Source organism: Coturnix japonica, chromosome 23 (genome assembly GCF_054131305.1).
Source record: "Coturnix japonica strain WE chromosome 23, WE-NBRP24, whole genome shotgun sequence".
NCBI classification, from domain to species: domain Eukaryota; kingdom Metazoa; phylum Chordata; class Aves; order Galliformes; family Phasianidae; genus Coturnix; species Coturnix japonica.
In genome coordinates, this window is record NC_140685.1 from 8,393,953 (window position 1) to 8,666,554 (window position 272,602).

Below are 272,602 nucleotides of genomic sequence, written 5' to 3' on the forward strand. Positions count from 1 at the left end.
TATTATTCTGATCCTTTGATCTTGCTCCACAAACCTCCAAGTCTCAACAGGCCCATCTGAAGCAGGGGAAATGTTTGTAATCTCACCTTGACAGATTTGGAAACAGAGGCATGAAGGTTTGCCTGCCCTGGTCAGTGGAAAGCTGAGGCTGTGTTCCAGTCCTGCACAAGACCAGGGTTTCAGCATGAATCAGTGGCCAATGCTTTTCATTCTGACCCGTCTCTTCCCTATGCTCACTGTGTCTGTGCTCAGCTCAGCAGGTTGTACAGATTCTGGGATGGCAGTGTTAGTGCTGCAGTGGAAGCCTGCTGTGTGCTTGCATGCATCTCCTGCTGCATCCAAGTCCCAGTGAAAAGCCATCATCTTCCATTGCTTTTGAATCAAGTCCTCATTAGGCAGTAGGCTGATTGGTTTCTTTGTGTTCAGAATATAAAATACCTGAAGAAGCAGAGGCAAGATACTGAAGAATTTTTGCAGTGGTGCAACTTGGGGGGAGGCTTAGCCAAAATGAGTAGCACTTTCCACCACTGAGATCTAAAAACAGTTGTTGCAGATGGAGTACCTCGTGTTTGGCTAAAAGGCGGGCGAGCAGTATTTAGGATTTACTAACGTCCTCCTTAGCACTCTTGCCCTTTCCCACTCTTCCATTTTAGAGAAGGTCATAGTGAAGCAGGTGTGTTCAATCTTAGACTTGGCCAGCAGCTGTGCTCACAGCAGCAGGTGTGTGGGGTCGGCTGCTTATGATGTGCCCCTCATCTTCTTCCATGATTGGTCAATGGAGAGAGCCACAGCTTGTCTCCCAGTCCTCATCACAAGGCAGCAGTGCTGATAGGTAGGTTGGCAGGAGTCACTGGGGCTTCTCAGAGCCTTCTCTGTTAAATGACGATGTTCACCAGGTGATCTTAATAGAGCCGGCTCCAACGGTTCTGCTGAATCTGTGCTGCATAACATTGACCAGGTCAGTTTTAATGTAGCAAAAATATAAGCTTTGATCTGCAAATTAATGTGAATTTGCTTTGCGGTTTGGAAATATCAGTTCAGAAGATGCTACAGAATAACTTCAGCATTATCAGGTATGAATCTGTAGATTGCAATGATGTAGCTGTGGGATCTGTAAGTGGTGAAGGTACTTAAAGGACAACGCAAAAGGCTCAGACTGTGATTCTGTGATACAGCTTATCACAGGACAGGAGGGAAAAGTGTGCAATGGAAGAGTCCAGATTCATGTGAAACCTGCACTGTGTAGTACAGGGAAGAGTTAATTGAAAAGATTTTGTAAGATATTCCCTCTTTTCCTCACATGTGCTCTCAAATCAGCCGTCTGCACTCTCTGTAGCAGAAACATGATTTTAGATTGAGAAATAGCTTGAATTTTTAGAGAGGGCCTCATGGTTTGATTCTGTGCTTTTATTACGGGAAGTTTAAGAAACCACTCGGAGTTCTGTGTATGATAGGGGAAAATGTCCTGTCTCGTTGCATGATGCTCGCTGGTACTCAGACTGCAGCTCTAGGAGCTGATTGTGCAGTTAATAGTGAATACAGCAGTGTATCAGGTGGGTTTCTGTGCTACTGAAGCTCAGAGGTAGGAGAAGAGGGTTGCAGGAAACTTGAGGGGATCAGAAGCACATAACAGGAGTTAAGAGCAAACCTTGTCAACCCTGGCTCTTTGAAACAATTTTGTGATCCTTCTTTGCTTAAGATTTGCTGACTTTGGGAGAGAAAGTTATCTCCAAGCTGAAGGAGATGGTTTTGTTCCCATTGCCTGAGATGTGGAGTGTCTTTGGTAAGCTGACATGTATCTATTTTGCACCATATGAGGACAGCTGAGAATTAAGCACTGTTGTTCCCAGCTGCACCACTGATGAGCTTGTGTAAGAGCTGCTGTACCTCCTTCTGCCTCTGTGCTTCCTGCCCTGCTCTGCATGGTGGTTTTGGTTGTAGATTCTTCAGGACAAGGATTATCTCTTGTTGGGGTGATGTAAGACATTTCACTTTTTCTCTGAATTGAGCAGAAACAGTATTTTTATGTTGTAATGTGGGTTTTGGGGTAGAAGCAGGGTAAGTCCCACTAATTGTGCCATTCAGTAGATACAGCTTTGTTTATTTTTTAAGCTGGCACAGAAATGCAGGATAAGCTGAGCTGACCGCAAGCCATTAAGTATTATGACTTGAATTGAATACTGAACACTATTGTTAAAGCATAAAGGGAAACTCTGGAATAAATTAACAGGTCATATAATATCTCACATTTCCCAGAAATGTAACAGCAGCTACTCATCTCTTTTCAACTACTTTCCCAACTAAGGATGAGATATTTTTACACAAATTCAGGGCATGCAGAAATCAGATATTTACATTTGAAGTGGTCAGAGCTGGAGCCATGCTCCTCTTGCATTTGACAAGGGGAAATGAAAACCTTCAGAGGGTGATTCAGCTTATCCTAAAACAGCTGTCTGAGATGAATTGCTCTCTGAAGGTGCCTGTTTCTCTCCACTGAAGCAGTCTGTGTCACCACTCTCTCCTCCCAGGTATGGACCTTTCTCATTTCACTGCCTTGGGTGCTGGTATTTGCACAGCTCCATACAGAGTGTGAAGCAGCATGGTGCTAATCACCATCCCCTTGCACTATGGGGTGGGACAGCATATTTGGCGCTTGCAGACTTCAGTTTGCCATTGGAAGATGACTGGGCTTGTGCTGCACTCAGCTGATGTGATTTGTCCCTTAGCCATTTCGTGCAATGAAAGGAGAGGACACGGGTATGTTCTCTGTGAGAGAGCACACTTGTGCATCTTTTCTCTCTTCTACAGATGTGAGAGCAAAGTATCCCTGTCCGTAAGGTGTGACTGTGAGACCTGGTTCCATGTTGAATAATGATGGGCAAAAGCTGGGGGGCTGTAATATACATTGTTCAAAACTTGCTATGTCACAGTGCTGTGTGTGTTATGAAAGCCTGCTTTTGTAGCTAGGCTCTATGCAATAGCCATGCCTTCTTGATTCTGTGTTTCTTTGAGCTGGGTTAGGGAAGATTTACATTTGCATTCTGGAGCGCTTGCCTCTCATTCATATTTTGACTAATATTTCTGGGAGGCGTGGAGTGAAGTGTCACTGAGACTGGAAGCTCTCCTTGTCAGGACACTGTCTGCTACAAATTCACATTCATATGTGTAACCTCAGAAACTTGGATTGGATTCTGGAGCTCTTCAGAGTAGAAACTTCCAGGATTAGACCTTAAAAATATAAGTTATTATACCCAATAATGCATATTACTGCTTAAAATAGCGCAGTTATAGAACAGTGGCTGGCATCCAAAGTTTGACATCCATACTTCTGTTGCCAGGATATTTTTCCCACTAAAAATGAATTAAAAACATAGAAATCAATGTCTATTTAGACTATTCATTATTATTGCTTCATTAAGTATAAACAATTTGTCAACGCGTAACAGACACTTGGAGAGGATATTTCCTTGCAATAACACAGATCTGAAATTCTCCTGGCTGATTCCTAACCTGGCACTCTCCACCTTGGATCCAACCGCATAACTCAGAGGTTTTGAAACTAGCCTTCTGAGCTGGGCTTTGAGTAAAGTTTCTCAACAGCATATAATTATTCCCATTATACCTGTCGTCAATGATTCATTGGCCGCTGAGGCATACATGTGAGCTATTTTTCTCTTTATGACTTTTTGGGGGGATGATTCACTGGTTATAAGTGTACATTATCATATGACTAAAGAAGAAAAAAAGACAAATGGAGTGAAGTGCCACTGAGATTTTCCATATTAAAACAACAACAAAAAAGAGTTTGGTCAATAAAATAACAATACTCCTCCCATGTTAGGCCAGCAAGCATCTGTAAAGCTTCAAAATAGTTAGAATCCATACAGCTTTGCCTTGGTTTTACACTTCTGAGATGCCATTGATTTTTGATATGATGGAATCATTGGAGTCAAATAAAAGGTAGGACCACATTAGCTTTTCTTCTGCATAGCTTTGCCTCTGCTTATTGAGATGTTGGTCCATCCTTGTGGCTCAGGACCACACATGCTAGAAGAGAGCTCTTTCCTCATCACGCACAGGACAAGCAGGCTGGCCATGCTGGCAGGGATGCTCCTGGCACATCTCTGCTGCTGGGACTGGCTCCAGGAGAGCGGACAGATCCAGGTTGTTGGCTCCAGTCAAGTAACGTCACTTCTGGGAAACAGTGGGCAGCTTCTGGAAGTAAAGTCACCCAGGTCAGTGGCTGCTGAACAACCAAGCAGTCCCAAGACAACCTTGACTTCAGTTGCTTTGAATGAATGATGTAACCCATAGGTTGACAGGAAGGGGGATGGCGAGGAGCAAAGTGGAAAACAGAAACAAAAGAAGCCTTTTCTAGTGCAAAATCTGGTCTGCTGAGTGAGATAGTCTGTTGAGCAACAGGGAAAATGGATTTATGTGTCACTGTCAGCTTCTGTGAACAAGCCAAATTGCTCTGGCATAAAACACATGATATTTATTCACAAAAACGTGGAATTAATTGCTATCATCCTCATTTTTTGATGGGAACGTATTTTATTTTCTGGTTACAATAGCCCCAGCCTCAGTCAGTGTCAGGGAGGGGCCTGGCAGGAAATGATGGTGGGGCAGGGCGTGCGGTGAGAGCCTGCGTCCTGCGGCAGCCTCTGGATGGAGGGAGCTCAATTATGTCCTTATGGAAGTTGCATTTAGACCCTAAAACACAGATCTAAAGTTAGCTTGCTTCTAGGAAAATTGCCTCCTGGACAATTGCTTGTGTCACCATCTGATTCATTTCGTTCATTTTTAACTGGCTTTTCTTTTAAAAGCAAAGGAGGCAAATTCTTACCTCTCTATTCTCTATCTGCAACTGTCTTCATGGCTGACCTGAAAATGAACTGTGGGTTTCATTTGCCTTAGATCCACATTGTGTTTACCTGGGATCTTGCCAATGCCTTCTGAGACTTCACAGTCTTCTTCATGCCCTCCCCATAACAGTAGTGCTAGCTGGGCTCAGCGTGCTGTGTCTATCTGTGCTTGCTGCTCGTGTGTGGTGTGTACAACCAGCAGCACACAGATCTTCTTTACTTCCATGCTCTTAATGTGCATTTCAGGATGTCACTTACCTGTGCTTTCAGCTCTGCATGTCTTTCTGGGTTATTGGCTCCTTCCATCTCACTGATTAATGGTGGATAGACTGTGTCCTCACAGTTCTTTCATACATGTGCAGAAGAAAGAGATTTTTATCTACAGAGAGGGAGAAGTTGCAGATATATGAATTATGTGAGGGGTGAGCAGGTCATTCTGATGCAATTCCATGGAAACAAGCAATTACATTTATAGGCACAGCTGAGTAAGGTAATTTGGAGCACAGCTGGCCAGTAGCAGGGATTTTCTACTCTCTAATCATTGCCATGGACCCACGGGCTGGAAGCAAGCCCAAGTTTAAAGGGTCACTTGCAGGCCAATAAAAGAATATATGTTGGCTGGGAACACCAGACTCAACAATTTCAAAAACATGTTTTTCTTCATCTTCTTGAAACACAAGATTACACTAAGTCATCACTTACATGGCCGGACTGTTACGATCTCACAACTACAAACCTTTTCCTTTCTTTTCCCTCTCCCATCTCTTTTCTTCTGAAGAACAATCAGTACATTTATGTAGTTGTTGTTGTTTTTTTCCTGGATGGGGGTTTCCACTCAGCTTTTTTGTGGTATGTAACCCAGTGCCTAAAGAGTTCTGTACAGGGTTGGGGATATCTGAGTCAACAGAACAGGAAAGAAATCATGACTCTTCTCTTGCATTAAGTAGGTGGCTCAAATTTCCATCTGTTGTAAATCATCCTGGCCCATGGCTCCATATGTATTTGTATCTGCTGATATTTGCATCTTCTTTTGGAGATGTGGAAGAGTAAAGAGATGCTGAGGGAACGGCTTGGTATTTGTCAGGGTGTTCTGATGGCCACTGCAGCCTCTTGATCTTGTTTCTTGGAAGGAAGGGTGCTACAATGCCTTGTCTGATTGAACGAGTGCTGCATTAAAGGCTGTGAAAAAATTTGTCGTTGTCATTTGATAGCACTGTAAGAATACTTGCCTGAAATAAGCTTTGCTGTTTGTTGTCGTGCTGTGTTGTGCTACTTTAACTGATACAGTTAAAATTCAGTTGAGATTGGAATGATTTTTGTGTGTGATACATTCTTTGCTAGGATTTTCCAACTGCTATTAAGTAATGATGACTAATTCCTTAAGTCCAGCCGTGAAATGTCAGCTTTGAATCCCATTCTTTTGAAGTATCATCATTTCATTTCCACGTCATCATTTTTTGTCTCTGCTCGATCCTGCTGCACTGTTATTAAGCAGCATCTGCAGTCTTTATCTTTGTACTCTCATCAAGAACTGAAGATGAAGTATAAGAATTGGGTTGGAGCTGTCAACTTCTGGCTTACCTGTCAGATGGCTCCTCAGCACAGGGCTCGTATTGCCTTGAAGAAGACTTGGCTGAGATCTGGAGTCCTGTCTTTAGGGATTTCTGTGCTCTCAAGCTCCACAAAGTTATAATTTCTCGTTGGTACTGATGCCTCTTGAAGGAATTATAATCTGGAGGATGCTTTTTGGGTGGGAGCAGGGAGACCAGCAGGTCATTCATGTGGAAGGTAAAGCTCCTTGGAGCAGCTCACAGGAGGTACCTGAAGATGTGCATTCCTGCTGTGTTTTCTGGGCTTAGTCTCTTTTTCATTGTTCTTCCTTAGCTGTGAGTTCAGCCCTTTGTTTCAGTCCAGCTCAGAAGCAAAGCAGATTCTCTGTTCTCAGCTTGTACCTTGGCTGGAGCGTGCCTTTTATTTGGTTCTGGCTTTTTGTGAGACAGGCTGGCTATATATTCTGCCTTTCTCATCTATAATTCAGCATGCTGCAACTCTGCTTCACTTCTGTCTAGTGTTGTAGAATCCTTTTGTTGTCTTTGTCTCTCTGGCCTGTCCTGTGCTGTGTTCTACCAGTGTACATGGTGCTCATTAAAGAGGTACTTTAGAAAATCTGAACTGCATCTCTGAAGCTGTGTACTCAATGAACCTTCCTGTGCTTTGCACCACAACAGGTCAGTCTGTTAGGCTGGTGTGTTTCATTTCACTGGGATTAATTATAGAGTGAGAAGACGTTCTGTGGCAGCGAAGTAGAAGAGCAAAATCTTTGCTATTAATTTACCTAATCTTGTGGTTTGTGGGGAGGGGTTCATCAGGAGACGTCTTATCAAACTTTGTGTGTGTTTCAATTAGAAGTTTTCAGCTTGGCTCTGGGACTTTGACAGGTATTCACTAAGCAGAATCTATGCTGAATAAAAACCACGCTCTAAAAGGAAGGCTGCCTAACACAACTGGTACCCAAATTCCTCCTGAAAATGATAGCTCATCCCATAAAACCCATAGCTTGTATGGTGTCAGAAAGTATACAGTGTGGGCAGAGAAATCAGTAAAAGTAGGGTATGTCTAACGAGTTATTAGTAAAATTCTAGTCTAATACATGGAGAAGAGCTAAACCATTGCAGTTGCTTCACCAATGCGGACCATATCTGAGCGCTGTGAATTGACAGATGCCCTTGGGTTCCACTGTCATCACTGACAGTGATCTCGAGTATGGATAACTCTTGTTTCAGAGATGCTGCCTTTAAATATGAGAGCTGCAGAAGTAATGAGGCAGAAGGCTGCAGGATAGAGACAGATGTGTACTAGACACTGCTTTTGCTTAATTCTTTTTTATTTTTTTTTCCATTGTGGATCTGGCCAACAAGAAATAAGAAGTTATGCTTGCATCTATTAGGAAAGCATGGCTGGAATGTTAGATTTATTGGCACCAAGACGAAGAAGCAATTTTAGAAAGAGCTCTGGAAATAAATTCATATGTTGGGGTTTAACTTATTCTGAACTCTTCTACAACAAGATCTAATGAGCAGAATTGTGCCAATTATTCATTAATCTTTCCCCTTCTGTGCCTCCTTTAAGACTCTTTGCTGAACACTCCCTTAGGTTGGCACATGGTGCCAGTACAACTGTAGGGTGGGGGTTTTAATATTCCATTTACTGCTGGGCTGGAGTGATTTAATTCCAAGCCTCTTAAATGAGAGCTCTGGTAAGACCCAGATATCGGTGACTCCTGTGCTTTCCTTCATGGTTGGGACTGAGTACCTACGTGATGTGATGTGGTGGAAAGCTGGAATTGAGGGATTCCAGGAGAATCCAGGCTGATGTTCAGGAGTAAAAGCAGGAAATATCAATGTGTTTGTATCAGCATGTTTCACTGCCAGTGCTAGGTGCAATTCCTCATTCAGTGAGAGCACACTGTGTTGGGCCTGCAGGAATTTCTGTGTTTGCAGGGTAGAGGTATACTGGCCTTCATGGCAGCTCTCTGTACTGATGAAGAGAGCTCAGGTCTTCAGGATGGAGGTGGTCCAGGATGCAGACAGTGCCTTTACAGTAGCATCTGCATTATGGAATGCATCTACAGGGCCAGATGCAAACATGCAGTGTTTAGGAAGATGCTGAGCGGTCCCTCATGCACCAGAATGTCTGTTTTTACCCTCCCTGTGACCGTCCTGAGGCTTGGAGAGTGAGGGTAGGATCTGCAAGTGTGCTGCTCCTTCCTGTTTTCTGCTCATAAGAATTCTATGGATACCCTCATCCTTGGCAAGGCAGGATGGTGGAGATGAGATGATCCAAAAGGAAGGGGGAGCAGCAGAGGTTAGCATGGCTTTCACAGGCAACTGCATGTATGCAGTGCTGTAAGTTCACATTCTGACACGTGGATTGAGCTTTCTCATCACGTTATCAAAATATGATCTGTGGTGATGAGCAGTGATTTAACAGGGTTATGAATGAAGGTGATTTTCACCTCCTTTGCTTTTCTTAATCCTCTAGATTTAGAGAAAAGCCTGACAGATGATGGCTAAGGTTTCTTGCTCCCCACAGAGATCCATTGCAGCAAGCAGGGCTCAGCTGTATGTGTATGAGGACTTGGAGGCTGGATATCTTCTTTCTTGAAACCTTTGAGATGCCCAGGAAGTCATAACTTGGAAATAATTAAGAATGGATCATTAGATAAACCACGTTTATGTGCGAGATAGTCAGCTTGGCACTAGCTTCTAATTCATGCACAGCTGAGGCTTAACACTGCTCAATGAGATCAGTGTGTAATGATGCTTTTCCACTTCGTTCCAAGGAATGTTTCTTCTGCCCCTCCTTTTCCCTTGCCTCTTTTAGCTCTGGTTAACTGCAGTGGAGGAGTTTTACTCACAGAGCTTATTCTGCTTTCTTGCAGTTTTCTTATTAGTGTAGACTCACCCAAGGAATGGCAACTGGGTCTGGTTCTCAAAGCATTTTTGTAGCATAAAGCTTAATGGGATACGTACAGTGTTACATAGAATGAAGCTCTCGTGCTGTGCACCAAAGATTTACAATTACTTTAATTTAATCCAAATGAAAATGTTACGAGCCAAGTTGTTTTGCAGACATCTTGTTTGGATGGTTATTTGATTCCTTGCACTTCATATGGAAGATTTAAGTTGAGGTTTGGCCACTATATTCATGTGTCCAAATGTATTTTGTGGATTGGTTTTTCAAAGCAGGTCTTCTCAGTTTTTGCAGGTGCCGTTTTTTGTCAGTGCAATTTACATCGCCTTCAAATTGACATTTGGAGAGGGGAAAGTGGGAACTAACCATGGGCACCCCCAAATGTGAACCGCTCCCACGAGTCTCTTAACAACGATGGGAAGAATCAGTCTGGCTGTGTCCTCTGGCTGAAGGCTTTGGTATCAGACTTTGTGGTTTGCTTCTCTGCAGCACAGCAGAGCGTGCTGACATGGGCCTGGCCAGCGAGGTGGAAACCTGAGCACTGCCTCAGCCCTGCACCCCAGGGCCCCCGAGGCGGCAGTGTGAAGGTTGCTCACTGTCACAAGGTGCTCTGGGCAGGAATATCCATTTGCATTTATTAATGCATATCTGCCTTTTGCCATTCATAGGGGAGAGATATTTGCTGCTCGGGCCCCTGAGAGTGCCTTTGAGAGAGCTTGCTGCAATGACTTCTAGGAAACAAATCCTGAGGTTTCTGGGTGTGGGTGGTATGAGGGAAGGACTGTCATGTCCCTGCCAGCTCTGTGTGGGTGTGCAGCTCCTCCACAGGTGGCTATAATGTTGTGAGCTCATGCTGTGAAGGTGTTTTCTAAGACATCGGAAAGGGAGAAACCCCTGGTAGAGATTTTCTGTGTCTGTGACCGTGGCAGCTGAGCTGGCAGCATGGTCTGGGAGGTGTGATGGGACCTGGAGCAACCCCCAACCTGCTGTAGGTAGTTCACCTTAGGGGGGAAGGCTCTTATGAACTGCAGAAGCGTTAAGGTTTGTTTAACAAGCTCAGCTGCTAAAGCCCTTCGTTGAAATGTTCTTTCTCTTCATTTTTTGAATTCCTGCATTCTCTTGTGGAAATTAGCAATGCAACATAGGGATGGTCTAATTGCATAGTGCTTTGGTTAAGCTAGAATCAACATTTACTTAATGGGTATTATGAAGCCCATCATACAGGTATATATATTTTAATTGAGGTCATTGTTAGCATGATTTGTGCTTGGCTTCACTTCCTATGGAGGTACTCAAAAGATACTAACACTCTGAATTGAAGGAAAGAATGAAGATGCTGATATGAAGCCCAAGAATTTTAAGTCTGTTAAAAGTCTAACTATAAAACCTTGGTTGCTGAGCCATCTGCTTTTAATCTTCCCATTGCTATGCAGTCTTCTGGGGACTTGGACTTGGCAAGAGATTTCCAAATTGCTAAATTAATCTTGTCAGCTTCAGGAAGCACCAGCAAACCCTTGGGAAACCGATGCTGTGCTCAATTCCACCTGTGTGAACTCACCGCCCTCAGCTCACGCGGTGACTCTACGTTTTCTCTGGTAGAGCTGTGTAATCAAATATCTGCACACCCTGATGTGCAAACTGAAATGTAACCGGATGACTTGTCCCGAGCATCTTATGTAGAAGTGGCCCTAGAATATTTGAAACACTTCCTGCCTTATCACCAGGCAGTCTCAGACATCCATGTGGATATCAAATAAAAATGCCCTGTGATGCTGCAGCAGCGTGGCTTTTACAGCAGTGCTATTTTTGGTCGAGCCATTGCCTTGAGTGCAGATGATACCCTGTTCTGTCAGCAAGGGTTGCCAGTGTGCATGAGGGCTGGCCAAAACAGCCCCAGTAAGGATTGTAAGCACAGGGTCTGCCCTTAAAATGACAACAAACAAAGAAAATCCTGCAGTGTTTCAGTTTCTGTCTGTGGGATGACAAGGCAGAGTTGGAAGCTGGTTTCAAACACCTGTTAGCTTCAGGAAATAACTGAGTAGAAACAATGATTTCTTAATGTGCATGTCCAACAGCGTGACAAGCACTCGACAAGAAATATGACGGAGGCTGCTGTCTCTGCTGGAGGCCTTGCTAACTCTACCAGAAGGTGCCACTCTCTGTTTCTGGCCTTCCCCTACCAAGGAACAACAGTGCAGCTCAGCGGGTCCACTGAGCACTGTGCCAATGCAATGGTGAAGCCAAAGAGCCCTGGTGCCTAGGGAGCAGCCTGGCACTGTCTGCAGCAGTGGATGGCTTTATTTAGGAGCTGTGCTTTCTACAGACCTGCTCCACAACTGCACCTTGCTTTCCTGTAGAGCATTTCTGGCATGTTTTCAGGCTCTGTGTGGCTTCATTAGATGTAAGAGGGCTGCACATCTCCCTCGTGCTGGTGATCTCCTGGTACATGCTGAGCAAGCTGTTTCTACCAGGCTGGGGTCTTTTGCATCTTTGCCTTGGAGGGAGCTGTGCTGCAGCAGAGTGAAACAGAATTTCCACATTGTTTTCCCTTTTTAATTCTCAGGGAAAAGCCTTCAGAAAAATCCTGTCAGTCTCAGTTGTGAAGTCTGACATGCAGCCTAAAAATAGCAGTTTGGTGAGAGCTACGAGTGTCTGAAATGAATTGACTGGAGGAGCAGAAGTTGGCAAATCCACAGCACTCAGCATTTCCAAAACTAATTTTCCACATCGAGTCTCCTCTTCCTTTTCCCCATGCTGTTTAAACAGGAATGTAAAAAGAAACTGTTAAGGAAACCCACATATGTAATTGTTAGGGGAGGAAGAAAGTTTGTGGCTGCGAAACAGGAGAAGAGCCAGATTGTTGTTACTGTTCCTTCTCCTGCCACAGACTTACATGACCTTGGCAAGCCGACGTTTCCCAGATCGTTGACTAATGTTGGCTGCTCACTCCCTGGACACGCAGTGTGGGACAGGTTGGATGGATGCTTTCAGGAGCGGTGAGCAGCCAGACTTCAATTAGATGGCTCAAAATAAGGAGGTGTGTTTTAAAGCTCTGCTCCTGTGCTTTGTGCTCCTCCGTGGTGGTGAGGGCAGAACAGCTGGCAGGGCTGGGGTCTCGGGTACCAGCTGAGCATCTGCCCTTCGTGCCCCATGTTTCCTCCTCAGCAGGATATTCAATCCTGAAGAGTCAACAGTGAGTTCCTGTACTGAAAGAAAGAAAAAGCCTTTGCCCAGACAAGTGGGGAAATATGAAGGCTCCCAGACTGTACAGTCCTCCCATTATATCCTATGTCTCAGGAGAGTTATTTTTCTCAAGTGCAATTTGCTGTCTGATGATTGTGTCTAATTTTTCTGTGTGAGTGTGCGGAGTCTGGAGCCATACAATGAGGGACTTCTGGTAGGTGAAGGAAGCAAGGAAGGGGAGAAAAAGGTTGTTTGTATCCTTCACTTTCCCAAATTAAGAGGGAAGGCTTTGAAGTAGGAGAATAGTTGCTGTATTACATATGTACTGTAGGTTGTTTACCACTGGAGATTAATGCTTCAGAAATGAATTTCCAAACGCCATCCAACTTTATTCTAAACAGTCATGAAAAAAAATAATCCTGATTGCAACAAATGAAGCTCAGCTATTTGTTTTGTTTTCACAGTTGGAGATTCTGTAGACGCAGAGAAGTTTCTTAGGGTCTGAAAGTGTTTACCCTGCCAAAAATAAACGTCCTAAAAATGATCACTTAGCATTCCCCAAATCTCTGCATATTTATTTACCATGAAGAATCTGCTTACAGAGCTCACATTGTTTTCCCTTTTACATTTCAACTGCAGATTAAAAAAATGAAAATAATAATAATAGAAAAAACTAACAAAAAAAAAAAAAAAAGAAAAAAAAGCCAGGCTTCTTTACCAATGCTCATTTCTACTCATGGAACCGTTTCTGGTCATAAAACTGTTTTGTAACTATTTTTTGTGTGGGCTGTGGTTGATCTCCAGACAAGTTTATTTAGTAACCAGAGGTGATACAAAACCAGATTTTTCAAAGCAGTTTTCTAATACTGCACAGTGTTTGGAATTTCTTGTTTGTGTGAGAGCTTGTGAACCTGCAGCTGCCTTTCTATCCAGTGTTAGTAAGTTTAGAAAGAATACCACTGAGCTGCAGGACAAAACTCACGTTACAGAAGCTGTGTGTGTTTCAGAACAGTCCTTTTCCAGGGAGATGCATAGAGACCTCAAAACCTGGATGTTTGCAGCCGCACCTGTGGTTTTTCCTCCCCTGCAAAATGCTGTTTTATTTGCAGATTTGCATACTTAGGGAATTTTTTGCTGTTGTATTTTAATGTTTTTGGCATTTGTGAACTCCTGTGAAGTTTTATCACTGCTTTACAGAGAGGGAAAGCGGGGAAGAGAAATGGCTTGACCAAGGACACAAGGTGGCTGGAGATGTGCAGCTCTCCTGTTGCCAGCTTGTTGCTTGCTGACCACCCCACTGCCCATGGCTGTGCCTTCCCTGGGGCACTGCTGCAGGCTGGTGGCCCTACTGCTGGGGGAACAGCAGCCCTCTACTGCTGGGGAATAGTGGTCCTATGATGGGGTTTTGCTGCTGGTCTCACGGGGAAGTTTTTTGCAGTTCTTCCACCCCAGCTCTCCATATGTTAGAAATTTGTCCGTCTGTTCCCTTTCAGACTTGTAGAAACCACCCAATGAATTGCTAATGTGCGGTGGGAAGAAAAAGTTTTAAGAAGCCTTGCAAGTCTGAGATCACAGAGCCCTTAGGAAAGCAGCAGTGTGGTCTTCCCAGCTGCCTGCCACCTGCCTAGGGCTCTTCCAGCACTGGGAATCCTTTCCCACCTGCCTTGGCTGAGCAGGAGGGGAGCAGTGTGGGGTGGTGGGAACTCTGTCCTGCAGGCACCAGGTATCTGTGACGTTGTTGTCTCTGCTGCTCCTGCTGGTGCATGGGATGCTGCTGGTCTGTGTATGTGAGCCAGCCTCTTGTTGAGCCTGTGTCTGCTCAGGTGATGGCTTTGCACACTGGAGTGCCTCCATGAGATGGGTTTGGCATGAAGCACAGGTCTCTTGCTTAATCTTGGGAAAGAACCATGGTGAGTCCTGTGCATAAGCCAGTTACAGCTGCGTGAATCAGCTCTTTATGGTGTTACACATGTTTCATCTCCTTTCTGATCATAGAATATAGGTCGGATCACTCAGCAAGGGAAAGTGGCGGGGATATTTCTTTTCTTGCCTTCTTGCTGTTAGGGCCGTGAGATTTCAGTAATCATCCAAAGTGCTGCAGACAGGGCCAGGATGTGGAGAGAAGAGCCCGAGTCCTCTCTGTCCAAATCAGAGGGGTCCAGATTAGCGTGCTTTGTGCTGCTGGCTATGTCTTGTTGGTACTTATTTAATTGAGATGCCTTAGGCTGTTCCTGTGTTTTATCATGTTGTGTTACAGTGGAAGACACAAGGACAGCAGCAGGTAAATGAGGAACCTGACAGGAGCAGTCACATGGCTTTTGCATGCATGCCCCTGTGAGCTTTAAGGATGCTTTGACTTTCCTGAGTGACTTATGAAGGGCTTGGCACCTTGTCTGCTGGGCAGGTTCAGTGTACAGCTTTTGACCCTTCAGCATGAAAACAAGGATCTGCCATACAGACCAAACATGTGCAGGTCATGTTGTTTAGTGGCTGACAGCATCTAATTACACCTTTTTAGTGTGTCCATCTCCATAGAAGTATATTATTAAGCCAGCGTGATTCTACTCAGTGTTTGTTATGGAGGACATGATGATCAGCCAAGTGGAGGAAGAACTGTCTGTGCCTGCATTGCAACCTAGCAGCTAAGCTCTTTGCTGTGCCGTTGTCAGGTGTCCCCATCCCTATGGAAGGATGCAGTGCAGTAAAGTGCTTTTGTTATCTCTGTACTGACTGAGTAGAGCATGTCTAAATAGAAGCCACTTGTCACCTAACGTGACTGGCAGTTGCTGTGTCGTAGCTTGTACAGATACCTGATACTGGGGTGGTTAGCAGCAATCCTGACCCAGTTGTTTTCCAGGCTCCCTGGAGGCCACTGCTCCATGAGCTGCTGGCTGCTTGGCATGTGCTGTGGCTTCATTAAGGGTGCCATGATTTGGTGTCACTGTAATGCACCTTCTGGCAGCTTGGCTAAGTGGAAGTGGTCTCATGCAACAACTACTTCACCTCCTAAAGCAGCGATGCTCGCTGCAGTTTGGATGCCATTACAGTTCCATGACCTCAGGAGGCGGCTGTGCATTCACACTGCCAGGCTGAGAATACTTGGCATTGAGCAAAAATTGCTATTGTGTCAAGGATTTGGCGTGGCTCCCTACATGATGGGAAATAGGCGCGGAGCCCAGTCAGCCCAGTCAGCATAATGCAGTTGGTTTCTTGCTGATTTTTTACCTGCCAAATCTGGAGCAGAATAAGTAGTTATGGCTGATGTCATTCTTTTTTAGGGTCTTAGTTATTTTTACAGGCATTTGACTACCAAAATTAGTGAGACCTGAACTCATCCAGCATAATTCTATGCAAATACTTAACGATTATTTTAACACTTCAGATTTGAGGATTAAAGTATATCTTGACCTGCTTGCTTTGTACAGTGCCTGTGGTCTAACTGAAGAGCTCATAACTTTTTCTATAACTATTTGAAGTTTTTCTATTTCCACTGGTAAACAGTATTTTCCATCTTTTTTTTTTTTTTTTTTTTTTTTTTTTACCATTCAGCTTAATTGAACAACACAAGTGTATCCTAAACCTGCTTTTACTGCAATCCTGGCACTAGCAAGTACAAAGTTTATTAATAAAGGTAGGGCAGACTAATCCAGAGTCCTGTTTTAATCAAAGAAGGATTTCCTAGTACTGGAGATACGATTAAAAGCCCACATATCAACACTTAAAGCTCCTATGCATCCTATGCAACATCTTGCTGTTAGTTAGGATAAGAAGCATCTTGTGCTGCAGCCCCAAAAGTAATATCAAACTGTTCCCCTTCAGCCCTGCTGCTTGGCCTTCTTCCCTTTGTTCCGGAGCTGCACCTGAGTCATGCCCTCCTCCAGCATAGCTGAATTCTACTTAAATGAACTCTGACAAGCAAAAGGCTGGTTGGAAAGGTTGGAGGCAAGGCTGCCTCCATGTCCCTGCTGTCCTCCTGCCCTTCCTTTAATACCCAGCAGTGCTGGGTTTATGTGCTCAAGGTTGCAGTGACACTGGTAGGGCAGGCAGACCTCAGAGCGTGCGCTGCCAATCACATTTTCCCCCTGGGCCTTGCTTTGCAAACCTAGAGCCCAAATCCTGAAAGGAGATCCTTTAAGAGAGACCTGTGAGCTCATGCAGATCAGTTTGCAGGATTGAGCCTTGAGAACCACGGTAATTAATAACAACTTGGCAAGACCGTCCTGGATTTCAACAGGAGTTTTGCACTAGAACAGGATAAGAATACAGCATTAAACTAAGGCAGACAGTTCACAGCAGGCTGAAGAGAGAGGCCAAGATCAACAGGATAAAACTCTCCTTTTACAAAAACTGCCCTAAGCCTTTTTGTCCACACACAGGGCCTTAATTCAAGGCTCACTGAAGTCAATGAGAAAAAAAAAAAAACCTCATTAATTTTAGTGGGTTTGAATCAGTTTGAACCCTGATTCTGGCCAGAGAACAAGTGTTTATGAGCTGTCCATGGGTAAATTTAAGCTGGAAGCTGAGGGCAATCTGTCTGTCCAGAGCAGGAAGGTTGTGAAGCCACTCTCAGTAGAAAAGGAGGTGGCCAAAGTGCCTAAAGAATTAAGATAAAGCCTCACTGAGCTAAAATAGAGACTACAGGATGTGGTGGGAGCAGGAGGAAGGTCTCTGATCCTTTCCCACCCAGGGTCCCATGCAAACCCTGGACAGAGTAAGAGTGTGCCCCATTCCTTCTCTTTCCTGTAATTGCTGTGCAAAATATCCCTATTTCTGGCAGTTGCTATTTTATGCTTCTGGCATAGCTTCATTGCAAGGGTATGATGTGTATCCAAATTATTGAGTATTTAGGGATACTTTGTGACAAATACTGCTGTTACTCTGTGCAAACACATGTTTTATTGTCATACTGAAGGGGTAGGAGTTCCAGTTGTGTTACTCTCTTTGTTACAGAGCATGTACCTCACTCTTAAGACTCTTGCATTAACAGGGTAGTTAATGAACTTTAAAATCAAGATGGTTAGAGTTCTGACATAGACTTTCAGCAATATCAGTGACGCAGCTACACCAGCATCAATTCCGGTGTCCCTACCAGCTTTGATATTGCTTCCTGTATTAGTTCTGATGTGAGTTGCTTTGTGTGAATGAGTTTGTGATGCTAATGACATAGTAAAGGACTGATGAATCATCCCTTATGACAGATCTAGAGCTGCATTGTGGTCACATACAGACCAGCAAGAGCCTGGAAGTATCAAAGTCAGTGGGCTTGCACCAAAGTGAAACAGAACAGAAACTCACCCATATTTTGTGCAAAAACAAAACAGAAATGTGAGGGTTGTGAAGCACGTTCATGATACAGATTTGTTTTTCTTAACAACTGTGAAACGAACAAGCTTGGAGCCGGTGCCAGATTTGGCTGAACTGCTGCCAAGTCTGGTGTGCTGATTTGTATGGCAACATTGGCAAGCAAAGCGAGCGTTTACATTGACTGCTATATTACACGTTGATGTAGGAGGGGGGAAACGGTTCCAATTACCTCGTGTTCTGCTGTGTGACCACAGCAGTCTGAGGGAGCGGTCATCTTTTAATGAGCTCATAATGAAATGCTTGGGCTGAGATTTAAAAGCCGTTTAAGGGGCATACAGTGTGTTACGGCCTTTTATCAAAGCTACTGTGAGCATGACATGTTAGAAACCATTTTGGTGATGGGAATGAAGCTATTTCTTTTGTGGGTAAGTATAGTTGTAGCTATTTCCTGCACATTCCAGGGATGGAGAAGTCAGCTTGCCAATTTGCTCTTGACATATTTACAGATGGAGAAGCCACCTCTGGACTAGTTTCTGCAAACATCATGTTCCATTATGAAAATGTTCCCAAGACTGAGGGTGAAGAGTCTGGCTCAGAATATCTCCATCTCCAGACAGTGTGGGCCCGTGTCTGTGCTCAGCTCTGCTGGGGAAAGTCTGAAGTCATTCCATTAAGTTTTCAGCATGTGTTCTGGACTGGCAGCGCAGTGGCTGAGGTTAGAGCCTGACCTTCAGTCTTCAGTATGTCCACAGTGGACTGAATTCCTGGTTTTTTATGTTCTTTATTTTCTAAGCGGGAAATAGTCCCGCAGAGTCCTTTTACAGGATCTACTTTCTCAACAGAGTCTGAAAACTGTAAGGACATCCACTAGTATCCAAATTCCACAATTAACGATGCATTCCCAGAGTGGAGAGGGGTTGCTTTTGTTGCCAGTGGAGCTGGAGATTCAGCACTTCATAAACAGTAAAGAGGAGCAAGCAGTCCCTGAAAGCAGCTCTACCAGTGTTGTGGGAATGAACACTGAACCTAAAGGCCCCTCAATTCTGATATCAGCAAAGCTTTTAACAGCGTTCTTGAATCCTGGTGCCAAAGCTTGTGCTCAGATGTTGTACTGAGCAGAGCTGGCCTGCTGAGCTTTGGCTAGGTTTAGGTAAAATCATGATTAGCAAAGAGGCAAAGGAATGAAAATTGGGCAGTGAGTTAAGTTTTGGTAGAGCCCTGCAATGTGATGGGAAAGTTCCCACTGCCCTCTGTGAGTCTTAAATGGGACCATGGTTACTGTATGAGCCAGGGTGTGGTGGAACAGATTGGAACTTGAAAAACCTCTGTGAAAATGCTTACATTGGTGTCACGGTCCTGCCACTTCACAGCCTGAATGGAGGATTTATTTTAAGTTCACTATCAAAAGGTGTTTGCAGTTGAGCCAAGGCAATGCCTCTGCTAAATGTCTTTCCAGAACAAGGTTTTTATGACCAAATTCTAATCTCTTGGGGAAAAAAAAAGTTAAAAGTGCTAAATCCTAAATACAAACCGTGTTGCTTTACTAAAAAAGGAGATGGCTACCTTTTATTAACCATTAGTCATGAGCAGGCAGTGCAGATATTATAATGCTGTGGTGTTTATATTGCATTTTGCAACAGGTAGATTTCCTGGCACTGAAGTTTGACAGCCCCGGTTGCAAAATTACTGAGCTGTGCTCTGCTTGCTCTTACATGCACACTGCTAGAGCTAAAAAATGGTAGGTGTCAACAGGACAAGAGTTGGCCCATTGCCTTTGTTTGCTGTGTGGGTCATTGGGTATAAATGCCTGTTCACATCAGGTGTAAATGCCTGTTATTAGCAGCAAACAAGATACAGTAACGTGGTGGAACTCTGATTGTAGAAAAGAGCCGAAAAGCAGGTCAGCTGCTCTGTGTGTCTGCTTGATCAACTGAATGAAGGGAAGCCAAGAGGCTGGCTGTGCTCAGGCCAGGAAAAAGCCACCTCCCCAGTGCTCCAGGGGTTTGCTGATGGCTGCCCAGCAGGACATGCCAGCCAGGGGCCCCTGCGTGTTCCAAGGGAAAGCAATGCTTGCTATCTCCTTTAGTAGCGAGTTAACCCCATTTGTAATGAGTTTTGCTAAATTGTACCTACTGCTGAAGTCATTGGATTTGTGCCACTGGCTTTGTGACAAGCCAAAATAGATCCAGAATGAGGTTGTTCTGGAAAAGGGAGGACTTTGAAGCAGTTCTCATCCAAAGCCCGTGAAAGCCTTTGTTGTGGTTTGGATGAAGCCTTCTCATGAGATAACATGGGTAGGGATATCCTGTGTGCATGAGGTGAGCTGCCTTCTGCTGGTTTCATGTCGGTTGTGGTGTTGTGGTCAGCTTTGTGATCTTAGCTCCTCTTTTATCCCACCGAAAGCACATGAGCAGTGAGGGCGATGCTTGGGGCAAGATGAGCTGGGGACAGCAATGGCCGTGATTACACACAGCCCACGGGGAGCAGTGCCCTTCCCTCAGCCCCTTGGGCCAGAAAGAAATGTGAATTTTTCCAGCCCCAAGGTGTCCTGCAGTGTTAGTGCTCAGAGCTGACATTCCCTCCACTGAGCACCAGGCGGGAGTGCTGCATTTCGGGGGTCAGAAATACGGGAGCTGCAGTGCACAGAAACCAAATAGGTATCAGGAATGTCAGCTTGGACAAATGGAATTTGGTTGTAGGGGTTATATGTGCCAGCCTACTGAGACATATAACATGTGTCAGTCTGTGCTGTCACCTGGTGAAGCAAAATATTTGAAATACAGTAAAATAGATTGGATGAGAAACGTGGGGAAAGATTTCATGGCATCTTGTAAGAAACTGCAATCTATGTATCCCTTACAAGTATATTGCACAGGGAATCCTCAGGGTTGTTGAACCTTTTGCTGCAGCTTCTGGATGATTTTCAATCATTTCAATCAAATACTGGCATAGTCATTTTTCTGGCTTCTCAGAGTCGATAAGCACTGGTTGCATTTCTCTGCATGTCTTACACATTTAAGTAGCAGCAAGGCTGTAGATGTGACTCAGGTCATGAGTAAAAGAAACAGTGATTTTTAATTAACACTGCTCATTTTCTTTAAGGCTGACAATACATCTGAGAATTTGACGTTTATTTATGAATGCATTCCAGATTTGCACACTGCATATCAAAACCTGAGACAAGCCTAGTGAGGGATGGGGTGGGGTGCTGAGATAGCATATCTGCCTTGCTCTGCTGCCCGCAAGTGAAATTCTTTCCACCTGAGTCCTAGCAAGGTGGTGCTGGGTGAAGCAGAGCCCTTGACAGAATGCTGTCTCTTGCCTTGAGTCAGCCACAAAGTTCACTTTGTTTTCATCCACCTCTGCCTCCCCTCTGGCATCCCAGCTGGTAACTCCCAGCTTCTGTTCTCAGGGTGGGGAACTTCTCATCTCACCTGCTTGCTGTGCTCTCTTGCACTTACTCTGTAGGAACAGGCCCGTGGAATTAAACAGGACTCCCCTCTTTCCAGTTCAGACCCACACCATGACCTAACACAACACATTTACTTCCCAAACGCAGGGGTGCGATGCAGGGCACAGAAGGGGAGCCAGTCCCTGCTCCCAGTATGGGCTGCCTGATGCTCACAGCCCCATGGGGGGCTCACGGTCCCCAGGCAGCGAGCATTAAATCATGTTACATCCCAGGCAAAGCTGCTAACCAGGGATCTGCTGATCCTTAAGCATAAAGTCATTCTCTTGATTCTCTTCTCCCCAGGGCGGCGCTGACTCTGCAAGCTAAAACAGGAGCAGCAAGCATTAAGTGCATCCACTTGGTTACTGGAGTGAGAGACTAGGAATCTGAATTCAGCAGTGATCTGGTGAGTAAGTAGACAGTATTTAAAGATGGCAATTACTTTGATGGCCTTATCTGTTCTTTGAAGTCAAAGAGCCACTCCCTGCCCTGTACATACGTGATAAGCCCAATCAGATTCCACATATCTTCTCTGCAAAAACATGGGGCTGAGTTGACTCAGCTGGGACTGGAGCCTGTGACTCTGAGTGTGGGTGTGCTGTGCTTTTTCCCACATGCATGCTGAGGGGATAGCCTTGGCATGGGGCAGCCAGGCTGCCATCAGTGTGAGGGGCTGCCCAGTGTGCATAGCTTGGGCCTTGCTGAATTAAATGCCAGAATAGGCAACATCCCCACTGCCCAGATGCTGCTAACCCACATCTGGGTCAGGGTAATGCAGTTTTGGGTCATTCCTTGTGTTCCTGCAGTCTGTACATGCGACACAGAGCTGGGCTGTAGTCAGGCAGCCAGAAATATGAGGGGCAACAAAACAGAGCAAAATTAGTTACAAAGCAACTGAAATTTTTTCATCCTTCCCCCTCATATTTTTTAACAAGATTCTTTTACCACAAGGAATTTCATCCTTGAGAAAGCTGGCAAAGGTCTGAGAGGCAGAGTGCACCTCTGCTGCCCTGGGGAAGGAGCAAAGAGAGATGTTACTGTGAGAGGAAGGCCAGCAAGAAATTGCCTTGACATCTGAACTGATTATGTCTTCTAATGCATTAGTTAATGTAGCAACAGTGCTTTTCGGTAGCCGCAGCTTGTTAAGAGGAGCAGCACTTGGAGTGATCCATCAGTTTATGCAGAGGTAGCTTCAAATCAGTAAACAAGTCATGCTAAGCTTGCTGTGGCAGTGCTTGATCCTACATTAAATGATTTAATAGCAGTGCACTAGAACTCCTCAGAGTAGTAGATAGTGGTGGGTTTTTTTGTTTGTTTTTTTCTTTTTACCCAAAGAACGTACATTCCACCTTCAGGCCAAAGAAGGGGGGGGGGGGAGTATTGTATTTGTAAAACACTGATTTGGAGCCAAAGGATTTCATGTCCAGAGTCTCTCAGATCACTACAGTGATTGCAAGCAACACTCGCAGGATCTGAGTTCAGAGAGCTTCAGCGTTGAAATTCAATCCATTTCAGGTCAAGAAGCCAGTGGGGAGATGTTGTCTTTGACAGAAAGGCAGGTGAAGCTGGTTCAGAGCAGATACAAAAAATAACGCGAAGCTACAAAGTGCAGTTGTCAGAATTGTGTTTCACCAGGCTAAAATGCAATTAGGCCTGATTCAGCTCTGGTGAGATCTGCTGGAGGCACTTACAGTGATGGTCAGTGCTGACTCACCAGTGCCCAGCCCCAGGCGGGGCTTGCAGCTCTGATTCTGCTGGGAATATAAGCTTCATTTTCCATGCAGTGTAAGACTATTTTTCTTGTTACCTGGCTTGCAGTAGTGCTGTGTATAATAGCGTCACCTGAGAAATGAAGTGTAAAATTACCCTCTGAAGTGACAACTGTTTTATCCCTAAAACATGTAGAAGTTTTACAGTGCTTCCTTTTTGGCTTCCTTTCCCAATGTCTGTAGCAAAAATGGGAAAAGAAAGTAGAGAGAGGAAAAAAAGCAGCTTCTTCAGTACTAGAAGTGAGCTTATTGCCAGCTGCTTTTTAACAGTGAATTAGAAGGAAATTTCAGGGACCTGAAAATAGTTATCTTCTAAAGAAAATAGAAAAGATTTGTGAATAGGAAAGAAATCCCTACCAGTCGCAGAGGGCATGAGAAAATTGTCAGGGCCATCCAGAGAGAATAGGAAAAGATAATTTCAGCTGAGCTGTTCACTAAACAGACAGTTGTGTGATGCAACACCTCGAGGGGGGAGGAGCTGCTCGGAGGAGACTGTGGTTCCAGCAGTGCAGGAATATAAGCTGGGGTATGAGCCAGCTGTGCTGGTGGATTGAAGTGCAGGAGGGGTGTGCTGGGTGCTTGTTTTGGAGAAGCTGGGTGCTTCCCTTTAGCTGTGCGGCTTCTCCAGACAGGACTGTCAGAGGTCTGTGGGGTGGGTTACAGGCAGGGTCACTGTCACTTCCAGGCTCTGGTTGGAAGCACCTAACCACGAGGCTGATCTGGAGAGCCAGTCCCATTCTTGTTCCGTCATAAAGAACGTGCCAAGCAAAACAAATAGTGCTTGGGGTTAAAAGGCTCAAAGTCTGTTAGGATCACAAAATTCAATCTCTGCAACTGCTGTTCCAAAACCATGACAGAGAGTGGCAAGTAGCGGGAGGTCATAGAGATAAGTAGGAGCCAGCTGATGCAACACTGAGGCTGCTGGAGGAGCTGTTACCCCAGAGCCAGCACAAAGTAGATGTGTTTTCCTTCCCTTGTGCTTATGCTGCTCTGGACTGCAGCTTACTGACAACTGAAGAGGTGTAATCATAAAACCAATGGACCAGAACCCAGAGTAACAGAGTATTGGTAGTAGGTGTGTGGTAGCACGCTGACTCACAGCCTTGGGGCCATTGCCAGAGCTGTGTGAAGCCTCTGCTCAGACCTCACTGCCTACATTAGGATAGTATGACATACATGGACAGGAGGAAGCGGAAGGTAATGCTGATATTCATAAGATCAAGCAGTTACTTGGGCTGACAATAAGCTCAGTTTGAATTGCAGAAATGTCACATCTTCACCTACAAGGGCATGAACTGCTCATGGCAGGGCTGGATGGTGAGGGAGCGGCTCCAGCTGTTGGGCTGGGGCCATGCTGCAAATTCTGTCTGATTTGAAGAGATAAAAGAGGGCAAAAAACATGTTTACAGTCTGTGTTATGGTATTTCTGGGTACTTGACAGTATTTGTAGGTGTCGTGGTACTTTAGGAGTAAATGACAGGTTTTACATCAAATGCATGAAACTTGAGGCCGTTCCCAGATGATGACATCAGTCCAGGTGCAAAGTGTCAGTGCCCCACACAGCTGGGAATGTGGAGCAGTTGGTAACCATTGATTCTGATCTTCAGCTCCTCAGTTTGTCCCTTTCCACCTGTAGGATTTCTGCAGCTCCTCCTGGCATTCCTTCCGTGCCGGTATTCACAAGTGTGCAGGCTGATCTCACCTGGAATCTCACCTTAGCATCTGAAGTGTTTTATCTCCATTCAGCTGATGCTTATCTTGTCATAAAATTTCCCATGGCTTATCAGCACTTGACAATTAGATGCTTAACATCCCACTTAATGCAAAACAGATTATATCCTGGGAATTAACAAAACAATAAAATGCCTTACAGGAAAAGGGAAAATTGTATGTAGATGCATGTGTGAGTGTGTGTACACACATACATGGTTGTGCAATCTGGTGATGCTGCTCTGCTCTCACTGCTTTATTGGTTTCGTGTGTTCCTACGCCTGATGTATATTTTTGTGCCACCTTCTTTGGGTAGAAATTGTGTTGGCTGCTTTATGGAGGAGTGATGAGGGGCCAGGGTTCAGGGCTGGAGTTGAATGGGGGCTGCAGGGTTCCAGCTGGGGTTCCGAGCTTCCAGGCCACATTCTGGGATGGTTCCTGAGGTCTTGGATTTCCCAGATTAAAAGTAAAAATAATAGCAGTCAGAAATGCATTTTAATAAATATCTAGAGAGAAGAAGCCTTTGGTATGTTGGTACAGAACTTCTGCAAGCCAAAGGCAGAGCCCAGGCTGTGCTCAGAGCTTTCCTGTGTGCCCTGCACACTCCTGTGGGGAACAAGGCCCAGTTTGGGGCTCAGGGGTTCAAGTGTGATCCTCGTGGCTCTGCATGGTCCTGGCCTGCCCACAGCGCTCCCCATCACACACAGACTGGAGCAGAGGCTTACGTTTCCCATGGGGAATGCTTGCGATGCTCTGTCTGCACATTGTTTGGTAATTGCTTTGGTCTTTTGGCTCCCTGCCTTTGGAGAAGAATAAATTTCTCTTGCAGTCTGGTCACCCTTCCAATAACTGACCAACTGCAATAGTTCAGATCCTTGCACTCAGTGTTTATTCATATGTAACTGTGGTTCATACTGCAGCAGTGTTCTGCAGAGCCCAGTGGAGGCAGTGAATCTGTGATACCACCATTCATGGCCAGGCCTGGCTGCACCTTGTGAGCTGGAGACCTCCACGTGCTCAGTGCTGCAGGATGCACAGTCCTGGTGTGCTCCCACTTCATGTTGCTTTTTGTTGGTCTTTAAAGCAGTAAATTACTCATAAAGCTAAACAAATGCCTGGCATTTGGCTGTGCCGGTACTGACCTTTGTGAGAACTAGAAGCACAGCTATGGCAGGCAGCTCACTTGAGTTCTCCCTTCTGGGAGCTGGGCAGGTTTTGTAATTGCTGGAAGAGCCAAGCACTCTTTCTTCAGCCCCCGATTTTCCTTCAGCAACCAACTTTCCGTCCTGATTTCTCATGTCTTCACCTTTCCCTTCCATGTAACGCCCAGCTGATACTTGTTAGCAAAACAATCCTTTTATTGATGCAGATGCAATCAGCAGAATTGCCGAGCAGTTGCAGAGTTCAGCTTAACTCTATGCAGTCGCTCATAAATGTGCTTCACTTCACTGGAGCTATTCTTGTGCTCAGTCTTAAGCATGTGCGTACATCTTTTGCAAGTCCTTGGCCCTCTCAGTCCCAACTGGGTCACACTGATTACCAAATAATGGCAGGATGAGGCTCTCATTGGGATCTCCATGAAAGCATTTTTCTGAGCCTACGGTCAATGTCTGCTCTGATGGCAGATGAGTGCAATTTTGCTTGTCCTTTGATGGAGCAGAGCATGAAATCCTTTATTAAGGTTCTCTTAGATATGTCTGCAAAATCCTGAGCAGTGATTGAAGTGCCCATGGCGTGGCTGCTGCATGATGTGCTGTTCTCATCGCTCACAGTTCCTGCTCTCTCTGTCTGTCTTCTCCAACCTGTTCTGCGCTTCACCAAGTTGCTGTCATGCTTGAAAGTTCTTAAAGAATTGTGTCAGAAAGACGTGAAGTTTTTTAATTGAATAGTGTTTAATTGGAATTTGCCTTCTCTGCTTCGGGGTGTGCTTGAGATTCTTGCTTACACTTTGCCTTGTGACTGTGAGCACGAGACGTTGTGTTCTCCTGCAGTGGAGACAGGATGCTCACCTCATGGTTTGACGCAAGGAATTAAAATAGGTTTTTGTAGCCTGTCATTGCTATTTGGTTGAGAAGCACTGTAAGGCATGTTTTAAACCTGTGAATTGACACGTACTGCTTGCTCACTTTAGCTGCATATCCTCTGGGGCATGGCTGTTCCTTGCTTTGACCTGCACGGCACCTAGCACAGTGCAGTTGGTTCACAGCACCTGCTGAAGGCCAGTAATGTTAATTAGTGCTAATAGCTGCCCTATGGCATACCTCTTCTGGCTAGCTGAGATGGATTGCAAAGGGATGTCACCTAAAGAAATAATTGAAGATCCAAGATAAAAATGGTTGGGTTGGAGGGAAATCTTGTTGGGATTCTCATGGTCTGCCACAGAGATATCTGTTTATCTGGTCCTGAGCTGAAGCGCCATTTCCACTCCTAAATCTGTGCTGTGGTACTCATCTCTTCCTCCTCTTAGCACAGGAGAGTTTCCAAGCTGCTAATGAACCTGTGTGTATGTTCTGTCAGTTACTGTGATGCCAAACGGCATAGCATGAATTCAAGATGTAGCACAAAGGTTTCTAGGTAACCCATGACGGCAGCACTGAGGTTCTGTAGCTGTGCCTGTCCAGGCTGTGTATTTCTGACCCCAGTTTACAATCTGCGCTGGTTCTGAGCCCTGCTTGTGCTGAGGGCTCTGATGTGCAGGCAAATTACCTGAGCATAGCAAGCTCCTGCATGCCAGCTTCTTCACCGTAACTGCCTTGTTCGTGCTTATACCCCCAGTGAAAGCAATGTGGGTATCACCTTTTTTGTGGAAAGGAAAAGCTACTTTGACTTACTTTGCATTTGCCAAGAGGTCAGAACAAGAACTAAGGCATTTATTATGGAGTGGCTGATACCTGTTAGCTTGAGTTATTCTACTGGCTCCTAAATCTACTTTGTATGTTGGGGTCATGCTCATCCTTTAAGATATGAACTTGGTACCAAGCAGGCAAATGCTTTAATGGGTCTCTTCATTACCTTCAAACCTGAAGGAGTCATATCCATTGGATGAGCATAATAGACGTGCCTGGGGCAGTTCAAGCTAGGGCAAGATATCACAGGCAGAAAAGAATCAACATAGGAATATTAACAATATGTTATTTTGCTGGTGCAGTTTTCCCATATGATTACAAGTGATGAGTGCTCTGTGGGAGTGAGGGAAAAAAAGACTGGGCCCATACTGATACTGTGCTCGGTTGTTCGGTTGTACTCCGTCCTTTACTGTTAGTTCATTTGTTTGTTCTTATGCTTCTGTATTCTGTCCTGAAGGCTAACCACATATCATATATATTTAAAAGAACAGCAGTGTGTAACTGGTATAGATCTTAAGGTTTCTTTCCCAAAACATTATGATATTCCTGCTGAGAATGTGAAGATAAAGGCTTTAATCCCTGGGAACAAAAGGGTGTGAGTAATCCCATTTCATTGCATGACCTGGAATCTCCACCCATATAAATACATCAAAGAGTAGCTATGATTTCACTCTTTGACACCCATGGGTTGAGGTTCTCAGCCTGGGAAGCAAACAGCTCCTGTGGTTGGGCTGGACAGTGCCCACAAGGCTGGGTAGCATGGATGTGTTCACCATTCTTTGATCTTCATGCTGGACCAAAATTATTCACATCTCCCCACTGTTGTTGAAAACTTATCCAAGCACTCAAGGCAATTATTGTTAAATGTATGTATGCTTTGGGCCAAGTCCACGAGTCCTGACTCATGACTGACTCAGCCCTTACTTAAGCAAAATTCCACTTGATTTTATTGCCAGTGGAGGCAGGACTTTGCGACAGCCCCCTGCCAATGGGAGCCGGCAGCAGGAGCTCCTGGAGCTGGTGTTGGCCCTCTACAGCTCCCACTCAATCCCAGCACACTGAGACCCACTGCACCTCTCTGAATCTTGTGATGCTGGAAAAAGAGCCACCCTGCTCAGCTGCACTTCTCAAGTCACCACATAGGTGATGGGGAACAATGCTGGTCCAGTGCTGTGCTGGCCAGTAGCTCTTGGAAGTAATCCTACCAACTGGAAGGAACTTGTGTGAGCCATGTTAATCAGCAGATCAGACTAAATGGTCATGATGGTCTGACCATCTGGTTGCAAACTATTGCACTACAGATTGACTGCAACTTATCAGAATATTTGAATTTTGTTATAAATTAATTTCACGCAGCCAGCTCACCACTGTGTGTTAGATGCCAGGATGGTTCAGGTGGGGAAGGAAACTGGCTGATGTGAGTTCTGGGAAAAGCAGCTTAAAATATGCAGACAGCTCTGTGTGATATAAGGCTAACTGGTGCTAAGTGAGCTTTGTGGGAGCTGAGCTGCTCTCTGTGCTGTGTTTCCCAGCGCTTCTCATTCTGGGAAGGGTAATGCCTTGGTACAGTGCTGGACCTGACCTGGCTCCCTGCACTCATGACTGCAGGAGTCAGCTCAGGTCTCACCAGCCTTATTAGCTCTGGCTCAGCGCCACCGATTCCTATTCAGGCTGGCTCCATGCAACATGCTTGGATGTCTGCACGATGCTCGTCCCAGCATGGGAGTGGTGTCCTGGTGTCAGGAATGCAGGACGGAGACGCTCCGGCTGCCTGCTGGGAGCAGCACGGTCACACAGTGCTGTTCTGCCTGGAGGCAGCCCAAGCATCTGTCCTGGCATGGCTGGTCCAGAAACCACCCAAAGGAGGCTGAGATTGATAAAATACTAAGATACGGTTGGGAAGTGTCCCTGCTGCCTGCCACTCTCCACAGAGCCTATTAAAAACCAACCATTTTCTGCCTAGTGAGCATGACTGCCAGTATGTGGCTGAAGCAGCTGAAAAACTTAATGGAAATGTTATTTATTTACGTGTTATTTAGGCTTATGCCGTTGTGTTCTGCAAGGCTGCACCTTGACAAACAGCCTGATCAATTTTATTTCTAGCTACTGCTGGAAAGAACAGAGCTGCTATGTGTATTACTGTCATTTAAGTTTGATTTAAGTTTGATTAGTATCATTTAAGTTTGATTTTTGGCCTCCTCATAAGAGGAAGCATTTGTAGGTTTGGGCTTGGTGTGTTGGTCTGTCCAATGCTGCTGCACCTCGCGTTGCCCTTAACCATTTATTTCATCAAAGTAAACAGGTTTGAGCTCCAGTTTGAGGAACTGACTGTTCTGCCTTTTGTAATGCTGTGTTAATAGGCTTTGAAGAGATACATTTTCTGCCAACGTAAACATTTTCTTGAACGTAACAGAAATGAGTCCTTGCTTGCATTACGTTTGCTGTGCACATTTTGAAGGCTATAAAATAATCATAAGTAAATGGCCTCATCAGAATCTCCCTTAAACTACTCCACACAGTTCCGACTGTGACTGCCACAATACCTGCCTTATCATACAGACCAGCCATGGTGTTAAGTCAGCTCTTAGGTCTTTTTGGGCCACCTAAGGTAGCAAATGCATTCAAATCTAGATGAGTCCATGAAAAAATGTAAATATCTTGTCTGTAGTATGTTAACATCAAATACAATTTTGGCACCGTAGCTGTGAAAAGATACAGAAATCAGTAAGACCCCAAGATCTAAGTCAAGTCTGGGGAAAGATGGAGAGTAAGGAAATCCTCCAGTGTTACCTTTTTTGTTTTCACATTCCCGTGACTTGAATTCAAATCTGCCCCACTCTGAAGAGCCTGGAAACAAGATCTTCAGGTCTTTCCTAGCTGTAATGAGAACACACCCATACAGAGTACATGAGGAGAATTAAAGGAAGGAGATTTGCAAAACCTCTTAAAACAGCAAGCTTCTTAATTTTCCTTTAGAATTCAAAGGAGCCGTCAGCCAAAAATATGTAAGGACTGGAGCAGCTAAGCCCCAGCAGAGTGCATGGTTTGCTCAGGCTTATCTGAATCTTGTCCTGTAAAAGCGTGAATTATTGACTCTCCCCTCTTCTCTGCTTTACAGTCCTCAGGTACCTGGAGGGCATCCCAGAAAAACAGGAGGTTGCGCCAGCCCTGTCGGATGCTGGTGTTTTCTGAGTGCTCTCTGGATCTGACTGGCTGAGCCCAAGTTTGAATATTTAAAGATTTCCAAAACTGCTGTTTAGCACCCCAAAAAGAAAAACAGCTCAGCAGCAGAGTTCCCCCAAACCAAGACGTTGGCAGGGGAGTGGCAGCCATCACCTCTGCTGTGCCAGGAGCAAAGACACACTGTTATCCCAGCCTGGGAGTTTCCAGAAGCTGGTTTTGCTGTGGGGGAAATTTGTTCTGTGTGCAGAGTGAAGGAGCGAGGCTGATGGGATAGTGGAGCTGAATAATGCAGAGCCCTTTACCACTCCAGTTGCATAGGAATGATTCCCACATCCTGAAGGCAAAGCAGAGAGAATCAGCTTTGAAGAGCCACTGCAGCAGTATTGCAGCAAATTAGAAATAATATTGCTACTTATAGAAGAGTTTTGGTGAGATGCTTTTCTTTTCAAGCTGATCATCTGGCTATTGGTTGTCTTATATCTGTCTGGCAGAATATCCTGAGCTTTCCCCCACTTGGAGTTGCTGCCATGGCTGCAGCATCTCTGCTCAACCCCAGCAGGGTCTGACCAGGCTGTGCTGTACCCTTCACTCCTTCCCACTGCCCACACAGGACATGGGAATGCCACAAAACTGGTCCCAAAGGATTTGCTACATCTTTGACTTGCCGTGCTTCTCACAGGGTCCTTTGCTCTCCAGCCTGCACCATTTTCTTCTTTGTGTAGGACAGAGTTTAACACCCTCTCCTTGTAAAACCTTGAATTAAAAAACAGAGTGTCTTAAAAGGCTTAGGTGGGATTAAGAAGCACAAACCTCTTATGCATAGAGCTAATACTAAGTAAGCTTTTCTAAATGATCAGTTAAGTGATGTATTAACATGAGAGCTCTCCTATCACTCTCATCTGTGCTGGCTTCTTTGAAGAGATATTATAGAATTTGGTTGTATTGACTTCCACTAGGACCTGAGACTTTAATGCCTTTTTGGTCTGATGTTCCAGACATGATTTCTAAAAACATTTACCTCCCTTTCAAGCCAAAACCAGTGCTGGGGTAGGCAGGTGTAGTTTCAGTTGCTTCAGCAGATCTGTGCCAAACTACAGCGACTGCAAATCTGGAGGTGGCATTTGTCAGCAGGGCAGGGAGGAGACCTTGACTCGTTCCAGCATTGACACTGACCTTCTGTGGGGCTTTACCAGCAGCTGTGCTCTCCCACCAAGCACAACTCGTGGCACTTAGAAAATAAAACCTCTGGATAAAGTCTTTATTATTTTATGCAGATATTAGACTAAGAGGTTACAGTTGTGCTACTTATGTCAAGCAGTGGTGGCCTGTAATGTCTCTTGCATTGCATAATTCAATATGAACAAAGCTTTTCTGTCCCATGCAGAGGAGACCCAGAGAGGAGGGGAAGCCACTTCTACCTTTGTGCTGCTTTGCCATGCATTGATGTGCTTCCACTTAGGAGATGTTAGCAGAAGTGCATTGCAATGTGGACCATGGGTATCTGGAGCTGCATGGAGCAGCTTCTTTTCCTGCACATGCAGGTTCTCGTTACACCTTTTGAGATTCACAAGAAAGGAGAAGCTGATAGAATATTTTTTGATCTGGAAAATGAAATCTGACATAACCAGTAGTTACGTTTTTCTTATTCCCTGGTAGTTTGCCTAAAGGCTGCTTTTAAATAATTCTTGCTTTTCACCTCCTGAGAAATAATCTGTTTGCCTGTGAATTAATTAGGCAGCGTTATGAAAACCCTCCAGAGCCTTTGAAAGCTGCTGATCTAACTCTTTAAAGTACATAGTGGACCTGATTCTTAGGCCAGCTAGTGGGAATTCTGCTTTTAACTTTGGCAGGAACAGGAACAAGCATTTTATGTGCGATGGTACTAAAACAACAGTGTACCTGGTAAGTGGTAATAGATGCTGCCCTTTCTATCTGCTTTTCTGGCATCTGTTGCTCTTGCTTCTTCAGTCTCGTGGTATTAGGAGAGTGTGTCCTTTCCTATTTCATCTTCCTTTGTACAGCTCAGTGTGCATCTCTGCTGTTTGTTGAGCAGGTGTGTGCAGGGATTTGGGTGCTCTCTGCATTGGGTGGTTGATGGGCAGGAGCAGGGCTGCTGTGCAAGGCCAGGGAAATCAAAGGAGCTCTGCTGGGGGCAGCAGTTGTTCCTGGCTTGGCAGTGAGGTGTCAGCTACTCTGGCACTTGCTAACTTAAGTCAGCATCTACCTTTAAAATACTTTTTAACGACATCTTAGTTTTTGTTAATCTAGAAGATGAAAATTAATTCTAGGCTCATTTATGCGAAAATGATTTTTTGGAATAACAGCTGTTCATTCATTGGATGGGAAATGTCAGTACATGTCTGTTTATAGGGTGATTTAAATTCCTTTATTTGATGAAATAGAAGTGGGTAGAAGAACTAGAAGAGTTTCCAGGCTTGTAAGTTTTTCAGGAAGCTGGGCTTTATGGCCTGGATGTTCTCTATCTGTTCTACGTCTCTTTGTTCTCACATTCCTGACTTCACCTGTTGCCGGTGGCATTATCACCAATACAAGTCAGGACAAGGATTAGATCAAAAGATGCGTGAAGAACCAAAAGATGGCTCTGAGTGAGATTTGGAGCTCAGATTAGGAGATCTAAACACCTGCGTGTCTTCCAGGTTTGTGTACAGCTAGCATTATACTGAAGGGTTCTCCCAGAGAGCTCTGGGGGTGTTTGTGGTCAGTGCTTTTCTGAGTGACACAGCCTAGAAATGGATGAATTTTGCCATGTGGACCAGAGAAGAAAGACTCATTTTAGGAGTTCTGTCAAACCTCATCACTCTGCTTTTTTTTTTCTGCTAGCTCTTGGAAAATCAAAACCCTGTGATTGACACCTTTGTTGTTTAAAACTTGAACTTCTTACACAGGTGTGTCGTACCCTCTCCCTCTGTGCTCCGTGACTTTGGGGTGTAGCTGTGCCTTTCACCAGCTCTCCCAGCTCAGCACACCGGCCTGTGTTTGCTCAGCTGCTGCACTGCTCTGCCACTGCTGCCTGGGGAAGGGAAGGCAGAGTCAGTCACGAGAAAGCCCAGATTGTGAGGAATGTTTTATAGTTCTCAGCCTGATGAGCTCCAGCTCTCACTTGAAAATTAAGAGATGTGACGCCTTCTCTGTAAAGCTGATGGGAATCTGGAAGGTTCCTGGAGGGTTCGGTGATGTGGGAGGTGTGGGCTCAGGAGATAACTCCAAAACCAAGTCAGCTCATCTCCAGCAGAAATCTGTATAGAAAGGAATGAAAAGCTGAAGGCCCACAGAGCTGTTCTCTGGCATGTCCTTCTGTCAGCTGCTGTCAGAAATGTTTGTCGTTTGCTAATACATGTTTTATACTCTGTATTTTTGCTAGCATGAATAACTTTCTAAGACAGAGAGGTCAGTTACTTCTGTTCCTGGCATCAGCTTGGTCTTCCATGTCAGTCCGCCCTGGGAGGTTTAGAAGTCAGTGTGCTCTCCCTGCTCTCTATCAAGCCTGAATTTTCAGTTGGGGAAAAAAACCCCACTACATTTCTGTGGGCAAAGTCCAAAGACTTACAGCTTTATTTACAGTTTAGTGACCATCTACAGACATGCAGCTCATCACTAGCAGTGCCTTGGGCACGTTTCCACTTCCTAACTTAGTGAGGCTCTTTACAGTGTTATCAGCAGAAGAAATAAGAGTGGGGTGGAGCTACCATTCAGGTCAATGGCAAAACTCTCATGGACATCAGTGGACCAGCATTTTACTCAGTAATTCATGCAAGCAGCTCAAAGCACATTAGTGCATGGGCAGCTTTGTGGGCTCTGGCAATACCTGAGGTAGCTTCCCTGTGCTGATAAAATGCAGTTCAGTCTTTGCCACTTCTATTGCTATTTTCTGTCTTTAGACCTCTGCTTTCTCCATGGCTCTTGGACATTATTTTGCTTCCTTCTTGCTCTGGGTCTGAAGGATGTCTGTGGACTTTCCCATGGCTACAAAAGAGGGCTGGAATTTGAATTCACAGATTGGGTCAGAGTTGAAAGCTATAAGCCAGCACTTGTTCTGAGCCAAGCAGGTCACTGAGAATTAACAAATTATACAGTTAGCACAAGAAATAGAAGGATCCTTCTGTTCCCTCCACACAACAGCTTTCTTTGCCCTCCACCCAGTTAAGTTGTGAAATTCTGGGCAGATTGTATGTACATACGCCCACCGTGCCTGCTATATAAAGATATACACATGCACATACGTAACACCCTGCATGAGCATGTACCTCACATGGTACACAGGTTTGGTAATATTTCCAGCAATTAATCTCCCTGTTTCTGAGTTTGTACAGATTTCTGTCTAATCTCCAGGAAGATTATTTCTTTCTCTATCTTGAGTGCCAGTGATATGCAAAGGCCAAATTGCATTGCGCACTGCCCTTTGGGAACAGACTCCTGCTTAAAAGCCTTCCAGATCTTGGCTATCACAGGAGACTATATTTGGAAGGATGGGAAAGCAACATGAGAGGCACATGGAGCAAAAGCTATGAGCATCAGCAGTTTACTACAAGTAAACAGTTTCACTTCTCTGGCTGTTGTATTCACTGGTCTTGTAAACAGGATCTGACTACAGTAAGATAACAAAGCAGGAGGCCTTAACCTGTCTTCTTCTGTCACAGTTTTGTTACAAACTGCCAATAGGCTCGTGTCAGCCATTCTGTTTCATCCCACTGTGATCAGGAGGAGGAGAAAAGTCATCAGTCTCACTTTTTGAGCTTGCAGGGATGTACAAAAGGAGGACTTAGCTATCTGGGATCAGGAGTGTAACAAATCACTCCGCTCCTGTCCTCTGTATTTTGGAGAACAGGACCTTTCTGTCTGTGTTTGGTTATTCTGGTCATTGAGAGGCAGACAGCTCTGGCTGTGGTTTCTCTAGTCCTGCTCAGAAGAGAGCTGTGTGATCTGGAAATTGATGGTGCAGTCTTGTCCGATAGCTTCTTCTTTCCCTGAATAATCGTGGACGTTTCCACTTCTCCACTCATCCCTCCAAACACCTTGCAGTCATAAATCGCAATGCTAGAGCGAATGGAGTCATGCTTAGGGAATGATCTCCCCCCTAAAGGTGAATCCTGATACCTGACGTGTGAGAAGACCAGGCACATGTTAAAAATTCCTTGCTAATTTAGGTTGCTAGTTCATCAAAAACATCCTCCCAAACATGCACAGGATGTATTAAGTTATGGTGTAGTAAGCGATCAGCTTGTCATACTGACATTTCTGCTCCTTGCCTGGACTTCATTATCTTTCTCAAGAAATCAGATCTGCTAATATCACCCAGCCATAAATTTGTGTAACTGGAAACCTCTCCCCAGGCAGACAAACATATGAGGACAACTGAGCATTGCTGTTCTCTGAAGGCTGATATATAAATACATACTGGACAGACTGACACCATCTCTTCCCTGTCTCAGGTCCAATGAAGTCTTAACTTCCAAATCTCTCTCTCTTTTTTTTTCCCCTTCTGTTTGAGAGCACGGGCACATTGTGAGTTATGAATTGGATTATCTTTTGGGCTATGAGATGAGGAGATTTAATTATGTTACCTTGCCACTTATAGTTCTACTTGGATGAACTCGGAGATGTTCATCCAGCAGCAGGGGAGGTTCCAGCTGTTGCTTTGGTGACTTACAGACCAGAAATGAGAAGTACTTAGAAGTGAAATTTCCCATGTGTTGAATCACCCAAGCAGGTAGATGCCACTGATGGTAAAGCCTTTCCTGTTCCTTAAGTTGTCTGCTCGAGTTCCCGAGGGCTCTGAGCAGCACAATAGCTCTGAATCTATGTGTGGTGTCAGTAGGGATGTAAAGCAGAGTTATTCCTTGCAGTGTGTGGCTGGAAGCTGCTGAGGATGAGGAGGGAGCATCCAGGCTGACGTCCTGCTGATGTCTTGCAGTTGATGAAATGCATAGCAGAGATTCTCATTGTGCAAGGATTTGCCATAGTCCCTATTGTTATCTTTAAAATGCAGTGCTGTGGGGAATCATTTACCAGATACCAGATGCTCTTGGACTTTCTTAGAAGGCAAATTTTGGGGCCTGGTTTCAAAATGCTGAGGTGAATTTTGATGTTTGCTATAACTGTTATGAAGGAAAATCTGTATAAATCACCTCCTGTGTTTTGCAGTGATCATGGCAGTCCGTATTCTGTTGTATCTGGTTTCATACTGAAGCATTATCTCACACGATCATCTTTTATTTGCAATCATGGCTCATTAAGGTGGTGATTTGATAAGGAAGGTTATTGTCTTTACCTTGAGGGATCTCTCCTGGGCTGATATATTGGCACTGCAGACAGAGTAGTGGATACTCTCCTGTTCTCAGTGAGTGCTGCAGCACGTCCCATGCTGTGATGGATGGGTGCCCACCTCGTGCACAGCCTAACAGCCTCAGCACCATGTGTGTGCTTGGCAGGGACTTCGAGGGAATATCCTGGGAAAAGGCTTGGACAAGAAGAAAGGTTGGAAGGGCTTCTGAAAAGCCTTGTTGTGACAGTGTCCCCTGCCTCCTTGCAGGCACTGGTGGGAGCTCCTAAGAGGGAGAGCAACTGGGTGAGGCTGCAGAGGTCTGTGTGGTCATCCTGGATAAGTTTTCCTTTGGGAGAAGTCAGGACTATACATGCAGAGCTGAGAGGGGTTATTTCAGCCTAGCAGCAAGGCAGGGGTTTGGCTGAAGGGACCCAGGAGATGGAAGTGTCCCTTCCCATCAGCACAGGTTTGGTGCATCCCCAGAGAAACAAGGCAAGTGTTGGGGATATCTCAGAGCAATGGCAGTGCTGCTCAGCAGGGCTGTCCTGGGAGCACTGCAGGGCAAGTACCTGCATGGGAGCTCCTGTCCCATCATGTTCTCTGCCTGCTTGAGTAACCTGCCTATAATCCTGCCCAGCACTCTGAACAGTGTTTTCCACGCAAGTCTGGCTTGGAGATTAATTAGTAGCATACAGCGTGTGTTATACATTGCCGGTAAAAGTATTTTTGGAGTCTGATAAAGAGCTATTTGTGTGTGGAGGCAGCAGAAGCCGTCCCCATGAGCTCAGGGCCATTACAGGGTGTGCAGCATGACTGCTGCAGGAGGGCAGGAATGCAGCAGTGCAGCCCCTTCCTGAGATCCCCCGTGAAGCAAAGTGATGGCAATGCACCGCCTGCTCCTCCCTGGTGATAGAAAGACAGGATAAATAATTACCAATTATCTAAGTCTCAATGTGACTGCTAAATAATTTTCAGTTCAACATTATGTAAATTTAAAGTGATTTTTTTATTTTAATTTTTCTTTTTACTGGTCACGCATAATAGAATACCTATGGTGGTTAATTTTTCACCCTTAGAGTTTAATTAAGAGCATTCAGGATGTTTGGGCTGATACATCCTATAATCACAGCCCAAGATGCTGGGAAAATCACTGCCTGCCTTTTAGATCCAATGGTGATGCTTTGGGGGAGGGAGCCTTACTCACAGGTACTCACCCAAGCTGTCCTCATCAGGAAGGCTCTTTGGTCCTGGGAACATCGAAGTGATATATACTGGTTATTAACATATGCAATTAAATGTGAGCTTTTCTGTGTTTAAAACTAAGGAATAATGTCACTCATTCTCAGTATTCCTGTATAAGTTGTCAGTGTAACAGTACGGTTCTTGGAATAAATGGCCTTGGTTTGTGTTAGCCTATTCCACCTTAAGAGAAAGTGAGTAAACTGCCCAAAGGTATAAAGTAAATAGTATCAAGTCACATTTTATTCCAGAATAAATATGTCCAGGTGTGGCATTTTACAGGAGTAGCTGTTGTGCGTGAGTGCACAACCTGTCTGTTGGAATCACCCCTCAGGCTTGGACACGCCTGTACTTCCCAGCATCAGCAGGAGCGCAATGAGGGCACCACAGGGCACTGGTGACTATGATTATTAGAGTTGCAGCTTCTACAGAGGCATCAGAACTCCTCCAGAGCCCCTTGAGTCCAGCAGCAGGGATTTGCTTTCCAGCTGGTGCGCAGTTTTCATAGTGTGGAGCAGAATTAGCAGCGTGCTGATATCCTGGGAATAAAAATGTTGGCAAAGTGTGTCCTGTAGGGCTGTTCCTGGGATGCAAAGTTTTCCCTTTGGTTTCTCTTAGTGTCTTCCATGTGTCTGGGCTGTGCGCAGCTCCAGCTTTGCCCACAGGTTAGCGCAGGATGTGTCAGTGCATGGGAATGGACCCTGACTCACGGGGAAAGCACATTTGGAAAACGCTGCTGTATTCCTACAAATCCTTATTTTGCTTTTCTCTGAGATTTTTTTTTTTTCCATTTTAGATAAATTAAGAGTTTAGCGATAAAAGCTCGTGCTGAAAGGAAATGGTGCAGGTGGGCCCGATAGAATTTTGCTCTGTATTTGTGGGCAGAAACCCTTTTAGGAGAGTCAGCTGGGTTTGGAGCAGAAAGGAGGTGGGAAGCAGTTTCCCTGATGCCCAGAAGGTCAGAGCAGAAGGGCCATCTTGCTGCTCCTCCACAGCTACTCTTACTGTTCCAGAGTGACAGAAACAGAAGAGGATGCTGCTCTGGAGTGCACATTCCCAAATCCTGCTATTTTAATCCAGAACAAATTGTGGTTTTGTTCCAATTCTGCTGTAATCTGGGGAGGAATTCAGTGACAGTTCTTCTGCTTTAAATTCACACCCTGTGCTAACCCCAGTTAACTGACAATGACAGGCAATTTCAGTTTTTTTCTTTCATTTTCATTGCTGTAAATCCAGAATAACACTGACAAAAATAAGTCAGTAGTTTTCAGTAATAGCTAAAACCAGCGTCATTTCAAAGGAATGACTCTGGATTTTATCGTGTGAACCTGGCCCACAGTGTGTGAGAAGGTCTGAGTTAAGCAGTCTGAATCACCCCTCGACTGCAGCATCTTTGGCAGCACTGCAGCAATGTAATGGGCTGCAGCTCTCACTGTGGTGTCAGGAAGAACTGAGCATCACGGGAATGATTAGCATCTAATGTAGCAGCTGGAGCAGGATCTTGGTGGGTTCTTGCACTAAGGAATTGCTTCTGGAGGCTGGGAAGGTTGGTGCTGCTCAGTGTGCTGTGTGAAATGCAGGGATATAAGCATACGCTCAGGCATCTTGCTTAAACGTGGGTACTGCAAATGACTTTAGGCATACCCTGATTTTTTCTCAAAACTGAGAAACAGTTTAATCCTCCTTGGAAATCCATCAGAAGTTTGTGGTTTGTGCTGGAGAAAATGGCCAGCTGCCAGGTGGATCTCTTCTGCAAGAATGTGACTTTCTCGGCTCTGTTCTTGGTGTCTGATTCCTGTGTTGTGTGTGTTTGGATGTCAGTGCGTAATGGAGCGTGGGGTCCTTCGAGCCAGAGCAGCTGTGAGCAGTGCTCCCATCCCCAGCCATCACCCCGGCAGCACAACAAAACCTGGCAGACTGGGCTTTAACATCCCAGCCCTGTAGCTCGGTAGAATAGCGGCTGATAGAGATGGTTGAGCTACAGGAAGAAGGAATTTGGTGTTCTCCTGTTAGGATGAGGTCTCTGCTGTAGCTCCATAACCTATAGTGTTCCCAGGGTTAGAGTGGCTTGAGCTGCATTCCATGCTGCACAGCCGCCTCCCGTTCAGGCCCTATGCTTCCCCACAGCTCAGACCCCACCAGCTCTGCCTTTCCCTGGCGTTTGGCTCTTCCCCAAGGAAAGTTCTTGGTTTCAACACTTCTGATTTTGAAATCCTCGATACAGATTGTGGCTTTGATGCTTGCTGATTTATTGCTCTCTGAAGCACCACGTTGATTCCTGCATCCTTCTCGCAGGGCCACCTCCTCTCCCATGCAGGTAATGCACAGCAGGACAGAGGAGGGACAGAGCTGTGAGTTCTCTCTGGTAGCACACCCTCCACAGCCTGTTTGCAGGCAACAGCTTCGGAGATTTTAATTCCTATTGTTGACTTTCCGGTCCCTTTCTTCAGCTTTTAAAATTTTCCCTTTATTGTTTTAGCCTGTCTGCAAATATATTTGTTTTTCTTCCAAAAAGCCTTCACTTGCTCAATTAGCAAGAGAGCTCTTTGTAGAGCGCTGTAGCTCTGTCTTGGCATCACTAAGTGCTCCTGGAGCGCTGACTCCTCCCCAGAGAGGATTTACCCCTGCAATCCTTGAGCTGGGTATTGCTGTGCGCCTGCTGCAATATTGCTCTGCAGTGTCTTGCAGAAAAGGAGCTTTTGTGGCAGAGAGGTTTAAGTGTGTTGCCACAGATCAGGGCAATCCATACAGTTTCAGGATAAGATCTTAACTGCAATTTTGCTCCCTGCCCTATTGGGTCAATAGAGCGTTTTCCCCACACATGGGCTCTTTCACCATCCAGATTTTTTATTGGCTTTTGTCTTGCTTAATGGCGTTGCCGCTTTGTTTAGAGCAGAGGTTATGAGGATACAAGTCGGACCTCTCGCACGCTGGGAATCGGGGGTGGCTGCCGCCTGTTGTAACCCCGGCAAACCCTGGGTGCTTTGTGTGCCAACAGCAGCGCTGAGCCCGGTCCGGGCAGGCAGCAGCCAGCGGAACCCGGGCACAGCCCGCAGAGCTGCGCTGCGAGACATCCCTGCCTGCCCTGTGCCGGCACCGGGCGCCCGAGGCTGCGCTCCCTGCAGGCGGCTTCCACCCATTGCCTCCTTCCCCCGAGGAACCGGGCAGCGAACGTTGCTCGAGAGGCTGCAGAGATCTCTGCCATTAAATCTGCGTTCAGTCTTTGCGTGGACACAGGATAAAGGTTTTTTCCTCTCGGGGATTGTGGCATTTTGTGATGCTATTTTCCCTGTTTTCACAGTCTGTTTCAGCTGTACGTTTTCCTTTACCAGATGAGGGCTAAAGCCTTGAGGAGAACTTTGCAGTGCTGTTTACAGAGTCTATTCATAGAGTTCAGGGGCTGGTTTCAGCAAGTCATTCCCAAACAGTTCTCCACTGTATATTGGCTCTTAGTGGTTCCTCACCCACTCTTTGTGCTACAGAGTGAGCCTGGGCTGGGATGGCAAACTCAGAGCATCCCAAGCTCATTAGCCACTATGTGTGACTGAACAGTGCGACTCTGTGAGTGCCCTGAGAACAGGTAAATATTAGGACAGCTTCCGGAGCCCTGCAGCCTGGCTGACCTGCCTTGGCATGAAGGTTGGGCAGGATTCACTTTGCTTTTTCAAGGCAGAAATGGCATTGGAAGCTGCTGCGCGCATCTCTTTCCTAGGGCCCATCTCCCGCAAGATCCCATGGGCTCCTTTGGAGCCTCTGCCCCATGTGGGTGGGAAAGCTCATGGGCTTGTTCCTGGCACAGGGCTGACATTTGCCCTTGCTGGAGCTGGGAGCTGTAGGAGCTGGTTATTTGCTTTGTGTGATTGATCACATCTCTATGGCACATAGCACTGTGCTGCAAAATGGCCCTTTCATGTGTCACACTGACTCACAGGGTGACCTGATGTAAATGTAAGGGTGTATTTAACAACTGAAATTTACAGAGAGCTGTGTCACTTTTCTCTTCTTGGAGCAAAGGGCCCTTGGCAGCTGATGGGATGGGGCACAGTGCCCTGCAAGGCTCATGGGGACCCTCCTGGTGGCTGTGGGAGCTGTGCCATTAGCTGCTGGAGCAATCCTCGCTTGTCCCATTCCTCACCCTTCAAAATCTGGGTGACTTAGTGCTAGGAGCTGGGCATCTAAAATGGATCCAACCCTGCAGCTCCCTTTCCCCACCTGCCTTTTTCTATTTTGTTTTTATACGAGGTTTGCCTTTTATTTCCTACAGCATCCAGCACGAAGTGAGGTCTTTGCAATCCCACTAAAGTCATTAGGCACTTGCTAAGCATTAACACTGGGACTGTGGAATGGAGAAACCCAAGTGGCTGGCATGGCTGCAGCTGCAGAAATGGAGGTACTGGAGGGTGGGCTTTATCCCATCAACACCTCCCTATCACTGCTGAAGCGATGCTACCCTTACACGTCAACACTGAAACATATCACTGCTACACATAACCCATTTACTGGCAACAAACGCCACAGTGAAAGATGCCCTTTAATTAATGCACTTCATAACAAATCATCTGAAAATGGATCTGTGCTTGGGGCCAGGCACTCCTAGATGTGCTGCGGGGCTGCCTGTGTGAGTGGGGCTCCTTTTGTGCATCATTTACAGGGTTGGATCCTGAGCCTTTGTCTCAGGCTGACAGAAGTTGGTTTCTGGATGTGCAGTCTCAGACTGTATATCAGATGCGAAGAAACCGGTGCCTCACACACCAAAGCTGTTTCTGAGAAGATCTGAGCTGCAGAATTATGCTGGCTGGGCTTGAATGTGAGCTGACACACTATTGCATGATTCCCATGATCCCAGCATGGGAATGTCCGAGAACTGCAGGCTGACAGTGATGAGCGGGTGAGGTGCACCTGAGCTCCTTTACCATCATGAAAGGGAGAAGGGGAAAATGATCTTGTGCTCAAATCGTGGTGTTAAAATGAATTCACGACTGTCTCAGGAAACAGCCTTGCCTGGAGTGGTGAGTGATGTGCTTTGCTCTGCACAGGATTTAGTGCTTCTCTTTGCACCAGTGAAATCTGGCTGCACGCACCTCGGGCAGAGCCAAGGCACAGTACTTGGCACCCACATTTGTCAGTGCTGCTACCCTGAGTCCTGCCTGGGGCTGGGCTGAAGAAAACAGATGATCCATCATCTCCTGCTTGTTTGTCCAGCTCTGCTGACTGCAGTGAAATGCTTTTGTTTTGCCAGAGAAGCCCGAGTGTTTCATGCACAGGCCAATCCCACGACCCCTGAGGATGTCGGCACCGATGGGAACTCATCGCAGCCCTCCCCAGCTGCCGTCCCTGCAGGAGTGCTCCCTGTGCACCTCGGAGGGTACGTTGCCCCTTTCTGTTCTTTAACAAACTGAGAACTCTGCTGTACATACATGGTAACTCCATGTGACTCTTGTATATAAAACAACACAAAATCTTCTTGTGCAGCTCCTATCCCATGGTGAGTCCCAGCCATGCAGAATGCCTCACTGAGCACTCCCTGCTATTAGGGCAGTGCCGTTCCTTTAAGCAAGTGCAGGTGTGACATTGCCTATGAGAAATGGACCAGCTCATGGATCCACAGGCTGTGAGTTGCCATTGAGGACTGGGAGTACCACAAGAGCAGGGCGAGCAGCTAATTTCAGTGTAAGAGTTATGCAGAAAAACTGGGGAAAAGCAGTGTTAGTTTGAGATTGATCAGAACCACCCTTAAATCAGTGTTTTCTGGCAGAAAAAAAGGTCCCAAACCCTCAAACCGTGCTATAGTAAATCATATTTCAGTTTGAAGCATGATTTCATGTTGTTTTGAAATGCTCTTTTAGTTTTCAGCCTTTTTTATTCGAAAAGTCATAATAAAGTTTCATTCTGACACAGAAAATCGAAATGTTTTGTTTTGCAAATGTCAGAGCAAAATAGCTCAACCTCTTGGTAATTTCCCCTTTTTTTTCTAAACCAGAGCCAATGCTGTAAATCCCATCCTGGTGGTCTGTTGTCACACCTTGCCCTTGGGATGAGGGTCTGTGAGAGGATGCTGGAGCCCTGATCCTGACCCAGTGGAAACTGCATTGCAGGGCATGCTGAACCACGACAACTTGGGCTAGAAGGGCTCTTCAGGACTCTGTTTGGAGACACTTGCAAGGTAAGGGCAGGATGCAGAGGGCTCTGAAAGCAGTGGGTGGGTGTGCACTGCCCTCAGCCTGGTCAGGGTGAACATGTGTGTGAGCAAGTGAGGCACTGACCGTCTGCTTGTGTATTTTGCCAGTAATAAGTTATGACCATATTTCAAAATGCCTTTCAGAAGAGCTGGGAGGAACTTGTTTCTCAGCTCGAGGGAGCAGTTTGGTTTGGTAGCAGAAAGCCTGTCATGCAGTCAGCCAGAAAGTTGGAATTTCCAAAGGGAAGTATAGAGAAGGAGCTGTACACATTGGAGTCTGTCACAGCACTGCTTATTTGTCTGCATCTCAGTGGTGAGGGTTAACGGGGATGAGGATGTGTCAGCCCTATGCCAGGTACCAGATTTCAGCCTACAGCAGCACCAGCTTTGGCAGCTTTACCACAAATTTTGTTACAGTTGTTCTTGAAAGCTCTGGTTCCTCAAAGCCTGTAATTATGTGCAAGTTTCAGCGTTCTTTAAAACTGAAGGTAAATTGTCAACTGTTTGATTGTATAGAATAGCCTGAAAACAACCAAGAAGTTCTGAAAGGAAAAGAGGCAAGTTGAGGAAACCTGAAATTACTTCCCTTTGAATTCTCAAGACTTGTAAGGCAAACTCGTGATTTTGTGGCCCAGAACAGGCCTGTTAAATGTTTGGTATTGGCAATGCTGTGTTTATTTTCCATGCTTGGATTTCTGCACGGCTTTATACACTTCATGAAAAATACAGTATTTTGTTTTATTTTTAAAAGGAAGCAGATAGCTTTGCTGGATGATCTCCAAACCAGACTGTAACATACAATAACGATTCTATAGTGCACTGTAGCAGACTACAAAAGGATAAGATGTTACTTTACCAGCACAAAAATCAGGCACGTTACAGGGGAAGAAAATTATGTGATGTATTGCTTGTATTTATGACCAAAAGAAAAGGAAAAAAAATACATACTGTGTGTATATACTGCGTAGAGAAATTACAGAACAAAATTTAATTAGATCTTTATAAATGAAAGCCACATATGCGGATTTATGATATATTCATTTCTCAGCCTTCAGAAGGATGGCTGCCTTTGCTTTGAAAACCAATCATTTGCAGACATCAGGTCTGTAATTCAGGAACTGACACAACCAGAGGTTTGTGGACTTGAGTGTGGCAAATGCCAGTCCCAACATTTCTCTGTTGCAGAGGCAAATGTTGGAATTCCCAGTGGAGGAGGTGAGGAAGCTCACTGCAAAATGTGTCTATAGCAACCTTTTTTCCCAAGGTGTGTAATTATTAAGTTGCTTGTTGTGTTAATTAAGAAGCAACAGTAGTACAACGTGTAGTTACATTTGATTTGTACAGGGTATGTCTGAACGTTCCCCTCCCTAAAGGGAATGTTTCGTGTTCTATTTGCAAAATGTACCATGAGTTGGGACTAAGAGCAACTGGAACACAGGCCTTTCTCATGTGCAGCGGGGATCTCATGACTACATCAGGACTGAGGCAAATATGTATGTTAAAGACTAGGGTGGTGATGCCTTTACTCACACTAATGAAGTGTCAGTCTTCCTGAATCACACTGGTACACCACAGACTTCCACTTCTTTGCGCCACTACTTAGAGGAAGCTACAGACCTGGTTTTCTCTGCTTCCCTAAGCAGCTTTGGATGCTGGTGACTGAATGACTCCTGAGAATAGCAATTCAAGCATGGTTTCTTGATGTGGTTTGAGCTGTGTTATAGTTTTCTGCTGCTGGAAGAGGGAGATTGTGTTCTTCTATCTGCCCCAGCTTCTAACTGTGTGGGTTCTGATGCAAAGCCTTCAGCTTCTGCAAGGACACTGAGCACAGCACAGCACGTGCTTTCCCAATACCACTTCTTCCTTTGTGCACGGTCTCAGATTTGCTTCCAGGTGCCGCAGAGTTCTGTGGGAAATAATGATAGAGGTACCAGCCATCAGCCAACCAGGAATGTTACCTGGAAAGCCTTGTGCAAAGCCCTGGAGGAAGGTGGTGGGAAAGGGTGAGGCTGGGCACCAGACTTTCCTTTTAACATCTCTAAACTGAAACAAGTTCAAAAGAACGTCTGTTCCATTTATAGAAGTAGGGGCTCATCTAGAGAGAAAACAAGAGCTGCTAGAGTTTTTAGCCACATCTAAATGAAGATAAAATTAGATTTCAGACATTAAAGTAGGACCCATAAAGAACTAAGTGCAGCAGGAGTCTGGCTGCAGGGTGCAGTCTGCTGCTGACCAGAGAAGACAGCAACAGCTGATTCTGACTTCAGAGGAAGAAATTCATGGTTGTAACTGGTTTAGCATCTGCCATAGGGAATTATAAAGGACCCCAATGGATCAGTAGTTTAGTTCTGCATCTTGTCCTGAAGACAGGTCTATTTCACCTCTTGCGAGGAGTGATTTGTGTTTCTTACTATGGAGCTTTTGTGTCATGTGGCCTAGAACTCCTAAGCAGAGAAAGGTTGGATGAGGCAGCTCTCCTGGAGCAGGGCTGGCACTACATGATGGCTCCGTCTCTGTGATATTACAAACAGACATCAAGGTGCTTTTCACTAACACATTCTGTCAATGCTGGAGAGCTGTCGTGTGGGGAGCAAACACTGAGTGAAGCAAAGGAAGTATTTACAATTTGCTGCCATGAAAGGAGACAAGATAAATCAATTGGGACTAAATTAGCACAGCCAGAGCGGTCCTCACACCTACTTTGGAAACTCTGTTGAAATCCATGGCCTAGAATTTGCAGGAGGGATTATATGCATTTTAGAGTGAGCTAATGTAAGTGACACCCACTTCTCAAACTGCCTGAAAACGCTGCCAGAATGAGCTGCCAAAGAGCAGGGTTGTAGTCAGTATTTGCTGGCTGTTGTTGGCCTTAGATAAATGCATTGGGAGGGGAATAGTGGAGGAGTCAATCAAAAGATAACACTGAGTAGAGCTCAGTTGCATAACATGACAAGGAGTCAGTTCTAACTAAAGCAGAGCATATGTCTGTGTACGTGGGCATCGTTAGAGGCATGATGGCCCAATGGGAGTCCAGAAAGAGATATCTGAGAGCAGCAGACAGGAACAAGATCTGACGAATGCCTCATGTGATCGGGTTGGTTGTGTTATTGTGCTGCTCTCGGCTGACCTTTTTCATTCAACTGAAATGATATTCCTGGGCTTTTGCTGAACTCTGCAGATTGATGACAGCATCCCACAGATACACCGTGGCCCAAAACAACTTGCTGAAAGTCAGGTTGAGGTGGTGAGACTCGCAGAAATCTGCTTATTGGTGAGGTGAGTGTGGTGTTTTCAGGAAGCTCCCAACGTGTGTGTGCAGTCAATTGGGTTTATTGTAGCACAGAGCAGGCTCAGGTCTCCCCAGGACAAGCACGTACTGTAGGATTGATCCCAGTGTATGTAAATCAAGTATTTCCAAAGTCCAACAGTTGCTATTTACAGGCTGGCTGCTGGGCATCCAAGAATCCTGGGTGGCTGTTCAGAGCTCTCTACTTCTGCCAGGCAGAACTGGTAGGAGAAAAAAAAGTATCCAGGAAAGCCTGCACACATGGCAGCTCTATGCAAAAGAAATACCACTGTTAGCACATTCGTTCCTGGTTCCCTGACACTTTCAGAGCAATTTCAGCAGAATGTCCTGCTTTTCTGGTAGTGACAGCAGCAAAGTGCTGGTAGAACACCCTGGGAGGGGGAAGGAAAGTGTCTGTCTGTCACTGAAGTGCTGTGGGCTTTAGGGAAGCAAGGACTGGATCAGGGCTGGCTGCACAGCAGTGGAGTTTTCAGCTCTGCCCTTTTCCAGAGCTCCCCCAGAACTAGTCTGGTCCTGCACCCATTTGGCAGCTTTCCGTGGAAGAACATGGGCTTCACATGAGAGCAGAAAGGCACCACTTGGTAGCTGAAGAGCAGGGGGTTCTGCCAGTCCTGCTGGGACACTTCAGTTCCCTTCACATTTCTGAAGTGGGAGATGCTATAGAAACACCAGGCATGAATAGCATGGAATATACCATAAAAACCGAGCAATGTAAAACATGTGTAGTCTAAGCAGGAAGAGGATTCTGTGCATGTTCTTTGCAATTGCTTGGGTCTTAAGTATGCATTAAATTGCAGCAACTAAAGGCTATAGAGTACAGACCATAAACTTGAATTCCGTTGCAAAGCCATCAGGGCCGAGATGTGACCGACATTAATAAATACAAGAAGTGATTTTAGGAGGTTCTGTTTTGAGGAGAAGAATTTCAGAATTGCTTTTCAAAGGTCGGCTGCACAGCACTTTCAGAATATGAGGCGCCAGGATTGCTCTTCTCTTTTGAAAACCCCCTGATGTTTCTTGTGCGTGGAGGGAGGGGGGGGGACTTTGTTCCACAATGGGATATTTGGGCACTGTGGTAATGGGAACTAGGCAAAACTCAGAAGGACTTCCATGCTGAATCACAGATTATCTTCTGCAGAGTAGAAAGGCAGATACCAGGTCTTCTTTTTACTTTTGAGAGATTCACAGTAAAAAACTTCTAAAATGATCACAGGGAAAGAAAGGTCCATCCGTCCTTATCTTTTCTGACTTTCCTGCAATAACTGAGAATGGTTTGTGGTCAGGTTGGCTGTGCTGCCTTCGGAGATGTGTGCATGCTGGAAATGGCATTGCCAAGTAGATGCTTGGACACCACCGCAGTGTACCATGTGCCACCCAGGCAGACCTTGTTTGTGCAGAGCAAGGACTAGAAAGCGAAAGATAGGCTTGGAAGGTTACTCCAGAGAAATGCTGGTGGGAAAACTTGCCATGGTCCAGTGCTTATCCTTGGGATGTTCGTTATAATTGGAGTGTTCTGATATGCGAAGTCCCTCTTAACTGTTTTGGGGAACCTTGGGCTTGAATGGGAAGCAAGGATGAGTGCTGCTCAGGTGAAGTCTTTGGGGTTATGCATCAAAATGACTGCTACATTTAACATGGAGCAGATTTTCTCTTTTGCCCTGTGCAGCGTGTTGGCCTTGAGAGAGCAGAAAGGACTATGCAGTGCTTAAATCAGTAGCACCAGGTCATGCAGACCTGGAGTGATGTCAGACCTTCATCAAGGTCAGAAACCTTCAGAAAGGGAGTGGACTTCATTAGGACTAGAAAACGTTTAGTTAGGCAGTTCTGGATACCCAGGGATATTTGCTGGCTTTTCAAACAGATCCAGACCAGTCTGAGGAGCATCAAAACACAAAGATGTGAAGGGCTCGAAGCAGAGCTCACTGTGCCTGGCTGCTGCTGGGTGCACTCAGACGTGGTGCAGCTCCAGCACCCCAAGCCCTCTCCTTGGCACTAAGCGAGGTCACTTCTGCTGCTCACCCGCCTGCATCCCCACATGTTCTTAATGACATGCCTGGTGCCAAATAGGATCTTTTTTCTTAATCTGTGATTAACAAGGTTGTTAAAGTCGTTCTCAGCTCTGCCGAAACCAAACAGAATTTTATATTACATATTGGGCAAAGGCTGTGTTTGAAGTAGTCTTTAATCTTAGCTCCAGTATTAACTCATATGTAAACAGTCACATTTTATCAGCTCAGCTACAGAGTAATTTATTTGTTAGTCTAACTTTAGTATCTTGTAGGTAATTCAGTATGATTTGAAATAGGTTATATAGGAATGAGCAGATCTAATTTTCTACTGGCAGGGCAGGTAGAGGAGTAGAGGCCAAGGCCTGCCGCTGTGTTTTCTGGTAGTGGTGTTTGACATTGCAGTACATTTTTTATTAAGGGTAGCATCCATTTTTACCCTGCTGTGCAATCGGAGTTTTAGGACAGAGCTGCAACTAGTGAGCATTGTGCTGAAAGTTACCATGTCACGGTGGAAGAGATAAGCAATATTTTCCTTTCAACTGCAGGGTGATGTAATCGTGCTGTCCCCATCTCTGTGGCAGATGTTGGAGTTTCAGTGCCCATTTGCTGTCTGTTGGCTCTTTCATGCAGTTGAACCACAGTCTTTTACTGGCCTTGTTTATTTCATGTATGTGAATACAGGTAGGGGCAGCCTACTTTGCTGTAGGACTTGATTTTTCCTATTGGAAAAATTGTTCTATGCTGGAAATTGAAAGAAGTTGCCATGTGAAATGTGAAGAAGTGCAGAATGTGAAACTGTTTCCCTTTGCACAAAGGCATTTCAAGATGATTTCTGAATGGACGTGAATGTAGTTTTATTGCTGCTTGGCACTCACAGCTAAAGTAGGTTACAAGAGAAAAGGGGCTGAAAGATCTTTTGTAAAGTTGAACTCCATCCAGGAGGAATATTTTACAAATCAGGTCTTCCCTCTCCTTACACACCTGGGACTCCCAGGTGATTTTGGTGGGAGCAGCGGATTCTTGACAGCCTCCTGTGAAGGAGTGCAGCTCTGGTTCCCATTCCTGCTCTTGGTGTGACTTTGTAGAGTTTATTTCCAGGCAGTGCGTCCCTTAACTCCCATTTAATAGGCAAGCCTTATTGTGCTGTGGGGGAACTGCACCCATAAGTGCCGATCTTTTGTTTTTCTATTGGGAAATTCAGCCTGAATTAATGACAAAGCAAGCTTAAATTTTCCCCTGTTTTTTTGCCCAGCATCTTGCATGCTTGAGTACTGGTCATACCCAGATCAGTATTAACTCATGCTGGTAACTGAAGTTTCCCCTCAAGGGATCAGAGTTGTGTGATCTAAAGCAGGAATGCCTTAATTTGTGAATAACTGATCTAGTCTGGGACTCTGCACCATTTATAGCAGCTGGCCTGGCCACTTGGTCATGCACATCCAAGTCCTTTACAGGAGCAGCCTTTATAGAAAACATTCCCCTCTGTCCTTTTTTTTCCCCCCTTTTTACCCCAGCTAAAAGTATTTCATTTCTTTCCAGACTTGCATGTCTGTATTTGGGCAAGATCTGTGTTAAAAATGCTCTGAAATCATAACCTATACAGCTCTCAACTTCGTTTGTGTGTTTGGGAAATCTGGACACCAGGACAGGAAAGACCAATATGAAAAGAATAATGAGACTCAATTGACTGTGAAATCCTTCTAGGAACAGGTGTAATTGTGATCGGAAACATTCGCAGGGTATTTTACCAGCAGTTTTAATCCCTGCAGAGGGGAATATTGAGGGGTAGGAGAACAAATGTGAAAGTAACTTCAAAGACTGAGTTAAAAGATGAGGAACACGAACCATTGTGGTACTCCAGGTCAGTGTGTCTGTGGTCCCATGCGACCACATCAGGGTGCTGATGACCCCACTGAGATCGTAAACTGAAGGACAGGAGAAAAATGAAGACCAGGACGCTCAGCTGTGGCAATGGCTGCTGGAGGAGTTGAGGCACTAAGAGAATAGGTGAACAAGGTTGTGTTTCCTCGTGCCTTGTGGAGGGCACAGAGCTTTCCTTTAATGAATGCACAGGAAATGTAAAGCAGGGAAGGGTCTGAGAACTGCGCGAGGAAGTTTGATATGGGTTGAAAGTCCTTCCTGTGCTGAGGGACCGCCTCAGAAGCAAAATGCCATTTACATTCCATTGGAGCCCGGGCTTACACAGTTCCTTGTAAAGACTTCTTTGCTGGGTGAATTTTTCTCACTGCAATTAAGGAAACAAAACTCATTGGTGACTCCAAAGAGGGAAAACGAGAAGCGATAAAGACAAACATGTAGGAAGTGCTACGGAGCGATAAGGAATCTGGAATGGTAAATCAAAGCCTGGAGAGGAAGGATACGAAGGGGGCACAGAAGTATAAATCTTTCTGAGCTGAGCAAGGAGCTGCTGGAGCCCTCAGAGGGATGCGAGTGGAAAGTGGTGAGTGAGTGGGGCTGCTGAGAAGCTGAACGAATTCCTTGAGTTGGGAAGCAGGGGAGAGCAGCTAAAGGTCACATCCTGCAAGGAGGACAGGGAAACTGTTTTTCTGTGTATTTTCTTAGTATGTGGAAGTTTTATGTGTGTAACCCAAGTGGACAGCTGGGAAATTAAAACTATTAAAATTGACAAGTCACCAATTTTAGATTAATTGCAACCTCCAGTTCCTGGAGTTGGTTTCTGGCCTCAGTGTTTGAGAGGTCCCTGGGAGAGTGCTGGTATCTGAGGAGGGAGACACAGAAAGCATTGTCTCCTTATTTAAAAGACGGAGTAAAGCAACAAGAGACACACACACACAAAGATATTTGGCAAGTTGTGGAGCAGATAGAGTAAATATTCCTGAAGGCAAGCACTGGGCAATGTTTCAGAGCCATCTGATTGATGGGGAAGTGGCCCTTGATACCCTGTGGTCTTATTTCTGACGTGTGCATTGAACAGGCTGAAGGAGCACTGGTGGAGCTCAGTGCTCATGCAGCTCCAACCACAGAGCCGTAGCTCTGGAGGGAGTTGTGCAGACTTCCTGCAGATCAGAGCTGGCTGCAGCAGCACCTGAGGCTGCGCAGCTCCCTTGGAGCAACTTGCACACTGGCTTCCAATGAATACAGCAATGCCATTGTGGTTTTTTAAATGCCCTGTGAGCTCAAATGGCAGCAACCTGTAGTGTTTTACATCCACTCCATGCTACTTGTCACCAGCAGTAGCTGAGGCAGATGTTGCCAGCTTTGCCATGCTGTTGCTTCCAGCTGCCCTGACCTGCCATGCTGACACGTAGTCAGGAGCCAGTTCTGTGCTTGAGAGCCTTTGGTAAGGTCAAAACTCTTGTATCATGAGCCCTCAGACACACTTTCTCCAATACACAGCATATGTGGTGAGAGGCTGTGCTCATGGCAGAGGTGAAGGCAGGCCTTTTTCAGGTTATTTTAGTTCAACCAGTGACTTCCAGACTCTCTTTTCTAGTTATGGAGATCCGAATGTTTCACACTGGGGTTCTGAACTCTTTTTCCAAGAAACCATGCTTATTTATTGTCTACTTGCTCATGTAAATTCTTCGGTGCATTTTGCAGACCTTTAGAAAGAGGCTGTGTGCCCAAAGGGACCCCATAGAACCCCCCTTGTTTTAATGAAGCTGTTGGTGCTCATGGCCTTTTCTTGAGCTATGTGACAATGAAGACAAGCAAAGACAGAAGGATGCTGAGCTGCAAGCTCTTCTCACCTTCAAAAAATCAGGAATACTTCTTATTTGGCTGAGAATTTCAATAGAGTTCCCAGGACTGATGTCCCACAAGGCTCCTCCTGTGAGGTGTCACGTTGCCCAGGAGACAGACTGAGCAACTGAGACATTCTGCAAGTTTTTGAAACAGAGATTTATATATAAATGTGTTACGGGAACAAAATACCTCTGCTCATACACATGGTAATTCTTCTGTCTTACTTTGTTTACTATCTTTCTTTCTTTCTTGTTTTCAGAGATTTAAAGGAATTTAATTAAAAAGGCAGTTTAACTACCCTCTTTTTTTTCCAGATAACAAACACTAAAATAAAATGAAGTGAAATACTGGAGAGCCTGCTTTATACCCCTTTTAAAACTCAACACAAAAGCCAAGTGAGATCATCGGGTTTATTAGGCAAGATATTTCCAGTAAAGATGGGGAAGCACTACTGCCACCATACAAGGAACTGCTCAACTCCGTCTGGAAAGTCGCAGCCAGTTCCCATCATCTGTCTTTGGGAAGGAGAAATCCGAAGCAGAACTCAGAAGATGACAGGAACAGTGAGTAGCACAGAAGTGACCATGTGGGATGTTCAATGTGGTGGAGCTGAAGAGAGTGCACTGGTTTCTGTAGATATAGCAGAAGGAAGAACGTAACGTAAGTGACAATAAATCTTTGGATGATAGTGACTATAAACTGGCAGAGAATGCACTTACAGTGGAAATGAGGGTTCTGGGCCTTGGAGCAACCAGGTTCTGCAAGACCTTGCATCAGGAGAGCAGGGCCGGGTCCTGTTGCATAACCCACACACAAAAGGGTTGGCATGTGATGCTGTGAAAACAGTCTGGCTGCAGTGATCATCTCCAGTCCTGTGTGCTCCTAGAATACCAATAATTTCTTCCACTAGCCCTGGTATTCCACAGGCAGCTGTCTGGCTGTGATCTTCCAGAGAGCCAAAGTAAGAATTATTATTTAGATTTTAGCTTAACTACAATATATCATTTAGAAAAAGTCCTGCTGTGCTAAGCTGCATTCAGTAGCATGGCAACATCCAGTGTATATATTTGACTGCACTCTGCTTTGTCTTTTGTTAGCTCCGATGTCAGCAGGTAGTGAGCAGAGTGACCCTGGGACCTGCCAGCGTGGGGCACAGTGTTGGAAGCTGTCTCAGTTTCACATCTTCAGCAAACCTGGTGCTGCTGCGTTCCTCACCAGTGCCCAGCACGCTGCTGTCAATGCATCACACTCAGAATGCACAGATGCTGCTTTGCTCCTGACTTTCTACAGTTTCCCTGTAGCAAACTTCATCTGCTTGAGCTCCTGTGCTCTGTGCTGTGGCTCCCTGCAGCCCCACACCTCCTTCCTTTTCCAAAATGCATTCTGAAGCTTCAGCTGTAGTGATCTGGGTGTACATAACTGGGAGTGCTCACATCACAGGCACTACAGGGGGAAACTGTGGCCCTATGCCCTCCAGTGGAGTTCTCCAGGACACTGTGCCAGAGACTATGGTTTACTCAGTGTGCTATGGAACGGGATCTAGGAGCTGCAATAGCGTTTGCTTAATGGCCAGCAGTGACAGGGTTATAAATCAACAAGGCACCTATTACCTCCAATGGAAATGGTAATCTGGTTTTTCTCCTAGCGGCTTCTGTTGCAATAATCATGTGCTTGCAGCCTCCTCCAGGGTATACAGTGCAATGCACCTCCCTTGCAGCAGTCACATCCCTTTCTTTGGGAGCCTTCCCAGCTCAGTGGAGCACTGAGCACCCCCTCGACTGCTGGGAACTGCAGGTGCTCAGCGCCTGAGCTCAGCCCTTTGGCAGGTTATGTGCAAGTTTGTTCTGCTTATCACCATCAGCTTCAGGGCAGCCTGGAAATGGAGTTGCAGGGAGGGAAGGGATCCATAGGGCTGCTTTCTTCCTGCCTTTTTCTCCACTCAGAGGTATGGAGGGCTGTTGAGCACAGTGGAGCCCCACATTCAGAGCACCCTGTGCAGGAGGCAGCAAGTGGCTGGACAGCAGCGCCCTGGTGTCAGGTGTCTGTTTTAGCCTCTTCCCAGCAAGGTCTCCATCTAAATCAACAGGAGCTCTCTGGACTCCGAACCATGGCAGATGTGTATTTTTAGAAGCCAATCAATCAGTGCTGACTGTTCAAGTTCAGACAAGTCAAACACAGCCCGTAAAGTTACACAGAAGCACAGTGTGTTGTAGAAGGGTTGGTGAGCCTGCTTATTATTTGGCACGCTGCGCCAAATCCGAGAGCTACCAAGGCTGGGTTCTTTTCAGAGAGATATCCATAAGGAGCGCAAGTATAAACAGACAGTGGATTGTAAGACACACTCTTTTTAATTGAAGCAATAAATGACTGTTCGTGCTTCCATAGACGCCCTCTTTCAAGGTGCTGTGTGTTTCCCAAGCTTCAACGCAGTCCCAGGTTCAGGGTTTGTCATCTGGGCCGTCCTGTAGGTGAGGAAACTGAGGCACAGAAGGATGTGGATGCTGCCAAGGAGCTACAGAGACTGAAGTCCCACTGGTCTCCAGGGAAGTGCTGTGCTGGGCAAAGAAAGCAAACACCATGCAGGTATGCTGATTTCCAGAGCCTTAGTTTATCCAACTTGAAAATGGAACTGATGCTTTCCCATGTCACTGACCACTCAGTCAAGAAACGTGGCTTTGGCCTCTTCTGCTTCTTCGTGCCCTTCTCTCCATTGCTACAGGACATCTGCTCCAGAGCTTCTTGTTGGAGTCTTTGCACAGCTGTACAAAATGTAGTGCATGATCTGATTCTCAAACTGGGCTTAACTCATACGTACAGTGCCAGCTGGAGGGGCCTGCTGAGTTTTTGCTGATGCATCAGAAATGTATTTTTAGGAAGGTTTCTCTATAATTATCACATTATAGCTGCTTCTGGATCACTCAGAGTATAGTAAACAATTGCTATACTTGTTAGAGGTCATGAATACAGAAAAACATTCCTCTGTGTGAGGTCTGCTGTTAAATAATAACTTGTCATTTCATGGCATGGGGGGAGTGAATGCCCTTGAAGGGACGTGCTGACATTGTTCAAGCCAGTGATCCAGTTCCTGTAATTTACACCGCTTTCTTAAAGCTGCTTCTCTGCACAAGAACAATGGATGCGCTGAGGGACAGCTGTTGCCCCGCTGCAGCTCCCGTTGCCTTGTGTGTTGATCCTCTCTCCGGTTTCCTTGCTATGCTGCTTCAGCAACACGTGGATGAGTCACTGCTAAAGGCCTTGGAGGTGATGGGTGAGGAAGGTGGTTTCTGGACAGCTGTGCAGAGTGCAGCCCTAGGCAGAGATGGGGCAGGTGAGTGGCATTAGAATGTGATCACACAAGGAGATGATTAATGAGTAATTTCATGATCACTGAGTTGAATGAACAGCACTCACCTTTGTGGCATCTCTGCTGTCTGGTGTAGAGGGAGCATCCACTGCTGTCTTTTCCTTGGGGGATGCTGATGGTGTCCCTGTCCTCCATCTGTCATCTGTAGCTCCTGTCTGGGACCTTTAGGGTGCTGAGAAATCCCTGTCTCTGTCTCCTTGAAATAGTCTGGCACAATCAAAATCTACTCACACACATTGGGCTCGCACAGTGCTCCATTTAAAGCTTTATTCCCTTGGGAAATCCAGGCTTTACGCTAGTTACCTTGCTTTTCAACTGGGCATAACATGCAGTTGTGATTTTCGTAGTACAGTAGAAAAGTGAGGATCTGGCTATGGCTGAAATCAGTTAACAAAACAGATAAGTTAGGGATCCCAGAGCCCCTGGTGTCCTATCTCAAGGCCAAAGAAGTAACTGAGAGGTCTGATGGAGCTGAAGAATTGGGGTAGAACAGTGAGCTCTGGCCAGACAGGTGACGGATGTGTCCGTTATGACATCTCACAGTCCCTCCCTGTGGCATGGGAATCTGCCCTTTAATATGTTGTCAAAAGAAAATTAGATCTTGGCAAAAACATAGCAAGTTTAAGAGCTCAGTCTGGAAGGAGCTCAGCAGGGAGGCGTAGGAGCTGACTGCAGCATTTCAAAGTCTTTCTAGAAGCTGTGGTTTGGAGAGGAAAAGGGGATGAAATCTTCCGTGTTGCAGCATGCGAGAGCTTTCCAGCTATACCTTTCCAAACGCCATTGTGACATGGCTCCACCATATTCATACTCATGACTGAGGGAATGGCGGACTCCATACTCAGCCCCTTGCTTTTCTTGGTTTGTGTTGCATGTTCCATGTTGTTTTAATGTAGTTCTTAGTATTTAATGCATTTTTATTGCTTTCTCTAATAACATCGACTGAGTGCTGGGAGCCAATCTAAACAAGCTGTGCCAATAAGCCAAACATTTCACTTCAACCAGCAAAGCGGATGCCTCTTACCCCTTCTCATGCCTGGCTGTGCAAACCAAGGACCTCACTGCTTATCAGGGAGAGCAAAGCAAAAGCCTGGTGTGGTGTGGGCAAGGCAGAGCTGTCCTGTGTCCTTGTGTCCCTGCCACATGTGTCCCATCGAGGTGAGCTGGCATTGGGCTGCAGGTCAAGCAACATGCAAAGCTGGCTCCTGTCGAGGGGTTAATGCGACATCTTGTCTCACACGCTTTGACAAGTTGGGTCTTGGTTTGTGGGACTGTACACACCTCTAAATCCCTTTGACATCAGTGGAAGCTGGAGTTCACATTCTGCATCGCTGAAAGCCTTTCCAAGCAATTAAAAAACAACCCCGGTCCTCCTCCCCTGGTGCTGATCTGTGGTGTGGTGTTGACGTAAGTGTACTGGAGTTTTACTTACAGCAGCTGGGTGGTTGGCACTTTTATGGGACTTTTTAAAGAAATTTTCTGTCTTTTGCACAATATTCCTGATTTTTTTTTAATTTTTTTTTTTTTTTTACTCTCTTTTTGCTTTTCTCCTACAAGCCCAGCCTTCATGTCTGTCATCTCAGCGCTGCTTCCTGTTGTTCTCTGTGATCTCCCCCGTTCCATGTTCTCTTCTCTGGTTTCCTCCCTTTCATTTTAGCCTCATTTTCCTCAGGCTGCCTGAGCCCATCCTCCCAGAGGGGAAGTGTATCTGTCTCATTCCTGTCTCTGTTTCCCTCCCAGCCCCACAGCTGTTCCCACTCCGGCAGACCCCACTTCTGCTCAAAGCACCATCTATGTCCAAGCCCTTCCCTCCATCACTGCAGATTGTTCCTGCAAGGTGCCAAGTGTTGTCTCACCAGCGTTTGCCTGGACTGCTCTCATCTGGCTGGATGGTGGAACCCCCATCCCCAGCACTGACACCTTTTGTGGTGTTTCATGCCATGCAATCCATCACCGCTCCTGAGAAATTTTTGCCTTTCGTGCTGCCCAGGCCTGAAAGCCATAAACTCAGCAGAGAGGATGTGGTGAGGTGTGAACATCTACTTCATTTCCAAGTGGTTCTTTTCCCCTCATGTGCTGCACTTTACTAGTGAAGCAGTGGGCACCATTCTCTGTGCTTTGGCCCATGTAATTATGTGTTTTCTAGCTATGCTCGGTCAAGAGTAATCATGGAGTTTCAACCTCAGCTGGGACAGAAACCATCAGCTTAACAAGTTGACTCGTGTGCAGTTACAGAAGATGCATTCTGCCACTGATTTGTTCTGCCACCCTTTTGCTCTCCTAAGGGGAATGCACCATGGGGACGGATGGAGCTGGTGAGCGGTTGGTGGAGGCACAGTCTGCCTGTCCTGCTGGGGTGAGATACAGGTACAGCTTGCAGGTGTGAAGGGACCTTTCCCTCCAGGGAACTGGGATGCACTTGGGCTGCAGTCTGCATATCTGCCCCAGGCACCCTGTGACCTCTGCTTTGGGTGTGTTTTTATAGAAGTAGGGAATTATCAGATCTGGAAGGAGAATGTGCACGGGCTGATCTGCCAGCACTGCTGTCCACTTGTACCCAGCTGCACTCACATCCCTCACTCTGTCCCTTTGCCTCTCCTGTATTCCCAGGCTCAGACTTCGCCTTGTTCAGCAACAAAGAAAATGCCTTCAGAAACATCATTGCCCTGATACAGCAGGAGGCTGTGACAGATACAGTCACTGCTGGGGAATGAGCACACAGCAATGCTGCGCTCTCTGTGCCATTATTGTTCTCTGCTGCAAACTGGAAGCAACTGAGAGCAGGGCAAAGCAGCAGCTCTTCTGTAACAGCCCCCCTGGGATGTGTGCACATCTCCAGTGGTGCAGGATGTGCACAATGGGCATGGCTGGCAGCTTCTGCCACCAGGATGATGACAATCCCTCCTCTGGATTTCACCTCCGTATCTCATACCCTCTCAGTGATTGCTCAGCAGTGATTGACATTCAAACTGTTGGCTTTTAAAAGATGAAGTAAGGAAACAAGAAGGGAATATGTAAACTTCCAGGGCAAACTGTGTTAAAAAATTGAAGGGTGATATGGTGGTTGGCTTCAGGCTGGTCCTGCAAGGGTTGACTCTCATGGATTTGAATAGTTGTGACCTCTCTGAGGGTTCTTCTCATGAGGGTTGGTTATGGAGGAGTCAATGTGCAATCCCTGTGTGAGCAGTGGGAACTGTGGTACTGCTCACTCAGTGCTGCATCAGACAGCTCTGGAACTGCTGGCAGCATTTCTAGGCACAGGTATGGATGGGAGTGAGGGGAAAAGATCCAAAGCACGGTATGAGTTTGCATTACCTCTTGGCTGTGTGGATTACTGAATTCAAGAGAAAGTTTTAGTTACACTGCACAAACATCCCACTTGTGAATATATCACAATGATACTCTGGCACGGTTGGCAGCCCATAAAAATGCCCACTCTGCTTACACTGTGGAATTGTTTCAGCCTTTGATAAACCATCTGTTGCAGCCTGTTGTACATTTTAAAGCATTTCTTGCTAATGGATTTTTACAATGTGGTTTAAGGGATGTTGTTATTAATAAATGTAACTGCGCCGAATAGTAATTTGATAAAGATGAAGGAGGCATTTATGAATTCCACTTCCCTTTCAGCAGCTGCTAGGAATGTTGCCCTCCTTCAGAACATGTTGCATTCAATCTTGATTTCCTATTCGTTAAAACTGTTATATTCTCACTTTATAAAGAGAGTATCAGTGGAGTTGGACCACTTGTGCAATCTTCTCTGTGCTAAAAGTCCAGTTCTGCTCAGTGCATGGCAGAGATTTCCTTGCTGAACAGCAGGGCTGGCTGGGTATCCCATTAGAAATGCCTACAAATAATGTGTAAGTTTAAGGTTGTTTTCTTAAAATATGATTAATGGGTCTTAACATTGATGGAAGCATTAGAAGAAAATAATCTATCCACACTTTTTGCTAATGGACTGATCTCCATTACGTTATCGTTACAATGGCCTCATTGTGTGTAAATTAATTAGGAACTCAGTTTTGGTACCAAATAGTGTGTGATTGGCTCCAGTTGAACAGGAAACATGGGGTGTCTGAGGGCTGCTATCTACCACAAAAAGGGCTCTGCTAACACTTGTGGTGCACAATAATGGGAAGTACTGTGAGTTATGTTGGGCCTGCATCATAAAATGGTTGCAGGGCCATGCAGGGACAATGGCGAGGAGGAATGTTAGCAGGAACAAAATGGAAAGCCTTCTTTCCTAAGAGGTGAGCTTTGCTTTACTAGTATCTGATCCAAGCAGAGATGGATGCCTTCAGCAGAGGAGGCAGGTATTAATCACAGGAAATCATTTGTTTTCACAACTCGCAGAGCACGAGTTCTTTTGACAAAGAAAGATTTTCTATCTTTGCTACCTCCCACTTTCTGTGCATCGTCTTTGTTAGCTCTTTTCAAGGGCTGAAGCTTTCTTGTACCTTGAGTTAGCGCTGCATTCAGCTTCTCCAGATGCTAGTCATGGTAATTCCATCAGAACTAACAGTCTGCCACCCAGATCATTCTCTCAACTCATTCTTTTGTGAAGCTGTACATCCTTGTGAGTAAGCAGCTCAGGGATTTGTATAGGAAGCAGCAATGTGGATCTGCTTCTGATCTTAAGTATAAATCAGGAGTAAATTCAGTGAAATTCAGCAGGAATATAATAGGTGTTTGTTACAGGGGAACTGAGGTGCTCTGTACAAAATACAAAATACAAGGATGCTACTTGCAGTAAAGTTTATAATACAGGACAAGAAAATGGTATGATGTCTTGCACCTTTCATATTGCACTGAACTTCTCCCTTGGGGTGACTGTTCTACCTTATAATCAGTCAGTTCTCCTGGACTAATTTCCTTGCATAGTAGGCTATAAATAATTATTATTGGTATTGCACGGAGGCTGCGAGTTCCTGAACAACCGTGACCGAATTCTTAATTTGCCAGTTACTGATATAATGCATCTGGTTTTGTGATTACTTTAATTATGTATGAAATGGAGGTAATTGGAAGAGTACAAAGTCATCTTTTTTTTTCTTTTCTATCTAGAGTCACAGACTGATTGGAGGACAGCCTACCTCTGGCCATCTATGCATTTGTAAATCCCTTCTGGACTAACCTGATATTCAGGGGTAAGCACTTGTTTATACAGTGTAGCAGTGTTAGCCCCTATGTAGTCCCTAAAAACGATACCAGTAGGTTGCCAGCATCCCATGGGCCACATTGTATGCTGTAGGAAGGTTCTCAGCAATGAAAATGCAGTTTTATCCCTTTCAAAGTGCCCCTTGCCAAAGTCAGCCAAGCATCCAGAAGCACTTACTCTGAGTGATGGATGCAGTATTCATGTTCTACTGACTTGCTAAGCATACAAGATAGGCCAAATCTTTCCAGAGGTTTCAATTTCCATCATGTCCCCCATTTCTTTTGGCTGAACCATGCCATAGTGTTCATCCAGGGCTTGACAGCTCATAGGAGCCAATAGACTTGAAAGATAATCTATTGATTTAGGAGAGAGATGAATCAGGCCTGTGGCCAGAGTCCCATTGACCTCAGTGAAAGCAGACAGCGATACAGTTGCTGTCACAGAGGTCTTGAGAGCAGACTGCTTTAATAACTTTGTCCTCAGGTGCCCAACTCAGTCATGGTGCTAAAGGAATGGAGCACAGCTACCTGACCCGGGGTGCTGGATGCTGCTGGGTGGTCCAAGATGTAGATATTGCCAGCAAGCACAACTGCTCTTTCAGAACCAGTACAAAGAGCTCATGATGCAATCCTGCTTTCCTTCTCTCCTTCTTCCAATAGGAACCCAGGTCTTGACCACACACACTGTCAATACAGGACCTTGGACTTGAACTCTGTGCCTCAGACTTCAGCTTTGTGAGCCTTTAGACAGCCCTTCTGCAGCTGCATCAGGCCACACACAGTCACAGCTCTCAGCGTTGTGACAGGCACAAAGCTGGCACTGGCTGTGATTACTTCTCTGCAAAGTCAAACAGGTGAGCATATTCTGCTGGTGACCCCAGTGCTTTTGTTTGCCTTAACACTGGCCTTGAGCAGCGGTTAAGTGCAGCTGGCACTGGCCTCAGGAGGCAACAATCACCTGCTGCTCCTCTTAACCTTTTCTATGCTGCATAAGAAGCCATGTTCTTGCTCTAGTAGCCTGAACAGCTGTGGAGTCAGCACAGAAGCAGCATGAAGCTGTATTTCTGATTTTATATCATTGATAAGCCGTGTTGCAAGGGCTGGGATTGCCCAAGAGTTACACACATCACAAACTCGGTGTGACATTGTGGAACATTGGTGTCTTGCTCTCCTGGGCTCCTTTTATAATATCAACTAGAAAGATTTTCCTGGATCAATGGAAATTTGGTCCTTGAATTTGTGATTCTGTATACAAACAAGCCTCAGGCATGCAGGATTGTGCCTGTTTGACCAACATGCTCCATGATTCTGAGGATGCTCTGCTGCCTTTTCACTAGAAAGCAAAGGCAGTTTTGTGCCCAACAGGAGACAGTTTTTTTGTTGGTCTCCTCTGCTGCCTTCCCCTGCAGAGGGGTGCAAAGGGGTGGTGCAGTATGCGGGTTTTAACTGGACACCATCCCTTTAATGTGGAGTTGTGTGGTGGTGGTTGTTTTTTTTTCAGGGCCAAAAATAAATGCTAGTGAAGGAATAAACAGACGTGAAAAGAAGGCTTGGACACTTGGAGGACAAGACTGCTTTGTGTTTCCCAAAGCAATGAGCCTCTTCACAAGGAGGTTACTCTTTCAGAACAACACGAGTCCTGTGACACTGCCAAGGTCAGTAGGTGCCCAGCAGAGCAGGGAGCATTCAGGGCAGACATGTTTTGGGAAAGGGGCTTATTTGCTCCCCTTGAAATAGAGGAGAGTAATTTACTTTGCTCTGCCATTTCAGCTCTTCCTACAGGGTTTGAACACACACCAGTTTGGCAGCGGAAGACATCTTCCATGTGTCTTAGATGGCAACATGGCCCCAGCATTGTGGCTGCATCACTTGCATGCTGGCTTGGGAAGAGGGCAGTGCTGCTGTATTGTGCAGCTGAGGAAGCAGGTAAAGAGAGGACGTGTCACATGCAGAGTCCTGGCAGTAAGGCTTGGATTTTTAAAGGTGTTTTGCATTTTTCAGAAGTCCCTTGTGGACATGGCTCTCTTGTGCTGGTGCTTTATAAGCAGTCTAAGCTAAGCTTCTGCTCCTTGCCTGCATGTCTCAGAATGGTCAGCTGCAGTCTGGATGGGCTTTACTTTCTGCAGGAAATAGGCAGAATTCAATGCAAATAGCTTGATAGAGACATCTTGTTTTCTAGTAAGCAAAACTGGTTTAGCAAAGTGCTGCAGTGATCTCAGTGAGGGTAGGAAGCTTTGGACTACACTTTAGGGACTTAACTGATTCTCCATCCAGTGCAGTACCTTCTGAAATGTGACCTTTTAGGCTCTGTATTGTCTCAGCTGGATACAGAATGACAGTGCTGGGTAATATTGAGCAATGATAAGATGATACAGAGTCTGTCTCATGCACAAAGGGAAGTTCTTTCACTGTCTCTAAAGCACCAAGTTGTGAGTCAGCCAAAGCCTCTGAGGACTCTGGGTAAGAAACATGAGCTTTTAAAGGCACCTCATTAGGACTGAATCTTCAACAGCTTCTGTAGTGACACACCAAAACACACTCATCTCAGAGAGGGCAAATGTTGGGAAATTAAGGGAGCTAATTAGTGGAATCAGCTGCACTGCAGAACTGAGTGCATCACTGAATGTGATGGAACTTGGATTCTAAAACTAGCCGAAACATGCAGGAAGATTAACCCTGATAGGAAATATTCCAACCCCAGTAGGATAAATAACCAGTCCCAAACACATGGAGAGCATTAACTGATATGCAGAAGTTCTGATTGGCATGAGGGTATTCTGCTGGCATGCAGCTAGGTATTGAAATCAGATGTCTGGAGAGAAACTGCTACAGAATACGATGCTCTGCTCTGCTCTTTGATGGAGGCCATCGCTCTTATCACAGGGCTGACAAAGCACCTTACCCTGCAGGTCCTGAACAGCCACTGCAGTGATGTGTTCAGTGCAGCAGTTCTGGACCTGCCTGATGAGTTACTGCCACAAGGGTGGCACTGGAGAAGAGTGGTGGAGCAGAAGGTTGGAGGCAGCATTTGCTTTAGTCATCCAATTCGAAGTTGCTGAGATGGGAAAGGTAGAGTCAGAATAAAACATGTCGAAAGTGAACTTGTGAATTGGACTTGAAAAGGAAATTAGAACAGATGGCTGAGGGTTTCAACTAGAGAAATCAAAAGAGGAGAAATGTGGTCATTATAGAGTGAGAAGGGGCTGAGATGAGACCCATCTACATGTGGTCTAAAAATGAATTAAGAACACTTCGTCCACATTTTCAGTAGAGATGATCGCGCTGAGCAGTGGGACAGAGGCGGGATTTCTAGTGGGAATATACATAAGGGAATGAAAATGATCGCCTGTAAGGTGGAAGGAAAAGCATGAAGAATTCAGTGTGCTCAGGTGAAGTTGCACTGGCAGATTTCCATCCCAGGATTTGGCACATTAAATGAGTTCAGCTTAACCTGATATTTCTCTTTGATGACTGATTTTTTTTTAGGCAAATGAAATACAGGTGATTTACTCTATCCAGACTTGAGTGAAGAATCTGATATTATACCGCAGGGGAAATTACTGGTAGAAGTTGAGACGATGGGGATTAGTGTGGATGGTAAATGCAAAACTGTTGGAGTGTAGAGGAAAGGGGAGCTCTGAGGAGAGAAGAAATGCCAGACAGAGGCAGTCAGTAAGTGGAACTCCTCAGGAGTCAGTGTTGAGCTCACTCTTGCTTGTTTCATTAACGAGTCTGGCACAGCAGTAGGAATGTAGTAAAGAAATCTGCTGAGAACACGGGCTTTCTTAATAGAGAGGATGATCAGAACATCAGTCAGCAAAGAGTGAATGACAGAATTAATCTGAAATAGAACAGACAAAGTATTAAGACATGCATTTAGAAATTAATAACCAGAATATCATATTACTCACTTGAAGATGACAAAGGCAGGGGGTGGGAAAAAAAAACAAAGAGAATTACTTGCTCCCAGGGATAACTGTGAGCCACCAATCTGATATGGAGAGGCAAACACAATCCTAGAAGGTACAGGTCCACTCATGTTCGAGGAAGATTAGCAGGTACAGAGAAGGGCATTGAGGATGATCAGAGGGTTTAGAACAAGAGGAGACTAGAAAAGTTTCATTTGTTTAGTTTTTCAAAACAAAGGCTAGAGGAGATAGGATTGTTTTCAGTAAATATATCTGATAGGTAAAGATCAGAGAAAAAAGAGAATTGTTTAAACTAAATTATGATGCTGGCACAAGAACAAATGATATTAAGGCTGAAAATTTTAAATGAAGTGCTGGGACAGCCTGCCAAAAAGCATGATATGATGTAATTGAATGTAACACTAGGAGGCTGGATCAGTAACCAGAGCTCTGCCTTCCTAGATAACTTCTTTTTTTGGGAAGGGAGTTAGACACAGCAGCTAAATGCAGGGAATGGAAAGAACAGCCCAGACCAACAGCACAAAGGTGTTCCTAGTGATGGAGCACTTCCACTGTGAAGTGGTTTGTTTCTTAGTAAGAAAATTAAGCTGCAGGGTGTGCTGCTAAGTGCTGGCTGTATCAGAAAAGCGGTGTCACTAAATCATTTTGCTGTGGGTTTGAGCTCTTGCTTTTAACTCAAAATGTGACTGTCTTTCACCTCCCAAATCTGAACAGACATGGCTGAAAGCACACCTTCAGGAACTGCTGTCCAGACACTGTCAGTGCCTTGCAGGCTGTGCAGAGGCTGGAAGCAGGCAGTGTGCTCAGCTCCCCACTTTGTCCCCTGGAGCTTTCCTTTTCTGATTGCCCTGTTAGGCAAAATGCCCACATGGAGAATAATGTTGTACCTCTTTGAAGAGAAGCACTAAACAGGCTTTTGGCAAATCAGGTGCTGGCCTCTAATCTGCATCTCTTAAATGAAGCTGGCTGACATACACACATGCTGCAGGGATGCTCCTGCAGTGGGAAGAGCCCACTGACTTCAGGGCATGGGACCTCCCGGTCCTGCAGCCCCACTGGAGCAGGGGCTGAGCAGCAGGTCTGCACCAGGTGCCCCATGCTGCTCATTCGAGGACAAGAAAATGCAGCTGGCCAGAGTCCTTGGGTTTGGAAGCAGCCCCACTGGCTATAGGGAGGGCCTTCCCCTTTCCTACCCCCCCAAGAGAACTGGCAAATTCAGCTCTTCAATGGCACGAGCTCATCTCAGCCTTGCCTATAAATAGATAAATGAGATTCCTCCTGTCCCAGTGAGTAATTCTGACATCCTCCCTTTGCCTCGCAGAGAGCTGAGTCACAGGCACTCTGCACTCCAGTCCCTGCATTACTTACATGGTCTCAAAGGAAATTTTAACACATCCAATGAATCATCAGGGATTGGATCATGTTTAAAGTTATTCCAGTGGCATTTCCCTTCTATTGTAGCAAGTCTGCCAACACCTAAAACTTTAGCTAATCTGGACTCAAAATGCATTGAGGAAATAGCATGTTGACATATACAGCCACTAATACAAATAACTTTAGAAGTTCTCTTAAATCTGCATCAGTAAATAAATGACCCTTAGTGGATTCCTTTAGCACTTTGGTCCTGCTAATTTTGTCAGACTGATTTGTTTTGCAGCTGCTTATTTCAAAGAACTCCAAAGTTTGAAATGCTTTAATATTCAGTCTTTAGGTCCCTAATTTAATCTCCTGCAGGTTTATTTGCACCAAGATGGAGTTTGCAGCCCTGTGCTCATTCCTCTTCTTACCCATGATAAAAATAAAATGCCTGCAAAGCAAGGACAAAACCAGAGTGGTGTTAAGTACAAAACACAGAGCATTACATGCTGGCTGCATGAGGCTCTGAGCTCAAAGGTGAAGCTGTATCTCCTGATGGGGCATTTTCACTTGTTATCCTTCCCTCTCCCACCTGGAACAGTGTAGTCTGATTGGCTTAGAGGGAACACAGCATCTGCAATCAGAGGTTTCCTCCTGCCTCAGAAACAACTGAAGAGTGGAAAACTCTCCAACAGAATTTGGGAGCTGTGAAACAAATAATAGAAATAGATTTCACTCTGTTTGCTTTCTAGGTTGCCTGGCTGTATCTTAGAACTTGTTGGGACTTTCCACTCATCCAGAATCCAGTGACCAGACTCTCCATTGGAATGAACAAGAAATGCTAACATTGTTAGCAGGTTTGCTGGTGTGCTTTAGTACTCTGAGACCTAAAACCTGGCTGGTTGATAACATTAGGAATGCTGTGTCTTATTCAGGTAACATTTTTCTAGCACCTTTTCATAAAGCAACTTTCTGCCTGTGTGTAGATTGTTAACAAGCATTTGTTCAACACATTCCAGCATGAGCTGCAGTCTCTCCATGAGATGGTGTGTCTCCTACACTGAGGCTCGTTGGTTTATTTATCAGCCCAGCCCAGCTTTGTTTGACAGTGTTCTGCCAGCTGTTACTGTACAAGAGCATTGGGAAAAACGATCAGTTTTGGCTCTCAGTGGAACTGGACGTAATTCAGCTACCTGTTGACAAATATGATTTGTTTAACAGCACAAACTGTAATATTTTTATAGCTGATAGTTTTCACCCTTCCCTGCAGCTGGGAAAAAAGAAAAGAAAGAGGAACTCCCAGAAGTTCCTCACTTGAAACTGAAGTTTCATTGTAGTAATGCCTTGTAATGTTGTTTCTGTGCAGGAAAAATGACATCTCTGAGGGACAAATCAGGGGTGTCTGCGTGATGCTGGAAGAGGGCAGGTACATCAATAGGGATCACACAGCTTCTTGCTTGACCTCCTACTGCAGCAGTGCTCTCTGCTACACAGTGAAGGGATGGAGGATGGCTGGTGGGGTCTCACAAGTGGGGCTGGGCCCTGAGCTGCCCTGCTCTATGCTGCCATTGGGACATGGTGAAGTCCAAGCCTCCAAGTTCCCCATAAAGCAGCATGCAGGATGTGTCCTCAGGAGAGTGCTGTGCTCCTGTTAAGGAGAGCTGCCTTCACAGGAGGTGAACAAGGTAAGGAAAAAAAAAATATGGCTTTAGAGTGTGTGTAGATGACCTTGTTCCACCTGCAGCACTGAGCTTAGTGTAACTTCTCAGCCTGCACTACTGCCTGTGCTGGGAGTGGGACAGTGGTGTGGCTGCACCAGGTTGGGTAAGAGCTACTTCTACGTGCCACATGCTTCCAAAGTAGCGGCCAATAATTCAAGCCAAATAACATAGCAGATCCACAACATTAAAAAATGCTCACCTACCAATTTTTGCTCATGCCTTTAAAATACGGCCAAACTGTACTTCATGACTGTCTCTCAGGAGGGCCGGATTCTGTAGGACATGTCCTCAGATTGCAGAAAGAGATCATTAATCATTAGTGTGCCCTGGTCCCTGGCTATTTTAATCACTGGTGAAATACTCATGCAGTTCCCACTCCTAAAAATGGTATTTGACTCCAATGCACATGATTTCCTTTGGCTTCCTTTCCCCATTTAATAGCGAGCCATAACAACTTGGAAGTACAAGGACTGGAATCCATGGATTTGCTTCTCATCAGTCATGGGGCCAAAGCTTGGTACTGCAGGTAGCATCTGTGCTGACCAAAAGATCAGAATATATTGTGACTGACTGTCTGTGACAGCCCTTCTGCCTACAGACTGATGGTCAAACCCTGTCCTGTGTACTGGAGCACTGAAAATGCCTTTGGTCCCTGCTGTATCGTTAGCCCAGTTCTGTTCCAATTTATGATGTAATGATTAAACATGCTTCTTGTATATATGCTGGCAATGATTAGGGCATGTCGGTCCACTGTGGAAGAAGTGGATGATGGATGAACTAGCAGTGTGTTTGAAAACTGCAGGAGTCTGAGTTGTTCAGAGAAAACTTCACTGCTTTCCCTTAATTGCAGACTAATAAATACATTGTTCCCCTCTCCCCGGGCTTACCTAGTTTATAAACTGGATTCCTACCACTCTGAATTCTCTGCTTTTACTCTTCGTATGTGAATGAGGTCCCTTTTGAGCTTAGAGAAAGCAAGAGATCAAGAACTTGATCAGCACTGGCCTAATTAAAAAGACAAAGCCCAGCAGTAATCTACTAAAACTAAAGCTTGCTTGGCAGCTTAGATTTCTTCAGTTTTGCTCAAAGTAGTTTAAATAATGAAGAAAGTTTGCCTTAATAACCATATTTCCTCCATAAAACAGCTATCCATCAAAAACTACAGCAAAGTACCAAAGGGCCCCATTGAAAGAAGGCACCAAATTTGCCAGCAGAATGTTATTTCCTGCACTGGTCTAATTCAGATCATGTGGCTGACATACAATTTCTATTTGACTGAAAGTACCACATTAGATTATTCCAGGCAGATGTTGTGCACTGAAAGCAGTTGATAACATCACAGGGCGATACAGAAAGGTGCTCTGCAGCCAGAGACTCCTTGCAGCCTGGAGCGCTGGTGCTTGAAAGATGCTGGTGCAATTGCTTAGATGAGCAAAGAAATATGAATGGTGGCTCAGACTTAGTACATCTTCTGCTATCCATGCAGAATTATCTGCATGGGAGTAGGGGATGCTTTATTTTGGCAGGGTCTATTTTAATGTTCATACTACTTAGCATATGCTAGGGATGGCAACTTCAACAAGTCTAGAGCAGCACTTAAGCAGAGTGGAAGTGGATGGCATCACTTGAGACTGACTGAAAAAATCATGATTGCCTGTGTGTACTTTTCAAAACATTTATTTTAGGTATTTCTGCGTTTTCCAAGCCAGACTGGAGGTGCTAAATGACAGTGATGTTTCAAAAGGAACAGCCAGATTGGTCCATGAAATCTTAGTGCTTTGGCCTAGGCATAGACAATGGGACTCACAGGTCTGCTTAGAATGTCCTGCAGTGAAATGGAGCAGGATCCCACCTGCAGGGCACACAGGAGCCCTCCTGCCTGCCAGCCCCTGGCCAAGGACCAAGTGTCCCCACAGGGCTCTCTCTGCACCTGCCCTCCTCTCTGAGAGGCTTTTGGAGGGGTGTATGACTGGGAAAGCTGTTTTGAGAACAGATAGGATAAAAATAACACCAACTCTTCTTGCTCTCCTATTCAGCACATGCAGTCACATATATGAAAGGATTCTTCCACAGAGATGCATAAGCAGGAAATTGTGGCTTACCAGAAGGTAGAAGACACAAAGTTATAAAGCACTGGAAGAGTTTGTCAGACATTTATATAGGCAGAGTTCCTATAGCACATGAGAAGAAGATCCATTCATCCATGCACTGGCTTCAGGACGAGCTGCAGGACTGCTATGTGTGCATTCCCTGCATTCATAGGGGCCCTTCTGACCATCATCCACCACTGGGTTCTCTCCATGGGGCACAACTGTGATAGGAAGAAGCTGGGCAGGCTCAATCCAGTATTACAAAGCAAAAAGAGGTTTATTTTAACATATAAATATTCTTACTTTGAGTAAGATGTGAATAGTAAAGATAAAAATTGTAACATAGGAATGAAAACCCCTTCTGGATCTTCCTGTTTCCAGTACTAAGAGTCGGTTGTTGTTCTCCATCTTGTAAGTAGTGGAGGCACTTCTGTTCATTGGGTAGGTAGACACTGGATTAAAAGCAGATCCATTCCATCCACGTGTCTCAGCGGGGGAAGCATTCAATCCCTTCCATCTTGTTCCAGTATCAGGTAAAGACACTGCATTGTTTAAATGAGGAAACAGTCTACGGCTTCGTATGCTGGGCCAGTCTCAGAAATCAAAGGCGTCAAAGCAGAAAGTCCTGAATCAAGGCACTCCCAAAGCAGTGGTCTGCAAGGCAGCCCTGAGCAGCACAGGTTTCTTTGCTCCCAGCCCATCCTTAGCAGACAGGAGGTGCCTTTCTTGTGCCCAGTACCTCCCTTACCTAGTCACACAACCGCTGGGACCAGGCTTGTCTTTTAGGGCTTGCTTACACAGAGCAGTTGACTGTTCTGCAATAGCTGCTGCAGGATGACTTCATGTGAACGCACTCATTCCACAGCGGCTGTTGGAGTTCCCGATTCATACCATACCTTAACTGGAGTCGTGTCAGCAAGTCAGTGTGCATTACAGAGTTAAGCAAGACCTGGGACCCAGTTTGAGGTTTCTATTCACTTCTCCTTTACATAGAATTCAGCTTTAAGAAAAGCAGTTGAAATGTTCCTGAGAATGACAAATAACAAATGAGTAATACTTGCTCTAGAGCCACATAGCCCAATTAAAAATAGGTAAGTGATGTGTAAAGGCAAGTCTGTGCAGTCCGTGTAGAGAGGAGGGAAAAAAGTAAAAGTAAGCATGCATTTCTGATCTGTTGGCACAGTCATACGAAGCAGAATTCATCAATAAACATACCAATTAATTGATAAATAAAGCCTTCTCAAAAACCAACCAGACACTGGGAAAAGGACAGTTTCTGTTGTGGAGCCAGATTAATTTGATTATCCATCTCCCTAGGTAGAGTTGTTAAAGGAGAAAAGCTTTGAACACTGTTGTAGAGTTCAATGAAAATAACATACAAGCTCTCAGAAATGCAAACAAGGTGTTAGAATGCGTGATGGAGAATAACTGAATGTTACAGTTCTGTTTAACAAATTGCTTCTCTTTGTACAATTACCGCATCTCTGCCCTAAGCAGGAAAAGGAAGCTCAGAATAAAGCGATGAGAATGAGCAGAGATCTGTGATGACTGAGAGCAATTCAGCAGAAAGAGGAGTAAAGCAGGGAGTCAGCAAGGAGAGGGCAGTTCCCAATGTAATGAAAGGCACTGAGTCTGAAACCACCAACGCTTTCCCAAACATGAAAAGAATAAATTTAATACAGTGCTGTGATGGTACAGGAAGGGACATGAGCAGGAACACTGCAGGATGGAGCCCTTCCATCAGCAAGCAAACAGCTGTGCAGAATAGGGGCACAGTGACACAGGCAGGCACCGCCCAGCCCTGCAGCTGGTGGTGGAGCAGTCGGTGCTCCCTGCTGCCCAGGCACACTGGTGATGTTGCATGGTCACCTTCCCATGTCCCATCACTGCCCTGCAACCAGTGGAGTAGTTTATAATGCTAAGTAAAGGACCAGTAAATCTCTGTGGCTTGGGGTGCACCCCCCTGCTCCCCAGTGCTTTGCTGTTAACCAGCCATGCTCCTGCTGGAGTGCCATGGTCAGAGGTTGGTGTCTCTGGGGTTGCTTTAAGAACATCCCTGGCTGCATTTTGATCTGATAGCCAGAAATGAGAGACAGATACAACAGGGAGGGAAAGTGCTTGGTTTCTTTCATTTCTCCCACTTTGTGTTCCAGTTCTCGTGCCCCAAGATTCATGCAACAATGAAACACTCTCCACACCACAGTTAACAGTGAAGCTTTTCCAATCCACTCCGACAAAAACTCTTTCCCCAGCCTGTAACACCACTCCAGCCTGCAAACAAGCCTTCCCAAAGGCAGACCTGCCCTACCGTGCTCGCTCTGTGCCCAGCACTCGTGCTTACCTTCCAGGCCTCCCCGTGCCGGAGGTCACAGTTGACCATTGCAAGAACAATAAGGATTTTTAGGGGCATTATGACTGGGTTAGTAAAACACAGCTGCCCCTGAAAGTCCCTCATTTTTCTTGCTGCCGCTCAGTCCCCTCCATGTCCCTAGGAGGGCAGAGGTCTGATGGGCTCCTTTTGCTCCAGCACGGCTCTGCCATCTCATGCTGGCTTTGCTGATCCACCAGCAGCAGCCCAGCCATGCTGACCAGCCGTGACACAGGCAGCGGAGGTGTGGAACTGCTTTGTCATTGCTGCAGGCTCCCTCCTAAGCAAACGCTGCGCTGCACTTCAGCGTAATGCCAGATGGCTCGTCTGTCACTCGGCAGAAATGCCATCACACAAAGCACACCTCATTGTAAGCAACCCTCGAATGCCCCCCACATCACTGGGGCAAAATGAAGCAATGGCTGGTCCTGCAAACACTCAGAGCACCGCATTTTGTCCACTGGACACAGATACCCAGCGCTGGTGAGCACCCGCTGTGCACGCTGTGACTGCAGCCCCGTGGCCATGGGTCACAGCGCCCACACAGCTGCACGAGCAGTTGTTCTTGATTTAGTAATAAAGCTGGGAGTTCAATTAAGTAATTGCCACTGATTTCTCAACCGCTTTCAGTTTATGTGATTTTTAAGAGCTATACTTTTCCTACTAAAAAGGTGCCAAGTGGTTGGCTGGGAATTCTCAACCCTCATTTACAAATCCTCTTGGAATTCCCAGCCCAACCCAGCATGTTCGTAGTGCAAGGAGTAGCACTCTTCTTTTAACTCACTGGTAATTTGAATGTTGATGGCAGCGGACTCAACAAAATCCATAGGCAGATTCCCATGCGTGCTCCCACCCTGCTGTTTCCCTGAGCTCGCTGTGGGGTGCTGGATGGGCACCATCATCCCTATACATGCTGTGGGCTGGGCAAGCACTGCTGCCCATGAGGACAGGGCTTTGGGAGCTGCTCCGGGGCTCCCAGGGCCTTTGGAGCAGAGCAGGGAAGCACTGAGGACTCAAAGCACTATTTTTTTCTCCCCCTCTTGCATTCAGAATGCCCTGCCCCTCAACAAAGGACACTCTTCCCTATTCCCAGCAATTACAGGTTAGGACAAACACAACATTGTCTCCATAACCCACAAGGTGCTCTGTGATCAGTGAGCTCACACAGCTTGGGTGCCACCCCGTGCAGCCCAGGCTCTGCAGGGCTCACTTACACACCGCTGTGTTACATCCAGCCTCAGAACAATGGGGCTGAGCTGCAGAGCTGCAGAACTGCGCCGTGTTTGGAGTCGCTGCCGTTCAAACATACCATCTCCAGGGACACAGCCGGGGCCGGCGCAGCTGTTCTACATGCAATGGGAATGCTGAGGTCCGGGCAGCCCAAGGTCCCAGCCACGTGCAGCACAAGATGAACGTCCTCACCTCTTTCACCAGCGAATGATGCTCCTTGGCAGCAGCCAGCCTGGCACCCAGCAGATCCCTCAGCCCTTCTCACTGCTGCATATGAAGCCGCACCTTATTTTCATTTAGAATTTCTTCTAAAGCTTGAAAGTTAAATGAAAGCAACCATTATGCCCTGATTTGGTAATAAAACATGAGCTGTGATTCTGATCCAAATATTATTTGCATCTTTAAAAAAAAAATAAAAATGTAACAGTGGTGAAAAAAAAAAAAAAAAGAGGAAAGCGGGAGCCCTGTGAATGCTAATGACGTCGGTGTCCTAAATGAAGCATAAAAGCCAGATCCTGGGAGATGCAAAGCATGAGTCAGAGCGTCAGCAGTCCCACACTGCAGGCAGGGAATGAAGCGCTGCTGCTTCATTCGTTTAAGGAATCAATTCCTTTGTAATGAGCACCAAGTAGTTCCTAAGACTAAAATTAAAATGAGATGCACGCTGTTATTATTTTCAGAAAGTTCTTTCTTTTCTTTTTCCTCCTGGAATGGCAATAAACAGCTCTTTGTAGTTGGAAAGAGCCCCAGGTAAGGACCAGGTCCCTGCAGCACCGCTGTTGTGCTGACTCAGAAGACAACCTGGTGAGACCCTGCAGGGAGCCTGCCCAGCAGCCAGGCCCAGCACAAGCAGACAGAGCTCAGCATGGCAGAGCACAGCAGGCAGCTGGATGCACTGCAGATTGCAGCCTGGTTAGGCTCTCTCATCCTGTTTTACTTACACCAGGTAGCTGGCAGGCTCCTGGGGGATGGATGCACCCCCCCCATCATGGAGGGTTTACGTGTTCCTTCTTGAGCTGGAAAGGCAGCACGTGGCTGCATGTGCCACAGGAGGGACAGCCAGACTTGAGTATCAGAGCACAGGTCCCTCGGTTACACTGAGATCACGAGGAGGGTTTGGAACTGACGGCTTTTTGGCCTGTTAAGGTTTGAAATTCATAAAGCACGAGAGCAGCACCAAAAGAAACCAAAGGTAGGAAGTGAATGCTGTTCCTAAAATCCTTCCAGCTTTAGTCATTGAAGAGGATTGTTAGTAACGCACAAAGGGCCGTTTCCCTCAATTTTTTAAGTGTGAATTTCATCTTGACAGTTTCATTTCAGAAACAAAAATTGAAAACAAATTGTCCTATACACAAAACAAAGGGGCAGATCCTCAGCTGGAATAGACTGGTATTACCAAATGAGTAACACTCGCTCACAGCGGAGGCTCTGGCCCTTGTGACAGCGGCTGCCTGCTGCCATCCTGCTCTGCCCAGCCAACAGCCTCTGGTTTCAGCTGGCCGCAGAGCTGACTCCAGGTAGCCTGATGGAGACAAAGAGCTGCCTTCAGAGCTGCTGAGTGTGCACAGTGCTTCAGGGACCCCGTGTGCACTCTGCTTTCCAAAAGCAGGGCTGGCTCCAGGTGAGCGAGCCAGGGGAAGCAGCACCGAGAAGCCAGCCGATGCCAACAGGGCCCTGAAAGTAATGAGCTGCTGTGGGGAAATACTGGCAAAGCAGCCTTCCAAAATCCAGTTATTTATGGGATTTACTCTCTGAAAAGAAGCGTTTCTCAGATTTTTCTCTCAAAACCAACACTGGGCTGATCATCATCTTGAAAATTAAAAGAGGTCCCCAAGAAAATATTAACTGCAGTGCGAGAGGGTGAATGCATGCCTGAATGCAGTCCAATCTATGCTAAACGAGTCCCGCCCCAAGAGAGACTGGCACAGCACAACTGTGCCTGGCATTTGGGAAATCCCTTCAGCCACAAATGAGTTACTAATAGGGCATTAATTAGCTTTGGAACCTGCCACCACAGTCTGACTCTGATCCGGCTGTCCTTCACACAAGCCCAAGTGTGCTCTAGAAGTCACCATCCTAGCTGGGCTCATTGGTTCTTGCACCCAAAAGAAAACAAAAAATACACACATTAGTTAAAGTCAGGAACTTTCTCACTTTGCCAGACATCAGAAGACATACTGACTGCCCAGCTTCCATGCAGGACATCAAGCTCACCGTCCTCTCTGTGCTGAGACACATGAACACACACCTTTGCACTGTTGGAGGGGCACCCATTCCCCAGGGCTGACAAGGGGTGGTTTTGCCCATAGGCATTTTACATTTCATTTCTTTTGAATTCTTTTGTTTGGAGCATCATTTCTCTGCTCTCACACCTCTGCCACCATCAACAGGAGCTGGAAAGCCAGAGTTATATTTAGGGGATGGTACATTTAGGCCCTGTTAATCTTGACTGGTCCCTTTGAAAATGACAACGTTGGATAATCAAACACATTACACAGAGTTTCCATGGAGCCTACTTGGAAAACTACTCTCCCACCTTTCAGCAACAGAGGAGGCCAATAGTTCAGATAGCAGCATTTAATACTGCGCTGACTTGCCTCATTACTGTGACCTCACTAGCATTTATATGCAGAGACCTCCCAGAACAAGGAAATTATGGCACCTAACTGACTTTAAATACATAAAATAGAACAATTAGTCATCAAAACGTCTTCTAGAAGCTCCACATTATACCCACCTCAAGCAGCAAGAGACCATTATCCAGCTCAGCCTGGCACAGAAGAGGCTGACAGCGATGCCCAGTCAAATTGCATGGTCAAACGTTGGCAAAACAATCCCAGAGCAACGGGGAAGGAGCTGCTGGTCTGAAGGCGAATGCATTAAAGTAGCTGGCACAAGGAATGGGACAGGAAGGGAGAAAGCTAGGAAAAAACTCCAAGGGAGGAGCTCTGGCTAAAAGAGGCTTCATGACTGCTAGTAAATTAAACAGCACAGGGCCAGCCAGTCCAGTCTGAAATCACCTTGCCACCAACACAGGGCAGCCACATCCAAACAGCCTGTTAATAATGGTCCCCGGCCCACACAGACTTTCACATCATATCCAGGGCTGGCTGGAAAAGTCCCAGGCCAAAGTTCTGCCCAGGACCATGCCAAGCACATGGCCATGAGCTCTGCAGTGGCCCACAGGCACAGCCATGCAGCACAGCACTGCAGGCATCCCACTGCAGCACTGCACACATACCTGCTGGGTCCCAGCTGAGGGCACTACTGCAGATCTGTGCCTGGACTGATCACCTGTAGGAGAGGCGGGTGTGCTGTTGTCATCGACACACCAGCACTGCCTCCAATTCGGAATCTACCTGCACTTTGACCAGTAAGTTAGGAGAGAAGCAGCCAGGAAAACTTGGTTTTGCTGGAGCAGAATCAAGTCTGGCTGGCATTAAGGAAAGCAAAGCATTGCAGGAGAACAGCAGGAAATTGCTAAGCAAAAGGGATTTTTAAATAACTTCATTTTAAACAAAACTAGGGAATTACCATAAAATAAATGGCCACACCTTGCTACTAACACTGTTCTGCCAACAAGACTAGCTTTTCCATAGCTATTCAAATATGAGACCTGGGTGCCTAACCAGCTCTTTCAAGCTGGTTTCCAAACTCCAGCCAAAAATCACTTTCTGATTCACCACTTTCTCAGGCACACCAGTATGCAGAGTACGCCTGCAGGCTGGTACTGTGCTGTACAAAGCACTTAAGCACACATTTAATTATACTGTGGACCAGGGATGTGATTAATCATATGCTTGAAGTTAAGCATGTGCTTAAGCATGCTACTGACCTGGAGCTCGAAGTGGATGCAACTGGTGTTGTACTGCTCCCCATTTTCCAGTTCTTTGAGGCTTGATAAGTGGAAAGGTTGTAAGAATATTCCCATGGTTGTGCCCTCCTAAGAATTCATCCAAACTCTGCTTTCAAACTTTTTTTTTTTTTCTTTTTAATTGCAATTTTTGTTGCCATTCTCCCCATGGCTCCCCAGATTACGGGTATTATGGCATATGGATATTATTTATCAGCATTAAAACATGAAGCAATTATTATCATTCACAAACATTTTCATCTAGTTCGACTAGATGATCTTGGTGATCTTTCCCAACCATAATTTATAATATTTTATATCTGAGAAGTGTCCTCAAAAGAAATACGAAGCACATTATCAGAACTGCTGCACCGCTAGCAGCACTCATCTCATGGAAGAACTCAGCCATAAAACACACATCCGCTATGGGTGGCCACATAAACTCATGTTTCATTGCTGCAGTGTACACAGTACTGGCCATGTTCCTCACTGTGCTTAGCCTTTCCTAGGAAGGTGGACTATTCCTAGTTCATCACAACTCCTGGGAGATCAGACTGTCTCCAGCCCCCAGGAAGGAGCAAGCAGAGGAGCAGGGGAGCAGACAGCTCCTTTTCCTAAGGGACAGCTGAGAGCCTCCTCAGTGGCCAAGGAAACCACTGCAAAGAGATATGGAGGGGTGGACAAGAGCTGTATCTCAAGGCAGGTGTGTGAGTGCCAGCTGGAGCAGCCCTGCAGCAGGGAACACCATGCCCATGTTCTACCCCATAAAACCATTTAACACTGACCAGACAGGAGATTCCAATTAAAGCACAGCAGGTGCAAATCGACTTCCAATCAGCAATGGAGAGCGCAGGAGGTTTGATTACAGAAGAGGCACTTGTCTCTAAGGGAGGTCTCCTTTGAGAAAGAGAACAGATACAAGTATTGATATACAGTCTTCCACAGGGAGGAAAAAGTGCATCATTAGGGAACCCCCTGCTAAGCTGTAATGCTGCTCTGGGAGAATTTACATGACCTGCTCTCTCATTTCAGCTTTACTTCACAATGTTAAACTTCAAAATGCTTCCTACAGATAGCTGGATACACCGGGAATACTCTGGTTTTGAGTCCAACCCTGTGTTTGCAGAAGCCTCCTTAGAGCAGTAACAGGACCTTCCTCCTCATTTGCTACATTCCTTTAATTCAGCTGGACAGGACTTGGCAACACAAAGCTGAGCTCGTGTTCTTAACATCACTGATGTTAAGAGCAGGTTAAAGAAACTCAAATTCACTTGCCACAGACTAGAAAGCCACAGCACCATCCAGAAAAGCAGGACTGCACCATTTGGTGCCTGCTGAGTGCTACAAGCACACCTTGCTGGCGGAGCAGCTTCAGAAACACAAGTTTTAGGGTCTTTTCCATGGACAGCCTGAGGCTGGTATTTTCCCTTAGGTCCCCCCGATTTCTGGAAGCTGGATTGGGATATATCCCATTTCTTAACTAAGAATGGAGGACCAACTAAGGTCCTCCATTCCACATGTATTTACTCAAGAAGATGATGGAGGAGAGGAAGAGCGTATCACTGCCCCGCAGCAGACTGTGCAACACCAGCTCTGGTGCCTAACAAAGGTGGGCAGCGAGTTACAACGTATTTCTATTTGTAAAATGCACTTTGAAGTTCAAAAAGGGCTAAAGTTCAAAAAGTTGCAGACTTTGCAAAGGTTCATTTCTGCGCACACTGCTGTGAGATGATGAAAGCACTCATGGCTGCCCATCCACAATCACTGCCAGCACCAAACTGACGCAGCACGGGGCAAACCCTGCTGGGGCACACACAGCTCCCAGGAGATGTTTCAGGGCGAACCTGCTGTGTCTTTGGAGATCTGCACACTCACTCAAACAGCCACCAATCCCAATTTACGTTATAAGTTTAAATTCCTATCAGATGTTTTGAAACAAAACTGCAGTTTGTGGAGGTTTTTTTTTGGTCTTTTTTTAAGGCAGTAATGCCTTGAACTATAAAGACATCCAAAACTTTATGTAACGACCATTACATAACACCTCAAACTGGCTCTTAAGCGTTTTCCTTACTCTTTGGAGTTCATACACTTTTATTTGGGGCATGTGAGACAACGAGTTATACAAGTGCAGTTACTCACATGGGCCGCGTTTGGAGGGAGAAGAGCTCACTCCGGTGGAAATCTTAAAGGGAAAGGTAAAGAAGTTTGCAAGACACGGGAAAAGCATTCTCTCATTGAGTCTCACTGCTCTGAACGGTTGGTTAGAGTCTGAGAACCCAGGAAGGGCAGAGATAGTGCTAGCTTTACAGCCTGAACGCATGCAGAGCCTCCAATGGCACACAGCACTAATGTCATAAATGTGTGTGAATGTTCTCATTCAGGCTGTGATTTACTCCCCAAGGAGATGCACAGCTAGCTGAAATATGCTACATGCAAACCAAACCCTTCCAATGAAGTGAGTGCAGTATGTGAATCCTGGAGCTAAATTTAACACAGCTCTCATCTAAGAAAAGAGCTCTCAGCATTGCAGCTAATGCTGCAGCTCACACGGGCAGAGCTGTGCTGGAGTTCTCTCCTTTGATACACTGTTCTGGATGACGCTCCTGAAGCTCCTCACTAACTCAGATTTAACAATTTCAGGTTGATTTATTCAGCTGAATTTTGTTCTCGGTGCCACTGTTTCAAAGCCAAGTCAATCTAAGTTGCTTTTAAAATGCAGACTCAAACTGGTTTGGGGCACATGTAACTCCTGTGAAACAGACACTCCCAATATATTAAAATGCCTTCGACTGTATTGCTGAATAATCCACAACACCCAAAAAAACCCTGCTGTATACCATAAATATCTGATTACATTTTTCCAGTCACTGCATTATTTGCTTGGTTTTATGGTCAAAGGCAAATTAAACCGGACTGGGCAAGCTCAGTCGTGATTAAGCTCCTTCCTCGCTGCTTCTTGCTCTGCAGAACGGCTGTGTTTGCATAGGAATATTCTCCTCCTCCAGAAACATTTCTTTCAAAATTAACAAATGAAGTCCCAATTATACAAAATATCCTTGTAGTCAAAGCAGATTTTGCAATTTAAAACATTTTAAATGCAACCGAGACTTTGGATCTACTTTTATAAGTACCCTTCAGGTGTAAAATACACCCACAACAGTGCGACTGAGGAACTTCTATCTTCCATAAAGTAACAAAACAGCACAAATAGTTTAAAACCTAGCACGTTTTAACTGCATTCAAATCCTTCCTTATGAAACCATCTTTCTTTTCATGCAATACTTTTCATGCAGATTCTGGCTCCAAACTCACAGATCAGTTTGCTACAACCCGTTCTGCAGTGCTGACTGCCCGCCGGGTCCCACTGCCCCCAGTTTGTTCATCTTTTGATCAGTATGAATTCCTGCCCAACTCTCAGAGTTTCACTCTATAAGCTCTTAATTCATTTTCCAGCGTTGGTAGGTTGTCGCTCGCTCCACCCTCTCAAATATCAGCAATCTGCTGCTCTTAAAGAGAGCTCCGTTTTGGGGAAATGTGATATTATTCCAGATGTTTCAGCTACAGCTGCTCTGCCCAACTCGGCCTGGTCAGCACTCTGTCACAAAGCTCAGCATCAAACAGCTTCTGGGTTTTATTTCTTAAACTCTGCACTGCTGTATGGGAATGTAACCCTCCCAGCAGCAGGGCACGCTGAGCCCCGCGCGGCACAGAGCAACAGAGGTGCTCCTAAAGAGCTCTACATTTCTTCCCACAAGCACAAAAGCACAACTAACTTCAGCACATCATCAGGCCGGTGTCCATCAGCTTCTGCAAGCTGCTGCTTGAATTCAATGTTGGCGCTTCCAACCACATTTCTCACAGTATTTTATGAGTTACCAGACAAGGAGAGATTGCTGAATGAAAGCTGCCTGAGCAAGACTGCAGAAGCTTGGTGGGATGGGATGGCATACAGTTAAGGCAATGTTAATGAGTGGCAGAACTAGCAGGCACGGTCAAGACTCCAATCCCAGACCTGTAAGTGGTGTCACTAATGTGCACAATGCCACACAATGTGAGCACACCACACACTCGTGGACTTGCAGGATGCTGGAGAAAACTTTCTGTCTGCAGAGGGGAAGAACAAAGGTTCACTGCTGCCACAGATGGGAAAACACCAACAACATAAAGCTCCTGAGCTGACAGGGCACCAGGATCCATGTGAACACCAGGAAATCAATACAAACCACAGCTACTGAGCAGTGCCCCAGAAATACTTGGATTATTTACTGCTAAAGCAATATGCCATTAACCTGCAGCCCATCAGGTAGGCAGGGAAGCAGAAGCTGTTGCTGGACCAGCATCACCCCTGGATCATTTCCTACAGCCTCAGCATTCCTTCTCCACACTGTTGCTGGCTCACAGAAGGCTTCATGCAAACAAACACACTGGTGATGGGATTTCAGAGTGCTGCTCTGCCCCCAGCAAAGATGGGGCACACAGTGTCCCACACTGACACTCCCCTCTCTGAGATCCAAGCAGCTGTAATCCCCCTATCAGTACCACCATGTGCACACACACTCTTTTCACTCCCTCTCCTAAAGCAACTGAAGCCAGGCAGAAAGGTGAAACCTCTCTACCAAGCAAAAATAAGACCTGGCAAAGGGAGACAACACTGTGCTGAAGTCACACAGATGCCACTCATCCTTACAGGGATGGCACATGGACTGCAGGAAGCAGCTGAAGCCCCAAAGGCTGTGCCCTGGAGGCACTCCTGATTCTCCTCTCCCTTTTGGGACATCACTTTTGGGTCCCCAGGAAGGGAAGTGATGAAGCCAGCAGAGCTGGAAGGCTTTTCTCAAGCAGGCCAGCAGTAGGAAGGGAAAAGTGCACTCCCTCCAGCTGGCTTGCCCCTGCATGAGAAGGGATTGGCCTGCAGCAGGGCTGGCACAGAGCACGTGGCTTTGCCAACTGAAGGCAGTGCCAATAACCAGGGGAAAGGAGAGGTCTGCGAGGTGGTGCTTCAGGCCTACAGAAGTCTGTGCACTCAGTGTGCAGGGCTGTAACACTCAGCCAGGCTTCTGCGAAAGCTCAGACCAAACAACAGGGCTGATAGCAGGCACAGCCTCCATCTAACCTTCCCTCCTTGATCACATAAACCTGTAATGTAGATACTGCACTTGCCACGCTCAGTGCCCTTCTGGAACTCTAAATACAACCCTGGCTTGAAGGTCTCTATCTGCAAACATAGAGGACCAGCGGTTCCTAAATCACAGACAAACATTTAATTTCTTTTGGTCCGATTCAATGAATATCCTGCACGAACCCCACCCCTCTGCCCAACAACTCAGGCCCTTAAAGCCCAGACAGTTTTCTTTCAGGCCTTATCGCAGATAAAATATGGCCCCTTTTTTGTTGAAGGAGTAGGACTTGCCAAATATTTACCAACTCTTTCAGCAGGCTGAAAATGTCACTCTTGCAGTGTAATAAACTTCCCCAGAAAGGCCCTGATAAATAGAGAGCCTTGCTGTACTGCCCAGAACTAGTTTATTGTGGCTTAAGAATTGCCAAGTCTGACGGATGAAGAAAGCGCATTTGTACACACAGAAACATTAGCAAGAGAGGCATAAAGTTTAGAAGTGAAAATAAAACAAAGCCCCATTATTATTAACTGGGGTGTGGGGGGGAAATAATAGAGCCTGCATCCCAGAGAGCAAAGCACGTTACTGAAAGCTCCGGAGCTAAAAGCAGTAATTTAAGAGCTTGTCCACAACTTGCAGCAGAAGCTCAAATCATCTTATTTAGCATTTGGAAAGTGCTAAAGCGTGGCCTACCCCCAGTCCAGCCTTCGGAGCAATACTATGCAAAAATAAAATAGGATAGTTTTGCTTTGTAATCTGACCCACAAAAAGTCATTTGGGGCATGAGGGAATGCTCTCTTCTCCTCCAGCCTGAGCTTTAATTCAGAGGGAATGTTTAAACTGAACAGTGTAAAACAGATGCTGAGAAATACATCCGCGTGGCACTGCGTGTTCTTTGGGGCACAAACAGAAGTTGGGGAGCGCTTATCGATGTGGCACGTATGGCTACAATAGCTGCAAACAGCGCAAATGAGGGGAGACAAAATACATTCTAAGTATCAGAAAGTCCATCAGCAGAGTTCCAGCAGCCACGAACAACTGCATCCATGTTAGCTCAAATGGATGAACATTGCTGGGACAAAAATGTGTCCTTTCACCTTGGCAAATACCATTACAAGAATCTGCAGATTTCCAGAGGCAACTAAGGAGGCAGAAGCTCAAACAAACAGATTTAACACATCTCAGTGTTGGCACTGAGCTCTATGAGCACCACGCTCTGACTGGACATTGAATGAAGGACCCAAACCAAAAGACAGCACCTCAGTAACTCTGCACAGCGCTCCAGCACAGGGCTCTGGGGGCCGAACTTGCCTGCTTGAATGCAGGAAGAAAACAATTACTGCTGGAAAAAAATATCCAGATTATGCTAAGTCTGGCAAAAGCCAAACCCAGCCGCTTACCCGGCTTTCCAGAGCAAACCACAATTAAGAAAGATTCCTATGAAAGAGAAAACTCCGGTTCAGCCCACCAGTACACAGCCCGGGCAGCAACACCAACAGCCACAGCAGCAATCACTGCTGGGCAGCGATACCTGAGAAGCTGCACAAGAAGTTGCAAGGAGAGTGCTAAGGAGGCACAGAAACCTTCCCCCTGCTCCCCCCTTTCACACCATCAGCTTTTAATGTTAACGATAGGGCTCCGCGTGCTCTAAGTATTTTTACACCATGCTTGCCGTCCCGTAGCTCCCTCGTTCCAGGGCGGATGATTAGAATCAGATTTCTGTGATTTCACTGCAGATTAATTTCGTTAAGAGCTGAAGATCCGCGGGGAGGAAGGGCTGCGAGCAGGGCACCCCTGGCAGCGTCCTCTCCAAAGAGGGTAGCAGTATTTCTGCCTTTCCTCTGGACTTTCACATACTTTTCCTTTTTGTGGCTGCTAGGCTGAGATCTCTGGATAAATGGGTGTATGGGGATAAGAAACGTGCAAAAATAAATCCCTTCAAGTTCTGCTTTCAAAGAAAACTCCCAGTCAGCACCAAGAGGAGAATGGGCCCAAGGCAGCCCCGTGCCCACAGCCGAGGGCAGCTGTGACACTGTGCACAGATCAGTGCTTTACACCCATCCGTGTGCACAGACACACGTCAGAGGGACGGCTATTAATACACCTTGGATGTGCTGTGCTGGATACAGAGGGCTGAGCGAAAATGGAAAAAAAGCCAAGCGGTGCTCTCTGATTCCATTTACAAACTGCTACTAACTGCAAAACACAAAGTGAGTGCTTTGATGGCTAAAGCCTGCAGAACCCAGCACCGAAACTGGGGTTTGTTTGCAAAACTCACAGAGGATCTGAGCGACAAAGTTGTGTCGGTGTCTGTGCACACTGAGGGCAGCAATACACCAAAGAAATTACGTTCAAAACCTTCCTGCGTGTTTTCTGAGCCACCCCATCGTCCATTTGCTTTTATAGAACACGGCCATGAGAACCCTGCTGCCAGCTGGCCTGCCTCCTAATTCTAGAGCACTGTTCTCGACTTGACAAGAGAGAAGGGAAGACATCTATGACAAACAAGCAACCATGGGGAGTCACGAAATAATTCTAATCTAAGAACCTAAAATGTAGCACAACATAATGCAGAATGACACGGGAGCGATAAATACGTGCTAGAGGAGCAAACAGCCATCCCCACACATATCCCCACACATGGCATTATGTGAGCATGGCGCCTGAAAAGGAGCATAAACCAACATCCACAGAGCGTGCAGAATCAAAACCAAAGGCAAATGATAAGGAGCACCCGATGGGCAGGGGGGAAAAAGCAGTGACATAAACGCGAGGAGCAGCGGAGCCAGGCCGCTCCGTGCGTGTGACTACATCTGATAAAAGGGGAAAAAAAGGGGGAAAAAGGGGAAAACAAAAAAGAGACGAAATGAAGAAAACAGACGCGTTGTCTGAAAGTGAAAGCGGTGAGGAAGGCCGCCCTCACTGCACGGCGTCCCGCACGACCACCAACGGCACCGACCCGACGCGAAGGGCTCGACCCTCCCGGCGCTGGAAGGAACGCGACGCACTTACACTCCGCAGAGAACGAACTCGGTCCCATCGCTCCGGCCCGCGGGGAGCCGGGAACGGGAAGGCAGCGGCTGAGGCCGGGTCCCGGGGGCGGCGGCCCCAACCGCTCCGTCTTCGCCCGCTGCGAGCCCGGCAGGTCCTGGGAGCCGAGAACTGGGACTTTGTAGGCCAGTTGAAGACACGAACCTCTCATCTCGCCCGCAAAGACCCAGCCCTCAGCTCGCCTGATCGGGCACGGATCGCGATTTTTTTTTTATTGAACTAGCTTTTAATTCCCTTCTCCGGCCGGTGTCTATCGCGAGCGCCGAGCCCCGGCCCCCGCCCCGCGGCCACGGGGGACCCCCCGGCAGCAGCAGCCACCGCCCCGGTCCGAGGCAGAGCCCCGCGCCGCCCCCCTCCCCCATTGCCGGCTCCCCGCAGCCCGGGCCGGGCCCGCAACGCGCCGTGACTCGGCACCGCACAGACCGGGGAACTTCGTGCGCGGAGAGCAAAAAACGCCGCGAGCTTCCAACAGAGCAAAGAGCCCGAGCCCGACAACAGCCGGGGGAGACGGAGCGGGGGAACGCGCCGAGGGGACCCCCGGCCTCCTCCCCTTCCCCGGGGCCGCCGGTCCGCGGGGTTACGGCCGGGAAGGGCTCGGGATCGGCTCAAGTCCGTGCGGAGAAGCTGCGGGCGACCGCGGGCCCCGACCGCTCGCGGGCGGATAGTGAAGCTGGTATCGATCGCATCGAGATTTGTTTTCCATCCTTCCTCTTTGCCCTCGCAAAAGGCAAAAGAAACAAATAATCACATCGTTGCCACCAGGGACGTTGCAACATTTCTGTCGGCTTCCCAGGCGCTGCGCTCGCCCCAGCGTGATTTCAAAGTCCCGACCCAACACGCAGCAGCAGCAGGGCAAGGGGGAGGAAAAAAGAAGAAAAAAAAAAAAAGGAAAATACCAAAGAGCCCAAAGCAGCCATGTAAAAAGAGAAGGGAAAATAACGGCGACGAAACACCCAAAAACATCAAACCAGAAAGAGACGAGCTGCTCCGTGCAACGTGACGGCGCGGTCCCGACGCGGCGCAGTTTCCGTCCGGCTGCAGTCACATCCCTCGAAAGTTTGTTTGTTCCACGTGTTGCGGCCGCGGCCCGGTTGTGTCGGCCCGGCCCCGCACACCGGGGCGGCACAGGGGGCAGCTCCGCCGCTCCCCGCTCCGTTTAAGGAAGCGGGCGGTCCCCACCCCTGAGCCGGGCAGCTCCCGCTGCAAACCCGGCTCGGTGAATTTGGAGGCTCTTCCCATGCTGCCCCCTCTCCACCCCCCGCCCTCCCCGCGGCTCCGCCGGCCCATCCGGCCCCGCACGCGGCAGGAAGGGACCGTCTCTATTCCCGGCCGCCCCGCAGCCGCCCCGCGCTGCTCCCGGTGTTGTTGCTCCGGGGCAGCCGAGCCAGAGTCCAGCCGAGCCGCGCCGCTCCGACCTGCGCGCCCCGCGGCCCACGGAGGGCGGACGGTGCCCCCTGGCGGCCGCTCGATGCCCGGAGCGACGCCGCTCCAGCCCCGCACCCGGCAGCCCCTAAACCCTGCGGAGGGAGGAACCACACGGAGGGTCGCGATGGGCAGCTCCTCATTACACGCAGTGCCCGCACGCAGCTGCTCGCTCTGCCTGCCCCGTACGCGTCCCTACGTGCTCAGCCTTCCCTTCTCCCCATGTAAACGTGCTGTCTGCTGCTGCGATGTCAGAGGACACGCAGGACACGCTCTGCCCTCCTGTACCGGCACCTTTCCACTTCCACTCGGTACAGCTGGGTGCTGCACTGCTGGGAAAACCTGAGCACGGCTGCACCACGTGTACAACATATCGCTGAGAGGCCTCTGGAAAGCCACAGCCACATACACACACATCTTATAAAGTACTGTAAGAAAGTAGTGCAAGGCCTGCAGTAATGTAAGGCCCAGTCAGAGGGGTCACTTGAAACACCACAAAAAAAGACAACAACCTTCCTTCCTGCACATGAATCTTAAAGTTATTCCTCTGCACAACCTCACCTGCCTTGTGTGGTTGAGCTTAGAGTCACTTTGGAATGATGCCTTTACACACTCTGCATGTTAAGCCACACATGAGCCCTGCCTGCAGCTCCCAGGGGCTGCCAGTTTCTGCACCCCCCGTTAATCCAATGCTGCTGATCCTCCCAGTGACACAGTGAGGAAAAGGGGACAAAGCTCACACACACTGCAGAACACTCTGGCTCCTACACATGACTGTGCCCACAGACACTTTATGACAGCAAAGCAGTGAGATACAAAGATAGAGGACGTCACTTACTATTTCTGCGAGCTGTCAGCAATCACGGTGATGTGCACGGAAGATCACAGCAGGAACAGCTCCATCGAGTTGAGCAGCACAGCTCCAGGGATGATGAGCTCACAGAACAGAATGGAAATCCCAGAACACGAGAACGCTTTCATCACCTCTTCTGTACCTGGTAGGAAAACATCAGCTGAGTGAGAAGCTCCAAACTCCAAACAAATCACAGCCTGCACCCACAGCTCTCATCTCTCAAACGTTTGGGTTCAGCAGAACAGAGATGTGCATCCCTGGTGTCCGTGCAGAACTTCTTCCTGCATCCACACACACACACACACACACCACAGCCACGTGTCTGCAGGCTGCACCAGGAGCCTCTGCGTGCTCAGAGCTTTGGCAGCAGCACTATTATGGCTGTGGCAAGTGACCGCCTGCCTTGTGTGGGCAGAATGGGATGAAGAGAACTTGAACTGGTCTGTACTGTAACTGCTACGCTCGACCAACGCTGCAAAGTCATCCTTTGCACAGAAGGAAGTGTTCCTTGGCCGGAAGCCTGATGAACATTTAGAGCCAAGGAACACGTTGCTTAAAAGCAATAGGAGAATGCAAAGTGAATCACGGGAAAAAAAAAAAGGTTTGAAAGAGAGGAGCTGTATGAGGACTTTGTGAATGAGATTTACTAAAGGAAGGTACGGAAATGATACGCTGTTATCATCTGGAATAATGATGCTCAGGAATTAGTTCTGAGTGGTGCTCAGTGAACACTGGTAGAAATAAAGGCTTGCAAAAGCTGTGTGCAGGACATTCATGTTCACAGCCCTGTGAAGGGCTCAGGATGCTGCAGAAATCACTGTGGTTTAGAGAGAAAAGTCCTCAGCAGCCTTTAGGAATAAAGAGATTCATACTGCTGCGGAGGCTGCAGCTCACACACACCAACTACTGATTCTCACTTGGTGTTTTCACTACTCTTGCTCTTCAGCTGAACCAAAGAACCACTCATGACAACACAGACCAACACCCAGCGCGAAAATCATAGCAAGAGTCTCACCTCCATGTATGGAAGGACGAGTGTGAGCCAGGGAATGGAGGCTCTTCCCAGCGCAGTGGATGGCACAGCTCCTCAGCTGGCTTCCAGACCAACTGTTTGATTTGCTATTTTCAGTAACCTCGTACAATGTTGCCTCTTGTCTTCCTCTTGTCACCACCAGTACTGGATGTCAAGCACGTCCTGTGAGATCAGGGTAAGACTTTCACACAACGCTTTGGCCCAGCAGGAAGCCTCGTCCTGCGAGACGCTGCTCAGCTGCTGACAGCCTGCTCCACTTCCACTGAGGATCCCGTGGTGCTGTGATGGTAACGGGATCAGGCAGGTGGCAGACAGGGCCCCCCTCAGCAGGGGATACATCCTTACCTGGGGTCAGGTCTCTGCACTGCAGCTCCTCCCACAAACACCTGCTGTATGTTCTCCATAGTGAGCAGAACCCACGTGCTGGGAATGTGACTGCAGCCCGTCTGGATGAGAGGTGGGAGCAGGATGAGCCCCATGTTCACTTCAGATGTTGTCACAGAAATATCACATTGTAAAACACAACTTTCACAATTCTGAGAATAAACATCGGCACTTTGGTTGAAGCTGTTTGGCAGCCAAAGGGCCAACATATTAATAACATCAGACCAACAGCAGCCCAGAACAATAACCACGGAACAGCAGACCCTATTGCTTCTGAAAATAGCCCTGTTTGGGAAAAAAAAAAAGCATTTCTACAAGACCCATAACCCAGCAGTAGCTTCTTTATGGGCCTTCACAAAGGCTTCACCACATGGAAGGCTGATGTGCCACCTCTGAAGCCTGGAGAGAGCTGCTGCAACATGCAGTGGGTGGGAGGTTGGGCTGCACATCATTGCCTGGGACACAGACCCTGGGGATGCAGTTTGGTCCAGCTGAATACATGCATTAACCCAAGTCCTCCTTTCACAATCCTGCCTACGCCCGTGCAATGCCTTTCTCTGCAAGCAGAGCCATTGATTTGTTAACTCTTCAGCATGTGGCACTAAGCAGCATGTGAGCAAGCACGGCTCACAGCCAACAGTATTTCAGCATCACCCCTTGCTGAAGAAACTGGACCATCAAAGTAGTTGGATACTATGATTAGCACGAGAAATAACTGAAAGTCCACTGCAGGCACAGGATGAAACTTGCAGGCCATCACCTGAAAACATCAATCCTTGCTAGAGACCCAGAATCAGCCAGTTTTGTGTTTGTAATTAAACCAATAGCAAACTCATGATTGAAAACTCCTGAACCATTCGCACACAGCGCACTGCAAGGACCTGACCCACACAGCTCTGCACAGCACCAGCAGCACATCGGGGCACATGGGAAGCCCAGCCAACCCAAGTGGCATCTTGTGGGCTCTGCCCAGCTCTGAGCAGCCCCGTGTCACTGTAGAGCTGCAGCTCAGCTCACAGACCAGCACAGCTCACACTCCATTTGCTGGCCAAGGCCCAGCCAGAGAACCCCAGGCCAGCTGTCAATACATGATGAATGTCCCACCAGAAAACGGGGCCTTCGTATTTAAAGCACGTGTGTCTGTGTGTCTGCAGGAGAGAGGAGAAAATCAAAGCACTAACGAGCTATGATTAAGCTCAGAAATAATGGTTTCCTGTTCAAACACAGAACTGTGTCTCTTCTTGGTACAACTACCTCATCCCCAATTGTGTCTATTAAAGACAATTACCACGGGAGACAGATATGTGCAGCCAGATGTGGTTATGTTACGCACAGCGCCATGTGCAGCTTGAATTCCTTGTGGCTGAACACGTTACATATATTAAAAAAAATGGTGTGTTTGTGCACAGAGGAGCAGCTGTCAATTGGGAAATCCCCTTAGCCTGCTTTAATCCTTCATTCCACAATCCCCAGGGATTAAACAAATGCACTAACATTATTTACTGTAACGCTCCCTCCATGGGGGGCTTCAGTCCATGAAATCCACTCCAGCATTTGCAACTTTCAGTTGTGAAATATGCTGCCAGCGTTCTATATTTGGTAGCTTTGCAAGTACTCTTTAAGTTGGGCCCAGAGTGATGAAAGGACAGGAGTCAGGAATTCAGCTGCAGCAGAGGCTCGGCGTGGGAGCTCACTGCTCTCTGCAGGGCTCTCCAGGGGCACCCAGCATTGCAGCGACTGCTGAGAGGGGACAGTGCTTGTGGGACTATACCAGACACTTCCAAATGGAAGATGTTGCCATGGTACTAATCCTCCCACCATCTATACACAGAGGGTACAAAACGAGGTTTTTGAACCCAGTTCTGTCAGTAAAGCCTCACTTGCCTTCTGCTTTCCTTCTCCTGTGACGCGATACATGTTTGAACCTGGGTATAATCCCCATCAAATGAGTGACAAGGATTCCACCACTTCACAGCCCTCACACCCCCAGTAACGCTCTGCACAGTGCCACCATCCTGCTCTTGGGACCATTTGTGGCACCCAGCAGTGACGTACAGCAGCAGCAGGCTGGGACTGCAGGAACCCTCTGACAGATCTGCAGCAGTAGCTGACTGTTCAGTCTCATTCTTGAGCTTCCCATGTAAGTTTTTACAGCCACTGGAAAGACAGCAAACATTAAACCCTTTCCTTGGCCATCCTTGCCTTGAATTCATATACAGTTTGAATTCTTTAGTTTAGCTGCTTGTTTGAAACCAACACTCCTGTTCCAGTTATCACTGATACAACCAACCCAGCAGGCCACAGCCACACTGAGCATCACCCCCAAGAAGGCACAGCAGGGCAGGCTATGCCCCACCATCATCTCCAGGCCCACGGAACCATATTGTGCTGAATGCAAAGGAAATAAATCGCCATTCAAATATGAGGTCTAATAGTTTGGAAGCCGCATTAATCCGAGGTCTGACTGCTCCCATGGCACTGCATTTGCAAACAGACAATTTCATCAGCTCCAGTATAATTTTTTCCAGCCTACACCCAGCCACAGCAAAAACTGCACTCATGTCACTGCCCTTCGTCCTGCAGTCATCTCTCAGTGGTACATCAGCGGGTGCTCACAGAGACAGAACTCCAGTGCACAAACCTCACAGGGCTGGGCTCTGGGCCTGTGTTTCTTTCACACACTTTACAGCCAGGAGAGAATAAGGGAGAGGCACAGGGCTCCTGTGACCAGCAGATCTCCTGCTGCTGAGATGGGAGGAGAAATGAGACTGTAAATCTCCCATCCACGCCCCTTCCCTGCTCTTCTTTCCCCTGCATGACTGAAGCCTGGCTGAGACACACTGCCTGGAACATCAGCTGGTACCTGCTGACAGTCACTGCCAGCCAGCACCACTTCTTCCACTTGAATTCTGCTTTCACACATTCCCTGGTGGAACCGCAGCACCAAGCGCTGCAATGGCAGCCACTGCACTCCCCACCATGGGAGAAAGGACGCTGGGTGCCATAAAGCTCATTCACAAACCTGAGCTGCCACCACCACCATCACACTGTGCCTCACCCAGGGGCTGCACTCTGGTCTGGGTACACCCACACCTCACCATCAGCAACTAACTGCAGGCAGCAGCATCCTCAGCACCAAACTGCCACTGCAGAGATGCAATTCCCCAAACGGTTCCCAATGAAGGAACATCACAAGTTCTTCCCTCCCCACATCTCCATGGAAGGGGACACTGTAACCCAGAACCTCCAACACAGAGCGAGGACACTCAGTTTGCCTTTCCCACAGCTGCCATAAAACAGAGTTTTCAAAGGAAATAACAACATCAAAAAAGCTGAACAATTCCTTATTTCCTACACACTGTCATTACTTCTTTATATTACTGAAAGCTGCAGCACTCAATGGATTTCTATTCGCAAACACCTACCTGCTCCTCCCGCAAAACAAATCGAGCCATTTCTGCTTCAGCCTTCGGCATGCAGACAAAAACATTTTTTATTCATCAGTGGTAAAAGGCTGCAGCCATTTGACTTTAAACACAGACATGCTTCTGGGCTCTCCTCCAGGAAGGCTGTGTCACCCAGGCTTCAGATCGATATGTTTGTCTGCAGAGTCACCCTCCTGATCTGTCATTTTTCATTCTGACACAAGAAATGCCTTTTGGTCAAACTTCAGCAGTCCATTAAATTCCAGGCAGGATGGAAACGGGACTCGCATTGCTGTGGCCGTGTGAAGATTTCCACAGTTTGGGCTTTATTTACTCAGAAGTTAACGTACCCATCCACACATTTGCCACTCAGATAACGGCGCTGTGCTGGTTCTGCCTCACCCAAACCCACTGCAGACCACAGAGCTGCCAGCTGCCCCATGGAGGGACACCCAAAAAGCACAAGCACCAAGAAGGCGGCTCCATGTTTCCCAACTGCAGCCCCTGGGACAGCCCTGGCCGTGCACCACAAGGTGCTCACACAGCTCAGGAATGATCTCACCATATTCCTGAACCCAACACACAGCTCCCCCTGTGCTGCTAATGCTGGGGAGGACACGACAGACACTCATGAGGGTCTCAAAGTGCTGTACATGTCATTATACTCCGAACAAAGAACACGGTGCTTTTAGTTCCCATTCACTTTTTGCTTCCCTAAAGCCAGCATTTCTGTCAGCCTCCCAAAAGCATAATAGAGTCAGAAAAGACCACTGCTAGGAGTGATTCATTTAACGCTTATTTTTAAGAGGAATTGCAAAGGGGTCGTGATGATGTCCGGGTTCTGAAGAAGCCCATTAGCCCATCAGCTCAGCAGGTTCCGTACCCGAACACAGCTCAAGATTTTCTAGCAGTGACACACACTTCAAGTACTTAATAAGAACACATTATGATTAACCATTAAAAGGAGCCTCATTTTAACCCCCATTTAATAGTGTCACATTCAGAGGGAGACTCCTCAGTGTTTTTTTTTTTTGAGCAAAATCAAAGATCCGAGAGGAACCCAAATGAGAGACCTGAACGTTTTGGTTTGTATTTGGTCAGGTTTTGTGTCCAAAACAAACAAGGCTCTCCTGCCCACACCGCCCCTCGGCGCAGCTACCATCAGTGCGTCATCATCTTGATTAAAGTTCACCGACCTTCAGGACATTAATTATTAAGTCAAAGCCCAGCTCAGATTTCCTTCCCACGTAAGAAGGAGGGGACGGGGATTTGGGCAGTGGGAGGGCAGAGATCTGCCTCAACACAGCCCTGCAGTGCCAGGAGCTCCCATAGAACACAACAGTGCAGAGGTAGCACTGAGCAGAGCCCCAGCAGTGCCAGTGAGCACGGCAGGACCAGCTGAGAAGTGATGAGCAGGTGATATTATTTATCATTTAGGCTGGACTTTGCTCCCATGCAAGCTGATGCAAACTTGTTGGCTGAAATGGATCCCTGCTCCTTTTCATCCACTGGGGCCTGCTGACACACTGGATGCTGCTCCTGTCCAAGGTAACACAGGCCAAACACAACATGAATGAGAGGTAACAGGGACACATCAGGATCCAGCTGCTCACAGCCTGAACTGCTGCAAGAAGTCACTGGGAACCTGCAGCCTTTACTGCTGAGCCAGGGCTGCGGGCAGCCCCCTCCAGGAGGCTCAGCTCAGCATCTGCCCTGATGTAACACAGCAGCCCATCCCTGCAATAAGCCCAGCACAACTTCCCAGGGGCGACACGCTGCCCTGAAAGCTTTATCTACTGGGAATTGTGCTTATAACGAAGCCTCCACCTGTTCCTTTCTGCACAGGTTATGATGCTCGTGCCCTACAACTGCTGCCCGTGAGGGACTGGGGAGCCTTGAAGGCGACAAAGTGGGACGCGCAGAGAACCCGGCATCGCTGCGCGGGTGGGATCCAGGCGGGTGATTTGCTGCGCTCACACCGCCGCCCTCCGGCAAAACCTGGAGCTCTGCTCCCTCCTCCCTCCCCACGGACCGGGGCCGCTCCTCACACTTTCCCCGTTCCCCCCTCGCTGCTCCGCCGTCTCTGCGCTCACCCCGCCCCGGGGACACGCGGCGGAACAAAAAGCGGCCGCAAACCCGGCCCGAAGCGGCCCCGCACGGCGGGGATGAACCGCGTTGCACTCGGCAGGCACGGACGGGGTTCGAACCCGCGATCTTCGGTTTACGAGACCGACGCCTTACCACTTGGCCACCGCGCCTGACGGGCTAGCAGCAGCCGCGAGCAGCCAGTGGAAGGCGGCGGCGTCCGGAACCGCGGGGAGCGGAACGGACAGAAACGGATCGGAACGGAATGGATCGGAACGGGGGGAGCAGGGGGGGTTTCCTCCGCTCCGAAAGCGCCTCCCGCGACTCCTCCTGCATTATCACACCCTACATCCACCCACCATCCTCTGTCAGAGCGCAGCGCGGTTTATCATTTCCGCAGTTATTCGTGTTCCCCCCCCCCGCCCCGGGGCTCCCAGCTGCCGACCCTCAGGACGCCCGGCTGAACCTCGGCTGCGGTGTCACATCATCAGCCCCGCAGCGCAACGCGACCCCCCCGGCACCCCCCGGCACAGCGCCCCCTGCCGGCACAGCCGAGCCTGGATGGAGCCGAGTGCGGTGCCGGCTTCGTGTCGGCAGGACGCGACCTGGGACAACGTTCGATGCACTGTGTGTGTGCTCCTGCCCCTTCCCTGCCTCCACAAAGCAGATCTGATGCTGAGCCATTAAAGCAGGGAGAGTCAGTGCCACAGTGTGTGGGTCAAGGGAGATTTAGAAGGGAGCAACACATCCCAGGAACCATCAGAGCCGCGAGCTTTGAGACTCACATGTTGAACGCTCACCTGCAGGGGTGAGATCAGTGTCTGATGCCACAAATGGTGGGTGTGCTCCCTTGGTGTGCACACAAGGTGCATTTTCTGTCTGCAGAGATTCTCCTTGGCACCACCCGAGGTTCCAGGGGTCAGAGCTCCTGCAATCTAACTCCTGCTCTGCCTGAACTGCCCCCTGCTCTCAGGACCCCTTTCCTTTCTCCCCGTCCCCCAGAAGATAAGAGCTGGGTAAAAATCACCACGAGGAGCTTGGAGATCTCAGTCCCATTTGCACAACCGGGGCTGTGAGCTCTCAGCACAGAAGGGCAGCACTCAGAACAACTGATCCAGGCTGAGCCCCCAGCAGCGGGGTGTGATTTCTCATGATGAGAACCGTAACCCCTTGTTAGTGCAGCGCACACAAAGCCGGGCACACAGCACGGCCGCTCCGCACAGAACCTTCCAGAACTTCACCTGGCACCTCCACAGCCAGAGCCGCGCTGCGACCCCTTCCTTTACTCCAACAGTAAAAGTAAAACCTGGAGATGGGGACGGCAGCTCAAAAAGGAGAAAGTTACAAAATAAAGCGTTACCTCAGTGTTCTGGTCCGGAAGGCAGCGGGGTCCTGATCCGTGGGGGGAGAACGTGCGGGGTCCTACAGGGGGTCGGGGTCCCGGCCGATGTCCCCCCTCCCTCCCGTAGCAGCGCAGCCCCCCACAGCTCCTACGGCCGAGGAGCAGCACGCGGAGCTCGCCCGTATCGCCACAGGTGCCGCTGTGATCCGCAATCAGCCCGTGGCAGCTGGACACAGCCCCGTTAACTGCTCGCAGCTGCAACAGACCCGCTAAGAGCTCGAGCGCGACTCCTTCAAACGTACCGTGCAGAAATAGAGGGACTCGAATCGCCCCCCGTCCCCGCGGACAGCTCTGCAGCCGTGCAGGGAAAGCAAACCGTCCCCGTGTGTTGTACGTTACAGCGAGGTGAAAGGATTCATGGAGCAGAGATGGCTTTATTGGCCCCATAAAGTACTTCAAGAAAATACAGGGAAAATAACACAGTGCAACAGGACCGACAGCGCTTCACGGGTGGCGTAAATTACAGAATGAAGTTACAAAGAAGCGTGTGCTGTTATTTTTCTGGCTGCTTCCTTCTGTAGCGATGGAGCGAATGGATTTTGCTCAGCTTCAAACCCGGCCGCCCTTCAAGTCAAAAATAAAACCCCTCTGAGGCGGCTCCACGGGCTGAGGATGCAGCGGATTCGGGTTAAAGATCTCGGCTGTCCGAGGAGGGAACATTGCATTCGATACATCACAATTCGGGATGGGGCCACCAGCAGACGCTGCTTTTTGTACCATTCCCTATCGGTGCTCATCACCGGCTGCTCCGTAAGACACAAGAGGGAACAATTCAATCATCTGACCATGCGGGGGGGCAGCGCTCCGATGTTTTGCAGCAGAGCAGAGTTTACTCTGCAGCTGCTACACGGGAAAAGCTCCATTGCTCACGTCTAACACAGGTGGGTAAGGGACGCTTTGCCATCAGGGTAAGAAACTCTGCCCCGTTACCTTCGTGCTCTTCACATTCATTTTCAGCTGTGCAGACCCAGAGTCCTTCCTTAGGAAAAGCAGCCACAGGAGGCAGGAAGGGAAGCAGAAATCCAAAGTGTTTTACCCTAAGGAGGAGGATCTGTACGTTGGCACTGCTGTTTGCTTTTTAATTGCAATAGTCAAAGTAAATCAATCACCCACTTCCACTAAAATAACCCCAGAACTGAAATTAACCTAAAATGGGCAACGCGTTCACAGGTTTTTGTCTGATGTCCATTTCAAATAATGTCTGATGTGAATAAAAATTACAAGCATGGAGGCAGGACCTTAACGCACAGCTGGGTGCTTTATTTCCAATTAACCAGAACTAACAAGCAGACAGAACTGGGCTCATGGTGACACCAGAACAACCCAGGGAGTGTGTGAGATGCTGCCGTGAAGATACAGCGCCCTGACAGCACGTGGCTGAGACAAGATAAGGAGCTGCTGGTTGTGTTCCATCCCGTTTGCTAAGGAATTTCAAACATGACCTCGTGCTTCTAAAAAAACCTGTAGAAAATGAGTATATTTTTACACCTCAGGCACATGAATACAAATCTGAGCTATTCTGTATATACAGACATTTACATGACGTGAAAATCTCAGATGAAGATCAAATGGAAAAAAAGAAAAAGCTTTTATAAAAAGTACCCAAAGCAGCAGATGAGATGTGTAGATACAGTGCATTGTAAATACAGTGCATTCTCACAACAGAGAAGTCAAAGGCACAAATACTACAATGTCTAACCATGCAGAAAATGGAAGTACGACCTGTGCAACAAAGCAAAACCAACAGCTCCCACAGGTGGGTTTACAGTCATTCTCAGAACATCACAGAACTGAAACAAACCATAAGTGCAACATTGGCTGTCCCGTAGCACGGTGAAGTGTTCACACCAAACCAAATCCTCCCTTCCAACTTCCTTTCTCCAAAGGCAGAATAATTCAACTAAGGATAAAGGATTAAATCAAACGGAGCTGACGTTGGGTGGTGTAACAGTCACTGCTCCAACTGCCTGGGTGGAAGAGTAACTGCAGCCCTCCTGCATCCATTTCTTACTGTGTATTGAATGTGTGTCTACCAGCGCAGTCCCTCCCCTGCCCTTGGCTGGGGCACAGTGGGCTTTGCAGAGGTTTGCCAGGGTGAATTTCACTTTGCTGAGAGCAGTGATGTGAAATCTGACAGCTCCAATGTCACAGTTGTACCACTAACAACACCTACCTAAGAAACAAACACAGATCCTAGGGGTAGGTAACCAAAATATACCAAGGAAGTCCATGTTTATTAACGCTTTCTTCACTAGGCTAAAGTTGAAGTTAAAAACATTCTCTCCCTAATGATACGTTTCAACGTGTACTGCTCTCACAGCTGGAAAAAAAGTGTCAATACCAAAACAATAAACCAAGGGAAAAAAAGAAAGATGTGTAAGGAAGGCAATGAATGTAACACTGCCCCATCACCAATGGCTGCAGTCATCCAACCTGCTGATGTTTCAGTCTGAATGGGCAGCTGCATTATCTGTGAGTTACGCTTGCTAGGCCAAGCCAGTAGGTTTGTGCCTTGCAAACAAGGTACAATCACAGCCTGCCATTGCTGTAAGCTAAGGGCAGCCACAAGAGCTCCTCTGTGGGAGCCACCAGTTCTTCCTTTTCCATTTCTTTTTATTTTTGTCCCCCAGCATAACAGAACTCTTCTCTCTCCTTCCTCCTTCTTCAGTGGTTATAGAAAACAAAGGGTGAGAGGCAGTAGGTGAGAATTTTCTCTACATCTTTTTAAAAGGACAACAAGCTACTCACAATGGGGGTTTCAAACCTCTTCTAGTCACTATATAATAAAAATCCCTAATAAATATAATCCACAGCTCAAGTTCCGCATTATTGTGTGCTAAACACACAAGCCTTTGGTTAAATTACTGAAAGATTTTGTTTGTAGTGCTCAGCTGAACCAACACTGTCTCCTAAAACAGAGAATAACCACAGAAGTCCCAGCGAAGCCTCCCTCTGTGCAGAACAGAACCCTCATAAGGATTATAGGATTCCAACCAACACATGTACAAAGTTTCAATAAATGAGAAGAAACTCACACATGCTACACACTTCAACAGCAAACTGCCCTGGGATCAATGTCTTGGATTGAGAAATACTGAAAAAACGATCCCAAGGTGCTGCCAAGGAACAAGGTGCCAGCAGCTGCTGAGCAGTTCCTTGCCTTTGAAACCAGCTGCTGGCTACATAAGCAGTCATGCTTTCTTGGATATGTTCCTTAAGTACCAAACGACCTAACAAGAGTATGAATATTACTGCTTATGCCAGAACCAACACAGCTACGGCTTAGTTAAAGTTTGAGTCGGTTTTCACTGAAATCAATGTAAGTGAATGTAATCTGGTAAGTGTCAGATCTGCTGCTGCTTCCTTCCTTCCTTCCTTGGAAAACATCCCTCAGACCACACCATGCAGCTTAAGAAAACAACACTGTAGATTCACTGCCACTAAAGAAGAAAAGAAGTATTTACTTGTGAATTCTAGTTCTTGGACTCATTGCATGCCATTAGCACTATGACCTAGAGACTGCTGAACAGCGACTGATGCAAGCCACAATCAAGGTTTACTTACACCTTCCAAACACTCAATTACTAAACAGATTAGGCAGTCTAAATACAGTAGGCCAAGACCCCTCCTGGAGAGTAGAACAGAGCCTTGCCTCAGTAAGACAGCAAGGTGTTTGCTGATACACCCATTAATTAATGACACTGCACTCAAGTGCCTACAGAGCTGGATGAGAAACATCTGAATTTCTCCCAAGACCACAAAAGGAAAGTTTTGGCAGCAAAAGTGTATGGATTGTTTTTGAGACATGCTACAAATCTCTGTATTGAAGGCTCCTTTAGAAACAGACTGGACGGTGACAGTTTGTCGCTGTCACACTTCAAAACACAGCAAACAACTTGAGTCTTTATTACGAGTTACTAAAAAAGCTGAAAAATGCTCTGCTGTCAAGATAGTTTTGAATCAGCACCATGCTCAGAAACCAGGAGCTGAAGGCTGGTATTTGGAGTGGAGCAGCCAATATCAGCACATCCCAAAAGACCAAAAGTTTCAGGAACTTTTTAAGTGCAATTTTTGGAGGAGGTATTTTTCCACAGCAGCCTGTGTGTGTGATCAGCCTGGTGAAGCACTGCTCCTATCCAGGAGCAACTCGTTTCCTTTTTACCACCATACAAAAATACCTGCAGTGGTTTGCAATTAGTTTGATCAGAATATCGCTCGGCTTTTCAGAACCTACAGTACAAAGAGCTAAAGAGCAGACCAAGAGACAGTACCTCGGATTGTGTTTGCATCCCTGAGGGTTAAATGAGAAGCATGACTTTAACACAAGAACGTTTACTGCATTTGAGTATTGCTAGAATAAGATTATACCATATTTCTGTTTGAGATACTGACTGAAATATGCATTCTCTGGAAAACTGGTACCCAACCACTCTTCCCACTGCTCCAGTGACCCACCAAAGATGATCTCCCTTTCTGCCAAGTTACCTTTATGTCATAGAATGTGATGACTGATTTTATAGCATGGAAAGGTTCTCCCAGGTTTGGCCTAGTGCCTGTAGTTACTGGTGAGCTATTATCAGACAGCTAAAAAATGCCATTGCCAACTAGTTATTTTTAGAGGTGGATACCGTAGAGGAAAACGTATCTGCCAAAGAAATGGATCTCCCACCTCCAACTCACGTTACTTGTGAAACACAGAAAGTGTCTGGATATGTATTTGAGAGCTAATTGAAAACAGCACCATGCCAACAGCCCCACAGGTATGGAATCGAAACTTCCTAATGCAGTAGAACGAAGCTACAGACACCACCAACGTGGTGGTAAGAAACCTCTTCAAATGCCGACACTGCAGAGCAAGGAATGAACACCCTTAAATTCTGAATCAGCTGTGTGCAGAGCTGAGCAAAAGTCCTGCACATCTGTGGGAAATTCACTGCTGTGCACTCTCAGCTAACATGGCGTTCCCAGGATTGCAGCCATGCAGTGCTCAGTCACTATCAGTAGCCATTAACCTTTTACATATTTACCTGCCCAGAATCTTGGATATTACCACATTCATTTCTTCCACTCGAGTCCTTAAGCTCTGCAGGTTCAATGAAGCCAGCTGTGTGTGCTGCTTCCCAAGTGCTCAGCACAGCGTTCTGCAGACTAGTCCTAGTCCTCAACATTTGCTGACCCAACAAGAACGGGTTTTAGATGATTAAAATTTTAAAGTTGAGTCCAGTTTACATCAAAATATTCAGGGGAAAAACATTCAGTCACCAGTCTGACCTGCAACAGCTTCACATATGTGTAAATCCAGAGCAGGAGAGTGGGACAGACGTGTAACTTACCAAGCAGTAAGTCCCATTAGCAGGGCTGCTGGCTCACCCAGCCCTGCACAACACAGGACATGAGCAACAGCCACCCAACAACTGAAACAGTTCTCAGTGGCCTACAAGAAGAGCAAAGTCCTTGGCACAATTCACTAACAGCACCATGCAGATGGAGGCATCATCACTGAATATCAGGTGAAGAGTCCTCCTGGCAGGTATCTGTAGGCAGCACCAACCTGGTTTAACTCTGTCCTACCTGCTGGGTGGCACATCCAGAAGCAGCAGTGGTGGGAACAGGGCGTACTGTGGGGTGATCCACCTGTTTCTCCACACACAGAAGCTGCTGCAATTTAGCAGAGAACATTTTACACCGTTCCCAGCTGGTAAAGGGATAGTCTTTAAATCCCTTCCTTCAGATTACCCTGTAGCCTCAGGAATCCAGCCTTGAGACTTCTCTGTTTGATCAAGACTGTATCATTTCTCCCAGTGCACTGAAGTCCTACTGACTTCTTTGCTTCTGGGATGTTGCATCCCATGATTATTCCTCTGCTCCCTCTGGCTTTCCAGTTACTTTACACCTGCCTACTGCAGATACATAGAAACAAATTGCTTTTATTTTCTTGCCTTCAACAAAGCCTAATTTCAGTATCGCTCCCCCTCCCCTTCCCAACACTCCAGCAACGTCACTGAAGGCAAGAACACAAAAACCGCAGAAAAAAATATATATATTTACACCCATAACTGAATACATAGATGTATTCAAATTCAGCAAAAATGTATCACATATACACACCAAGATACATCAAGAGAATACTAGGGGCAAGGCTGCCCAGGGCAAGATATACACGGAAAAGCACAGCCACTGCTACTGTAACATTCTCCTAGGGAGTGTATTCAATAGAGGAAACATCTCCAGGCATTGGGCAGAGCCAGATCACTATTAGGAAGGGCCTATTTTTGTGTGCCAGCCGGCATCAATCGCAAAGAATTCTGAAGTGGGAAATTTTTACCTTAAAAAAAAAGCGCACGGAATAAAAATTGCTTAAGTATCCAATTATCAGACAATTCCATAAGCTTCTTTTATATAAGCCATGTTATTAATTACAAGGGTCCTAGCCCTACAGTACAGAGATTCAGCACAGGAAAACACAGGCACATGCTGAAGCCCATCCCTACTTAAGGCAGCAATTAAGCAGACACTCAATTTTAAAGCTTTATGTCCTGTCCCACTGACTTCTATGAGCAGTCACAGTACATGTTTAAAGTTAAGCACTCACACAACTGCTCGTGTAAATCAGATCACATTCCCTGCTCAAAGCTCCAGACAAGCACGTGTGTCCTCAGTCTGGACTGACAGCTTTTGCAAGACCAAGCTCTTCTATCTTTTACTGCCCTAGAAGTAAAAGCCACTTCACATGAGACTTCCCCTATCACTGCATTAGGACCCAGGTTGCCTTTCCCACAGCTTGTCCACAAAATGTCAGTCTCCGAGGAATGAAGTGTCTGATGGTAGGAAAGCAACTTAACACATATTGTATTATTTTCTTAGAACTGAAATACGCTCCTTCTGTGAAATATCTAAAATTACAAAGATACAGGATTGCAGAATTCATCTGAACAGCCCATGTGCTACCCACACTGCAGAAAGAAAGGACTGGAGAAGGACAGGCTCAAGCAGTGAGCAATGGACAAAAAGCTGGACATGGGTCAGTAGCAGAAGGTCGACTGTACAACAGTGGGTTGGGCCACATCCAAAGAGGGATGGCCAGGAAGGTGAGGGAGGTGACTGTCCCCCTCTGCTCTGCCCCTGAAGCCCCATCTGGCATATGGTGACCAGCACAAGATGTGGTGCTGTTATGAGTGTGTCCAGAGAAGGCCAGGAAGATGAGAGGGCTGAATCACCTCTCCTGTAAAGGATCAATAAAGGAGCTGAGCTTGTGCAGCGTGGAGAAGAAAAGGTTCCAGGGAAACCTCACTTCATCATTCCAGTATATAAAAGGAGCTTATAAATAAGAGGGAGATCCATTTTTTACAGTCTGATAAAAACGACAAAGGGGAATGATTTTGAAAAGCAGGGGAGGAAGATTCAAGTTTGCTGTTCAGAGGAAATCCTTTACTTAGAGGGTGGAGAAGCAGGAGAACAAGCCTGCCTTGAGAAGCAGTGGATGCCCCATCCCTGGAGGCATTCAAGGCCAGGCTGGCCTGATCTAGTAGGTGGGTGGTACGATCTGTACAAGCTTTAAAGTCCCTTCCAACTCCTGCCATTCTACAACGAACCCCTGAAAATAGGGGAATAGAGTTGAAAAGATTCCTAGACTCAGTGCTACAGGAACCCTGGCATAAAATATACACATGTGCACACACACACTAAAGAGTGGGTTGGCTCAAAGCATCCCAAAGCAGAGTGATCATCTATAGAAAGCACTTGGTGCTGACGGTGGCAAACAGATGGATGGTGATTTTACAGATAGCAATAATTCAACAATGTCTTCCACTTCTTTCTGTTTACTTTATGTCTTTCCTTTTCCACTGATGTTCTTTTACTGGATGTTGTTTAAGCAATAAAGCTCAATTGAACAGGAAATTACACAGTCAGCACCGGTTAGGAACTGAACCTGGGTATAATGTTTGCTTTGTGGTACCCAAATTCCTGGAAGAACAAAAGAACAAATCTTGCTCCTAAAGTCAGGCTCACATCCATATGTGTCCACTGTCTTTCTTCCACCTTTACAACTAGAGGTAGAGTCATTTTATCCAGTATCTAAAACAGCATAATCCAGTTATATTGTTATTACATTAATATACAGTATCTATCTTGACACAGGTATTGAAAGTGCAAGGAAGTCTAACCAAGCCAATTCGATGACAAATAACAGTGTACCAAATGTCATATAAACACACCCGCGCACCCACACTCACATGTAGTGTATATATATATATATATATTTATAGATTAATTTACAGTATCAGAGTGTTGTTTAGATCCAGTGGCATGTGTAGAAATATAGGGCAGTTGCTGCTTTTCCTTTTTGTATTCTCTTCAATTCTTTATTTCCAAGATAGAGGGGTTGTGATCTAGGATTGCCAGAATGATCTTGTCCATATACTGTCGTAATCTGTAATTGATCTCTTCCTGTTCTTTAAGGGCTTCCATGAGCTGAAACACAACATTTCAGTTACTCTTGCAGAACAGTTTACAAAACAAAATGAATTCAGACAGGTAAGAGACAATCACTTGCCAAGATCATCAATTACCTCATGCAGTATGAGCCCCCAGCCTCCTGCCTTTATCTCTGTTAGGAAGGATCTGCACATTAAAGACCTTTATTATTTAGGAAGGAGGTGAATGGTCACCACCAAGAATCTTTTGCAGCTCATCTGAAATAGAAATTCCACACCTAACACAGCAATCCTTCCCGCACCCACACCTTGGACAAACTTCCTCATCTCAGTGCAAGAACTTCATGGTGCTCAATTTTTACAAAACTTTTTAGATTTCAGTAGATTTGCACACAAACCTGCTGAACAGAACACGTGTTACATAATAGGAACAACACAGATATTCCCTCTGTATCATATGCATATTCTCTTAAGAAAAAAAAACCATAAAAACAAACAACAAACCAAGAAGCCCCCTAGCTGTGTATACTCAAGAAAAATCTATATTCTATAGTTCTATAATCATAGTTCTACATATTCTGTAGTTCTATATTCTGTATTCAAAACATACTGTCTTCCACTAGACCTCCGAGCCGTGAAAAACCCTTCAATCCCTCCAAAGATGAAGACAGGTTGCTTTGTTGGCCAGAAGTGTCAAAGCTCCAGATCCTCCTAAAGCTCATGTGATCTGTGTGTCTATTTCCATAAGCCTTCAGAGAAGTCTCACTCTTAACCTGCAGCCTCTTACCTTCATTTCAATTATATAGGAAAAAGAAAACAATGAGAAAGATATACACTGTTCTGTGAGGTTTACTAAGGCTGGGTCACAGCTGCAAGGCACGCTGCTCCTTTAGAGGGTGGTGCTCTCAGGTATTCTCTGCATGAGCCAAAGACAGGAAATTCCAAAAGAAAAATGAAGATCCATTTCAATGACAGCAAAAACCCAACTTGCATTCATTCAAGTAGAGTTCTATGTTTAAACAGCCTTTCTTCACGCTGCCCTGGTTCAGCAAGAAATTCGAGTACATAATTCACTTTAAGAGACTGTACAGGGACTAACGGGGCCATTCAGGTAACACACTGAATAAAAAGGTTTGTCTCAAAACTCCTCTTAAAGAAGATGAGGGAAAGTTCTGCCCAGAAGAAGCAAATCATAGAATTAAGCAATTCCTCTTAAACTCTTTTATTCCTAACCTGTCTTTAGGAACTTGCACATATCTGTTGGCCTGATCTCATGACCTATCCTGCAGCCTAAAGATGTTGTACCAGTTTGATTCATCCCACATGCAAATGGTCCCCTACAACACTCTTCAGAGCATTACCAGATTATCACTTGCACACTGCCTACCTTCTGCAAGAATCCAGCTCTGCTACAGAGCAAATTTAGATGTGAAAGGTCGTTACTGAAGTAACTTAGAACTAAATCCAGAACAGAAAATAAAAATTCAATTAAATAGCTGTAGCAATTTCTGTAAGAAATTAATGCTGTAATAGCACAATATCCTGCAAGATAGAAGATGTTAAAATAAATCCACTGTAAAATAGTTCACTGAGATTCTATTTCCAGTTTTAAGACAAAAGTGGGAAAGTTATGTTAAAAGCAATGCCCAGAACCACTGTTTAATTGAAATTGATTTTCTAACTTTCTTGAACTCCTAACAAAGCAGATTTTCATTTGTCAGCTTCAGTTAAATCAACCTTGACAGTTAATTACATTGAAAAATCCAGATTTTTGGATGCAGAACTTGATGAAGAAAGTGTATTACCTCATCTCTTGATGCGGAGTCAATCTCAGCAGCCAGTGACTGAGCTTTTGTTTGTGTTGCAAAGAGATTTTTAGCTTCATAAATACTCAGACTAAGAATCTGTCCATTAAGATCATCATTTTGGTCACGAAGTTTCTGATTCTCCTGTTTAAGGATGAAAAAACTGCTTTTAAGTTTTTTCTACATGGATTCATTGAAAAAAAAAAAGTCAGCTGGTGTGGATGAAGTACAGTAAGGCTGCAAATTAGCAAACAGCTCTTAACAGTGAGAGTCATCCCCTCCTGAACTGCAGGTGTTTCCTAGGTACGCAACAAGTTAAAACTTAATTATAAGTTCTAGACAAATGTAAGGCACATCTTAAGCTAAAGTGGAAGTGAGTGGGGATACAGACACCTTAAGCAGCATACTGGCACATGCAGCTATAGGAATTTCTCTGAGCAGTCCTGCACAGTTCATTTGGACTCACCCACAGACTGTGAGGCCCTTCCCTGCTCACCTGCTTCAGCCGTTTTATTTCATGCTCCATTTCCACCTCTCTGGTTTTAGCATTGAATTCACTCACGCTGGATGAGGAACTTCTCCCGCGCCCAGGACGCTCACATTCCAGCTTGTAGAGCTGCAAGTGCTCCAGTTCTTTTCGCAAGTCTTCAATAAGCTGCAGACAGGCAAGGAAACATGTCTCTCCAGCCTCTGCATAACCAAACCTCCCTGGCAGCTCTGTGCTGCACCTTTGCACTGTGACAAAGGACAGACACTCATACAACAGAGCCTCCTGCCTTCTGTGGAAGGGCAAGACACCTGAACTGCTTCAGAGGTGGAAAAACTTTGATGTCTATGAGGCATAATTCTTCTTTCAGTCTTAGCATAGCAAATCTTACAGCATGAATTCAAGGCTTCCAGTTCTCAAAGAGTTGTAAACCCTTTGAGATCATCATTTATTAGGTACCCTTGCAACACTCATTACCCTGTGGGTATCCCTGTCAGAGATGCTCAATCCTACAACACCTTCACCAGATGTTGTATTTTCAGTGTTCATCTTGCATGCCTATACTTTTTCAGAGGAGCTTTCATGCAGATAAGGTGCAATTGCCTGGTCTTACAACCTTCCTCATACCTACCTCCTGTGTGGCTTCCCTCTCTTTGTTGAATTCCAGTCTGTTCTGTCGCAGTTTGTCCATCATTCTCTTGTACAAATCCATCTCATCCTTCAGTCGCAGACTGGTGTCCTCCAACCTATCTGACATGCGTTGCCTTTCCTGGAATAAATGGAGTACTTTTACAGCTAGTTTGCATGTGCACAAGCCAGCCTCAGCTTTTCAACGCAAGTCTATAGACACATCTATCTCTGCTACACCTACATGACCTGTCATGCATCTCAGAGCACCCCTAATACTAAAGGTGACCAGTGCTCCAACTCTAATAACATTCTTGTTCAGGGAAGGCCAGTAATAAAACCTGAGCCAACCACTGTACAAGTCTGCCTTTACACAAATCAAGCTACTGTCAAATTGCACTTAACATCAAAGACAGGATCCACACTCAGGACTTTTGTTACCTCATCTAATCTCTCCGTTTGTGATTTCAGCCGCATGACGGTGCTTTTCAGCTCACCATTTTCTTCTTCCAGTTGCTGAACCCTGTGTCAATAACAGAAGTTTCAGAGAAAAACGTCTCTTCAAGAATGCAGACATGCAAAGCAGTGTGATCTAAAAGAACCATTTCACTTGTACTTGATAGAAAGACTATACAGAGAAACTCTGCCTAAACTTAGCATTCTTATCACTGTTGTGTGCTTTTCCTGTTTATTTTTAAGGCCAAGAACACTACACTGACCCTTAGATTCTTAAATTCAATTACAACATGTCAAAAAAAAAAAAAAAAAAGAAAAGAAAAAAAAATCAATTGTGAATAAATGAATACAGAGATAAGTGCCTGGTACAGCTGGCCACAATTCTCCTTGAATCCACGCCAAATAACCAGCTAAGCTGTCTACATGGGCCACGTGGATTAAAGCATTAATGTAAAACATCCTCTATGCTTTTGGACATTAGACATGCAACTGCACAGCCACTCTGTGGAACTTCAAACCTGTAACCATCTGTGCACTGTCTGGGTGTGAACAGCCTACATTTATATGCAGTGGAAGAGAACAAATTTGTACACTGTTCTGGGTGGCATCAAGTTGTTTGTTACCTTGTATTCAGCAGTTCAATTTCAGTGCCTTTCTCTTTTTCATACTTGCAGTAAGCTTCTCGATGTCTCTTTATCTCTTCTTCCAGGTTTTGTTCTGCTGACGTCTCTTGGTCTTTCAATAGCTCTTCCAGCTCATGAACTCTAAGGAAGCCAGGTCTCATTTCAGTAACAGTTTCACACATTTTTAAAATGAAATAACGTGTGCAACTTCACTGCCTGCTTTCCTTCTCGCTCTTCTATTCCATTCTACTCTACATTCTCTCTCAACACTTGACCTCTCCTGAAAGTTCTCTTGGTGTTCAATTTTCCCAACACATGCAGAGTGTAGCAGTACCCACCCACCCCCTCAGCAATAACTAGACTTCCATTCTACGTGGATTAAAACAACAACAACAAAACAGCCACAACAGAAAACAACCATGGTAACCCCTTTTATTACAAACATTCTAAGTTCTCAGTATAGTAACGGTACTAAGAAAATTGTTTAGAAGGTATCTGCTTGCTGAAAATTTAGTAAGGCAGTCCAGTTCCACACTTGGACTTCTCACATGAAGCCTTATCTTGTTTTGTTCAGTCAGTCCTAAGGCAGAAAACTTGGTTGTATTTCACTGAGATGTTCTTTGCCCTCAACTTTGTTCTGGTTCTGCTGTGACACAAAAAGGACTGGTTCCATGATTAATTACCTGTGAACTAACTGCGTATTCTCTTGTTTCAGTTTGCTCTTCAGATCCCCGTTAGTCAGGTTATCATTTTCCAATTCTGTAACCTTTTTTTCTAGGTATGTTACCTGGAAGAGAAGGAAGTAGAAAAGAAGAACTGAGAGTCTGAATCTCTTTTCACACCTCTTCACTGTTTCTAATAAACATTTTGCTAACAAAGCCCCTTTGAAGAGACTATTTTCCTGCAAAGATGGTGGCAAAATTAAGCTTGAAGGTAATCAGTGCAACGACACAGTAAAGAAGTACAAATACAATGGCTCCAGATCTGTACTTTCACAGTTCTTCATTTTTCTGAAGCAGAGTTTTACTATTAATGGAATATCTTAAGACATTTTGAATGAACTACTTCAGAGCACTCACTGCGAGCAACAGAGCTTCATCAGTTGACTTGTGTCTCGAGCAGGATTTGCTTTAGGTACATTTAATTGCAATGCACACAGCTTCTCACCTTTTCAGTTATATCATTGTCACAGGAGTCTATACTGTCTCTGAACAGGTCTTCTGTGCTGCCATTACTGCTGCTGAAGTTGCTATTGTGGAAGAGCTGCCTGAAAGATCACAAGGATAATTCTTTTACTTGACAAGGAGAGAGGAAAGAGTCTATGTGCTGCCTTACAGCCCTGTTTTGCACTTTGCACAGATTTCAGCACCAGATGTTCAGTCATCTCAGTGACAATTACCTCTGCTTAATCACAAGCCTTACAAAGGACTGGTAACTAAACAAAATCATACTGAGAACGGCTAACGACGTTAGTTGCAGGGTGTGAGATGTCCATTGGTTTCAATAGGATCCATCAACAGCATTAGCAGTTTTTAAATTTCCTAGGTTCACTCACACTACATACCAAGGTGTATTTGCTTTGTATAGCTGGGCCTACAGAACCGCAGTCTAAAGGAAAAAAACATTAGTGTTCTTATTAGAGCTCTTCTCACTTCGGGGGCCTGCTCCAGAACTAACAGTGACTTCTGTGTTCTATAATATCACTACAAGCCTCTTCTCTCGAAAATGCATCTTGGCACATTTTCGTTTTCCTAAATTTATTCCTCCTCTCCCACCGCTGCTTGCTATTGAATTGTTAAAGTAGATTCCACAAGTACTCAGAAAACAGTTGAAGACGCTTACCTTCCAAAAGCTGTGCTTGATATTTTCCTGTTAGGGCTACAAGGATACAGAAGCAATGATACAGGAATTAAACACTGAATTCAATAGCCATCAAATAAATCTCAGTTTAAGCTCAGACCAAATAATGAAACATAACATTGGCATTTTTCAAGAAGTCAAAAAAAAAGAAGATTTTGTGAACAATATCCTCAAACAACTTGATCATGGACTGCAGTTACTGACAGCGTGAAGATGAGCAGAGCCACAAGTTACTGCAATCGTTAATAAGTCAATTGGTGAGGACTGTTACATTTAGCAGAGATTTGTGAATGAAAACCAGAATGAAGTTAAGATTAGAAATATCACAAAGGGACACTGAGTTAGTGGTGGACATTTATGTGGGATTCCCAAATTTCGGATGATTTTACGAACAGATAGCTTGTCCTTTACCATTATACGTCCCAGTTCAGCACAAGGACTGAGATGCTTCCAATTTTTGCAGTTTCCTTTTAGAGCCAAAGACCACTTATTATCCAAAGGATGGACTGCATTCCAGACCAGAAGATTAGAACCACATAAACCCATCTGGAGAGGCAAATATCTAGCTGCCTCTTGACAAGATGCCATGTCCCTGGGCACACTCAGCTGTACCAAAGCACCACTCTCCTCCTGCCATGTATATACTACTCTGCTCATAAAACTACCAAAGATCTAGTCAGGCACAGTCTGAGCTTGAGCAGACTACTTGCTAGGGCAGGAATACTGTTCAGATCAAGTACTATGCTACTGTGTCAAGAGAAGAAGCAGTGCACTGTGCCATGGACTACAAAGACAGGCAGGGTTTACATTTAGTTTCTAGGGGGAGCTAGAAGCCCATCAAATGATTTCCTTTGAAAACCTTAACTAATGGTAGTTCTGTGGGCCCAGCACAGCTCAGAATTGGTTGGAGTGACAGGGATAGAAATGTAAGGACAGCTTATAAGAACAAGAAAATGTGTAAGATGGAATGGAACACAAGGAAAGAACGGGCTCTTTCTTCCTCTCTACCCGGCATTAACTAGTTCTTATTCAAGGGAACACTGCTAGAAGCACTGCAGTAGGCTGCTTACCTGTTTGCTTTCAAGTTTTTCAGCCTGGCTTCCAAATCGTTGAGTAGATTAATCTTTTTGCAGCACTGTGAGCAGTAAACATCCAGTAACTCGCTGTTATAAACATGCCTCATTTTTCGGGGAGTTTGGCCAGCACTGTTTGCAGGAAAGGAGAGATATTACTGGCTATAGTAACCAACTCACAACAGGTTTTCCTCCTGACTGTGTGTCAGAACCACAGACAAGGGACTTGGGAAGCCACCTCTCACCACAGCTCATTTACCTTAGAGGTAACAATGAGGAATGCTAGTTTAAGGCTAAGCCTACCTGCCTGAGCTGAGTCTCTACAGAGTACATATTCTGGGCATCAGTGGAGAATCAGTTTGGGCAATAGGAAGAATAGCACAAGACGCACAGAGTCCATGTGATGCACATAGCAAAAGCTGCTACATTTATGTTTCACCTCAGCAATATCCCCTCTCACATCCTGCCCATCTTCCCCCTGTCTGGCATGCAACCTGAAGAGTCCTTTCCCTAAGAGAAAGGCAGGAAGATGAAAAACAGCAGTTGGTCAGGAAGAAGTGACACAAAAGGAGAAGTGTGAAGCAGACATAGGTAAAAAGAAGAAAATAAACTCAAATTAAAAGAAAGCAATCATGACACGAAATGCACAGAGCCTCAGGAATGAGAATGGAAAGGACTGCATAAACCTGAGAGATGAAGGAAGTAAGTCATCACCATGAAAGTGCAGCAGAGAGGGGTGCTGGCTCTGCATGCATGACCAAGGTGGTAAGGTTGGATTGCAGAAGTCCTTGAAACAGAGGGTAGCATGCAGGGGTTGCATGTGGAACAGTGGGATGGAGTGAGCTTGTTCTGTGTCAGCAATGAAGCACGAGATCTTCACATGCTTTTGATTCAAGCAGACAAATCCTGGAAAGTCTCCGTGCTTGTTTCTTCACCAACTCTGTTCACCCATTTCCTTGCATGGGGAAGGATTTTTAAGCCTTTTAAAGTCTTGTTTCAAATCAACCTGTCTGTATGTGGAACTTCATCTTACAGGATAACATGAAAGATTTGTGGTATTAGAACTCTAGCAAGAAACAACTCTCACAGATTTCTCCACTGCACCAGGGTTAATTTAAAGCATTAAGCTGGTTTCTGACTTGCAGCAAGTAACTTCCAGTATTAACCCTTAACTGTGACACCTCCTGCCTGCAATAGAAAGAAAACTATGCAAGCAGGAAAGCATATTATTTATTATATATAAAGCAGTTATTTGCCACAGCTCTGATTAACATGTGTAGTCTGCTCACTGGAAGGCAGAAAATGAACTGATAATATTTTCCTTTTGAGGCAAGTTTACATAACCACTGGAAATTGCAGTACGGTCACTCAATCTCAAAAGGAGAATAAAAATGTTTTTACAATGTTTGTTAATGAATAAGGAGCAACCTGGAAGATACAGATGAGCCAAGGTCAGAGTAGGCGTTGGTTCTGGTCTCATCATCAGGACAGGGGCTACTGGGAGTAAAATCCACATCATCTCCTTCCCCATAGTCTTCAAACTGCTCTTCATTACTGATGGAATAAGTGGAGAGGTCAGATGCTGCAGAAGGGTTGTGAGGACTTGCCCTGAAACAAGAGGTCGAAACATCTGGAAGGCCATCTTTGACAGCATCTCACCTCATATGGAATGTTGCACCTTTTCAGTTTGTCCCCTCACTCCACCTTTTAAATGGGTTACAAATTCAAATGACAAACACATCTGATATGCATTGAGAAGCTACAAACAAGATACCTGTGAGATGGGTTTGGATCAGCACCAATCACCGCACTGAACAGTGCAGCTCAGCAACTCTCAGCCATTGCTTCCATGTGGCAGTGAAGACTTTGCTTATAGGACTCTGTCTGAAGGCAAGAACTATGCAAACATCTCTAAAATGCACAAGCTAGTGACAGGGATGTGTACAAGACTGAGGCAGTGACTGCATTCCTTAACCAGTTTCCCAGTAACCCTCATAAGCCTTTTCCCCACCACCCATGAGCTCCAGCCACTCTCTTTTGTGTGGCCAGAACCAAACTTCAGCTCACCATGTGCCAGATGATCTGGGATATGATAGTCACTAAGACCACAGATGTAATCTGAGGATATGTGTCTTTCAAAGGAGATATGGACCACAAGAGAAGGCTGCTTTATGACCACTAGTACCTAATGTTGTGCCAAACAGGCAGGGAACAGCCCTACAACCAACAGAGCAAGAGCAGACGAAGGTACACAGCTCAGCAGAGCCAGGCACAGTGGCAGCCCTGATGGATGCAACTGGCTGTGGTAGCTGAGCCAGGCTCCAGATGGACTTGGGGGAGATAGCATGCACCAAAGATGGCTGATACACAAACATGACCAGTGGTCAGTCATCTTGCTCTGGAAACAAAAAGCCTGGAGCCTCCTTGCACAGCAGCAGGCTGCACTACAGGATCTGCCCCAGGGCTGCCTGTCAGGCTTACACCTCAAGGGTGAGAGATTCCCTACCCACAACAGATACTCAGTGACTTCTAGCCAGCCTCCTGAAACTTGACTTTCTGCAAGACTGACATTTTATTGCTTATGGCTTGCTAACTTGCCATATGATTTGAGTGATATAAAGGACTAATTGTACACATAATCTTTCAGACAAACTGTTAGCCAGCATATTCCTTCTAAATCTCATGACTCAATGGGAAACTCTCCTTAACAGCTTTGTCTGACTCTGTTCTCTATTTATCTGTGACTTTGTTGTCACAAATCCTAAGTCATGTAAGTTTTGCTTCTTCTTTCCTATGAGTGACATATAACCTTATCTGTACCAACCCCCGAGGACAAAACAAGATTTTAGTAGCCACATAAAAACTTTTAGGAGTTCCCAAACCCCCTAGTTGGAGGGGGCAGGATGCACAACATTGCATCCCCATACATAAGAGCCTGAATTATACAGTTTGAAGGCAAGATACTTATTCCATAAGTAATATAGCTAATGGCTATCACTATGATGACAGGTGCTTAGAAGAACCAGGAGTCACAAGGCAAGGAGAAAAGTTCGATGAAGAACTGACAAAAAACCTGAATTAGCCTGATGAAGTATCTGAGACTGCTAAGGCAAGCGAGAGAAGGCCAGATCCCAGCTAGCTGAGAAACACTGGAGAGCAGGAATGAGGCTGCACAGAGACCATCTGAAGTGACCAGAAAAGAAGACAAGTGAGGAAAACTCAAGAGGAACAAACCAAGATGACAAGTCAAAAGCAAGGAAGAAATTGCAGAGGCTTACAGAGCAGACCCAGCTGAGCTCTGTCCTGCTCTACTGCATTAACACAGCAAAGTGTTTGGGTCCCTTCCCCTTCAACCCAGGTTTTACCAGCATTCTCCAGGTACGCACCTGTAAAGAGTCAAGTTAGAATTACTGAGACACTCCTGTGTTAACAGCAAACTATGGTTATGGACGCACATGCCAGGACACCCTGTGTTAAACACAAATTACTGCCACACACTAATGGCCACATAAAATTAGAAACATGCAGAATTAACTTGGTACATGGAGCTGCAAAGCAAATCAGCAGTGCCCATATCTTCAGATAATTACACATACAAAAAGCTAAAGCAATATTCCTCAAGTCGTGCTGCTCTGTGAAAAGTCTTTTAACTCCTGCACACAAAGGGCACAGGAACACAGAAGGTTCTAAGTTTTGGGTGAAGCCAATAAGGTGATTCTTTCTGAAAAGGGACAACCCAAAATTTTCACTTCTGCACACAAAACTTAAGTCCTACAGGTGTCCACAGAACATGTCAGAAGCCAGGGATGAGGCTGTCCAGGAATGGATCAGACATCTACCTCCCTTATATTTTAAATTGATATCCAATTTCTAAATGCTTCAGGCATCCTCAGCCTCCCCAAGCAGGAAACAGCCAAATAAGAGCTTCTTCCTCCTGGGTCCTTTCACATACACCTCAGAAAAGAGGGCTGCCATGGGGCAAAGCCACCACTCACTTGTCATCATGCAGAAACAGGACACCAAGCATGCCATCCTTCTCCTCGCTCCGACACACATCAGAGGCCTCTGAGCTCTGGGCACTCTCAATAGCACTGTCCATGTCAGATTCATGGTGAACCTCCTGCTGTGCTAGAGTCATTGTGTCCTCATCGGGAAAGAGCTCCGACTCGCTGTAGATGCCTTCGCTGTCCAAGTAGGCGCAGTCCTGGATTTCACCACCCTAGCAAAAGAAGAATAAGAAGTCATTTAGTATCATTTTGCTGTTTTTTTAATCTAGAAAGAGGTATCCTTTGTAAGAAGATTATCGCAGGACCAGCTCTCAGCCACTTCATGTGTTAATATGATCAATTGAACAGAAGCAAACCAGGTAAGTACAACAGCTTACTCTGTCTTTGATGCTGGGCAAAAATCTATATGACAGCAGTTAAAAACAATTATGGTAAGCCCTGGTGGCAATCAGAGATTTCAGAGAGCTGGGGAGAAAACAAAAAGCTTCAAAGCCATCTGTTCTTGCTTCCTGGAACCACATCCTCATTGAGTATCAACTAAACTAAGGCGTCGCTCTTCTCACTGTATCACTTCCCTGTCGTTGCTCATCCCCTCCCTCCCATTCACAATAATAAAGGCAAGCTGCTTTCTGCACCTTGAGAGACAAACAAAAAAATTATTTGATGACAAAGTAAAGCCAAGATTTCACTGTCCTTTTTTTTGCCACTTGGGAACACAATACTGCCTTGGCAGTTCCCATCCAGTGACACAAAAGCTACCTGAGGTCCCACAGCACTGCCCTGATCCAGAGCTCTGCTTTCACGCTCACCTGCAAGACACACAGGCAGCTTTGCCTCTGAACTGCTGCCAGCAAGCAAAGACAACCACCTACTTAAAGCAGAGTTTACTGGCACATGTAACAAAGCATTTCATTCTGGAACACTCCACCCTTTGGTCCCTCAGCCCTGCACTGCTGTGTGCCACAGCTGCTCCTTCTGCACTCACCTGCCTTCCAGGCATCTACTGCTGCCCAGGACACTCCTCTGCTTTTGCAGAACTGGAGATATTCGATGCCAATGAGAGCAATTTCTCCTTAGTGGCTTTTCCATCTCAACATAAGAGCCAACCAGAAGCTGCAGCTCTCAGATATGGACAAACTGCTATCAGAAATGCAGGCCTCGCTTTCCATTTTCTCCTAAAATATTTATATGCTCCCTATATAAATCCTAGCACACTGACCTTTGTGATATTCCAGCAGTGTCCAGGAGTGTTTGTGTACTCTAACATTTCTTCTTTGTGCCTCACAGCCGCAGAGCTCCCACTTCTCTTAAAACATTTAATGCAATTAGGCTCTGTCTGCCATTACAGAATTGCACCAGCTGGCAAAAGCCGGATCCAAGCTGGGAAAAGAGGCACCCAGCACACAGTGGTTCTGTGAAGCATGAGCTTGCAAATCAGGGCAGGAAAGAAGAAAAGAACTCAGCACAGCCCTACCCCCCAATTAGCATCTCTTTTGAGAGGTCCTGGAGAAGTCTCTGCTTAAGCAGCACAGCACACAGATCTCACCGGTACTGAAGAAGCTCACACAAGGAAGTAAAGGCCGAGTTCTGTGTGGATAACACCATGCTTTTTTCTAATAATGGCATCCTAGGTGTTCTCGACCCACGTGTTACTGACTAATGCTGGGAGATATTTACATGTGTGTAATTGTTCAGTGACTGCAGTTTCTCACAGCAGCCCAGTTTCAGTTCTGCTTTACAGACCACACCTAAAGGAACTGAACTCAAGACAAAGACTGAGTGCACTGCTCTCCATTTGCTCCTCCACAATTAGGCACCTACAGTACTTCACGTAGCAATTTAGAGCTTGGCAAGAACAAGCAGTATTCAGGCAGTCCTGAAAGAGCTAGCTGAGCCCCAAGCATTGTGTTAGAGATTAGGAGACACTTCTGTCCTGAGTCACTTGTTTTCAGTGCACATGCGTGACCCAAAACCAGAGCGAGAAAGAAAGGGGTTCTGATGCCCTGCCTGTGAATCACTGCTGCTCTGTGCAGCACCCTCCTGTGTGGGCTGAGTTAAGAGAGATGAAGTTGCTGCTTATGGTCTTGGAATATTCACATTAAAAATATGCTGAGTCCAAACGGTAGCAACACAACGTAGCTGAGAGTAGCAATAAGCACGGAGTACTTAGCACTTTATCCAGCCGGCTGCTTAAGATATCTTCAAGTGCTTCGCAGGCAGCGGGCCAGGCTTGTGTAGCAACTGTTGAATATTCAGCAACAGTTTGCTCTATAGGAGCACCTGCTGCCCGGAGATCCGAGGCCACTTCACAGGAACTAATGAATTCCCTTCCTTGAGAGAGGCAATTGTGTGGCTGCATTGCAGACAGATGAGCAGGCACAGTCTGCCTTCACACAGCCACCCCAAACAGAAGCAGGAGCCAGAGATTCCCATGCACTGCTTCTCATCTGTGGGGCAGGAGGGGGCACCGATGCCCAGTGGGCACGGCACAGCTCAGCCTTACCTGCAGCAACCCGGCAAGGCTTTCCCAGGTTGGAAGCAATCCATCCAGCAGGCACACAGTGCAGCTGGGAGCTGTAACTCAGCTGACAGGCTGTGTGACACACTCACATCAATACCTTCACGTTGAAGAGCAGTCCCACTTAAAATTCACTCCCACCACAGCCCAATCACCAGCATTGCTGACACTTCCACAGCTTCAAAGTATTCCAGAGGGAGCAAGGAAGGCAAGATGAGCCGAGTGTCTCACCACCAGGCAATGCAATCAGCAGGAGCCAGCACCACCGCATACAGCATCTGAACAAGGTCCCTCAGAAGGATCCTGCCCCTGACCTGTGCCCATCAGAAAGCTGAACCCATCAGCAGCAGGAGAGATGGAAGCCTGGGCTCCTGGGATCCCTGCACTCCCATTCCTCCTCAATCATGCCAGGCTTGGGGGGTCTCAGATCAAACAGTACTTACTGTTGTACAGCCAGCACAGAGGAAATGCAGGCACTCACCTTTCTTCAAGCAGCCACTGCACTGAGGTTGGCTCCTAATTACTGGGTGATGAAGAAGGGCGTGAAGCATTTCTAACCCATGCGTTCTAGAAACACACCACTCCCATATAAACGTTGGTACGTTTACACCACGTGAGATATAAACTTTTAAGGCACACATTCTTCCCTTGACGTATCTCTTTTTCAGTTGTCAGGTGTGGAGATGCCCACCCATCCTTTGATCTAACTGAATAGGAGGAAACTCTGTCAGAGGAAGACACAGAAGCGCTGCCTCTGTGCCCAGGAGAAGGAGCATGTGGCTGCAGCCCTGCCATGCTTTGCAGCCTTCACACAACTTCCCGGGGCAGCATGGTGGGGAGCAGCAGTGCAAACTGCTTCCATCTCCTGCTGCAGCATGGGAAGGGCACCATGTGTCTCCAAATAGCTGAGTTTAAAATCTCCAAGGGCTCACAATGACTGAGCAGAGTGTTTTTTACTAAGCTACTCGAATAAGAAGCTATTTGAGGGCCACAAATTAGGTTGCTGATCGTGTTGCTACTCTAGTCTGATGTTTGAAGCTCCATTTAAGGCAAAGCTTTGCACACTCCCGCTGCAGCTGCTTTGTGGGCAAGTTTATCCCTGAGATCCAAACTCCCACCAGGGCAACGTGCTGGAGAGCCCCCAAGGAGGGACACACTCTGGACATGCTGCACTCCACGTTTGCATCTCACACAAACATGCGATGCAATTCAAGGACAGCAGGTTTGGATGAAGGGCCCAAGTCTCAGCCTCTGGGCTGCTGATGCTGAACCGCTTGAGCAGAGGTTCTGAAAGGCTGCTCTGTACCGGCTGGGAGCTGATGGGCCTTTTCCAAGGAGGAATTGCAGGCTGGAGCCAGCCCAGGAGCAGCAGGAGCAGGAATGTTTACACTCCGCTACCTGTCACTGTAATTGGCAGTAATGGACATGCCAGACCTCATCACACACAGGGGCTACATTCAAACACTCCTTTTTCACAGGTCATCGCTTATGCTCTGGAAGCTTTAACATTAAAAGACTTTAGCAGACAGCTAATTTGATCCTCTAAGGAAACCAATAAAAAGAAAGGCTCTTTCCCAGCACTTTGAAGCTGCATCTCATCACTCCCCCGGCTGCTTCTGGCTGCTGGGCTATTGTATGCTCACCAGTTGTCACTGCAGGCTCAAAGCAGGGAACAACTGTTTGCAGAAGGAGAAAACATCCCAGCCTGCAGCGTTAAGGATGGGGTCAGCACAGCAGCCAGTTCAGGACAAAACCCACCGGGCCATTTGGCACCTTGCTCCAATACCCATCAGGGCCACTCCTAGTCTGGACTGCGGGACAGCTTCCCTTTCATGTACCCATCAAAAGAAATGCCAAGTGGCCTCATGCTGACTTGCTGTTAAGGATGCCACAAGTATCAATTAGAAGCTCCTTAGGAAATCCTTTCTCCAAGCACAGGAACTAAACCTAATCACCTGAAGAAGCGTCTGTAACATCTGGGGCACAAAATGTTGGCTGTGCAAAGCTGTCAGCCCCATGGAGCCACAGCCACCCAGCACAGCCCACACCTGTACCCACTGACCTGGGGCAGGGGACCAAAGAGAGGCAGCAGGAGCTGAAACACGCTCAGCTCAGTATCATCTCTGTGCAAAGCAGCGCCAGCCTTTGGATTGAAGGGCACGGATATACAGCTAAAATGGCTGTTTCGTGGTATTTGCCCCAAAAGCTGCATAGCAGGTTAGGTGTGACAGCCTCCTGAGAAGCTGTGGCCCTGAGATGATCTCATCATAAAGCAATGATGAGAGAGGACAGAGAATGTCCCACTGTGATTTGGGACCGTGTCCTTGGACTGACATTTGGGTCTGCCCCATTCATGTGCTGTTTTAGTGCCAGTGCTGCTACCAGCAGGACACAGCCGACAGCATTTACCAGCATGTTGGCCAGTGATGAAATTAGAGGCTGCTGTGCCCAGTGCACCCCACAGCCAACCACAGGCCCAGTGTCACAACCTCACTCACATGCAGGAAGCACAGAGCTGAAGCTCCCAGCCCAGATGCGCTGTATGGACCAGCCTGCAGAACGGGGCTGAGCAGAGTTCCACTCGTGTTATTTCAAAACAGTCCCGCAAGTGGACACTTGTGCTGTGTCAAAGAGAGCAGGAGGCTGCTCACAAAGAAGTGTCTTTATTTTAAGCCTCTTAGTACAAGCACAGCCCAGGCACTCACTGTTACTTCAGTTTAATTACCCATGGCCGTGAGTTACAGGATACCCTTCCCAGTCACTGTTTGCAGTCAGGAGGCAGCTGAGCCCACGCCATAGCTTGTTGTCCTTGACAAGCCTCAAGGTCACCTCGTTGGGTGCTGGATAAACAGCAAAACCTTGCATCATTGCTGCCTGCAGGTGCTGCGGGCAGAGCTCCATGCACAGCACTGGGCTGTGGGCAGGGGAAAGCCCTCCAGGAGCAGCACGAAGCATGCTGTGACATAGTGATAACTCTGCCCATGTCTGAGCTCTTAACAGCAGCCCTGGTCAAACCCCAGAGAGCTGGCGAACTTCAGCATGTACTCCTATATTACTGTAAGCGTGACCTGCAGGAAATAAAGACATTTTAATATAAATAAAGGAAACAAGATTTTTGCCTCATACCATGTATTTCTATCTTCCTACCCAAGAGGGACAGATTACACTACGGTCTATAAAGATGAGGAACATAATGATTCCAGATCCCAAAGGGTGGAGAAACATCCCAAGCTTCCATAGCACAGAAAGAAATCCAGCCACGCTTGATAATAAGTAGTTTATTCTGGCAAACAGAGGGAAAGCAATAAGGATGTGGCTTTGCTCTGGTTTATACGGAAGCACTTCCCAGAGCTCATTGGTCAGTCTGAAAACACACAAGCCTACAAAACTAGTTCCCTTTCTGCTTAGGAAACACCGCAGTAGTGCTGAAATGCAGATCTTTGTGAGCAGGAAGAGCTCCAGGACCTGAGCAGCCCTTCAGCAGCTGAGCAAAGCAAAGGCTGAGGAGGCTCTGCTGCAGGAAGAACTGGAATTGCAGCCTTCACACAGCAAAGCTTGTAAGTACTGCACTTTGAAAGTGTGCAGCCTCCCCATCTGTGTCCAAAAGGGTTTGTTTTATTGTTACTAAAAGACTTCCTTTCTTACAGCAAAGTGAATAAACTGTATCTGTAGACGGGCTTCCCTTTATAAGCTCTCTAAGTCTGCCAACCACAACACAGAGCTCAAAACATGACAAAGACAAGTTAAGATCCCAGTGAAGTCCAGCCCTTTCAGCAGGCTGCTTTTTCATTTCTATGATAAAATAAAAAACAAAAAACCCCACCATGGTTAATCGTGAAGTTTGCAGCCAGGCACAAGCAGGAGTTATTTCTACTGTTGAATCTGCATAGACAAAACAAACAGGGATCGAGCAGAAACTGTAACAACATTCATCTGCACATTGCAAATGGGATTCCAAGCAGAGTCACATCCAGAGATGCCCTGCTATACACAGCCCTCCAGCTGCAGCACTGCGCCCCAGGCTCGGCTCTGCTGTCAGAAGTGCCCACAGAATTCACCTTATATTCAGTGTAGAATTCAACCTAAATGGTGGCCAGGAGACCAACAAGAACTCAATTACTGTGCTACACTTCAGTCTAAGGGATCAGGTCCCCAAACACAGTGAGGGAGCACTTGGACACTGAAGCCCAGCTCACAGCACAGCAGCCCCCCATGAGTTTTACAGCCACTTAGAACATTTCACCAGAACACTGAAAGAACGGATAAAGGTGTGTTCCCACAGGGAACCATGCTGGTTAATCAATAACTAAGGCAAAGCTATTCCATTCCTCTCCTGTGCTGGAAGGGAAGTGTTCTGCTTTACACTTCTGTATATGGCTGAGATCCCCACAAGGCAGGACCATCCCACAGCTTCACAGGGGCAGCTGCCACCCACGGCAACTCTTCCAGTGGCAAAGATACAGAAAACCCACTGAAAGGGGCTATAAAGCTGCTTAAACCTCCCACATCCAGCAGCAGGAACAGCTCAGGCTCCTCTCTGTTCAAGCCGGTGCTACCAAACAGCCATGAGAAATCCCACCATCTCCTCCCATTGTACGAAAAACATCTCATAGTACCAAATGTCCGGCGACAACACCACACTGCTCCCCCAGCACAGGAAGGGCCATTGGCAGAAAGTCCTTGATATTGCCGATGAGACCACGCTTCATTTCTTCTTGTTGGCAGCCAAGAAACCATTAGGGAAAGGCAGCCCGGCCCCATTGGCACAGCAACCCCACACCGGGCAGGAGAAGGACTATATATAGTATACTAAACAGGAGCAGCAACAGTAATACATCGAACGGGACTGCAAGATCCACATTATGCCGGCACAGGGGCTGGAATCCAGGTAGCACAGCCCACACCCAGCAGCGTTCTCCCACTCATCTCCCTTAACGTCAGCCGGGTAACACGAGGCATCTCCCAGCCAATGCTGCCGGTGCCCACAGACCCGGCCGCCCACCTACCGCACTCGGCTGTTTTTCCGGCCGTACCAGCAGCCGCAGCTCGGCAACGCAACCGCTCCGCCCGCCCTCAGCACCGGCACAGCGCGGCCGCTCCCCTCCCGCAGCGCCGGGAGCCAGGACGGCCGCTCCCCCCGCCCACCCGCAGCCCCCGCGGCACCGCCGTCTTCTCACCCGCCCGAGGATCCGCCGCCCGCATCTGCCCGCACCGAGACACCGAGGTGAAGCGCCGTGGCGCCACCCACCCCGAGTAGGGAGGACCCGCAACAGTTGGCAGCTCCGCCCCGCGTTGCTGAGCGACGTGGGGGGATCAATGCAGTGCACGGAGCATGAGATCAATGCAGTGCACGGAGCATGGGATCAATGCAGTGCACGGAGCATGGGATCAATGCAGTGCACGGAGCATGGGATCAATGCAGTGCACGGAGCATGGGATCAATGCAGTGCACGGAGCATCGGATCAATGCAGTGCACGGAGCATGGGATCAATGCAGTGCATGGAGCATGGGATCAATGCAGTGCACGGAGCATCGGATCAATGCAGTGCACGGAGCATGGGATCAATGCAGTGCACGGAGCATGGGATCAATGCAGTGCACGGAGCATGGGATCAATGCAGTGCACGGAGCATCGGATCAGTGCAGTGCACGGAGCATCGGATCAGTGCAGTGCACGGAGCATGGGATCAGTGCAGTGCACGGAGCAGCCTCAGCTCCAGCCCCACGAACAAAGCCCCATGTGCCCGCAGAGCCTTGCTTTGCTCACATCAGGAAGCAGCTCTCCAGGCCGCACACTGCGGGTCAGAGCACGGGGCTGCTCTCCCTGTGATCCCCATTAACGTTAATAAGAGCAGAGTTCTTGCTGGTGCGCTGCCGTCCCGGCTGTGGCTGCAGGCTGCAGATCAAACAGCAGGGTCGTGCTGAGGGCTCGCAGCAGCAGGGAGAGCACTGCAGGCAGGGCAGGATGGCTGAGGGCCCAGCAGTGTCAATTCCTTGGGCCTGTAACAAAGCTGGACATAACTACAGCATGCAATTATAGTCTAAGGACATTTTAGGGGGTGTTCCATTGGTCTCTCTAGAGATGAGGCTGCACTGTGGCTGCCTAATGAGGTAATTGGAAAAGCTCTGGTTCTCTGCAAAAACCATGGATGAGAAATGAAGAGGAGGACAGACAGTAGAGATAACACCCCAAAATGGGGATCGCTGCTGTCTGCATCATTAGGCTGCTCAGATCGAGCTCTGACGGTGCCTCATAACAGCAGCTGTTAATCCATGTTAAAGCACCTTTGTCAAAATCATCACAAAATATGCCAGACACACAATACGTTCTATTCAGCTTTTGTTAAGAGGCCCAGTAATAAAAAATGAAATAAAGCAACGAGCTACAAGATTGAAGTTAAGGGCAAAAATATGTACTCTGTACTTTAGAATTGTAGCTCCTACTCTGCATATTATGACCAATAAGAGAAAAGAATCAGCTGGCCAGGACAAGAATAATTCCTGCTTGCCAGTGGTACCATGCCTCAAGGCACACGGCTAACAGCAAGGCTGCACAACAGCAACCTAAAGCCATGCAACACCTGTACTGAGCTCATGGGTGCAACTGCCCTTCAGTACTATTGCTTGTTTGCATTAATGCATCTCTTTAATCACACAACCACGTGTCATTTCCTGATGGTCTGGATTCATTCAGGACACAGGCTGGATGGTGCTCAACTTATCTTCAAATATTCAATATCTGCTTTAGTCTCCTTGATCAAAGTGTAGCTTCATGTCTTATTTACGGCCACTACTAACAGCCTGCTCTGCAGACACAACTATTTATTTCCCCCCAAGCTCTTTCTGTGGTGTTCATCACTCTGACATCTGAGTGCTTTGCAAAGATTAATTCATCTTCATAAAGCCTCTTCAAAACGAGAGAAGATGGTATTCCCATTTTGCAGATCAGGAGCTGCTGCATAGACAGATTGAGGTCAAACACATCCACTCACGATCGGTCCTAATATGAAATGTCTCAGATCTAATCTTTTTAAGATATCTTCAGATATAACACCAAAACAGAAATCTGTTTGGATGTTAAGCCGGAGCTGTGGCTGACTTCTTGTGAAGCCTGGCAGTACGAGGATGATTAATAACCTTGTGGTTCTATGATTCCATGGGACAGGTGTGGGAGCTCTACATGCTGTCCATCAGAAAAAGAAGGACAAAAGCTTTCTGAACATCACTCCCAGATACACTGGAAGCCAATTCAAACAACCCATGTGAATACAGAAGACTTTATGAGCCTTCAGGGAAGCAGCAAAATGTTCCATGTTAAATTATACACACAGGGATCTCTCTCTGCAGAGAACACGGGACCGATTCCCAGGAGCAGGATTCCCACAGCTTAAGGTAAGAGAGTTGCAGGTTCTCTGCATTTCTTGGGGTCTGGCCAAACATGGACAAATACAGAAAGCTTTGTAGTGCAGGAGACCACCCTGGGAAGTGAGGCTTTTGTTTTATTAGTGCCTTAAAAGCATCTGTGGATCAAATGTGCCACTATCTCTTTACACCATGAAAATGCTGCCCAGGGGACACTCAAGACTCATCTTTTCAATTGCTGATACCTCTTTGTCAGTTTTAATAAAAGGCAGCTACAAAAACAAAGTGGGCCATGTGGTCTCAATGAAGCGGAGACCCCAGCAATCAATAACAGAAACAATCTGCACTTCCTTGCTGGGAGAATTTGCTTTTAGCAGCAACATCTATAAAACAAGACATCATTCAAGACCTCCCTTGATTTTCCTTGGGACAATGAGCCCACTGTGCCCAGAGCACATCTGTGCCTATGGACATTTTCAAATCCAGGACAGCGTTTACACTGATAACATGACTATGCAATGTATGAGATGTGAATTGCTCCATTTCCTATTACTTTGCCCTTCCGTGAGCTGTGGCACTCACTGCAGCCCTCGTCTTTCCGTTCTTGGTACGTTCCCAGCTCTTTGCTTCACCAAATGAGGAACCAGATGTTTTTAGTTCCTTCTGTGCGAGAAGTACAGCAACATTTGGAAGCAGAGGAGCTGGCTTGTCAGGTTAAGTGTGCTTCAGTAATTAATGTTAATAAAACCTCAAAGTTATGGCTGCTGCAAACCTGTATATGCCTGCTTCATAGAATCATAGAATTGCTCAGGTTAAAAAAGACCTTAGAGATCATCAAGTCCAACTGCAACCTAACCACACTGCCCTAACAAACAACCCTCCCCTAAATCATGTCCTTGGTTTTAGTATCTTGGTTCATAGGGTAAGTCAGGAATGGGCTCAGCCACACTATCCAAAAACAGAACTGTCATCCTCAGATAAGGCTAAAAAATAGCAACCACCAGCATATTAACAAATGGATGGAAAAAAGGGCTGCTTTCTCTATGTAATGCCTACGAAGCATTTCAGAGGCTCGGCTGGATATTACATACACAAGTCCAATCTCAGTAAGAACATACAGATGTTAATTTGAAAGTCACACATGGACAGTCTTATCAGCTGAAACATGAACTGTATTCCAACACGAACAACTGAATACATACATCAAAACAATCCAATTTCCAGCCTAGGCCACCCCCAGCACATCACTCTATCTCTGCACTTTGTGTTCCCATTCACCCGTTGGCATTCATATCGGTATCCAGCAAGGCACCGACTCTCCTCAGCTCTGCTCCGTTGCAGGAACAGACAGGAAGCCAATTTTGTGCAGCACCACAGGGTGACAACTCAATACTTCCCATGGCAGTTCATCTCGGTGCATTTTCATCTCGTGGTAAGATGAGATGGAGTAAGATGATGATCTCATGGTTTCCCTAAGATACGGAGCTTGGAGCCACTGCTGTGCTGGGGTTTGTTTGTTTTCTCCTCTCCTCACAGAGGCACAGTAAAGAGAGGAACAGTAACAAGAAGAAAACAAGATTTTTGCCATGGTGAAAGCAGTGCTTTCAAACACAAAAAAGCACAGACAAACCTGTGCCAAACCCTGCAACTACAGCCACGTCCTCTTCCTCTACGCCATGCCTGCCCAGCCACCACACCTCAGAGCCCATTCTCACTGCTTTATTCCAAAACAAACCAAGGCTTGGCCCAGAGCCTCTCTCAGGACACAAAGATCCCAGACCACAAGACATAAAAACATTTCTGTGCACTGATTGCCTCCTCACAATAACCTCATTATCACAGCTGTCAGTCACCGGGACAAGCCAGCCACTAGCATGGGAACTACTGATAAGAGATGCTCGCCCTCGAATGCTTCTGCTCCCTGCAACAGCGCCAGCCCTGGCAGTGCTGTGTCCTGCTCTGCCTCCTCCAGCACACAGATGGGGCGCAGAGAGCTTCCCTTGGCATGGTGTCGAAGTGCCACTTGCACAGAGGGAGGTGCTGAGCAGCTGGATGTTCACACCACCATTTAGATCTGTGTCCTACGACTGTTACATCTCACGATCAGACTGAAAAAACTAATGCATAACTCTTATATCTGCTCGCTAGGCCCCTGAAAAAGCAGCAACCCAGGAGCTGTGTGTTACCAATCTCATTGTGTGTGCAACCTCTGCTTCCTGCCCCCATTGCTGATAACAGGGGGCTGTACTCCTCATATGGTGATGTACAGCCCAATTCATCACTCATATTCATTGCTCAGATAGGGGTGTAGCAAAGTGAATTTGGTCCCAAGTTACTGACCTGGACTGTGAAGTGATTCTAAGAAAGTCCAGAGAAACTGTCACCATTTTAAACCAGCTGAAACACCTTTTCCAAGGCAGAGGTGTTTAAACCCTACAGAGTACGCTGAACATCCAGTGCCTGAATCAGAAACTGTAACAGATGGACTCAGAGGGCTTTTTCAATTATGGCTATTAATAAGTGCAAATGCTCACAATGACAAATGCAATTTATTTTTAGCCTCTGCTGGGATATCAGCCTGGGCTTCTCCAGCCCTCTTGGTCAGCCTCTCTGCTTTGGCACAGAAGCACCATGCCCTGCACGGTGTCTGTCCTACCGCCTTGCTTCACTCCTCTCCCAGCACACACAATTCTAACTGGAACAGTTCAAAGACTGCAGTTTAGTTACTCTGGAATTACTCAGAGTGTAAATCAATTCTGAATTGGGCCTTAGTACTGAAATGGATGGATTAACTCAAGATTTGGTGAGATATGGAAGTCTGGCTCCACAGCCACAAACACATCACAAATGCTGATGTCTTCAGTAAAGTCATTTCTTCTGCAGTTATTTTTCAAAGTAAAAGTGGGCGGCAGCAAGGAGGGAAGATGTGGCTACATTAGTCCATCTACACCCCAAAGAGACCTCACTGTGAATCACAGCAGCAAGACACACGAGGATTCTGAATCTGATTCTTGTGGCCATTTCACTAGGTTACAAATGCAGTCTTAACCAAAAGAACACTGTGGTAAATATAAAACCATGATAACAACTGATGTAAAATGGGGCTATTGTTTGTATTTAACTGGAAGCAGTCAGGATTTCATGCCTGCAGTTTGTGGTTTCTTCTGGGATCTTTGCAGCAGTTTTTTGCATATATTACAAGTTTATTCCAATAAAGGCTCTTTTTTTAGACTGAGAACACCAGAAGGAACGTGGGGAGACCTGGGTTATTGCACTTGTATGTCACAAGGACCAGCCTTCATTACTATTCATAGGACAATTTGCTTTGCTAATACATTGACACGGGATTCTCTCCAAGACGCGGGTCTCAGCCAGAGAAACAACTAATTCTGGTACAGACTGGATGGTGCATTTTGCTTGTGAAGGCTTTTTGGAGAGGCTTCATTGGGTTTTCTTTGTTTTTAGATAGGGCACTATGATTTACCAAGTTAGCCACCCCTGGGGCTGTGCTGAAGCACCTTGTTAGGATGGATGCTGCACAGCACTAGAACTGTTTGCAACCAGGAAAAATTGTCGTTGTGTGTTTGTTTTGCTCCTTCCTCTTCCCCGGCTACTGGGCGCTATGGAGAGATCATTTCACATGATTAATTTCCTGCTGCAGCAGAGAGGATGTGCTCCGTTCTTCAGCTGTGTTTCTGCTCACTGGTGCTCAGACAAATGACTGAGCCGTGGGCAGCGATCTGCAGCAGCGCAGCACTGCTCTGAGCACAGCACAGCAGCTCTGCCAGGACCGGCTGTCTTTCCTTCCTGAGCGATAGCAGCAATTTAGCATTAAATCACAACTAACATCATAATAAGGTACCTCACAGAGCTCCTCAGTTGAAACTTATTTTTTATCTGCTGCTTCTAGGAAAAGCAACGATCCTTTGATATCCAAATATGCTGCAGCAGATACAGGCAGCACCCTGCAATAGATCAGTGAGCGCTTCTGCCAAAACCCAGGCTCAGACCTACTGACACCAATAACATCCTTTGACTTAGGACACGGCTACAGCAAAATCTGGGACAACCAGGCCTCAGGTTGGGCTTGTTTCATGCAACCTGCAGTACTCCGAGGTGTCAGCACACTGCAGCCTCACTTGGCTGGGCTCACGGAAGGTGGGCACTGTGCCCCAGTCATGGCTCCCATTGCCTGCTGCCAGCAGGACACTAAGCTCAGAACCACTGCACTGCTGGGGGAGCAGCCCAACTGCTGAAGGCTGCACGTGAGAGATGTCTTTTCTTGAAAATATCTCTATTAATAAAACAGTAGAGAATGTAGAAATGCAGAGTTATCTCGGAGTAAAAGGTTTCTTTTGGAGCTCCCTGAGGAGGCAGAAGCAGCTTGTTATGGAGCTAACACGTCTTTTACGGCCACAGCCACATGAATAAGAAATATTTCAGCGTGAGGAGCTGTTAGGAGAGGCACAAAGCAGGAAAGCCAGGCAAGCAGAACAAGTGGCTTTGAGTAACAAAACCCACAGCTACTGGAAAACCTCCTGAAAGGTTTTGAGTCTGAAACAACCCATGACCTAATTAGGTGGCACTGTTACTGGAGAATACAGGAAGGAACAGAAAGAAAGGACGAGGAGATAAAGGGGAGGAGACACAGAGAGGCCCAAACACAGGCTGGCAGCCCACACGAGAGCTGAACATGGTGATGTTCAGTGGACGAATACAAGTGCATTCAGCAGAGCACAGAGAAGGGGAGCCTTGCTCCATTGCCCTGTGCTTGTGCACAGCCTTCTCCATTACTAAAATACAACATTTTTCTCTAAGGAGGAAAAGTGGGTTAGGAAGCCCTAACTAGCCTTAGGGGAACAAGTACTGCAGCAAACTGGGGCAAAATAGTGTAAGGATGTGATCTGCATCTTAAAGCTGGGAGCATGGCCAGCCCAGCCCCCTGCTGTGGTTGCAAACCCTGCAGTGAGCACCAACTCCTATAAGCCATGCTTCTTCCAAAGATGTGCTGCAGTCTGTGCACGTCTCCGCCAAGAAATGTTTCAGCCAGGAGTGTGTGCGTACCTGCAGTGAGAGCCGGCTGGGCCAATGGCACATGGAGAGGCCAAACTCCAACCACAGGCACTGCATGGCAATACTTGGGGCTGGGCACTCTTTGAAGGTGGCAGCTATGGTGCACTGAAAAACCAGCTTGTCCCTGATGTCATACAAATGCAGGCGACTCGATCAACAGTACAGCCACTAAAGTCATCTTTGTTCTGGGCTGAGGTAACCTCAGCAGGGCTGGCGTTTCTGCAATTACTTCACCCCCATTAAAAGTAAGCACGAACGCTTCAGAAAGCAGAAAAGTTCAGTGGGAACAGAGTGCACAGCCCGTTTGGGTTCTGCATAAGAAATTAGGAAGTACAGCCTACCCCAGCTGGGATCTCATGGTTGAAACAACTGTACTGCAATTTCTGTCCTGGATGCAAAAGGGGCAGGAACAGCTCAGTGCCCACCGCAGTGCCGGACTGCCCTGTTGCATCAGCAGTGCAAGGAGGGATGTGTAGAGCCCAGCAAAGGCAGGGATGGCTCTGGGAGGCTGCCCCAGCCCTCTCCTGCAGGCAGCTCTGCTGTAGGCAGCACACACACACAATGAAAAGAAAAAGCTGACAAAGAGAGAAGGGGTGGGCTCAGCTTTCCCACCCTGCAAGATTTCCTAAGATTCATCTCCTTCCCCCATTCCATTAATGGCTGCTTAGAGCAGTTTCATGCTGACTGAAAGCAGAATTCTGTGTATTTTAACTTTGGCTTTTAACATGATTTACTGCCCTGATTTACAACTCCCTTAACAAAAAAACCAACCTCTGGGGAAGACAATTCACATTTCTTAAAGTTATACTTACTGAGAAGGGCTGTGGAAATCTCTGTAGGATACTGTAGGATCTGCAGTCCGTGAGCAGCAGCCACGTTTCTCCCTTGCCTTTGCTCAGAGGGATGTGAAGCCGGAGCTGGGACTGCGCTGTGCGGTGCTGATGAGGCTCTCACAGCGCATCGTTGCCAAGAAACCCGGGGCAGACTGCAAAGCCTCCGGGCTCAGGCATTCCTCCCAGAGCTTCCAGCGTGAGCAGCCAGCACGGCGGGCATGGCAGGGACTTCCACGCAGTGCCTCCACCAGCTTGAAATACTGCTCATGTAGCAAAGCATTTTCTATCTGGAACTGGAACTAGGTACTTCAGTCTTACTTTTGTAACCCAACAAATGCGGTTCCTCCTATGCTACTCTTAGCCAGACTGGGCAGATAGAGAAGTGATGGCAGGACTGAAGCGTGCCCTCAGCTTTGCTGCCCAAGTCTGCAGTGGTCTCTACAGGTAAAGTGATAAGAATAAAAAAGCTTACATCCTGGATGATTTAACAAATCATCTATATGTATCTATCTAAATACATATATATATATATTTCTGTGAATCACAAACACTTTTGCTAATGACTTCTCGTCTCAAGGTAGGGTCGGTGGTGTTTTTCAATATCTTTGGTTTTAAAACATTTCCTGCCCTTTTCTCTTAGTTAATCACAAACTCACTGAAGTTTATCTTCAGACTGAAACGACGTGAGTTCCCATCACAGTGCGTATCCCTTAAGATGCCTATGTTTAGGCCTCATTCATGACAGAGGTGGTACTATCAGACTGCCGCAGCACGGTCATCCAGATCATCTTTACTTAGAGCTGCTGTAAATGATGTGACATTAAGAATAATTGAACCCTGTTTAACTCTGGAACTTCTGACATCCAGATCTGTGCACCAGGGGAAACGCACAGACCCTTAATTTTGTTGACGAGTGCGTCTCAAAGTGGGAGAGGTTGAACGGTTCAAAGATTTGTGTTTTCAGCAGGGATATACTTTAATCTTCTTTCCTCCCAGTTACCACTCTGTGCCTGTAAGTAATTTAAAATGAACTACCCATACAAATCCATGTGTGCATCATGTGTAATGTGGCTAGTTAGCTGCATTTTCCCAGCAGGGCTTCTATTCCTGATTTCAAACAGCAGTCTTGGAAGGTGGCGAGCACAAGGAGGCAATCCTGGCTTCCCTCTTGCAGGGTTTTCTTGCAGAAACTTCTTGCAAGTTATTCTCCAGATGATTTGCATTTACCCTTACAGACTATTTTTAGCTGCTTTTCTTTCAGCACATATTCTTGGAGAGCCTCTGCTATTTATGTGGTCTCTGCTTCCCTCCTCATGGTTCCTCTGCAGAGCAGTTCCACACAGCTGGATGTTGCATGCCTTTCCTGCTGCACACAGTGCACTACGAAGCCCATCCAAGCCCACTGAGGTCAGCGGCAGCAGCAGCCTTTGTCACCATGAAGATAGGCAGTGGAAAGAAAACAAGCCAAGGGAAAGCAAACATACTCCAGGTCCTCAGAGTGTTTGTGGGGCCATTTGGGATGAGCGAAGGTCTGACTGTCTGGACACATCTCAATAGATAACGTGAAGCTGATGGTGCAAACAGGCTGTAAATACATACAAGGCAGCTGGGTGCAGCTGAGCGCTAAAAAGCATGAGAAAATTGCTGCAATTCTGGGGTAAATCTGGCCCCAAGATGAGAAGTTAGGGACACACAGCTTTCCCAGCTTGAAAAAAATGGCAGGAATTAATTTATCATTGCGTCCATGGACAGCATGAAGGTAGGTGTACGTACCTCAGTACTGAGGATTAGTTGTACAGCTGTGACACAGATCCTGTGTTAGTTAACAACAGCCCTGAACACCTACATCCCGTTACCAGCCCCACGAGCAGCAAAGCACTTTGCGTCAGGCTACATTGCTTTCTTTCACACATGGGAATGGTGTCACTATAAATACAAATAATAAAGCCACATAAATTAGGGCCTGTCTTACTTTAACTATCCCCACACAAAAGCCTATTGTTATGAACCATAAGGGTTTAGTACTGCTGAGGTTCCTGCCTCTCTTCCAAATGTGGTAAACTTTTTCTAACAAGCCTAAATTCATAGACTGGGACTCATACACACATGCAGTGCATGCACGCAGCACAGACATTGGGAAACCTAACTAAAACAGAAGTAAATTAGCTGGCAAAAGAGGTGAAAGTACATCACTTAAGGTACAAATAATAAGTAAGCCTTGAATAAAAATTGCAGTTTTTATCTATGCAGTCTTCCCTGGCTTAAACGTAAATCTCTCCCTCACCAAGGAGAGATTCAGCATGTTCCAGTATGTAACATTGCCTTTTAAGATTCCACAAGTATGGCCCAAGCTTGTTGGCTCATAATATGCTGGGTTAGTAAGAGCTCCTAGGGAGCCAACATATGGGTGTACTTAGGAGCACATTAACAGCTGTAGTAGAGCAACTGAGTCCATTACACCAAGCAGTGGAGCTGTACTCTTTTCCTGTTGCCAATCCTGCAATAATTAGGGCTGTCGTGTGGCTCAGCAGCCTAAAAGAACTGGCAGACCAAATTAATCCCAGGAGTAATTCAAGGAAGACAGAGGAGTTACACCAAGAGTCACGGCCCACCGTGTTCCTTTCCTTGAAGCTCTCCTTTGGAAATATTAGCTACTGGCAGGCTGAATTCTGGGCTACTGAATGGTAATTAGACAGCTACATGGGAAATAATTACCTGATTACGAGATGATTCATTAGTATTCTGTCAAGATACGATTATCCTGGCATCTAGGGAATACACTGCATTTCTTCTTTGCTCCTTACAAGATGATGACAGCAGCATAAAGCACTTCTGCCTCAAATCCCTATAGAAAGGAAGAGCAAAAGAGCACAGACAGCAGTGCTCAGTACCCAGGGATCTAATGAAAGGAGAAAAATGCAGGGCAGACTGACACAGCCCAGTCCTGTGGTGACAGGTCAAAACCAGACAAGGAAACAGCTTCATAAACGGCAAGAACCAACTGAGAATCCTAACCACACTATCCCTCAAATACACCAAATGAACCACTCAACCTCAAACACAACCTTACAGAGGGAGAAAAACAGTTTATGACAGCCCATGCATTGCAGCGTAAGAATGCACTTTGTGACCATCAGCTCCACATCAAGCACTGCAATATGGCATAGAAGCCTGACTGGAAGATAACAGCACATGTACCTCTGAAAGGAATATGCCATCAGCAGCATCAGCACTTGGCTCTTCTCCTTGGTCGAGGCACAGCGCCCTGCTTTGCACTCTGCCTTTAATTCAGGCAGGCTCTGCAGAGGTGGGGAATGAGAACAAGCATTCTAGAAAGTTATCAGCCCATGAAATTTGGTATTCAGCTCCACCTACGTGTGTAAGTGTACTGCTGAATTTTACATGTGCTCAGATAGAAAAGCTGGGCCAGCAGACAAGGCACCAGCTGAGATAAAGGTACAGGTTGGTGACCAGCGCCTCCCATGACCTCAGAGGCTCCTCTGCAAAGCAGCCTGACTCTCCCATCTCTGACCTGGGCCTTAGCACTGCGTAGTTGATGTTACGTTCTGCAAACTTGGGATGAATAACAATTTTCTAGCTCCCAGAGAAGCCATGAGTTGAATTCATTAGAGCCCATGAAGTGCTTTGATAGTATAATAATAGAATAGGTACTGCAGATAGTTTCTATGCTAATTCTTTCATCTACATATCTGCGGCTGCCTCCTCCAGGAATTTAACAGATATATGGTATGCAGAATAAATACCTCAGAAGTAACAAGGCTCTGTACAAAGTCTGCAGATCATCTGCACAGCTTGCTACTGGTGTATGGTAACCATACAGCTGTCCCTCCTGGATTACTGAGAGCAGCCTCCCATGGGATGATGGAAAATTAGTGCACAGAGCCCACAAGTTCTGCTGCTTTGAACACATTTTGCACGTTCTAATACGGCCCAGTGACAAAGACCATGCCGACCACATCTCTGGGATGGAGATGTGTGGGCCTGTTGACTGTTTCCGTCCTCCTGCATGGAGAAGTCATTAGGGTTCTTCACACCCATTCTCTTCTGCTGGGCCAGTTCCTGTCAAATCCTTAATTCCAGATGAAGCAAAGTGCTCAGCTGCCCAACACCTTTGGAAGCAGCAGGAACTGACCCCTGTGCATGTTGGTACACATGCACATGGAGCACAGCCTTGCAGCTCTGGTGCTGAGCACCCTGCAATGAACTTTGCCCTGTGCTACCCCTTCGCCAGACAGCTCCCGGTTAATGAGTCTGTGTGAGCCCAACTGGCTCTAGACAGTACTTTCAAATGTGACCACTATGAAAGGAAAAAAAGAAATAGGTCGAGACGATTATGCAGAGCAGGCTGATATGTGATGTCTGCCTATGTTTTCAAAGGTGCATAATAATATGTCCATGTCTGACCTGTGGTGCTGCTGACACTTTTCCTCTGTTGATGCCATCTCACAAATGCCCATTAGGCTGGAAGCTTGAACACCCACAGTGAATGGTGCCAGCAGAGTGGCAGGGCTAGCAAACTGCAGAACTCCCTTTAAAGTTATACTTCACCCTTTCAAAGCCAGGCAGCAGGTCAAGCCTTTCTGGAGCTGTTTGCTAAGGGAGATTGTTCCACACGTGCATTTCTCTCCCAAGTGAAAAAAATCTCATCTGCTCATCCTGTATCTTTCATCCTAATTAAATAGTGATGTGAAGTAATCAGCAGCATTGTCAGTGGCTCTGGTGTCACACAGACACTTTTGAATATACAACATTAAAAGGAAACAAAGCCAGATTTCCACCAGCAGCTGCAGCAGAACCAGCTGTGTAGGCAGAAACACCCCTGCAATACAGGTGGAGCTGCACTGACCCAGGGAGGACGTCTTGGGTTGCAGGACAGTCATGATTCAGGTCCCAGCAGCTTGTGAAGAGAGGTGGGAGATTTAAAATGGCTGAAGGAATAATGCTGCTCTGCTCAAGGGGGATGCTGTCCTGGTGCTCTTCTGTGGAAGGACTGACACCATGCTGCCATTAAAGCTTCCCAAGCCAACTGTAGGGGCTTGTAAGCATCACACATGAAAAGACAGGAATGAACCCAGACCTTGTCAGTAGGACTGGAGGAAATGGCCTCAAGCTGTGCCAGGGGAGGCTCAGGTTGGAAATTAGGAAATCGTTCTTCTTCAAAAGAATGGCCAGGTGCTAGAATGGGCTGCCCAGGGAGGCGGCTGAGTCACTGCACCTGGAGGCATTCAAGAATCTTCAGACGTGGTCCTGAGGGACGTGGCTCAGTGGGCAATACTGGTGGCAGGCAGAAAGTTGGACTGGATGGCCTTCGAGGTCATTTCCAACCTTGGTGATTCTATGATTCTATGACTGTAGTGCTGACAGAAAGCCTGTTCCTGGCTCTACAGTGATGCTAGTGAGATAAGTCAGGCACGGACACCTAGCTTCCAACCCCACCATTTCACATTTCTGCACAGATCTGTGACAGATTTCACCCCCACTGGGAGGCCCCTTCCTAAGCCATATGCAGCACGGCTTCCTTACCACTTCAGAACACAGTAAACTACATTTAGTTACTTTTCAAGTTCTATTGCTGTAATCCAGTCAAATTAACAAACTGAAGAGCTCTTAAACACCGATCCCTGCCCTCAGCACTCAGCTCTCCCTTCTTATTAATAACATTTAATATGGAAGCATTCAGATGCCAAAAGAAAAGAGCTCCTGTGAGGTAGAGTTGTCAGCAGGGGGGAAGCTCTGGGACCCCACGTCATCTGTGAAGCAGCTACAGATGGCAAATTACCATAGGAAACAGAAATGCCTGTGGGTCCATGTGGTTCTTGTTACCACCGGCTCTTGGGGAAGCAGTGTGAGTGTGAAGGCAGCCCCAGCCAGCGGGAGCTGGAGTCAAACCAAACATGAACGTTTCGGTCTTGTAAGTACTGATAAGAAGAGTTCTGGTTCCTTCCCTTTCTCATCTCTTCATTCTAAGATGAAGTGGCTCTTGTACAGCATCTCATATGAATGGCACTGTATAAATGCAATTCAGGAAAATCATTTCTTCCTGGAAAGGTTTTGAAGATCTTCAGTGATCTGAAGAGATTATATGAGCTTGAGGAAACACATGCCACCCAGCAGCACAGCAAGGAATGCCCTGGCTCTAAGTCAGGAAACATCTGAGAACTTTGTTCTTGGGGAAAAACAGTCATTTCTACTAATTGTAAAGAAAGTGACACAGGACTTTCCCCAGCCCAAGGATTTGCTTCACAAAGCCCAGATCAGTGCTGCAAACACACACCTCCCTGCTAAAGCCCTTCTCTGTGGGCTGGCAGGGTATCAGCCCCACTCAGCAGGGCACATCCTGTAGTACCCAAGTCCAAAGACTTTCCCCTTTGAGTACTGCAACATGACATGGGATGTCATGTAGCAACATTCCGTGTTCGTGCAGTAATCTGAGAAATGTTACTCAGAATTTCTTCACAGGTGAGGAGATTCAGCAGACAACAGGTGAGAGCTCTGAATTCACTGCACTCCCTTCAATGATGCCTTGGCTCACTGTTGGCTTTGTGATAAGACAGCCAGAAAGGTTTCACGTGAAGTTTCCAAACACTGCAGAAATACAACACAGCAATTTACTCTTTCACTTACTGACAGCTTCATAGATGAGAAAACCATGGCAGCTCCCAGAGCCAGATTAACCCCATCAGGTGACTCATAAAGGAACGGCTGCTTTCTTCACACTGGAGAGTTCAGAGGTAAACAAATGTTTATGAAAGCCAACTTTATCTATCAGCCTCACACAGTGCTGTGCATTACTCAGATCAGATCTCACAGATGCAGTGAAATCCTGACTTCATCCATTATTTAGGTGCCCCTCCTCCCTCTTCCACAGGATTAAAAGCAACTTACAAACCTTTGCAAACATCTCTGCAAGTTCATTTTAAAAATACAGGAGCATGGAAGTATCTGACCAACAGTTCTTAATGGTTCCTAATCATGCCCTGGTTCCGGGTGGGCTCCCCCCCTCCCCTGCTTCCCGTGAGCACTCCTTGGGGCACTGCAGCCATATGGTCCAACAAATCTTCCTCAATGAGGTTAACCTTCAAGGACACGGTAATGAAAAACTGATGGGAGCAACAAGCTGCAATAAGCCTTTGAATGTGCATGTGCCAGCAAGAAATACGGAACAGTTACTGATAAAGGAAGCTTCTTGTGGGGGCCAGGCAAAAACACTTGTGGTTCTGCCTCTTGCCCTGCGGCCGGGAGATGATGGCAGCACATTCAGTCTGTATCAATTTAAAAGTTCTTCCGGTTTTAAATAAGGTTAGGATTTGTATACAGTGTCACGGATATAATTCTACCACAGGCAAGAATTTTTACCTAAATATAGCACTATCTCACCAAAACGGCTGGATAAAGCTGTACAAATACGGGTAAGCTGTCCTCTGACAACCAGGAACAAAGCAAACTCCTTTGCAAAGCTGAACTTGTTATCACAGTCAAAGGCTGGGAAAAGCTCCAAGGAATCAGCCTTTCCAATATCCCTTTTATAACCTTACTGTATCTATCGATGTGTTTCCTTTCCAAACACTTCCCTGCGCTGCTGGTTGGGGAGCAGGCTGCCAGGTTCGTGCTGTCAGCCCCTAACGCTCATTATTTGCATCAACCCTGTATCAACATTGCCGTGGCTACATTATTACTCCACTGTAACCTTGGTAGCAGTTTATCATAACGCCATGTACCTAAACAAGCCTGAGTTCCAGGGCACACATTCACCCAAAGAGCTGCTGTATCTCACAGCCTGTTCCACAGCTGATACCACAGTCAGTTGGGTAATTACAACATCAGCCCATACAAAACAGTGAGCCAAACAGCAAACCTCCCAATTAATGGAGGCTCTCAAGGGCCTGATTAGCCTTGCTTGGCTTTCTGTAAACTTAGGAAATACAACAGTTGACCATTTTGTCCCCATTTTTCATCTGCTTGGCCAATCTCTTGAAGCACACGTAGCTCTGCTCTGCAGCGCATGGAGCAGGCAGTGCCCACAGCTGCTGCCCTGTGCTCTGAACCACAGCAGCCTCTTCTTGGCACAGCACACCCTGACAGAAGCTGCATTTCTCTGCTCCAGACGTGGCCTCTGTGTCCCTGATTAGAAGAAGGTCAAGTAGCCTGTATCTCTTTTTAATTTTTAATTGCAGTTTCATGCTGTTATTTCAGCGGCTGGAGGCAGCACAGATCCCTCAGGAGCACTTTGTGGATACTCTCTTGTAGTCTGGCCTACTTTACTTCCTTGTTCAGTTACAAATTGCTTATCACAGCCCAGGTGTGTGGCAGTATGGAAACACACACCTCCACCCCATCTCATAAATTCCCCACTGTACCGTGGAAAAAAATACATTTTGATCCTCCTCCAGCTTCTAAATATAGAATATAATCAAGATCCAATTTTTAGCTCTGTGAGCCCAGCTGAGCACTGCAGTGCAGTTCCAGTCAGTTCCATTTACACCTGAAGCAGACGCTGCCATTTTGGCCCTGCAACGCACACAGAGATGGGGAAGCCAAAACCCACAGCTCTGAGGGGGTCTCTGTTTGCTCATACAAGGAGGGATTCCACTGGCTTTGTTTAGCTAGAACAATTCTTTGTGGTTGACTTTGTGCTCTTTCATAACCAGCTGGAACCTTGGCTTTATCACCCAGCTATCACACATTTGCTCGCTTTTCTCCTAACTGCAGACAAAACATAAAACAAATCCAAACCTACTTTAGGATTGTGCTGCTTACTCCACAGCAGACCTTACATTTCCATTGCACAGCCTTCCCACTCAATATGCAAAGAACACTGTGTGTATCTAACATAAACACAGCACAAACCTCCCAACAGCAAGAAGGAAGGTATGAGGTGGAACAGGATGTAAATAAAGAGCGAGCACACTTCAAGTTCATGAACTGGAGGGCAAAGATACCCTCATCCTGTCACATGCATGCCCCAAATCCCCCAAATACTACGTATATCACCTCTCATTTGGCTACTTTTATTACAGACACATTGGCACTCCCCAGAAGGCCGTATTTCAGAATCAGGGCTGCTTTGCCACTCTCAGCATGCAGCATGTGCTGTCATAATATTTCTCTTGCTTATATTATTAATAATGGTGTATTTAATATAGGTAGTTAATATGGATGGTTTTTCAGCACAGCAAACAAAAGGAAAAAAGGACCAAACCAAATCCGTGCTTACCTGAAGGATTAAATCAATAGGATGTGACTTTCCTGATAGAAAGAGTCCAGCTCTCAGCTCTGAGCAGTTTCCCAGCCTCTACCCAAAGAACCCAGCTTGGTTTATCCATGGAGAATAGTGGCTGGGAGGAACACTTTGCCATGGCAACTGGCAACTCCAGAAAAACACACCCCCAAAACTGAGCTCAGCCAGAAAACGGGCAGAGGAAAATGTTGAAGATAATACCTTGGAAAGGAAGAACAGATGAGATGGAAAATGTCACTTAAACATTGGTTCTGTCAGAGAGAAATGTGACAGGCTTTCAAATGGTAAAGCTTTTGAATACGAAACCCTACCTGGGCTAAGAACAGAATTACTCAAAAGATAGTGATGGATAAAGGGAGGTGCAGATGTGTAAGGTAACAACCCTGTTGGGGCCAGAGACAACACTGTGGCTGTCACTGCACCTGTTGGTGCATTCCTCCCAGCCTGGGAGCACCCGGATTGCAAAATATTTTCTTGTCCCAGCTCAGGATGAGAAGGTCAAACCTTAGGGTTGTTTTTTAATACAACAACCAAGCAGAAACAAGTCCAGGGAAAAGCAATTTCCCCTCTAAAAATATCAGTGTGTGATGTTCCACCAAATCACAGAATTCAAACAACTGCTTTTGAAACAGAAAACATCTCTCAAGCAATCTCCTTTAAGGCTGCTTTCAGAGGAGTCAGCATTTATTTAGTTGGAGGACACTTCCCTTACCCTGAGTGCAAAACTGCTCTTCCCTCTGAACATCAGCTCACCAGGACAGACTTTGTAGTCAATCTGAGCAGCCAGAGAGACACATTTCTATGCAGGTGTTTTGTACCAAGGACACTCTGTATGTATGCACAAGCACATAAAATATAATTCAGAACATTGCCAGGTGAAAGCAGGCAATTTCCATGTAAATTAGTCCCAAATAGAGGCACGCTGTGCTTTTCATTGCTCTTGGTAATTGTTCACTGGGGGTTTCTTGGCAGTTGTAGTTAATATTGCTTTCTGATGCTCTGCAGAATATAGAGAAAGAAGAACTGCTGAGTGTTGCCCTTAGAGGTTATAATAAAACTCTAATCTGTGAAGACACATCATTGCCTGTGTACAATCCTACCTAGAAACATGGAGTTTTTTTCTTGTAACTGCATGGCTGTGCTTTATGAAGATTTCAAACAGAGCTGAGCTTAGAAACCTCTTCCAGTAGGAGATTCAGGCAACAAACACCTCAGAGAGAATGTCACAGTGTGGGCCCAGATTCACCAGGGTCTGAGAAGCAGAGGCTGGGATCAGTCCCTGGGCTGGGCCCCTCAAAAGGTCATTTCTGAAGATGCTGATTGCACTCACGTCCCATGGGATGCAATAAAACCAGAGGAGAAGGAGAATCTGGCAGAGACAGAGCAGTACTTCCCTCCAGGTAAGTATTAGAATATACTGATATCGTACGTTTTGATTACTGCAGGAATGAAGATCCAGCCTCCAGCTTCTGGAAGATATTCAATGAATAAGTTGTCCATGATCACAGCATGGGTCCCACAGTGACAGCAGGTCAGGAGAGCCCACCAGCAGCTTGGTAAGGGGAGCAAATTACACACATATTCTGTGCTGATGGCTGCACAGCATGAACAGCCCAAGAACCCCCAGGACAGGGAGGCAGACACTGAGCATCTGCAATGCCAAAAGCACAAAGGGAGCCAAGAATGACTGAGAGCGTGTGGGTGGTGGAGAGGAGTGGAGGCTGACAAGAAACAGAAAAAAATAAAGCTTCTATTTGCTGTATTTAACACCAGTTCTCCTTACCATGTAGGTTGTGGTGTTCAATTTGCTATCAGTTGGAAGACATTTCCAACTGAACATCTTAGCTCCTGTGCTTCTGCTAAGATGGGAGATCTGATGTCCTTCACTCAAAGTCTGCTCCAGCTTCCAGAAGGAAACACGGTGAGGTCAGTACACCCAGCACACACGGACCATTGTGATCCATGTGGGAAGACATTTTCTTGGGGGCTCAGCCCTGCCAAGTCTGCACCAAAGGCAAAACAAACCTTATCAACAGTTAAGCTGTGGAGGATGTGTGGTGCTTTCTTTGGGAAAGATCTGGTTTAACTTGAGGTGTCAAGCTAGTACAATTCCTTGACTGTTATTGTCATGGTAGATACCACCCAAACCGGGCAGAACGGGCTTCTGGCTTTGCTGAAGCCAGTGGGGGACTCCTAATTGCTACTGAAAATATTTCCAAAGAAGTGGATCAGTCAATAGTCCCAAATCCATCCCAGAGGCAAACCATTTATTTGTCATGTTTCAACAATTTTTCTGCTGTTCTTACAGAGTAATTAATCACTTGGCAGGCAGTGAACACACACAGGACAGAGAAGGCAGCTCATTCTTTGACATGCAGCAATCATTCTGCACCTTGTTAAGAGGCAGAGTCACCCTTATTGACAGATGAGAGCAGCAAAAAAGGAAAAGAAAAACTGGAAAACAGGAACTCAGTACAGGACCAATGGCTAGGATACAAATGGCCTTGTTTAAAACGGGGACATTGGTATCACTGCATCTTACAAAGGCTCTTCCACTGCTTTGCATGTGCAGCATTTGGGCATAGAATTCAGATGAAGGAATTTCTCTCCTACAAGAACACCTCCTAGCCTGCTCTTCACAAGCAGCTGGTGAGGTACATACGCCGCTACCTGCACTCAAATCTTTCATCCAACCTCCCCTTGTTACCAAATCAGGGGATGTCCACTCAAATCTGAACAGCCAAAACTTGCCATGTGAAGCGCTGAAAAATCCAACTCCTTTTGCTGATTCCCTCTGACACAGGAGCTGAGACAGAAGAGCACTTGAACCCAGGCAGCTCGTTCCCTGAGCCTGCAACACAAGCCTTGGCCAGGGTGATGCGGATGCAGCCAGCCCAGTTCCCTTTCAGCCTGCAGGCAGTGCTCCCAGCTGGCCAGGTGCCCGGCAGGCCCTCAGCCAGCTGTTCAGAAATGCGAGACACAGGCACTTTGCTTTGTTTGAGCTGCCTGAATCTGGGTCTGGGTTTTCATACAGATACTTTGGCGGTGGACTCTCTGTTGGTTCTCACCTCCAAAAGCTGCCCGGGGCTCTGAGGTACTTACAGAAACTTGCCCCAGAGCAAATCCTGCACAGACTTTTGGCTTTGGCCACAACATCGAACAGCAGGAGGAATTCAGTGTGGATAGCCTGGATTCTGCCATATTCTGGGCATCTCTGTTTTCCCTCTAAGGGCTGTAAGAGGCAGAAGTTATACTGACAGCACTTTGCTGATGCAGTACCTCAAACAGACCACAGTACAGACCCAAACTACCAAATGAACAGACTCAATTCATACACAGAAACGCGGGTGTATTCACAGGTCCTGGAGCTGAGAGGCTCCACAGCTGCTAACTGGCGTAGCTTGTTTCAGAAGAGACCTGCTTCCCTAGTGCTTATAACCACTTCCTTAACACCCTAGAGGACTTTCAGCAGCAGTGGTAACACAAGCATCTCCTGCATAGTGCCAGAACCCCATAGTGTAAGCACAAGGCAGGGACACAAACAACTGCTAGCTCAGAAAATACCCCATCTCCTGACACAACAGCCCAAGGAGAAGCTCAGCAGAAGCTCCCAGTCCCTCTAACCCACCCCCTCCCAGCACAGCAGCATCACACAAACTCTTTCTACCTCTGTGAAAGAGCAGGATGTATGGCAGAGCAGGGACTCAAACAGTCTGTTTTAAATCAGACAGGAGTTCCCTATTCTCTGCATGCGCTCACAGACTGTTTGCAGTCTGATTCAGGGCCGAGTCAGAGAGACACTTCCCTTTGATATGAGAGTCCTGTAACACCCAGGTGCTGCTCTTTGCTATTTATGCATCACACCCCAACAGACCGGAGCTCAATGGACGAGTTCTATGTTGGCCTGAAATACCATCCTGACACAGCCTCTCATTATAGGCCATTAAAAACCTTCCACGGAATGGCCTTTAAAGTTCAAATTGCACATACAGGCATACTGCTTTGTTGCTGTTTGTGCCGCTGGGAGCTGCCCATAAGCACAACACCACCACCAGGAATTCACACTCAGTAAGGCCTGGGAAACGCAGAGTGAGCTCACGTTCTCAGCATGTGCTTCCCCTGGGAGCTGAGCACAGAACTCAGAGATAACCTCAGATCCACCCAGGCCTCAGAAGTCTTTCTATTTCATCTGATGATTCTCCAGCCCTTAACTGACATCTAGTGAACAGTTTCTGAACTGCACCTGAAAGACCTGGAAACTGCAGGTAGCCGAAACGCTCTTCCTGGAAGGCAGAGCTGTGCAGAGGAGCTGTGAGATAAGTGTGGAGTGTACGCTGTACATCATTTCCTGTCCTCTTACCAACACTTCTCACAGGCCACACAAATACTGCATCGACCCAAAGTGGGCAGACAGCTCCCAGAGGAATACAGACCCAACAGCCATGCCACCTGCCCTCTAATGAGCCAGCAACATCTGCACAGCAATAGGAAAACATCCAGTGTTTGCAGACAGACTGTTTTGCATTTTATAGTCTCTATCATCTCTTGCAAAACAGGGAGTTTGGTTTATGGTATCTATTAAGGTTACCAAGCAACAGCATTGTGGTTATCTATGTCACCAGTCACAAAACAATACGGCTTCAGAAACAAGCAATGATAGCATTGTCAGCCTTCTACCACCCAGGTTCTAAAACCAGCCTCTCATGTTCATCAAGTGAAAAGAGACAGCAAGCTCTAACAGCTCTTCTCCATGATAAAAGTTTATGGCCAAATTCTGCCTTTCTGTTTGCAGTCACAGAGGGGTCCCTCTGTCCTGTGACAGACATTCTCTGTGCTGAGGTGAGGCAATCTCTACCTTCTGCCCAAAGAATGGAAACCATTTTGTGTATTGCCAAGAAGCAGCGCAGATGAGATGGACCAAGGACAAGGTCCATGGCATTTACACCTCTCACCACATGCTGTAACATTGCTGTTACAGGCCTCAGTATTTCCTTGGCTGTGAATGGAGTCATCATATACAAGCTTGCTGGCACCACACAAGTGGAAAACGCTGATTGTATCTAATTAAATCAGTCAAACTTCACAGGTGAACAAGTCCTCAGAGACCTTCTGCAGATCATAAAGAACAACAGCATTCGTAACGACCCAGCTACATAGTACTCCTGAGACTTCCTCAGTGCAATAAGATGAGACAAAGTTAATGCTTCTCTTACCTGGTAATAGTAATCATCGTACTGCAGCTCATAGTGCTGAGGCCCAGAGTTTTCAGGAGACAGGACATCACTCAGTAACTCTTCACAGCCTGGAAAATAGGAACAAAAGCAAATGATCAGGCTGAGAGTTTGTCTTCCTAGAGATTACATGCATGATAAAGGAAGAAACAGAGTCACAGCTAATCTTTATGCATGAAATTTGAAAGTTAACTCTGAAATATATATAAATAGCTGAAAGACAGCTCTGCCTCCAGCATGAGGCACTAAATTGGTGCCATCACACTAATGCTGACTCACCATGGATACTCTGAGCTACAAGGAAACTGAAAGCTGGACATTATTCAGCTCAGTGACCTGTTCTGCAGCATCAAGTCCACCCCTGACCAACGCCAAGCTCAGGACTCACAGGCCTGGTGCTAGCTGGGTGCCCACCTGATGTTAGTGTCAGCAGAGCTGCTTCTGATTCTCTCATGTCTAAGGGATGGACTGGGCAATACAATACCTCTGTGTCACAATTCCCCCTTCAAAAAGAGCCCTGTCACAGAGCACACTGTTTGGCAAGCAAACAATTATGCACTTCCATCAGAGACTTTCAACTTCTGTGTTTGCTTTTGGTAACCACATGAACAGCTGGAAAAATCAATGCCTGTATTTCCCTCAGTCCTTCTCTCATCTGAAAACCGGAGACAAATATAGAAACACTGAAATCACCAGATGTCTCATTCCACATTAATTACCAGTGACTGCACTTGGCATGCTGAGCTGAAAAAGGCAATAGTGTCAGACCAGGTTATTTTACAATAACCAGTTTACAGCCTTGGGCCTAAACTGTATGAAAATTCAGCATGCACACACATTTGGTAGCTGCAGTTATCCAGTGCAATACCTTTGGCTGTGACCTTCTGAAAAGAGACAAGATACGAAGCATTTTGCCTTGAGAAGACGTCTTTCTACCTGACTCGCCTTGTCTGTCTCTAAACATTCCCAACTGATATATGAGCTATTTGTTTCCCCTGGTTCCAGTATTTTGTACGTCAGCACGTGCTTGACTGAGGTTACTTTCTGGTCCTCTTCCAGAAGGGGATTTCCTTCAGTGCATTTTGACATTACTATCAAAGGCTTATTAATATCAAAGGCTTATTTCTCATTAAATTGCTTTGTGCCAGCACTCACTGTGACAATCTTTACACATATCAACAGCTTACTCTGCTAAACAGCCTCTGCGTGATATGGGGCATGTACTCATTAAGTTATCTCCACAAAAGAAAAGAAGGAAAGAAATAAAACAAATGCCAAGACCTACATAGCAGTGGATGTACACTGCTGCAATGAAGATGCATTCACACAATTCTAAACATTCCCAATTACACCTTTGGCCATAACCTTAAGCTTATTTTCCTAATGAAACTGTACTCTGTGAAGTTACTCTGTAACTGTGAAGACCTCTAATCAGTCAGTCTCTATTTCAGCCTGCTAGATAAGAAATGCACCACCCCAGCCTTCTCCTCTGGTGGGGAAATCACAAAGGCTGTGCATTTTTGAAGGTGCAAAAGGGATTTAACTACCAAAACCAGAAAGACAGAATTTCTATTGACACTGACAGGCTCATCTGAGGTTCATTCATGCAGGTTCATCTGAGACAATCCCTGTAAAGGTGAATTTTTGATAGGAAGATGTTTGAGGGTGCAGCAGCTGATGTTCCCCTATGGGAGAGGTTTGCTTAGCATGGTTAGTGTGCTGCCATCGCAGCCTGGGCCTCCTTATCCTGCTGGGAAGATCTGATTGTTGTCACATGTATCACATTACATTTATCTATAAAGAAAATGCTGAGAGGCCATTTTCCCTTAGGATTACTGAAACACATCACTGTGCTCTTGCAGTCATCTGGACTTGATCCAGCCACCATCAGATCAATGGAAAGATGCCCATTGGCATCAAGAAGCTCAGGATTGTGCCACTGTTTTTACTCCTGTTTAGAACTGTACTTAAAGAATTAATTCTCTGTTAATCTTTTCCCCTGTCAAGACACAAACTTTACACAAGGGGCATAATATAAAGAGGGGACTGTATTAACCTGCAGCGTCTCAAATACAGTGCGCGTGTCTTCTTATTACCTGAACATGTTTTGTCCTGCAGCCTGTGACACAGCAGTGAGCTAAATTCAAGTCTCATAGACCAGAAAGGAAATTTAAAAAATAATAATTAAAAAAATCCAGGTTTACTCTGGCAAATCTCAGTGTGGAAATGCAAAGGCATTGGACAGCTGTTTGCTCAGGGAGAGCTCTGGCCTGGCACACAAGGTGCTTCCTGCTACTACACTCTCTCTTGAGGAGGAACATTTTGGCTCAGCTTGCAGAACTGCCACGATGGATATTTCAAGCCATGCAGCACAATGCACTTAAGGCTACAATCCGTCCATAAATAACCCATTGCAAATAAGTAAAGGAATGCTTTCTGGCTACTTTAAGGATCTCCTGCACCGAAATGTCCTATTATTGCTATAATTTCATTTTCCAGGAAACAATAAAACTGAAAGCCACTTATATGGCTGTTTGGAGCTATTTTATTTGAATGCCTACTTACATCATAATATTTTAATATGCTTAATATTTCATCTGCCTTGCTGTGGTTGGGAAAATTTCCTCATGTACTTTTCTGGGCAGTGCTTGGCAAGGAGTCCAAGGAGATCCACTGCAGACAGCGAGGAGTGAAAGAGACACAGAGCAAACCCAAGAACAACTTCAAGTCCTTCCTTATTTACCAGCACAGCTCCGCAAAGGGCTGCTCTCAGTGGAGAACACCCTGCAGAAGGGCTGCACATCACATAAATCACTGTGCAGGGCAACACAGATCCAAAGCAGCCTCACATTCGGAGGCAGAACTCAAATACCAGGTGACAAAAGGACAGAGGTGGGGCGGCTGAATTCCCTCCTCTGGCCAGAGGTGTGAGGTGAGCCAACCATACCACTGTGTGTCAGCCCCCACACAGCAGAACAGAGTTTCTCTAATCTAGTTCTGTCTGAATTACCTGAGTTTAAGACAAACGAACAAAAAGCCCCAACCATTTAACATAGTGTTAGAAATGCAGAAGTGAGCACAGCTCCTTTGGCCATCGATGCATTAGGGAGAAACACGTGGCGGGGGAATTATTAGCACTTTGCAGAGGCAAAGTGAAATAAAACAACACGTGACTTGTCCCTAGTGAGGGGAATTCTGCTGCAGAACAAGAATTCAGTGTCATACCACAACCATTACATCATCTGTGCTTTCTGCTTGTGAAAACACTAATATTCCTTGCAAACACTCAGCTAAGAGAAGCAAACTCTCAGGCACGGTGCTGCCTGTCCCACAGAAAGGACAAGATCATCTTTTGCACAATCCTTGCTTAGGGCTCATGTTTTCCAAGTCACTGAAGGGGAAGAACCTTTAACATTTTCACTTTGCTCAGGATGCCAGACGTGATTTCCCTTCCCACATAATTTGACTCATTTGCCATCAGTTTCATTTGAAAAGAAAAAAGTTTGTTAAACAGTCCATTTGCAAACAGACATTCTGGCCACTAATAAATGCAATTGTAGCAAAGAATTAACCCATCCCGTGTCAGGCAATTTTCACAGGCAATTAAACAATTGAATGCTATAGGAAATCAAACCTGATTAACTAACTGAATGCAGTTGGTTCCAGGCATTTTTCCCAGCTTTTCACTCCACCTACCCCTTAACAGAGTATGAAACTCATTTATGGTTTCAGATTGAGCCTTAGGAAACTGCTCTACTTTTAAGAACAAACAGCATCAATCCATTAAAGGGTTGTGTTGTTACTCACAATAGCAAAGCTCAGCTCTTCACTCATACCCACAACAGCTCTCCCCAAAGCCAGCCCATGTACCATTGCAGGTGGCTCAGCCCCTCCCCTTATTAAAGTCATTGTCCTACACAGCGGTCACTGTTGTTTTATGGTTAAAATAAGCTATGAAGTCAGCATATATTTGCCTTTTTTCCTTCTGATTCTGCATTAATTTGTATTCACGTTGTACCCTCTCATTAATGAGCTGCAACACCAGGGTCAGCAGGGGGAGCTCGCCCTTCGTTTGTCACAGCGCTGGGTTTTGTAAGTCAAGTATCAAAGTGGAAGGACTATTGAAAAGACAACAGAAATCTCAAAATAGAAAGCACAGATCAAACCAAATTAGATCCTGCTAAACAGACCAAGAGCCTGGTCCCGCAAACACGTCTGGCTGCAGAACCTAGCAGCCTTTCAAGCACATTAGAGATAATAGTTCCACTCAAACCTTCAAGTATTACGAGCGCTGAAAATATTTACTGGAATGGCACAATAAATTCAGCACAGCGAAAACAGTCATTGCTGAGCAAACTGTAATGGATCCCATGCTGACCCTGCTGAAATCAATGCGAACTCAGGCTGAGGGTGATGTTCTGGCTGCTCTCAGCATCCCTGCACAGCGCCACTTCAGACAACTGTTCTGGCTTTGGCAGCTGCTAGGTAAGAGGGTATGGCTGTTATTTGATGGCAATTGCTCTCCAGACTAATGCAGTTATTAGAAATAAAGGCATGCAGTGAGCAGAGAGCAAAGGCAGCTTCAGCGGTAGTAAAACCGTCATATTCTGATACTCCAGTGAAACTGCTGCAAAGCTTTAAATTTGATGGCAAGCCTGTCCTGGGCTCTGGCAGAACCTAATTGCATGGGGTTCCACTGAAACGCTCAGGCAACGTGTTTTAATCCACAAAGGACAAGCAAAAAGAAGCAAAGCTTTCCATAAAAGATTTCTGGGAAAGGACAGGCTGAATTATTTTGCTATGGGAAGCTAGAAGACTTAAAACAACTGAAGTCTCTCTGCTGTTTGCTTTGGCAATGCTAGAGATGCACAGTAGTGTCTGTGCCTTCCGTGCAAAGGAGATGCTTTGATCTAACTGGTCTCTGCCTTCCAGGCTCCTTAATATGTCCAGCCTGTAATTAACTCTCTTATTCCAATGCAAGGACCTAGGTAGTCTGAAAACACAAAGCAACTATACCTTGCGGATAAGAAAAGCACATTAGTCTTAAATTTTCTAGTAGAGAAATGAATGCCAAAGGGATCCCTAACTACCTTAGGTAAATCAACAGCAGAACCAGAAACCTGGGAGCATCAGACCTGGATGCTGCCTGCCATCCACAATGCTACTCCTTCTGCTGCTTTTTCCTGCTATGTTTTGCTTTAAACCACACCACATTTGCTTTGAAAAATTAACAGCAAACCAACACACAAGCATCTGTGTATGTAGGAACTCTAACATTGCTCACCAGTGATGCATGAATTGCTCAAGAAGCAAAAATATAGTGGCTCTGTTCCCAGAGTTGCCCTACTGTCACTACAAATAATCACGGCCAAGAGAGAAGCAGCAGCCAGTCCAGCCGTGCTGCTTTCTGCCGCATAAACATCAGCCAGTCTCAGATAAGGCATAATTGCACTGCTACACCAGGCAGCAAACCAGCTACACCACGAGTGACGTGGCCAGGAACGCTCAGCTCTCACTGAAGGGGTCACCCAACAATCCTCACAAACACGGAGCCCGGAAACACACACTCAGCTCTGGGTTTTTATTTTTTAATTCCTAAAAGACAGAAAAAAGAAAGCCAAGAAGCACCGCTGGGGATTATAACTGTTTATGCCTGTATTAAGCAGGAAAGCATACTGCTGCTCCCTAGCAGATGCACTGGCTTTGATCATTACATTTCCTGCAACCAGAAAAACATTGGTAGCACTGAAATGGGCTATTTTTAAGAAACATGCACATACCTTTGATAGCAAAAACTCCATGGCAGAAGTCCTTGAAATTGATTCTTCCCAAATCATTTGGGTCCAAGTACTTTGCCAGTTTTTCCACCTAAAAGAAAAGATTATAAAAATGCACATTAATATTGGTGAACCACCTCCTGTGCAACTGGTCTACAGCTTCCACAGCACAGAAGAGAACACAAGTTTGAATAAGAAAACACACAACTATTTTTTAACAAAGTTTGTGACATGTTCAGTACACACACAGTACTGGGGCTCTTTACCCACCCCAAACCTCTGCTGGCTGCTGTGCATGGGACAGAGCAGTGATACTGTCAAACAGGCATTGAAAAACAGTCACTATCAGAAACCAACATTACAAAAGAATCAGCAATTGGACAACTGGTTTATATACCCCATAGTAGACTTGCAGAATCCAAATACAGCAATATGAGACAATCCTGGTGGCTTTGCTTGCTCAGGATGAAGGCTGGGTACCACCACTGACACAGCAGTAAATTAACCGTACAGAGGATGGCAGGTGTGGAAGATAAAAGAGTACATTGCCTCCAAGTCTTTGTTTGAGACATTTTATTCTAGCCAGGAGGGCTGAACCACAGGATATCCCAGATGAACAACTTTGATCTCTATTCAGACACAGATTTCAGACATCAGCCTCTCTACCCATAAATTCTGTCATGATGTTTTATTCTGGATTGTCAAAAAGATTCACATTTTACATTCAAAGAGCCATGGGACCTTCCTTCCCACTGATCTCCTGGCTAATTCAGACTGTCTGCTGTCAATTTGGAGGCTTCCAGTGGAAAGCCCAGATTCGTGCTCTGTGAGGCCTGGCTCCTCTCTGGATGGGGTAAGAGAGATTTTCCCACTGATATCTCATTTTGTATACACACGAAATACAGCTCAATATACAATACAGGCAGACAAAACATCAAGCAGAATCCACGTATAGCAAAGACCTGGCACAGTTCCCTGCAGATACAGACATTCGGGCTGCAGGTCCTGTCCTGTAACCACAAGCCCTAATGAACACCCTGCTCATCCCCTGAGAGACAACACACACGTGGGGCTCCTGTGGTTCCCATCAGGCAGCAAAAGCTTCCAGAACTCAGGCACTTCATCGAAACCGCAGTGTGGGTTTAATGCATACAAGACTGGCTGGAAATCCCTCCTGAATCCAATTAAACAGATTCCAGCTCACTACTGGAAAGCAGGGTCACCGTTATCTTGCTCGCCTTCACAAACAGCATGTTACAGAAAGATGAAGCAGCAGCAGAAGTTCCTTACTTCAGCCTATTTTTGGATGCATTGAAAGCAGCATAATCACACCAGCCATTGAGGCTGGCAGCAGCACCATTTTAGAGCTGAAAATCTTCCTGAGCACCACACGTGGCAGATGTGTCAACTGGCACAACAGCCCCATCCCAGGGACATTGATGGGGACCTCGGAGCAGCCACCAGCCGAGCATTCATCCCCTCACAGACACAGCAGCAGAATCTGATCAGACATCCGTCCTCTGGGCTACACACCAGCCCATAACTCTGACAAATGGCAAGCTCCCATTGTTGTTACATAAATAAATAGCATCTCAGATGCTTGCAGCATTGCTCTGGAGAATCCTGTTTCCTGTAGGTCTCTTGCTAAGAGGCAAGAAATTGAGTTTTAGGTTTTAATACAAATTCCTGCAGGCAGCTGGGAAGCCTCTGCACATTTTAATACTGTGCCATAGCACAGCAGTGTCACTGGGTGTTCCCAGCAAGCCTGGCATGCCAAATGCATTTCTGAAAGTTGATCCAGTGACTTTAGTCCACCAGTTTCTCAGTCACATACAATTACATTCTCTAATCAAATGAAAAGAAGTACTACATGCCCGGATGTGTTTGTTATGGAGGAGCTGAGAACACATTCATTTTTAGGTCTGAGCACCGTCTTAGAAGCAAATGAAATTATCACCTGAGCAAAGTGCTTCCGTCTCCAGTTTCCCCCAAATCCAATTTGGCAGGTTTTCAATTAGATTTTGTAATGCAAATAACTGACATCAGTTCAGGAGAGATGAAGAACTTACAAAACAGCCTATGGAATCAATGCCAGTTCTGCTCACATCTTCAGCCAGTGCCGAGGGACACGAGGATTTTCATCAGCTAAGGTTATATTTAGGTAGATAGTTGCATACAGTTAGAGCACTAATGCACACATGCACAGCATGCTAACCCCTGTGTACCTATGCAGCTTTGAGACCCTAGTGCACTTGATCATGCACATTTAACAGCTGTTTTCTGAGATTCTTTGCTGCAGGGACCATCTGATCTGCAACACCTAAAAGGGACCATCAGACAAGGCCCCTTGGTAGGGCTGGAACAAAAGCAAAAGCCACTACTTGGTTTAAGCAGCACTTTCTAGATCATTCCAGACTGAAGGCATTAAAATTAAGCAGTTTCAAACTGTGACCAAATACGCAACACCATCACAGCTGCCTCTAAATCTTCTCCGCTGTCCATATTGTGTTAACCATCCTTCTGTTCCACTCTGTAGAAAAATAATGTCCTATTCTTCTCAGAAGGGTTCCCAGCAATTAATCAGAAGTTACAGAATTTATTTATTATCCTGAGAAGTGTTAAGAGCTTATCAGTCCAACAGCCTGTATGACATTACAGCCTTTTTTATCAGTCAACAGCCCCACGGGCTTACAGATACAGTGCTCTGATAGCAAACAGAAGCAGCAGTGTTTCAACCCTGGTAGTGGAATGGGATGTGCCAGCCCTGGGCGCAGTCAGATTCCTGCACCTTCAGGCTGTGCTGGGCTTTGCCTCCTGTGCGGATCCTTCTGCAAAGGACAAAGGACTGAAGCACCAACTGCTGCCAAAATTCAGTGCTGAAATGACCATGTGATGGCTGTGATGCCTATGGGGAAATACCATGGGCTCCAGAGCTGAGCGTCACAGACCACTGAGATGAGCTGGAGCCAGAGCTTTGGGCTGGGGACAGACACTCTTCTCTGCACCACAACACAGAGCAAACCCCCACTGCATGGGGTCAGCACAGACAAAGCCTGGATTGCAAACTCTTACATTGTTGTATGGGGAGAAGAATGGAGGAGGAAAAAGTTTAAAAAAAAAAAAAAGATAACTGAAGGCTTAACAGTCTATCCAGCTCTTCTGGCAGCTGTAAGGGTCTCCAATGAGCTCCTTGGTAGACATCCAGTAGACTCAAAGAGAAGAAATAAATCATTTTCTGCTTTAGGAAACAATTGGAGAAAATCATACCCTTCGTCCCTATTGTTTGGCTTGCATGGATGAATGGGTGATTATCCTTTCTGTGCAATCAGCCAAAGCTTTTGCTTCCTCTCCATCGCGTTTCCCAGCTATTCTGAGTGCACTGCAATGTGTTGTTTTCCCTGTTGCTTTCTGATAGTTAAGAGCAGCCTAGCTGCCTTGTATGGGCAGCTCCTGGTCAAGTGCTGGTTCAGGACTCCTGCTTCCAAAGCAGAGAGGCATTATTTTGCAGCAAAGACTTTCCTATGAGCACCTCAATCCTGCTGCCATCTCCAGGCAAGAAGCAGCTCAGACCTCTACCAACCTCTCCTAATTTTCTTCAAAAACCAGCCAGCTTATTCACACAAAGAAAATCTGTTAGATTTAGCTGTAAATTACTTCTCAGGGACCCCACACTGGCTCCATCCACTAAGACCCTTCAGCAGGATTCAAGTCACAGCTAGAAGACGCCATTTGAAATAGATAACTCAGCAGCCTGCCTTCATACTGCAGGAGTCTGTGAGCACGTCTCACTCTGTAGTGAGAGCAGGGAGCACCTGGGAGCAGCAGGAATGGCCAGACAAGTGCTTGCAGGAAAGGTCAGACCGTGCTGCAGCAGCGACATTTGGGCAGGATCTCCTGAAGCAGAAGCATTTGTTCAAAGCCTACAAACACTTCCAGCAAAAGGAGATTACATATGTAGATGCTGCAGGGAGGAATCAGAGGTTGTCACGCAGTTTGTACAGGGAGCAGCAGAACTGAACTCACTCCAATTTTAAGAGACTTCAGACTTCAGGGCTGAGAGTTTTCTCTGTAAAAGGGAGCCCAGGAGGCCACGGGGCCTCTGTTCAATGAAAGGAAAGAATCCACCAGCCACCCAGATGGAGAAAACAGCAATGATGTGTGGGGCTGCACCGGGATGGCGGATCCCTCTCCTTGCATGTGTCCCACTGGCTACTGCTCTGCTTACAGAACAATACATGTTATAACACAAAGAATCACTTGTAAGCTTTGAACAAAGTGCACACGAGTAGCTTTGGCTGTGACAACACCCAAAGAAGGGTCACTGCCCGTTTTATTCATGAGAATGAAAAATACTCCAGAATGAAAGAAGTTTCCTAAGCTGCCTCACAGGACATACCCCAGTGACTGCTCACAGGTACCGAATTTGCTTCTCTCCCAACCTTCCTGCAGGCCCATATGTGAGAAGCTCTCACTCAAAGTTACTTCAGCAGAGCTGATATGAGCAGGATGCCGTTCGCCTCCTTCCCTCTGATGCTGTGTTGCAAAACAAAATGTTTGGCTGCGCCCACCGATGGTACAACAGTCTACGGGGAATCCCACACAGTCTGGAATACCATGGGAACAGAGAGCAAGGCTAAAAATATGCCCGAGCCATCTGTTGGCTCTCCAGTGATTGTTTTGGTGTTGTTCTGGAAACAAAGAGTTAATGTGCTGAACTGTTCTCCTAAAACCACTGATTCACTCACTTGCTAAAATAAACAGGGCTGCATTAGCACCTTCTCCTCCTCTTCTGCCAGAACTGAAACCAAGTCTTTCTGAAAAATAAGGTGGTTAGCAAAAGCTGTGACAAGCTGCAATGAATTGTCTCGTCCATTAGCACATGTCAAATATAGCACAAAGCAGTCTGATCTCAAGAGATGCAGTTGGTCATGTAGGTGCAGCAAGCTTTGCCTTCAAATGAGAAGGAAGATGTTTGGGTTGCAGCTGGCTTATCTACAAGTGATGAAGCACGGATTCATTATCAGAGATAAATGTATTCTCCCTCTCCACAGCTTATGGTGCGTGATCATCCCCATCAGAACATACAGGGAACTTCCACAGAATAATGGTTTCCATGGCCTCCAGTTGCAAGACATCAGCCAAATGGGATCTGCTCCAAGAACAATTATCACCTCAAAGTAAAACTGGGGAGAGAGGTGGGGCAAACAGCACCGCCTCCTGAGCCAACACTTTCTCAGCGCCTTCCTTGCTGACACATCTGCAGTCACACTTCAATTGAGGTGCAATCACATGCGAAGAACAGGCACAATAGAGAACAGGAGGAGGCTGCAGAGGGAGGGGAGAACTGAGCAAGGCTGAGCTATCCCTGCAGGTCACAGCACGAACATCACACACCCCCTGTGCCAGTTCCTCTCCTTTAAGAAAAAACAGCGCCCAAAGCCAAAATGAAGCTGCAGATAATAGACCAAAGCAGGATCTGAAGCTAATCCCACTGCCACAGGTACTGTCCAGGCTGTGCAAGAGTGATTTGAAGCGAGAGCTTCTCACATAAGGGCTGATGGATGGCAGAAGAGTGTAGATATTTTGGTCTGCTCAGTGTGGGCTGCTGCATCACAATAGGATGGACAAACTACATGAGAAAGATGCAAGATCAGAACAAGGCCCCTTTCTGTCAGCTGCATTCTGGCCCTCTATCACAGACTCCCAAAATGTCACAGTATCACCCAAAGTATCACAGTAGCATCCTTACAGTTTGGATCTCCAGCCACAAAGACTGAGGTGTTAGACTCATTATCTTCTCTTGACCATGTGCTTCCACTGTTACTTTCTGTCCTCAGTGCATAAAACTACCCATACACATACAGCCAGCACACACTGCTGCGTTTCACACCAAACTTTCAAACAGGAGAGATGGCAGAGCCGGCACAGGGCTGCCCCACAAGGCACAACTGGGGCATCCTCAGTGCTCAGCACACTCTCCCAGAATCACTTTTGAACCCAGCTTTAAGAGGAAGCATGCCTGGCCTTTGGCGTGCTCACAGATAGAGAGGATGAAATCTAGGTCATGAGATCTGATCTCAAATGCAAAAGCCTGAGTAGCAGTCCTGAAATTAAACTGAATGGAAGAAATTTCACAGCACGTTAATGCTTTGACATAAATCCCAGGAGGAATGAGTATTGGATGAATCCGGCACAGGGAGACACCCGTTAGTTAAGATGACAAACATCAGGCAGAAAGGTATGATTAAAGGAACAATCTTCCACTTAGTTAAGAGAAAGATGCTTAACCTTCCTGAAGAGTGTAGCTAAAAGGAAGTATCCTTCCCCAGCAAAACAGAGGAGGAACGTGCAGCAAGTACCACCTGATGGGGGATAATTACCAGGTATGAAATGAGGCTGACAGGTCCGCTCAGCAGCTGACTGTGCTGACGTCAAGACAAGGGAAGCACAGCTGAGCAGGCAGTGGTGGAGCACAGAGCTACGACTGCTAATGCCCAGAGGATAACACTGAGCAATGCAGTAGCTCAGAAGCCCCCCATATTTCCCTCTCCCACCTCATGAGCCATTCTCCCATACAGGAGTGCATCATTAAAATGGCAAAGGAGCAAGTGCTCACCGTATAAAAATGACACCAACCTACGTTGTCCTTTGATGTATGTTGAGAAAGACATTAGAAGGAATAATTAGCCAGAATTTTTGCGCAGATGAAATGCAAACCCTGTTTGCATATAAAATACATATCCTTCTCAGCCTTAGAAGCTGTACAGTGGAGCTCCACGTTACAGTACATCCTATTAGTGGGTATAGCAGCTCTGCTCGGACCACAATGCCAGGAAGCTGTGCTGGAAGGAAGGTGAGACTGAAGCTTTGAGAGCAGCAGGGCAGTGGGTGCAGGTATTTGGAGGAATGGCAGCACATCCACTTGTTTCTATAAAGCAGCAACAGAAAACAAGTCCTTCCAACAACACTACAGTACTGTACTACAGTGGGTAACTGGCATGTATCATGGATGTACAAAAAGAAGCAAATGCCTTGTGAAGTCTTACATAAAACTCATTAGAAAAACCAAGGCTGGCTGGTTTGAAACTGTTTGGCCTGCACTCTCACTTACTGCAACACAGCTCTTACGAGTGATATTCAGAGATGAAGATTCCAAAAATAACCGCTGCAGGGAAAGAGGAGAGGAATGGAGAAGAAATTGGTTCTTTGCCCCAGCCAATAGATTGGACAGCGGCTCACAACTCCCAAGGAACTCTCCGTTCCAGTTCTGCTCTGCTAGCAAACCTGCGCTCCCTAATGGCTCAGAGGCAGATCATTTCTGGAAACCTAACATGACCTAAATATGTGCAGAAGACCTGCAAGAAGGGATTTCAGGTCTGTCTGAGGACAGACAAATCAGCCAACACAGAGCTCAGACACAAGACAAAAGCTGTGAGTGAATGGATGCAGGACATCACCCTGCCATTAAGACAAATATACGCAGCTGCTAAATCAGTAACGGGAATTCAGTTTCCAGTCTCCTTAGCTAGACATAAGCTTGTGTTTCATACCAACTCCTAAGCTGATAGATACCTGCCAGTGACAATGATACCATACATCAGCTACTGCTAGTCTTCAGAAACGTATGCACTAAACAATGTTGAGATAAAGCACTGATTAAATAAGAGGAAGCAAATTCTGCTTAGCTTTGTTTTGTGTTGTTTTTTTTACTTCACTCCATAAGCAGAATGAACCAAACTTGAAATGTGCCAAAAGAAGAAAGGAAACGTGCGCTGGGAGTCAGCACATTGCATGCAGCCTGCACCATTGAGCTCTGATGGCAGCACCATCAAACCCTGTGCAAATAACTCACCAGTGCAGATTTGAAATGAGGAGAAAGACTTTAAGCGTGGGTCAGTGTGAAGCTGAGCACAAGCAGCCAGCACTCACTGCCCCCTCCTACAGCCCAGCTCCTTACAGCCCACAGCAGCTGGGCAGGGAGCTTGGGCACAGCTTGCACACAGCTCTCTGTACCTGAATCACTGGAGCAAGCCAGAGACCTGCTAATATTTTAAATGGTGCCTATTAATCAACTCTTGTTTCTCCAGTGTGTTACATAACTGCTTTGGGAACAGAGCTCCCCAGTTTTTAGCATAAACCGGTGCAGCTCCTTTTACTCTAATAGAAACACTATAGGCCCTGTTTCAATCTCAGAGTGACATCAATCAGAATTTCATTACAGCTCAGACAGTTACACCAATGCTGGAGTAATGGAGAACAGTTACAGCCTTGAAGGACAAAGCTAAGTGCTAAAATGCTCAACAGAATTTGTTCATCCAATAACACGAACAAAGAAACCCTGATTTTTTTTCCCCCCGTGTGGTTTCCCATTGGGCCGCTGAAGCCTGTTTTCCTTTATTTGTACTTCCAGCATTCCCCAGAGCATCAGAGAACAGACATTCACTCTGTTGTTACCCCTTATGCCAATAAAAAAAGAACATGAAGCCTTTGGGATTTTCAGCAGTGAAGACAAAAGGTGGTCAGCCTCAGGGAAAGACACAGCCAGAATCTGAGAGTCACAGGGAGCTCAGCCAGAGCTGCCAGACACAGCACAGCTCCTTCACATCGTGCGCTCTCATGCTGACTAACGCAGCGCTGCAACACACTGTCAAAATATGTTGACAGACCTTCAAGTAGTGATAGGAACCTATTTTATTGCTAATCCTCTGACTGTAATCCCACCCATGGAATTGCATGCGTCCTTTTGCTCCCGATACACAGATTACCCAGTGTGCAGATAAGGATGCTGTGTAGATGGCTAAACGTTTATTTAGGTCTCAGTAAACAATGCTGCTGATACTTTAGAATTGCAGGGTCTGGGCACCCTTTGAGATCCCTCTCATGCCAAGCAGATTCCCCAGGAGGATAGGAAAAGCATCCTTCTCCTGCCTAAAATGTTGGGATATAAAATACAGCTCTGATACCACTGCCATGTTCCTTTTCTTACTTAGATTCTTGTCTTTAGCACAGAGAGGGAATAGGACATATTTTTAGGACACTGGATATGAAAGATTTAACAGCAGAAAGGAATATGACAACTGGAAAGACTGCTGTTCCCGAATCAGCCCTGCCCAGCGCCTCAAAGTAGCGCTGTAGGCAGCAAAAGGAAGTGAGGCTGACAGTAAAATGGAAAATAGACCCAAGAGAAAACAAAACATGAAGAAAAAGATAAGCAAAATGGTTAGAATATGTTTTTCATTATGCATGAGCATGTACAGTGCTAATTAGCAGCTTTCATTACACATTAGCATGCGTAACAGCAGCACAGACATAAGATTGCTCGGTGTCTTAGGTCTCTGCCCTTTAAGTCTGCAAGGTTTCATTATGGCAGTCGTTCAGACAATGCTTGGATGAGACAGCAAAGATTCCCTGCATGTGTTTGCCTTTTTCTTGGTTATTTTGATTAAAGCGATTGCTCCTGGCTGTGAAGAGCACAGCTCTCAGGGAACGGGGAAGCACATGCAAAGCTCATCTGGGGTGTGATATATTCAAGCACCTTCTCTGCACCTGGGTTATTTTGAAAGGTCAGATATAATTGTGACCTGAAAATGAAGCAGACTGATATCAGAGATCTCTAGTATATTATTTTGTGGTACGTGTGTGCAGGCATTCTCACTGCTGCCTGCAACTAAGGCAAATCTCAGAGATACTTACTAAAGTGGAAAAGCGATGTATTTTTCCTTCCCCCCAATTAAAACACATCACAGTTATACCCACCTTTCACTTGAATTTCTCTAACTGACATATTTCCATGTGCAATGCCAAATAAGTAGTCAATGGCTTGTGGCTACCACTGGGCTATTGGCAGCTGGAGCTCCCAGTTTATCACTGCCAACAAGCAGACAGTGTTCACCTCCAGACCGAGCAGCTTGTTAGAGTATCCTGCATTATCATTTAGCTTTTGACTCAGACCTGCCTTGAAGACACAGTGTCACATCTTGCCTAGCACGCTAACTTCCCTCCCGGGCCTGCTGTGCTAATCTGAAGATTCAAATCCTCCGTCACCCCAAGTTTCTGGCTCTCCACTTTCTGTCAAGAGCTCTGCCAGGGTGCTGTACAGACCCTATTTGATTAAGGGCTTGCACAGTGCTGCCAAATCCTTTTCCCTTACCCAGCTACCTTGAACTCAGATTTTCAAATTAATTCCACAGAAAGTTTTGGCAAGAAATCCCTACCGCAAGCAAAAATAAGCTAACAAACATTAAACACTTTGCAGCTGCTATATTCTTAACTTGGCTTCTAGGCCACTAGTTAGCAAGTGTATGGCACCACTGTATTGCTACTAGCAGCACCAAAGAGAAAAAGGAAGGATCAAGCAGTGCTGCTGCCCACCACTCCAAGACATTCTCCTTCCTAACCACGCTACCGAGCAAGTGCCAGGCTGCAGGAATCCAAGCCTCCATTTTAGGTCTCCTACCGCGGCAGATCCTGAATATTCATGACCTATTAAACGCTTTGAAAGTGTAAAAGCATCACACAAGCAGATTTAGTCACACAGCCATCACACTCACTTACAGCCTCTGATCTGTGCTCACCTTATCTGCTACATAGTGACCCACTTGGAGATCTTTACAGAAATCCTATCTACTCCTTAACAAGGGTCTGTACAGTTACAAGCAGAAGACACATCACATGGAAACATCAGCTAGAGGGTACGAGCACTCCCTGACTGCTCACGGAGCAGTGGAAAGCACACGGTTATACAGCAATTGGTACAGTCTGCACAGAGCCTGGAATCCTGACCTACAAAAACTCTGCTCCCATAAAATCCATTTGATTCCTTGGGTCAGAATGCCCAGCTCCCACCGACACCGCTTGCTGTCCCTTAATGATGGTAGCATCTCTCTTCCTACATCCCTTTTCCTTTCATTAGCAGCCCACCTCCCGTAGGAGCACGCTGCCTTTATCTCCCTTCCGAAGCAGACTCTATTGTATTTTGACACAATACCACACATGCATGAGCCTAATAATGACAGCCCCACTTTTGGCAGTATCTAACAGCACTGAGACTCGCAGCCCTGTGCCTTAACTGGAGGATTCTGCACTCCAGAATACACTGCTACGTTTCACTTTCTGAACTGCTGTTAGCTACTCATCTTAACGCACACATCATATGGTTTAATTAGGTAAAATATGTTCGACTGATCCTATAATCACAATTTAAAGACAGTGAAATCACCAATATTTGGGGACAGTCTCTCCAATCTATTAATACCACCCAAACATATGGATAAAGCTGTTTGTATCTGCTCGTTTGTTTGAGTTTTTTTAGTCATAACAACAGAATGGCACTGGAAAAGAATATCCCCATATTCCAGAAGCCATCTGGATCCCATGGGGGAGGACTGGTTCATCAGAACCACATCAGAATGTCTTCGGCCCATTGCAAAGATAATAAACCACACACTGAGAACATCCACAGTGCTCACACATCAGGAAAAGATGCTGTAATGCTACAATGGGATGGAAAGCACCACAATAATAGCAGAGGAGCAAAGTCTTTGGCCACAGCAACTGAGAATGAGCACAAATGCAGTAATGAAAGAAAAGAGCTGCTTAACTTTAAAAGGCCTCAGGTAGGCAAGAGCAAAGAGATCCCTTCACCTCCACTGCCGACCCTTAAATGAGGGCTGGGAAGGGGTGGATCAGCCCCAAGGGCAGCCCTGAGCTGAGGGCAAAAGAAGTGTGGTAATGCAGGTATAGCACTTGAGAAGATTTGAGCATCCCAATGGAGATACTTTAAAAGCAGGGACCAAGCTGTATGGCACTGCATGATCCCCTCCCTGATTTACCCCTCCTTACAGCAATTGCATATAACTCACTTTCCAAAGCTTAATCGTGCTACAGGAAGAAAATCAGTGTGTGTTAGAAACCCCAAATATCCCTTGGATGTGCAAGAGTAAATGTCTGGAGAACTGGCAGACGTGTTGCAGACAAAGCACAGCAATTTTACAGCTCAGCAGCGTGCAGTGAATGAGGTGCGGGGAGGAGGATGGAGGAAGCAAATACCTTTGAAATGCAAACCTATTACATAACAAATTAAACTCCCCAGTGCACAGCAAACCCACAGCTTCCTCTTCATAACAGCGCTTATGAAGATGTTTGATTAACAGCAAGTGCTAAGCAAGCCCTGGGTCAGCTGTTTGCAAATCCATGCTCAGTGAACACCAAAAGGCTACTTCAAACATATTGCTCCGAGAGTCTGCGTTGAGTTAATAAAGCTACAGCAATCCATAAGCCTGCACTGTTCCATAACTACACATTTTCCAAGTAATTCAAAATGATATGAAGTATCTGGGTCATTAGAAAACAGATTTTTAAGGAGTCTGTATATGGCAGCTTTGCTGTTATTCAGAGAGCGCTGCCACACAGGAGAGCTCTCTGCATCCTGGGGTATCTAAGCAAGCTGAGCTGTGCTTTCAGTAATTACTTCCAGGAATAGCAGAGAAGAAAAGTCATAACTCTGTTGTGCCTTCGCTCAGAGAACGGGGGTATCACTCTGTAACACTCCCATTTTAATGTCTCAAAGCCTTTTTGCTCATGGATGTGGGCACGGCTGTGCTCAGGGCAGGGCTCTGGGTGCTTTGGTAAGTCGGAATGGAGCACGTCTGTAAGGACTGTCAGTGCAAACACAGCCAGCAGCCACTGCCTGCTGGGCACCATGCAAGGCTGACTGCTCCACTATCAGCCCAGGACAGTGATACTCATCAAATGGAAGCAACTAAACACGGCAACTGAGCTCTCCTTATTTCAATAGCATCTTTTGGCCAACAAGTTTCATCTGTCCACACAAAATGTCAACTTGTTTTCAGCTACTTCTGTCCTACACTCCTAGAGAACCACTGACTTCAAGTCAATTACTGTCCAATCACCAGAATAATTGATGTTGGCTAACAGACCTTACGAGCTGCTCAGCTTCCCTCTCAAGTCAATAAGCATTTGCTGATCTCCCCACGTCTCAGTAGTTTGCACACCTCCAAAGACGACTCCAACCCTCCAAAAGAAACACTCCACAGTTTCAGCATGTTTCACTTGTTGCAGAAAACTGAATGTAAAGCTTAAATAGAGTCTGGCATAACGGAACCTCAGCTGGCACTACCCTGAAATACACATTCACACAACCCACTGCCAGAACCGGGGCTGGCTGAACGCATCACCCACAGCTCCCAGACACTCAGCTGCGAGTGCCACTGTCTGCCCAGGGAAAGGGAAGCAGATGGCAAGAGGCTCCTGGCATTTTTCAGTGTTATGGCAAGTGTTGCTTCAACTTGTGCATACGCCACCCAGCCACACTGCTTTGGGAGCAGCCCCTTTCTGCAGGTCCTTCCACAAACAGAATGTTCATCAGGAAAGCAAGGCCCGAGCCTGTTATTTTTAAGCCCTGAACCAAAATGTCTCACACTCCGAGTTTCTGTCATCAGGAGAGAGAAAGAAACACCTCTGAGGTTAAATGCCTGAGCCACGAGACGCAGTGAAGCACTGAGAATGTATAGACTGCAAACTTTGAGGGTCTGGGAAGTTGGAGATACAGAAATGGAAAGATTTCTTCTGAATGTGAAAGGAGCCGAGGCGTGTTGTGCAGCATCTCCACACGCACAGCTGACTGTCAGTGGCAGTAAATACATCCTATGTGCTAAACAAGGCGCGCTCCAGCCGTGTCTCTTTAGGCTCCGCAGCCTCCCCTGCGAGATGCCATCACTGACAACTGATGCTTTTCTGCTGCCATCTCTGCTGCGATCACCAGTTTCACTCTTTTCTTTGTTTCATTTAAACATTCCCCACCCAATACACCCCAGGACCATCACCGAGTCCTCCTTCACGTCCTGCTGATCCCGGTGGCCTCTCACAATCTCATCCATCCACTTCCAAGCCCAAATTGGCTCGTTACAATCCCAGCTGTTCCGGGACTGACCTTCCCCCGTGCTGTGAGAACCAGCGATCTGCCTCCAAACGAACACAGCAGCGGGAGGAGCAATTTAACACCACACACCCGGCAACGAGGGTTTGGAGACGGCTCTAGTTGATGTAAAAGCGTACAACTTACAAATAAACCCAGCGATCACGGCTGTCTGCTATTACTCTCTCCCCACCCCCCACCCCCCATTCTTTCGGTGGATAAAACAAGAGTCTACGGCTTTTCATCCCTCCGGGTCCTTTAGTTAAAGCGGTTACATCCCTTTATCGCACACTGGGAGCCGTTTCGCACCGAGCCGTGTCTACACCCGCTGTGTCGGCTCCCGGTCCCGCTCCGCGCATTTACCGAATTTATCGAATTTCGATTTATCGAAACCCGGGCAGGAAATGCGGAGCTGTGCCCGGGTACAACGGCTCCGGACGGGGCTGGGGGGCTCGGAGGGACCGGGGGGAACCGGGACCCCATGGAGGGGGGCCCTGCCCTGCCCTGCCCCGCTGAGGGGCGGAGCGGCCCCGAGCAGCGGGATGGGGCTGCCGGGGGGTCGGGGAGGGACGAGCCGCCCTGGGCCGCGCAGGTATCGCCGCTCACCTCATCTCCTTGTCCGAACTGCAGCCCCAGGGCCACGAAGTGCTCCACCCGGATGAAGCCGTCCGCATCCTCGTCGCACACGTCGAAAACCTCCTTGAGCTTCCTCAGGAACCGCAGCAGGCCGGCCGGCTCCATCGCGGCCGTTAGCTGGAGGCCGGCGGCACGGCCGCTGCAGCCATCATCAACCGCGCCTTCAGCGGGAGCGTGACGGCGGCTCCGGGGAGCGGGGCGGGAGGGGACGGAGGGAGCGGGAGAAGAGAAGGGAGGGAAGGAAGGAGGAGAACGGGGAGGAACGAGAGCCCCGGGCGGAGGGAGGGAGCGAGGGAACGGAGAACAATAGGGCAGAGCCGGGATGGAGGGAGGGGCGCCGGGCGGCCGCCAGGGGGCGCTGAGGGGCGGGCGGCAGGTGCGCGATGACTGGGAATGATGGCAGGGCCGCTCGCGCCACCCAGCGGCCAGAGCCGGAACTGCAGCTTTGGCCGCTGCTGGTTGTTGAGACAAATGGGGCCGTACCCAGAACAGAACAGAACACAGCGCTGCCTTCAGTCAGGACTGCAGGCCAACCCGAACGTGGCTGCTGTTTATTTGGTATTCTGACAGCTGGAACAAGCTGCTGTGCTTCCTACCAGACACCGATACAGAGCAGTCACCTCATGCTCCAATGTAGAAAACAAACAATGTCTGATCAAGTCTCCTTTTGATAGTATTCCATATGAAAAGCGTTGCTTCCAAAACCAGGAAGCCTCTATGAGACTTAAGAGATCTAGAGAAAGTAGCAAAAATATTGGCTCTCATTAAATCCTTGTTTTAGGTATTGCTATAAACGTTCAGAATGACGCTACTATTGCTTTAATATCATCCTGCGTTCTACTCTCCAACCCATGCTCAGAAGCTCATAGGAGGCTTCAGTCCATTGGGATTCTCTTCTGCACAAGAAGGTGTTGCAGGGCTCCTCCTTCACAGCAGAAAGCAGGAATTGCTGCTGGATGCACTTCAGGTGTTAAAGCTAAAGACAAAATTTGGGTCGTTAAGAAGTGAATGAAATGGGCAGATGAAGGAGATTTAAGTCCTCCCCTGGAGGGAGGCTGTGCAGGAAGCCTGAGGAACTGTGCATCCTCATTCAGGCACCTCATCTCACTGAGATGGACTGGAGACCCTCTTGTGTAGGTCTGCTATGCTGGCATTGTCAAATCTGCAGCTTCTAATCCAGCCAGGGGACTCAAGGACAAAGGCCCAAAGACAAGGAAATAGTCCAAAACTTCACACAGCAGGTTTGCTCTTAGGAACGAGCAGCTAATCCACCAGAACAGGCGTCAGTTTCAATCTTGATGTTCAAATAAACAAGAAAAAAAATGGAGAGGACCCTTCCAAGACAGAGGCAGAGCTTACAGCTGTTTATGAGACAGGAATCATCTTGGAAGAGTCATTCTGAAAAGTATTAAGGCACCAAACCACATCTTAGAAATTCAAAAGCTAGAGCTCATTCAAGGAGAAATTTGCCTTTTCAGAAATGCTTTCACACATCATCAGGAAGCTCAGAGGGGCTGTGTCCAAATACCAGTTGTTCCTCCTTCAGCTTGTTTGTTCTTTTCCTCACACTCCACACAAACGCTGGCACTCAGCAGCAGGCCATACCAGCTCTGGCCTCCCCTGCCCTACTGCTTCTGTTGGGTCACCATCCTGACCATTTTCAGGGCCATCTCTCCTTGATCAGACGGTACCTAGCATGAAGATGAGAGCACACAGTGAGCAGCTGCTGTAGAGAAGACAGCAACATATACACGCTCAGTTTTCCTGTTGCATGTACCCTACCCCAATAGGTTTATTATTTACCATGTGCCCAGCCTTAAGAATCCAGAAGAAAGCAAAGTTCTCATAGGCCTTGTGGAAAGCTGCTGTATCAGTGGATTCTGGAGACACATAAAGTGCTTTCCACCTCTGCTGGCTGAACTCCTTCAAGCCAGGCCATTTCAGTTTCCTGATCCACGCCTCCTGGCCTGGTAGAAAGAAAAGAAGTTAAATTTCTACATGCTTAGATTCTAAAAGCAATGTTGCTATACCTAGAAAAGCTACTAAGGCTGCAAATAGCTCAGCACAAATAGAAACAAACCAATGGAGAGAAAAGAGAAAGCAAATTGTGATGATGTATGTGAAAAGAGCTTGTAAGAACATACCAACACTGCAAAGCCATTTGCCAGTGCTATAATGGAGGTAGAACTGTCTCTCTCACGGGGTGTACACAAACCATTAAGAGCTGCTCACATATACTACATTGCCAGTCACAAAGGAGATGTGCAGAGACATCTACCCATGTTATCTGTGACTGCATATTCGACTCATTACCTGCTCTGCTCCCAGCCCCAGTCAAAAAGCCTCTTACCCATGGTGTCAACAATGAGATCCAGCTGCCCATTGTAGACTGTGACGTTGACGTTGGCTGCTAAGAGCTGATCAACAATGTCAATGACAGGCCTCATGAAATCCTCAGCCATGTTCTCAAAGACTTTTGTGGACTGCCCTGATGGAACCAGAAAGGAGACAGATTTTAAACAGAAAGTTTAAATCACTCCCAGGCTGAGATAGAAGCAACTGCACAGGGGTCTCAAAATACAGTTCTCAGCTGTATAAGAGCAAGGCTTAGCACAAAGTGTCAGCCAGACAGATAAGAGGAACAATGAGAATTGGGAAGCAGCCACACTCACACCAGAGCTCACACGGCACTGTTGCTTCTGGCTTCTATTACACACATAGAGTGCTGGCATCAGTCCTTTCAAAGTCTTCCTGTCCATTTCATACCCCCCCCTTCACACTGCTGCATGACACCAGCACTCTGGTAGAGAAAGACTGGCAAATTCCCTCAGTAAGAATGTAAGGACATAAATCAGTTGCTGAGACACTGAGGATCTTCTTTGCTCCCTGTACTTCAAGCTGCTTGTCTAACAACAGATAAAAGCAGTAGAACCAGAACTGTCTACCACTGGCCTGCCCCATTACATTGTCATCTGTGAAAATAAGTTCTCTTTTTAGGATGCAGGATAATGAAAATTTAATGTGACTGCTTACTACAATGAAATATCTCCCTTCAGACTGCAATACAGTGGAAGGCATAATACACTCATTAGATCCACACTAGCAGACAGGAAAGTACCTCCCCATTTTACACAGTCAGGAATAATTTTTAGTTTCTCTCTGATAGGTCCATTCATCAATTCATTCAGGTTGTTCTTATGCATAATTTTCACGTGACGTTGGTAAAGCCTAACTGAAAGAGACAAAACACTTGGATTAGTTGTACATTTAAGACCGCCATCCTGTATAAATAACAATTTTCAGCGTTACAGTCACAGCTAAGCTCTCTTCCAGTGAAAATGCACCACCACAGCAAACACTTTGTAGGCTTTTACTATAAATCCCTGATGCCAACATTCATTTAAGTTTAGAAATAATATGGGAAGAGCCCATCCATCCATTTTCACTTCTGGCTCTCACAGCACCTTGTCCAGAGAAGCTTCTGCATTATCCACTTGGCACAGATACATCTCAAAACAACTGTATTTAAGTTGTAATATTTTACTTCTGTGAGTTAATTGTGTCATTCCTTCCCTCACTGAAGGCAATAAAGAGATAAAATGCCTGAAAGAAACCAAGCATTTGTTCAGATGTGTAAGCACCACGGAACTAGACTCAGACTATTTATACAGATGGGACATTTTTGCACCCTAGCTAGAAGACAAGCAAAAGAAATTAACAGGAAGTAACTTGGAGGTCATAAAACTGCATCACAACGACACTAACTACTTCCTTGGAGTAATTGTGCAGAATGTATAGGTGGAGGTGTAATCTACAGATGGGTTGCTCCACATTCCTATTTAGCAATCAAGTTCTTCTCAAGAGAATATCAATATCCTTTAGATCCAAAGGCCCATTTTAAGGATGTGCTGAACCAAGGCTGCTGCTGTGATCAGAGCTGATCGTATGTAAATGCAAACACAGAGACTCAGAAGTTCAACTACTTAAAAATAACTTACCAAGATGAAAGTTTTCTTGTTCATTCATTTTCATTTCTGGAACTTCCTTAGTCATGATGTTATAAAAGTTCACATTGTCTGTGTTCTGAAAAGACAAGATGTTTAGCACTGCTCCTTATAGCTGAAAGTTTTTGTAACAGACTCCCTTACAAAAAGGAGAGGTTAGGAAGTCCTGAAAAATAAATGGGCTCTGTGACCTATCACTTTTCTACGGATCAGGAAGGTATTCATAGAGAAACTTGGGTTCTACAGTTTATAAAGGGTTTCCTCAAGACCATGTGGCTTGTGCTCTTCTCTGAAAAGGGTGTGAAGCTACAGGAAGCCTGCAAGTGGGACTGCAGATTGTCATTACTCATGACAGAGACAGCTGCAGTGCCAGGTGATGCTTTCAAATGCAGTTCTGCTAGATCCAGTCTAACCCAGTGCTGCCTCTTGCTCAACATCCTCCCAGCCTATAACCTCTGAACACCCAAAATGACTCCTCTCAAAACAGCGGGACAGACAGCTGTCACACCTCTTCCGGAATTGAGGACATCTGGAAAAGTCCAAGAACCACTGAATGGCAGCTCTAATGCAGACAGCACACTGCATCCATAGGACAAGTGCAGTTAATGTTGCCAGCAGAGAAGTTACTCAAGATTCACAGAGCTGGCAGTCCTTTATTTAACTGTTGAGTCTTAGAAGTTGAGAGGCACCAGTCAGAAATCAGTACACAAGATTCACACTACAGGAAGTGACTGTGCCCTTCTGCTGATGTCTCAGCTGGAATGGAAAAACAAGCAGGCTTGAAGAGAAAGGCAAAATGGGAACCACAAGTTCCTGCCAAAGAGTAAGAAGTGAAACCAACTACGTGCAAGGTTACCACAGAGAAAACAAAGCAGCTCCAGATGAGTCTTTCCATTTGAGAAAGCCAGAATTTTTCTTGTACTAAACCACTCTAAGGTTCACTGGGGTTGCCCTTCCCACTGCCTCCTGCAGTCACAGAGGTGCACAGCAAACAGCCTCTCTTACAAGAGCACTATCCTAAAGCACTAGTGAAAATGACTGGGCAGGAGGCTGGAGGATGCACACCAGCCCAGGGCTCACTGAAAGAGAAACCTGAAGCTGTGCGCTCCCCTAGACACTGACTTCTTATTAATACTGCTCAAAGATCTCACCTCTTCAATGATACCTTCAGCCTTACTCCAGAGCTCAGTGGCCAGTCCATATTCATTGTTATTTATTGCATCCATTATTTCTTTAGCAACGGCAGTCACCTCTGCTAGACCATGATCGTCAAGGAGAGACTGGAAGACAAACACAGATGAGGACAGCTTTAATTACAGTTTCACCTTAATTTCTCAGTAACAGGCTTCATTGATTAGAGATTTCATACCATGAGTTAACGTACAAAAAAATAACCAAGCTTCCTTTATACTGTATAACAGTACAAGTTCCCAGGAGAAGGCCAAGAGTTTAAGAAGGTACTCACAGTGCTATAAAGGTAGGGTCCCCAGGACAGCACAGAATCTAAAAACAACAAAATGAAAACCAACAATAGAATAGATTCCAAATATTAAGTTTTTTGCCATAGGACTTCCTTTTACTTTTAATTTACTGTAGCAAAAGTGGTTGTGACAAAGAAAAAGTACAAAAATTGATCAGTAAAGAGGCACAGCCAGCTTACACAGCACAGAGCAGGTTCTTTACAAATCCTGAGAACCAATAATTACTTCAACGCCATAAACCTCATAGGCATCAGCCACGTATTTAAAGAATCATATTTTCTTGTTCAAGTGTTCTCACCTCAGCACTGTAACACATTGATACAATATGGGGAGGGAACTGACAAGGGAACAGGCACAGCCTGAACTGAGCTATTAGCAAATATTAGAGAAAAATAAAACAAGACTAGTTTATTGTCCTTCACCAGATACACACCCTGTTCTTATCAGGTCAGCAAGGACATCAGGACCCCAGCACAAGGTCCTTGTGAAAACAGCAAGAAAACTTCAGTCGCAACCTTGTGAACCATTTGGTGGCATCACTTTAAATACAAGTCACCAGAGTGACTGCTGAGATTTGCAGACTTTTCACTACCACTCCACTTCAAATGCAGCTCCTCACCGCCTTGGCTCTCAGATTGCTCAAGATTCAGATACGTTCTAAAGGCAGACACTTCAATCACCACTTGACATATTGAAGCATTTTCAGTTATTTGATATACCAGACTCACTAGAGATGGCATTTGCTTACGGCAAGGCTGGCATTTTTGACTGTAGGTATCCATTAAATAATCTAAAAAGTAAAATCAATGACAGTCTGAGAATTTTAAACATACCCAGTGGAGAAATCCATGAGTCTCCAAGAGCAACCCCAGCAAAATTGCACTTTATGCTTCCTTGTTGTACAGCCTTGGTGATAAGAGGAAAAACAAAAACAAGCCTGCTTTTAGTTAGATAGTTGGGACCTTTGAACCAGTTTCCTTTAAGCAGGAAAAAAACCCAAATGACACGAAACCAATCAGCTATTGGTCTGACCCAGGCAGCACAGACAGCATGCTCCAGGAAACACAAGTACTTGTTGAACATCATCTTCTTAAGTGAACTACATCCTCAAACTACTTACATTATGCAGCTCTAAAGCAATTCCAGCAGCCATTTTACCTCCATAAGATTCAGAAAATATGTAGAATGGGATGCTCTGGTGAGAGAAACCACACAATGAACCTGTTAGATGGAGGGCACCCCCAGCCATCCCCCACATCCCACAGAACCCAGGAATAGGCTCTCCAGCTTTCACTACCAAACCCTGGGGATTTTTGATTCTAAGCTGCCATAACATCCTGGTGTAGTTATTAAAGCAAGTCCTGAAGTGGGCCCGTCAGTGTTTTGGAACTAGGAGCAACCAAGACCATACAGGCCTCTCAGATCACAACAGACAATAACACACCCTTCTGATTACCTAACTGGTGCCAAAACCAGCAATTCATGATACCACTTCTGGACTGAAGAAAATATGAGACAGTGGTTGTGCCTGCAGTGCTTCTCCTGCACAGTACGTGACAGCAAACTACTCCCACCCAGAAGGCTGCTCACCAGTTCCTTCTGAGACCCGTTCAATTACAAAGAAAAATAGGACTCTAACCAATAACTCAAATCACCTACCTGAAATTCTGTCCTGTGTGTGAAGAATTCTTTAAGAAACACCATCATATCAGAGACCACCATGGTTAGGTTTTGGGCAAACAAGCTGCAGTCATCTACATAGCTGAATCCAGTGCCCACAGGATTGTCCACAAACAAGATACTGGCTGCCTGCAACTGCACAAGCAGAAAGGTTCCTGTGAAGCATCAGCTCAGCTAACAGTGCAAACTGCAATTTTGATGGCACAAAGATCTACCGGCCACTGCACCCCAACCCTGGAAGAAGCCACAGAAAAACTGAGTAGAAGTCCAACACAGCGAATGGTACAGGTGGGCTTTCTGCCTGTCTGAACGCAGCAAAAGCTATAAGATGGTGCTAAGCTGTACAGTTACAAGTGCACAAAGAAAATCAAGGGATCCACACATAGGTGTTAGGATGGCCCAAAGCAGTAAGGTTTATTTAGAAGAGACACAATGCAAAGTCTTTCCATTTGCCCAATGTGCAACAGGAAAGGCAACCAGAACTCCCAGCCATCCAAGGGCAGCTCACCCATGCGACCCGGGGACCTCCCAACTAATTAAGGCTACTGGTTGCTCAGTGAATAAACCTCTACCTCCACAGGCAGCTGTAATTACAGCTGGTTTCCCTTGAAGGTCATACAAGGCTTGTAATTACCAGCCACTGCTTCTGCATTGCCAGCCACCCAGAAGAGCCCTTAAGACTACAATCAATGAAGCTATGAGCAGAAGTAACACACACAGTTCACATATTCATGATGGCCTACGTATTCCATCAGAACAAATGAACAGGCCTACTCTTCAGTTCTTAACAAGGTTATTAATATAAGCCATTGTTATTAGCCTGACTATTTTAAGATAAAGGTTCATAGTTCAATTGAATTTCAAATGAAAACTGTTCAGTGCCCACTTCAACCTAGCAAGCACCTGCTTACACAGGCAATACGTTTTGCAGTTGATAATTAGAAGCTGAACTCAGCCATACCCAGGTAGTATTTCTTGGTTTCAGCTCCTTGTCCAACGGACCAATCTCTTCAAAGTTCCCAAACCCACAGCCTGAAGATCCCGGACCTCCCTGAGGGGAAAGAGCAAATAACTGAGTTAGGAGGCAGCACGCCATAGATGAGGGAGACAGGAGCAGAACAAAACAGCACAGTAAGCACAATTTCATAGAGGAAGTCAAAGTGCCCTTTGCACTCCTCAGAATCTTGCAGAGAAGGCTCTGTTCCTCACTGTCTTTCACTATGAGCTGGGTGCCGTCTGAGAACTTTTACCCCAATTCCTTTAATCCCAAGTACAAAAATTAGCCAAAATACAGAAGTCTGTGAGTCACTGGGTTATTTTTCTTAGCCAGCATTTACAGCACACACATTTTACCCCTTGATAACACAGAAGGGAAAGGACCGAGTCAGCAAGCGATCACATCTAATGTTCATTTCTGAAACGTAGCCCTGGAGGTGAATGCAGAGCACACAGGGATGGCTGCTATCAGCTGTGACTGAATGGGATCAGCCACGGTGACAATCAATTCCTCTCTGTTGTTCCCTTACCGAACTTACTGTACATCTCTGCCTGCTCTGCCCACCCCCACAGGCTGCAGGTGTCACAGAATCACACAGCACAGGAGCTCATCACAGCCACCAGCAGCGTCTGCTCCTGCACCGTGACTGGGGGATGCTTTGTGCTCACCTGCAGCCAGAGGACGAGCGGCAGTTCGTTGTACCCCGCACTGTAGTACAGCCACCAGAAGAGATGCGCCTTGCTGCGGACCTGCACGTACCCCCACAGCTCCCGGGGGGGCTCCAGAGCCGCTCCTGTGGGCAGAAAGACCGTCAGTGGGGGAAACACCAGGAGCCCCACCGGACCCGGCCCAGAACATCGCGTTTCAGCCTTGGGTGTGATAATTAGAAGGGCTTCAATTAAGAAACTACCACAAGGAGCCCGGCTGTAGTTATACACACACCCAAAGCTCACGGACCGGCCACCAACGAACCAAGAGCGGCGGGGAACGAAGCGGCCGGCACCGCTCCGCCTCGGGACGGGCCATAGAACCGCGCTAAGGCCGCCCCGCTCCGCAGGGCACCGCGAGGAGACGGAACACGAGACACGAGAGGACAGCGGGGATCGCCCCGCTCAGCCCCGAAGCGCTGCCCACACACTGCAAGGGGTGCCCGGACACGGCCCGTACCTGCCACCAGAGCCGCGATCAGCGCCATCCCCGCAGCAGCCCGCCCCGCTGCCATCCCCACAGCAGTTCTCCCGCAGCTCCAGTCCCGCCCCTCTCTCTCTCTCTTTCTCTCCGTCCCTCCCCCTTTGTCCCCCTCAGGCCGCCGTCCCTCCTCCCCTCCCTGCCCCCAACATGGCGGCTCCCGGCGGTTCCCCGCTCCGGCTGCGGCTGCAGTTCGATTTCCCGCCGCCGGGCAGCCCTGGCTGCGCGCTGTGCTGGCTGCTGCTGGAGCCGGGTCAGGCGCGGCTGGTCACCGACCTGCTCAGCATCATCCGGCACCGATTCGGCTTCAGCCGCCGGGCCCGGCTCAGCCTGTTCTTGGACGGGGCGCTGCTGCCGCCCACTGAGAGCGCCCGGCTCGTGCGGGACAACGATGCGCTGCGGTACGACGGGATGGGGGATTCTGGAAAGGGTCCAGAGGAGGGACAGGAAGATGATCAGGGGCTGGAGCACCTCCCCTATGAGGACAGGCTGAGGGAGTTGGGTTTGTTCAGCCTGGAGAAGAGAAGGTTGCGGGGTGACCTCATTGCAGCCTTTCAATACCTGAAGGGAACTTACTCCCAGGAGGGGAGTAAACTCTTGGAAAGGGCTGACAATAGCAGGACTAGGGGAAATGGTTTTAAGTTAAAAGAGGGAAGATTTAGGTTGGATGTTAGGGGGAAGTTCTTCACTAGGAGAGTGGTGAGGCCCTGGAACAGGCTGCCCAGGGAGGTTGTGGATGCCCCGTCCTTGGAGGTGTTCAAGGCCAGGTTGGACAGGGCCCTGGGCAACCTGATGTAGTAAAGGTGTATGTTTGGTGGTTTGCCAGGTAGGGGGGTTGGAGCTACATGATCCTTGAGGTCCCTTCCAACCCGGGTCATTCTGTGTGATATGGGGGCGGTGTGAGCGCAGTGTGAGCGCGGCTGGATGCCATTTGTTTGTGTCTCCTTAGGGTGACGCTGGAGGAGATCGAGGCGGAGCGGTGCGAAGAGACGGACGGAGAGTGCCGGGCACAGAAAGGTGATAAAACAAGGCACAAACGGCGGCAGGAAAAACATCAGAGGGAAAAGAGGAAGGAGAAACGTGAACCAGAGTGTTCGTCCGGCAGAGAGGACAGCGATGGGGATGGATCCGACACCAGGAAGAAATCCAAGAAGAGGAAGAGAAGGGAAGAGAACAGCGGGATGGTTCCAGAGGGGAAGAAGGGCAGAGCCCCGAGGCTGCAGAAGGCACCGGCAGCCATAGCAAAGGATGGGCAGCAGGCAGCGCTACCTGTGTCAAAGGCGGCCCATAAACGGGTGGGCAGCACTGCTCTGACCCCCAATAATCGGACACTGGAGGCCCAGAAGCAGAGGGTGGGAACGTCGGAGTCCTCCAGCACATCGTCCGACAGTGACAGCGCTGAATCAAACGTAAAGCAAAGTAAATCTTCACACAGACCAACAGCAATGGTGCTTCCCAGAGACAAAGCACAACCTGCAGTGACTGCTGCTGCTTGTAAGGAAACGTCGAATGCTAAACGTGGCAGTAAGGCTGCAGGTAGTAAAAACGCTAAGAAATCGCAGACCTCCAGTTCAGATTCGGACTCAAGTTCTGAGGATGAAGGAGCAGCACCAGCACAAGGCAGAACTGCAGAGCAGGCGCTGCCCAGCAGCACAGCAGCGGCACAGACTGCGGCCATTGGGGCTCCAAAAGCCAGGAGCTCTGAGTCTGAGTCCGACAGTTCCGATTCAGAAACACTCGTCATTAAAAAACCCGCAGCCAATGCTGGACTGAGTAATTCCATAGCAAGAAATGGCTCCAAACAGTCACCAGCAGGAGTCCAAGGGCTGGCTGCTGGGCTGGGGCGTGGGAGGGGGCGAGCAGCGGGAGCGGGGAACTTCTGGAGAGGACCAAGGGGCCGCGGGTTCCGGGGGATGGCGAGGGGCTGGGGCAGAGGAGAAAACACGGGCTTCTTCTATAGCTACAGCAGTGAAGGCCAGAAACAGAGGCAGCTAGATGAAGCTGTGACAAACACTCCTGTTCCTGTCCAGGTGAGTGACTTACGCAGTCATTGACCAGCGCTCTGTCACAGCCTTAACTGTATAATTAAGTACAGCATGAGGGTAATTTGGAAAAGCTGAAGAAAGGTAAGTAGGGTAAAGGCTGATAGATCTGAACACGGTACATTTGATGTTTGCAGTATATGTCCTGCAGAAGTACTTAGGAAACAATAAGTGATTGTATTGGTGGAATAATTGCTATGGGCAACTTGGAATGAAGGCACAGCGCTGTTCATAGCAAAGCAGAGTGCAGCTGAGATGCTGATACACCAGCAGGTGGCACTGGAGGTGGAGGGAGACTGCAGCCAGGTTCTGTGATCCACAGCAGCTCCCTGAGCAACCACAGTAGTGGTGTTGGCAGCATCTGGAGGACTGCTGTTAGTGGCTGTAATTGCAGTGCTGGGGTGGATGGAAACTTGGTGGTACTAAGCTGCAGATGTGCTACCCTGGGTGGGCAGCCTGTCATTCTTAGACAAAATGCCGTCCTTTGGGTGAACTTTGCTCATTATGCACTTGTTATAATACCAAAGCACACCTCCATCCCCAAAGATGCCCACCCCAAGGAACAACTGCCCTCACTGAGCACTGCTCTGAATTCTTTAGCCTGTACCTTTAAAACCTCTTCCCCCCCCCCCCAGGTGAGATTCACACACTTGGTTACACTGAGAGCTTTTATGGGAAACTCCTAAATCTCAGTGGAGTTGTTTGTGACCCAGGACACATGTGCCAGGCTGTTATTCTCAGCTCTTTGCAGACTGAATTTATCAGCAGCTCTTTGTTTTGCAGAATGCTGTGGATGTCCCCAAGAGAGACTACAGCATTCTACCACTTCTAGCTGCCCCACCACAAGTGGGACAAAGAATTGCCTTTAAGGTAAGGATCTTTGGAAGTACTGAATGTCAGTAGGTCAGCGTTGTTTCACTTGGGCCCTGTAAGTTTTGCAGGGAACCATACACAGTCCTGCCAGCCAAAAGCCTGTATCAATAGGTACACTTCCAAATAAAATGATTTTTTTAAAAAAAGAAGCAAAGAAAACTGAAATAATTGCTGCTGAGGAGACTGGACCTTTCTCCATGATCTCCTTTCACAGCCTGACCTGAGCAGGAACCCTTCAGAGCAGTGAGTCCTGGCAGGCTGTGATAGGCACTGGGATCCTTGGTTGCTGTGCTTCCCATTGCTGAAGGAGCTGTGCCTAGGGAAGGGATCAGGAGAAACTGTCATTAATTTGTGTTTCTTTCAACAGCGCTTGGAACTAAATGAAAACTACAGCCCTGAAGTTTCATCCTATAAGGTACTGGTTTTGCTTCCCTCAATTCCCTGCAACAACTATTACGTGGGGTAGACTTCCGTATGTTGAGGTTAGATAGCATTGTTCTTCCCATCTCATGCCACTCTGCAGACTATTCATGGTGCGGCAGTAACATCAAAACTCTAAAATCTGAAACTGATTGAACATGTGAAAGGTGTAGCAGTTAATCGAAAAGCAAAACAAAAGAGTATAGGGCATTTATGACCATTGGTGTCTTAGAGATGACAAACAGGTCTTCAAGAAGAAAACTGGAGCTGTATTTGAGTACATTGCTCTTAAAAGTCAAGACAAATTCCTTATCCTGGTGTAAGTAAATTCAGCATCTACTTGAAGTAACTTGGCTTCTAGGCAGGCCGTGATTTAAACTACTGCATGGTCAGTGATGGTATCACGAGTTTATCTGTGCCAGGAAGTGCAGATTGCTTAATTTTAATGGCTTGCAGATTTTGTATATATAGAGAGATAAAATGAACAAACACTTCCTGTAATTGTAATCAGACTGGCTGTAACATGGAATGGTTATCCAGCAATGAATTATGTCCTATCTGATTCTTTTCTTGTTCCCTTATGAAGGAGGGGAGAATAATCAGTTGGAATGCTGATAAAAAACAGATTGAGCTTGAGATCCTTTCCTCATCAGCAAGCCAAAGTACGTACCCTGGGACACTGCATGCTTGTTCTGTGCATCACTTGGGGAGCAGCCAGTGTGAGGCATGCTGCCTGTTTGGGGAGTGAATCCTCTGCTTCTTTCTTAAGCTTCCTCTTCCCTGCTCACTCTTTCCCTCAGAAGTCTGTTTAAATTGGGCAGTTTTGATGCTTGCTATTCTTTAAGTTGCTCATATAAGGTTGCAAAATGAGATTTGTCTCATCCTCATCACTGTGCCATTTCCTGACAAATTAATTTGGCTGTACGAAATTCCAGAGAACACGTTAGGTCCCATTGCTGTTTGTTTGTGAGGCCATGGAAGGAGCCCATGCAGTGACCCGGCAGCAATGCTGTGTGCAGCACCTGACCTTTATATTGGTGGGAATGAGTCATTAGTGGAGCATTTTCTCATGTTTAGGCAGCGTATTTTGATGAATTTTCTCAGGCACACGATTTTATTAGATAACCACCTTACTTTTAGCGTGTAGAATTCAGTTCTCAACAGATGCTGTTAGAGTTCCAAAAGCTGAAATACAATTCAGAAGATGCTGAGAGAGCTCATCCCACACCGGCTGATAACGTGAGACACCCTTACTGTGCTGTGATGAAGGCTGAGTGCAGTGACGTTATTCTTATAGCTGCGCTGCCTGCCTGAAGGAATGGAGGCTGTATTATTATTGCAGCTGCTTGGAGTAATGGTTTAACAAAAAACCACATCCTACCAAACAAACAAATAAAAAGATCCCCAGACATCCAACTGTGCTTGACCCAGCTCTATAAATACGGTAAAAATGTAAACATTTTCCTGTCTGTTTATACTAACTAAGTGGGTTTTTTTGCTGTGTTTTCAAAAGTTGCTAAAGAACCAGGGAAGTTTGATCTGGTTTATCAGTCTGCAGATGGGGCCGAGCTGATAGAATACGCTGTGCCTCAGGACACAAAGGTATGTGCCTGCCTTGTTCTGAAGGCTGCCGCGTGGTTGTGCTGACACGTTTCCCTGCTTTACAATGCTGTCCTTTTATAATGGAGCGTTTCATTAAAGTAAGTGAAAACAAAAAGAATCCCTTCTAACAAGAATGGGAATTATCATGAGACAATAAACTCTTGCGTATTATTTCAGTTAATTAGACTCAGAAAGTCACCACTTTGTGTAACTTTTTGGCTCCACGAACCTCCATGAGGTTCTGGTTTTCCTACCTGCACATCAGCAGGTTAAGGCTGATGAAGATCACTGAATTGGAGCAATGATCTGTGACCTTTGTTCTGTGCTGCTGCTGTTCACATCCAAACAACTTGTGATGCAGAAGAAATTGCACCTGCCTGTACGCCTTGTACGCGCTAATGTTGGATTTTGCTTCCAGATAACTGAGAGTTGGGATTCGCTGATTGAGCCCAGGTTGATCGTTGAGCCTCCAATGAATGGATCAGGCACTGAAAACGGAGCAGTCTGAGATGTGAACACGAGTAAATCCTTGTGTGGATTGTTTCATGAGATGCTGCCGTCCAGTTCCGAGGGCAGCAAATGCGCTGCTGGTTATTTTCCATAAATGGTTTTAAAATAAACACTGTTTTCTTAAGAGATGGTTTTGTGTTAATCCGTGAATGCTTTGTTTGTTATAGATTTAATGTAGGTTTGATTTATTTTTTTTAATAGAATCTTAGTTTTTATATTCTACTTTTGTGAGTGGCAAAACTGGAATAGTTTGATAGAAAATATAAATGATGACCTCGTGCTGTGTTTGTGGCTCTGCTGCTGTGTCCTGTTTTGTCTAGAGCGGCGTAACTGCTATACAGAACTTGTTGTAAGGATCATTAAAATCCAGCATTGAAAGAAAAATATATTGACGTCCATGGTTCTTTACTGCAGAGCATGACACAAATGGCCAGACCTTACAGTTCTATACAGGGTTCACCTGAAAACATCAAGAAAAGTTTAAGGATTTTATGCTTCTGTAATTTAGAGAGGAGGATAAACAGTGTTGGTGACAGAACCAGCGCAATACAAACGAACCCAGACAAAACGGTGTCCCAGCGTGTTGAGCCGAGTGTGCTCTGAAACCTTTGCAGCCGAACCCTTTTGCCCTTTCAGTGCTGAAGTGTCAGTGCTGCCTTTGCTCAGAACAACGCAAGAAAACCGCACACACGCACTTCGCCGGCTCGGTCCGCTCCAGCGCCCGCACGGATCGCAGCTCCCCGGGACGCCGCAACCCGCGCTGCTTCCCCGCCTGCCCGTCCCGTCCCGCCCCGTCCCGCCCCGTCCCGTCCGCCGCCCCCGCTGGGCTCACCCCGGGGCGGACCCGCCGCGCCCCTCGAGGCGGGGAAATGGTTCGTAATTTTACGGAAATCCGCAGCCCCAGTTTCGTTTCCTCGGGGTCTGGAGGCAGCAGCGGGATAATGGCGTCGATGAGCAGAACTAAGTCGGAGCCGAACCTGTTGGAGCTGGAGGAGGAGCTGACGTGCTCCATCTGCCTCTGCATCTTCAACGTCCCCGTGACGGTGCCCTGCGGACACAACTTCTGCGCCTCCTGCCTGGAGCTCACCTGGGCCGGCCAGATGCGGGACTTGAGCTGCCCTCAGTGCCGCGCCACCTTCCCGAGCCGCCCGCAGCTCCGCAAGAACACGGTGCTGTGCCGGGTGGTGGAGCAGATGCGGGGCAGCGGGACCGGGGACGGCAAGGAGGACGATGAGAGCGAGGAGGAAGAACGGGAGGCGGCGACCCCCATCTACTGCGACAGCTGCCTGCAGGCGGCCGCCACGCAGACCTGCCTCACCTGCATGGCCTCCTTCTGCCCCGAGCACCTGCGGCCGCACCACGACAGCCCGGCGTTCCGCGACCATCGGCTGTGCCCGCCCGTGCGGGACCTGCAGCAGAGAAAGTGCCCGCAGCACAACAAGCTCTTTGAGTTCTTCTGCAGCCAGCACGGCTGCTGCATCTGCTCGCTGTGCCTGCTGAGCCACAAGCCGTGCCACACCAGCACGCTGCAGGAGGCCAAAGATAAAACCGAGGTGAGAACGGGGCAGCCCCGAGCTGAGCTCCCTGCAGACACTCCCTGGGGCGATCTGCCCAGATACCGGGATTAACTTAAGACAGCCCCTCTGACTTCGCTTAGCAGCATTCCTCAGATGCGATCCAATCACGTCTGAGAACAAAAATCCTCTGTCACAACGAGGGGTGAACAGCAGTATTTACCCAGCGCCCAAAGTCCAGGCTAAGAGCTAAAGCAAAGTTTATTTGCAGCGCTGGGAGCTGCTCCGCTGATGAAAGCGTTCTCCTTATCAGCAGTGACTCAAGGACGCCCATCTTGCTTTTGGAAAGGTGTGGCTATGGGGGTGCTGACCCCACAAACTGTGTGCGTGCAGGACAGCACTGCTAAAGGAGCAATGGGTTTTAAACGGGTGGTACTGAATGCTTACAGTGGTTATCAACAACTCCCTACTGTGATTCTTACTCCAGTAACCATGACCCGACTGACTGCATGGCAACGCCTTTTCTAAGCTGCTCTCTGCTCTCCTCTCTTGCAGGCTGCACTGAAGAAGAGGCTGGTGGAGCTGCACAACCAGAGTGAAAGATCCGTGCAAGCAATGAACTCTGTGAAAACAATCCAGAGTCAAGCTGCTGTAAGTTACAGCGCTGTTTGCTTGGTGTGTGCTGGCTCCTGAATGTTGTTTGTGCTCTTGTGGCAGTCTCTGTACTGAAACTGCCTTGTCAGGAAGAAATCTCACTGAGAAGGATCAGAAAAGAGCCATTTTGGCAGCTCCCTAAGGATGGGAACAAACACAGCCTCCTTACAGGGGTGGTTTGCACCCACACGGGAGTAACTGGGATGAACCCATCCATTCCCACTGCAGCACAAAGTGTGCATCTGTGCAGCCCAACCTGAAGCAACAGTGAGTAGCAACAGCTGCACTACAGCAGAAATGTGGGAGAGCTCTTTTCTACAAGTGAGCACAGCTCAGCCCTGCTCTCACCTGATGGCCGGGGTTGGTGTGTGTGCTGAGAGCTTTTCTATTGCCAGTTGTGAGTAATTGGAGTTTACATGCCCACAGTAGCAGCGCTTTCCCCCTAACTTGGTTTGAAGCCAGTTTCTGCCTTTTTGTGTCTGCTCCAGGAGACAGCTGCCAGAAAGCGGGATCTGCTGAGAGCTGAGTTTATGGAAATTAAAGCTTTAATTGAAGAAAAAGAAAACCAGACCCTGAAAGTAGTTGTGGAAGAAGAAAAAAGAGTTTGCAATAAGTTCGATTACATATATAAAATTCTGGGAAGTAAGAAGAATGAAATTCAGTCTCTGAGAGACCAGATTGAGATGGCACTGACCGAAGGGGATGACGTTCTCTTTTTAAAGGTAACGTGTCCTTTAGGTTCAAATCTGATTCTTTGGGGTTTTAGAATATAGATTCATAAAGAACTGCCCTGGTCGTCCTGCTTTCCAAATCCTTTTAGTCAAATGATAAAGCAGTCACATGCAAGAACCTCCTATAACAAGATGTACTGATAAATACACAAACACGAGTGAAAGAGCACTGGAACAAAGTGCTGTCTGCGATTCCACCTCTCCCCAGTTCTGCCACTATTTCTGCTGTGTGCAGAAAGGCCACTGAGGGAGAGAACTCGTCTCCATGAGGAGGAGTTACATCTCTGTGCTGCGAGGCAGAGCTTTCTTATTGCTCCAGGTATCAGGAAGTAACGCTTATGTGCTGCTGAGCTGCTGCTGAAATTGTGCCATGGCTTTGCCTGATTGTCACCTGTGCTCTTTTGCATTTGAGATAAATGCCCAAAACTCAGCCCATTTAAAGTCACCTGCTTGTATTTCTCACACAAGATGGTCTGCATGAGATTTTCCGTTTCTCATTTCAGAGAGCAGCAGCGCTGCAACGAACATCGATAAAAGAGGCCTTTGTCCCAGTAATAGAAATGGACCACAACATGATACACGCTGCTTATCAGTCTGCCATTAACCTTAAAGATGCTGTCAAACTTGCAGTGAATGCGTCTGTGGATAAAAGAACGGATGGTATTGTATCACTGTGGGAACCGGCGTTTTATGCCTCAGCTTTGAGCTCAAATGAGAGAGATTCCCCCTCCAATCCAAACATAAAAACTAGAGCAGAAAATAGAGCCGATCGATGTCTTCCAACTTTCACGATCCTCCACTTCCAGACAAAAACGTGTAGTCTGGGCTGAACTATATGCAAACAGAATGTGCTGGTGCCTCTTTTATCTGTACTTGGATAAGTTATGAGTATTGTGGTACTGTCCTCTGGCACAGCCCGTCCTTTATTGTTTAAAGTAATTCACATTTTTATTATGTAGTAGGGTTGGATGCAGTCAGGATATAGATTAAAGAGGGAGGAGTAAAATGCCTTAAGAGTGATAGAAGTACGGTTAAACAATTGTAAATGTACTGATGGTGTCAGTTTTGTAGAATAAAGCTCTACTTACCGAGTTAAGCAGCAGCATCTCCTGGATCGGGGCACGGGTAACTGCTGTGCATGTCCATTTCTGCCGAGTGTCACTTCAGTTCTAATCACACACCTGAAAAAGAAGATTGTTTGTGCTTTACTCTTCTTGGCAATACAGACCATAATGTGAAACATTGCTCTTGCAGCCAAACCACCACCTGGCAAAACGAAGCCCCCTTCAGTGCCTTCCACAAACAAACCCGTTGTTAAAAAGAAGATTGCTGCAGACTGTAAGTATTGAAGAACATCATCCTCTCCTAAACGCAGCTTTACCATTACAGAAGAGTTCAAGCAGATACCCCACAGCTTTCTGCTTGGGTGGCGATTCAGCAATTATGTGTAATGAGTACCTGGGCATGGGAAGGGCAGGATGTTTTGTGCTATTCGGTGATGGATACAGTGTGAGCTGCAATCTGCACACATTCAGTGCTGTGTTACCTTCAGCATGCATGTGTGCTTGTAGTAGTGTCAGGGTGGATGGCAAAGTGAAGCCGAGCCTCCTCACCCTCTGGTTCCTGCAGTGTCTCACTGCTCTTCTGCCTTGCTATGCATTGGAATATTCCTTTTTTGAATTGCGCTGAACATCTTGCTTGCTTCTTCCATGGACTTTTATGAAATGAATTCTGCTTATGAGCTAATTGTGTTCTGTTTTTTTCCTCCTCAAAGTGCGTACTCACAGAGAGAAAATCCCTCCCTCCCCTAAGATCACTGTGTTGGAGGAGACAGATACCCGTAAGTAGCGATTAGAGGCAGTCTCCAACATCTCAATGAGCAGATTGCTTACACGCTAAGGCTGCCACTTCCCCTGATGTGTTCCAGCCTAGAGCAGAGTTTAAGCTCCTTCTGGGTCAATGACCCTCTGAAATGGGAGGCCAATAGTAGGCTGTGTTTCCTGTGTAGCATTCTGGTATGGGTGGCTTCAATGTGCTCGGCTGTCAGCTTTATCTACTGCTGCAGTTCCATGAGGAAGAGCCATGATGATGGTGTTACAGTTGGCAGAGTAGAATAACAGTTAACTTCTTTTTTTTTTTTCTTTTTTTTTTTTTCCAGAGGACAAAAAGAATCCTGTTAAACCCGGTAAGTTCAGACCTTCAGGGTACTTACTCTGATTCTCATTGACTGCTCTTAAAATGGCAAGCAGATGATTGCTAATGGTATATTATTAAAGGAGTATAAAACTTTACAAGACAGCGAGCAACCTGAGCTGATATTGAAACTAGCCCTCCTTGTAGCACACTGCTACATCAGATGACTCCAGCCTGAACCTTGCTGGTTCTTATAAGGATGTGGAGTTTCTTCCCAACTGGACAAATTCTCTTTTCTTCTGTCAACACAGCACCAAATGTGGGAGCACCGGGCACAGGAGCAACAAATGCTGCAATTGCTGTTAAAGTGAAAGAACTAATAACCAGCTTCCTGAAAAGACCCAGAGAGGAGCTTTTGCAGTGTAAGATACAAAGCATTACACTATTCAAAGATGAGCTTTCTTATTGCTTATTGCCGTGTGAGTTCTGTGGTCACCCGACAAAAAGACCTGTGAAGGGTTTGGTTAGGTAGAAGACCTTTAGTTGGTTATAAAATGGTTGTTACAAGTTCTGAAGCATAAGGAGATGGGAAGTTTAGCTTATTTTAAGTGATTCTTTTGCCAACTGAATCAAATCTTCAGTAGCCTGGTATTTCTCAGAGGGTTTTGTCAGTAACATCTTTTGGTTTCTCCCAAATGACTGAATTAGGGGAAGTCCAGAAATGCAATGAAACCCACTGTGTTTTTCTTTGGAATTAGAAGTAGGCTCTATGTGTGCCCATAGAAGCAGTGATATCCTTTCACTGCCAGATCAGCAGTCTCCCTCTGCTGCCAGCATATGTTTGGGTGGTGAGGGAAACCCATGGGGACATAGGAAGAGAGGATGCTTACCCACTGCTGCCTGCCTGCTCAGTGACACAGAGCTGCAGGTCATCCCAGCAGCTATTACTGTGAATAAACCAAAGTGCATTGATCTTCATTACCTTCTTTTGATTCATGACTTTGTAGATGCCGCTAACATCATGCTGGATTTCAACACAGCTCACAACAAAGTGGCTCTGTCTGAGAGATACACCAAGATGTCTGTTTCAGACACCCTGCTGAATTATAACCACCACCCTCAGCGTTTCACCGACTGTCCCCAAGTGTTGGGGTTCCAGTTCTTCAAGAGAGGCATCCACTACTGGGAAGTGGAACTGCAGCAGAACAACTTCTGTGGCATTGGCATCTGCTATGGCAGCATGGGGCGGCAGGGGCCGGACAGCCGCCTGGGTAGGAACAGCAGTTCATGGTGTATCGAGTGGTTTAACTCCAAAATTTCAGCCTGGCATAATGATGTTGAGAAGTGCTTACCCAATACAAAGGCTACTAAGATCGGTGTGCTGCTCCACTGTGATGGAGGGTTCGTGCTTTTCTTGAGTGTCGAGGAAAAGCTTAACTTGATCTATAAATTCAAGGCCCAGTTTACTGAAGCTGTGTACCCTGCCTTCTGGTTGTTTTCCAGTGGCACTGTTCTCTCTCTCTGCCAAATGAAACCATAAGTTCTAGTATCTTCATTTGGTTTGCCTGGATACTGACATGCAGATAATCACTCCTTGCAGCAACCCATCTTTGTAGCTATAGAATTTACGTTCCGTTCATAATCCATGTTCTTGCTTGTTTTAGTCTAAGCAGTGTCAAAGATAGTGGGTTGTTATTTTTTGGTTTTTTTTTTTGTGTGTTTTGGTGTTTTTCTGTCTTGTTTTTTCTTCCAATGACAATTAATGACCCTTATATAGTTTAGGGTATTGGATGATTCTATGGCCTGCATTGCTAACACCTTTAGATGCTGATTTAGTAAAGTGATGACAGTAAAAACCACAGAAAAAGGATCTGCAAAAACTACACTGTCCTTCCAAAAGCAAAGCTATGATACAGCTCATTGACAAATGCCTTCAGTAGCTGCTGTAGATTCTGCAGTTGCTGTAAAGGATCTCCTGTGTTCCACAGGTGGCAATGACCATTTGAGAAGGAAATAGGAGAGATTCCCTGAAAACATTTCAGGCTTTGAGGTTGGTTTCAGTTTTGCATTAACCTTTTCTCTATATTCAGACTATTGTCTGCAGCCAGGATTTACAATGTGTGTTCTCAGTGTGTACTTTCTGCTGAGGCGGAACAGAATGAATTGTTGAAAGAGGTAAATTCAGGTCTTGTGACACTCAGTTGTAAAAGTCATTGCAACAAATCTCATTAGAGACTTTTAGAGCTGATGGATAAGACAGAATCGCAGGGTAATAAATGACAGTGAATGTATCACAGGGAGTCTTTGGGAAGAAATCTTGTGTAGCAGCGTGGATCTGTAATAATAGTCTGTGGGTTGAAGCATTCTGTGTCATGTCTGACCCAGAGGGTGCTTCACATCTTCACAGTGAAGGCTCTTTGGAGTATTTTTTTGTGTTGAGGAGTTCAGGGAGTGTATTTTTGGTTCGCATAGGAGCATAAATGTGCTGTTCACTTACAGCAGTCTCCTATCATAAAGCTTTTCCTCCTTGGAAGGCATATTTTCATTTGCTTGGTTGGTAGAGACTGGATTTCCTGAGGGGTGGTTATGACTGTGACTCTGATTTGAGGAGCACAGTACATAGCGAGTGCTGTTTCCTCTGTGTGTGAAGCCTGCTGGCAGGGAGGTCTGTCTTTTGAAACACATGGGGAATTAGTACAAGAGGGAATAATACACTTCCATCTCCTCTGAAACAGATCTTGAATTCTCCTGGTCTTTGTTGGATTGTGGAATGTTTCCAGAAGTCCTCATCATGTGCAGAGGAATCTGTTCCTCAGCTTTTCTTAATTACAACTTTTAAACAATCAGCAGGCAGTCAAGGTATTTGGATCTCCTAGTTATTGAGCCTGTACCTTGGTGATGCCTCTGGACTTACTGTGCTAGCTCTATTTCTTGGAGTACCCCATGAAGAACAATGGGGTATGACATGTGACATATGTCATAGGACAGAATTCTTGGACTCCAGTGGGTTTTAGTATGTGCTGAGAAATCAAACACAAAGCTACTGCTGACAGTTTGGAAGGGAACTGTCAGAATGCTCAAAAGAACCTCTGACTACATTTCATGTTAGTCAAAGTTCTAAAGGGCGACTTGTAGGAATTTAGGCTTTGTTGTCTTTGGTTACTTGGTTTGAAAGCTCACTGTACTTTGCAAAGGACAGCATTGTTCTGATTCCATTCCTTTGTCGAGGGTGGTATATGGAATTGATGCTGGATCTAAACAGTGTGACTGCTGTCTTTGGAATGGTTGTTCTATCTCAAGAGTATTGCCCTTCCAATGCACAGTTGCACTGAAACACTTTGAAAGGTGAGGAAGGAGGATGGGTCCTGTTAGGAAGCAATAGTGCAGCCAGAACCTCTTTTTCCTGCATTTCCAGCTCTCCAGTTGTGGGGACATGAGTAGTTTCATCTGAGAAATCCTGTCCATGAGCTGCTTGGCCATGGCACAGGGCTGCAGATTCACCCAGTGGGATGCTGAAGGAGTATCCTGTCCCCTTTTTATGGGGAAAAAAGGTACTCCAGGGGCTTGGGCAGAGGAGAAACTCCAGCTCTTCTGTTACTCTTGCTCCTTGGATCTCAAAAGGGTGTCAACATTAACCTCTACGTCTTTGGGCTTGCTTTAGCCATAGCGTACAGTGACACTCAAACTAAGGACAGAAGAGCTCTTATTCTGCCATGACGGACAAGGATGGATTCTTTACATGTGACATTAGTATGTACCATGTAAGACACGTTCTGGTTTACCATGAGCATTGAAACAAGCCTGCTGCTGTACTACAGGGAGTTCTTGTTTTTTGCTCTGTTTTTGTGCCAGAAACAAACCAGAATGGTAGAATGAGGGTCTGTTAGTTTGGAACAAGAGAAATGAACAGCTGAGTTGCCACGCTTCTGAAAACTGGTATTTCAGATATCTCTGGATTTATCAGAACATCGGGGCTGATATAATGTTAGAGTAAAATATTAGTTACAGCATGATAAGTAATGGCTCAGAAAAGCTAGTTTTCTGGTTTTACTCAGCCAGTAACACTATCACAGCTACAATGGTTTTAAATAAAACAGATAATAAGCATGGATTTCAGTTATATTTCTCTAAAGAACTTGACTTAATCAGTCTAGAAAGAAAATGAATCCTGGTGTTAATAAAGCCATGAGTATGATTTGCATACTCAAAGTGATTATACATACTCATTTGCATATTGATGTACAGGTGACAGTAACTGCTGAGACCCTTACACACCACATGCCTTAGTTTGTATTCATTTCTCCTCAGTGCAACACATCAGTAATACACTACAGTTAGGAAAGCAAATGCTTGTTGGTGTCCCCATGTGCCCGTAGCACTGCTACCAGCCACGTGCTACAGTGCATACGGGAGATGCTCTGTGACGCAGCATTTCAGCTCAGTGTGTTTGTCAGATGCTGATTTTGTGCCATTTGTTTTGCTGTCACACCTCTCATCTTTCAGATGTTGTTGTTTCAATCATCTTGCTGAACTGTTGGTTTGTTTTTCAATTAAAATAATTAAATAAAAATTCATTGTAAACCCAAACTTGAAGGGTTTTCCTCTGTGCTCAGACCTGAAGGAAGCAGTGAGAAAAGCAGCAATAAAGGTACTGTTGTGTTCAGACAGCTGGTGCCTTATTGCCTGACTGGGCAAATGGCACCAAAGCAGGGAGAACAAAATGGGTGGGATGTGTGTTCCATCCAGTGCAGGCAACTGTGGGAACCACATGGCCCCACAGCCACAGGGATGCACGGCTCGGCTGCAGGCCGCTCTGCAGCTTCCAGAACTCACCTTTGCTTCTGTATATAGTGAGAAACAGAAAAAAACAGAGTTTAAATACTTTAATCCACACACTTTAGACCACAGATAAATACAGTACAAACAACAGAACAGCAAAACAGCTCATTAGGAAACTCAGTAGCAGAGTCAGTGCTTTGAAAACCTGTAGTTGCAAGGCTCTGAAGATGGAGCTGGAGCTGGCCTTCCTCCAAAGAGCCTCAGGGAGCCCAAGTCACAGTAAGTCACAGTACCAGGCTGCCGTACAGCTGGCTACAGACAGGAGGTTTCAGTTTCAATTCTTCACTTAAGGCGGGTTCGGGACCTGACAGTGAGCTGTGACTGCACTGAGGTGCGGCTGTTATAGGCAGAACCTCACCCAGGCAAATAACACCAATTGCCCCTATGTATGACTGGAGGGAACATGGCAGTAGCTCACAGGGCAGCACCAGCATCACCTGCTTCAGAAACAATTAAGCCAATGAGAACTGCAAACAAAGCAGAGCTGTGCAGGAAGCTCCAGAATCACCCAGGACACAGCCCAGCTGCTGGCAGTGAGGGCTGCAGTCCCACCCACTTAATCACTCCTTCGTCATCTGCCTTATTTTAAACAGCAAAGGAAAAACAATGTGGCATTTAAGAGCATCACGATGTCAACGTAACAACTCGCCTTCCAAATGTGCATTGGAGGTTCAGTGCTAAGCTGCAAGAGCTCACACGGCTTACAGCAACGAGTTTGGCTCCGAGATCTGCTTCTGGGTATGCAGAGGGAACACACAGGGCTTTTGTTGAGGTTGGACACCTAAATTGCACCATAAGGAAACAACTGTTTCATGACCATTCCTGCTTCAGAGAAACAAAAAACCCACCCAGTCCTAAACATCTTTCTTGGTTGATCGAACTGTTCACTATTTCCCCTTTCGGTCTATTACTTGCATGCTAAGCTCATTTTTTCCTTATTTAAAGCAACTCCAGAACATGCACACACACCCAGGACAAACTCCCAGTATCACAGTACTTCCAAGCTGAAAAACTACTTTTCTTTTCTAAACCTCTAACACGCTGGTATTTTCTTGCCAGCATTTCTTACTGCAGCTACAGCCCCTCAGAGTCCCATTTGTACAGTAATCTGAGCACTCATCACCAAATAGGAATAACTACTATACAGCTGAAGTTACAAGCTACAAAAATAAAAACCCATTCTGTTCAACTATAAAAACCCTGGAAAGAGGAGATGGCTGGAGGTGCTCAAGGATTACAGCGTGGGTAGGTGACAAAATGGCTTCTGAGGGATGTAAACTTCAAAGACTCAGAATGCAACAAACTGTAGAAGCTCCCACTTACCCTCCAGGAGAAAAGGATTTATGCTGAAACCTGCAAACAAGTTGCAAATGAAGCAGTGCAATAATTAGATACAGAAATAAGAGTTTACAGCACAGTAAACAGGGTACTATTAATAAGTAAAACTTAAAATACATTCATACTTTCAAGCAATAAAGGCCAGATCCTCAGCCAGAGCAGGACAGCATAACATCACTAGGTTTAATGGAGGCACGTGGCTTTTACTCCAGCTGGTCTGTCCCTGAGATGCCCAAAACCTGCACTGGGTATTCAGCACTGTTAGTGAGATAAAGGAATTTTGGTCACTCTGTGCCTTTAGAACAATGCCTAAACAATGCTGCAATACAGAACCTGTAGATCCTCCCAGTATACCTAATTGCTAAATGACCTCTGCTGTTTCCTTCCTATGCTCAAGATGCAGCCATAGTGTCTCAAAGCAAAAATCAGAGCATTTTTAAGTGGTTCACATTCAATGGGATCAGTGATGCTACTCCTGTTTTAAATCTAAGGAAATCCTTGTCTACTCCTGAGTACAATCTTGCTTCTTTTTTAAGAGAACTGCAAATGCTGCTAAGTATGAGATATAGAACAAAGCATTTTCAGTTAGAACATGTGGAGGTTCCTAAGCACCCTACTACCCACAGATGAACCAGCCAGGTCACAGTGCTGCTCTTCTAAAAAGCGTTCGAAGCGTTCTGAAGTAAAAAAAGAAGCATTATAACATTCATACTGTTATGCTGATTACAGCTAAGCTACAGTGCTTTAAGTTGGTTGCTTTAACCAGTTAGATACAATAATATACACTAAAAAAAGCTGTGAGCATCAGTGCGTGTAACGTGGAGGCTGAAGGAATGGGCTGAACTGAAACAAGAACCTTCAACTCCTGGTTCTGAGAACTTGTGGAGGATGTGGACATTCATCCCCAGCAGCTGAAAGCAAAAACTGCACTGTGAGAAAAGGTCTGGGGCTGGGAATGCTGCACCTGAGGTGCCCACTCTAATACCTTCCAGGTATTGTCTGAGTAAATCAGCAATTGAGGCAACTGAACGTGCCAACAAGGTGGGCTGCTGTGTGAAACCATTCCAATGTGCTTTGCTGACAAGTTAGCCAGCATAAAGCAAGGGAGAGCTCAAAGTGCAGAAATGCATAAAGAAGTCAAACAAAGCCTAAGACAAAAAGCTGTGTTTGTATGGAAATGCACACATACACCCTCCTCTACAGACAAACAAACTAGGTTGGAGCCAGGCAGGAAGCTGTGCACAGGCTCTCCTTCAGTTTGCTGTTTGCATTGCATGGGACTGGGAACCTACAGCAAATAATGCTACAGGATCTGACCAAGCTTCTGTAATGCCAGTGTATGCTGCAATCAAACTTCAAGATCAACTCCGTGTAACCACTTTTAAGTGCTTGACAATTTCTGTTATTATTCACTCTCTACATTTTACACAAGGTTACACCTTATGAAGACTGCCAGAATAAACTACTCATTATTTGTCATTATTTTTCCTCAATATTAACCAGTAAGAGGGTGAGGAAGAATCCTGTACAGGACATGAGACCCAGCTGCAGAATACCCTCTTCTGGGTGAACGATGTACTGCAGTACTGTGAGGTTTACGGTGCTTTCATGGAGCTACCTGTACAGCAGCTGTTTGTACTGGTGCTTCCTGCACCAACAACATTAAAACAAAAACGTGCTGTGACTTTAAAACTGCTACATGTCAACATTAAACAACTACAGCTATATTACAGTTACAGAAAGTAATTTATGTCAGCCTTACAATCTGGGAGCCCACTGCTCACATTTACTTGTAGAAACTGGACTTAAACAGTCCCATAAGAATAACTCAAAATAACTGTATTTGCAACACAGTGCAAAAGAGGACACGATGAAATGAAAGGATGGAGTGCAGGAAGCAGTAACACTTCCCAATGGATTCTGGTGCTAACATCTGCTTAAAGAGCTTTTATTGTCATGCATATGACAATCTATAGTTGCAATAGAATGATGACCACATGCCTGGCTGGAAACTGGACACAAACAGCATATTGTCCACAGAGTAAATGCAAATTTACATGAAGCTCTCCATGTCTGTAACAGCTCAGCTTGCTCCCTATTGCTTCCTGCTCTCACCAACACTCACTTTGTGAAACAAACTTCTTAACTCCCAAATAAAAACAACTTTCCTCTAGAAAACTTCTGAAGCTACAAACTGAAACTCCACAACAAAACCAAACAGTGAGGCTAACAGGCCTATCTAACATTGCGTGTCTTTGTGTATTTTAAATACTTTTTACATAGACTTCTCTGTATTTACACACTATAAAACAATTAAGGTGAAGTGTGGGAGGCTGATATGAGACATTTACAAATGGGGTCTGCCTTACAGTTCATTGTATTCCAATCACATTTCCAGATGAGCGCACAGATAATCAGTAGTATTTTCAGATCTAGCACGTACACTTCCTAGAAAGAATACGAGCAATTTTGAAATGCCCTCCAGACAGGATTACAATTAAAGGTTTTAAAAATATTAACCTCACCAAGGCTGTAATAAATTATTTTAAAATATAAATAGTTCATTCAATGTTAACGCAAACCTTGTTTTATAGATTGCTGAAAAGCAGCTTCTTCTTAAAAAACTCAGTGTTGACCTACCTTACCTAATGGTATCACTCAGCATAAAGAATAAATGGAAAACGATGGGGGAAATTTGACAAAAGCAGCAACATTTAAAGTTCAGGCCCCTCAGCTCCTCTAACATCCTCCACTTATGCAGTATGCATTCAGCACAAATTTTCTTATTCAATAACTCAACTGGACTTCACTGAATAATTGGTTACAGACTTCAGATCTTAACTCATAGCTCTCACCTGCTGCAGGTTTAAAATACCTATAAGAGGGAAAACAAAATAGGAAGCAGGTTTTCACTTCTGTTAACTGTGAAGGTGTTTTCAGCTGAGAAGCTTCAGATATGTCAAACTCACAGTATACAAGTATGCGCTCTTAACCTTTAATATGAGTATAAGCCACTTAGTTTTCTAACCCTATGCTCACACGGGGAATGATGACTCAGGGCCGACAGAGATCTCTGATTCCTTAAGGGCCAGTCAGAAACCAAACGTTTCATTTCCCCTCCAGTCCAATGATATGTGTGAACAGAACCCTCTCACCTCTGCAAACATAGCCAACCTCCTCAAACTGCACCGGCTCACAGATGGACTTGCTACCAATTGTTTTCAGGTAATAGAAAAGCAGGATCTCTAAAAACCACTTAAAACCCCTAAGCATTTGCCAGCCATCATTACTTAAAACCATCTGATATATATTTTTAAACAGACAGCTCCTTTGACAAGCTTTCCTCCAGCAAGCCTCCTTCAGAACTAAAACACATTGCTATTTACAGAAACTACAATTAATCTCTCACTGAACTGAAGCAGTCAGTCAGAGGATCATTCAGTGCAAGTCATGGTACAACTATTTTCAAGCTGCATTTTGGGTAGTTGGGCTTACAAAGCCACTAAGAGTCATTTGCTAACATACCCTTCCCAGAAACCTTTGGTCCAGTAACATCTTACTTGCAAAGTGCCTTCCCAAGAGCTCTCACATCCTTCACAATCTATAAGATAAGTACTGCACAAGCAGGTACACCAAATTCATCCTGCTCCCAAGAGATGGCAGCCAGGTGCAGGCTGTCCTCAGAAAAAACAGCTCACATTCTACTTATGCTGGTTTTCTGTTCTGGAACAGTTCCTGGGAAAAAAGAAGAGGTGGAAGCAGGCTGAACTCTCAGCTGTTCTCCTTTCCAAGGGTATATATCTTGTGCATCCAATATGTGCAGAAGATGTGATTCAACAGCAAGGAAGAACTGCAGCATCTGGCCCTTCCCTCCCATTACAGTAACTCCTCCAGCTGGAGAGGCTGGGTACCACCGCCAGTCTGAATGGCAAAACAACTGCAGTAATTCAGCTGTGAAAATGCTCATGAATGTGAAAGCATGGCTTCCTCCACCCTTATAAATCCACAAGTATGAACCTTACAGCATAATCCTTAAGTTAGATTAGGCATTCGCAGTGTTTTTCATGGGTTGAAGTTCTTCACGGTATTACGTCGCATCCCACAAAATCTATACATCTTCATCTGTCTGTTCTCTCGCATGCTCTTGCTCAGACATGCTGGATGCGTCGTCATCTGTTTGTTCACCCAAATGATACAACATCAGTGCATGTGTCTTATGAGTTATGGTAACAGTGCATGGCCCCTGAGCCCACGGCTCTCCGTCCACCTGCATTGGCATCTTTGAACTCTTCAAGATCAGCTGGTGTTAAACAGAAGAACACACAATCACAGCAGTTCAATGTAGGTCTGTAGATACCTTTTTAAACTACAACATACTGATGCTGCACAGTTTTGAGGCTTGCAGGAGAGAAACTTAGTACATAATCCATTGTACTTATAGGCCACCAACCACAGGAACAGAGGTTGTTAATGATGCATATCAGCTTTTACTAAGGCAAGAAACATTCAGCTCAGCTGCAAACTGCAACTTCAGGCCACACAGCTGAGTGCATGAAGCTTTATGCTGTGTACTGAAAAAGACTTAGGGAAACACGTTCATAAATACTACTTACCCTCACTGTATGTGCCTGCCCCAGACGAACAGGATTTGCTAGCTTCACCTGAATCTGAGCACAGTGGAAGGAACCATGAACTCCAACAACTTCCAGAAGTCCATCATCGTGTCTATGAAGTAAGAAAGCGGGCTCTTTTTTTAGGGAGGCTTATGAGCTCTAAAACACACATCCAAACATTACAGTCTTTCACTGTTGTTACCATGGAGAAGACAAATGTTAGTATTATTTATTTCTCCTGAGCAGTAGGTCACACTGAGCAGCAAGGAAAGCTGCACAAAAGCAGGTCAAATACTGAGCAATACTCCAGCTGGTACTCCCTACAGCTACTGGCAATTACAGCTATATTACATTCTGAGGCTTACAGTGCATGTTTAAGGCCCTTGGTGGATTTCAGTCCGTTACTAATCCACAGAAAAACAAAAATGGCTTTTTTTCTGTACATTTTGGCAAAGAACTTTGTCCAAATAATTTTTGGAAGCTTAGCCTCATAAGCATTTTAAGGGAACTATAAAATACATTTGTATGTGTACCTTGCCAAGGGATAAGGTTCATCACCCATTCCTTCCCAGAGCCTACAGCCACCTCCCCAGTATCCAATGTTCAGGACTATAATGCCTTCCAAATTGGGTAACTCGATTCTCTCACCATCCAACTCTAGCTTTAAAAGAGAAACAGAAGTCAATTATCACATTGCAAATTCAGAACTGCAAGAAATGCCAATTATTCTCTTTATCCATTTAATACTTACTCACGAAGAAGAAAAAAAAAACCACCACCACAAAAACAGTTTGTGAGCTGAACTGACCCTGTACAAATAGAGCGTGTTTTCTTTTCATACTTAAGAAGACTTGTGATTTTACAACAAGATCAATATGTTGTGCTTTCACAGCTTGTAATCAATTTCTGTTAATAGAAAACACAAAACAAACAAAACAACACAAAAAACCCCCTTGTTTATGTAAGCCTCTGGTGCAGATTTTAACTCAGTCTCTGGAGTTGAACTGAGACCTGAGCCAAGACCAGAAAAAATTTCAGGAATTCTCTGTAAGCTCAAAGGCACGAATTCCATGAAGGCAGCTGCAGATAACAAACGGATTTGAATACAAGAAAAACTCCACACTGTGCAGAGCTATCCTTACACAAGTGTCCTTACACAGTAACCTGCAAAATTTTTCTTTTCCTTTCATAAGGTAAATCTTTATACTCCGTTATTTGCCCACTAAATAAGCAAGTTAAAAAACTTACCTCAACTTTCTTGTTAAGATCTTTACATTCTTGTACTAAGCAGTCTTTGGTTCCATAAAAAAAATAAACAGCCTATAAAAAACAAGGGGGAAACAAAAAGCACTGTTAGAAAAAGACACACATATGAAGCCTACAGTAAATGCTCGTGTGTAGTCAGGACCAAGCCTGACTTGTCATCTAAATGACCTGACTGGTCATCTAAAATGCACATAACACACTTGCACATCAGGGCAGCTGTGCAGAAAGACTGCATCACTACAGCTCACTAATGCCTGAAGACACATTTTCTTTCAGAATAACGTAGAATGACACAGTGCTCTAAGGGCTGAAAATCAGCTGATTGTAAATATATAACACTAATATTTAATGAGAAGAACTTATGTCACAGTGAAGGGAAAAATCATGTGGAGTGTTTAAAATACGGGTGCAAGTCAAGTCAGCAACTCTAAAGGGAAAGTGACATTTTACTCAACACACCTTATTAATAATTCTGCTGGAAAACAGCGAGGGAGTCTTCTCGCGATGGGCATGGAAATTTAAAGCCATTAGAGCATCAGGTCCTATAGAAAAGTAGTTGTTCATTGTGAATACCTGTAAGAGAAGATTTCTATTTATGATCTTATTAAGGATTATTAATTAGGAATTAAAAACCACCACAATTATTGGGAAGTAAGTAACCAGAAATATAACCATGCAGGTATTCCACAGAATCCATGCTTATAATTGCAAGCCATACCTTTGGTTTCCTTAAGTTGTAGTACCCTTTGCTTGTCACTTGAACTTTCCATCTGAAAAACAACAGCTATTACTTAGACTTGTGACAAAGAAACTATTCTCATTATCAAAGCGGTAGCTAAGGATCTCAAAAAGCTCAAATTTAATTAAACTAAATTGCATCTTGAAAGAATTAAGCACTGCAGAACAACTAAATATAGACCGATTTTGGACCTCAGTTATTTTGCAGTTTCCTAATCCACTTAGGAACTTTACAAACACTGCTTTAATGGAGTATGAGTAGGCCTAAGGTAACATTTGGTTCTACAGAACTGATCTTTCCACTGTTCCTTACCTGTCCAGCACGACTCCATCAGCCTCCATGACATTTCGTAAGATTTGTTCCACAGGGACTTCTCCAGCATAACCTGCACCCCAGCCCAGTGTGTTGGACAGGTCATTACCTGTTCCCAGAGGTAAAATTGCAACTTGTGGAATAAAGCGTTCTTGCCCCTAGAATACAGAAGCAATGCACATTAGCTGCCTTTACAGCATTCATTTCCCACCTTCTCTCCCCAAATGTTTGAGTTATATAAACACCATTAGCCTTCAGAGCAGCTTGTTACCTAGTGCTGAGCAACACAGCTGCTGCTATTAGCACAGCAGATGGCCAGCTGAAGCACACAGCAAGGATAATGCAAATAAAGGCAAGGTTAATCCAAAGCTTTTATATATTTTTCTTGAGCTACAGGGATTCACAACACAATGCCTCTTTGTCCCTAGTATATATAAGCAGTTCTGCAAATATTTCTCTATTCAGGAAGATGAATGTTATTCAGGAAGATGAATGTTACAAACGCAGGTAAGAGATTAGGCTATAGCACTTCAGCAGCTCTAAAACTCATCTCACCATAAGACAGCTTTTCATTTGAAGTACAATACCTTTATCTTCATTTCATCGATTGCATCCAGGACCCAGCCAACTGTACCATCCCCACCACAGACAAGAATCCTGGCAGCATTGCAAGGCAGCAAGGAACACAGTTGCAGTGCTTTAGCAGGTGTGATTTTGCTAAGATCAAAAACCTAGAACAAAGAAAATCAGTTCTGTAAGTTCACAGAACAGGACTCAGGATTTACCTCGCAGATAAACAACTTCAAGACGTTCATTCCAACATAAAATAAACATCCTCTATTTATAATACCACATAAGCAAATGAGCTGCATTGACTTTTTATGAATTCGATTCAGTCTCCAAAGGTCACAAAATTGCTCCAGGTGCTCTGCTAGCAATAAGTGCCATTGATAAATCAAGCTGACCAAGTCCTAAGAAAATCCATCCAGTTACACTACATGGAATTTTCTAAAGATGGAAGACTTCAGATGAAAGTTATTTTAAGATATTCAAGATACAAAGAGGACTATTTTTTAAAGCCTTACTGAGATGCATTGAAAACAAAGGTGTAGTGTTTTATATTAGTCTGTATTCTAAGGCTGTGTTTTGAACTTCAAAAGAAGAATATTAAGGTGCAGCCAGGAAATCCAAGAACAACTGCCTGCCGTTACATCAACATCCTGTGCCAACTCCGAGGGCTCTAAGGGGAAAGTGACAGCACAGAACAGCAACTGCCAACACTGCCATTGTCACAAGTAAAGCGAGGATTTGAACACACACATTTCAAACCAAGACTTACATATTTCATTTTCTAAGAACAAGTAGACTACTTTGAGAGCTGGCTTCTTATTATCAGAATTACTACCTGCATTACTATAAATAGAACACGTACAACTGTAGGATGAACCAGAACCAACACGAAGGTGGGAAGACCTCCACATTTTAGTCTTCCTGTGAACCAGTTCTCTCCAGCAGAACAAACTGCGTGCATTTGTTTCCTTTACTCTTCCCCAAGATCTCATTGCCATTATGGAAGCAAAGTGATATTGATTATTATTTAAATTCTTATTTTATTCCAGTGGATTTTCACTGCAATTACCTGAATGGGGTTCAGCAGAATTTTAAACTCTCCTAGTAAAGTTTCGCCCATGTTGTTCCCACTACGAGTGTTTGCCAGTACAATTACTGGGATCCAGTGCTCTCTGCAGTAAGGAACCACCTGCAAAAAGGCAACAATAAACGACTTGCACTAATTCTGCCTGTTTAAAAATGTCTCAGGTCTTGCTCCAAAACCTGTCCCCCTTGTGTGTCGATTAGCTGAAAGTCAACAAAACATACAATTATTTTCAGCACACAATGAGGCTGAACATTTCCATTCGTTGGTGGCCAAGACAAGACAACAACACTCCAGCATTAGATAAGCAACAAACCGTGACAGAACTGTTCAAGTAGTGATGTTTCTCACACATGGTTTTGGTATGCAACACTTCTTGTGATGTAAAGAGAGCACTTCTTCCCACATCTTTATCCAATTTTCAGATCTTGTTGAAAAACGGAAGCCAGAGAATATATTAAAAAGAAAGAAGCAGTAGATGGTTACCTTTTCATAATCAGTTCTTCTGTCTTTACGCATCTGGTCGATTGTAGACAAGTAGTAGGGTGGAATAATTAAGTCTTTGAATTCTCCAAAGGTGCATTCCTGAACCTTTAAGCAATCCAACATGCATTCATCATGGACAGTGCACTGACACCACACACATCTGGAAAAAAACACCAAGAATCGAGGAAATTCATCCTCAATTAACCAGCATATCAATTTTGTGTATTCATTTTAGAGGGACAGTAACTCTGGAACGTACTCACTGTACGCACTGTTACAAGGAATAATCTGAGCACATTACAGAGAACACTGTGCAGTCTATTGAATTCCAAATGACAATCTATTGGCTACAAAAAGAAATACAGAACTTGATCACGTCCTTGAATGTTTAGGGAAATGTTTGAATTCTACAAACTAAAGTGCTCTTAAATTATATTCTTTTAACTCAAAAAATCAGATGCTATATTCATCTGCGGTGGGTGCAAGTCACACTCAGCGCTCATATGTAAACCTCAACTCCTCCCCATCCTTACTGAGCATATACTACAGCACAGACTAATGTAAAATGTTACAACTACATTAAATACCTTTGTGAGTATATTTCTTAGAAGAGCTAATATTCTCAAGTCTGAACCCCAAAACATCACACGGTCCTGAGCAAGGGGTTTTGTTACACAAAACCGCTCAGCTTTTGGGCCTACTCTAAAAGCCATCCTGAGAAACAGCAGAACAAGAGGGAATACGGCAGCACCTCCTGCCAGCCTCTGCAGAACATTAATCCTCACTGGCCACATCCAAAGCCTTGGTTTAAGCAGCTGTGGAAGCTATTTTTGGAGTCTTTCTGGTTAATCCAGCACACAACTAGAGCAGCACTGACATATGCCCTGTGCTGCAGACAGTGAATATCAAATCACTGTGTTTTCTTCCCCTCCTATTTCTACATCCCAAATCCCATCCCATTCCTATTCTGCTAGGCACGCTCTCTAAAGACTCTGTTCTGGCCCAGTGTGCCCAACATCTATGCTGATAACTTCGAAAGCACCCTTACTGACGGCACTATGAGCCTTTAAATATTTTCTTATAATCTCTTTATCATTCTTACTACAAACTGTAACAACAGGTTGTATTAAATCAGCTCTCAAAACCTCCCTATTAGCTTATTCAGAGTGTCATTAAATGGGAAAAGCAAACCAGTCACGGTGCAGTTGCTTGTTCTAACTGCACCGATCAGATGCCAACGGTGCAGTTCCTCGTGATTCTTTTGGCAATTTGCACCATGGGCTGCGCCACTACAACGATCACACTGTACAGATACGTCAGAACCTTCTTGTGTTTTGGTGGCAGACATAAGATCTCTTGGGCTTAGTCTTCTAAACACAGTTCTATAGTAGTTAGCATCTCATGCCGGTAGACACAAGAGACAATATCTCAACCTATGAGTGAAGCTACTGACCAGAACCAATTTTCATGTAAGGTTATTTCAAATTGCTTTTGTGGCAACGTGTTCCAACAACACAACGGTACATACAGCACGGAAACGGCAGCACACTCTCACATTAATCCAACCTGTAATCGCAGAGCTTGGGCTGCGTGCCGCACTGCTGCCTGCACACCATGCAGTGGCTGCACAGCGGGACGTTGCCTCTGATCCAGTGGTGCTGCATAGAGCCGCGTGCTGCTCCTCCCTCGCTCCTCATCACGATCTCCTTGCAGTGGAAATGCTGCTCGGCCTTTTTCAGACACCCCTCGCAGACCCGCAGCCCGCAGCAGCAGCAGAATGCTCCTCGCAGGATGTGCTGAGCGCACACGCAGCAGTAGGACGGCTGCACGAACAGGTCTGTGTAATGCCAGTCGTGTTTGCTCTTACAGAAGATGTCACGGATCAGCATCTGCCGCCGGGAGCGGTGCGAGCTGCACCACAGAGTGACCAGCACCGGCAGCAGCACGGCACACAGCGTCCACAGCAACAGGCTCCATTCGGCCAACACCGAGGACAAGGCCCCGCTCTCGGTGCCCGCCATCCCCGCAGCCTATCGCCTCACATCCACAGTACGACGAACCCGGGGCTGGCTGCCCGCCATGAGGAAACGCCGGGCGGCTTCAGGGAGCAGCAACCGATCCGTGTTTGTCTGTAAGCGCGTCCATCCCACACAACCGGCTGCAGAGCTCAGCGCTGCCCTCAGCCAGGAGCCGCACCGACACCAGCGCGGGGCAACGCCGCCATGGAGCTGAGCGCGGCGGAAGAGGAAGTGGCCGCGGCGGTTGCCAGGCAACGGGCGCCGCACGGAAGTGATGGCGGGGATGGGGGTGTCATGGCCGCCGGGGAGGTGGCGCAATTAGAGCCCAGCGGTGACAGAGCGGGTACGGGCATGGCGTGCTGTACAGCTGTACAGCTTCACGTGGAGCAGCACTTAAAACACAGCGACACTTGGTGGTATGAGAACCCGCAGTTCTGTGCGTCTCAAGAACAAAACATCCATCAGTGACCAGAGGCCTTGCAGGGCACACAGCATCCTGGGGCCTATCAGCACCCAAATACGCACACACACACACATACACATACACACATATATACACACATATATACACACATATATACACACATATATATACACACACACATACACAAACACACACGGTGCTGCTCAGTCCACATGAGCCAAACACATTATTAAGGTCCCGTCCTTATCCCACTCTGCTCCATGGTGATGCCATTGACCGCCCTGTGTTCAACCAACCTGTCTGAGAAAGAGAAGAACACTGTGTAATCCCATGAGGGTGATACAAACTCCACAGCGCTGATTTGGCTGCCTGAGAGTTAAACCAGGTTAATGGATCCCTGTGTTAGAGACAGGAATTGTTCCCAGTTCAGGGCTGGGTGTCTGTGCTCCAACACAGCATCCCTATTCTGAGCCCATTGCTGTGCTGTGTGTAACGCAGGCTCCTACTTTCACACCATTCAAACACCCCGCGTGGCTCACAAGGAAAAAGTGGAAAAACGCTCTTCTGGTTTTTTTCCCCCCAGGAACAGAGTTATTCTCTGTTATGCTGAGAATGTTGGAGCAGATAATGGCCACATTGAAAACTTCGCACCAGATGTCTTCAAAGTGGTACTATAAGTCACATTAGGTAAAGCACAAACAAACATCTGTGACTGACGTAGCTACTTCAAATAGGCTCAAGCTTCCGTCAGCGCGACTCAGACTGGAACAGGCTGAGAGAAAGCAGAATCAGAATGAAGCAGTTACTTGTGTTTATCTTCCTCCTGGTCCTCATGACCGCTGTTACAGGTAGGAGTCTATATAAAACAAACCCGTGCGTGTGTGTAATTCTGGAGTGAGAGATGCAGAACATATTGTCATAATATTAGTGCTTTGTATTTTAGGATCTTCATATTTCATTTTTAATACTTAACTTTTTCTACATTGCAGGCGTCCCATGATCTGACTTTGAACAAGTGAGCTATTGTATCAGATATTTTACTCTCTGTGTGCACACTGCAGTCATTTATTCTATAACCAAAACACTGCTTTATGAGCTTATAATTTTAATATTATTTCACCAAACTCTCCTTCGCTTTACTTAGAAAAATAATCTTGAAAAGTAAAGCAAAACAGAAGGGAAAAGAATGGGAAGAGTTACTAACTTCAGTGATTAGGTGGTGCTGTTATATTTTTTCAATGCAGGCGGTAACATTAATATGTAGGATTTGTTACATGCTGGTGGGAGCAGACTATAGAAACACAAGTATAAAAATGGTTTAAAATTCCACTCGTATCTTCTGGAATGCAGCATCCCCTGGGAAGGGGCTGCAATGAAAGAACACTTTGTATATGGACAAAAATAAAGTTTGGAGACATTTTGTTTTACAACTGACAGATAAAACATAAACTTGATGCTAATTTCCTAACTAGCTGCTGCTTTTCCATCTGTAGACACTTCACCGATTTTGACTGAGAAAGAAGCCAAACAGATTCTGAGAACCCGTCGTGAAGACAGACAAAGAAAAGCTGGATTCCCTGATGAGCCAATGAGGGTGATTTATGACATTTACTTTTAAATTGCATTCATTAAAAAAAAAGAGGGGTTAAGGGTGGGAGGAAGGGAGGGCAAGTGCTTAATATTAGATTTGTATAGGTAAAATTCCAAAGAGTACGTTATGAATATCACCTACTTAAGCAGCTGAGTTCTGTGAAATAATAAAACGCTCTGTTGCATTCTAGTGTCAGGTACCATTCTGTAAGTGCTAAACATTGCTCAGGGTGTGTACAGGGCAGAAATTATTTATCATGGTTCAGAAAATGCCAGTTAGATTAATGAGAAGAAAGTGGCTTTTCATTTATAGAAACGTGGAGTTCATCAGGTTGTTCCCAAGAGCGGAAATAACAGGAAATGTCTTCTGCTTCCAGTACATTCTGCACTCAAGGCAGAAAGGAGGTGCAGGTGTCAGCGGTCAGCGTGGAGGTTGAGGTAGCTCTACACCAGCTTTGAAATCACTTACATTCATTTGCTTTGTTATGAATGCTGCAGCTGAGATGGTTCGTTGTGACACTGTAGAGATTTCAGCTGCTACGTTAATGCAGCAGCACTGGTTTTGTGTGTAATATTTACATTTATTGATCTCTATCCCAAATTACAACAAAAGGAACATGAAGGAATTTAGGAACCTTCTGTTTTACGTGCTTCAAGAAGATCTAACATATAATTCTGTGCTTCTCAAAAGTTACTTAAGGTATTTTAAAATTAGTGCCTATTCTGTTCCAAAGTAAATAAACTGAGCTAAAATTATATGGCTCTGAAGAGGGAAAAACCACAGAATCTGGGAAGGACAAAATCGATTGTGTGTGTATGAGGAATACAGGGGCTCAGTTTAGCAAGGTGCCGAACACTTCTGAACTCCATAGGGCATGAAGAGCACTAACTACGTTGCAAGGCTGAGCTCAGTGTGTGCCACACTTATAGGGACAGCTAGTGGTTCCCTCTTTCCAATGGTTGTTGTATACAAGCCAAAAGAATCCACCTGGCAGTCCTGGCCATACACCACTTCCAACATACACACTTCTCTGTCAGCAGTGATGGCCACAGCAAATCAAAGCTGTCACAAGAATTCTACACCAAGCTTGTTAACAACCCTGAACAATTGAGGCTGTCTGACAGCACCAAGAAACCAATAGGTGTTTGATTCAGAGTTGGGGTGGTTTCCATGCTGTTGTTCAATACGCTTTGCAGTTGTTGAAAATTGGTGGGAGTACATCCCAACCATGCTAAAACTCAATGTAACACCATGATTATACATACATTATATAGTAAATACCTTAAATATAGGATCAAAGAATAGGAGAGTGGGATCGAGTTACATTCTGTGTTACAGGAAGTGAAATGCGTGCAGGCAGAGAGTAGAGGGAGCTCGGGCTAGAGAAGCATTTGATTACTGAGCTCTGCTGCTCTGCCCTGGCCACTTTGCAAATGCTTCTCTGCAAGAAAATCCGAATGTAAGAGTATTTGTTTTTCTCACTAAAAGTCAAGGTTTTCAGTAGAAAATAAAATATCCTTCAATAAAAAATCCATCCCTCCTCCCCAGTGGAACAAGGAGATTTTCAGTTGTGAATTAAGGGGCAATGGCTGCTGTGTCCCTGTGCACAATTCTACCACAGACTCAAAGAGAAAAACTGATTTTGTATGGATTCTTTGTAGCAGAATGAAATTAATGCTGAGATGAACCTGCCTCTGTTCAGCTTTTTTAAGCAAAAGCTGTTTGTTGAGGCCAGCTCACGCTGAGCTGAGGAATTTGCAATTCTTTGAGACACAGTTTGACTTCCACAGTGCTGTTTCACTAAAAAAAAGCCCATTCAGTTACAGACAGGAAGATCTGCCATCTTTGATTATTTTAAAATGTCATTGATGTTATCAACATATTCTAATCTTACTTTGACCAAGGCCCTGCTTTTTATCGTGAGGAATCTTTTCAGTCATATAGTCCTCTTCTCTGCAAGTCCATTTCGCAGCCCCACAGAGGGACTGGAGCCAAGGTGCTTTGCACTGTGAGGGACACAGAGCACAGTGAGAGGCAGGATGCTCACGCTTCCTGCTGCCATCCTGCACTCGTCTTCTGGGCAGCTCAGAAAGCAGAGAGCTGGATGACAGCAGGAATGCTTGGCTTGTGCAAAGGGTTTATGCTACAGCTTCAATTGCTGCCTTACCCAGTGTGCTAAGCAATGGGCTGCAGTTCTGAAAAAATCCCTCTCTCTCAGTAGGTTTATGAGCCACATGCACTAGCACTGTAACTTTATAAAAGCAAATTTTCTTCCTGATGGAAGTTGAGTTTTTGGCACATGACTCACTTAGTTTTGACAACTTGCTGCTTACATCAAAACCCTCCAATTCATATTATTTATATTTTACACAACATCAGTCAGCACTGATGCAAAGTGCCTGTTGGAACCCTTCAGAGTACTGCCACATATCTGATCAAAGTTTAATGCAGGAATCAGTTACCAGAAGAGACTACAACAAGCCTGTCTATGAGATTCCTTTTGTAACCCAAGGACCAGCAGAGGCTTCTGCGTGGATATGCCAATAAAATACGTATATAAAATGTATATATGCAGAATTCTTAATTTATGAATATTGTTACAAAATTCTTGCCCAACACCTTTACTAGTCTGGCTGATATCAATCATTATGTATTGCTATGTTATGACAAAGTGACTAGAAATCTCATTTCATTACATTTGATAATTCTCAGAGGTAAACCAATGGTCCTTGTATAAGCTGTAAAACTGACCTGCTTCGTTGGCCTGACGTCAGGCCTGAGTGGTTACATAACTAAATTTCATCTCCTTGTCTTTAAGTAGGAGCATATGCTTTACCTCCAGCGCTTGGAGCAGAGATCAGAAGAGCAATTCCTGGAGCACTGGTTGAATCCACACTGCTTGCCACACTGCAACCGGGATTTAGTCCATCCAATCTAATGGTCTTGCTTACTCTGTGATTGGTATATCTCTATTTCTTTTACAGTGCAGACAGTGAGATTTGTCAGCCAGGATAAGCTTGAATTCTCATCATAATAGCGATACTGTGTCACTCACAGTCAACTTCATAATATAAAAATTGCTGATTTGGGAGCATACTTTCAAAAGCATTTAAGCAGTAAAATACAAGGATGGTATCTGTCAGGGCTGATGCGATTTGAAAGTTAGAAAGTTCATCTGCTTAAAATTATGCTAGGCGTCTATCTGTACCTGTATGCACCTAAATGCCTTTGAAAACCTGGATATTGGGGCAGACTTCAATGGAGCTCTTCTAATCCACAGTAAGCCAAAAGTCTGCAACTTATTTAACAACAAAACCACAAGATTCGCAGCCCTGAGCCCTGGGAGGTGAGTGGGAAGATTTCAAAAAGCCTCACAGCTGAGACACAGCTGCAAGCTGCCTCACTGCTGTCCTGCTCACAGCGACAGGAAGAATTAATGTTAGAAAGGTGCTTAAAAGATTTGAAGCCTTTCGTATGTTATTAGTAACGCCAATTTCTTCATGTGTTTTAAATCTATTTTCCTTTTTTTATTTATTTCTGCAGATCTCTTCATGGCCATGGAGGAAGATACGTACTGTGACTGTGCTAAGGACAAGATTATTACTGCACTGGCTATATGCTCATTGTAGAGCTGGATCTCTTTGCCATAATTATAATCCTTGTGCTATGGCAAAACTTCCAAACATAAGTAGCTACACATATTACAGACCAACATACATTTTCCATATGTAAAGAAAATAATGATTGCATGCATGAATAAATAAATGGCTTTCCTCCAAATTCTGAGCTACAGGCAAGAATAAATCAGTAATGGGTCTAAAGGATGCTTTCTAAGGGGACAGCTTTGAACTGTCTGAAGTAAATGCAACTTAAATGGACCTTGGAGGAAATGTTAATTATAGTTTTGTAGCTTAAATAACATTATATGAAGACACCACATTTATGCAATGCTGATCTACGTTCAGTTGCTTGATGAATATTTTGTGTATTCTTTCATAATAAATGCTTAATTCAAATCCACTTTCAGATGATTCTGTTATGCTGTACTTTAACAGCATATGCTAAAAAGGATTACTGGAAGTGAGGCTCGGGATTGCAAAGTGATTTCTTCTTGTATTTCAAGTATTTCAAAGTGAGGACTTTCTGAGTCCAGCAGGTGGGAAGGAATGGACAGTCTGATCACTGTGTAGTTTCTCAGCAAATCTTTTCCCACTCCTTTTAATTCTCAGGTCATCGTTATGAATCCAGCCATCCCCCTTCTGCCTGTGTGCCTTTCTAACTTATGCCTTGTGCAGAATATCTTGTACAATGAGATGATACCTGCTGAACACCATGAGAGAGGTCTCGATTGCTCTTACCTAACAGTTATGATTTGTAACAGCAATAGAATCAGCTATGGACTGACTCAGCTAACAGCTCAGCTTCACTGCAGTCACACTGAGACCCTAAAGACAGGTAGCTAAATAAAAAGCAATCTGAAGCAGATAACGTTACTGAATCTCAGAGCATTTATTAGGCTCAAGCAGCACAGCAGTGCTAGTATACTTCCCTTCCAGTAAGTTGACTGTCTTGGATGACTCCAAGGAAATAATTTAAATCTCAAAGCATCAAAGGCTTACTTTCCCCAGCAGTCAAGATAGAATCACAGATTGAATCTTGGAGTGGGAAAAAGCATAATGAGGTTGCTATTGTCTCCATTCATAATGTTCTTAATGTCATTGGATGAAACCCTGGCTCTGTTTTTTCTCACTTAGTGGAAAAAATCACACCAATCCCAGCTGTGCCAATTTACCCCCACTGAAAGTTAAGTACATTTCTGAAATAACAGAACCCCTACTTAGTTATATCCAGTCACAGGTAAGATCATTAGTAGGGTTAAGTGTGAGCTGCTAGGTCTACCTCAGTAACACTGAGCTCATCTTCATGCAGACTGATTCAAGAAGCCGAGTCTTCCATTCATACAAACTAATTTGTGCCCTGCAAGTTAAACAGAGAAGCACCCTTCAACCAGCTGAGAGAGCGCCAAAGAAGAGGAGGGCCAGCAGAATACAGCAGAGTATTGGAAGTTTGCTCAGCACTGGCAAACACTGCAGTCTAAAGAGAGAAAAGGCAAAACCATGAGTGCTTCAGGCTTTTTAGACCATGAAAAACCTCATACTTCTTTTAGCACAAAAAGTTAATGCCGCAGAAACATTATGTTTAGTTCTAGCTAAAGAAATGATGTAATTAAGCTTTTCCAAAGCTTCAATTCAATTTTGTTCTCCTCCTCTATACAGGTATTTCCTTTAAAGCCACGCTCTGCTCACAGACATCTGAAGTTGAACAGGCTTTAATCACTGCCTGCTCTATATTCGCTGTGTCTGATAACACTGTCACCTCTCAGGTGAAGAACTGCCCACTAGATGCCGCTGTTTCCGCACACAAGCTGCACCACAGCCCACAACGGACGTTTGTCTCAAGGTATTTTCGCATCCCCCCTCCTTCTTTTTTTTCTTATTTTATTTTATTTTTTTTTACTCCTTTTCTCACAATATTCAGCTCAGATGACTGAAATTAAAAGTCGCCTCTAAATAGGAGCAAAGAACACCTTTAGGAAATGGCAATGGTAGGGGTGTGGGACTCATTGAAATGCAGACTGTAGGAGCAGGTTCTGCACACTGGCAGAAGTTCTTCACTCACACAGTGGATCCCATTTGATCTTCAGTAGCCCCAGACTGTAAGCTGCAGACTCACTGCAGACTCAAATCCTACACAAAGTAGCCATAATATCGCCACTACTAATTCATCAGTTCAGCTGATGGTTTATTCCTAGCAGACTGCCTCACCTTGCAGAAGAACGTGCACCAGAGGTACTTAATTCCTGAGACTCCAATGTCCATGAAGGTTTACATCCCACTGCTGTGCTCCCGTTATCAAAATACAGCTCACAAACCTGTCTGTAATTAGCTGGGCACTTCTTTCCCTCACAAAGAATATGACCAAGGTTCTGGAAAAAACAACTGTGCAAGAGGAAAACTGACACTAAGCAACAGCAACAAGAGCAGCAGCAAAAATAGTTTTATCCTCAGTTTATTAGTGCCATGGCACACACAGCATCAGCTCTGTTTCCATAGTCGTGGAAGGATACTATTACGATACATTTATAGGTCCAATGGAAGACTCTTTAATTAACTAGGAAATGACAAGGCATCTGTGGCCAACCTGTATAAAATTTAGTCCTTTATGCCTTAGTTACACTCCACTGAGTATTTACTCTGAGCCTGCAGGTATTTTTACCATTCGTGCAGCATCCCAAACCATCAAAGCGCTGGATGTGTTGGATTCCTTGCCTTTCTATGAATGAAACTGCAATGACTTCAAAAATATCTTTTGGAATGTTATGTTCACAAAGCAAAATCTTTCTGGAATCAACTTAGAGCTATTGAAGGTTAAATAAGAATGGGTATCTGCACAGCAAGCAAAGGGTTGCAGGATTCAAATCCATTCATGTTCCAGCTAGACCTGTGGCCAACAGCAGCTACATGGAATGAATATGTTCATGGCAATACTGTGCAGCTGTAAATTTGGTTTGTTTCTAGTCTGGTCTGGTTTGTACTGAGTTATTTTACACTGTAATCACTGCATTATTCAATACTATCTATCTACTATTTTAGATGACAGCCATACTGCAATATTGTACGAATCACATTTCAAGTAGGTCAGAGCAGAGGAAGCTCTCAGACAGCAAAAATACCACAATTCAAAATAATCCGAGACCTTCAGCTTGAAAAATAAATCACTGGAGATATAATTAGAAAATAAATATTCAGGGCTTCATTCTGTAAATCATGAGTACATCTCACCCATGGAAGTCATCCAGTGAATTCCAGCCCTTCACAGGAGTGAAGTTGCTACGGTGAGTGGTACTCAAATATTTTCTTCTGTTGTCACTAAATACAGTTTTGGTAACTCATAAATATACTCACTTCCTTGCTAATACGGAAGGGGCCAGCAGGCTGTCATTAAGGGTACAGTCAGGGATGGATCAAGGTGGAACTGCTACCAACCATCTCCTACTTCCAAGTCTTGTGGCATTCCCTGTATTTTCCAGTTCTGATATTTCTGGGCACTGTGAAGGCTGGGCTACAGGCAGTGGGACAGCAGGGCAGGCCGTGGCTGGATGCATGGAGCCCTGCTGACCACACGTGTACTTTTACTCACTTTTCAGCTGTGAAACACAAAGCTGCAGTCTCATAGACAACACCAATACCACAAACTTCATATCAAAGCAAAAGCAAAACAAAGTAATAAATGAAGTAGATTTATATCTATGCTTGTTTATACAGATACATATGTATACAGATCTTTTAACGTAGTTTAAGTTATAGAAATTAAGCTTACATTTAAAGTGTGAATGGATCTGAACTGCATTTCAGCATTCCAGCTGCAGAATTTAAAGTTTTTGAGAACGTTTCCTGCCTGGAGTCATTTGTTTTTGAGTCCTGAATATATTCCGTGCATTTCAGCATTGCACAAAGCTTTGCTAACATCAACTCTACAGCTCTGGAGGGGATTTGGCAGAGGGTGGTTTAGATAAGAGCCATGGCAGAAACAAAGTCTTTCTTTTTTATTTGTCTCCCTCCTTCTTCCCTATTTACCATTTGATGCTTTAGAGCTGCTCAGGGAAAGGGAGAATAATGTTTTCTATTTCATGGTGTACAGCTGCTGCACTGCTGGAGGAAAGCAGTTTAAATATTAATATGGCTTTGGGGCTAAAATTATTTCTTAAGAGGCGCTTCAATACAATGACTTTCAGCTAAGTGAACAGCCACAAAAATAGTCAACAACCCAAACCCCTCCAGCTGATGGTGAGCTCATGTTGGTGTGAGCCTGCAGAGCTCATCATGTGTGGCTGCAGCAGATACAGCTTTCCAGTCCAACCCGAGTAAAGAACAGCTCGTATGTGCAATAGTGTGTGAAGATCTCTAGAGTCAGAAACACCTTCCTGTTCTGACCTGAAGCTTTAAGATTGAATTGGATTATCTCAGCTCTTTTAGAATGTAACTCTTAGAATTAAACAAGACAAGAAAATAAACTAAATGACACCAAGGGTACGTTTTCCTTATCAAATTTAAGCCCACTTTTCTCCCATTTATTTTCATCTTCACTCTTCTGCTAACTCTGTCTTGAAAGAGATGGTTACAGAGCATTAGCAGTGGAAAAGCACTGCAAAGGATCCCAGCTGTGTATCAGCTTATGCTGGTTCTGGTAATTTCCTTTTTTTTACTAAATTCACTTCCAAATTCCTTTGCTAAAACTCAAGTCCTACCATGGCAAGCAGAGTTCCAACATCTCCCTACACAATGTGCTGAGCTGTTCTGCAGGCAAATGGACTATCTGAGATTGCAGCTGCTGTACCCACCCACACTGTGACAGGGCTGATGAGGCGCTGCAAACTATTGTTGTGGTTACTGAAAATCAGGGAGATCAGCATTTACCATAAGGTTACCATTCTGACATTGTTCCTGCATCTGCACCATGACCAGATGTCACAGCCCGCAAACCTCTCCTTCTGATCTGCTCTGCTATCACACAAACAATGCACGCTGCTGCTCACTTTGATTGTTACCGGTCTGAGGTACTCAGGAACTATAAACACATCACCTCTAATCTCCTACAATTTTTAGGGTGGAATAAGGACCTGCACAATCTGAGCATACATAAAGTACCTTAATTTTACTTAAATTAGCACTAGGTGTTTGCATTTAACTGAAAAGCTCCATAAACGTCATGTTCCTATTTAGAGTTACAATTTGAAAGGACCTTAAGCTAAGATGTAATACGTCCAAAAATGCAAACTCAGATTAAAGAACAGTGTGTGCCACTCAACTGATGAGCACCCAGTCTCCCCAAACCCAGGCAGAAGGCAGTCTGCATGTGTGCGGACATGGAAAACTGCTGCAACAAAGTTTATATAAGAAAAATAGAATCCAGTATTCTAAAAGTGCCATCAAGTTTGATGTGCGTTTCAAAACCTGTGCCTATTTCAGAAGCATTTTGGAACAGATATTCTCTCCTGCTCTGACGAGACAGAAATGTCTTTGCTTCCAGCTTCAGTGTCTACTCAAGGGGAGAAAAAAAAGGAATTAGGCTTTCTGGCAGGAGGGAGTTAGGGCTGGAAACAGAAGACCTTTGGTTGTGCTGTGATTGAATCAGGTGAGGCCAGCAAGGACAAACAGGCTGGATTCTGAGCGGGCTGAGTGCCGGCCCATGCCCTGTATGGAATCAGCCTCCTGCTTTTGCTCTTTGTTCTGTTGATTTAATTCAATCCAGGGGCAAATCACTGTGAAATTGTGTGTGTGTACGTGCAGGTGTGCACGTATGTGTGGGGGATGGATGGAAAGACGGACACAAAGGGCAATTGCTGTCCCATTTCCCAGCACCTTCCATCCCATGGTGGTCACACCTTGCCAGGGCTCAGCTCTGACCTTTTTTTCTATTTATTATTTTTCTAAAATTGTGTAAAATAAAAAAGCTAAGAATCATTCCTCAAGTTTTGATTAAAGCCATGAAGATGATGCTCTGAAGTACCTCCAGTTTGTTTCTTATAATGCTCTGTTAAACGCTCTGTGTTTTATCTCAGAGCAGTTACAGTAAGGCTGCCGGCCTATCTCCTTTTGTCACCTTGAGTTCTATCCCAGCAGTGCAAGCATCTCACATGAGACCACATCTTAGTAGAAGGATTCTACTCCTAAGGCAAGTCCCAGCAAACTCATTTCAGAGGTCACATCTGAAGATAAAATCTCATTTCAGGATATTTTTTTTTTTCCTCTGGGGTTTTTTTGTTTGAATGGCCAGTCCCTCCTCTGTTATAAACCTGGACAGGTCACTGACACCACGGACATCAATTGCTATTAGTCGCAATTGTGACAAGGGTAAAACATGACCAGTGTGTGTAACACTGAACTCGGTCATACTAACTGCCAGCAGGTGTCACAAACAACACTGTTATGATTCAAACAGCTGAGGGCTTTGAAACTGGTCACTCTGTGTGGCCAGTCACAGGTGCTACAAAAGTTGTTACTGTCGTAGGCTTGGACCTGCCTGCTCTTAGCAGGTTCCCATCATGGGGCTGTTTGGGAGCAGGACTTTTCCCTTTCCCCTCTTCCCATGGCTGCTGGTGCAGCAGGTCGGCCCGGCCCTTCCCGTTCCCATACAGACGGGTGGGGATCGGGTGGGCTGGGAAGGGGAGCAGAGGAATTCTGGTTTGGCATCCCTGGTGCACCGAGGCAGCCAGGCAGCAAGGAGGGGAGCGCAGTCAGAGCCAAGCACAATGTGAACACGGATTGCTTCTTTTGGAAAGGAGGAAACCCAGGAGCCACAACTGAAGCGCTGCTTTGCTGCTGGGATAACTCAGCTGTACGCTGTGCATTGCCCCACGTTGGTCCAACAGAGCTAGGACAATATTTCACTGAACTGGGAAATGATCTTTGGGCTGTGTTATAGATCTGAAATACTCATTGTTTAGGTAATTTGAAAAAATACCTTGTTTTTCTTTGGTTGACTGGTCTCTGGAACATTTAGGATGGCATGCACATAGTGGTAAAGGGGAAAAAATGAGACCAAACAAGGGATTTGAATGAATTTGACATGCTGGGAGTAGTACAGCTGGGGGATGGTAGAATTTAGTTACTAAGAAAGAAGGCAGCACAGATAACTTAGTTCTCCACCAAGGAGGTGCACAGAGGATTCCCAGCACAAGGCTCTGAGGAACAGGAAGGAGGTTAAGCTAAAGCAGGGGAGTTACCCAGCAATGTGAGAAGTTCACTGCCCAGCCCAGGCGGCCTCATCTGTGTGGCTCGGATGCTGCTGAGTTCTCAGGGTATCCTTCAATGGCACTTTGGGCTGCCACTGAAAATGCAGTTCTTCCATTTCCTCTTCCCACAGCTATTCATTTCTGCACTATCTTACACCAGCACAAGCACTCATGTGGCTGTACTGCTCCAAGAAATGAATTACTTGTACATTTTTTTGGTTGGTTTATTTTTTTGGTCGATATTCAGCTGGCTCAGGTCTGTGGTCCTGCACATTGTACAGCCATATGAACAGCGGTGCTGGACACAAGAGGGTGAGAAAGGCGGCTGGGTGCTGAGGGAGGAGAGAGACCAGCACTGCCCCTCCAGCAGCAGCCAGATTTATGCCAGATGAAAGCGGCCGTGTAACCACAGCCTCTCTGAGCAGCCCCCTTACCTTCACTTGGGGCACATGAAGAATCAGCTATTACTGCTGCTGAGTGAGAGCAGCACAAACAGGCTTTTATCATCCGATAGTCTCACATTTGCAAAACCTGTGATGTGCTTCGTGCTCTGCAAGAATTTTTGGAAGGATCTGTGGCAATTACAAGGAAACCCACCTAGGGACAATGTCATTCCAGTGTAAGGAGGCCAGCATGTATGCAGCACTTCAGCAGCTCTGCCTGCTATGAAAGCAAATGAACTCAGGAGCAGACAAGAACTGATATGTGAAGTTACAGCGTGAGTCTGACTGCATAAATTAAAAGGACGGGAATGCAATGGATGTTGAATAGGTTCTTTCACATGACAGTGATCTCCTGGAATCAGAAGGCAGACATTGCAGCAAAAAAAAGCTTTACAGTGTTCTGAAATAAATATTAGTATTTTGCTTAGCACAGAGAAGTTAAATGAAGTAGTAAATCAAAACATGTGTGTATATGTGCATGCATATACATTAATGAGAGATACGAAGTGTGGACTTTAGAAAAAAGGTGTTGATGGACAATATTCACCCATCCAGAACACTGACTGTGTATTGCAGGTTTTCTGCCTTACCCAGGATATCTTCTTTCTGGGCTGGAGCTGCCGGATACGTGAAGGCCTGAGCTTCCAGCCTGGAATTTCAGTTTCCTTATGCAATTCTCTTCAAATTACTTGGTGGAGTTCAGAGCACTGCTTCCCTGAACCAGCTGACAGCCTGCAGCACAAGGTCCAAGGGAAAAACAGCTACATTCATTCTGATGCTAGACTAGGTCAAAGCCTGGGGTTAAGCAGATCTGGTACATACCAGCAGTGTAACTAGTTCATGGCTGATCAGAACATACATGCAAAAGTAACTGGTTCAGAGCAGTGTTATTTGCAATGTCCAATACAAACAGAACTGATTTTGAAGGCAAAGCCAGGAGAAAAGACACCACCTGTTGACTTAGAATTCAGCCCTGATAGAAGTGTGTGGAGCTGATGGGAAGACACAGGAATGCAGGATTGTGCTGAGGAGTTAATGCTGGTGATTTGGGCCTTCACTGGCTCCCCAGTGCATCTACACCTGATAAATGACTCTACTCACAAACCCATGTCATTAATTAGTGCTGATAATAGATCTATAATGAAGCAAAGGCTAATTCCAAACCCATAAAGACTTAGGGACAGAATATTGCTCTGGCTGCCACCATCATTCTTTCCAGCAGAAATTCAGGCCTGATACCGTGACCTACTGTGAAATCAGTTACTACAAAAATCCATCATATCTGCACTTTGATCCTTTAGAAGAAATAAAATGGATTCTTGTAAGGGACATTTGTGGCATATTTGCCCCTTGGCTGTATTCAGGATGTGTTGAGGCACAAGGACTCTGACAGGTCTTCAAGAAGCAGCACAAAGCTATTTTAGGGCCCCTTAGTAATGACAGCAGTGCAGATGCTGGTAACAGAAATAATTCCATGCCTGGTCTGCAAGAGACTTCAGACTATTTATAAAACTGCCATCTTTAAAGATGTTCTATCAGCCAGTGTGAAAGCAGCCACGGTGCTGAGTGCTTATAGTGAATCTTATTCTTTTACCATTGCATCCTGCTTTTACTCTTGTAGGAGTTCATTTGATTTTGAGCAACTGAGTATCTTCAGCTCAGTTTGTCCCAGTGTAATTCTCTCAGTATTAGTGCTGTTTCAGTGATAGCTCTTCTCAGTTTGTTGCTTCACACTATTGATTACAAAATATTTATTGATGCTTTGAACTGTTATTTTTTTCAATAGTTGTGCAGGTTGAAAGCGCTGAAAATCAAGTAAAATTTGGTTCTCTGAGAGGACGTACTTGTTAAACCTGAATTAAGTGAGCACATTTTCACTGGAGAGGTGCCCTCAATTCCTATAAGCTGAATGCTCACTATGACATACAGAGATCCATATTTCTGCCCTGATTTGACTCCAGCCTTTCCTCCCCCAGCAGTTACTGCTTCCTGGGGCAGTTGCCCTCTCTGTGCTGAGCTGTTCTCCCACCAGCCCGAGCCAAGTCCTTTTTGGGGCTGACTTCCACCCTCTGACTCAGCCCCCCTGCCCATGTCTCCCAGACTTCTGTGACAGTGGAAATTATTCAACCTCTAACTGTCCTATTAAATTTCAGCTGGTCTTGGCTACCAGCCTGCTTCGAGGGTTGCCTTGTCAGGATGCTTATTTACCTTCACCAAAAACACCAGAAGTAGTTTAAACTGAAAACATACCAGTTAGGAGTTTCATGCAAAACATTCAAACAGTCTAAATGAAAAGAATGATTTAGAAGAAAAATACAGAGCTCTGCTGCAATTCAGCGCGCCTCTGCCATCAATAAAAGATACAGCAAGTCACTTCATTCAAAACAAAACTCGCAGTCTTTCAAAATACCCTCCCTGATCAGACCACCAAAGCACTCAGCTTCTCTTTTCTGCTCACCAAATATTTTTATGATTTTCCACAAGAAACAGCCAGGCAAAACGGTAATAAGCACTGAGAGCATGGGAGTACATCATGTCTCCAGACACCGTGAAAATAAAATAAATCACTAGAGAAACAAAATTTTATATGGCTTGTTTTTTAAATCGCGTTTTTTTCTATAAGGTAATGATGAACAGAAGCGTGAACCAAACCAAGGAGCAAACAGCTTTTCCTGCTTAGATCTCGGAGCAGCGTTATTATCAGAAGAAAGCAATATTCAGAAGCAGCCAAGAGGTTTAGGAGCACCAGCGACGGTTGTTAGAAACCCTTTCCCTTTAAGATCAGAATATCAGCATTGGAGGCTGCATCTACTAATAAATAACACGCACCATTTTATCAATGAGGGCAGTTAATCACTGCGGTATCTTATCTAGGGATGAACAAGGTTCCCGTGACAGTCTTTAAATCAAGACTTGGTGTATGTCTGCGTGTCACGCCGCGATGCAAAGCAGAGACACGAGACGCATCGTCAGCCCACCTTGCTCACACACTGACGTGAGTCCAGCAGGAAACAGACACTGCACAAATTATTAGGCCAAATTATCCAGCCTGTTACTAGGGTAATTTAGAGCAGACTGCTCAGTCCTCAGCAGCACATTTAAAGGTAGCCTGAGCATCTTTACTCCTCCTTCAGGTCTGAGGTGCAGATGTAGCCCTTCCTATAGGAAGCAATGAAGCTGAGAGCCTCGGGTGATGCGGGGAGCCTGTACCACAGCCTGCCCCGGGGTCAGATGCACATGGGAGGCAGAACCAACACTTCATGCCTTACTGACCTCCATCCCAAGCAGAGTGTCAGCCACTGACAGAGAGGATCCTGTGTGCCTTCCCCATAAGGCAGTATAGAATCCTACTGCAGTATCTATTTTCATTAATAAGCTCTGGATATTCCTCCCATCCTCCCCTGCATTCTCTCTCTTTCAGTGCTTGTCCTTGGCTACCCTTACAGGCCTGCATGACACAGCTTCTGCCTCTGTGCAGAGGTCTGAGCTCAGGAGCCACACCGAGCTGGCGAAGCAGGAGCTTCAGGAGTGGGAACATTTCAATCCCACTTTATGATTTGCCACCAGAAATCCAGGCACACACTGAAATGCTGCCCGTGCATTACCGCAGTGTCTTCTATAAGAAAACATGGACTTCTGCCACTAGACAGACACAGAACCTAGTAAGCTATTCCCCACATTCTTCTATCCCCCTGGGCACCCTGTGTAAGGGAAGCCATTGATGCTTGCCATCAGATAGACACACGGGCCAGTAATAAAGTACCCATGATTCACTGCATTTTTATTCCTTAGGGTGCTTCTGAAGAGGGAGCTACTGATTTCTTACTTATGTTTAAATGATTTGTGAAGGGGAAAAAAAATCTATTTTATAGCCCACGCCGTCAGCTATGGGAGAAGCTGTTTTCTGTGAGTTCTGTATTTCACTTGATAGATAGCTTTCCTCTAATTATTTATCTTTACTTTGGTTGTTTTTAGGAAGCTCAAGTTTTCCCTAATCTTGTCATTTCGATCGGTTAAAAGTTGCTGTCTATTGGGCTAAACATCAAAGCCCTCCCAGTCTCTGCACTTACTCATTTCAGTGGGAGATTTCCCACTGCAGAGGACAGGATCTTCAGTGCCTCATCATTTATAACACAGCACCCCCCTCCCATCCATGCAGTTACCCTAAAGATCATGTAGAAAGCAAAAGAGCTGAAGAGAAACAGACATGCCATGCAGTTTTCCCAAAGCCACACAGAGAACCCAGCAGAGCCAGGCAGAATCCAGACTGTCCAACCTCCAGCCCCCGTGCCCTGCTCTGTGGATGCACTGACCCTGAGCTTCCCAGCTCCTGATGGGGCAACCCAGTGCTGGGCACCGAGAGCTGCTGGGCTCAGAGCAGCCCCCGCCTGCGTGGTGCTGGGGCAGGGTACAGCCAGCATCATCATCCTCTGCACCCAGGAGCACACGGCATGTGCTGCCCATAGCCAAGGGTCTGGGCACCACGGAGACAGACGCAGCTCAGCAGCCTAAACAAAGGCAGTGGTCTCCACATTCTGCCAGCAAGGGGAATCCTATTCCCAAGACAGACTGGAGCCACATCATTGCATAATGTTTTAGAAAGCACATCACCTCCTGGAACTCCCACGGCACGGCCCTCACCACAGGGCATATTTGGGTGAGTGGTGTGAATATGGCCCTTCTTCACCATTTCCTTTCCATATTAGTCACATTTAGTTCTGCTCTGCTTTCCGCCTCTGGAAGCCCAGCGTAAGCTTTGCATCTGGTCAGGGGAGAAAGCAAGCAAAGCATTTTCTGTAGGCAAGAATCCACAGCTCAAAACCACCTAATAATACGTCTCAGTTCTTCCTGACTTGGTACTGTCTGCATGGGAGAGGCCAAGGTTTGGAACAGAAAGAAGGAATTGGCCGGGACAAAAGTGCATTGGCAGAGCTCAGTGGAGGCACTCACGCAAATCCTGCCCACACTACATCTGGATCCATCCAGGGCTTTCATGATCACTGGATTTGCCAATCTTTTTTTTTTTCTTTTATTTTTTTTTTTCTTTTTCAAAAGCAAACAATCAATAAAAGCAGAGAAAAAAATGAAGGAACTGCTTGGGCCCAGGTTCGTTGCTACTCAGGAGCTTCCCGCATTGTGCTAAGGGAAGGCAAAGCAGGAAGCACGCTCTTTTAGGTCCCAGTTCGCACCCAGCTCTGGGCCCCATCGGCATCTGTTCATCTGGGGAGAGTCAGAGGCTTAGATGTGGCTGGTGAGCTCTTAAAGCTGCTTGTGATGAACAAGCTCAGGGGGAGCTGGCTGGGAAGCAGCCTGTTTCTGTGCATTTTGCTGCTGAGTCCTTCAGAACCCAGGCTGGAAGATAAAGCTGTGGTGTACGTAGGGAAGCACTCTGAACACCAGCAGTGGTGGGGCAGCTTGCAGCCTGGCAAGGGGAACGCCTCCACCAGGACCTGCACGCCTAGAACTTGCTTCCCCTTGTTAACTTCACATCCCTTTGCAGTGAAGACTTTATTTGACTGAATTAACCCCGAGACCAACTTCTGAACCACCTGAGTCATCGTAGCCTTTCTTATTACCTGAAGGCAGGGTTTTGTGTTTCTTCCTTTACCTTGACAACCCAGATCTACATCAGTTACCTGCTTCCCAACAGAGATAGACAAGAACTTTTTCGGTGAAGGTGAAGGCAGCACCTGGTGGAACAAGAAATTCAACAACACCGCTTATGTCCAATGTGTTCTATAAAGAAACATTCCCCATCCTTGGGCACTGCTGCCAACTGTTTGTCATCATTTAACGTCAGTGGAAAGAGCCTCCTTTTCACAAGGCATCAACAGTTTATATACATGGGAACGAGACATCGCAGTAAGAAACCTGAGGATTATCTCTTCTGTGCAAATTATTAATTCAGGGTTAAGATCCAGAACCATCCCTGAGACACAGAGACTGCCTGAAGCAGAGGTAGAGATTCTGGAAGGAGCAACTAAACACCTCATTAACCGAGCTTCATACCATTTAGTCTGAGTGACTGAATATTTCCAACACAATTGAAACTGTGGTTCTCTGAATTAATGTTATTTTTAATAAAAGGAGGCGTTGAGTTGCCTTCTTTGGTGCTCATTGTGGAATGTGTCTAACTTCCCTCCCAGACAGACACGGCTGAGTTTGGGTGATATTTGTGAGGCACTTGGAGAAGAAACGTGCTATATAAAATTAGAGATTAAGCCAAACCTCAGTGTTGCATTAATATGCCTGTGTGAATGCAGAGGATGAAAAGCCACCTTCCATTTGATGGCAAAGTGTCAAATTCCATCTTCGTGTAAACTGGTGCAGGCACTCAGTTATAACAGAGTTCTACTGACAAAGAATCTGACCTTGCTCCGTTGGCCTGTATTAAAGCAATGAAACCTCCAAGTCTTGAGTGTGTCAAAACTCTGTACTAAAATTGACAGCTTTGTTTTCTGGGGCCTTTTATAAAATGGGTCTTCTTATAGCAATCACACATCGACACACGGATGGCCCTGCAACAAATGGCAGTAGGGAAAGTCACCAGTCTGAAGCTGTTTTATAAATTACAGAATTTTAAGAGTAAGATTTCTCCAGGTGAACGTTTTACACACCCACCAAACTGCCAAGGGAGCACCTACCATTATCTAAGGAAAGAATAAGTTCCCCTTCCGTGCTAAGGAATTAATTCCATGTTCTCTCAGACTCCAGCTGTATCCCTCCCACGGTTCCGTAAATGGTACATTGTGGAAACTCACTGTGTAGTGCATGAAACTGGGATGCTGCAGTCCAGCAGCATCGATTCTCTTTTGATTAAGAACTGCAGTAGCACTAATATCTCATGCCAGGTCCCCACTGCTATGGAGGACACGGCTAACACAGCCTTCTGCAAACAGAGCTGTGGGACTATTTTCAAAGTGGTTTCAGTGTCTCACTGGGAGATTTTTGCTGGCTAAATTAGCAAAGTTCAGAGCATACATTAGGTCTGTGACTCCAGTTAATGAGCCCTTTGTTTTATTAGATGAATGGGTAAGGAGGCTCCTTTTGGAATACGCATTTTCCCAGCAGAGTAAAATATCCACCGCTGAAAACAGCCATAGGCGATCCATTATTTTTTGTACTACCCATCTAAGTTGCCCCTCACAAATAACGAACACTCAAAACTAAGCGCTGCTTAGAAGAATAAACGACTAACCAGATTTTATCAGTACACAAGCTAAATTCAATGATTTATGAAGAAATCTTGGTCCCGTCTAATGGAATTTTCCCAAAATAAATTCATGTAAACAACTTGCCACAAAGAGGCAGTCAGTGCTGGCTGGTATGTGTAAACAGCTTTAACAGTTGAGAATATAATCTCCTTGACTGCTGGGCAGTCTGGGGAGATTCATGCAGAGTCTCCGTTCAGAAAACCACCCTTGGCTCGGATCCCCCTGACATCATAATGCCGCCCATTGCCGTCGTCTTGAGCAAATGTTACTATCATCACAGATGGGCAGAATGATTCTGCCTCTCAAAGCCAGGACATTCATTTGTACAGTCCTCATCAGCCTCTCTCTCATCGCTGCTATTCATGGGCCGGACCAGCGGGAGGAGGTGAGAGAAATGAGAAAAATTCCAGCTCCTGTATAAATGTATGGCAGTGTACTCAGCTTCCAGCGGTGGACTATCAGTGCGTCCCAGCCCTACTAACGTGCTGCAGTCACTCTCAGTGTGCTTCCACAGGAGCCTCTATTTGCACGGTCTGTAACTGCAAGGTGATGTCAGAGCTGATGAATTGGCTCGCTGATGTTAATTACTCCTGTTAGGAGATAACACTGAGAGCAATGCCTCAAACTAATCTTTACAAGCGGCTTAAGCTGATTTGGACTGGGTCCCAAACAACCCAAAGTTCAGTTCTTTCACACTGAACAGAACCATTTTCAAAGTTTTCATCATTATCAAACACATTCTCCTTCTCAGCCTTACTTCATCCTTAACAGCAGCACATTGCAGCCAGCAGTTCTGTTAGGGTGAACATGCAGGCTGCCTGAGTACCACAACTGCAAAAGATAGTTGGCTTTTCCTACTATTTGTAAATAGAGCATCGTTAGCAGTTCCGTGGGATGATAGCTGCAGTACAGCATGTTCTACTGCTCTGCGGAAGAAGAAATCCTGCACAACACATACGGATTTCACTGACATTAATAAGTACATTTTTTAGGCTTGTACAACTTTCGAGGCTTTTCACAGCTAGTATTTCTGCATTAGCCTCATTTCCCAGCACGTCTGCTAGGCAGATGAAGACTGATGTTTTGAAAAAGGGACTGGTGATGTTGTGTGCCTGTTCTGGGCTCCCTGACTTGAGCCAGCCCTAAGAACAGCCCGATAGTTTGAGGACTTCCAAAAATCAGCTCCTTCGAGGTGTCTCAGCATAACACCTCATCAGTCTCTCCCCAGCTCCAGCCAGTGGCAGAAGCCCTCCCCAAACACGCCTTGCTGCTGCAGTCACAGCTGGAGCAGCGCGAGGTGCCAGCTCCCAGACATGGGGGTTTCATCTGCGCTGTGAGCAGCAATGCTGGGCAGCTGTGGGCTGCGACCTCCACCAGGAGGTGACTGAAGTCTATTTCCACACAGTGGGTTTTCAGAGCTGGGCAGCGCTATGCTTAGCACGCTGGATAGGAAGGCAGGACATAGTGATGCTCACAATTCTCAGCTGAATTGTAAAATCAAAGCTTGGTATGTTATAGCAATATGAAAAGGTTATACACAATACTTCTAGAATTCTTGAATTGCATCCTTTTTATCTATGTTTCATACAGAAACCCTTCTGGAGAAATCACCCTTTTAATACTTTCAGTGTCCACTCCTGCAGCCCCTCCCTCTGCCAATAGTCCCAGTGACTGCTGAGCAAATGATGAACTGAGCCCCTACAGTTTTGGTTTTGGTAAAAGCTGACTCTGCTTGGTGTGTTAACCTGACTATGTCTGACAGTACTCGAGGCTCTACACATGGCATCAACGTCCAATATCACATCCTCTACCAATACTGCGCTGCTTTCAGCCGGCTGGTGGTGGTTTACACCAGGTGGTCCCTCGATTCAGCCCAGCGCCCACTGCAGGTCTGTGCTGATGCTCCTGGGGCACAGGCTGGGCACAGGGATGCTCACACGTGTGGCAATGAAGGCAGATGCAGCCCGCAGAGCGGAGCGCCCCGCGGGTGGTGATGGCGGCCACAGAGTGTCGCTGTGACCCCAAACTTTGGAGCTGGTGATTTCCTCCCATAGCATCGGGCACGTGAGAGCAAAAACTGCCCCTTAAATAGAAAAATACATGCATTTATCTGGTATCATCTCTTTGGCTTTCCTTTAAAATGCCCAACTTTTTCTCCCCTGGCCTCCCCTCCTCTTTTCTCTTGGGAACCAGGATTCCTAAGCTCAGCTTGGAACCAAAGTTCAGATTTTTTGGCAGCGCAAAGGGACTCAAATGAGAGCTAAATTAAACCTTTTCAAAACTTCCCTAGCCGGCCGGGTAGCAGACAAGAGGCGCATTCCAGGGCTGTGTGGGAGATCCGAGCACCGATGCAGACAGCAGAGGCAGAGGTGATGCTTTCGGCTGCCACGGAGGTGCCGGTCCGTCTGCGCTGGCCCAGTCACAGCCCACACCGGGTCAGTGCTACTGCCACCACAAAAGCAAATCCCTCCAGACACCCTCCTGGCCAGGCATGACGCTTTGCTGATCCCATCAAGGCCCAGCACACTGCGATTGGGGTGTTCAGCACCACAGAGGTTTTTCTAAGCTTTAAGCCAAGACTTTTCCCCAAGATGAGACAAATTGACCAATTTCATCCTTCCCAAATCGTTCTGTACAAACTTGTTCTCTGAAGTGATATTTTCAGCAGTGGAATGCAAACGTTCGGTACAAGATCTGGTTTCATTGTACAGGCACCAGAACCACATCATGGCTGGACCATTTCTGGGTGAACTGAAGGAGACTGTCTTTTCTATTTTCATTTTCTAAATGCTTTTCAATGGATGCTGAGGAAGAATCACCATTCCTGGTCCCTAAGCACAGGCCAGACGAGCGTCCAAAGTCTTTGTGCAGCCCGGTTTCAGAGCAGGCAGAGGTACTGAACTAGGACTCGCTGGGTCTATGATTCTATGGCAACATCACAATCTCTGCAAAACTGTATGGTTTGTTCCCAGAACCATAAATCTAGCCTGGCATCATTGGAAACTCTGTGCTGGGGAGCTTGGTTTAATTTCAGATTTACTGCTGTAACCAAAACTGAACAGAATCAGCCCAAGCCTGAGCCTCCTACCTGAGCCTGCGACTCGTGGAGTGAAAGCTGCATATTCTGGTACTTAGACATTCCTACTGGATCAGAAACATCACAATCATTTCTGCCTCGGCTTCCAATAAAACTGGAGCTGGAGCTGTTGCTCGAGACAAAATCCTGAGTCCGTTGGCAGATGATGAAGGAATCGTGTATACCAATTTTTGTTGAATTATCTCATGTCCTCGTGTAAATGAAAGATTGCAGTGTTGGGCAGTGACTGAGCTATCCCTTCTGTCAACATGAATTTCTACTGTATGATTCAGTATTTTCCTGACGATTCCTAACAAAGTCAAGAAGGGCCAAAAGATATGCCAAAATAATGGCTGACCCCCAGCCCCATGGAAATGTCATCCCTCATCTGTAAGGATTAAGATTCCATCCACTACTGGGCCATTAAGTGAGTAAAAATGGATTTACTTATTTGTCTCAATTAATCTAACAAGACTTATTACTGAAGTAACAGTCAGCTCCGCTTGTCATCACCGACATCTTTACTCTTGGGGTATGCAAAAACTAAACAGGCTCTGCACCTTGATCAGTAGGTCCCAAAGTAATGAGAGCCAAGAAGCCTGATGGTCAAAACTGGCACCTCACTGCTTTGTCTTCAGGCCACCTAAAGTTTTTAACCACAATTTAAAATCCAGATGTTTGAATCTTACTGCATTTCAAGTAGGCAGTCGAACTGTCTGCTGTAATATATCTAAAAAGTTCATACCTTCCACTGGAGAAAGCACTGGCCAACCTCTTAAGATAAGAATCGAATTATATGTTTAAAATGACATTTAGAGGCCTCAGTACTTTTCATATTTGCTCTCAGATCTTGAGCTGGCATCTGTTTCTCCTTTTAGTGAAGAAACTGAAAGACTATTTACATATTCTTAGGAGTATATCTCCAATTAAATCTTATTCAGAACTGCACTTCAACATCTCATATTCAGTTTCTTGGCAGACAACTATCTTTTTCTTTAAGAGATTTATTTATTCAGTTGGATGGTTTTTTCTGCCCTTTGCCTGGGCACTTGGAGTCTTCAGCTTCACCTTCCGGTAATTAGGAAAATGATCCTGCTGAGAAGTTTCAGAGCTCTGATTCAAAACGTATCCACCTTTTTAGTGACGTGCCTTCATTTAGCCATCACCTGACACAGTCTGCATCACAGTAAATTCCATCAGGGATTTTGCAATTTACATTATTGTCAAAGACCAACATCCAAAACGAGAGACCATGTCACTGAATGACGAACAAGACTTCTGCATTTACCATTCAATGAGAAGAGGAGGTGTGTGCAGAAGACAAGAGCAACACAGGAAATACAGACCTGCTGACTACTTCCAGAAGTTGTGAGACAGTCCTTCTATAAACAGTGCCTTCTTTCCAAGGGATGTGTAGGCACTTCTTTTACCTGCAGGCTGTAGGTAGGTGTGTCAGCATAGACAAAGTGATTACATCAGACATCAGCTCAGCATCATAGAACTGTTTGGTTAGAGCAGGAAGCAGATGGCAGAGTATCTCAGACTCCTCACAAGAGACTCTGCCAGCACCTTGTGAGGAGCAGAGCAGGGCAGGTTATAGTAAACTTGTTATAGTACACTTGCTATAGTAAAGGTTAAGTCCAAACCTAGTGTAAGTGAAACCCTGCTGGTACCCAGCCTACTGACCCACACTCCTGCAGTGGGATGCAGAGGATGCATTGGCCACCAGTGCAGATGCAGCCGGGGATGGGGTGTGGTTCTCACACTGTGATAAATTCACTGCCAAGATTCAACACAACTGCGGCCGGGTGTCAACCTGGGTGTATATTATTCTACTGAAATTAAAGCTTTTGAAATAAGAGCTTATTGTTTTTAATAACTTCAGTTATATAATTCCTCTCTCATGTTAGTGCTTCAATAAACATTTCTCATGTTAAATTTTACCCCAGACCTTTCCTTGCCAGTTTTGGGCTCAGGACTGATATATTGGAATAATCCTCTTCATTTTAAGTCCCACAGACACTGTGCTGTTCACATGATGTCATTCTGTGTATATTCCTTCATTTACTACTGGTGAGTCATTATCATCGTAGCTAATAGAAAGAGGATTATCTCTTTATTAAGCCAAAGGCACGGCGTGTTGTTGGTAGTGCTGTGCCTCCTTGGCTTTTAACCCTTTCGGTCACAAGTCAGGGCTTTTCAGCACGGGCTGCAGCCAGTGGCAGGACACAGCTGCTGCTACAGCCCCAAGTGGTCAGGGCCAGGAAGGTGCACTCTGAGGCAGCCACAGACCTCACGTGGCCTTGGGTACATTGCCTGGAACCAAAGCAGCAAAGACATCTCAGTCTTTGTGAGTTTGGATCTCAGTCTCTGACATCTTTTTTTCTCTTTTAATTCATAAAGTTAATCTTTATCTCAAGAGCAGTGCTGTGATTATTCGCAGAGGCAGCAGTGCTCATAGTAAGGCTCTGTTTAACATAGATGAGGTGATCAGCGCTGGGACAGACAGACGGTGAGGCGGTGGAAGATGATGTACAAGTGCAACCATATGGCTGAGGAAGGCCAATATTGTCACAATAATCTTCCCTAGGGAGCAGCTCCCATGCAACACAAGCTGTTCTTCACACAGCTCATCAACTGGAAAAAGGAAAAAATGTCTGCGTTTGACACAGAACTGGTCAGAAACCCAAGTTTCTTCCTTATAGGAATCTTCAATACTTAAAATGTTTTAATTCTAAATGGAAAATATGATTTTTTTTTCGTGGGAATCACGATTCTTGATGAAATTTCCCCTCGATCAAGCTGAGATGCTCCATTCTCTTTCTCATGGCAAATTCTGCCAAAGCGATGCCCTCCCTGGAGAAGCATTTTGGCATTAGCAAAACTGCATTTATCAGCAGAAAGCTGCTCTGCCAGAAAACATTTCAAAGAGCTCTCTAATTTAAACAGTGATTGCCGCTGTGATAGAAACAAAAGCTGTCCATTTGCACCACTGCAAGAATGATTCTAGAAAGCAGCTCCTAGAGCTGTGATATCTCTTTACAGCAATCTGAATGTCTCCGTGAGTGGCTGGTCAGAAAGCATTACAACAGCCTGCCATCAATCGTGGCTTTCTCTGATTTAAAGCAAAGGATGCCAAGTCAGCCAGCACCTAAGAGGAAACAGCAGCGGCGGGTAGGCTGCACGAGATGGAATGAAATCTTACTGGTGCATTTCCTCCTCTTATCTACCCTGTCACCCATTATCAGGCGGCGGATTATAATAATGAACACAAGGTTGAAACACAATTATCCACAGACGTATCTGAGGACTCCCAAATCTGCTAACGTTACTAACAAGAAGAGTTACCCACTGCAGGACACTTCAGAACTCCAGACAGGGGCTTAACTGCTAATGAAACCACAATCTCAGCTCCAGGGATACATTTCAAGCTTCTTGTGGCTTAAACCTGGAAGACAATACATCACGGAAACTTTTAAGAATTACCTAAAGAACAAATAATGTTGGTAAGTTGCCATGATGAAATCTTGATTTCATGTCTGAGGGGTCTAAGAAATCAATGCATTCCCAGTGGAATTACTCCTAGTGTTTTTGCGAAGGCATGTCAAAATCCACCATTGAAATGCTGTGGCAGTAGCATCCGAACCAGAGCACTCATTCCTTCAGCAGGATGGAACAAGATTCCAGATTCACAGTTTTAGCAGTAAATACTGCTTTTAGTGACCAGAATCAATCCAGTACTGAGCAAGTAAATAACTTTAAAGATGCTGCCTTTTCTGTTAAATAGGTATATGCCAAGTAAAAAGTGCATATGTTAAGTAGGAAAGAGTGGGGGAAACAAGGCATTCTTATTCCAGAAGAATTATCCAGACAGATCTGAAATGGAATCACTACAGTGGCACAGACAAGCTTTGAGTCAGGCAGACAAGCTTTATGAGACACCTTGGGCCCAGGCCACAAAATACCTTGAGGATTAGGGTCCAGACCTTGAACTTGACTTGATACTCTTGGAAAGCTGGGGCAGAGACCAAAGGACAATTTGGTATTCTCATTGCAGCCGTTGCTGAGGAAGTGCATTACAGACAATGTGATCGGCAACCAAGTCTCTGTCCTTCAGCACTTTGTACAGCAGGCACATGCAGTGGGGATAAACACATACTACACATATAACTGCATGCTACCAAAGCCTTTTGTCAGTCATTTCCCTTTAGTTTGGAAATACCTAAAGACTAAACAAGACTCTTTATGTCTTACAGGAACATTCGTAATAGATAGAAATGTACTGCTAATAAACTAACTCAACAGATGCTTTGTTTTCTTTAAGAGATCAACTGTGCTGTGCTGAAGAAACACCACACTTCACCATGACTGCAGAAATCAGCCTCCAGGAGCTACATCTCCACCCCTTATTTCATACGTAAGCGTAGAGATTTGTGTGAACGCTATAAAACGTGTAAGCTGATGTTGTGCCGTAGTTCCACATAGGCTTACCCAGACCTGAGGCACTCCCCACTAGAGGGGGAAGAAGAGCAACTGCTTTGGCTGAACTCATGAAACATAACAAAATCAAAACCACAGTCAGGAGAGTAACATACAATTCTAAATGGAACTTGAAAACTTGAGAAGTCATTTAAGGGAACCACATTAAATGCTAAAATGTTTAATGGGACCCATGTGTCTCAGGCAGAGAAAGAGAGTGAGAGAAACGTAACAGAGGAAATCAAGGAGACAATATGTCTGTGCAACTTGTTCTAATTAGGGGCACAGTGCTGGTGAGGATCATTCATTATAATTTAGTTAAATCTTTAGCATGGCAAAGGCACCTCTGTATGGTGGTATAAAACAAAAGACCTCCAGTCGTAAACCAAGTTAAGGCCCATAGAACAGAGGTTAATTTCAGTCATTTGTGAATGCTGAAGGCAGTACATCACATGAATGCCAGCACTTCTTTATGACGGCGGAGTTGTGCTCCAGCTCGCAGATGTCTGCAAATTTGGCATGTGGGGGGTGGTACCGGGAGGGCAGTGCCGCATTGTCTCCAACGTGTCTGTCGCTTCGCTGAGCTGATCTGTCTGTTTCTTTTAGCAGGGGTGGGAAAGAAGTTCAAAGAAAGAATCGAAACAATCCATCCATCCAAGCTTTGGAATATCTGAACTGCACCCAAATATCACCAAGCACTTCCCAATCTCTGCTTTGAAACAAGAGAACAGACGATGATTTGCAGCAGTTTGGGATGATTTACTCACACACAGCTTGTGTAACACTTACTGCAGCGTTACTTGAAAACTTATAAAGCATCCATCCGAGGGCTGAGCGGGGTCAGGTTCAGGTTTGTGACAGCAGCGTGCGTGGCTGCGAGGCAGAGCTGCAGGAACAGCTTCAGTTGCATTTCCTCAGTGCAAGTTAAGGGCACAGCAGACACAACTCCTTTTGCATTTGCCATTGTATATTTTAGGAGTAATTCTCTTTAAATATGAGTCAGATTCTTTGCTGGTGTAAAGCAGCTGAGCCGCCTGCATTCCAATGCAGATAAACTAATTCACACCAGCTGAACGCCAGCCCAGCAGAATTACGTTGCTGTAAATCCAGTGTGAGATCAGAACGGAGTTAGCCTGGGTTAGCATTGGTGGAACTGAGAACAGAATTTAACCCACAACATTTTGACACCGTTCCAAATATTCGTAAAACCCATATTAATTTTGAGTGTAAATGTGCCAAATTCACCCTGGTGTCATACAGAGTCCAAAAAAATTACACCCTGGGGATAAATTTGGCTCTGCATATTTAATCTAAGTACACGGCATCATCCCAGCAAGGAAAGCAAATGAGCAATAAACATAAGTTTGCTGTTGGATGTTGTCTCCTTACTCCTCAGCTTTCTAGTACATTTTGTTTTTGGAGCTTATTTAAACGAGCAGTTTATGGTTTGATCAAGTCCTAAACAGGAAACCTAAAGGGTTTATAAAACATTGAGTGTTCTCATTACAACTGACCTAAAAATCTCCAAAGTGGCAATCTTCATTTCTATTATACCTGCTGTTGCTGTGACGGGAATGTTTCCTAGTGGTTAACGCAGACGTCAGGGAGTCAGGTCTAACTCTCAGCTTTGCCACTGGCTTGTTGTGTGGGCTTGGGGGAATCATTTAAGTTCTCTGTGCTTGAGTTTACTTATATGGTGTGGGACAATTAATGATCGCCAAAGGCCTTTGGGTTCCTCAGATGAAAACAGAAGAGTTAGTGTTCAGAAGTATGACAGGAATGCCCTCCCCTTTTCTATGTGACATTAGGGTAACACTCTAATCAAATTACACCATAAAATAGCCATAATAAACATTACAGTACCATAAAAACAACAATATTACTACTAAGACATAAAGATAATAATACCGAGTTATTTATAAAGCTGCTCATTACGATGTTGCCAAGCACCTTAAACAAATCAGAGTGCATCTGGGACCCGAACTGCTTTTGATGCAAGTGGAACTTCACTGAATTCCTGGGAATCCACGCTCAGGCGATGCCAAGCACTGTGACACCACTCCAGTCTCAGGGAACTCTTTCACAAGAATCCTGGCCACTTACACGGCTTCTTTTTAGATACCAGCAGAAACAATTACAAAGGATACTGACAAAAACAATGTTAAGGGGAGGGATGACATGTCTTAAACTAATCCAATGTGAATAAAGACAATAACGGCTCAATGTAAAAATATTAACATTCAAAACTGCTTGAGTGAGAGGATCGGCACCACCCAGGAACAAATGCTGTGTTTTCCGACATACAAAAGGACATAAGTAACATTTTCCATCTTGGCTGCTCACACTGAGATCTCAGTATTCAAAGCGACCCAGTTTCCAAAATATCTCAGAGGAACGCATCCTTGTGGAAATCACAGCAATCACTAAAAACAGGTCAGTACCAAGCACCACACCAGCACCTACCCGTCAGTGCCAGGCTCTGGAGCTGGACGTGTGAGCACAGAGTGCAGGTTCCCAATCTCTCCTTTTGTGATGCTGGAGAATACATGAAAAAAAAACACCAGTGTGGTCAACCTAAGTTTGGTCCCAGCTAAATACCATACGTATTAGTAAGAACTTGCTCTCTCATGATGTTTGGAAACACTTTACAAGGATGTACGAAAACTGAGGTACAAGGAAGTGTTATGATTTAACCATTTTTAGGCAGCCTGAAAGTACCAGAAACGGACAAAGAGCTTCATCTACCAATCACGTGCTCAACCCAGAGACAACGGACACTGCCATCATCCCATCAGCCTACATGACCTTCTGACCATCATCATTTTGGGGCTGACAGTGTAAAGCTGTACCATTAACCACACAGTAAGACACAACGGTTCCATCTGCCAGTTACAAGCATCAGCAAGATTCTGAACCCAGAGCAGACAGCACTGCCTATGGGACAGACACTGCTGCTGGATCCCAACCTTGTCTGATGGCCCTGAAGGACGTGCAAGGTTTCTGCATGTGAAGCAGGGCTGCGTGGTGTGCACTGTGAGGAAGGCAGAGTCCAAACTGCCAGCTCTGACTCTGCTGAGGACTCGCTGTGTGAGCCGAGGCAATGCTACTCTATCATTCTTTTTGTTCTCGGTAGACTGACTGATTCTCCCGTTGAAATCCAAGGGAGCCTGAAAGCATTTAACTGCCTCACAAAGATATGTCATGCGATCTAACATTCTGAGCACAGAACTGGGAGCCAGGAGCTTTTAATGGTGCCTGTAGGGATTGGAGCCAAATCACTTAACCTCTTTGCTTCTCAGCTTCTCATCCATAAAAAGAAAACTATGCTTGTGTTGCTGGCTGGGGTTTTATGAGAGTTAATTCATAGACCTGTATGGAAAATTATTCCTCCTCTGGTGCAGAAATGTAAACTTTTTTATTTTAAAAACCAAAAATGAAGAGAATAATTTCACCAGAAACTACAGGTTTGTAACCAGAAGCTGAACGTTCTGGCTGAATCGTTCCTGAGGGAAACGCGTTCCTCCCTGACAGGCACATCTCCATTGTGAAAAATGGGACTTTTTGGAAAGTCAATTTTCCACTGAAAAACAGTTTTTTGACAAAATATTTTTGATCAGCCCCAACATAAGCGAGCCATTTTGCGCTTCCAAAGTGCTGCGCTTGCAAAATGCTTCGCAATCCTCCCATTGACAGCGCACCCCGTGCCAAATAGTTGTATTCCCCTTAGCACAGTGAAATCATCAAGTACTTGCGGCTGATTTGCATCGTTTTTAATTTGTTTGAACAAGCCGGGCCAGATCCTCAGCTGGAGTCAATTAGCAGGAAAGCCGCTCGGTGCAGGGCGGTGCACGGCCGCTAGGGGGCGCCGGCGGCCAAGCGGGGTGTCCCGCTGTCACAAGGGCCCTTTGTGGGTCCCCGTGCAGCCGCAGCGCCCGCTGCTCGCCGGCCCTGGAGGGTCGTGCCGCTGAGCTGCTAAGCTGTCAAAGAGTTTCAAACTGCTCCAAGGAGAGCAGCCAATAGAGCTGCTGAAAAACCTCATTCTGTAAGGGACCTTATTTATTTATTTATTTATTTTTTCCCCCAAAACTGTGCATGTGTTTGTGAGCCAAGCCCGAAGCGCCAGAGAGGCTGGAGCGCTGCTCCCTGCGCACACACCTCGCGGCTCTTCCCACCTCGCTGAGCTCAGCTCAGGCCGCTCCGCTCTCGGGTTGTCCCAGCACAAACCGCTCCGTGCTCAGCGCTGCCCTGCCAGGCTGTAGCTCACACCATGGTAAGTCGCTCACACGCGTTTATTCCCGTTGAAGTTAATAGGAGAGTATTAGCCCAGCGTGAACGCAAATGGGATGACTGATGTAATGAATCGCTGATGTGAGTAAGGCACTCACGATCCAAGCTCTAATTATGAGCTGCCTGGCTACTTGGGAAGAAACGAAGCAAGGTTTGTCAGGTCAGGAAGAAGCAGCTGTTGAGTGTCATTGCATTTCGGGGTCTAGCAAAGAAGACAAAGATTCTACCGAAGGTTTGCAATAGTTCAACACTGGGTGCTGGCTGATGGTGATGGGGCACAGCGACCAACCAAAGCTGCCTGACACCAACTGCTTCCCTGCCCCGGTGAGATGCATCTCTTAATGAAGGACCTCCTGCTACAGGCGAGCAAACAGCACATAAATACATTTTTTCCCCCTTGCAACATTATTCTACTGCTTTCACTCAAGCTCAGGCTCAGTGTATAGGCTTTGTGTGTAAATGTGCAGGTTAGCTCTTAGCTTTTCATATAGATTCTCAAATTCTTGTGATGATCTGTTTGGCTGGGCCTGTAGCCACTGCAGCCAAGCGGGTGTTTGCTCACCACTACTTGGGGTGACTCTTCTCGCTTTGCCTCACAGATGGCATCCTGCTGAGGTTGTTCAGTGTCACACTTCCAAGCTCAAGCCTGCAACAACAGCCATCCCCTCCTCCCAAAGATGGGGTGGTGTTGAGTGTGGAGATCCTCGAACAGACGCGACCGCAGGCGTGCAGAGCATCCCTGACATGAGAGAGGGGCAGGCGGTGCTGCAGACCTGCAGGGCAACAGCGACGAAGCAGAATGTGTCTGTGTGGCCGTGGCTGGCTGTCACTCCTCCCTGCCACTTCAGGAGCCGGGCACGAGGCAGCCACCACTAGGGCTCATTTGAATAATTCCCACAGACATTCCAGATGTTGACCACATGGCCGGCCTTTAAAACTAAGGGGGGAGGGGTGAAAAAGGACAAAGTGTGTTTTTTTCTACAGCTTCCATATTTGTATATTACGCAGATGTTTGTAGTTGCAAAGAATAAATAAGCATAATTCAGCCTTCCGTTTTTTTTCCGTAAGTGCACCATATGATGCACATTTATGGGATCTGCACACAGTCACCTACTGGAGCTGACCTGCAGACTGCTGACATATAATGATGGGCTATGCACTGTATAGGGACAAGAAGATCTTCACATGACCACTCTGATCTAAAACACCATCACTGCCTCTGCTGCTGGGCCTGTAGTTTTTGTAGAGCAAAAACCATTTCTTCCCAGGCTGCAATACTGCATTTTAACCTGGAGAGGGAGGAATGGAATACAACAATGTAACTGAGCATCACCTCCCAAGAAGTGCTGTCTCTCCTGCAGTTATAGAACAGAAACCTCCAAACATTCTTCATTAATGTTTGAATCCTGTTTGCATTTCTGTCCCTCTCTCACATACCAGCAGGGTCACCAAAATGTTCTGGCTCAGGAAGATTTGCTTTCGAGGTAAACCTGCTATCCCCTAACAGAGACTGAGCAGCTGATAAAAGCAGGAGCAGGGACCAACATAAGCACAAGACCGGCATCATTAGCTCACACTCCTCAAGCTGCCAATGTAATTTTATGCTGAGATGTGGTGGAAGGTGCATGAAGGTGGAGATTAGAGGCCAGCAGGCAGACCAGCTCCAACATTGACAGCTAGTACCTGACACTATCAGCAAGAACACAATATTATGACTAAAAAAAAAATCTTTTATTCAACATACAACATGTTCTTGATCAGTTAGAAAAGACCTACTTTAAGCTCTTACCTCATTCTTCTATTAATTCATGGAAGCATAGACAGTTAAGATGACACTACTGAGCTTTGGGCTGCTCATCCTCACCAGCCTTAGTAACACTTGGGCTGCTAATGCTGCCCTTCTCAATCTTGCTGAGCGCAGTAAGAAAGCGACACTATTAGTCATTGTAACTGAGAGAGGCCTTTTCTATACAGCAACTTCAACCACAACTTCCCTAAAGACATTTTAATAGGAGGAAACTACAAGACACAACTGAGACCGCAAGTTCTGTCAGAATACTGGGGAAATAAAGGTCATAACAGAAGTGATTTTTAAAGTGAATCATAGACCCAAGGTATTTCCATGAATCATAACAGAAATGTGAAGGGCGGTATGGTATATTTCACACACACAGATGGATGCATAGTGGTCATTTCTGCTGCTTTATATGATGAGCAAGATGTCTCAAATCTGAACACGCGAAGGCAAAAGAGGAAAGAACTCCCCATGTGCTCAGTTCAGTACAGTACAGCTAAGGGAGGAAATGGGAGGGCAGGTTTTACTCTAGAACATCAGATATTCTATTCCATTTCCAACACAAATCACTCTCTGATTCCCTGATAATTCTGTCATTTGTCGATAGAATGCAACCTGGAGACATGCAATTGGGTCTGGAAAACATCATGTTAACAACATGGGAGAAGATACACAGGAATGAAGAGCTTCAGAAATGCAGATGGAGCTAAATACAGCTTAGTGTTTCTTTCACTTGCTGGGGAATCACACTATGAAAAATGCTGAACAACACACGAATTAACCTATTCCAGGCTCCTCAGCCAAGGTTGGAAGCGTGTCTGACAAGAGTTGGAGACAGTCATCTGTCTTCTGTGGAAAATTCCTGGTATTCTCAGCTCTCACAAGATGTCTCTGGTGAAGGCTGACTGAGTTGTACCACTTACATTCAACGTTTGCACTTTGGGATTAGCATTCATCTCAGTCAGTACAACAGCAATTACGACTGGGGATGGTTAGATCAATCTTCATCACTTTAGGCACAGCCTCAAACAAGGGGCTGAGTGTTAATCTCACTGTTTTGAAGATAATCCCCAGGGCGCTCATGACTCAGAGACACACCTCTGAGTCACTACTCTTTCATTACTTCCTCTTGCTCCTTTGGGGTAGAAACTTACCACTAGTTCATGCCAGCAGCAAATTACAACATCCTCCTATTACGCTGACCTTGCCATTTTGGCTAGTGACTCTAAAATTAAAGCCACCATTCATTCTTCACTCTACCTCCTGGAATAAGGAAGTCAGCTGATGAGTGAATTCTGTTTACTCCATCACACCCAGATCTGAAGCCGTAGGGTTAATTTTCCGAGCAGTCCAATTCATTGCAATGAGATGATCTGCTGAGTGATGCAATACTCAGTCTGAGGCGGGATGGCAAAACATAGTTTATAGCTTGTGATCACAGAGTGAGATTACAAGAGAAACACTTCACACTTCAGAGTTGCAAGATAGAATGAACACTTATAAAAACGTCCTAGGAAAAAACAGAAACAAGACCCAAACATTGGGCTCTCTGGTCTGCAGCTCACACCGGCTATGGGAAGAACAATCAATCGCTGCATCAGTTGACACTGAATTTCTTGCTCTCATTCTCACCAGAAGCAACTGAAATCCAGGGTAGCTCACAACAGCATGAATCTTCACTGCCTCTGAGATCCATCACTAGAGACCCAGGGTTGAGTCTGATTTAGCCAGTACTGAGAGGCAGAAGATATCTTCCTGTGCCGTGCAGTATCAGCACTCCTAGCAGATGCCACCGCATCCATTTCCTTCAAAGTAATGAAGTGAGATTGTTTGTGGGAATGTTTTCAAAGAGCTGAACCTGCAAGGTCCTGCTTGCAGCTCAGGAAATAGCAGGATATAAATCTGTCCCAATCAGCCACGCTCATACAAAATTCAGTACTGGAACGCAGCGACAGCAGCATCTTGTTCTCTTGGTGTAATGACGATGCCAGCGTTTAGGGGGATTATGTCAATGTAGGAAAAAGGGGAATATTAATATACAAAATTGTTAAATGTCAAATGAAATCCTTTAATAATGTGTGTGTCTGGCTGAGGATGGGAGTGCTTTCAAAACTAGCTACAAATATTCAAGAAATCCATTTGGCAAGTTCTAACAAATAGCCCAAATCAATTACACACACAGTGTTCTTAAGGGGGCACATTTTCAACATAGCATGTGGAGAATTAAGCACTCTGCTCCCATTATTGTTAATGGGATTGGCACACCCAGTTCCTCATATACATGGCTGTAAGTTTAAAGCCAACAAATAAAAGTATCACTCTGAAATAACAGAATTATTTTATAGTTTCTAGTCTTAGTTTCTAGCTATTCCTGCATCATATCCAAGTTACTTCTGCTTTGGTGAAGAAATCTCAGTGCAAACACTTTGGATCTACACATACTCAGGGCTGGAACTGGGATGGAAGACTGCAGAAACTTTTCCTGGCAGTTTTGTGGAGCACTTCAGAAACAAATCCAGGCTAGAAAAGTAAGATCTGTATTTTGTGGGAGCTGTTAAACATCAGCACCTTCTCTTAAGCATTGCTTGCAGAACAAAACTAAGTCCCTAAGAACTTCCATGTGCGAAAATCAGAGAAGAAAACAAAAAGCTAACAATTCTAGAGCAACAATTAGTGTAAAGCTGCTGGATAAGCTTTAAATCTCTGAATCAGAGGGATTAGAGGCCAGTTATCTCATGTTCCAAGCAACATCCCAGCTACCAACTCACTGTTTTGGAGTGAGTAGAAGGAACAATTTCTTTCACTCTTTGTGCTTCTGTTTTTGACCTGAGATTCTTTCCTAAATATCAGAATGTTGAATAAAAATTAAGTCTTTCCTTCCCTATGGAGATAATAGCACTTCAGACAGTCAAAGTGAGTGCTCGTTGCTTTTTTTAAAGCACCCAAGTCACACACTGAGTCAGGAACCCCTGACTCTTGATCACTCCGTGCTGAGCTCTTTTCTTATGTGCTGAACTGCACAGTTCAGACTGATGTCCTTAGGTGTATCCAGCTATGCTTATCATCAGCGCAATGCATGGGCAGAGTAAGAGTGAAAAGAGTTAAATCAGCACATCAGTTATGCTCTCACCTGCCCTGCGGTGATTACTTGAAGGAAAATGCATTGAATTCTGATGACCAAAACTTGACAGATTTCCTGCAACAGGACATCCAGTGCTCTCTGCTTTGCAATGCTGCTCTTTGACGTGTGTTGAATGGCTGCAGTTCTTTGCACTAATACTGAAATGTATCTCCCAGCTCATTCACTGTAGGTGTCCTATTGCTGAAGAGATTCAAAACAAAGCGGTATCCAGATGTTGAAGCCAGCTTTGCAGTTAAGTTAAAAAAGAAAAAGGAATCCAGAAAGGCACTGAGAAGTTGGCAGCAGGGCTCTTCAGATCCCACCAACAGCTTTTGGAACATTCTTTATAAGCAATTTTCATAGCAATTGTCTTTTGCAGAACACGGTTTGAACAAAGGCAATACATGGAATGAAGTGGATTATAGCTTCACCATTGCAAGATAGAGGTATTCAAAGCAATATATGAAAGCCAATTAGGTAAGACCCTAGAAATAAAGACATTGTCTAGCAATCAGGGGTTTTAAGGCTGGATTTCTAAAAGGGAAATGTGGGTACAATACATATATATTTATGAAATATATACTTACAGTAACCACACTGCTATTTACTGTAGATGCCTACTCTGCCTAACATTAACTGGAAATCCTATTTGTGGTCAGAAAGACACTGCTGCATTTTCCATGTGTAAACAGCCACTTCTCTATACAGGGGCCTAAAATCTGTGCTGAAAACAAGGCAGTAAGTGCAACCCAGCGGGTACCATTGATCCACATCATGTCTTGCAATTCACCGTACTCTATTTGGTGTATCAGCTCAGGTTTGAAGTGCAGGTCTAGTCCATACTCCAGTTCCCATTACAGACTATCACCCTATGGATGCTGACTCCACATGCAACCTACTGCTGTACCCGCACGGACTCTGCTGTCTGGAGAACACCTATCAATTCTACTGATGTTACAGGATTAGCTTTCATTTTCTAAACATCTTTCAGCAACCATCATTCATTGGTCTGACCCCAGACTATTAAACAACATTACATTTAATCTACATCAGATCTCATTAGTCTTTTTGTTAGACATTTCATCAGACTTTTCATTATACTTTTCTGTGGGAGAAAAAATAAACAACAAATAGCATTGTCAGATGAACTGGGTGAGGCTTGGCTAATTGTAGACAAGCAGCACAGGCATTATTTATATAGTGCAGTTAACATCTCTTGTAGCATCACTGCATACTGTCCACAGCAGTAAGAAACCTTGATATCTATCTGTAATTGATATCTATTACAGCAATACATTTGAGGAGACGATGCAGCACTCAGAATTATAATTTCTTTTAGAAAAAACAAGCTCTTCTAACAGTTTACAAACATTTATTGACCTTCGTTTGCCTTCTTCTCCTAAGAAATGTGTCTAAATTTTGTAACCACAGTAGCAAGAAATATATTTTTAAACACAAAAACTGAAAATAACTGTTCTAATGTCTTCACCCCAAAGCCAAGCCTTTATGTATAAATGCTAAGTATTAAGAGGGCTGGCAAAGCTGCTAACAGAAGATGTAGGGCCTACTGTAGAAAAACATTACAGGCATCGGAATGAAACGCTGGAGACCATCAGAAGCGAATTGGAAAGAAATTCTGATGGTGCTGGGGCTAAACTCCGCCTATCAAAAATTTAAATTTAACTAATAATGCCACTTGAGATTCTATCAGCTGAGGAATGTGTCCCCTGTCTAAAAATAGGACGAGAAGGACTGGAACAGCTGTCACTGGGCATTTTGCTTTCTAGAAATGCTCTGCTATGACAGTCACTGCAAAGATGAGATTCCTTACCAGAGAGTAGAAGTGTTTGGGATGTCTGTGAGAGAAAATGCCGAAGAACAAGTGGTGGTCAGTTCTATGGTTTCAAAACTCATACTGAGTAAAGCTCAGACAAGCATCTTTCAGAGCCAGCAGAACTCCATGGCTGCGGTATTGGCAGTTTTGGAACCTGCTTAAAAAAGGGCAACAAAGGTGGAACAGAGTGTGGGGCTGGGGCATCTTTTTTATTAATTAGCATCCTACGGTATACTTTAATATAGATAGATTAGTGATACACTGATTTCTAGTTTCTAATGACTTGACTTGAGTCTTTGCCACAGTTACCTTTCTTGTCTCACTGTTTCTGATGTTTTTTGACTTTCACAGGCAAAAATGACTTCAAGACGATGGCTCTCCTCCCAGAGGCAGTAAGTTTGTTTTCAGCCTTGAAGCTACTCAGGTTCTGAAGCCCGAGACCCTCTCCAAGTGACAGGAAGGTCATCCTACTCTTTGCTTTCTTGGGAGCCAAGCACAAGGCCCCTGGCTGGGTTCTCCTGTGGCTCCCAGTGCCAGCACCATGTATGTCAGCAACAGAAACAAAAGAGCCATGACAGCCACTCGCACCCCAAAGGAAATTTCTTCCTCAGTAGCACATGACAAAAAAGTTATGCCATGTGCCTCAATGGTCACAAGACTGGTCAGCCTGTACTGCAGGGTAAAATAGGTCAGGACTGCGATGCCCTGGCAGAGCCACGCAGGCAAGTTTGAGTAGCGCCTGCCCCACTATGCCCGACTCCAGCCAGTGTGATTAATCACTCACTTTCATGAGCAGTAAATTCACCCATAAAATTTAATTAAAAAGAAATCTGTAAATGCATTTTTAAAATAAGGCATAAAATACAAATGGCCATTAAAGGGGTGACATAAAACACCCACTCAGAGCTTTGTTGGGTGGCCAAGGGAGGACAATTTCTTTGTTGTTGTTGTTCTGCAGTGTGTTTTAAAACACTATTAAAAGAAAGCACGAAGAAGCATTGTTTTGAAGGGGTGAATTACACACTCTCTGAAAGAGGTCTGTCAGCTCCGTATCCAAAACTGAACGTGCTATTAGGCAGACTAAATAGTAGCACAGCATTACATTGTATCACAAGAGATCTATGTTTGCCTAGAAGCAAACAGAGGCTACCAAGCCTTTTCCCTGCTGCGTTAGAAGAACTCAGCCCCAAATACTAAACATGCCAAGCAGTCCCTCTGAAGGCAGAGGGGTGATTGCTGTGCTACGAGCACTGCCATATCCAGGAGATGCTGCAAGAGCCGCTCCGTGCTGATGCAGGCTCCCTTTGTTGCCTTGCAGTCAGAGTGCTGCAGTGGGGCTCTGCCACAGGATGCAGCCACCAGCAGTTGGGGGACCTCCTTGGCACACTCACCTCTCCTCCCAGCCCCTGAGAAGATCACTGAACTTTGTATCGCTTGTTTGTTCTGCTCAAGACATCTGCAAAATAAACTTTTTCATAGATGATTTATATGCGGGGAAGTTAAAAACAAACTGACCTTTCTCATCCATCAAACAGTCCAAGCTTGTTCTTGTATCCGATTGCCTACTTAAAACATCTGAGATTGCTCTTTGTTACGCATGGATATGGTTTTGTACGTGTCCACTTACAGAAGTTCTGGGAGGAGAAGTGGTGAGGGGGTTTTGCAAGACATTAGGCCACTGAGCAGATGGAATTGCTGGGAAAAACCACTAACTATTTTTCTGGAAAAACAATGTTACATAAGCCCTTCTGTAACTTTTTCTGTTTCATAAGTAACCTGGCAAGTTGAGTAATTCACATTCTGGGTATCATTCTAAAGAAATATTTCTAATAATCCTCTCTGTGTACAAAGCAGTATTGCCTCATCCTGGCCTGGCATTTAATCTACTAGTTACTATTTTCAGAAAGGCTATTTCCAAATCCAAATAAAAACAACAATCTTGCACTCATACAGCGCCTTTCATCCTAGAAGATTCCGAAGAGCTCTGCAGAATTAAAACAAAACAGACGCATCAGGCACAAGGGTGGCTTCATTCATGGCTGAAATGCAGCCAGCTCTGGGGTGAAACCTGGTTGGTAGAACAGGGAGCGCAGAGTGCCTGCTGTGCCTGTCCTGCACTGCACTGCAGCAAAGGGATTGCTGTGGAGGTGTCACTGAGCAGGCTGCAGCTCAGCAGGGAATGGAAGCAAAGTTCAGCCACCTCTGGTCTGCTCCCCTGTCCCGTCATGAACCCACTGCATTCAAAACCTGTTGTGGGTGTAGGAGGGACAGAGCAGCAGATGCTCCACAGGCTCCTCACACACAAACACACACACACACACACACTGACCGACTCAATATGGAAATTTTCTGTTTTATTCAGCTATTTTTCCTCTGCCTCCAAGTGCCACAGCATAACACAGTCAGGCTGTACCAGGACCCAGAGCCGGCCATATTATAATCTCATTTAAAGATACGAAGCCATAATTAGTGAACTCTGAATAACCATTCTGTATTATGATGTCTAATACTTGTCTTGGCTAATGCAAATACAGGCGAAAGGGTATAATCTTATTTATGTGTATCAATGAACTGCATCTGTGTCTTTACAGGAGCCCCGCAGTACTTTTGCCCGCACAATTTAATCTGTGTCACCCAAACTGCGCTTTAACTGCTTGTACTGAATTGTGCCATGGCTTAAAAAATAGAAAGAAGGGGGAAGAAAGCACGAATCTCATTAACCCTCTTAGCAGGCTAATACTTCACTGAAAATCCCCTTGGTTGTAATGGATTTTTCTTTTTATACATACTTTATACAGCACCGAATCAAAGTGGCTTTTTATAAACACAGCACATGAGGTTTATAGCTGTAGCCTCCGTTAGGGTTTTTTTGTACCCTAAATCTCCACCAAGACTGTTATGTAAATGTCACTATTCTAAAAATAAAAGCAAAACAAAGCCATCAGGGAAGCGTTACGTTATCGCTCCACATACTGGGCTATTGATGGCAGAGCAGCACGTGCTACTGGGGGTCAAATAAAACTCCCTGCAGAAGGAATCCATCATTGCCATCTTTACCTGGGCAGAGCTATTGTACCACAGTTTACAGCCTGAGTTCAGAAAATGCAGCATTTTTTCACAGATTTTAAGCCAGAAGAGAGATTTTACAATCTTATTTGCTGTAAAACACAGCCCAAATAACTGCATGCAGTGGAAAAGTCACTATCAGCAGCTTGTAGAAGTTTCAAGGATGTTTGGCTGCTCCTGATGTAAAACTCCCATCATGTCCTTCCAAACAAGTTGCTCACTTCTCATTTTATGGAAATCTGCCTGGGCACTGTTTTATCAGGTACTAAAGAGTAATTGGGAGGGGAAAAAAACTACAGTTAATCTAGACCTATAAAATCAAGCATCATAAATTAGTCCACCTTGATCAGCTACTGCACTCAATTACTCAAAATGATGACATCTGCCTCAGGCAATCTTTGCTTTGGCCTTTGGGAGCTGCAAAGGACCAACCAGTGGCTCCTTTGCTCTACTCTCTCTGGATGGTTTCTCACTGATTCAAAGGATCTCTTATAGGTGGAGCAAACTGATCAGGGCAAGGACATTATGCTCTCGTCTGAACTGGCACTGCTCTGCAGGGCAGGGACTGCAAATGGGCCATGGAACCACCAGGATGCCTGTGTAGGTATGGGATGGTGCTGGTGGCAAGAGGGACCTTGTCAGCTCCCAGCTCCCAGCAGAAGGCATGGCTCTGGCACCAGGGTATGAGTGCACGATTGCTTCCACAAGGTTGTTTTCACTGCAAAAACATTTGATGGGTATGTTAGAAAAGCACAGTGATGGACCTGAACATGTCATGATGTCAGATGAAGAGCAAGTTGCTTATGGCCGAGCTGCAAATTGAACTGAGCTCCCCCAGGAGGCCGATGTACTCTTAAAGAAAAGCATGGACCTCTCCTCCAGCACTGAGTGTGATGGCATCCATCCTTCTGTAGCAAGAGCCATCTCCTAACAGTGCTGCAGAGTGAGAGCATAGCTGGTTCCTTTCTCAGTTTATGGGAAATAAAAAATCTTTTCACAGTGCTCATGGAACTTTCCACAGCTGAGATATTCTATCTACACGGCCATTCTTCTACAAGAAAATACTTCAGGCATTTTCTTAAAAGTTTTAGCACGGCTCACTCATTTTTCCCTTCAGTTCCTTTCTGTCATAAGAATAAAAAAAAAAAAACCAAAACCCATTCAGAATGAAACGTTTTCTATAATCCTATAAAGGAGGAGTATAATTGATTCAACTATAAAATTTATAGGCATGGAATCAATGCTTATTATAGTCAAAACATGTCAGGTCACTTCTTTGTGGCTGGTTTAAAGCTGTTCCGTTAAGTGTAATGTTAAACGAAAGAGCTTTAGTCTAAACATGAAAAGGTTAGATTGTATTTCATCTCCACAGCTCTGCGTTACTGTTAGTATCTGATTTCACACTGAAGACCCTCCATTGTTTTCTTTGTACCTTCTCTCTGGGGCAAAACTAACTTTTGACAGTCACAGTAAGTAGCTGCTATAATGTAGATATTAATTTAATTTGGAGCTGCATTACTGCTTAAACAGTTCAGAATTGCCTTTATGTTTTGATGGTCGGGAAAGCACTGAAAAAATTGAGTATGAACGGAGCTTAATCATGGCAACGATGACAAATCTTTCCAGTCTTTTCATTTTCCTGTTCTCAGGCGTCTGCCTTCAGGGCTAATTGAAAAGATGTTGGTGTTATGCAGACGCAGTCACTGCTCTACCTACAGCCCCACTCTGCTGAGCGCATTGAACATTTCTGCACAGACTGGATGAGACATTTCTACACCCTTAAAGTTGGCAACTCATCTACTAAACTCTTTACCTGACATTTTTCTGTGCAACACAGTGTTTGCAACTGTTCAGCTGGCACAAAGCAATGCAATCATGTAAACCTAAGTGTGGAACATTTAGCAGGTATATTTATTAGCGCCAGATCCAGTAAAAGAGTGGAAAACCTCCAGTTCAGCAGCTTTCCCTTTTCTTACCACTCTGACTTCATGGTGTGCCTGGTGTGGGTTCAGTGCTTCTGAAACAGAGCTGCAAGGTCAGACTGCGACTCATGGTGTGAACATGCTCGATGCCCTTATCTTTAGATTTCAGCTCCTGGGCCAAAGTTGGCTCTTGGCTCCACAGGTGGAACTGCTGCTTAACCAAGTAGAATTTCCACAGTTTTAAATAAAACCAGCTCTTGGCCCATTATCCACTTACATGGACTGTGCCTTAGGGCCAAGATACACAGAATCATCGAGACTGGGGGTTCCCCAAGAGCATGAAGCTTTGCTACAAAGGGCTCAAACAGAGCAGTGCTGCAGACAGCAGAGAGCACACACCAGCTTCATTTGTCTGAATTTCATCACTCAGAATAAAGGCCCTTAAAATCATTAGTCACTGTCCCAAACTCCCCACATTATCAATCCTAGCAGTGTCAAAGCCTAACTCAATGCACACGTCAGCTGCCAGGTCCCTGTATGTCAGTGTTCAGGGCCCACATCGCCCCAGACTAGTCTGTAAATAATTGTTATTTTTATTCAGGACTTTAAAACCACATCACTAGTGGGCTGGACTTGTGGTTCTTCATTTGCATATTCTATGCTTTGACCTAAATTGAGTTAAATGCAGAGGGAGAAGAAATGAGGGTCAAATTTCATTACCAAAATAAAACAACTTGTGTGAAATCAATGTCTAGTGATGGAAAAATATGCAACTGAACGAAGCCCTTGACTGGTTATTTAACTAAAACAAGGTCTCCTTAATGACAAACACTCCCATCTTCAGCTGCATCACAGACACTAATGGAAAACCTTGGCATCTCTCATTGTATGGGAATATGAGGCAGAACTGGTGAGGACTTTTTCCTGCCATCCCCTTGCCAACTGTACATTCCATCTGACTGAGGATTACTGATAATTTTTGGCAACTTCATGGCTACAGAAGACTCTTCTGTACAACTATTTATTTATCCAGAACTCCGGGAGTTTATTTTTAACAGAACTTTTAAAAATGCTGTAAACACAAAATAAGCTGTTAACAAAGGGATTCCTACATGAGCTTTTTTTTTCCCCTCCAAGTTGCTCTGTTGGTGCAAGTTGGTGGAGCTGCTCTCATTTTTGTGGATGCCTGCCAACTCTACAGCAGTTGAGGATCTTTCCCAGAAAAGCAACGTGCTTACAAAAACCTGAACAAAAGGGAGCATTCGGCTGTGGGTATTCTTTCTTTAGTGGTGGTAGCAGGGAGCCCTCAACAGCCATGTCCCTGCAAGAGACCTGATTTGCCAAGGGATCACGGACACGGCCCGTCACAGAGACCTGATGACCTACAGACAGCAAACAGGCCAAGGTATGGTTCCCATTTGACAGAAGAAACTCTGAGACAGAGGAGCAGCTGATGTATGACTGCAAGTGTCTCAAAGGATGTGGCTGCCTATTGACCAGGCGGCCGCCGCATGGACAGCCTCAAGACTGCGTGTGAACAACTGGTGCAAACAGTGGTGGAAGGGACTGGAACCAGTTGGGCTCTTCCAACCCAAACCATTCTGTGAACACTGACTCCAGTGGAGCCCTCAGCTGCCTCTGTGAGGGCAGCAGCCGAACCCCATCAGAGCATCAAAGCCCCCTGACAAAGCAAAGGACTGAGCTCTGGCCTCCCGTGTCCCCATCCAGAGCACAGCCTGCAATTCCCTACATGTCCTGGAAAATCTCAGGACTAGATTAGAAACTATTACTTTCACCACAAAAAATTCAATGACAACTTTTTGGTTTTCAGTGACAGAAAGCTGAAATGTTTTTGTTTTGAGCGAAGTTCTTCCCCTCTGCTTTTGGGTACTGAAAAACCAAAGAATTTTTACAAGAAAACGTGATTTTTGCCCTGGTTTTAGCACAAAGTAAGCTACCCAACCAGAGCTTCACCATATTCTCTGAATCTGAACATTTTCATATGTATTGCTGAAAGAAGAAAAAAAAAAGCAATTTTTGAAGCCCAACCTTCTATTAAAAATCAAAGCAAAGGGCGATTTTCTGTTTCTCTCCCTCTTTTGACCAAAGCTCAGCACAACCTGAGCCGTGGCTGCAGGGCACATGCCCTGGTGCTGAGCAGGGGCAGGCGGCTTGTGTGGGGCTGGGTAGCTCTGAAGCAGGAAAAGCACTATTTTACCAAAGAGAAAGAGGGAAAGAAAGAAAATTTATCCTTTAAAAGATTTAATTATTTTAAATGTAAAATAAAATGTCCGCAAAGTAACCCAACGAAATTAAATGTTCCCTTTGAGGGAAATTCTCTCTTTTTAAAATTATCCCTTTTTCTAATAAACCAGTAATTTGTGTAATCCATATAAAACCACTAACACTCATTCTTCTATTTTTAAATAACATTGGAGAGCTTTCCCAAGGCTTATTTTATTTTTATGAGGAGGATTAAAAATCACGATGGGCCAGATTCTTCCAGGCCTCTATCTGCGGACAAGCAACACTCTGCTGTCATCCCGGGACCGGCGGCCGATGTGTCACTGTGCCCAACTTACAGCCCTCCACTGGCTGCAGGGGAATAATACCAGGCTGACAATCACTGTGCCAAACACAGTGCCATCTGATTTGGAGATTGCTGAACAAGCCATAAATCAAGTGATCGTTATGTTTCTAGACAAACACTTTAAGAAAAACCAGGATAAAGGACCTCTATAAGGAGCTGTTAGTTCTAACCAGCTTAATATTTGTATTGCTTCACAACAGGCCGGCATACTGCAATCAGTCGAGGCTGTATTGATAGAAGGAAGCTTTATCATCTCAAAGTAAGTGAGCGCCACATCTCTATTTCTATCTCTGCTGTCCTTGCACCACTCATCAGTGATGGATGAAGTCCATTGGATAAGAAAATCCCTCTCACTCGCTCCTTCTTCTCCTCTGCCTCTTATTTTTCAGTTGGATAATTCAGATGTTTTGGCCCTTCCAGACAAGAATGGGACTTTTAAATTAAAATGTCATCTGTTAGTAAAGAAACTAAGCTATGTTTTTCATTCCTGAGAAAGGACCCGCTTATGCTTATAACTATAAGTTGCTAGTGATTAAGCAACTGGTATATTTTCACACTCATTAAAAGAAACATGGTGTGTTCGCCTTTCTAAGAAAAGGCATCTTGTTTGTAATACTGTAATACATTGGGAACACCTTCTAATTGGCTTCTAGTGCCCCTTGCCAAAATTCAGACACAAGTTTGTTTATTTACACAAGGAAAAAAATAAAACATTGTATAATTAGTTGAGCAAAGGACTCCTAAATTCAGCAACACGGAGGTATGCAAAACTGACACACTTTTTAAGATTCCATTTTGGTTTATGAAACATCTCAACAGGTATAGCCCAGACTGCATCACAGCTATTGTAGCTCTGTGCTGCTCAATGTGCTGTTTGTGTCGAGATGGAAAACTTTGACATGTTTGATTTTTATGCAAGTCAATTAACTTGTTTTTTAAAACTGTAAGGGCATGCTTTGCAAATAAGATTACTTACTATAAATTATGAGAACATAGGGCTCCATTCAGACAAAAATGTTACACACCCCTTACACATGCACAAGTCTGCAGAATATAGTTCTGCACCCTGACAACCTATTCAGCAAGGGGTAGGAGCTTATTTTGGACTATTCCGTGGGGGCCTTCCTAAAAAGATATGAACAAAAGGGGATAGAGACTTAATTAGAATGTCCCTCTACACCCCGCCTTCCTTTGCACCACCCAGGCAATTCCTACAGGCCAAAACCTCTCCTTATGTGGCAAAGGAAGAATTTCTTTTTTCAGTTAAGTCAGCCCGCAGCAGAATTAGCAATGGTATGTCCCCCTGACCACAGCACAGACAGACACGTGGCCATTCCCACCTGTGAGTTCTGCCCTCAACACTCACACTTAAGCACGGTCCCTTGACTGACTGCAGCCACGTCCATCTGCTAACATAACACTCATTATGTCTGGCCCCGGGTCAGATGGGACCTTGAAACCGAGAGAGCAGGGCAAAGGTGTCCCTGGAAGAAACGACAGGACAGAACTGGCACAGGATGTGCACAAGTGAAGATGTCAGGCAGTTGCAGTCACGGGAATCACTCCCATTTATGATTCTATAGGCATTTATTCAAGACTTCTTGCTTGCAAAATGCAGATTCTTCAATGAGTGCAGAAGAACTCAGGATGTCTATCTGGCATTCAGAACGCAACATAAAGAACTGCAGATATGTACTTGGGGCCTGAAGGCAACGGCAGTGCCAATACATACACAAAGCAAACCCAGAGACAAGTATGAGTCAGAGAAAGAAAAACTGCGGGGTTTTGTCCAGGTCCTTTCCTCTTTTACACATGCTGAGGATCTCTACCTAAGCAAACTGTCCCATTGATTACAGATGTGAGTAAGAATTACTCGCATGGAGCAAAATTACTGGATCTGGTCCCTACAATAAAAAGCCAACTCTTACTAAGTCCAAGATCCATTCCTATTAGTTCTGAGTATTAGGTTAAGGCACAGGAGACCACACAGCAGAGCATTTTGTCTTCCCTGCCAGCCTCAGTCTAGGTAATGAAGTCATTTTTATTTGAGCTCCAGGTTAGATTGTTGGTTCTAATTTAAAGTCTCCAGCACAGATACTCTGTGCTGCAGATTACTCATTTCCTTGAAAAGCATTTTACCTATACAAAAAGGTTAAGAACAGCGAGAGAAGACTGAGAGGACTGAAGATTAAGGACAAATGACTTTCCTTGTCCCGTGGCTACATTCTGGGAGGGCCATTCTGCAGACTGCTTGCTTTTAAGGCTCATTTTCAGCCGTGAGTAGCAGCTTGTACCCCTAGGTATAGTTACACACACTCACAGGAAAGCTAGGATGCACACAGACACTTAGAAAATGACCTTCAGACAAAAGGCCTTCCAAAGTCAGATCCCCGTAATTCTGTTCTGAATTACGGACGGAGCCAGTCTGATCAGAAACCAGCTGTGTCACGTACCAGAACGGACCTGCCACGGAGGGGAAGATACCTCCCATTCATCAGGAGAACCAGCGTGGCTACGTGCCTCCGAGCAGCCTCACAATGTCGGGTCAACTGTTGTTACTGGCAAGACACCGCTATGGAAAGCCTGCAACAGAATCAGGGACTCATCACTACCAGTATGTGTTGCTATGGACACCATTGAAGAAAAGCAAAATCATTTGAGAAGGAAATAAAAGACTCTTTTCCACCAATAGTGACAGGCACTCTAATAGGTTAGTGATCCTGGTGGAATGCTAATCAACAGCACATAGAAAGATTTGGAAGTCATGCAACTTCTAATATGCCTAGTGAAGGAGTATAAAAGTAAATTCATGTAACGCATGGCTATGCACACAGGATTTATACTAATCCTTAGTACTGAAAACACAGGCATCAAATGTTAATGCCACAAATGAATCAGATAATATTTGTGTCTTACAAGCCTGTCCTCCCCAGGATCTCAGCTACAAGCCGTATCCACCTGCAAAGCTCCTCTGCACAGCCCCACAGGGCCAAACACTTCTGCAGGGCTGTGCTCGGTGCATGCATAAAGCCCAGCAGTTTGCCTGGCACCAGCAAAGCTCTGCTGATTTACAGCAGCTATGGATCTGCCACCTGATTTGAGCTGTTAAGACAATCTACTTTTTCCATTCCTCACAGCTCTGGTGAATAATTTAAATAAGTGCTCGGAGATGACCAAAAATAATATGCTTTCAAAATTTCTGGTGAACTGTAAAGCAAGAAACACTGGCTTAGAATGAGACAAAATGCTCCGATCAGTCTTAAAGAGTTTGATTTTGACTGAAATGGGATTTTTGACTTAAGTACATTGAAAAGGAATGAATTTTTTTGGTCACAGAACTGAACACCGACATTCAAAATGGAAAAGCATTTAAAATTATAAAAAATAACCCAACACAACCAACCTTGTTCTGAAAACATTAAAACAAAATATTGGGATTTTTTTTTTTAAATTGTTTAATATTTTCCTAGCTGGAAAGCACCTTTTTCAGCTGATCTCAATCTGTGAGATGTTACATTGCCACTGAGTCACCATTTTTGCCCCAAATAAAGCTGCTAAAATATTCTCCTCAGCTGTATGAGGGGATAAATGCATGGAGCTGAGGCAGACAATTTGCACACAGAGGACCAGAAGTGTTTACTGTCTTAACAGAACCTGAAGCATTCCAAGAATGTACAGCAGATATAGAAGCAGGGACATCTTCTCAAAGCGACCTTCAATCTAATTTCACTTGTACAACAGCGCAGAGAAGTCAAAATACTAAGAAGAGGGGCAAGGGTTACACAGTAGACTACAGAAGTGCTCAGCAGAGGCTAGAAGGCAGCATATTCATTGACATAAATACTGGATTTGCAAACTGCAAGTAGTAGAGCAAGAATGATGCTCAGGAGTGCCTGAAGCTGGAGGAAGTTTGGGGATATTTGCAGTAGGTGTCTTTAATGGTAGCACTTGGGCTGTTCAATGGGTTCACATCTCTTACTCAGTGCTATGGCAATCTTTTGGTTTGTTTTGAAAGGAAATGAGATCAATGGGACTATGCTGCCTATGTGTCTGTATTCTCTCTCAGCTATGAATATTAGATTTCTGACTAATAAAACAAAGAATAGTTATATTGAGAAGAGAGATCCAGTAGCGCCAATCATGAAGGTGAGCTGAAGCATAAGCTCAGCTGTTCTGACACATGAAGACAGTAAGACAGGGCCTCGCCCAGCGGGACAGACGGACAGTCCGGGATTCAGGACGTGTCTCTCAGAGCTCAGCTTGTTCAAAGTTGATGTCACCTGGCTTGCAGAGCCCAGGCCAGACAACGCTCCCCAGAAATGGGAGGGTCAGGGTAGTGCTGTCCAGGTTTGGCTCCAGATAGATTTGGCAAATGAGCTCCAGAAATTCACTTTCAAGACATAAATCCACAGGAAACCAGGTTTCACATGTTCCATGGCTTAATATATTATAAATATTGCAATTTCCCCTCAGTGTTCAAATTATTGTTTCCAATGAGCAGCACAGCAGGTCATTAGAGGTTACAGCAATAGCCATCCCAAACTTGAGCGCAGAAGATATCTAGCAGACTTGTAAAATACGTATCTTGTACTCTGATGCAATGTGTGCAGACAAGCAGGAGCGTCCTGTTGCTGCCAGCTAAGAGCTTTCTTCAGATCAAGTGGAAGCAACTCCTGCCCACACACTGAACATCCTGCTGCAAAATATTGACAGGGTTTATCAGCCCAGAGATTGCAATTAGTAGTGACATTACTTTTATGTTCTGCCCCTCAGCACCACTGCTTTAAACTAAGAGGTGACCAAAGGAGCATTTTTAATCGCAGACTTCCAAGTTAACTCCAGCAAAACTGCAAAGGTTGTACTGGAAGTTTCTCCTGAGCTCCTCAAGAATGGACAGTATAGTTTTAGAATTTACTTGCAGAATTAAAACGGGTGACAAAAAAAGCCACACTTTGCTTTTACTTTTAAGCTCACCAAAGAAAGCCTGCAATTCCATAACACCTTTGCTATGTGGTCAAATAACATTTTCATCAGAACATTGTGACCACCTTTAGGAAAGATGCACCAACAGAAGCTTCAGTGGCAGCTGTTTACTGTGCTAAAGGCAGAAAGATTTTTGGCAACAATAAATAGAAAATGAAAATACTTCATTTGTTTTATAAGCAGATTGAGATCTTTGATTGGCATAAAATAGCAGCACTGAACTCAATACATTTATCCACTGTCTCAGCAGCAGCTGAAGGGATCCAGCATGTGACAGTGGGAGGCAGCAGGAGGGGAAAAAGTGAAGGGAGGGGAACGCAGCCTTCTCTCTGCTTCTCTCCTGTAAATCCACCCTTCCAGAAGATACGGCTTAGAATCTAATTACTGTGCTTTAGGATTCCTCTTGTCTGTGAGAAGATCTAAGTCCTTCTTCTCATAACTTCAGAGTGAGAAGATATGAAAGTGGGATTTCCTGCAGCTCCTAGGAAAGCTATATACCCAAATCCCACCTTTTCAGTGCGCATCTATCTGTGTTAGCTCTTTCTGGGAAAAAAAATATTATTACCCAACTGTAACATTCACATTATTCAGCATGAACTGTAGCAATAAGGCTACATCTGCTCCTCCTCATCGTCTCCTACTGGGATGTGTGAGTTTCAGCATCAAAACCCAAACCGTGGCTGTAGGTGTCTGTCTGTGAATACGATGCCTCATCTCAGGCGCCCAGATCTGAGAACGTCAGCCTTAAAGTCTGTTGGCATCTCTCAGAAGCTGCAGAGTCGGAGGAACCCAGCCTGGCTGTCTGAAAAGTTTCATTCAGATTGCTTTAAATATTTTGTGGATGATTACAGTCTGAACATTTGACTACATGCCACTTCATTAGACTTACCCTTTTTTTTGTTCGTACCATAGATGGGAAATTAAAAATGATCTCTCTAAAAACTCTGATATTTAATTTCCCATAAGATATGAAAGATATTCAGAGCAGTGTCTGGAAAAAAATTAGGATAATAAGGTGTATAAATCTCTGCTTCATTTGAAACAAAGCATAAAAGCCGACCCCACATTAATTTTTTTGCTGAAAGAACTTCAATAAGTTTTAAAGTAAGTGTTTCATTTACTGCCACATGCCACACATACATGGCAAACAGTTTATACAAACCACAACACTCAGCTGTTCCTGGTTAGGTAGAACAGCCCTCCCCTGAACACCCAGGCTGCTCTCAGCTCCCCCGGGACGCCCTGGTGTGGGTGCTCAGCATCGGCCAGCACCGCAGAGATGCACACGAACGGGGTTTGCTCAGCCAAGAGATCTGTCACTGGAAGGACAGGCCCAATAAGCTGTCCATTGAAACGGACACATCTCTCCTTCTGAAGCCAACAGCCTGCGAGCAGATACAGCCAGAGGGCAGGTTACCTTTGAGTTCCTAAGACCACAACAAAGATTTGCAAAGAAGCACTTAATTTAGGGTTTGATTATAGCTAACACAGTAAGGCTTATTTACAAGAGCTTCAATGTTCGAGTCAATGATCTCACTTATTGTGCAAGTGCTACCTCCAAAACGTTAGCCACTTATTCCAAAAGGACATGATGAACTTGGAAATCCACTCCGTTTTGAAAGATATGATTTCAGCTGTCCTCACTGCTCTGTGAAGTCCCTCAGCTAATTTATGCATGTTTGAAATCCAATTTAAGGAATATTTTCCAGCACTGTGTTGCTGTATGAAAGAAATCAGCACCCTGGGAGGAACAAATCCACACAAAGGGCAAACTGAAACTGACCAGATACGCGGTATCTCGAAAGGTCCAAACAAAATAGGAGTGGGAGTGAAGGAAAATTATTTTCAGGGCATTTTTCACTCACAGACAATATTATGAAGTGCTTGGAATACCAGAAAGTTCATTTTGAAACAGAGGAGTGATGTTTACAACAGCTCTTGTGTAAATACGTGTTGATTTTATGTACATTTTCCTAGTTCTCACAATGAAGATCAGTTTCTATACTGCTGAGAAAAGGCGCTGGATTCTTTTATTGCACAGGACAGAACAGGTACTACACAGTAGCTTGGCAAGCACATCCTGAATCACAGCCTGCTCCATCCTTTGTTTGGAGAAAGGGGCGTTCAAAGAGCTGCATGACTGGGGTACCATGAAAGGGGAACTTCTAAGCTCAGCCCTGGGACGCTGAACTGCCTTGACTAAAGCAGACCAACGCAGTGAGCAGAGTGCGTCCATACTGTCAGGAGCAAGAGTCATTTACTGGAAAATAATTTGCACCACACTAGGCAGAGGGTGCTCCTGATCAATGTAACAGCAGAGTAGGCCCTTGCATTTGCTGCATCTTCCTCTGGAGCTGGGTTTTGCATCCAAGCCAGGTAAAAGGATGCCAGGTGTAGGTCAAGTATAAAGATACTACTGTGCCAGAGAGAAAATGCTACATACTATTAGCGTTGTATCCATACAAGGGGCTATACTGCTTACATTCTCCCGTGTTAAACACACGGCCCAAGCAAACAAACAAAACTCTCCAAACAATACGCCCTTATTGCTACTGAATCATGAACACAGATCAAATGTCCCCATTCCTGTTTCATTTTGCTCTATTGATTGAGAAACCAAGCAGGAATGTCAGTTCTGGTGGTGGCTTTGTGATCTGGATCCCGCTTGGTAGGATCTATGCAGAGACCAACAACTCATTTTGCACAGCCCACGATGCAGGCATCAGATGACTGTGGCTTTCAGTTACTACCTCTGGACCGAAGCCAGAAGCCTAGTGGTGAAAAGCTCTTTATACCATTACCAATCCCTCGAGCCACCCAGTCCTTCTGCATTGCATACAGGTTTTTAGTGTTGTGCCTTAAGATCTGTTCTGGTTCTGAGTAACGTTCTTTGTGATGGGAGTTTTGCCACTCCCCCTCTCAGGAGGGGAAAAAAAAAAACACACACCAAGGAGGGAGTGTGAAACCTATTTTCAAACTCTGTTTTGATTATCTGATGCAGCTCCTGCTGCTGGGTTCTCGAAGGGAGAGATGTGAGTCCTGGGGAATGTCTGTCTCAGTGCAGAACTGAGACCTGTGTGCACTCAGTTGGTGCTGCTGGCTTTAGCTCCGTGATGGCTCTTGCATCAGTGCATCCAAATGCTGCTGGTGTCCCCCGCATGGACAGCTGACAGGCTTTCCTGGATAGCTTCAGCCTGGCCGGGCTGAAGCACACACACAGGTCGGTCTGGTCCTGATCCATGCCTAATGGCAGCATAAATACATCCCAGACAAGACTCACAGCCAGGGAGCCCCCAGGCAAACGGTGCCACCTCTGCAGCTCCCATCCCCGCCGCTCAGCACCGCGACTCGCTGCAAAATGGCACCCGTGCAGATTTCTCTTCCAGTGTCTTTGCTCTCCCACTCTTCAGAAAGCACATCACACACCCAGCAGCTGTTCCCTGCAGACTGAGCAGGTACACACTGGTACTCAGCCTTCCTGAAAGATGGCTGTAAGCGGCTGATCCTCCAATAACGCGTCTACGGATTTAGAGTCTTTAATGTTGATTGCTGAATATTTCTGTTCCATTCCAACAGTTGTTTCAAGCGAACATATTCATCCCCTTCCTTTTAACCATTGGAGTTTCTTGCTTGGTCTGGGAGCATGGAAGAAGGAATGAAAGGGTCTCTTCAAGTTCGCTGTAGCTGCTCCCTCAAAAGAGCATTGACTGATTCTGCAGCTCTCGTGTGCAGCAGGACTCCTGGGGGAGTTACACGCACAGAAAGACTGCAGGATCCTTGTGGGCACTCCAGGAAGAGTGTGGCTATTCTCCTCCCCACGCGATGAGAGGGTCGTATCTATTCCTAGCATGGTTCTACCAGGTGGCAGCGCTCCCCTGCCAACATACCTCTGGTCTGGCTTACCCTGAAAGCAGTGATGTTACATTATGTGATGACGTCATAACATTTATTTCAACTTCCAATGAAGATTCCTGGCAAATCTCTGACCTGGAATATCTTCTTTCTAAGGGATCCAAGATCCAACCAGCACAGTGCAGATTACATTCACATAACAAATAAGATGAACTGCTGGGAATTTTTTAACAGCTGTTGACATTACTAAATTAAGATTATTTCTCTATTAAAACTATGGAAGAGGAAAACCTTGCCCAGTATTTACACAAACGGCACTGCTCTAATTTCTAGCTGTGGTTATTTTTGCGATGCACCATGCACTCGTGCAATCTCAAGAATGTATCTTTGTGGTGGTATTTTGAAAAGGATGAAAGAACCCAAATGCATTTTTTCGCATAGGTAGAAGTGCAAGGACCCCATACTTTGGTGGTACGTGTAACACATTGTCCTCAGTGGTTCTTTTTCTTCACTCTTTCTGGACTAAGTTTGAATGAGCTTATTACAAACTCTTGGACAACTTAAGTCTGGTCTCTATTTTCTTCCTCTCACCAACAGTGTTACTCTCAGCACTTCTGAATTAGCGTACAACACCATACTCTTCTTCAAACATCACATCCTTCTGATTAGCAGATGTATTAAGCTTTGGAGACTATGCATAAGGTCCTGTTCTGCACTGGCAAAGAGATAATGTCCTGGATGCTACATCCAAGGCCACACCGAGGGATCATGTTGAATGCTGGGCCTCACTGCACCATGTTCTGAATAGACACGTGGTGAGTGAGGGCAGATGGCGCTGGGTGGAAGCTGACAGTGCCAAGAGGGAAGGCAAAGAGATGCATGCACTCCTCACACGGGGCTGAGTGCATGGGTGAAAGGACTCACCTGAGGCTACGCATTCTGTGCCAGAGGTGGATATGAATTTCAGTTTCCAACATTACACTTTAAGGCACTAAAACTGCAAAAGAAGAAACTGAAGAGTAACTACAAGCTCAACTTCAACCTTCCCCTTCTTATTGCTTCCCCACAGTGGTCTCTGTGAGGTCCTGTGGTGCCACTACAAAGATGAGCAAACAAAACTTGGCCGTGTTAGGAATTGATTTCAATTTGAAAAAGCCATAATTCAATTTTGTTCTAAAAACATATTACAAAATCTAATATTAAAAAGATTTGCATAGAAACATTCACCAGAAAGCTCTTTTATTTGTTTGGCTTGAAACACTTCCACTACAAGCCAAACATTTCAACACTGGGGCAGGAGGACCAGAAAGTGAACCTGACCAGAAACAACAGTGGAAACGACTCGTTTATTTTTGCTCCACCAGCTGACAAAATTCAGTTAGTTCGTTAAAAAAAAAATAATAAAAATCACGTGCCTTGTGGAGGGTGAGAGTCGATTTTTTTAACCCAAAATATGACCTTATTTCTCAGCACTGGAGCTTCGTTGGCTGAGGAGGTGAAGCAGGAGCCAGCTGTGTGCTGAGCACACGGCGCTCACCCCCCGCACACACACGCACAGCCCCGCAGCGCTCACATCTGATGGCAGCCAGAGCCGGTCTGCAGACAGCATCTGTCTGCCCCACTGCGGGATCGACCAGGGATGAATGGGGGGCGAGTCCCTCGCTACCAGTGGGAATATTACCTAGTAACGTTTGCTAATGGGGCAAAGGACCTTGTATTGTAATCCAGTGACATTTTCAACCTTCGGAGAACTTTTGTTGACATTCCCGAGTCGCTGGCTGCCATCCCAGCATGAAATAGTTTCTGTTCGCATAATTCTCCTGTTTACCAGCCATGAAAAACTCGCGCTTTTGGCTTTTTTTTTTTTTTTTTTGCAAGTGAAACTGTCTAAAAAAAAATTGGCCCCAGGCATAGAAGGTTTTGCATAAATTCATATGTGATGAATGGCTGATTTTAATGTTATTTGGGTATTTGTCAGAACCTAACAAATATACATGGTAATGGTGGTTCATAAACTTAAACATCTCAATATCCCCTTTCTTCTAGAAATAAATTACGTTTGTTTGCCCTGCCTGGAGTCCTAAGGTAGCCGACATTAGGAATATTTTAAATGTGATCATCCATCCAGCATGTCTTTCAGGCGCCACGAAGATTAAATGAAAGAATCATAAGATGAAGGTCTTTAACTTTTAATCCTTTTACAATGAACCCTTAGATAGACATGGGGGCAGGGTGCCTTCTATGTGAGTAATAATGCCTCCGTTCCTCTTCACTCGGTTAATGAATACCCGAAATGTCCCGAGATCTGATTTTTTTTTTCTTTTTTTTTCCTTAAGTATTGAAATTAAAAGCAAAGAGACGGACGGTAAAACGCACCGAGACGGCGAGAGGGGGAATGAATATGCAGTGGGAGATAGGAGAGCTCAGCGCCGGGGCAAGCAGGGCTGGGCTGTGTCAGAGAGACACGCGGCTGCAGAATGATTAGCGCGGATTCCCTGAGAGTTAAAAAAAAAAAAAAAAAAAAAAGTTCGCTGATTCCAAGATAAATAAGGAAAAGGCGTTCTGCACTGTCACGGCGCCTCTGAGGAACACGTGGAGCGTTTGTTTTTGCACTCGGTATCTATGAGATACAACCGGCCCAGCACGGCGCGGCCCAGCGCTCCGCTGCCGGCGGCGGGTCCTGGCGGAGCCGGGGGGCACTTACGCGTCCGCGGAGCCCGCAGAGCAGCGCGGGGGGGGAAACAGGGGGCGGCGGGACGGGTCTCCGCCGGGCAGCGGCGTTCGGGAGCAGAGCGGCGCCGGGCCGTGCAGCATCGCTGCCGTGCTACACCCGCACCGCAACGCACCGCAACGCGCGGGTCCGTACCCGGCCCGGGCGCTGCCGGCGGCGGATCAGCTGGGGACCGGCGGGTGCCCAGAGTTAATGGGCTGTGAGGGCGAGTGTCGCCGGTCGGGGAGGGCGTGCGAGGCTGTCACAGGATTGGGTTAATAACGCGTCTGCGCTGCAAACCCCCGAATCCCAAGGGTCAAGTTTCAGCAGCGTCCCACCACAATGGTAGGTGTGAAAGACACGTGTCCCGTTGTAAATGAAATGTCAAGCGGCTACAAAAGCCCGGAGCGGCGGCCCCGCAGATCGGCCCGCTGTGTGTGCGGGGTGCGGGACACGCGGAGCAGCAAACAGCACCCGCACGTGTTTTAGTGGTTGACTTTAATTCTGCTCTGCGCTTTTACTACAGGGGTATAAAGAATAAATAGCAGATACTCTTCATTTACATAGAATTAAGTCATTCGGACCGTTCTATTTACAATAACATTGTGCTCGAGGCGTTTTCTTTTTAACCTAAAGTCCGTAAGAAGAAAAAAAAACCCACCCAAACGCAGCAACACGCTTTCCGAAGAATGGAAAATTGCTCGCAAACGTTTTCTTATCAAAAAGTTTGGTTTGTATTTTTTAATCCTTTTATTAAAAAACAACAACAACAACAACAAACCGACTTCGCCAAAGCGAAGCAATTCCTCTCCGGAATATAAATACAAAAAAAAAAAGATACATTAGCAACGATCAGGGTAATAGCCTTAAAAATACAGTAGACGCTGATTATTTCACGTATAATACTGACCTTTTAATAGTATATTAAACCGGTGCCATATATACACACAATATACATTCTCCTACACATTACAGTGCATTACAACGTTAACCAGAAAGCAGTGTCTCTTATTTGTGTTGCAGCAAAGGTCCCCGGCAGCCCTGCGGGCACTGAGCCCTAACAGGAGCACTTGCACTCGGCGATGATGGGGTACTGGATGGGGATCCACGTGCAGCGCTGCCCGCCCCGCCGCTGGCACCGCCACCTCAGGATCGTTAAATGCACGGACTTGGCAGGTTTGCAGACCATGCCTTCTGGGACCGAGCAAGACCTTTTACTGTAGCAGCTGCCCACTTTGACGTACCGGGGCCAAAAACGGCTGCCGAGATCGTTCCACGTGTATAGGACCGGGCAGAAGGTCTGGGACCAGAGCCACATCTGCAGCTTCCTGCGCAGCTTCTTGCTCAGCCGGTGCTTCTTGCCCGGCTGCAGCCCGTCGTAGAACTCCAGCCCCTTGATTTCGCCGGGCATCGCTCCCGAGGGTCTCTGCCGCAGCAGCAAGTCCAGCTCGGCCAGATCATCTACCCCGAGCCGGTCCTCGGGTAGGGAAATAGCCATAAAGTTAGGGTCGAAGTGTCCTCCCATGAGGCTCCTTAGCAAGGTCTCGTTAAGATCCTTCTCCTTGGGGTCAAAGATAGGGTCCGGGTGCTCGATTAGATCCACCAGGGGCAGGTTGTCGCTGGGAGCCGGGCGGATGTGCAGGTAGTGCTGGCAGGAGCCCTGCTGCAGCCGGAGCCCCAGCAGCACCGCCGCGGCGTATATAGTCACAAGGCACTGGGAATGATCCATCCTTGGGAGACCGCCGGGGGGGGGTGGGGAGGGGGGCTGGGTTCACCGAGCAGCGGGGGAAGAAGGTGCGAGCAAATGCATCAGAAAACTCGGACGCGGATATCCCGGACCGCCTGTCCGTGCCGGGGCTCCGCTCCGCTCCCGCACCGCCGCACGCAGCCCCCGGCCGCGGGCAGAGCCGGCCCCGCAGACGCGCTGCGCTCCTCGCGAGCCGCTGGAGAAAAGCTCTCCCGGTGGAGCCGCTCCAAATTCTGCCGCAGCCGCCGCTTCTTTTCGCGTTCCCCGCGACGAGGAGACAGACGCCTCTTTTTGTTGCTGCTCTCCGCTGCCGCTCCTCGCCGTCCGCCCGTGCGTGTGCGAGCAGTCGCCGCCGGCTCTTCCTCCCCGCTCCTCTCCGCCGCTCGCAAAGCCGCCTCCTCAGCAGCAACGGCAGCCGCGCACGTTGGCACCAGTTTGTCTGCTTCGCGAGGACCCAAAGCCTTTAAATTTCCTGCACTTTCAGCTTCATCTCCATGGAAACCACAGACTCTCTTCTAACCCACCCCACCCCCCTTAAAAAAAACCACACGCACAACGCAACCCCCACTCCCACAAAAGTCCGGGAGAGCGCGGCTTTCCCCCCTTGCCACCCCGCACACACCCTCTGCTGGGGATGGCTGCAGCCCGCCGCCTCCCCCCGCCTCCCGCCGCTCCCCGGGAGATGCTGGGCTCTGGGCAGCGCTCCGTTCCGCTCCTCCCGCCGGTAGCGGTGGCTGGTGCCGGCGGCGCTCACCCCATGGGCGCGGCGGAGCGCGGCTCCGGGCCGCCCCGCACTATCCGCGCCGCTTCTCTCGCTCCCCCGGCGCGTTGCGGCGCTACCTGGCCGCGGGCGGAAGGTTTGCCCGGCTCCGCACATGGGCCCGTGATGTAATTCCCACTACGCGCCCGGCTGGCCGCCCGCCCGCCCGCGGGGACGCGGCAGAGCAGACGCCCCGGCCCCGGCGCCCGGCCGGGCAGAGCGGGCCCTCTGCTGGCGGCGCCGGGCCGGGCCGAGCCGGGTTCGCCCCGCGGACATCCCGGAGGCAGCGGCCCCTCCTGCGGAGCTGCACGGAGCGCGCCCCGCCGCACCACGGCCGCGTTATGGGGCTGCTCCGTCGGATGCGCCGCCGCGGTGCCACGCCAGATCCGTCCAGAGAAGACAGAAACGCTGCATCGACGGTACGAACGGGGAGAAGTTTTACAGATACCGCAGAAGTGCTGCGTCACAGAAAGCATCGCAAGGCACGGTCAGCCAGCAGGCTGGGTCACTAAGCGCTCTGTGACGACGTGCTGGAATCCCGCAGGCTGTGTAGGCACTTTGGAGCCTAAGTTTAATGGGACTGAAGCTCAGCCACTAATAAATTATTTATGCAATTGTTTAAATGCTGCTCTTCAAATTTAGGACTGTAATGAATGTTATATGTTGATTGTATTACCCGTGTTGAGCTGCTTCTCTAAAAATTAACTGTATTTTATTATCTATTTTCACTCCCTAGGCTAAATTCAACGTAATGACATGAAAAAGGTGGAAAACAGACCCAAGCCACTCGCCAGAAAAGCAGCCTGACAGTGACATCTGCTGCTGTTGGTCTCTGCCCTCAAGTGGAACCTGCAAAGCCTTCACTCCTCCTTTTTGGCCACCCTACAGGGCAACACGGAACCGTGTGTTCCCTGACATGCGGGAACCTAAAACCACCTCTCAGCAGCAGCAGCAGCAGCAGCAGCACACGTTGACAAGGAACAAAGATGGGAAAATGCTGACATTTCTCAGCTGTGCTGCTGCAGTGCCATCCCACGTTGCAGTGTTGGTGGAGCAGCCGTAGGGAGAACTGCTGGGATGGTTCCTGGGGGCTCAGGGTGCAAGTGGCTGCTGGTGCCGGTGAGGGCTCTGCCCACCTCTGCCCTCACTGCCTTCCCACCTGCAGCCGGCATCGCTTCACCGTGGAGCTCTTCTGGGAGGGATTTCATTCAGGCTGTGAGTTGTACAAGTTGGCAATGCACGGTGTTAAGTGGATGAGGAAGAGAGAAACCGCTCCTCCTTGGATCCCATCCTCCCTTCTCCTTCTTTTCAGGGAGTCTTTGTTGCCACACTTCTTCGTAAAGGAGTTTTATGAAAGCAGTCAAATATTAGGTTAGATCAGATTTTTCCCCAATGAAACTACTGGGAAAGTGGCCACTGGTGTGGGCCAGTTCCTCCTCATTGTGTACAGCAGTGCTGCCAAGGCGCAGACAGGGAAAGTAACCTGTAAGTCACTGCAAATATTTCTGAATCTGCTTTCAAGCCACCTTGTTTAAACACAAAGGCACGAAAACAACAACAGCTCACAATAACTGCTTTGAAGAGAAAGCAAAAATCCTGAAGTTCCTTCCTGCCGTCCCGTATTTCTGCTTTCAGAACAAATTCAGTTCTGCTCAGTTGGCACTTGAAAACAATTCCTTTAACTACCAGTCTCAGAGTCTAAAAATAAAGCCTACGAAGCCTGTTCATACCAGCTGTGCACTTCAGGTTCTACACTCTAAACCACGGAGCATTGACCCTCGTGTGCCGCACTGTGATGTGGGGCTGCAGGAAGGGTTGGTGGATTGCTTTGGGCTGTGCCCGTTCCAGGCCAGGTGTCTGCATGGAGCACCGCGCTGCTGGCGAGGCCACACGAGCTCAAGGAAAGCAGAAGTGACAGAAGTCACTCATGGCCCAAGAATTTCTCAGTGGAATGGCTGATAGCGGGATGGGGAGAGCTGCCAGTAACTGCTCTGCCAGAAGCCTCTGGGTCAGAGGGAAAAGAGATTTGGATCCCCATCAAATTGGTTTAGTTCGGGGTTTGCTGAAAACAGCAATAAATGAAACCCAGAGGTAAAGGGCCTGATCCAGAGTCGGTGCATGATGCCAGCCCTGCCTGGGATAGGGACAGAGGCCAGCAGCTCAGGCAGGACTGAGCTGGTCACTCTACTGGCAATGGTGCATGGAGCAGAGGAGGAAACAACTCCCTTTGCCTCAGCTTTATTGGTTCTGGAGTGCTGACAGTAGTAAAAAAGTGTTTTTTCAGTAGACAAAGCAAATACAACTTTCAAGGCACACAGGAAGCCAATGTGGGCTTGCTGGAGATGCTGCTCCTGCAGGGTCACAGCGCTGATGAGGAGAGAAGAGGCCTGCAGCTGCCCTGCTGGGACACTGGAGGCACAGCTCTGAAAACACATTACGTTAAGGATCCAATCGCAGCCCACAAGGATTCACAGAGAGAATTCCAGAGTGATTTGCTTCCTGTTAAATCTGCCCAGAGAAACGGACCGTGTTTGCTGGGCCACCCCAGGGCTCAGGGGCTTCGTGCTGAACACAGGGCAGGAGTTGAGCCACTGAGGGCTCTAAGAGTCTGCACCTCTACAGCAGAGTGAATCTCACAGAAAGGAATAAACCACCCAGAGCTGGGAGAGGAGAAACCATGCCAGGTGTGCTCAGAGAAGCTGTCTCCCTTAGCAGAGGAGGCTTCCACACGACTTGTTCTTTCCCTTACAGATCAATGTAGATCAGGAACTCATTGCCTCTCACTTATTTTCAAAAACCTGCCTGCAGATCAGATGACTTTGTTAAATGAAGCAAAACCGACAGCATAACCAGGGAAGTCCTGTGCCCATCAGGCTTCATGCAATACGTTTCAGAGCTCTGCGATTTTCTGTCTATAGAGCAGGAATGCTGGTTCCTGCCTCTTCCACACTGATGCTGCAAAGCACCACTAGAGTAAACCTGTATCAATGCAGAGCAGAGTCCAATGTCTACCTAAAATTACAGAGGAAATTTGTGAGTGACAGAGCAGAAAAGTGACCCGAGGTCACTTCAGGTTCAGTCTTATGTCCCAGTGAGCTCCCAGACCAACTCCCTGCTCCTCGATCACATTCCTATACATTTTGTAAGAAAGTCAATAATTCATTTGCAACTTGTGAATCCCTAAGATTTCTAAAGGAGATGCACATTTTACACAGTTCTTATACGTCCCATGGCAAGCTTCTAAACTGACCTTCTAGCTCTCATAGGCCATGTGTAAGCTCAGCCAGGACTCCAGGCACTGCAGGTAGACTTAACAGTTCCACAGCTTTCAAACAACGTCCTTTAGGCTGGCAAAGTCTGGGGAGCTCCAGCCAGAGCTCAGAAACAGTGCTGCATCTCATGGTACCTCATCCATTTCCCTTTCCAAATTCAAACACAGAATGAAGAGTGTTTTATTGGCCTACACAATGTTAGTAGGTGATCAGCTACTCTGAAAGAAAACAGTTATGAATCACATACTTTGGAAGGTAAACAGTTTTTTGAGAGAGCAAAGTTCTGCCTTGAAATCCCAAGAGAATGGAAACAGGGATGGATGCATTTGGCCAAGAAGCTGCATCTGCAGTGATAAATGATATATAAATAATGTATTTTGAAACTAAGCTCTGGGATGAATGTTTTATGGTGGAGTAAATCCTGGGATGACCGATGTGTTAAAGCAATAAAAAGAAGAAAAAAGAAAAAAGACCCCCCTCCCAATAAAAACGTAAGGTTTTAGTCCTCAATAAGTGCAGCTATATGGAAAGAGCAGACTTGACACTTGCCAAACGTAGCCTTAAAAAAAGAGCGAAGTCTGCCAAAGAAGAGAAGAAAGTCTTGCAAGGTCCTTAAAGAACTGCTCTATTTTTCTCCTTCTCTTGCTCCTCACATTCTGCACCTCCCTGATTCTCTGCCTGCTCTCCTCTCGCTCCTGCATTTTTCCTAAGGTATAGACTCTTGTCTTTAGAGCAGGGCTTGTGCATTCATCTGCTGATAAACTGTTTATCTTAGCTTTTATGAGGGCGCCTTGCTGCAAGGCAGCCAGAGACAGGATCCTGGGTGTTTGTCTTTTTTTTAAAAGAGGGTCCGGGAAGTGGCGGGTATTTATACCTCCCCCTGGCTCTATATATCACGGGAGGTGGAACTCCACTGTCTCTGTCTCTTGCTTTTTCTCTCAGCAGTGTTTTGTGCCATAAATCTGAATATCTCAGAACAGTTTTCTTGGCTGCAACCCTGCCTGGAGGAATTAAACATTTTATTTACTTATTTATTCATTGCTGCAAAAGGTCTGCAACAGAGGGAAGCCAGAGCTTTTCTAATACCCTCCGCTCCCCCCACCCCACCCCACCTCGCCATCCTGCTTTCTGTGCCAAATATTAACATCTCGGCAGTCCAGAAAAGAGAGCAGAGCAGGCAGAGTGCCTCGCAGTTTGCAGACCAATTCATTACAGAGAGAGGCCAGTGGGAGAATTGGCAAAGATGAAATAGAAAGCGGGGCATTTTTTATGTTAAAAAATGACACTTATATTTACAAGCAACGGCTCCTGAAGGGGATTTCATTTTCCACACAGGCAACACTGTTTATCCAAACAAACTCCCTGTAGCAGCATATATTACACACACACACATGACAAGCAGGAATGTATTTATCCTCTTTTTTTTTTTTTTTTTGCCAGCCAGCTTATTAAGACAAACATCTACTGAGATAAACCGATTTTTCCCTATTCCCTTCTTTATAGAACAGAATGGACAACTGAGTGACAGAGATTCAACAGAGCGAGAACAGCAACCCCCCAATGGAGACCTGCATGTGTGAGTGATTCATTGATGCCAGCTACCGAACAACCCCGACACATAACATTTCCCACCTCTGATATTTAGAAAGACCCTCTCACCCTTTTAGCACCAATGGAGCCCTCGAAATGTTTTACTGCTAATTGTCTAATGCTCCGTGATGAATGGCTGCTTGACTGAAAATGACAACCCCTTTTCTCTCAACTACTTCATTTTCCTGGCTCCAGTGGGGGTGAAGAGGAAAAAATAAATCCGATTACATCATATTTAGCCTCTTGGTTATGAATGAAGGAAGATTAAACTTAATTTAAAAGTACTTCTGTCAACGATGCCTTGAGCCCCCGGTCCCTTGTGCTCAGTAAATGCTGCCTCAGACACTGGGGCAAAATGTTCCAAAGGCAGCATCTGCTCAGGGAGCGGATCACTGAGATACCGGGGGAAGCGGCCCCGACCAAATCTAGAAGGCTGCATTTGTGATCACAAGAAATATTTTGGCTACAGAGTAATCAAAGAGCACACTTTAACCCAACACAAAACACCTTCTGACTACAGCCCTGCCTCCAGAGTAAAGGCAACCAAAGAAGGTCCCTCCAACTGGGAACCGCTGCACTATCAGCCATTCTTTAAACCTGCTCTGGTTGGAAGACCTGCAAGGATGAAGGAGATTTAATAACTTGAAAAAGAATAAACTGTGTGCCTTTCCTCAGCATCTGTACTGATCACTCCTTTCCTGCTTCTTATGCTTTTGACCTCTAGGGAATCTAATCTCTTCAAAAAAAAAGATCAGCATGATCAGCCAGAGTCGTGTGCATAACATTAACTTCACAGCCACCACAAAATGTCATGAAATCTAAATGCATGGTGACAGGGTTGGCTGTGAAAAGCTCTATGTTGAACCGAGTCATTTTCAAAGAAACTTGTACCTTCAGTGGCAAACAGAAAGCTTTCCATTTTCTCTCCCAAATGACGAGACAGACATACACATGGGGTTATCTGATTAATTCAGAATCAGCACAGACACAAAAGAGATGTATTCCAAACCTGCCAATGTTCAGTATGAGCCTCTGGGACATGTTCATTTGGCTTGGGACTTACAAGTCTTTGCTTGTGAGGGCAAAGGGACCCAGGCGAGTCAAAGTAATGAATCTAGGCTTCCCAGACACAGATCTGACATTTGCTCTCTCCCTCTGACTCAGGCTTTGACTGGGTTCAGGGATTAATTAGGCCATGCAAACGAGTTAGGTTCTCTCTTCTGGCAACCTGGTCACGTAGGGAACCCCCACCCCTCCCCTTCCCCGCGCTCTCCTTCCCCATAATGAAGCATGACTGTAGTAAAACAAGTCTTTTGATGGTGCCTCTTCTCATCACTTTCAAGACAAACAATGTCTCAGAAGCCCCCCAGCTGCTTTTATTTTTCTTATATCTACAGTTACATCTTGGGTGTGTTTACTCGTCCTCATTAAATATGTGTCCCCCACCATCCTTTTTAATATCCTTCCTTTATTGCAGTTTACACAACACATCAATTACAGGATAGAGTTAAAACTTTCAGAGCCATTTTTGGGCATAGTGCAACATCCCACAGCACCACCATCTAAAGGAGAACTGACACAGACTGCAGTAGGAACATGAGACAAACACCTCTGCAGCAAAGAAAGCAGGGTCACAAATCACTCGTGTGCCCAGCTCAGAGCAAAGCATCTCTTACACACAGTCAACTTCCTTCAGAAAACAGTTAGGAGTTTGCCTTTTTTTCACTCAAAAACATTCACAAGTGACTATTACCTTCCTCCTTTTAGCACAGACACTTGTAAAGTCTAAGATGGGACCATATGAAAAAAGCACCCATCCCAGGACTAACAATCAGCTGGATTTCACATGTCTACCTTGGTCTTAAGATCATTTTCTTTCAAGCAAGACTGAAGTATTGGCACTGAACAGAACACCCTGATGCTCAGCATCCCTTCTGAAGTCACATCAACTTCTAAAGTACTTGTTTTCATAATAAACACATCAGTAAATGCCAGACCCAAAGGAGCATCCTTTAACCGTTACCTGGATTCGTTCTGTGCACACATCTGTACATGTGTGTGTACATGTGTGCAATTGCTTCCCACATGGAACACTGTTCCTGTTATTCCTGTTCTTGATAAAATAATGAGTTTTTGGAGTAGTGTTGTGTTTTTCTTTACAAAAAGATTAAAACCAAACAAAAACCATAATTGCCATGACCACAGCAGGAGTTTCACAAGAGCTCCCCATACTCTGAACATGAAAATCAATTTTTTAAGTACACCGAGCACTTCACCTCAAATATTAGGTTATCAGTTTGCACAAGTGATTCGAAGAGATGTACCTTTGTGACAGAACAAGCCACACTGCTGCTTTGGTAGAATCTCATGGCAGAGCTGGCTTTCTACGCCACTTTCACTTAAGATTTCCTCACTTTTCTCATCAGAACAGAAGGTAAGAATAACCGTGCTCTGTAGACCCTCACCTCAGTCCCTCACTCCAGGGGCACAATTCAGCTCCCGGTACTGGAGTTTGCCTGTCATCCTCCCACGTCAGATCTCTTAAATAAGCAAATAAATACACAGCCTTCCTGCAGCCCTTGTGTGCTGAGGCTT

The 272,602-nt window shown here is 45.8% G+C and overlaps 7 protein-coding genes, 2 long non-coding RNA genes and 2 other non-coding genes across 31 annotated transcripts; 5 read left to right on the top strand and 6 right to left on the bottom strand.

Annotated features, from left to right (window-relative positions):
- The first annotated feature begins 6,425 nt into the window (after positions 1–6,425).
- Positions 6,426–69,940, top strand: LOC107322037 (uncharacterized). Of its 4 annotated transcripts, XR_014936861.1 has the most exons (11): positions 6,426–6,653; positions 21,580–21,682; positions 43,546–43,671; positions 44,287–44,469; positions 53,841–58,916; positions 59,034–59,254; positions 61,952–62,034; positions 62,705–62,898; positions 63,546–63,699; positions 63,815–63,970; positions 68,082–69,940. It is a non-coding gene; the product is annotated as an uncharacterized LOC107322037 (transcript). The 4 variants fall into 4 exon arrangements; XR_014936859.1 differs by lacking the exons at positions 6,426–6,653; positions 21,580–21,682; positions 43,546–43,671; positions 44,287–44,469 and adding an exon at positions 47,452–47,760 and having other exon boundaries at positions 53,841–62,034; XR_004309261.2 differs by lacking the exons at positions 6,426–6,653; positions 21,580–21,682; positions 43,546–43,671; ... (1 more) ...; positions 53,841–58,916; positions 59,034–59,254 and adding an exon at positions 47,458–47,760.
- Positions 53,923–90,346, bottom strand: LOC107322036 (uncharacterized). Of its 2 annotated transcripts, XR_004309256.2 has the most exons (4): positions 90,050–90,346; positions 89,020–89,176; positions 56,938–72,166; positions 53,923–56,835 (listed from the first exon to the last, which is right to left on the bottom strand). It is a non-coding gene; the product is annotated as an uncharacterized LOC107322036 (long non-coding RNA). The 2 variants fall into 2 exon arrangements; XR_014936862.1 differs by lacking the exons at positions 89,020–89,176; positions 90,050–90,346 and adding an exon at positions 73,482–73,620.
- Positions 90,347–96,062: 5,716 nt separating this feature from the next.
- On the bottom strand, positions 96,063–96,134 carry TRNAT-CGU (transfer RNA threonine (anticodon CGU)). Its single transcript has one exon. It is a non-coding gene; the product is annotated as a tRNA-Thr (tRNA).
- A 1,583-nt stretch (positions 96,135–97,717) lies between these two features.
- On the bottom strand, positions 97,718–167,722 carry RAB11FIP4 (RAB11 family interacting protein 4). Of its 8 annotated transcripts, none has more exons than XM_015879655.3 (15): positions 167,333–167,722; positions 152,794–152,881; positions 146,996–147,084; positions 116,725–116,948; positions 114,158–114,337; positions 112,727–112,861; positions 111,639–111,674; positions 110,964–111,063; positions 110,480–110,583; positions 109,797–109,937; positions 109,159–109,240; positions 108,722–108,859; positions 108,100–108,258; positions 107,604–107,747; positions 97,718–105,835 (listed from the first exon to the last, which is right to left on the bottom strand). In XM_015879655.3, exons 1-15 carry the CDS (start codon positions 167,465–167,467, stop codon positions 105,719–105,721), a joined length of 1,872 nt encoding a protein of 623 aa, XP_015735141.2. In that variant the 5' UTR covers positions 167,468–167,722; the 3' UTR covers positions 97,718–105,718. The 8 variants fall into 8 exon arrangements, with proteins under 8 accessions (XP_015735141.2, XP_032304126.2, XP_015735143.2 ...); XM_032448235.2 differs by having other exon boundaries at positions 103,385–105,835; positions 114,158–114,283; positions 167,333–167,706; XM_015879657.3 differs by lacking the exon at positions 114,158–114,337 and having other exon boundaries at positions 103,385–105,835; positions 167,333–167,706.
- A 151-nt stretch (positions 167,723–167,873) lies between these two features.
- On the bottom strand, positions 167,874–176,776 carry SCPEP1 (serine carboxypeptidase 1). Of its 2 annotated transcripts, none has more exons than XR_014936870.1 (13): positions 176,692–176,776; positions 176,193–176,317; positions 175,489–175,578; positions 174,507–174,662; positions 173,968–174,042; positions 173,681–173,753; positions 172,832–172,869; positions 172,518–172,646; positions 171,361–171,445; positions 170,396–170,594; positions 169,713–169,850; positions 169,166–169,329; positions 167,874–169,053 (listed from the first exon to the last, which is right to left on the bottom strand). XR_014936870.1 is itself a non-coding variant. In XM_015879664.3 (13 exons), exons 1-13 carry the CDS (start codon positions 176,744–176,746, stop codon positions 168,988–168,990), a joined length of 1,308 nt encoding a protein of 435 aa, XP_015735150.2. In that variant the 5' UTR covers positions 176,747–176,776; the 3' UTR covers positions 167,874–168,987. The 2 variants fall into 2 exon arrangements, 1 of the variants encoding a protein (XP_015735150.2); XM_015879664.3 differs by having other exon boundaries at positions 170,481–170,594.
- A 77-nt stretch (positions 176,777–176,853) lies between these two features.
- Positions 176,854–182,543, top strand: COIL (coilin). Its single transcript, XM_015879661.3, has 7 exons — positions 176,854–177,113; positions 177,662–178,742; positions 179,538–179,624; positions 179,995–180,042; positions 180,634–180,709; positions 181,561–181,649; positions 182,068–182,543. The coding sequence occupies exons 1-7, from the start codon at positions 176,863–176,865 to the stop codon at positions 182,155–182,157; spliced, it is 1,722 nt and encodes a 573-aa protein (XP_015735147.2). The 5' UTR covers positions 176,854–176,862; the 3' UTR covers positions 182,158–182,543.
- Positions 179,745–204,695, bottom strand: DGKE (diacylglycerol kinase epsilon). Of its 7 annotated transcripts, XR_014936865.1 has the most exons (12): positions 204,005–204,687; positions 202,439–202,598; positions 201,938–202,057; positions 200,886–201,029; positions 200,299–200,456; positions 199,966–200,017; positions 199,707–199,820; positions 199,230–199,301; positions 198,515–198,642; positions 197,982–198,093; positions 186,147–186,239; positions 179,745–179,943 (listed from the first exon to the last, which is right to left on the bottom strand). XR_014936865.1 is itself a non-coding variant. In XM_032448243.2 (11 exons), exons 1-11 carry the CDS (start codon positions 204,457–204,459, stop codon positions 186,228–186,230), a joined length of 1,527 nt encoding a protein of 508 aa, XP_032304134.1. In that variant the 5' UTR covers positions 204,460–204,687; the 3' UTR covers positions 185,718–186,227. The 7 variants fall into 7 exon arrangements, 2 of the variants coding, with proteins under 2 accessions (XP_032304134.1, XP_015735148.1); XR_014936868.1 differs by lacking the exon at positions 179,745–179,943 and having other exon boundaries at positions 185,718–186,239; positions 198,515–198,638; XM_032448243.2 differs by lacking the exon at positions 179,745–179,943 and having other exon boundaries at positions 185,718–186,239.
- TRIM25 (tripartite motif containing 25) lies at positions 183,062–191,778 on the top strand. 3 transcript variants are annotated; one of them, XM_015879653.3, is made up of 9 exons: positions 183,062–183,712; positions 184,229–184,324; positions 184,816–185,049; positions 185,562–185,718; positions 186,313–186,396; positions 186,833–186,898; positions 187,217–187,243; positions 187,503–187,613; positions 188,199–191,778. In XM_015879653.3, the coding sequence occupies exons 1-9, from the start codon at positions 183,101–183,103 to the stop codon at positions 188,729–188,731; spliced, it is 1,920 nt and encodes a 639-aa protein (XP_015735139.3). In that variant the 5' UTR covers positions 183,062–183,100; the 3' UTR covers positions 188,732–191,778. The 3 variants fall into 3 exon arrangements, with proteins under 3 accessions (XP_015735139.3, XP_085379263.1, XP_085379264.1); XM_085523138.1 differs by lacking the exon at positions 183,062–183,712 and adding an exon at positions 183,907–184,022; XM_085523137.1 differs by lacking the exon at positions 188,199–191,778 and having other exon boundaries at positions 187,399–187,539.
- A 939-nt stretch (positions 204,696–205,634) lies between the features above and the next one.
- Positions 205,635–210,491, top strand: C23H17orf67 (chromosome 23 C17orf67 homolog). Its single transcript, XM_015879665.3, has 4 exons — positions 205,635–205,728; positions 206,374–206,474; positions 209,293–209,432; positions 210,015–210,491. The coding sequence occupies exons 1-3, from the start codon at positions 205,674–205,676 to the stop codon at positions 209,407–209,409; spliced, it is 273 nt and encodes a 90-aa protein (XP_015735151.1). The 5' UTR covers positions 205,635–205,673; the 3' UTR covers positions 209,410–209,432; positions 210,015–210,491.
- A 14,690-nt stretch (positions 210,492–225,181) lies between these two features.
- Positions 225,182–233,175, top strand: LOC107321982 (uncharacterized). Its single transcript, XR_001558739.3, has 3 exons — positions 225,182–225,308; positions 232,324–232,416; positions 233,088–233,175. It is a non-coding gene; the product is annotated as an uncharacterized LOC107321982 (long non-coding RNA).
- Positions 233,176–263,348: 30,173 nt separating this feature from the next.
- NOG (noggin) lies at positions 263,349–269,083 on the bottom strand. Its single transcript, XM_085522547.1, has one exon. It carries the CDS (start codon positions 264,365–264,367, stop codon positions 263,696–263,698), a length of 672 nt encoding a protein of 223 aa, XP_085378673.1. The 5' UTR covers positions 264,368–269,083; the 3' UTR covers positions 263,349–263,695.
- Positions 269,084–272,602: the final 3,519 nt, after the last annotated feature.

Bases quoted from the DNA above. Each gene is read 5' to 3' on its own strand.
- SCPEP1 (XM_015879664.3), bottom strand. From the start codon at position 176,746: ATGGCAGCGGGGCGGGCTGCTGCGGGGATGGCGCTGATCGCGGCTCTG. The intron at 174,663-175,488 runs GTATGGCTGAGT...CTGCTTGTGCAG, and splicing joins AACCAAGAAATACTACCTGG to TTGCAGGCAGCCAGTATCTT. The intron at 172,647-172,831 runs GTGAGTACCTTC...TTTGTCTTCCAG, and splicing joins GACCCTACCTTTATAGCACT to TCTCTCCTTGACGATCATGG.
- C23H17orf67 (XM_015879665.3), top strand. From the start codon at position 205,674: ATGAAGCAGTTACTTGTGTTTATCTTCCTCCTGGTCCTCATGACCGCT. The intron at 205,729-206,373 runs GTAGGAGTCTAT...TTCCATCTGTAG, and splicing joins CCTCATGACCGCTGTTACAG to ACACTTCACCGATTTTGACT. The intron at 206,475-209,292 runs GTGATTTATGAC...GTCTTTAAGTAG, and splicing joins TCCCTGATGAGCCAATGAGG to GAGCATATGCTTTACCTCCA.
- RAB11FIP4 (XM_015879655.3), bottom strand. From the start codon at position 167,467: ATGGAGCCGGCCGGCCTGCTGCGGTTCCTGAGGAAGCTCAAGGAGGTT. The intron at 152,882-167,332 runs GTGAGCGGCGAT...CTTTTCTTTTAG, and splicing joins AGTTCGGACAAGGAGATGAG to GTGGAAAAACTGGCAAAGTA. The intron at 109,938-110,479 runs GTAATTAATCAT...TGGCTTCCTTAG, and splicing joins AATACGCAGTTAGTTCACAG to AGTTCATGAGCTGGAAGAGC.
- NOG (XM_085522547.1), bottom strand. From the start codon at position 264,367: ATGGATCATTCCCAGTGCCTTGTGACTATATACGCCGCGGCGGTGCTG.
- DGKE (XM_015879662.3), bottom strand. From the start codon at position 204,459: ATGGCGGGCACCGAGAGCGGGGCCTTGTCCTCGGTGTTGGCCGAATGG. The intron at 201,030-201,937 runs GTAATTGCAGTG...TCTTTGTTCTAG, and splicing joins TTCTGCTGAACCCCATTCAG to GTTTTTGATCTTAGCAAAAT. The intron at 199,302-199,706 runs GTGTGTTGAGTA...TGTTTTTTATAG, and splicing joins CCAGCAGAATTATTAATAAG to GCTGTTTATTTTTTTTATGG.
- COIL (XM_015879661.3), top strand. From the start codon at position 176,863: ATGGCGGCTCCCGGCGGTTCCCCGCTCCGGCTGCGGCTGCAGTTCGAT. The intron at 180,043-180,633 runs GTACTGGTTTTG...TCCCTTATGAAG, and splicing joins CTGAAGTTTCATCCTATAAG to GAGGGGAGAATAATCAGTTG. The intron at 180,710-181,560 runs GTACGTACCCTG...TGTTTTCAAAAG, and splicing joins TTCCTCATCAGCAAGCCAAA to TTGCTAAAGAACCAGGGAAG.
- TRIM25 (XM_015879653.3), top strand. From the start codon at position 183,101: ATGGCGTCGATGAGCAGAACTAAGTCGGAGCCGAACCTGTTGGAGCTG. The intron at 183,713-184,228 runs GTGAGAACGGGG...CCTCTCTTGCAG, and splicing joins AGGCCAAAGATAAAACCGAG to GCTGCACTGAAGAAGAGGCT. The intron at 185,050-185,561 runs GTAACGTGTCCT...TTCTCATTTCAG, and splicing joins ATGACGTTCTCTTTTTAAAG to AGAGCAGCAGCGCTGCAACG.